At 45.2% G+C, this 249,855-nt stretch overlaps 5 protein-coding genes and 1 long non-coding RNA gene across 8 annotated transcripts in view; 2 read left to right on the top strand and 4 right to left on the bottom strand.

Moving 5' to 3' along the window:
• Positions 1-18,013: 18,013 nt before the first annotated feature.
• LOC142768235 (uncharacterized) lies at positions 18,014-26,228 on the bottom strand. The gene is made up of 8 exons (XM_075870184.1): positions 26,202-26,228; positions 24,345-24,629; positions 23,408-23,817; positions 22,241-22,369; positions 21,931-22,150; positions 20,170-20,349; positions 18,956-19,144; positions 18,014-18,488 (listed from the first exon to the last, which is right to left on the bottom strand). Exons 1-8 carry the CDS (start codon positions 26,226-26,228, stop codon positions 18,156-18,158), a joined length of 1,773 nt encoding a protein of 590 aa, XP_075726299.1. The 3' UTR covers positions 18,014-18,155.
• Positions 26,229-30,266: 4,038 nt separating this feature from the next.
• Positions 30,267-175,142, top strand: LOC119164359 (synaptotagmin-1-like). Of its 3 annotated transcripts, none has more exons than XM_075871502.1 (10): positions 30,267-30,776; positions 107,323-107,862; positions 139,802-139,977; positions 143,610-143,738; positions 146,602-146,769; positions 147,935-148,108; positions 171,073-171,190; positions 172,846-172,979; positions 173,609-173,810; positions 174,610-175,142. In XM_075871502.1, exons 2-9 carry the CDS (start codon positions 107,328-107,330, stop codon positions 173,798-173,800), a joined length of 1,626 nt encoding a protein of 541 aa, XP_075727617.1. In that variant the 5' UTR covers positions 30,267-30,776; positions 107,323-107,327; the 3' UTR covers positions 173,801-173,810; positions 174,610-175,142. The 3 variants fall into 3 exon arrangements, with proteins under 3 accessions (XP_075727617.1, XP_075727618.1, XP_037272431.2); XM_075871503.1 differs by lacking the exon at positions 30,267-30,776 and adding an exon at positions 65,329-65,567 and having other exon boundaries at positions 171,082-171,190; XM_037416534.2 differs by lacking the exon at positions 30,267-30,776 and adding an exon at positions 65,329-65,567.
• Positions 134,739-138,139, bottom strand: LOC142768453 (uncharacterized). Its single transcript, XR_012885291.1, has 2 exons — positions 137,590-138,139; positions 134,739-135,480 (listed from the first exon to the last, which is right to left on the bottom strand). It is a non-coding gene; the product is annotated as an uncharacterized LOC142768453 (long non-coding RNA).
• A 16,347-nt stretch (positions 175,143-191,489) lies between the features above and the next one.
• LOC119164357 (uncharacterized) lies at positions 191,490-226,692 on the top strand. Its single transcript, XM_037416533.2, has 4 exons — positions 191,490-191,753; positions 222,271-222,567; positions 224,169-224,454; positions 224,879-226,692. Exons 2-4 carry the CDS (start codon positions 222,326-222,328, stop codon positions 225,755-225,757), a joined length of 1,407 nt encoding a protein of 468 aa, XP_037272430.2. The 5' UTR covers positions 191,490-191,753; positions 222,271-222,325; the 3' UTR covers positions 225,758-226,692.
• Positions 226,693-241,186: 14,494 nt separating this feature from the next.
• Positions 241,187-247,412, bottom strand: LOC119165311 (neprilysin-1). Its single transcript, XM_075871500.1, has 3 exons — positions 247,014-247,412; positions 245,229-246,158; positions 241,187-241,737 (listed from the first exon to the last, which is right to left on the bottom strand). Exons 1-3 carry the CDS (start codon positions 247,353-247,355, stop codon positions 241,282-241,284), a joined length of 1,728 nt encoding a protein of 575 aa, XP_075727615.1. The 5' UTR covers positions 247,356-247,412; the 3' UTR covers positions 241,187-241,281.
• An 837-nt stretch (positions 247,413-248,249) lies between these two features.
• The window catches only part of LOC142768923 (uncharacterized), a 2,175-nt gene continuing 569 nt past the window's right edge, over positions 248,250-249,855 (bottom strand). Inside the window, exon 2 of the mRNA XM_075871499.1 lies at positions 248,250-248,769. Coding sequence (XP_075727614.1) covers positions 248,465-248,769 — 305 coding nt within the window. The 3' untranslated portion in view covers positions 248,250-248,464. The remainder of the gene's footprint in view (positions 248,770-249,855) is intronic.

Genomic DNA, 249,855 nt, shown 5'->3' with positions numbered 1-249,855 from the left:
ATAGTGGCAATCTACCAGCCATTATTTGAGAATGCTTGCCGAATGTGCTCCACGTCATTCGTATTCTTCTGGTCATTTCAATCTTGTGGTTCGGCTTCACGGTTACCACCTGTCCTAAATAGACATATTCGTTTGCAACTTCAAGTGCACTGCTACCTATCTCGAAGTGTTGTTCTCTTCGGATGTTGTTGTACATTACTTTTGTTTTCTGTTAATTAATTTTATGACTCACCTTTTTGCTCTCCTTGTCTAATGCAGTAATCATGAATTGCAATTCGTCCCCCGAGTTGCTCAGCAATGCAATGCCATCGGCAAAGCGCGGATTACTGTCGTACTATCTAACTCTTTTCCTGAACTCTTTCCATTCCAGGCCTCTGAAAACCTCTTGTAAGCACTCACTTAATACCATTGGGTAGACTGTATCCCTTTGTCTTACACCTTGTTTTCATTGGTATTCTATAGCTTTCCTTATGGAGCACTATGGGGGCAGATAATCTTTTGCCGATTTCTTCCAGAAAATTTTAAATGTTTAGTCGATGCCCTGATTACACCGTGTCTGCATGACTGCTGACATATCTACTGAATGATATGCCTTTTCGTACTCTATGAAAGCTACGTATGGTGGTTGGCTGCATTCTGAGAATTTCTCTAATACTTATTGATAGTATGAATGTGGTCGATTGTTCAGTAACCTGTTCGAAGTCCTTCGTGTTTCTTCGTTTGATAGAATTTATTATTATCCTGATTCTGTTAGTAATTACCTATGTAATAGACTATATACCACAGCGAGCAAGCTCATCGGGCTGTAATTGTTGAAGTCCTTGTCGTCCCCAAACATTGTGTGAAATCAGGAAATTAATTGATGCAACAGGCTCAACATAAGTGCACTTCCTGAAGCTTTACGAAGACTCGCGGTGATCCAGAAAAGAACGCGCAGAAATCAGTACAAAAACTCTCATCAACTGAGGTTGTACGGACATGTTAGTTCTTAGAGACTTTCACGTCTCATATCAGTTTTTCATCAGCCAAGTACAGCCGGACACTTCATGCGGGAGTTCGACTGCAACCCATGCGTCCCACACACATTTTTCTGAGCAGTACCAGTTACGGCGCTCTGGCTTACGGTTGAAACTAACTCTTGCTGGTCGAGGTTGGTGGTTCCAGAATTGCGAAATGTAAGCGCAATCGCAGGTTGTAGCCTATAGCGAGAGGTTTAAACACATTACATAACAAGAGTGGATGACTTGAACGAATACATCAACCTATGTTTTCGTGGCCGTTGAAGGTAAAGATTTCACATTATACCAGCGAAAGCTGCAACTATATTTTAAGATGTTTACTTGATGCTTTTTTTGCTTATTTGAGCGCACACGATTGACTTAGATTGTCCATTATGATGGAACAGTGCTTATGGTCTTCGTATGCTGGCTCCAACGTCACGGTTTCGATCATGGCCGTGGCAGTGACCTTTCGATAGAAGCAGAAAAGTAGAGGTCCTCGTACTGTGTGAAGTCTGTGCACGTTAAAGAACACCAAATGGTAAAACTTTTTGATATCCTTCACTACGGCGTCTTTCATATTCGTATAATTGTTTTGGGACGTAAACACCATATATCATAATGACTTAGCTTGTTTTCTAACGCCAGGGAATGCGACTATGCACTGCCCTACTTGTTTTTGAAACTTCTCGTAGGACTTGAATATTTTGTTACGTTTTCTCATATTAGGCACGTCCTTCTCGTGAGTAGCCTTGTCTATTGTTGAAGAGGAATAAGGACAGCGAATTATATAACGCTAGTTTTCTGAATCACCAAAAAATGAAGTTCCATCAGTGTGGGCAAGTGGCTAAGGTACTCGGCTGCTGACCTGCAAATCGTAGGATCGAATCCGGGTGGCGGCAGCTGCGTTTTCGATGGAGGTGAAAATGCTGTAGGCAGGCCCCTGTGCTCAGATTTGAGTGCACGTTAAAGAAGCTGAGGTGGTCAAAATATCCGGACCTTTCCACTACGGCGTCTCTCATAATCGTATGGTGGTTCTGGGACTTTAAACCCTACATGTCAATCAGTCACGAAAATTATTACAGAAGAACTTGTGAAAAAACTATGTGAGAAGACTGTGTGAGAGACTGTGAGGAACGCAGTCACGCCAGCGATATCACACCACATTTGGAAATAAAATATCGCAAACTTACGAAGAAGATAAACAACACCTTCCTCCGTACAGTGTGAATGAGGAGACGTTGCAACGAGGTGATGCTTTGGTGAATGCTGGCCTTGTCACAACGCTTAAATAACGTGCGCAAGGCCTTAAGAGGCATGTGCGAACACTTTAGCAAATTGTTACCTCACCTAAGGTAGAGCAGTTGCCCCGTGTCGGACGAACGTAATTAGGATCTTAGTTGAAAATTTTGTATTTGCAATTGCAAGTTGCAATTTCATCTGGCAGTCACAACGGCAGGAAAAAAGGTAGCCGGAGATCTGTTTTGAAGCCAGAATAACAAGCGTTTGTTTTTTAATTTGTTCAGAAGGTTATTATTCGGCATATCAAGTACTGCGAGCAGGAAACGAGAAAATATTTACATTTTAGAAGGCATCACAAAGCTTCTTTGACAAATAAGGTCGATGTACGTGTGATTATAGCACTGCAATTTAATAAATAATCCACCATGTTCAATTAAAACACTGAGTCAATAAACCCGTTGAATTAAAATTTCTAGCACTCGCTGTGTGGTCTAAATTGGATGTGAAGTGGAGCGCTGCGTTTGTTGGCATTCCGTGCAACGTCTGCTTTCCTACAAAGGTGCGTTCAAACACCTCTAACATGAAATGGTATTAGTCATGCTAAATTGATATTTTAAAATACATCGGTCGCCCGCTGTCAGTACTCTCTGTTCACGAGCGGCCTTATATGACTTTAACGAAACTTTCATATTAATCAAGTGTGTTTTTATTTACCTCATTTTCTGACCATTATTTCATCAGTGGTCTTTGGGATTAGCGCTTATTAGATCTACAGTCTATAGGCTCCTGCTGAATGTTTGTAGATATAGATGTAGATCCTAAACTTGTCGCTCACACCCACCATAGGGTATTGGCCGAGAATCGGGTAGGTTAACAAAAAGGAATATCTATATATAGGCAGTATCTTAGGCAGTATCTTAGTAACAGTTACAAGGCAGTATCTTAGGCCCATTCCTTTTTAATCTCTATACTAATGATGTTATTGCCATAAATCTTCAGGCAAAATTTACAATTTACGCTGATGATACTATCATCCTTTTAATAGGGATTTTGGCTGATGAGTTAATAGATGAAGCCGACTTAACCTTACAAAAGTTAGACGAATGGGCATCTCAAAACATTTTCAAATTAAATACAAATAAAACAAAACCAATGTTATTTCGCAGTGAAAATAAAAAAAAATATAGTTAATAAAACTTTAACAGTCAACTCCTCACCTATCGCCCCCGTAACCAGTTTTAAAACATTAGGCATCATCTTTCAGGAAACATTAGGCTAGGATGCACATGTCGATTGCCTAGTAACAAAGCTCTCTCAAGTGACTAGTATTGTTTACCGCAATCGTCACATACTGTCACAGAACATTATAATGCTAATTTTCAAGAGTTTGTTTCAATCCAGACTGAACTATTGTCATTTAGTTTGGGGCACCACTACACAAGGAAATCTACACAGAATACACGTACTACAAAAATAAGTTCTTACGCAAATTGAAAATGTCCCAAGACATTTTCACACATGTGAGTATTTCTTAAAGTATAGAATACTTCCAGCCACAACACTATATGATTACCGTTTGTGTAAGGCGTATAAGCAAGAGTTAAAAACCAGATCGGATTTTCTTAAGCGCCTTTCCAGGTTACAAGAAAACACCCCTGTATATGCAACACGTAAAAGGGAGTACTGGAAAATACCGACAGTGCGAACAATATATGGAAAACAAACACTCGGAAACAACTTACCAAGATTATTGAACAGATTAATTTGTGAAGGGCAACAATTAGGGAACATGTATTTTAAAGCCATACACAGTTATTTCGAACTCAAGGCAAATAATTCTTTAAAAGCATTCTTCTGATGCCTCTCATTTCTAAATCTCGCGCGCACGAATAATTAAGGTCACGTAGGAAGAACGTTATTGTAATGCGGTAGTTTTCTTCTTCTTTTTCTATGTCTCTGCAAAAGATTGCAACTTTGTATACTTAGACATTATTGTTTTTTTTCATATGTCTTGTATTATATAATGCTGATTTATGTTGGTTGCTTGTTGTTGCATCACTGCTGTTAAGCGCCCACGAGGGGGCCAGTGGCCTTGTCAAGCTGTCCAAACGACAGCTTTTTCCACCCGCCCCGCCGTATTATTCATTGTATTGATGCGAAAATAAAGTCATTGTCATTGTCATTGTCAAATACTAGGCAAAAGAATATTAACAGAAGTATTGATTTTTGTAAATTCTTCCTGACCAAAAAAAAAGTTTGATGAATTAGTTCCTACCAAAGGAGCAATTAATGATTGATATCAAAGAAAATTTTTCAGTAGTCTACAGCAGTCTAACTCAGAACCTTTTGTAATTTAGGGTATTGAGTAAATATCTTCGACTGTACAATGAAATCTTGCATGGTCTCGCACACTTTCCCGTTGCTGTGCCCTATAGGGTATATGCACCTTGGGATAGTAAAGTTGACGTTGTCAAAGCTAATCCAAGGATTGGTAATGGGATTTCTAGTGATACCATTCTTAATGATGAAAACTTTCTTCAAGAGATCAAAAAGTGTTCCACAGCTTTCTCTTCTCCACAAAAAGAACACAGCGGGGAGGGAGTCAAGCCTGCTCTAAACAAGTAAAAATTTAATGAAGGAATACGACAGCGCAATCGAATGATTAAAACTTCCTTGTATCGGTTATGACATGAGGAAGTTTGCCAGGGTGTCATTAGATGGTTGAAGTTCGGAGAATGTATTAAAGATGGTGTAGAGAACTCTCGCAATATCATTTGCCTCTGAAATCTAGACGCTACTATAAAGGCTGTTGTAGGGGTAATATTGATAGCTGGTCCGTCTAACGCTGCTTTCGCTAGTGCATCAGCTGTTTCATTTTAAGTTATGCCTGTATGCCTAGGCACCCATACTAATCGCACCAGAGTTAAGTGATTCGGTACTAAGGAGTTGAATCCGCTTAATGCTTTCGAATCAGCAGATGCCGTGAGCTCACTGCAGACCGACAAAGAGTCTGTTATTTTCAGGTTGGTTTTTATTCATGTTGGCAGGTTTGGAAGCGCCAGTACTACAGCTAAACATTCTGCAAGGAAGATAGGGGTGAAATCTATAATTCGGGCGGAAACGTACCTACCAGTCTAGAGCAGGGCAGAATATATTGTTGCCACTCTTCATCTTTCTGGGAACCGTCCGTCGCAATGTTGATCTGTGCTTGCATTCCTAGCAGGTAGTCCTCTAAAGTAGCTCTTAACATATTATTTGGTAGGCGTTTAGCACTATTAGATAAAATGTCATCAAAGTATATTCAAAGAGGATTTGTGAAGCTACAAATGGTAAGAACCTCCCTAATTTGCGCCGAATGGATTCGAGAAGAGACTGTACAAACTTTACTTGAGGTGTGTGAAATCTGGGCTAATGACAATCAAAAAATAAGCTAGCTTGCGCAATGAAAACTGCTTTTTTACGGCTTAAAGGAGATTCAAATGCCCTTAAGTACGTTTGCACAGCCACTATTATGAATCCGGTGAGGAGTGAGGGAGTTTTAGCTTCCATATATAAAACATTATTCGCTACAAATTTAGGTAGCCCTAAGCACATGCGCAGTGCTTACTTCTTCAGAAGAACAAACGGACGCAGCTTAGTTATAAGCAGGTACCCTGGAGTATAAGACACATACAAACACTACAACCGGCCTCACATACATGCGGTATATTGATAATAACGTGGCTGTGTTGCTTATCCTTCGTAATAAGCCGACTGCCCGATACACTTTTCCGCAATATATTCAACGTGGTTTCGCCACACTAGAGAGCTGTCGTATATCACTCCTATATATTTAAAGGTTTGAACTTGTTGAAAGGTATCAGTTTTGTAAGAGAGCGATGTGTGTACTTCGTCTTTTATAGGAAATACTAATGATTTACACTTGTTCACGTTCAGAGAAAGATGAATAACGTCAAGCCAGTGTTCTATTTCCGATAAGTACGGTTGGAGTTTTTGATAAAGAGCGTGAATGTTATGAGCTGACAAAAAGAACTCTATATCATCAGCATAGACATACATCTGAACACTCTCATTACATGGGATCGAGCTTATCAAAATATTGAAAAGTACCGAGTACAGAACAGCGCCCTGGGGAACTCCTTGTTTCTGTTTATAAGGACGTAACGAAACACCATCTTGCGAAGAGTAAGATTTTCTATTTCCTAAAGATTCCGTAATCCACGCTTCTAAATAATCCGGCAAATTGATTTCTCTCAGACGGCTGACTAGTACACTATGTTCGACACTATCATGCGGTTTTGTGATGTCCAGGGTAACTGTAGAGCTACGTACTGCCCTTCTGCATTGAATTGTGATGGTATGTTTAAGATGCTAATTTATTTATTTGTTTATTATTTATTTATTTACTGTACTTTCAGGGGGAAATAGCATTACATGGGAGGGATGGAGGGCTATGACAAAGAAATGTGACTGAAAAAAAGCAGCGAGCACGACTAGATCGTACGAATCAATGTCTGATAAATACAAAGTTAGCTAATACATTTATATAGTAATTCACCTTAGCTAATACAACACAAAACCTAAATATGCAATGCTAGCTAATTTATCACGGAGCAAGTGGTTTTCACTAATAGCAACACTGTCGCTGGGAACTCTGTTCAACTCCTTTACGTAAGATGTAAAATTGAAGAAAGTGTTTGTGTTTCATGAAGAGTGCCTCATCCTTTGGAGGGATTACAATAGGTTGTATCCACAGGGCGGGTATCTCTGCTGAGTGTGCGTACATAATAGTAACAAGAAGATTACTTCGTTAGTCTATTGTTATTAATATTTTCGGCTCGTACACTATCTGAATTCCTGACCGCTAGCTCGTGTAGGATTTTCATAAACTTTGTCGATTTGTTTTTGCTTTACACTCAAGTCCTATTTAATGATTTTAAATGCATAACTAACTAACCTAAAGATGCTGCCACCCGGTTCTTGGCCGATCACCCTTTGTGGGCGAGTACCAGCAAAGCAAGAGGCTCATCATCATCATCATCATCATCATCATCATCATCATCATCATCATCATCATTTGTGATGGTGATCAATGCAGCAGGATGTGTGCTGTGGGCGAAAAAGCAGCTGGTGATGCGGGAAGGTATAGTGATACATCTTGTGAGATAGACTTTTCTACGATATGTTAAAGAAGGTTGGAAAGTAAGAAAGTGAAATGACCAAGACTCTTTCTCAGCACGTGCACACGTTTATCTCTCGCTTCATGCTTCAAGTTTCGCTAATGAAAGCAATTAGTACAATTAGTACGCCGGCTGCCGCTGACCACGAAACTCGGAAACGGACTGCGGCACGTCTTACTCTTGGATCGCGAGGTGCTGGAGATGGGATTGAAGTGCAGTACATTACGTAGTGCAACGCATACGTGAGAAAGTGCCTTCGTAGGTGAGCAGCTTTGGGTTGTAAAAAAAAGGTTATCGAAGCATAGAATGTTATTTTTACCCGGCTCCATGCTGACCAATTTCCTTTGTCTTAAAGTACGCAAAATATAGGATAAGAACTGGTTTTTAGGAGTTTTATGCAGATTCAGGCCATGCAGTCAGTGAGGACGCCTAGGAATAATAAATGTAATATGCTTTAGCATCATGTAAAGCTGCGACATCCAGTAAAGCTTCTAAGGCAAGTGGAAAACGGATTCGTTTCACATCATTACGACAGTGAGCGTTGGCCGTTCGCTTTGTTATCCACGCTCTGATCGACGCGTCTGTGACTCTGACTTCACATCTCAGACGCAACCACATTAGCCAAATTCACCCCGATCGGTAACCGTTCTGAAATCATTCTTGTTTTTTCGCATGGCTTAGCAGTTTATCCCTGTACAGCAGGCTGAAGTAAGAACGGTTGGTGCTGTGGTGACACCTAGCGGAGCAGATCTCAACCCCTACGCCTCTTTGTTGCCTGACCATGCGCGCGCTACCGGACGTGCTTGACGGAGCTCAACCCGCCGCATGCGCTGCTTTTCTGGCCATTTCCCTTTTCTTATTAGTCATTACTTCTGTTAGTTATACTCTTTGCAGCCTAATTCCTTTATTTTAACTCGTATTTCAGAATTCCTGGCCTGGTGCTCCGCGTATCCTGGATAGTTAACTTTTGCAACATGGGGATCATATTAACTTTCACTTTTTGCTCTTCATGTGTTTTCTGTTGCTATTCTCTTTCTATTTTCTTCTAGAGATTCTTTTAGCTGCAGAATAATGCGCGTAAAGCTTAGCTTGTATACCTTATCTAGATTATTGACTTCAACACTTCCTGTGAGATAATACGCTTTCACTTTTGTAAAAATTTGGTATTACATTAACTGGGAATACTTAATTTCTTTTTGTACATTGTTAATTTTTTTTGTTTTACCTGCACTGCTGTACTGCATTGTTACCTACTACGTACAGCTGTCTGTCAAATGCTATGGTCAGAGGACGATTTGAAGCTCATTTCATTGGCTAACATCACTGTACGCTGTATCTTGACATTGAAAATAACCTGAAACGCAAACAGTACAGCAACCGGCGACCGCAGTGATCACGCCCATCTCCATGGCTGAACTACTATATATCGAAGTAGTGCACGCGAACATTATTACATGCATAATGTTAAGTTTGTTGTAACACCCACTAACACTACTAACTTTAATAAGGAAGGGATTAGGTTGTGATGTGGTCTCAGTTTCAGTTTCGTTCTTTTTCCTTCTGACCGAGGGGGGAGGCGTTGTGTATGTGTATCAGCCTTGTATATTAGGTTTCTGCCTTGTCTAATAAGTCAGGTTCACGTCTATGTTTCGGATGCTTCATTGTCGCTTTCTGGTTACCGCAGATACAGCTATTTGTAACGTCATTGATCATATCGTTGAAGATCGAGGCCACGTGACATTGGGTTGGCCCCGACGGCACACTTATCACTTCACTGCCTGCCGAGTTTCAATCGACTCTTATTACATAACTTTTTTAACATTCCTGAAGTCTCGCTTATACCAGCTATCGCCTAATAATAGCAGGTTTCGCACAGTGTAGTAAACTTTCAAAAAGGTAATCTATGCCCGTGAACCGGCAAAGAGGCAAAGCTTTCACGTCCTGACATGGGATACTTGAGCGTGGGCCAATAATCTGCCGGACAACAAAAGAAGTTTGGCCATCCATCCACGGGGTGCGCTTTCACGAAGCACGACTGCCATGGGAGCGCATGCCTGGAAAGCGCAGCATACTTCGCAATGTTATTTCATGTAGCCTGCCTAAGTTTTTTTTACGCTCATACACACAAAACTCAGAGCGTTAAAGCATATTAGGTGCCCGTGGGGGCCTCCCACTCTTTTAGTTAAACTACGATGTTTATTATAAGCAGAAAGTGTACTTCTGACTGACACGTATTTCGGAAAATAAAAAGGTTGTTTTCGTGTTATACACTACCTTCTTGACGAAAACAGCAGTTCTACTACTCAATTGTGAAAAACAGAATACGCAAACAGTATTATCGTGTAATATAAAGGTAGATAACCGTATTATGTACAAAAAATAATGCGATAGTAAAAACTTCTGCACTTCTTACCACAATTATGTGACTGCACCATTGCAAAACATCGAAAAAAAGAACAAAGTCAGCATTGGACTCTTAAAACGCTACAACAATTAAATTCCCTGTAATTTAGAAAATGTAACACAGCTCTTACTGAGGAGCCTCTCCTAAGTTAGCATATTTGCGCTCTCAACGCCTGTGAGAAGCTTCCTAAAACGAGGCTCTTTCCACACAGCGTGTTTCCACAGCGCAAAGTACCACAGTGCGTATCTGTCGAGCCTTCGCATCGGCGTGTCTTCAAGCCTAACGAACATGAAATTCGATTTTGAGTCCAACGATATATTACTGAGCCAACCGATAGAGGCATTTCTTACAACATACGAAGTGCTCGTCGTTTGATTATGGACGAGGCCAGAAACCGATGCAGTCTCAATGCTCTCGAACGGCCGAAAGTTGGCGAGGCTTCTCAGTAGCTCGAGCGAAGTCAATACGACTGATCCTGTGCAGTGCCGTCGATAGGCTCCCGCGAAAAACGGGACTTGCGCCGCCGTCAGCATCACGTCGGCACTCTTGCGTGGAGTGAACGAGTCACGCATGTCGCAGTGAACCGCTTTCATGTCGTTCGCATTCACTCCGTTCAGAAAGTTGTGCAGCCGCAATGGATGAACAGTGGTGTCGTCGTCCATCTTGACGACGAAGCGGACCCCTGGGCAGTTGTCTAAGGTCCACAGCACAGCCGTGCGAAAGGCTCGGCTACTCCGTCCACGCGAAGATTGCAGCGCGATCAGGTCACCCGCGACGCGACCTTCAACTTCTATCCACTTGGCGACCAGTGGTTCCTCGGCTCCGGTGAGCACGAAGGCGCCAGCCCACCTGAAAGTTGTCTTGACTCGCTCTTCCAGTAGGGTGTCCCTGATGTCAGCGCGATTACCCCAGTCGGACCTATCGGAGAACACCAGGAACAGGGCGTCCAGAGGCTCTTCGCATTCCTTGCGAATGGACCAGTCTAGTGCGGCGACGTCGCTGTCGTCTTCTTGAGATCGCTGCGACTCCATCAGTGCGAATGCTTCTCCAGCCAGAGCAGCTCGCAGCAGCAGGCTGTCGCGTTCTTGCGCGCCGTAAAGGAACGTGGCCAAGATCGCAGAGACCAGAGTAGCGATGCATACAAGTGCGTAGAAACTACTCTTCAACCACATCGTGTCGATTCCGTCTTCTTCTTCCTTCTTATTAATTTGAGTCTGTTCAAACGATTATAATGACGATTGGGCTGTCTGCCGATGGCGCATACCACTGAAGTGGTATTAAATAGGATGTGGATGATAAATGAACAAGCACGTATACAAGGAATATTAGGTTTCTTATATTTATTTACACTTGAAATGATATTTATTCGTGGTATTTTTTATTACGTAGTGCTCTAGGTTTCAAATATTGAGAAGGGCTTATATTTAATTACGGGTAATAAAGAAGATGAGCAGTGTTCAAATCGGGTTAGCGTTAGGCTGCATAGGTTAGTGATGTATACGCCACTTTGATGTAAGCTAAGAAAAATTGGCTTGTATTAGACGCTTCTAACACCGTAAATCAAAATCCTGGCTGTACTCATTTAACTCATATGAGTCGAGAAGTGCTTATGCTTTGCATTAGCGGTACCCGGGGAAGCTTTATGAGTGGACCATTCTCTTGGTATATCTACGTCATGGACTTTTCTAAATTTAACTAGAGGGGACTCTGTCGCTGCGATCGTTGAGTGACCATGGGAGTGATGGGTAGTACCCACATTTGCCTAGTATTCTTACTTGCGGGTGGCGAATCGTACTTGCGGCTTTGTTTATTGCTCGGTTTCGGTTTTGTTTTGAAAGAAAGACTGAACCCTTTTGAACTTCGTGACCCGGTTTGGAAAGGTAAGTCTAAAATAATAAGGTGGTGAAGCGCAACCGCTGAACATTTGCTGATTTTTGTTTTATGAGGAAACAGCTCCAAGCCACACGAACACACATGAAGGCAAAGCAGGACAGAAGTACGAAGATCAGACAAATGTGTGTACATCCATTCCCATGCTCACTGAAGTGCCGTGCGTTGCAGCTCCCATATACACTAGCGCCAGAGCTCCCTCTAGTGTATATAAAAAAACTCCATGGTCCCGCGGGTCTCACGCTTGATGAAAACTTCATGACCAAACACCAGGTGCCCAGTAGAGTTGGGGACGAAACTATTCTTGCAAAGACAGGTTTGTGTCGCTGGTTTCGAACTTAAAACTTGGACGTCCCTATAATTTTTGTAAGAGGTTCCTGAAATCAGCCTCGGCCAAAAGCAATATTTTGTTTTTGAAGGATGAACTGTTCAATTTTCTAAAAGAAATTACCGCAATTAAAATACTGTTCATCGTTCGCTTTGCAGGAAGTAGCTACCATCGTAGTGGATATCCGCCTTTAAACCACGAAGCCATTAGGGTAATCGCATCTTCTGACGCCCGCTAACAAAGGGCACTTGAGGCACGCATCCTGACTGCAATATTTTATGGTGCATTGTGAAGCACGTATACAGGACGCTTGTGTTTCTAAAGCGTGAAAGCTGCTTTCACTGCATTACCAAGATGAGGAAGTTGTTTTCACTGCTTTACAACCCAATGCGTGGCCGTGTAATAGAACATCCGCTTGCCACGTAAACGAACCATCCCCAGTCGGACCCAAACAAAACCCGGTTCTGTCCGCACTCTGCTGCAGCATTTTTTTTTGTAATTTATAATTTTTTGTTTGTATTGTTCTCGATTTTTCGGTCACGCTTAAGATCATTTCTCGCCGACAACCTACGAAACCGACGCCGAAACCAGAATTTCTGCGAAACGAGCTCTTTGACGCTATCGCTTTAAAAAGCGTCACATACACACACATATAGCGTGAGCCATAAAATTACGCTTGCTCTCGTAGAGTGAACCATATATAGTTCGCTTCAAGCGCTCCATCACCCACTTTACATACAACGACGCATTTTTTATTTTAACGGCTCGAAAGCGAGCTTGTACGTCTTGTACGAAAGCTTGTACGAAAGCGACCTTGTACGTCTTTATCAGACACGCCATCGACGTGCTCAGCCACTTTGAAAAGTTTTCTGAAGCGCGACTTGCTCCAGAGAACGTCCTTCCACAGCGCCGAGAACCAAAGGGCGTACCGGTCGAGTCTACGCCTCGACGTGCCGCCGGTGAGCTTCACAAACGTCCAGTTCCAGTTCGCGTCAAACGACACGTCGCTAATGTCATCGAAATCCATGTTCCAAATATGCAGCGTCCGGTGACCATGACGCTCCTGCAATTCGTCTGAAGAGGAAGCTGTTTCAGATCCCGCGGACGCAGAGGCAACATCTAGGTCCTTCAGCAGTTTCAAGGAAGCCAAGACCGGCGATCCTGCGGTGCAGTACACGTCGAAGCCGCCCGCGAAGAACTTGTGCCGCGGAGCGAAGGCTACGAAATCGGTTCCCCGGAGTGGACCGAACGCGCCCCGCATGTCGCAGTGAACTGCTCCCATTTCAGTTTCGTCCAGCTTGAGCAGGAACTTATGCAGCAGCATCGGATGGACCACCATGTCGTCGGCCATCTTGATGACGTAACGAACTTCCGCACAGTGTTCCGTAGCCCACCTTACGACTTTGCGCAAGACATCGGTCGCGTTGCCGCTACTGTGACGTGTCGGTGGCAGCACGATCAAGTCTCCATGTGCGTCACCTTCGACCTCGAGCCACCTGGTGATGAGCCGCTCTCGGGGCTCATCAAGCACGAAGGCGCCGGTCCACTTGAAGGCACGCCTGACTCGACCTTCGAGAAGGGTGTCCCGGATGTCGGAGCGCCTGTCCCAGTCGGAAGCCTCGGAGGTCACGGCGAAGAAGACGTCCAGGCGTTCTCTGCACTCCTTCCGAATGGACCAGTCTGGTGAAGGTAGTACACGTCGATGCGCCGCATGACCGCTCTCCGTTAGAGTCGCGAGGGGTTTCGACTCACCGGCCGTGGTGGTGCTGTGCGTCAGCTTGTAGTTACCTTGCTTTTCGTCAAACAGCGCTGTTATGAACGCGGTGTTCAGTTCTGCGAAACCAGTGAGCAAACATAAGCAGGTCCTGAAATGCAACATGGTGGCTGCGTCGTCTTCTTCTATCTTCTTCTCTTCTATAAGTACATTTCATTTCGGGTCACCTCTGAGATTCACACAAGCACCCACTACTTAGTACGGAAGTAGCGGAGTTTACTAATATTCTTCTTTCGATCATTTGTAACGAGGGTCGTTAGACTTTTAATACGGGATGTCAGTAATACACTGGCAAATTTTCTTCATGTATGAACAGTGAGCGATGGAACGATCCATGAGGTTGGGTGGTGAAGGTCGTGTGGTTGAGCAGGCCTGAGGCTTGTTGCTCAGAGGTAGCGTAGACTGCTTAAATGCAGGCCCGTACAAGACCAGACCATGTGTGTCATCGATACATTGCAGAATAAGACGTCTCAAAATGGCAATGATGCGTCTTATGGACTGTAGTAATACTGTGCCCAAGGAGTGGTCAGAGATAGGGTAAGAGTTACCCTTGCACAATGCCTCCACGACATAACCACGTAACCTCTTCTCAGCGGATAAAACCATATAAGAGGTCTGACCCGCATGTTGTTATAGGAGCCTATGTGATACGTCAAAGGCCCTCTTTTTTTCAGGGAATATTCCTCCGCGAAATGCACGCTTGGAAACAGAGTAGATTATGTGCGTTCCCAAACCAGCTTTTTAATATGCCCAGGAAGGCATTCTTATGAGCTCACTGACTGTGTACTCCAACTGCTGTGGAGGCAGCAAAATGGTAAGTTCTCTGCATGCTGGAGTGGTGAACACGAATATAGACTGCCTATATTGTATAGATAGATTGCGTTGTCTTGGGGCAAACGGTCGGGTGAGTGAATCTGGTAGCTAGAAAACACAGTAGTCGTGTGGCCCATCCGTCACGTACGGCGCTAGGCTCCCGGTGATTTCCCGGCGGTGCGGGACGGGCAACATGGGAGCTTGTCTGACCAGCCTCTGCTATCAATGTGCGCTTGTGTCCATTGAAAGCAGAAGACAACGGCTACTGTAGCGTTGTTGATAGAGCATGCAAAGCGTTAATCAGAGCGAAGTGGTTAAGCCACAGGAGCGTTTTTACCGCTGTTACAAATTTCTTACGGGAATCTAAAAGAATGGAATGCTAAACATAAGTAACTTCAGTTGATTTATGTATATATTTTTCTTTTTTTGTGTGTTTATTATGTTTTTTCAAGGTTTTTTCGTTTAGAAATTTAACATTCTTTATTATTACCTATATTACCTAATTTATCCAACCCTCTCTTTCAAGAAGTGAATCAATTTAAAAAGCAAGGCACTGTCCCATTCATGGCCTATCCCCCTAGGTGGGTTGCGCCAAGGCGTTGAGGAACCAACCAACCAACCAACCAACCAAGTGGTTCGGTCTCTCCAAGCGGCCACCTATTTTTGTCTAGCTGACTTTCTTTACGTTAATTTAGTAATTGCTAAAGTACCGTTTATGACAATTAGCAGACTCATTAATATTCTCATTGATATTGAGTCCCACGAAGAAAAAGAGTTCTTAAATTTACCCCTCTTTCCTGCAGTATAATTAAACACGTTGAACAACGTCTTCTATGCATTCCTTGGCTTCATTTTCTGTTGATATAATTAGTACCATCTCAATCACTGAGTATAAACTTACGCCATGTATCTTACAGCCGGTGAACTCTGAAAGTTGATGGGGTACTTCACACTTCTCTCTAGGTTTAATCAACTTACGGTAATCACCAGGTTTTGTCATTTCTTATACCAGGCCTGGCTTTAACCATGTGTGTGCCCAGCCAGACAGTACTCGTTCTGCCTTTTTAAGTCTTTTCCTGAAGTGCGTGATGATGATGATCATGTCATCACTCTGATGGTGGTAACCCACAAAGAGGAATAGGCCACTGATTAGAAATTGTCCTGTATGATCTGCACGAACAGCTTTAATAAAATATCAAGAGGCAGCAGCTTGAACATCCTCACGAGGCAAATGAAGTACATGCTTCACAAACATAGGCACTAAGAAAAAGAAGGCCACGCGTTGTCTTCTGGCGTGTCCGGGATTCTAACGCCTTGGCCTTAGCACGCAGCTCATTATTATATGGACTGAAGTATAGGGACTGTTCGGTTGTGCACGTACTATATAGTGCGAATTTTCAGCATGTTTTTATAGCCCAATTTTTACAAAGGATAGTCACTTGCATGTAGTCAGTGCGGGGGAGGAGGGTTGGAGGTTTAACCTTTGTACCGCAATTTTACCAGTCTGCTTGCGTATGTATACACACATACAAACGCATGCACGGACATCCAAAAAGTATGGTTCCATCACTCCACCCCCCTCCTGAACTAAGTTTATGGATACAATGCGGCGTAGTCGCCGCCTACGCGTCGTTTCGATATGGTTTACGAGTTCTTTCTCGATGAAAGAACGAGGGGAGTAGGGTTTGCGCTTCCCTTGACCCCATAATCGATCAAAAGCATATCAACCATACGGAAATGATGGGTAGCCTGCGGGCTCGCTCGCTGGATTCCGTGCCGACCCATTGTGCCTCGCGATCTCCGATGACAGCGCAGCTCTGGCCGAGACTGGGTTCGTCCTACGCCACCTCCTGCCACCGCTCCCCTACGACGACGTCAGCGCAGCTCTGGCTGACTGGACTAGCCCTACGCCATCTCCTGTCGCCGACGAGATCTCTCGCAAGTGGTGCCCCATCTTCGGACTCCTGTGACCGTGTTTCCATATTTCCTGTCTCTCCCATCTCTCATATGTCGTCGCTCGCTATCCTAGCGCATCTCTTTTTCTCTATATATATCTTTAATCCAATCCTTTTAATCCCTCCTCACCCCCATCCCTTGTGATCTACTGTTGAGGTGTCGCATGCACGCGGATGCAGAAAGTTACGGAGCTCACTTTTCTATTCTTTTTCCTCTTATAACGACAACCTCTCTCTCTCTCTCCGTGGCAACGCATCATTGTAGCCAGAAATTTTGTTGGATTGGGGGGAGGGGATACTAACATACTTTGTGTGTGTGCGAGACACTGCGCAACTTCTACAATTTTCTTAACACAAAGTTTTGCCTTATAGTCGTTTCATAATAACAAAAAATGTACGAAAACTCATCTTTAACTGTTTGCCCACTGTTTTAATAACAATCACCCGACAGACGAGCATTCGTCTGCGGTATTTAAATAACGTAATTTGCTCATATTTATCAAATAACTACACTAGCGCCAGAAGGGACACCTGTGTCCCGTCCACATGGCCTGGTTAATGGCGCACTGAAAGGCCCGCGAAAAAGGCGCAAAGTTCCGGAGTGCCCCGTTGACCAAGGTGGCCGCGTTTCGTTCTCCGCAGTGTCCCAGTGCCCAGAGCACAAAGAACAGCTCGGCGTTGCTGTAATCTGAATGCAAGCGGATGCCCCGGGTGTGCTCGTCGTGCAGCCGACGGTCGTACAGCGCAAGCAGCGGCTGCAGCATGCCAGACTCCAGGGCCACCTCCGTTGCCAGTGCGCGAGCGTCCACTGGGGTAAATCAGGTCAGCTTGTTCAGAGAGTGAGAAGGGAGAAAATTGATAGTAATAACGTAAAGTGCCAAAGAGAGCAGCAATGATGCACAACATTGAAATAAAATCTTTTTTTTGGTGTCTTCACAGTTCTCACAAGGCTGCCACTTACAAACTTATGTTTCAATCGCTTCATAGGTTGCGAGTGACAACATCATTTTAGGTCAAAACCACCATGCCGGCTTTAAGATAGGAAGTGCCATAGAAATGGGGTGGAGCGTTGTCATATCATGCCAAGGACCACATAAAAATGGCCCTGTGGGCCACAGGTTGGCGACCCTTGGTCTGGACGGTTTCCAAACATGCCGGTGCGGCTTACGCAGGGCTGCATACACGTGTGAGGCTGTGGTAACATAAAGATAGATAATTTTAGTGTGTTAATATATGTGTACATGACAGTATGTGTTACTGCAGTAGAGCTTTGCTCCCACAAGCTGATGTCATAACCAGTTGGCTGACATTTTCACACCTATTTTACTAAGTATTCTCTCCACGCTCGCAAATCTGCGTACAAACCAGCCTTCTTTGTCTAAAACAAAAAGAATTTCATTTTCTATGTGACGCAGATCTTGGAGGCGTAAAAATGAACGGCCGAGTTCGACAACCAAAATGAACGGCCCACAGGCAATCGATGCAAGTCGAACCAACGAGCTTTCCCACGGCGATAGCTTTCGACTCGCCGCCCGGTGCTGTGGGTCGGCTTGTAGTTACTTTGCTTTTCGTCAAACAGCGTCGTTATGAACACGGTGTCCAGTTCTGTGAAAACAGTGGGCGGACATAAGCGACCTTGCAGCGATGACGTTTAAGAGCAGCTCACCCTGCCCAATACCGGCTTCGTCCAGAACGGAAGCGACACAGTCGACAATCGCGCCGAGTCGCTGCTCGTTGTGGCGTCGCCAAGAGTACGGTCCGTGTCGCACCGGCATCAGCTGGCGAAGCACGGGGCGACCCAAAGCCGGGACCAGGACTGGTTCTATGGTGGCCATGGAGTCAATGAACAGCCCCAACAGGCCTAGCGGCAGGACTAGCGCTTTCCGGTCCTCTGAGTAGCGAACCTGTACGCACGGGAAGAGTATACATGGTTAGGGCAGGTTATTCGAACTACGAAAAGTCCAATAACAACAGTTGTTGGGATTCAACGTCCCGAAACCCGTAGTGGAGGGCTGCGGGAACTTCGACCACCTGGAGTTCCTTAATGTGACCTAAATCTGGGCACACGGGCCCCGGCCATTCACGCCTGCATCAAAAAATGCGGTTGCCGCGGCCGGGATTCCATCCCGTGACCTGCGGGTCGGCAGCCGACTACTTTAGCCACTAGACCACCGTGACGAGTAACTACGAATACTTCAGCCATTATTACTACACGTGATCGCTCAGGCAGACCTGCTTCTCTACGTCCGTATAGTCATATCAAAGAATTCAAGGTGGTCTTAATTTACCTTGGACGCCCCGTTGCCTTAGATGAACTGGCCAAAAAAAATACAAAACTTTCTTTACTCCGCTTGTGCAGGTGTGGACTTACCTGCCAGGAGTAAACGCCGACGTCGGCGTCTGTGCTGCCGGAACCATCGTCTACAAGGGCTTCGATTGCGACCAGCTGCTGAGCGGCCTGTTGCCGAGCGAGTCGTCTTTCCTTCGCGTCGTACTTATCGCCATGCGTCCTATTGATAGCGGCCTGCGCCAACCACTCGGGTACCAGGGAACGCATCACCTGTGCCGGTAGGTTATTGTTGTTATTTTTTTGTGATTTCACTGTCCTACATTCACTAGCGCTTTTGTTGTGGTAACATTTAGTACATTGTCGAAGTAGAGTACGTTGCGCTTGCTGTTACTCAGCAAAATAATTTGTCATCTACATTGTAATTATCAGTTTACAGTCGTTAAGGTAGAATGCTATTCGTATAAAGAAATGCTTTAGTACGGCTGGTTACTGCTAAATGTGCTCATATTGGGAGGAAAATGCCACTTCTGCGCAAAACGCGCAGTATAACAGCAGTGAAAGCTCGTAGGGCGGCCTTTGTAGAGCTTTTATTTAAAAAAAACTTTTCGGTGAAAAACAGCAGCTAAATTTGCATGAAAACTTCATGAATCATAGTTTTTGCGAAGTAGGGTCACCCACTACGCCATTATTCGTTCTTCAGAGAAGCGTGGTACCAGCTATACACTTGTAAGGCATTGCGACGCTGAACACAAAGAATTATGGCTCAGTCTTTTGTAATGGGTTGGAAGGGTTCAATGACCCACTCGTTACGCAACTCGAGCTGTGTGATGCCTGGGTTTTAATTCGCTCTTCTAAAACGCTCTGCTGCACATTTTACCGTGATTTTTTCCCCGACATATTGTCTGCATAGATTCTGCTTGCGCAGTTATCCAATGACGGGCGTGGATTAGTGGTATAATACAGGGATTTCATGCTTGAGGGCTCCGGTTCGGGTTTCATTCTTGCCGCGACGCTTTGTTTACACCGCCTTTTCTCCTATTTCGTCTGATAGCAGTTGCGGACACCTGCGGCAGCGGCGGACAACTATGATGCCAAAAGCGTCCGTTGGGATCTCTTAACAGTATTCACTCTAAAAAATTAACCGTAATCAATTTACGCGTATAATTAGTAGCACTATTCAGACATGCATGAAGTATTTGCTTGCGTTTCCCTCATTCATTGGTATCGCCCAAACCCAGCCACGTAGTGAAGCATCAATTATTTCTGGTCTAATTATTAGTTTCGCGTGCACTTGCCTGGCGTGCCTCCCACACGAAGTGGATGACGGTGTCGTGTAGCTCATCCACTGCCTCAGACAAGGTTGCCTTGGCTGCTTCCGCTGCTTTTTGTCGGAAGGCGTCGTGCATCACGCGCAGACAAGCTTGAAGTTGTGGGTCAGGAGGCTCCTGGTACGCCACCTTGACTAGCGGACGAGCCTGTGTTAGAAAAAGAATACACTGTCCTATGCAGCACTTTATAATGACTGCACGTCCAAAACAATCTTCTTCATTGATCTTTTATTCCCTGTCCATGGTCGTGTACGCTAGTGACAAGCTAAGAATGTTATAATACACTATATATGCCGGTCGAAAGAAACGAAACTGAGTGTGAAATCAAAAATGAAAGCATTTAGGTTTTTTTTATATGAAGTCACTAAACACGCGAAATAATAAAAAAAAAAACGCTAGGCCTGCGCCTAACACGCGGCACAGTCACATTGAAACCTGGATGAGCAGCCTCTCGGAGCCTTTCTTTAAACACTCTTCTTAAACACTCTTTGAATAACTGCTGCAAGCACGTTTGCAAACTACCCACAAAGCTGTAAATGATAATTTTTCTGTGGTAGAAAGGCATTCGTTTGTTTGTTTTTGCTTCAGAAACAAGGAGACGTTCACTGTGCCTTCCTTTGTCATTCTTCGGAGAAGTGTGATAACTGCTAAACATACCAAAACATTTTGTGCTATTTTTTTTTTGACGCAGTGGCTCATGACGACGAATAATTATGCCTGAAACTCTTGCAATATGTTGAAGCATTCGACGAACCATGCGATAGGCATTCCGCATTGTGTGACACCCGGTTGTTCATTTGCAGTTCTAAAAGGGCATCATCAATATTCTCGTTAACACAATTCTTTCCCCGATATCAATCCTGCCTAAGGCCAGTTTTCAACGGAGTTCCAAGAACTGGCGTGGCTCCGTGGTAGAACACTAGACTGGCACGCCTATTTCATGTGATAGTGGTTATGAGGCTCAGAGACAGTGGCGCACCCATGTTGTGATCTCATAATAGCTTTCGCAGTAAGAAACCATGCCTCGCCATAGTCATGTTGTTGTCCTGTAACATCCGTCATCTCTTCGCGCTATGGTAAAAAGTGCCGCCATATCCATGGATGAAGTGAATGATGATGAGTGGGCGAAGCTCCGGAGGTAAACCATGAATCCTCCGTATATTTTTCCCACTCGATTTTATTACAACGCTCGCTGCTGACCCGCAGGTTGCGGGTTCGAATCCCGGCTGCGGCGGCTGCATTTCCGTTGGAGGGGGAAATGTTGTAGGCCCGTGTGCTCAGATTTGGGTGCACGTTAAAGAGCCCCAGGTGGTCGAAATTTCCGGAGCCCTCCACTACGGCGTCTCTCATAATCGTATGGTGGTTTTGGGACGTTAAACCTCACATATCAATCAATTTATTACAACACTCCCCCTAGCGTACGTCGCCACACTAAATCGAACGATTGCCTTCCACCAATGACAGGCGCCATATGTGACATTATTCCTATTTTATAACATCTGGCATCTTTCATCATCAACTACAAGTACTGCCATCTAGTTTATAACATCTTCCATCTTTTCATCATCAGCTACAAGTGCCGTCATCTATTGAACACTGCAAGAAATATAGCGTCAACAAGAAGCAGTCCCCAAAGTTGGGAACTAAATCTGCGTCATTCGCGTTAAGCTTCAGAACGCTCCTGCTTGAAGGACAGCCGCTCATCAGCACGTTAAGGGAAAAGCTCACCGGGCTGCCCATAAAAGGCGCGAAGTAGATAAGCTTCCACAGCTGCTTGTACAGGGAAAGGCGCCCGTAGCCTCTCAACTGCGGGTTTCGCTCCAGGTGACATCGGGCAGACAGCTCGACCCAGCGGCACGCTCTTGTGATCCATCGCCTCGGGAATGTCTTCACCATCCCGACATCGTCGACGCTCAGGTGTCCACCGGTGTGCAACTTCGGAGCAACGCTGCAGAGTCAAAAGCATAGCTGGGGTCGTTCCTTTCAGTGTATTGGAGTATAGCGACGTTCATTAGTACAAGCGGCAGAGTGCGGTCACCTTTGTAGAAACGCAGCGTAATCTTCAATGGTGGCGCTGCTGTTGGCGACAAAAAAGCGCTCGGAGATTCCAAGAGGTGCATCTGGAAGCGATGGGGGGCAGTCTTGGCTGCGCGGTTCCCCACAGGGCCTGTAAATACAGTCACCTGTTAATTGTCTTTCAGTCACGAGGATTTCATTGAAGGTTTCTCATTCGTTGGTCCTCTGCCCTGCCAGTAAGCTATCCTGTGACACGCTGAGTCTAGCATGCTTGCCCAGAAGACTTCAGCATCGCGCAGTTCCTACTCCGGATACGGCGCTTTTCTATTAACAAATCGTTTAACCTTTACCTTCATCACCGAACGCAATGCACGTTGGAAAATCGACTATTTCAAGACATATGTTAATCCAAGGCGGTCCAGACAAAAAAACATATGTCCCAGCGTTTGAATGTTCTGTGTCGGGCATACTGCTGCATATCAGTATTTGTATAGTGAACTTTTATGAGAAACTACTCTTGACACAATACACGACATCATGAGGCATAAATATGGAAGTCGCACTCAGCTAATATTACTTTAGTTTAGTAAGTATCTTGAATGTGACATAACGTAACTGTATTGAGTGGTTAACCACGAGCTAGCTCACCTAAATACTTCTGAAGGTACCCAAACTATTTTATGAGTGTGTGCGAACGCACGAATTTCATATAAGGAATGATTCTGCGTACAGCGTGATTTTGAGTATCTTATAATGTTGAGTTTTTCTAGGTTTATAAGCGAAAATGAACCACCCACAATTGCCACAAATAGCAAGGCAACGCTTATTATTATTATTATTATTATTATTATTATTATTATTATTATTATTATTATTATTATTATTATTATTATTATTATTATTATTATTATTAATATTATTATTATTATTATTATTATTATTATTATTATTATTATTATTATTATTATTATTATTATTATTATTATTATTATTATTATTATTATTATTATTAGTGCTGAAGAGATGAGGACCACAAAGCAGGGAAGCAGGCAAGTAACAGTTTAAATGGCAGCCTGGAAAAACCAGCTTTCGCGGATATGGGCTTCCGAACGTCCGCAGCAATCCGGTCCTCTAACCTTGACGCTGAGGCACGCGTCTACAAATGACGTCAGCATTATTATAAACGCACCGCAGAATCATATTCTTGGTTACCATGGCACCACCCTTCAGGCACCGCTCCAGGACTATGGCGTGGTCCTCATCGGGGTCACCGGTGTCGGCTGCGTGGACTCGTACACTTCCGCTTCCGGCAACTGCACGCAGTCTGCCCGTAATCCTTTCCGCCACGGCGACCATGAGACGAGCTACGCCGTCCCTGTAGAGGGAGTGGCGTCTCGACCCGCACACATGTTCGTAGAAGTCATCGCAGGGACCCGGACGGCCCCCCTTCTGGCTCTGGCTGTGGATGTGGCCCGAGCTGCTCATGCGTCCTCCGGGGCTCAGGTAGTGCTGAAGCCAAAGGCAGCCCGTGGAGTTGCAGACGCCATGCCTGTGGCGGTGCTCGGACGTGGTGTCAGTGCCGGGGAAAGACAGCTCCTCCTGCGTTTCGCGCCAGTGGTGTACGCTGATGTCCGTTGTTACGGCACAGTTTTGTCTTACCCATAGTTTGCACTACTTATACACCCATATATTGTGCGATGAGGTACTCTTTGCAACAACATGGTAATAAATCTTGCAATGCGCTAGCCACTGTAGAGACACACTAGGCGGCTTTAATGACACTTCGGTTCCGCTGTAGACATGAGGAGTTGTTAAGGTAGCAGAGAAAGCAGGAATGTTACGTTAAAAGTACGTGTAAATGAATAGCAAGCTCTAACTTGTGATTTCCTTGTGACTTCCATAAAATTACGACCTCATTTATTATCCTCGTGAATCCACTGCGTCCTGGTTCCAAATGATATGCGCATTATGACAGTGATAATGTTTATAAGATAGTAATGGGCCGAGCGGCAATATGACTTACAAAATGCCTGAGAGCAAGCCAGATAATAATTATTGCTAATGCTTGGTGCAGACTTTTGAGAGCATCATGCCAGGGGCTGACAGCGCTTCTCCTGTGCTCTTACCAGGACTAGGAGTGAGTCGTCGGTGTCCCTCGGGTCGAGGTCTGAAGGCTGGAATATGCCCGCGTCATCGACAACCACAGTGGCCTTCTCGTGGATGACCGTTGGCTCGGACGTCAGCCAGATATAGAGCAGTATGATGTCGATGATGAGCAGCAGTATGATAATGACTACGCCGGCACGCACGATCATCCGCTTGTTCTGACGGCGTGCCATACGGTCGCTAGCGGTGGCGGCACCCGGCTGAGCTGTCGATGACATCTGTGACGACTCCGACACCGCCGACATCTGCGTGACACAGCCAGAATCGTTTTCAAGTACCGACTTAATCAAGCTTCTAATTAGGTAGGGCGCGCATGATGCATGACACCAAACACAAATGTTCACAGTTTAGCTGGCCACTTTCCGACCACTGCGACATCTGTACGGGACGTGACTATTGTTTAGATTGGTTTTGGGCGGGAACGTCATTTGAGTCACGGAAGTCGTACATAAAGCAGAAGACATCAGAAAAAAAAACTTAGCTTAGCTCTCAACATTGTCGACATTGTGGCATATGGGACGTCTTCGACATCTTCGTGGCATGGCCGAAGTGTATTTGAATTTTCAACCTAAAAGAACTTAATTTTCCATAACCTAAGCATTTCCCGATGCTTGAGACCTAACGCAAATTGTCAGAGCTAGGATGTCGAAACAAAAGGACAAAAGATAACATAAAACAGAATAAATATCTGCATAGCAGACCTTAACAACGCAGAACTTACTTTCGTTTATTATTCTAACTCCAAAAGTAACTTTGACTGTGGTTATCAATGGGTGCCTAAATGACAGCGCAATACTTGTATAAGCTGAATACCCAAATACCATAAAATACTTTGCAGCACTAAATAACTGTGTAGGTTTAAACGACACCACTGCCAGTGTTTCCACAAAAGGATTTTTATTTATCTTCAGAATCATTTCTCCAATTACACTCAACGTTATGACTGTAGTCTGAGCACGTCGGTGCTTGACCATTTACGCAAAAAAAAAACAGCATGGAGAAACACACATGTGAGCTAATAAACAACAGCAAAGCTTCTGCTAATTGTTTCTTTAAATATCTCTCTTGTTGTTTTTTGCTTTTTATCGCCGTATTTATTTCATAAAGCCTCCATCTAACTCAACAAATTTATATTCATAGTTGTAATAAGCTTTTGCAGCCCTTTGATTTCCTTCAATGCCCCCAAATAATCAGAGTTATCATGCCCACTTTGCCTTGCTTAAATCACTTTCTTTTCTGCGTATATATGGTGGGCGTATAGACTCGATGACACCTGCTAACAGCACCAATCGCGTTGCCAACTTAGTCGCTAAGCGACCGGTAACAGTAGTCGTCAAAATGACTCCTTTGGTGCGGTATCTGGTTCCTTGATTTTGAGTCGCGCCGTTGCAGTCACAAAGCTCTAAACCCATCGAACTCGTTGGAACTTGAGGCCAGAGTCTTCTACGGGACAATCTCCATGCATACCACAGTGCCGCAGTACGTGGTTTTTGTGTATTGAGGGATACTACGAGTAAGTTACAAGCAGGTGTAATCAACGGTTGCCTTGAGTTGCTTTTCGCTTGCGAGTCGTAAGTGCTCACGCGAACGATACTATACTCTTATTAATTTGTCACTGAACCTCAAGAACGCTGTCCGAATATATCAACACCATTTTCCTATGTCTTGCTCTTATGGCGAGTATGCTGCTGCGCTATTGTCTCCTGTAGCGCCCGTTCTTCATTCACTGATCACACGGCACGGATGCACATGATCGTCACATGTTTGCGGTAACGCCATCACTTAACAAATCTACGGCTGCCCTCAAAAGGACTTACCTGTGACATCTGGCTTTCGTCGCCCATCTTGACTTCGTTTCTGGGACCACTTGGGACGATATGGTGGTAGTAAGCTCCCAGCTATTGCCCAGTTTTTGTGGGATCGCGAGACACTCCAGGCTGAAATCGCGAACGAGGAACAAGGAGCGAGTGCTGTGTTTGTTGCTTCCTGGAACAATGGTACAGCGATCAAGAACGGGAGCCTTGCTTCTTCATCCTCTTCTTCTGCTTGGATTCACACCAGCGTGACGGTGGCACGTGCTGTGTCTAACTTGCCCACAACGAAGCTCCAGGTCAAGGTTAGTCCTTGAAGAACATGATTTCAATCCATCATCGTCTCATCCTCATCAACACCTTCTTTCTCTTTCAATATCATCCCCTTCCCTTACCTAACGCTGAGGAGCAGATCAGAAAATTTATTCAGGTCAACCTCTCTGCTAATGTCTCAAAATAAACATACCTTTCTCTCTCTCTCTTTCTATGTGATGCAGCTCCTAGTTGTTATGGGTGACAAAAATTCTACAAGCCTACTTTAAACTATAAAGCACCAAAAATGAAGCTGTCTGTTCAGACTTAGAAAAAGACCTTCATTCAATATGTTTTCGACGGCAGAGTTAAATTTATTTACAGAAATAGCACTAAACTAATCTGCCTTCAGTTAAGACTCTGTAAAAAGCAGGTGTTTGTTGTGGTTGTAACATTATTCAAGCTACTTAACATGAATAATTTTGTTTCAATATTTGCTTTAATATTATTCTTAAAGCAGGGGCCTTGCAAGTCCCTATTGTTGTGATCAGATGAACGCTGTAGTAAGGCCTGCTCAAAATTTTACTTTCATTACTATATTATTATTATTTATTTTTGTTCGGCGTTTTTATTTAATTTTTTCACTAATAAGCATTCTCCAAGGTTTCAGCGAAAAGTTACCGATAGGCCGTCTTGGCTACTCCTCCCCATGTGTGGCTATGAGCCCCACCTTGCGGGTACAATCAAACAAGCCTAACCGACACCTACCAAGCGGTTCGTTGAAGCCATGGTCCTGATAAAACCAGGAACAAAAAAAGAAGACAGGACTTGCGCTTCCGCATCCTCGCACGTCCCGGTCTCTTTCTGTAGTCCCTGTGTTATCAGCGCTATGACTGCAATGAACGTAACAAACCAACTGGCCCAAACGTCTGTTCTCATGTACCAAGCAGCTCTTAGCGGGTGTGTCCCACTGAAATTCCGAAAGACTCACTTCCAGTCCGCTAAAGGTATCATGAAATAGCGGTATGATGCAGCCACCTCCGCTGTTTGCACGAGTGCCCTGCCGTGATGGTCTAGTGACTAAGGTACTCGGCTGCTGACTTGCAGCTCGCGGGATCCAATGCCGGTGGCGGCGGCGGCTGCATTTTCGATGGAGGCCAAAATGCTGTAGGCCAGTGTGCTTAGATTTGGGTGCACATTAAAGAACCCCAGGTGGTCGAAATTTCCGGAGCTCTCCACTGCGGCGTCTCTAATTATCATATGGTGATTTTGGAACTGTAAGCCCCACATATCAATCAATCAATCATGTTTGCACAAGCTGTACTTAAGGTAATCAGCGAAGCTGTTCTTTTTTAAGCCGTTTTCACAATGAATTATACGACCGGCATTCGCCACCAAAAGTGGGCGCCATTTAATGTAGAGTCGAGAGAGAACCGAAGGGCCATTGAGCTTCGGCTTGAAAACTGCGATGCCTGCGTTTCACTTTCCCACCCGTTAACGTGACTTGAATATAAATAAGAAAACGAAAACTGCGCCGCGTGAAAACGAACGTCTGCACGCAGGAAGTAAGCGGTTTCCAACTCCCCTAAAATGTGTGGGCATTGTGAGTAGAGCAGCGAAGTGCCCACTACGATTGTGTAGGCCTACACGCACTGTATTTACGGTTACTTCTGAAGATTATTATTCATTAGAATGGCCTGTATAAAAGCTAACTGGCAATCTGTCATGAAGTGGTCTTCAAAGCTCTAGCTGCTTTCGAACAACTCGATGGCTATTTTTCCTTACTTTAGTTTGGACAAACTTGTCAATTGTGTGTCGAGCTGTACACCTTGGACTGGGTGGACAAAATAACAAATAGCGCATGACCTAATCTTACACAAACCCCAGGTCATGAGTTTGGTCCTGGCTGCGGCCTTCGCCCTTAGTTAGAGGTGACAGACACGTGTGCAACGTGTGCGTGCAACGTGAGTGCACGTTGAAGTACGCCCGATGATAGAAATTTCGGGAGCCCGCTACTACGGTGTTCTTTATAATCATGGGATGATTTCAACACGTAACGCTCCAGGTGTTTTAGTCGTCTTGAACGCGATTGAGCATAATATTGAGCGCCAACTAGACTACCAGCTTTGTACACGTCTACATCCTTGGGCATATAGACCCATGGTCATAAGGCATATATCCCAAAGCAATGAAAATGCTGCAATAAGTAGTGAGTAACTACGTCATGAGTGAGAAAACGCACTGATCACACGCGTGCGAATTTTTAGGGTTTTGCAAAGCCGCTAACGTCTCACGCAGTAGCGTCTGTCAATCACAGCAGTTACCGCATCAAACGAGTCATATTTCTTGATTTTCAGGTCAAGAGCATAAGAGGAAATTATAATGACATGACGTCACCGTAAAAAGAGATAATAGCGTCAGGGGTTCCTAAATTTGGGAGGTCGACGTGACGTCACTGTGATGTCACATAACGGGACGTCGCAGAATGAGCTCATCTCATGACATCGTCGCTTGGTGGTAAGCAGGCCATCCCGAATGCACTCCAAAGCCATGCTGGATGCAGGACGCTTCTAATGTCTCCGATCGTGAAGGCGTACAGGGCTCTAGGCTTCGGCAGATTTCGCACCTGTTTTATGTCAATGACCATGGTGCTGAAATACCATCCAGTATGTTCGCGAATGATCGTGTTCTCTATCGTCACATCTTTACTACGAGCGTTTATTCTTTGCCGCAGGATGACTTAACATTATTGAGAAGTTGGTGCTCTACCTACATCATCCAGGTGAATGTCTAAAAGTGTTACAGGTAAATGTATGTCGAAAAAATTGCTCGAGCCCTTTTATAACCACCATTGAGGTTTATTGGTACACAAAACGTATTGGGCATACGCACATACCAATCCTAGCACTTCTCCCATGCGTGCGAATATTTAGGAATCGCCAAGCCGGTAGCTTCTCGCGTAGCCACGTACGACGTAATGTAAAACGGTTTCGGCATAGGGAGTTGTAATGGGCTCCCTTTTTGTTTTACTTATTCTTGCAGTGGGCAACAAAAATACCTGCGCGTCCCATGGTTCGGCAAGTTCGCCGACATATGTCTCGAGTTTACCATTGCCACAGTGACGTCACAGCAATACGCACCAGCTGCGACACTCTGGCGCGACGGCGGGAGAGAAGGGTTGGGGAGAAGGGCGACGGGACGTGGCGTCCTCTATCGACCAGCAGCGCTATCGATTGGCGCCGCGCACAGCAGTGTTCCACGAACAAAACATAAACTGCACCCACGGCCCCCATCCGACAGCGCCGCCGACGCCGCGGCGAGCGTTTAGGGAAGCTCTTTCCCGAAGTGGTTGGGGAAAGCAGGCAGTACTGGACAGCGTTGCCATCTTGGCGACGGCGCAGACGGGAGAGACGCGTTATCGCGCGTACCGACAACTCCCTTTTCGACACCTGCGTCTGCATAGGGATAAAACAAGGGAGAGGAGCAAAGGAGACAACGATCTTCACCGGTTAAAGCAAGGAAAAGGTCATACGACGAGCGACGGAAGCCAAGTGTGCTCGTTTATGAAGCGGGCTTTTTTCGTCGTCACCGATTCGTCGGGGGGAGAGCCCGGAGCCATGGTAGGGTAAACGGCACGGTGAACCGCAACGCCTGCAGGCACCGGCGTTTGCTTCCCTTCCACGCCGACCCAGTTCCCTGGTCATCTTAGGCATCTCCGTGATCCAGAAACCCGGAACGACTGTACGAAGACCCAAAGGGGATAGATAGGGGAAGAAAATACACGGCAACGCTCATCAACGGTGCCCGCGGGAGGAGGAAAGGAGACCGAACACAAAACCGCACACCACAGCTTTCGCCCTTCGGAACGACCCTTTTGAAGCTTCGCTCGTTCTGACGCACCGCTGCACCAATTCGCATCCCTCGTGTTGCTGCAGTGCCTGTTTTTTTGTCGTCGTTCCCAAAGTCTTTCGAGAGAATAGCAAAATCAGGGACTTGGGGATACAAGGGGAGTGAAGGGCACGTACGCCGTCGGGTTACAACTTCCCTGACCGACTCCAAGAGGGACGGCGAAGTCTTGGTCTCTTGTTTACTACCAGCTTCTCCAACAACTTCCTGTGTGTGCTGGGGAGACTGTATTTGCGTTTCTTTTTTAGTTCACCGCATCTTCTGAATCGCTCAGTTCCAGTCGGTGTAAAAGAAGAGGACGGGAGAGTGGTAGGGAAGAGTTGCTTTCGTTTCGCAAATCCCCCTCCTTCCCTTCATCGAAAGGAAGAAAAGCACACGTCACTTAGACACGACGAGCCATCACTTTGACGACTAATACGCAAGGTAAGTTAGGACTCATTCTTTTCGTTAACTCTGCTCGACTCGCCGCGTAATGGTCTTGGGCGCCCGCTTTTCGTGTCCCTTGAGGGTCTCGTGAGGTTTCCGTCCGTCGCGTCCGACGTCCCTGTGACGTATGTAAGAGCGCAGTGCTCCGCTCGTTCGCTTAATGGGGCCGGCATATGTTGCCGCTTCGCAGCGCCTTCCCGACCCTCCGAGGACCCGATGAATGGGGCGTTGAAGTTTTTACACTGAGTGCCACCATTAATGCAGGCTCCAGTTGACGCTAGCCGCGTAGCGTCGTGCGCTGACGTCCGACGTACTACGCATAATGACGATGGCGATAAAGCACTTAGTACCTACACTCTAAATAGAATTATCTGATTAGTTCGCGAAGAACGTTAGCGTCGTTAGATGCAGTTCTTGCTGCTGTGGCTGTGGATAAGAAACCGTTAGTCGACCCCATACGCTTATGTTAAATTCATTATTGAAATGTTTAGTAGAGCAATGCACGGCCTTATATTAAGTAATCGACTTCGCACAAGCCGTTACGATGAAAGTAGAGGAACATCAGACCAGTGTCATCACAATTCTGCAGTCCCTTAGCGAGAAACTTTCTCCAACTTTGGGTTGATGGAAACAGGTTGGCATTGCCTTGCACAAGCTGTCGTTTAGTAGCAGCACTTGATGGTATTTTCTCGAATAACTGACATCTACACGTCCTCATTATTCACGTTTGTCTTTATTGCCACTGGGTGACACAATACGAGGCACTGCTTATCGCTGGTCGCGCTATTCCGTCGAAACATATGGGGCGGTAGCGGTTACTGCGCAGCTTCCTGTGGCATCTGTCATGTACGTTATCTCGGCGTGTGGGCCATGTCCACTGATAAAGTAGTTAAATATAACTCTCGCCACTACGATGTTGCTGTCCATTAAAGTTATTATTGATGCCCAACGCAGCTGGTGACGCAAGCTAGTATATCGTCATAAGGAGTTGCTCGACCGAGATGCACATGAATAATTCAAACAGCGCCGAGCCTTATACCCTGGTATGTCCAGCTTTAACCTTGGTTGCAATGCAGACCACCTGTGATAGTGAAATCGGTCGCTTCGGAGTCGCGGTTCTGCGAATTGTTGAAGTGAAGTATCGATAGAAATATGGCATATATATTTAGGCAAAAAATAAAAAAAGCTCCAACTGTATTTGAAAGCTTGATTACTTTGATACCATAAACAAAAACGGCAAACGCTGCATATGAAAGATGGCTAAATGACTCTAGCGTGTTTGGTATTGATGTGCTATTCTTCAAAAACATTACGTTTAGGCATAATTCCTGTAAAGTAGGAACATGTCTTACAAATTAAAGTTGTGCATTATTTGAGATAACGTAGTTGAACAATTTTAGCAACAATGAAATATTTTACAATAATTCTTACCTTCTGCCTGCAGTGATGCGATTGAGGTGTTTCGTTTGGCGTGAACTCTCGATAGAATTTGCGATGCCATTTTTTATTGTTGTCTTGGTTTATACGTTGCCCTTCCAGGGCTTTGCTCATTACTTTTGCAAAGTATTGTTCCTACAATTTTTCATGTGTACTTCCCTGTAGCAATATGCAATATGACGGCTGCATGTATATGTCTTGCTTTTGTATCCCAGTTATTGTTGTTCTAATGCTTAAAATCAATAATGGCGAAATCTCAAACGGACGAAAAAAAAGAAGAAAAGAGAAGTCGAATCTACACAACTTGCATTCAATAGGTCATCTACTCCACTGACCAGTTTATTTCCCATTTAGTACGTCCCACATTGTGATTGGCTCAAAGTTTGTGTTATGAGCAATTGCCGTTTTTAAGAAAGCTGGTCCAGTTAAACAAGCAGGTGTGCATGGGCACAGAATATATTGCTTGTTGCAGTTTTTTATCAGACAACACTAATGCTCACATTCTGTAGCCTCAATTCAAAGAAAAGAACGTTAAATTTGCGAACGTAAAAAAAAACATCTCTTAACTCTGTGCACATTCGCAGAACTAACGTAGAACTAGCGGCCTCTTTCGCAGAACTAGCGGCCTCTTAATGGATATCTGACCCTGGTGAGAACTTCGTGAACGAGTACGACTTGTGTTTATTGAAAAGGCTGATGTTGCTTACAAAAGTTGAACGCGAAGTGAATAAGCGTTTTTTTTTATTTCGATTTGCTGCTGAGCTTTCAAGAACAAATTAGGCCTAAAGCAAGACGTTTTGCTAAAATTTGACTAGAAAAACCACAGTGTGTGTGTGTATGTGTGCGTGCGTGTGCGTGTGTGTTGTATCCCAGTTGTGTGCGTGTGTGTGTGTTGTATCCCAGTTGTGTGTGTGTGTGTGTGTGTGTGTGTGTGTGTGTGTGTGTGTGTGTGTGTGTGTGTGTGTGTGTGTGTGTGTGTGTGTGCGCGCGTGTGTGTGTGTGTGTGTGTGTGTGTGTGTGTGTGTGTGTGTGTGTGTGTGTGTGTGTGTGTGTGTGTGTGTGTGTGTGTGTGTGGTTGTTTGTGTGGAGAGTCAGGAAATAAGTGACAGGGGTGTAACAGGAAAGGAAATACGAAAAGTGGGAATCGTGATTGCAGATAATCTAATGATAAATAATAGTGATGCATGCGTCGAGACTGGAAGACGTGTATGCATAAGGCAGCTGCAATAACATAGCCCAGAATACGCTATCCGGACGGGTGCCTGTCATGCACCCTAATGAGGTTGCTACAGCTATTAAGAGAGGCTGCAGAAGTTCGGAGTATACTTTAGCTAATCACGCTTCTCTAATAAATAATGTGGAACATTTGAACACTTTGTGAATAACCTTTTCTTAAAATTTCCTACGTTTCGTAGTCAAGAAATTGTGAAATGCAACTGCAGGCATGGTCTCCGTTTTTTCCAATGTTCATTGAACAGACGTAAATGGAGATATGGTTGTCTGACTCAATTATATAACTTAAAAACCCTACATAACTTTTATACTCACATCGCATTATGTTACTCAATCAGGTAGCATAGAAGCTCCATCATCTTGTCCATAAACATGTACAGAAGTGAACAATATAACGCATAACACACAGTTATTGTTAAAAAGACAATTACCCATGACGTCGATGAACGAATCAGGTGTACGTATTCGCAAAAAGGCAGCTTTGCATTTGAAAAATAGCTGTTGTGGAAACCTTTGTGTTTTAAAGCTGTTCCTGGCCGGTATGGCTTCTGCAAGATAATTGCAGTGTTCCCTTTCATACTGTCCATGAATGTACGTGGCCTACGCAGCGGGTTGGATTTTCCTATCCATCTCAAGTCACCACCGCATTTCATTCGACAAACTCAAGCCGTACCTATCAGTTGCCCAATCTCGTTATTCAATGTGATAAAATGTCGCCATGTACTGCACCTAGCTTTTGCTGCGTACTTGTTCGCTTAACTATTATTATACAATCATTCGCTTTCGGAAGCACGAGCCTGTGGTATCGTGAACTCGGAGTGAATAAAACGCGAACACATGGTAAAGATTAAAGGTATTTTCAAAGGCGATTGTAAAACCAGCAGCACAGAATGATGTCTGACGTCGTAGTGGAGTCGGCTCAGGCTTCTCAAAAAGTTCGCATATCGATGGCGAAGAGGCACTACAAATAACTTGGAATATTCGCTCTTAATTTTCGTACGGCTACGACAGAACAATTGCGCCGTTCATATAGAAATTTTTGCTTCATTAAAACTAAGGAGTTGCGCAATACTACGCTAATTAGGAGAGCGAGAACACTTTGAGGCTCTCCAAGGTTTCTGTGGGAACTTTTAAGGAACAAGCTCCTAAACGTGGTTGAATAAACTCAAACTCAAACGCTGTTGCATTAAATATGACGCAAGCAGTTATTATTGGTTCACGCTACTTTTCAAAGTGCAAGAAGCTTGGTTGCGCTGAAGTAACACTGCACTTTCTGCAAGACAAAGTCGAGATATGTTGCTACTAAAATCATATTCATCGTTCTTCACTGGACACTTGTCGGAAAGAATGCGGTAACCACGAAGCTCCTGGCTGTCACTATGGGCTTCGGTGACTGCGATATGATAATCGCGCCACTATATTTTTGCCTTTTCGTTGTACTTTTGTCTTCCGCTCCAGTGTTTTTACAGTGAGGGAATGCAGTGCGGCAGGAGTCGTGTAAATCGGTCCGGGACAGATCGCCACAAAAAGGCCTGTTCCAGCAGATCTCGTTCCCCCCGAAATGGGTTGCAAACCACTCAAACCGCCCAATGCTTCTGTGAGGGCGTGCCTGAAGACTCGCTGACCGGCATACCACGTAACGTTTGAAATGGGCCAAATGCCGGAGCTTTACCAAGAGCAATATTTGCCCATAGGTGTCACCTTTGTTAACGCACCGAACATGTTCTGACCTCTTCAACCTCTCACTTCTTAGCCGAACGTCTTCACATGTAAGTACTGACGATTAGCTTTAGAGCATGGACACATGTGTGAACGTTTTTACCAAAAGTGGGTGGTGCTCCCACAAGTACAAAAATCTCCCAACCATGCTATCCTACTGTGAAAAGGAATATGTACATCTTCCGATCTGGATATCAGGGGCAACTTAGACACCTGTATGGCCGCTGGCGTGTAAACAATGCTTATACAGCTCGCATAATGCACAAAGATGTGGCATTACATAACCTGCCGGCTTCCACTTCATTCGTTCTCCTTATTTGTGCGCTTTCAATGTGTCCCCTCTTTCACTCTCAGCATCGGCAATATCTATGACGTCTCACTAGTGGCCAAGGTTTCAGCGTTGGTTATTGAGTTCATGATCTCAATTTCAATTTGCCTGTAGCTGCAGTAACTGTACCTTCGAATGCGCTGATGACACTTTACGAGAACCACGTCAATTCTGGTCGAATGTGTACGGGCGCGTCACAGTTTGCAGTGCAACGAAAACAGAGGAAACTGACTTACCCGGTATGGATTCGTGATCAAAGACGATAGGCGTGTGAACATGGACACAATAGAGGCGTCGTGACAATACTTTCCCGGCTTCTATCTTTCGGCCATGTTTGCGAAGGCACCGTCCTCTTACACGGGCCAAGAACCGTGGCCAGACGGAGCGTAATACCCTCGATTTGTTCAGGCCACCTTGCGGTCCCCGGTTTTCCACGGGACACCGGAAATCCCACTCTTGAGTGTCTACAGGCTTCGCGATTTACTTCCATCGATCCCGCATCTGTCGCCACACAGTTCCAAACACCAAGAAACGACGCCTGCCGGCCGCACGTCGCACCAATCCTGATCGATTTCGTCGAGGACATTTATCTCACCACCTCAGGCTTCGTTCTCGTTAATGACGCAGAAGCAAGGAGCGGGTAACGTTACTGATGTTGGACCGCGACGAATCCGAAGCCAAGGCGACGGCCGAGCGGAGCCGATCCATAAACGAGGCTCTGTCTTCTGTCGCCCACTACTGACACTCAACGCTTTGCAGAGCACACTGCCCTCTCCTTTTTATTGTCTTTATTGTTTCTCTATTCTCCTTGTCGCTGCGACCACCCAAGCATAAATATATAGAGCGAGAGATACAGTCCTTTTGTACTGATTTAGTACAAGATGGCACCGCTATTCGATACCAACATTTTGTATCGACAAGCGTATCTAATTAAAATTGCGCTTTCACACCAAGAGGTACTTTTACAAAGTATATTAAGTATCTTACAGTGCAGCGGACTCTTTGGATGTGATGTGCAAGACATCGATGATTGCGGGGCGCATGTCGTTAAAAAGGGAATAGTACATGTATATGTCTAGCTTCAACTGTAAGCAAGCATCCTAGTTCTGCATTTTCAATAAGTGTGATAATACTGGTCTTCTTACATGCTGAGTTATATCTAATATGATATGGAGTGAATCAAATTTCAATCACCCCGTCGTAGCGTAAGACATGTTAAAAGTTCCTTTTTATTCAAAAAGCCAGTCTCTATAGAGTCGGCTTGAGCTGAATTTCTTTCCTGTTTTTTTGGGAGCGTTAGAAAACAAGTTACGAGTTCATTTTTTTTTTCCAAATGGCAACATATGAAGGATATTAGCGATGCCCACACTTCTCTGGCAGAGTCCTTTCAGCCAGTGAGAATAAATGCCAATTTATTCAACTCCGTGGGAGATACATAGGATTACAATAGTGAACCCTATAGTTGCCAGCTCCGCCTATAGTAAGCGGTTTTGGGCTTTGTTTTAGGGGTGAAGCTTCTAGAGCCGTGGGTCTGTCCATCCCTTGTATGCACGTGTGTGACCGCCTATATATAGTTCAACCTTTGCCAACTGGCCACCACTTGGTCCCCGCAAACATCCCCCTGTGCCCCGTCACTGATCCACCACTTCACCAACCATAAAGCCGTTATAATGAAGGGGAAACGGAAGTGACGTATAGATACCACTTACCACTGATAAAGTTTCTTGTATAAATATATACTGTGTTTGTCACGTCTTTGATGATGTAGTGGGCAATATTCGCGGATGGTTCATGGTGTTTGCGATGAAACCCTCCAGCGCTTCACCCCACTCATTATCATTAACTCCGTGGATATGCTGTGATTTTCTTTCTCCGGGTTGCTTGTAAAAGTTGGCAATCGCCACGTTTTTGGGAATCGTTGGCATTTTCGCAAGAAATATAGTATATTTATTAACGATTACGTTCATTGATACCACGTGCGTTGATAACGCCGAGTAGCTGGTTGGTCAAGTCAGTCATACGTTGGAGGAATCAGTAAGTCACGGTGATCATGTGCTGGCAAACTTGCCTTCGACTGAATATGAACTACCCGGGAAACAATGCTACAAATCAAATATGTGCCAATGTGCGTAGTTGTGGATATTTAAGCAGTACAAAATGATTGAAGTGATTTTTTTTCAATGACCCTTCGTATTCGTGTTACATGTTTATAATAATTACAAATATCTAGAGTAATGAAAAAAAAACTTAATGTCCGCTTCTTGAAGGCTTCGGGAAATTCGCGCCACTTTTCAAAGATTTTTATGTGATGATGGTTTGCTTAAGCTAAGTAGTACCTGCCTACTCTGGTAGTGACAGGAGTGACTCACGCGACACACGATGATAAGTAATAACTGTCCCGACAGAGTTTAAACAATACAGGCTTAACGTTACTTAGTTTGTGAATTGATGATGGAAAGTATTCTGATTACAGAGTTCCTGTGTTATTCTCAACAGCGATGCGTTGGGTGGGATATGTGTGGGACATAGGTGGGGGATATGGGCGTGCACGTGGAATTTGTAATTGGGACGTGTGTCGGATATGTGAGCCAGGATGTGTGTTTAAGCTGCCGGCACCTTGCGCTCCGTCGCACTAAACTCCAAGGGTCGCTATGCGCCACAGGCATCGGGCAAGCCCCGTTTCCCAGTGCCGAAGCTGCGAGTGTTTAACGAAAGCTCTGCACGGCGAATTCGAGCAGGCGATACACTTGAAACAAAGACAGAAAAAGAAAACAACAAAGAGAATGATAAAAACATTGCAACAACGTTAAGAAGTATAAAAAGAGACAGAACGGCCGGGATAGAAATACAAAGAGAGATAAAGATATGCGAAGAAACTTACACGAAAAGAGATAAAAACAAAGAAAGAGACACAAAGAAGAAAAAAGAAAGAAGACAAAAGAGAAAAAAAAAACAGAAAGCGAAACTGAAAAATAAAGAAAGAGAGAAATAGAGACGCAAACAAATAAACAGTAATTAAAGGAATATAAAGATACAGACTCAAGAAAAAATACAAGAAACCGATAGAGAGTGAAAGAAAGAGAACAACAAAAGAAAGAAGTAAGAGGAGACCAGGGAGGCCACCCAGCGGCGGTCCTCCTTCAGGTTTGCGCTGTTAGTACGAAGCTGCCGTGCTTTTTTTTTTGATATCTGCGTAATAGTTTATATGCAAAGGTTCGTGAACTCACTCATCAGTCAATTAACCTAGACTCCTCTCAGAACTTAGATCGAGGTGTGAGCCTGAGTATGGGTGAGTTCAGGTGAGCAATATTTTATGGAGTAGGAATGAGTCCTGTCGAGGAAAGCTTTTGCGAGTGTGATTCCGAGTGAATGCAACCGGGGAAAATACTCCTGAGTCACAGGTTCGGTGAGGCCTAAGCGCGAAATGTATTTCTTGAGTGAGTCTGAGTCAGTTCACCCTTCTATTGCCGACTTATGGTTTTATCTTATCATGTTCTCAATTACTATAAGCCTTATACCGCGTTACGTGTGTGCTCAAGTCTGTGTATATATAATCTAAATGTAATCTCTTTCGCGTGGAGTTTTTAATGAAAACATGTCGGAGTCGCGTACTTCATAAACGTGTGTTTACGCGGCTCACGCGTCATCTAACACGTATTTGAAGGAATAAGATCACAAAGCATTACCTACAGCACTGATTATATGAGATATCGGCGTTAAGGGAACATTGACAGCGGGATGAAAACAGTTAATTTTCTCTCAGACTCAGATCAAGCCGTGAGTCTAAATGATTGCTGCTTAGTACACTACCTAATGACGCCGTAGTGATGTTGCGCCGAAATGCGCATATTTGATTTTTTTTATTTCCAATGTCAGCACGTATAAACGCTAAAACCAGACCACGATGGCTGGTTGCTTAGAAAAAGGTTTAACTTTCGACATTCTACTGAATCGGGTGACAGCACCAGAAAGGCAGGCACACACATAGAGAGCCAGATCAAAATGTCTACGTTGGGTTATCCCAAGAGAGACTACTGCCTTTAAAAAAAACTTCAGCCTTCAGCGGGACGTAAGTACCACAGTGAGCAATATGAGCTCGAAAACGTGAACGCGTGGCAAAAAGCGTCAAACCAAAATAACGTGATACGTGCACGGCGCTTCCAAAACGAGAAGGGAAAATAGGAGCCCTGTTCAAATGTCTATTGGCACTCGCCCTTCGCAATCGTTGTAGGAAAACGGCTCATGTTTTGCGCAATCTGCTGCTAGTGATACGAACACGAAGGAAAATGCGCGAAAAACAAAGTCAGTTAAAGGCGGGTATAAAAATGCGCTGCCAACCCCACCTGTATACATATATTACAGGCATGACATCACAGCAGTCTACGTCACAGCTGATATCTCAGCAGCTACATAGCTTGGTGGGTCGTAGGGTGTGGCTGTGCGCGTTATGTGAGTTCATATCGTATAACCGCTGACAGCCACTAACACGACATAAGCCGCCATCTTGCAGCTACGATACCGAGGCGGGAGTGCCAATAGATACCAGAAGCGTGCCGCCCTTTCCACTTTGCTTCCGAGAATGGCCGCTGCGAATCGGCCGATGTAGTGTGCGAGGCTATTCGCCACCCACTTGTTTGTTCGAACTCATGTTGCTCACAATAGTACAAATAATAACGCCTGAGTACGATGTGACTGGCTACACTGTGCTTTTGCGAGAGCGTTAAGCTGTAGTGTTTGCTTACGAAAAAATGTTCAACGATTCAGAGTACTTGGCACTCTACTATGGGAGAGCAGAAAGCCGTCCCAGTCAAATAAGATGTATGTTTTATGTTCAGAAAAAAATGTTTAACAACTTAGAGAACCTAATACTCTACTATGAGAGAGCGGAAAACTGTCCCAGTAATGTGAATGAAGAAAGAAAACACACGAGAATGTAACATTGTGTGTTTAAAAAAAATTTGTAACGATTTACAGTACCAGATACTCACTGTACTATACGAGAGTTGAAAGCCGTCCTCTGGGACTCACACTTGATGAGGCCGAATCAACAAAAATCAGGGCTCCGAAAGGGCACAAAAACAACTTCTAGTGGAACTGTTCTGTTTATTAAAAGCGTTTATTTACACTATGTACAGAAAATAAAGGTTTCATAACATTCCACGAGTGTTCTTCATTCCTCGTCTATGTGGCACAGGTGCTGCGAATTAAAACAAAGTGTGACGCTCCAAGCTAGAATACCACCTCACAAGGGTCTCTGGGTGCACGCAACTGTACAAAAAAATACGGCCCCAGCACCGGGTCCCTGTAACAGGCCTTGCCGCGATATACGAGCGCTCGTGGTTTTGAATGCGTTTACTTCCAAAAGTTACTCCAACACCTCCAAATGCTACTTTTTTGTCAAGTAATGACTGACTCGAGAAACATTGCGCGATTGAGGAGAGTATATGTACTGGCATATCTTTCAGCTTACGAGCACTGTGCATCGATGGACCATTAATGACTCATAAGTGTAGAAATGTAAAGACAGAAAACGTGTGGCCAAAAATATGTGCATTTTACGCATTGTCACGGTAGAAAGCAAAAGCAATGCAACTTACTATAAAACTGATTACATACGTTTCCCTAAGTTTTGTTAAGAATCAATAACGCAGTTGTGTAGGTACTTTGACACGAACCTATATTTTGAAGAAAAAAAAAAGCATTATAGGGCCCGTGCTTGTCACTAGACTATTCAGACAACGGCGTCAACCCAACAACAAAGTCGGTGCGGCTGTGCCACTGAAAGCTGTTTTCACCGCAATTAGGGTCTCCACGCAACGAAGCACCTCGTGTTAGGCTTAACCTCAGCCTTGAGTTTCTGGCGTCAGCAACGGACGGCGACAAGCGTCCTCTAATTAACGACCGGCACCAGTCGGGTCTTTCGTGTGCCCGCTTTGCAGTCCGCGTGGGTCCTTCTTATTTTTATGGTGTTGTTAGCATTTCCTGTTGCCTTTGAAGGCAACACAGACCCTGGTAATCCCGTTAATATTTTTGCGATTGCCTCCCATTCTCGCTCGACAGCAGATCGTTCTACAGCTATGAGTTCAGTACCCTGTCTTTTAACACTGTGTGACTTGATTTGACTGCATCACAAACAAGATTATTTCAAGACAACGTCATTATTGTTGCCAGGAATTATAACGAAGTGTGTCGTTCGAATTTTTTTCGTGTCTTATCAGTCTGTAAGATGAGTTATCTAAGTATAAATAGTTATTTTAAAAACTCAATGGTATGTATTCTCATACCAGCATATTGGCACTATCTGCCTAGCCGTACTAGCGTTAAATGTATTCGCAGAAAACCAATGGCTTTTAGGTTGCAAACCAGGCGTCTTGGTAAAATTTGCTTGAATAAACAAGAATAATGTTTTTGAAGTGACAGCAGCAAGTTCGAAGTAAAACTGCTGACTGTTTCATTGATTGATTGATTGCTTGATTTGTTCATTACGAGTAAAAATAAAAAAATGGACACTGTACTTTCAAGTTCAATACACTTCAGTAGAAAAATAGAAGCTCGAAAAAAGAAACTAGGGCAGCTGTTTCGTTTTGTTGGTTTGGCATGACACAGAGTGACAAATGCAGAAGACAAATGCAGAAAACAAGTGCAGAAGACAGACCAGATAGAGGCGATCGCTGATTTACAGCTGCATTTGAATTGTAAACAAGCACTCGCATATATGGCTGAAAACCTTTCACATATGACGTGTGCGCTGTCTGCACAAACTTTCTTTCATGAGCGAAGCACCATAGCTCTCTCCTAAAAAAAAAGGCAATTCACGGTTTCGAAAGAGATGCGTAACTTAATCTATCAATATGTTCCGCCTCATTGATATCTATGGTTGATGGATGGATGATGCGATTCTTCGTTTTTGGTTTGGAGGTTGCACCACTCGAAGTGCAGCAGACTGCTCCCACGTTGACTGGTTTCTGGATCTGCTCACAACTGAACGCCCATTGGAAATTCGATCACAGGTGGTCATAACAATGAGAGATGTGCAGCGCAGGTTCTACAGTGCCGTGTAGAACGTGCTCTGTTATGACGACATGGGGTCCAATTTAGAGTGAATGCTCCGCTGTGACCAGTAGTATAAATCAGTGAACCCGAGAAACCACTGAGGCGAGAAATAATTGATAGATTAAGAGTCACATCTGTTTCAAAACAAACCGCCAAATGGTCTTTCTAGAAAAGAATTGTGCTCCTCGTCTATAGTGATAGGAATTTTTCGCAGACGGCACACACGGGATGTGTCACGAATTTTAGGCCATATATGTGGTTGCTAGTAACTTGAAAAAAAATATCATTAATGCAGCAGCTGTGATTCACAGCTAGAGGATGAAAAGTCGTCCAGTTTTAAAAAAGGGAAAACGTCAGGGTGCTGAAAAACGGTATATCAAACTACACAGCTCCCCACTTTTATATAAGAATGTGCACAAAAACAGTTAATCCTGAAACTCGCTTTGGATTTACAACAAGGCTCTAGAAACTCTGTGAATCAAATAACAAATACATTAGTAATTTGAAAGTGCAAATACGTATTTTTTTCTAAATAAGATAAATAACAGTTTCCCGGTCTACCGTTGCAGCACTTGAAAGTGATCGGGTGTTGCTGATCAGTTTCGAAATTAAATTCGAGGCTTGAATCTGACTTGTAACAATGAAAACTCGTGTTCATGTTTTCCCTAAAAAATATACACAAATAATTTTTGTTGCGTCAATAAAAGTATCATTATGCACATTGCAGTTAATGTGCGTTTGGTCTTTTATTGTTCCTATTTCCGAAGTTATGTGGTTTGGTCATTGCGTCGGGGGGGTCGTGTACTAAATCACGTGCGAATAATGTAAATGCCTGCTTGTTGATCTTTTCGAAGCCCTCGACAAGGTCTCTGTTATAGAGTTTGTTCCGTGCAAGTTTCGTGCCGGGATCGAGTGTAATGAAATAATGCATCCAAGGGTTTTCGCCATAGAGCGTAATCATCGTCATCCTGTATTACGCATGTGTATCGATATGGTTGTGTTTACTTTATTGTCTTTCTATGCATGTTTCTCTCGTGTAATTCACTGGTCTTGCAAGCTTACGGGTGCCCAAGAGATTGGACACGTGGGTTTGTGTGCGATTGTGTGAGGATGCGCATATGTTCCTCTACACGTGGTTGAAATTGCGAGTTCTTTTTACACATTAACGTGCTTGGTTTGTGTGTGTGTGTGTGTGTGTGTGTGTGTGTGTGTGTGTGTGTGTGTGTGTGTGTGTGTGTGTGTGTGTGTGTGTGTGTGTGTGTGTGTGTGTGTGTGTGTGTGTGTGTGTGTGTCAGAGAGAGAGAGATTGTATGCGACTAACAAATTAATTGGTGCACTGGCTTGTCAGTCGATTGATTGATGAAAACTAAACTTGAAGTTGGATACTTAAAGGTGGATCGTTTTACATTAACTTTGGATACGGTAGTCCTCAAAAATACTTCATGGACTGGTTATAGCAAAGTGCCCATATTTCATCTAAAGACATCACCAAGCGACTATTGAAGTCCAAAAGTGGGATTAAAGTGACTAGGAATGAGAACCCTTTCCTGTTCGAGGAAAGAACGGCATTTAATTCATCCTTAAATGGTGACATGAAACTAACTTTAAAACAGCCTACTGTGAGTTCATGGAAAAACATTTGCATAGTAACCTTAACCACTGCGCAGCTTTGCTCAGGAATGGCATGCGGCCTTAACGAATCGCTTTATTACATTTCAGCAAGAATTGAAATATTAGGTAATAAAATCTATGTATGCTCATCAGCAGTTCTTTAAACATTTATCGAAATGGTAAAATTTGTTAACATTTGGTAAAAGAGGGAAGCGATGACAGGCGAGTCATTTTCCTTCTACAGCAGAAAGCGCTTACGTAACAAGTGTTTACACGTAAACCCGGTTTGAACAAACGGTAATCTTATAATTCCATTTATTCAAAAGCCTAAACATCTTGACGGGCACTCTGTCGAAACTTTTCTTGTTTTCTGTTCGTCTGAAAGCAGCTCAGCCAGGTTCCACATCACATTTTTTGTTCCTCTTATATATCTCTGGTTGGGTGCTATAGCCTGCTATATTTTTTTCACATATTTTTTAATATGTCGTTTCGCCACATACGCCGAAGCCCTGCAGAACACAGGACACTGCATAATTAATCTTTGTTTGACATACATTGCTCTATATTCACCATATATTTCATGAAAACACAACAATACTCGTATGCTCACTTATATGAAAGGAGATTCATTTAATAGGTTGTCGCTCACTGAATGAAAATGGTTGCTTCCATCTCAAGAGTTCGGTCATCTTATCTTCATGGAAGCTGTCCTTTTGTTCCAAATATCTCTTCTTATTCATACACCTTGTACGTTACGTAAGTGGCATTGCTGTAAGTTACTACTTGTCATGTAACTTGCTACCATTGCATCAATTTTAAAAAAAGGTGAGCAGCGCTATGTTCATGCCGTTCTTTTCATCTGAGTTTGAAAATTTCACTGCTCCAGGGTAAATTTCTTTGGATTAATCAAAGTGATCATTATCTGAAGAAGGCCGCGTTAGGGAAACGTCAAGCGAATTTTCTCTTCTTGAAATAAGTCATATTGAATAGCCTATGAGCAGTCATTATTTACCGAACAATAAAGAGTCATTAGAAACAGAATCTTAGCTATAGATCTTATTCTAAGGGTTAAACTACATAGGCTCAATTAGGGTGGCACTATTTCTCACCGGGGCTTATGAATATGACCAGCGTATAAAGTTACCATCTTACGCTCCACAACGATATAAGCGCCGCACTTCTTTGTAACGCACAGCATAGGTTTATCTTTGGAAAGCTTCTGCTATCAGTGCTTTATTCACAAAGTATCACATGTCGTTTCGTCATTAGGGGCGTTTTTGTTTCCTTTAAGAGAATCTCTGCGGAGGTGAACTTGAACATAATGCGTTATGCTTGCACTGAGTTACGTGTAAGCGCCGTCGAAAATTTCTTGTTTTTTTTTCAAGGCCCGAAACTGTCGTGAGTTCATTACATAATTTGTAAAGAGTGGGTAGGAGCAAAGATACTATGGCAAAAAAAACTGCTCCAACATTTTTTATTGACTGCTAAAATATTTTAATTTTCTGTTGAAGACTTCATTTCAGTGTCCCTCAGAACACCGAATTTAACAGGGATGATTAGGGATATTTATTTTTTTAGATATTTTCAGGGCTTCTTGTTTTTATTATACCATCCCTTTAGGGGTAATTCTCCAACGGCCGAAATCACTGCAGCCAAAGAAATATCTAGCACTGCGAGGTCGTCTCTTGTACGCTCATGAATGACACTTTTCAGTGAACCCGTAGTGAAGTGTTTACGTGTATTCAAGGCTGCTGGTTCAAGTAGCCTTGAGGAGGTTGCCATGACTGCCGCCTTAAAGAAGATAAGAGCTCTTTGCGAAACGTTGGCTCTTTGCTGAGGAATTTTCGATCTCTTCAATTTTGCACCTACCACTGAATTGATGACTTTCTGAAAAAAAAAACATCAAGAAATAGTCACTGTAAAAAATTTCACTTTTTTTGTTTTCGTTTATGAAAAAGGTATTCACAAAGTGTGCACACATTGCTTGTAAATGGCGACTGAGACACACTTGTTACGTTAAATTCATGTCGATTCATCTTTACCAAGTAATTATTGATTACATGAATTGATTGTCAGATATGTACTGATGCGTGTCACTTTTATTACTGCCCCCGGCCCGCCTCACACTCTTCAAGTCACTGCTGTCATTTGATCTTACTTCGCATCAATAATAGTTTCACGTTCTATAAGAATTTCGGTTTCGCGGCACAGTCCACTTCGCGAAACTTTCGTGCTGTGGACTTCATTGCAATACAAGATTTTTTGTAGTAATCTACACAAGACTGGGCTTCCACCATGTTGTGTTCATATCGCGATAGGCTACACCTGTCGTAGTTGTCAAGTTGCGGTGATAAGTGAATGATCGCCACTGCGCATGTGTAACCTGGAGCCACTTGTATATAGGGGCGTGTGCCCTATGTTACGGTGTTCGTTGTGCTGTTGTGAGGCTGCCCTTTGGCATGCCGGAATAAAGGATTCGAAAAGCATGCCCTGGCTCTGAAGTTACAACATGATTGGCGACGAGGATGGGATCCAGACAGCAGGAAAAACAGCAGCTGTTCGGGGTGGTGCCATGCTCGGAAAGCTTCCAGAGTTCGATCCGGACGGTGACAACTGCGATGTTTTCTTCGAGCGATTTGAGTGTTTTGCAGCTGCTAACGACATCGCAGAGGATAAGAAGTTGCAAGTGCTATTGACGTCCATCGGGGAGAAGGCATACGTCACGCTGAGGAGCCTTCTTCTGCCGAAAACGCCTACCCAGGAGACGTATGACGTGGTCATCGCAACGCTGAAAAAGCACTATACCCCAAAGTGCTCCGTGGTTACGGAAAGATACCGTTTTAACCAACGCAATCAAGAACCGCAAGAAAGCATCAGCGACTTCATAGTAGGACTCAAGAAACTGGCTGCAACATGTGAGTTCGGCACATTTCTTGAGCAAGCCCTGCGAGATCGTCTCATCGCGGGATTGTGTTCCGACAGCATACGGTGCAGGCTTCTGGCGACACCTGATGCAGAATTAACCTGGGAGCGCACCTGCAGCATTGTAGCAGCCATGGAATCTGCTACTAGAGGCACTCGGGAAATGGTGGCGACCCTCGCAACAGGGACCCCCGTCGACAGCGACGTTCACTGGAACAAGGAAACGGCAGCTGGACAACGGCCAGCACCCGCTGGGGACTACGCACGGAGTTTCATGCCGAAAACCACTCCAGCTGCAGGTACACAAGAGACTAAGGGGTGTCATCGTTGCGGTGGGCGGCACTCTCCTGTAAGTTGTCCGTTCATGAACAGCCGTTGTTTTAAATGTAACAAGAAAGGCCATGTAGCCAAAATGTGTAAAACTAGGGCGCCTATTCATTGCCTGGCTAATGATGCAACGCGTGATGAGTTGTTGACACTGTGTCACACAGACCGTAGGTCGGGCACGCCTGCCATTGTGGTGCCGTTGCTGATAAACGGAAAAAAGATTTCGATGGAGCTAGATACAGGCGCAGCCGTATCGGTAATGTGTGAAACAGAATGTTTAAAACATTTTCCCGATGCAAGTTTCAGGGAAACAGATGTTAGGCTAGTCACCTACAATGGCACGCCTGTCACGGTCAAAGGTATTATGGATGTTGATGTAGAGTACCAGAGCCAACACGTTCGCTTGCCACTAGTGATTGCTAAGGATAGCACAGGGGCTAGAATGCCAACATTATTAGGGCGGGAGTGGCTAACGAAAATAAAACTCGACTGGCTGAATGTGGTACGGGTGCAGAACGTACGGGAAGAAGCACAGATAACTGATAAGTACCGCGAGGTATTTCAACCAGGATACGGGGCCATTAAAGGGTTTCACGCTAGTATTGTGCTTAAGAAAGGCGCTACTCCTGTTTTTTGTAAAGCGAGACCAGTGCCATACGCGTTACGCGAGCAGGTAGAACAAGAGCTGCTTAATATGGAGAAGGCAGGCATTGTGTACCGCGTGAGGCACAGTGCTTGGGCCACCCCACTGGTGGTTGTGCCGAAAAAGAATAATGGCATTCGACTGTGCGGGGATTACCGGGTCACCGTCAATCCTTTCGTGGTAGTTGACCATTACCCTCTACCGCTGCCTGAAGATATATTCACCACGTTGCAAGGTGGAGCTGTGTTTTCAGTTCTCGACCTGAGTAAGGCGTATCTGCAACTGGAATTAGATGAGCACGCTCAGGAACTGCTCACCATTAACACGCATATGGGCCTTTTCCGGTACAGGCGCCTACCCTATGGTGTAGCCTGTGCACCAGCCGCATTTCAGGCGGTAATGGACCAAGTCCTGAGGGGCTTGCAAGGCACGGCTTGCTATCTTGACGATGTCATCATAGCGGGAGTTAGCTACGAGCAGTGTCGTGAAAGAGTGGAACAAGTACTCATGCGCCTAAGCGAATACGGTATCAAGGTCAACGCGGAAAAGTGCAGCTTGTTTAAAAAAAGAGTAACCTACTTGGGGCACGAAGTTGATGGCAATGGGTTGCACCCTACCAGTGACAAAGTAAGGGCGATAAAGAATGCACCCAAGCCAGACAATGTCACGCAACTAAAGGCATTTTTGGGACTGGTAAATTTTTACGCAAAATTTTTACCAAATGTAGCTACAGTCCTGGAGCCTCTTCATGGCTTGCTGCGCAAGGAAACCAAGTGGCACTGGTCCCGACTATGTGACGACGCGTTCAACAAGTGTAAAACGTTGTTGACGGATGAAAGTGTGTTGGAAATATATGATGTGGCAAAAGAAATTCAGCTCACGTGTGACGCTTCAGAGTATGGCCTAGGAGCCGTACTATCGCATGTCGTGAACGGCCAAGAGAAGCCTATCGCTTTCGCCTCAAGATCGCTGTCAGTGTCCGAGCGGAACTACGGACAAATAGAGAAAGAGGCACTGAGCATAGTATTTGGAGTAAGAAAATTCCACAAGTATCTATATGGCAGGGCATTCAACGTTTTAACGGATCACCAACCACTGACGGCTCTTTTCGACCCAAACCGACATTGCGGTGCCGTGGCAATTGCCAGGGTACACAGATGGCTGACATTTCTAGCAGACTATCGGTACAAAATTACGCATAAGCCGGGCTCCGCCATATCGCATGCTGATGCTTTGTCACGGCTACCGTTGTCGGAGGGGGGGCATGACGAGGACACAATTTGCTACTTTTCCACGTTGTCAGATTTGCCGCTGACCGCGAAAGACATTGAGCGTGCAACAGGGTGTGACAGTTTGCTGCGAGTTGTGCGAAATAGGATATGGCAAGGTTGGCCAAAGACTGTCAGTGCGGAACTGCAACCGTTTTGGGTTCGCCGATTTGAGCTCACGGTGGACGAGGGCTGTATTGTTTGGAATAACAGGGTTGTTGTTCCTGAAAGCTTGAAGACTGTAGTACTAGCACTCTTGCACGAACAGCATCTCGGGATCTCAAAAATGAAGGCTGTTGCACGGTCAATGGTCTGGTGGCCGGGTATCGACGATGCCCTTGAACAGGCGGTGCGCAAATGTAGTATCTGTCAGGCAGTACTTCCTGCAGCGCAGCCAGTTCCTTTGTTTCCATGGAAAGTTTGTGAACACCCGTGGCAACGAGTCCACTTGGATTTTGCGGAAAAAGAATCGCAAATCTTTCTTATTGCAGTAGATGCTTTTTCCAAATGGATAGAGGTTAAGTGTATGCAGTCGACCACGGCTGCGAAAACAGTCGAGGCTGTGCGTTCCTGGTTTGCGTCTCACGGGTTACCTGTGGAAGTGGTTACTGATAACGGGCCTCAGTTCCGCGCAGCGGAATTTCTAACTTTCCTGAAAGCGAATGGCGTGAAACATACGCTCACCCCACCGTATCATCCGCAATCTAATGGAGCGGCCGAGCGAGCGGTGCAAACAACTAAGAAGGCTCTCCTGAAGCAGTTAATGGATGACGAAAGGACAGGTACAAACAGGTCACTACAACATCGCCTAGATAATTTCTTGTTCTCGTACCGCGCAACCCCGCACACTTTCACTGGGAAATCACCAGCAGAATTGTTTCTGCGACGGAAACTGAGGACCCGCTTATCATTGCTACGACCAGATGTGAACGGTGTGTTGACTGACCAAGCAGAGGAAGTGAAAACATCCGCTGACAAGCGGCGCGCAGTGTTTCGTTCTTTTGCGATGAATGAGTGCGTACTGGTACGATCAGTGCGTGGAGAGACTGTGAAGTGGTTACCGGGTAGAGTGTTGCAGGTAAAATCAATATGCACATACTTAGTGTTGGTGGGAAATCGTGTGCGATATGTGCATGCCGATCATTTGCGCCACTCCTGTCTGGAACGGGAGAAAGAGCCAGCTGTGGACGACGAGTTCGAGCTGCCGCATGTGCCCGAAGAACGGGACCCTACTACTTCGACGACGACGCTACCACCGACTACCCAACACCAGTCGAGCACGGAGCGTATGCCGCAGCCGGACATGACTACGCTCCGGAGAAGCACCCGACAACGCCGGGCGCCTGATCGCTGGGGCTATAGTAGCCGTACTTAAAGTTGTCAGAAAGGGAGTGTTGTGTTCATATCGCGATAGGCTACACCTGTCGTAGTTGTCAAGTTGCGGTGATAAGTGAATGATCGCCACTGCGCATGTGTAACCTGGAGCCACTTGTATATAGGGGCGTGTGCCCTATGTTACGGTGTTCGTTGTGCTGTTGTGAGGCTGCCCTTTGGCATGCCGGAATAAAGGATTCGAAAAGCATGCCCTGGCTCTGAAGTTACAACACACCACTTCAGCTTGATTTTAGCAGCCTTCATAAATAGCCTTTGCTAAGCTGAAGGCTTAATGCAGCGACTCTTTTCTCAGAGAGAAACCAGGTTTCACAAGGGCCATTACCGAAGTGTAGGTAAAGCAAACAAATGCCGTATATATACAAAATACGACATTTTGTAACGCTTTATTGCAAAAACAATTGTTATGATAAACAAAAAACTCCCTTCTCACTATTGTTCATTTTTAATGAATGAATGAATGGACAAACGAAGCAATCAAGCAATCAATCAATTAATTTATTTCATTTCCTTTAACCCGGGCAAAAAGGCGCATCCTTTGTCTCATTAGCGGCAGGTACTTTTCAATTTCAAGCTCATTAACCGACAAGAGACAGCATGATGGTGCGCTGTAATTAGTGCTAGTGTATTTGGCTTGCGCGTTTAGATTCGAGGTCTAATTAATTCATTGTATCCTGATACAGTCCCCAAAGAGCAGCGTGTTTACAACGGGTGCTTTCGCAATGCTTTCTGCTCAGCGCTCTCCCGATGCAGATTAGCCCGATTCATTACAGACTCAAAGCATTCAGTGGCCCATTGAACGCATTCCACACTGCTCATGAAGTCTCAAATTTTAAGGTCCTTATATATATATATATATATATATATATATATATATATATATATATATATATATATATATATATATATATGAGATTTAACAGACAAGAAATGTATAGAGGAAGTATTAGAAACAATGTGATGTAAATAAGTAGAGAGAAAAGTGGGCGAAAAAATAACTTGCCGTGAGCAGGAATCGAACCTACGACCTTCGAAGAACGCGTTCGATGCTCTAACCACTGAGTCATCACGGCGGCTACACCCCAACCACTTTATTGGGTTTGTATGTGAATTTAAACATGGGAGTGTCAGTCAGCGGCATCTGTAGCCATAGCGGCGAGTGTGGAACACCCTTTTATGAGCCTGTGTGGCGTCACGATGCACGTGAACTTATTACGAGCGGGCAGCTGACCAATAGTCCCTCGTATACAACCTAACGGCACCAAGTCTGCCAGTACGAGACCCTCGTTAATGAATAAGGGAAAGAAGTGTATACCTAAGGGCACGTTTTTCCGTGTTTTGACACAATATTAATGAGATCTAGATCTTATTAATATATATATATATATATATATATATATATATATATATATATATATATATATATATATATATATATATATATATATATATATATGGGATATGGCACAACGGGAGCGTTGTCAACAAGGATAAATATAACTACAAGGATAAGCATAAATCATCCCCTGATGAAGGGAGGACCCCTCCCGAAACTGTTGGGAAATAAATATATTTATCCTTGTTGACAACGCTCCCGTTGTGCCATAACCCATACCCTCAAGAAGACTAACTGGCCCACTGAATTATCACTCCCACTATATATATATATATATATATATATATATATATATATATATATATATATATATATATATATATATATATATATATATATATATATATATATATATATATATATGTGTGTGTGTGTGTGTGTGTGTGTGTGTGTGTGTGTGTGTGTGTGTGTGTGTGTGTGTGTGTGTGTGTGTGTGTGTGTGTGTGAAAACACAAATACGTATTTCTGAGTCGTTGGCAAGTGCGCAAGGAACATATCATGTCAATTTTTCACTCGCATTGTGTGTAAGCGCGACAGAAAAGGAAAGGTTTATTGCACATGTAACTGGTGCAAAACGAAAATTCAAAGCGAAAGAAAGTTGCTGGCAATTCAGCAGTCCCTGGTACTCACAAGCATGCGTATCTACGATGAAGATTCAATTCATTCGTATTAGTATTGATAATCAAGCGGAAATACATAATGGCTAGCAGAGGAGACCAATCAATGAATTGGTGGTCAGCGAAAGCAAACAGCTTTCCAAATATGGTTCCGGCCTCGCACTCAATGTCGATCGAGCTGTCACGAAGTGCTGCCGGCCCGGGCCGAGCCATTGGAAGTCTCCAACCAAGGCGAATATGTAGGCCACACAACTGGCGTCCCCTGCCCCTGTTTCGTGTAAACTTTCCGGGGCAGGGACACTGTGTGGCCCGGTTTCGTCTGAACGCCCACTACCTCTGTAGTTCACTCCTCTTTAGTGCTACGGTGTTAAGTGTCTGCAACCGTTTCTCTTTTCCTTTTTGCGTGGTCTGCGCCCCGGTCTTCAGCTAGGTTTACTTTCGTTGTCAGTTTTTTTGGCACTTCCCTTTTCGCGACGAACTTCCGGATTACGCGAGTCGCCGGAGATTAGTAGGCGAATGCAGCCGTCGTGCCTGCGTCCTCTCATATAGTGGTCCAGCCTTTAATACTCGCACATATGGAGTTCGAGCTACAGAAAACGGAAGCGGAGGAGCCGGGACATGTAACCCAGAAGGCTGGGCGCACGTAATGCAGGCCAGCGTAACGAAAGCATCAAAGGATAAAAAGGGGAGAGAAAGCTACCATGTAGTGTTGGGCCGAATGGGGAGCTTTGGGGATTAGGACTCTGACAGCCAGCGCCTCTCCCGTACCGGAACATATTGGGATACTTATTTGTTTCTGCTTTTTTTTTCTTATTAGAAGCACTCCCCGCCTACAAGGTCCCTGTGCGATCCCACAATATGGAGTCAAGACTGCGCTGGGTGTTTAGGGAATGAACCCGACCGAGAAGAAAATGGGGGTAAAAGGGCGAGGAGCAGTCACAGAGAGATGAGTTAGGGGTAGTAAGGGGGGCAACCGCGAGTGCTCTTCTATCGACCGGGCTGGCCCATGCCTACGGCTAGGCTTTCTAATAATACGGTCACGGCACCTTTCCTTCCGCCTGCTTCCTTCTCGCCCCCAACCACCCCTCTCTCCCTCTTTTTCCCTGTCTGCCGTTTCTATGGTGACGTGAAGCGCGTCCATGACGTCGTTGCTTACGTCACGCCCCAATCCCCGCAGCCGGTCTTTCCCCGCTGCGTTATTCGTCGTCTTGATAGGCTCTGTAGCGCTCTCTGACGAGCGTCTTAGTATTTAATCTTTTTTTTTCTTTGCTTGCCGGCGTTACGGATTTATGTTTTTCACGTGCAACGCTGGTCGGTAGCTAGAGTTAGCTAGAGTCACGGTAGCTAGTCGGTAGCGACGGTAGTGCGCCCTCTAGTCACCACACGGCGTTGGTGATGGTGATTTTCTTACTGTGTGCACACACGCGGCTCACATTTCGTGATTGTCGAGTGCGAAGCAGCGCTTGCGCAAGAAGCAGGGTGAAAGAGCGCGACGTCTAGAATCGCTCAAGCGGAAAAGGAGAAATAGCACTCAGCGGTGGAAGACCTGCTTGCAGTGTCTGTGGCTTCTGGTGTGGTCGGGTTAGTAGTCGTTTGCAGACAGTCGAAGTACGCTGAAAAAAAAATAATAAGCGAGACTTTGCTACTGCCGTTCTTTTACGACCCTGGCGCGTCCTTTTACGGCATCCCCAGAGTTTGACAACGGTCGTGACATGGTGGAAAAGTCGGTGCTTCTCAGATTGCCCAAGCAAAGTGCCAGTGCTCTTGTTGTTTAGCGCTCCGGAGGGATCATACAGATGGGAGCATCGAACGCCGATAGTTTACTTAATTGTGCGAATGAATAGCTTAACTACTCATTAGTTTCAGCCGCCGCCTCAAGATGTCGGCCGTTGTATCGGTTGGGTCGAGAGCGGACTCCCCAGATGACATTAAACAACATTAAGTGAATTTGCAAAGTCGTAATACTGTTACGAAACTGAATGTCCACGCATTTGTTGACAGAACAACGTCGATGTCCCCATATATATTGGCCCATGAGGTCGTCACTATAAAATTTGATTTTGGCTTTGCTGAAGGAACGCTAAAGGAAAGGTATAAGTCAGCTCGGACTAATAGCTTATTCTTTTATCCCAGCCATGACTTTCTTTATTCACATTTCTCTGTTTTTAAGCATACAGTCTCCATCTCCAGTGCTTTCGATTTTTTTTCTGTTCCCACGTGATTAGGCCTAACGTGATAGCGGAGCATGCATAAGAGTCACGTCAGGCTGGAATGACGCAATTCTCCGAGAACTCTATTGTCGTGTTTTTTTTCGCCATCGCCCGTTCAATACTCGAAGAAAAATAATTCTTAATGTCTCAATTCTGAATCTCATGCTCATACTTCAGCACCCAAATGAAGGCGTGACTCCCACTTTGAAAGTCATTTTTGCATATTTTCATGGCATTTTCCGATTAAAGTTCATTGATTCGTGTTCTTTTGGGTGTCTGGCTTTCTTCGAGCACAGCGCATTCCATTTTTACTGATCAAAAGGGCCCTGTGAGATGTCGTCCAAATATTTGGCAATACGGCAAACTGGAGTGAAAACCTTGAGGTGGCTTCTCTATTCCCATGGCCATTTGGCGCGTTTATTGCCTTTTATAAATATTTGATTGAATATCCTTGTAATCGGAGTTGTGTTTTTAGTATTTTAAAAAGCTCATTCACTGATACTAACGAAGTTGTTGTCCATCTTAGGGCCGCAATTCGATTCGCCTGATTAAACAACACATCGATACTACCACGTTCCAGCCCCCAACCCCCTCTTTTTTGTTCTGGCATACGTGTTGCCTTTTGTGTTTGATTGTCTTTTTCCTACCGCGCTTTTTCTCCAAATAGGGAAGCATACCGTGAGCCTCACTGGGGTAAAACTTTCTTACATTTTTCTCCGTAATTCTTTATGCGTTTATCAGCATCGACAACGCTCCTAGTGGAGTACGGCCATCTTTGTTCAAACAAGTAAGTTTTGTGTGAAGGCCTGTTTCCGCAATTTTGCACGCTATGTTTGATTTGGGCAAGAACCGGACATGTGCTTCCTTTGCATACGACGTTGGTAGCGTGGCATCAGGCGACGCAATTTCCGGCACCCGGTCACCTTTCGAGACAAGGACTTTTCCTCGTATAGATTGTGTGACGTCGGGATGTTATCTTTGTCCTCACAGCTTCAACAGACTAGTGGTAAGCCTTGCGGCTAGGCAAAAACCAGTATTGTGAATTTGAGTGACACAGTGCGAAAAGAAAAGGATGACGTGTGGCTCCAAACCATGTAACCTGTGTCTTGATCTCTCTACACAAGAGAAAAATTCAAGAACAGTCAAAGTATGCAAAAAGTAATGGACTCTATTTCTCGTATACACATTATAAAAAAGATAAATTTATATTTGCCATTGTTACACCACACAGAGAGTTGTGATTGCGATTACTTTGTATTATCATTCAATGTTCATCTATGGGCCACCTCATCAACATACTCTTCTCATTGTTATATCTTCAATGCTGCCACCTCATAATCTACAGGTGTGTACCAAGAATTTCGAGGTATCATTTATGACAAGTTCTATACATTGCACCTCTGTCGAAAGAGGTGTCGTGGTGAACGCTTCTGTCGCGCCTGGGTGCCTCGGTGTGCACCAGTGTGATTTCTCGAAAATGTAAAGAACATCACCCGCGTCGTTCTAATCGACGTATGATTATTAGATTATCTTTACTAGTCGTCAATTGGGCACAGCCAAAGTGGCTATTACCTACTACTGACACTACTGTGCTGGTAAAACAACCTAACCACTTCAGTGCTATGAGCACTGCGTATGGTTTATGGTCGTACATATTTCCTTAACACTTGAGCAAAACACGGCGTCGTGATAACTGATGTTAACATTGCAGAGTGCTACCCAAGTGCTTGAATACCTTATGGGGTGCCACATAACCAGTAGCACAGTGCTAACTTCAATATTCAGTTATTTTTTTTTCCTATTGTATTTCTATACGTACGCCCCGCCGCGGTGGTCTAGTGGCTAAGGTACTCGGCTGCTGGCCCGCAGGTCGCGGGTTCTATTCCCGGCTGCGGCGGCTGCATTTCCGATGGAGGCGGAAATGTTGTAGGCCCGTGTACTCAGATTTGGGTGCACGTTAAAGAACCCCAGGTGGTCAAAATTTCCGGAGCCCTCCACTACGGCGTCTCTCATAATCAAATGGTGGTTTTGGGACGTTAAACCCCACAAATCAATCAAATTTCTATACGTAACCACGCAATCTCAAAAGAGCTGATGATATTGCCTCTTGGTGTTATGCACCTCAGCTGCAGAAGAGAGCTCCGACCCGGGCAGTTTTCTATTGTATGGGCGGTATGTGCTAAAGCTTTTGCAGCTTCGTTGGTGAGTACGCCTGTGTAATTCCACCACAGCGTGAAGATATGGTCCCCCCGCATCAATGAGCAGCCCCCCATCTCACCCCTCAGAAAGACTTTCTGCACCCCGCCACGTCCTCTCGAAACCCGTACGAGAAACATGAGCGTCTAGCGAGAGCCTTATATCCGATTCCTTCTTCACGTGGTCACCGCCACGTTCTATTCTATGCACAGTATTGTGAGGGAGTACGCATTGTCTAGCCTGTCCTCTCCGCTTTCTGCATAATCTCATCTTGCACTGCGGCATAAATCAGCTCAGCGTTACTGCGGGGTATTCATAGGCGGCACGTCTGACGGCAGAGACGGGTATGAAAGAATAAAAATAGATATATAGAAAGCCAACGGCTGGTCAGGGACCAAAGAGTTACGATGGTACACGGGAAAGATGGCACTATCTTTCCCGCACAGCACGAGCTGAGAAGATCGACCGCTCGACGGCAGTGATTGCGTAAGCCGGGAAAAGCCCAGGAACGCGTCACGTGCAAGAGATCCCTTTATCCCGTCCTCCCGCAATCCTTCGCCCTTTTCTCGGGCTGGGAGTGCCGCTCTCTGCTGACCTTCTTTTAAAAAAAATGGTGCCATGATCTTTTTCTCTGCTGAGGGAAATCTCCGCTGAGAAATTCTAGCTGCAAGACGGTACTATGGCTGCGACATGTTTATTGACGTAGGCGCAAGCGTATCGAATCGAAGGAAGCTAAACAACCGCTTAAACTGTTTATTTACGGCCGGCAAAAGGTAAGCCGAGCGTCTGGCTTTACGTATTCCGAAGCATTAGTGTTCCGAAGCATCTCGGAATGTCGTTCACGTCTGCAGACCCGCTGTTTGTGTTTTTTTTCTTCTTTCTCAGTTCCCTGCAGCTGTAGTACGTGTAAGTGAGAAGATAGAGTAAGCACTGGTTAGTTTGTCCAGAGTAGTCACTCAGAAGCATATTGCTAAATGTGTAACAGATTTCAAAGAAAGAAATAGAGAAATAAAGGAACAAAGAAAAAGAAAAGGAGTGAATTGGGAAAGCAACAAAGAAAGACAAAGAGAGAGAGAGAGAAATAAAGAGAGAGAGAAAGACAGCAACAAAAGCAATAGCCAGTGAGAACAAGAAAAATTAGTCAAGAAATAGTACATAAGACCGGCCAAAGGTGTGTTTCGGACTTTCTATAATAGCGACAAAATACTCCAGAGAGCATATTTATATATATTCGTAGATAATGTATCTTTATCAAGAAAAAAAAAGCAGAAAACAACATTGCTTGAGCTTTACTTGGAATTACTAACAAACTGTGTAGAACTCTCTTGTCGGGTGCTGTCTTGCCTATTCTTCAATTATTAGCGTCCACGTTTGTAAAAGCAATACACAGGTTACATAAACCAAAGCCTGTAAATCATCAAAAACTAATTTCGTTCATAAATTGAATAGATAGATAGATAGATAGATAGATAGATAGATAGATAGATAGATAGATAGATAGATAGATAGATAGATAGATAGATAGATAGATAGATAGACAGACAGACAGACAGATAGATAGATAGACAGATAGATAGATAGATAGATAGATAGATAGATAGATAGATAGATAGATAGATAGATAGATAGATAGATAGATAGATAGATAGATAGATAGATAGATAGATAGATAGATAGATAGATAGATAGATAGATAGATAGACAGACAGACAGACAGACAGACAGACAGACAGACAGACAGACAGACAGACAGACAGACAGACAGACAGACAGACAGACAGATAGATAGATAGATAGATAGATAGATAGATAGATAGATAGATAGATAGATAGATAGATAGATAGATAGATAGATAGATAGATAGATAGATAGATAGATAGATAGATAGATAGATAGATAGATAGATAGATAGATAGATAGATAGATAGATAGATCATCGCGGTAACTATGCCCCATTTTTTACAGGTCCTTTTTCTCTCAGCACCTTTGCTCTTCTGTTTTTCTGTGACACCACAAGCACCTTGCTGCACTTTTTTGTAGGCCCTGGCCGCAGAGGTCTCTGCTAAGCGTTAACCCGTTGGACGAGAAACGGAAGACCAGAGGCCCATCTGTCTGAACATTCTTCATGGACTAAACCGTTCGCTATAATCCCGGCTGCGGCGGCTGCATTTCCGATGGAGGCGGAAATGTTGTAGGCCCGTGTGCTCAGATTTGGGTGCACGTTAAAGAACCCCAGGTGGTCTAAATTTCCGGAGCCCTCCACTACGGCGTCTCTCATAATTATATAGTGGTTTTGGGACGTTAAACCCCACATATCAATCAATCAATCAACCGTTCGCTATAAGGAATGGGGAAGCTTCTTCCTACCTCTTCATGAGGAGAGCCCGCGGTGTCAGTGGCGTCAAGTGTCGACATGAGATATGATTTTCCATTCTTTCACTTCCCACTTTCTTCGGCATCCCATTTATCGTCTGCGCGCCTCTTCAATCCCGTTCATGCTCTGTTCCCCTGACAACCACGCCACCCCTCTATTGAACCTCACTATACTACGGCCTTTTGCTTTTCCTTGCCGCATGCACTCTCGGCGCACCTAGGTTTTCATTGGCGAGTTCTGAAACTTGGTACCGCCTCTTTCTCTGCTGCCTTAGATTCACTACACTGGATGCCTGATGGTTCTTAATATTTCAGTCATCACAATATAAAGACTGCTGCAGCGTATAATCGATCATGGCGACACGTGGACTGCTGTGCGCACTTGCAGCTGCAGTTGCACGCAGACGTTGTCGGACGTCTCAAGAATGAAATGAGGGAATCCAGCAGGTGTCGTCAACGTGTCGACTCGTGCAGCCTGTCAGATGAACCTGAACGTCATACGTGCTTCTTGTGGTCAGCGTGAAAAAAAAAATGAAATGATGGGGTTTAATTTGCTAAGCTCGATTTCTTTAGATCCACACATTTACAAATTATAAGTGACGTACCCGTACGTACTAAAATGTAAACCAGAGCAAACCGGAGTTTTTTGAAAGTTATCCCCGGTCCAACCATCACATGAACATTTATTTTTGCTTCAGTACGTGTGCTTTTACCAATCACTCTATATATATATATATATATATATATATATATATATATATATATATATATATATATATATATATATATATATATATATATATATATATATATATATATGGGAGAGAAGTGTATACCTAAGGGCTCGTATTTCCGTGTTTTAACACAATATTAATGAGATATAACAGACAGTAATGCCAAGGAATGTACAGGGGAAGTTATTAGAACCAATTAAATGTAAATAAGAAGAAAGAAAAGTGGATGAAAAAATTACCAGCTGTGAGCAGGAATCGAACCTACGACCTTCGAATAACGCTTTCGATGTTCTAACCACTGAGCTATCACAGCGGCCGTCCCTCCGTCCACTTTTTGGGGTTTATATGTGAATTTAGAAGTAGGAGCGACAGTCAGCGCCATCTATAAGCCAAACAACGAGTGTGAAAACACTCTTATGTGCATGTTTGGCGTCACGTAGCACGTGAACTTATTATGAGCGGGCAGCTGATTAATTGTCCCTCTTATACAACCTAAACACACCAAGTCTGCCAGTACGAGACCCTCGTTCAATGAAATAAGGGAGAGAAGTGTATACCTAAGGGCTCGTATTTCCGTGTTTTAACACAATATTAATGAAATATAACAGACAGTAATGCCAAGGAATGTACAAGGGAAGTTATTAGAACCAATGGAATGTAAATAAGAAGAAAGAAGAAAGAAAAGTGGATGAAAAAATTACCAGCTGTGAGCAGGAATCGAACCTACGACCTTCAAATAACGCGTTCGATGCACGCGTTCAAGCATCGAACGCGTTATTCGAAGGTCGTAGGTTCGATTCCTGCTCACAGCTGGTAATTTTTCATCCACTTTTCTTTCTTCTTATTTACATTCCATTGGTTCTAATAACTTCCCCTGTACATTCCTTGGCATTACTGTCTTATATATATATATATATATATATATATATATATATATATATATATATATATATATATATATATTGTAAGCAATCACATAGCGAAGTTAGTCAGTTCTTAGTGTGACTGGTTTTCTCTGTTTTGTGTAGCACAGGGAAAGGGATGACAATGGAGAATATAAAAGAGACACTACAAAGAAGGAAAGGAGCACGAACCGAAGGACACATCAGCTTACCGCACCATTTAAAGTCGGTCCCTAAGCCCTGTTCTTTGAAGCGCATAAGTAATTTACACGGCTTCTATTTTTTGGACCCATTCAGCTAGTACCCCAGCACCTTTTCTTACCACAAAAGACGTTTATGAAGTTTGTCTGAAGTATAGGAATGTTCTTCCCAATGAGCACTGAAACTAGGACACTCACATGCGAAACAGACAATCGTTTGTTCGCATCTTCTCGCGTGTAGGGTTTTTCGCCTTTCCAACATGAACAGAGCAGGCATGGAGCAGGAACAGAGCTACAGGTGGCACACAAGTGTCCCCTCAGCTCGAGATATGGTTGACTGAAGGTCAAGCTGGATACTGGGACCCAAGCTGTGTAGACGAGCGTTTATCGATGTCGTCCTCGATTCCGCCGTTTTCTATTGTTGAAGCATAAGTTCACGTGCCAGAGAACGAGGCCTTATAACTGCGTCGGTTGAGGAAAACGGTATAGCTGCGGCCCGGTCACGGCAAATGATGAGCATAATTTTGATCTGGCACGTTTAACGCATGCAGATTTTTGAGCGTGAGGACGACCACCAAGGACTCATTACAAGGCCCGGGAGGTTATCGTCGCTATAAGATCTATAGAGTGGGAGACCCTTCTACCTAGCGTGACACCAAGCTTAATAGCTCGGGAGCACTGTTTCGAGAATTTGAAAGTTTACTTTAATATTTCATTTGCTATAAGCCAGTGACCTTTCGCAAAATACTCTGGCATTAAAGAGAAGGTTACTTCATAGAAAGCACGTCGCGGGGTGTTTTCAGAAATCCCGTTTTTAAGTTATGAAAGTGTCCATATGTCGAATGCTCTGTGTAAGTAAATTAGAGTTGGCAATCCTATTCGTAAACGCACCGAACGTACGCAGTTGTTTAGTGCGGCACTATTTCAAAAGAAATTTGGAAGACATCGTTTTACGCACATTTCCTGAAAACATTTGCTAGTGATAATTCAACCACCAGAAAAATTTCATTTTGTTTAGAAGGCTTCCTTTTTTTTTATATAACCACCTTCTCAGTTTTATTATGGCAGTATAATTTTAAACAATTTGCTTAACCCAAATATTCGGGTATGTTACTGGGCACCAATTTTCTTGCCAGAGCACTATACAGCCAACTGGCAAGGATAAATTTAGTAATCATTCATATTTAAGAAAAAAATTCTATTAGTCCTCCCGTAGACAAGGCTGCGCCTTCGACATCTTGAGGGTTTGTACGAAAGAATGTGTCTATGATGGGTCTCTCTGGTACATGTCCACACTATACAAAAAAAGAAACTTTCATTCGCTACAGCTACACGAATCTCCAGTTACTATATTAAGTAACTCATCCTGTTTTTTTAAAAAGCTGCCTTGTTTCAGCGCATGAAAAGTTACATTCGTGTTGTCATTCGTGACTGCCCTTCAGTAGTCCCTATTCCTACTGTTTGTTGGTTTACTGCTCAAAAAGCACAACCAAAAGTAAACATTGAGCTATCATGAAACCTTTTCCAAACATCTCGGCCAGTTTTACCGAAAGAAGCCGTCCCACGTAAAATTATTGGATACCACCGGAAGACACGCCAGCTTCTATTTCTGAGAGATTGCATGAGACCCACTCTCTCAAACCCCCTCCACCCCTAGAAAAAAAAACGAATAACACGGCTCCGTACGACCGTGTGCGAAGAAAGCCCCACGTTCGCCAAAAACACGCCATTTTTGTTCCCTACTTTCCAAAACAGCGCTCTCGATAAGCGTCAGCCAGCCGAAGCTCAAATGGGAATAGCGCGCACGCCAACAGTGTTGTTGCGTAACTCTTATTAACGATTGAAGCCTCGGCACCACTTTGGAAGAAAAAACAACGGAGGCGATAAGCAAGATTACTTCAACAACTAAACAAACGTCAGTGTCCTCTCACGTGTGGAGCACTGTGCCAAAGCAAGGGCAAAAGCAAAATAATTTTTTTTAACAAGAAAGCATGGCCAATTAAAACCAGCTACATTTACTACAGGGGCCAGTTAGTTTTGTTGTCGTTTTCCAGCGTCGCCACGCTGTCGAGTTCAGTCGCCGTATATTTAGAGTCACCAGATGTACCATCAGTAAATTCAATCATGCCATATCAGAAGTACCGTCGTAAATGATGCATCAGAGAGGAATCTTCAACAGATCTAGTGAGGAAAAAAGGCATTTTGCGCAGCAATTCAGCTTCGTTGTTCTACTATATCTTTGTCTGAGAAAGCAATGGCTTCTGGCATTTTGAAAATGTGGTTTACGGGTAAACGTTAACACACCTTCCAGCAACCGTAGATTTAGAGACAATAATGTTTGTGCTTTTTATGCCTCACATGCAGCCGTGGAATCATTCTCAGCTTTTAGAACGAATGATCATGGATCTCAAGCTTCTAAAAATAAAATAAGGAAAGCATGCGAACTTTAACAGCTCGATGGGTTAGTTCAATATACAGGAGGAAAGGCTGACTAGTAGCAGGCGCTTAGCCAGAAACTTTTTCGGGGGGGGGGGGGGGGGGGGCACCATTTTCATTTCAGGAGGGGCACCTCTTTAAAGTGGCCATTTTTCGCTCTCTTTGCCCTGGCGAAAAAGTTTCTGTGGGGGGGGGGGGGGGGGGGCGAGGAGCGTGCCCGGTGTGCCACCCCACGGCTACGCCCCTGGCAGGTAATAATAGTAGAAGAACTACAGAGAGCAAGAAAAAAAAAACATCCGGCCTTTTTCGGAGTTATTTTGGACATATATCGAATAGGTTATTCACTTCACGCGCCTATTTAACAACTGAATTGGCACTTCTAGCGCGGAGCCCCAGAGATACGTAGTAAACGAAGCGGATGTAAGCCTGGAAGCTCGGGAGGGACACCCCATTGCTATTATGAGCCACCGTCGAAAGCATGGGGACCGATGGCGCCGGGCTGCGCAGACGATGGAAATTGCGGATGTGCAGAATATGGAAAACGCCGTCATTCCCAGTTCCACGGCGAAGCTGACCGAATTTATGCGCCTGAAATAGGAGGACTTATTTAAAAACGTGTAGGCGGGCAGGGGCAGGAACGAGAGAGCGTGAGCCAGAAGGTGTGAGCTAGCCGCGTTGCGAGATTTTAGCAAAGCGAGCAGTCACTGCGTGGCGCTGCCGTCGCAAGAGCGCGACTCGTTTGCCTATATTATGTAGTGCACAGTTATCTCGGCTTGAAACAAACGCATGTCGAAAAATACCAGTGGAGAGAGTGAAATGACAGATTACGGTGTTTCTCTCCCTCATATTTCTCGCGCACGAACACACAGACTTTCTCTCTCTCTTCCGTTGCTTTCTCCTCTTCGTAATTTTCCTCTTTCCCCGGACGTGTCTGCGCGCCGCCGCTCGGCTGACTGTCGCTGCAGTCGCACGTGCGGCGCGCGCCCCCTGCGAGCTCCGCGACAGTTGGCGGAACAAAAAAAGAGGGGGAAGAAAAAATGCGCTGCGGCTCAAAACCCGACCTTAGTAGCGTCGCCCGCGACGCTATCGTTTACAGAAGCTCGGCCGCTTTTTCAGTCGCGCCGTGCGTCACCATCGTCACCCACGCAGTCCGCTCGCCGCGCTCCCTGTGTGCAAACCTTTTTCACGTTTCTTGGAACTCCACGCCTTGGCGGAGGCGGCAGCTTTCATTTTGACGCCCATCACTCAGAACATCTAGTGCTTCATACCGGCTGAGGTATACGTACTTCGACTAAACCATTGACGCCCATCACTCAGAACATCTAGTGCTTCATACCGGCTGAGGTATACGTACTTCGACTAAACCATTGACGTCCATTACTCAGAAAATCTAGTGCCTCACACCGGCTGAGGTATTCCTACTTCGACTAAACCAGAAGATTGCGAGTGCAGTGCGCATTCGTTTACCGGTGCGGTTGCAAAGAGAAGAACCAGAGAAAATAGCTAAGCAATGGTTGGAGTACACGTGTATGTGCGGCGTGGTTCGGAAATGTGTAGTGTTTGTGAACTCGTCTAGAGCTTGTCTAGAGAACGTCTACCGCCAGTCTACAACTCGTCTCGGAGCGACATACGGGTGTCACTCGGGATTCACGCTCCGAAGCTTGAGTGCATCTTTGTGCATCCGAAACTTCGTTGCTTCCGAAGATCCGTTATGCTGACATTGATTCCTAGCTGCGCCGTCGTTTGGGCGGAATAGTGTCCGTGCACCTGAACGCCGGAACATTGTACGGGTGAGTCACCTGCCATGTGAGAACTTCAGTGTACGTTATAGAGGCACATAGAAGGGAGTTACACTCCGGTACTTCGAGTGTCCTGGTTTAGCAAACAAAGCTATGCCCCATGTTTTCGTGTAACACTTGAAGTCATTTGTGACTTGCTATTTACCCGCGTCTAAACGAATATAATAAAGAACAAATCGTTATACAGGGCAAGCTGTAGCTCAACAATGAAGTTTGAAATATTTCGTTCATATATGCCACAACTTGTGGTTCCTCAAGATGCGGCAAGTATAATTTTAAAATATGTTAGAGTAGCTTGACACGACACATTATCAAAGTAACGCGAATTTCGTAATTTTTTGTGATTCGCGTACAGCATCCCAAAATATACGACAGGTGGTTTTCCCCAGCTATGGGAATTCGTAACTTGCCCAATAAAAATGACCGTTAACTTACACTAAATTGAACCAGCTTTTTTTTTTTTTTTTGCCCAAGTCAGATAGACATATCGATCTACATACAGGACCCATACAAACGGTAGACGCTCGCACGAAAACAGAACCGAGAAGGCCTAGGATGAGTTCTGTCACTCATAGATGATGCATTGAGTTTTCGTGACTGAGTGTTGCTAGATATGTCCGTTTCAGTAAAGACACTATCTTCAAAGTTGCTAGTCTTCTCCTCAATGACGGTCTTGTTAGTTATTCCTCCTCCAAAATACCCAAATTGGGCAAATAACACGGATCGCAACAGTGTAATTGAAAAAAAGAACAACGAGGGGACGTAGGGAGGACCGACAGAGGATGTCCATCCCTCCGGTAACGTATTTCTCTCCGTACATTCTCAACGTATTCTTTAGGATGACTGCCAGTTGGGCGTGTTGGTAAAGGTTCATGATAAAACAAGTGCTAAAAAAAATAAGGAATGGAGGGGACAGTTACGTCAGTCAAGCGTCAGTTCCGCTAACAGATGTGGAATTTGCTTTTTCGGACGTTATATAACCGAGTGTTTTTTTCTATTGTTTGTTTTAATTTTTTCCTGTTTTTTTCTGTTTCACGTTTTTTTCTTTTAGTTCTTGACACGTGTTTGTTTCCGGTTGTGTGCCATCGATTATGGGAGTGCATATATTGTTAAATCACGTCGTTGATGATGACAGGGGAAGTCGGGAATGGCGTACATGCGTGTGATGTATTTATTAGTGTTCGTTTCGAAATAAAATTTTTAGTTGCTAGTAAGCGCTTGTCTGTGTCCTCTCTGAGAGTGTGTATTTTTAGCGCTTGTTTCATCGTGAACGCATCCTTAACGCTCGGCATAAGTGCAGTCGTATTTGCGTGGATACGTGTGAAATAGCGTATTACGACTTTTTTAATCTACACATTCAGGTTCACGCACAGTTCTCAAGCAACTGTGCCGCGCTGTATTGCAAAAAAAAAAAAATAAACCTCCTCTATCGACCAGCATACGAGAGCAGAAGGTCACCGGGTAATGGTTATAACCACTACTCATCACGAAATGATATTCAGGCTCACTGCTGTCAAGAAGTGAGGTTCGCTGATCCACCTTTTGTTATGTCTTCTGATCCCCTTGTCTTCTGATCCGACCTGCAATCACCGCCAACAACAAGTGCACCGGATAACTTTGAAGGTAGCGCGAAAAGCTACTTCATTGCTTTTCAGCACATTTACTTATTTTCAACACGAAGCTAATATGCAACCGTATTTTTCAATAAGAAATGTTTTGCCTAGGGGCAGACTTTCGAAAATAGAAAGTGTATGTAGCTGCTAGTGGGTGAATAAAAAAAAACATTCCGCGGAATCTTCGCGAAACCCTTTTGTCCTTCATTTCTTCGTAATAACATGAGCTAGCAAATCCCAATACCTGCCCTACTGTCGAAATTGGCCTACAGTGCCAAAGAACACTTACAAATTTCCGGCTTACAAAATTTACACCTCTGATATGGTAAACTTGGTCCCTGTTTGGTCTAATTACGTTTGCACATTTTGTCTCTCATTTAAAATAGTGCGAAAGACGTCCTTTCATACCACACCAGCATATGTAGTGCTTTATTACTAGTTGCACTTACTAATAACCAGACTGTACCTCTGAAATGCGTCGCAAACATCTGACTCCAATCTTCTCATCGCTATCTTCTCTTTCTCTTCTTTCTATTCTCCTTCCCTGACACTTAATATGGGGTAGCAAACCAGAACAGAAGTCTTTCTGGCTAACCTCCTTGCCGTCTGCCTTTTTGTCTGCTTCCTTTCTTTCCTAACTTCAATTTAATACAGCACAGTATGCGCGGCAGTACGCCACGTTTCCAATCTCCGTGAAGTGAAAAAAGGCAGGTTTCTCTAAATAACGGGCGGCCACCCTACCTGAAAACTCTGTAGGCAAGCGAAGCGCTCACCTTTCTAGCTGTCCAAGTGCTTCTGTTTAGGTCACTTTGCTTTTAAGGGTAAAGTTGGGCCAACTCGGCTCGAAACACCAAAAGCAGTGTCGTACACACGTGACCCCCTAACACCAAACTGCGATCACATAATTGGCTGGGTGAGCTCGGTTCTAGAAAAAAAGCCTGTGGGTACATAATAGACACGTATACTGTGCTCGTTGCATCTCATAAACTTTGATTTGTTTTTTTTTAAGTAGAGTGTTCTGTAATAATTTATATTCTTGTCTGCCTGCAGACACACTCGAGTCACCCGGAGCACTTGTTCGCTGTGATTAATTGAGCATGATTTCTGATTCGTCTCGAGCAGAAATGTCATAGGAGCTTCCTACTGGGGGATTGAAAAACTCGCCGACATTAATAAAAGTGATCGGGATGCTGTGGTTACTGCCTCAACTCTCCCCAATCCCAGTGCAACGTAGCATACCGGATCCTAACATCTGGTTAAGCTCCCTGTCTTTCTTTTTTATTCGTTTATTTTTCTCACCGAGCAAAAGCCTATACGGACTCCTGCAGATATGACATTGCGCAGCACTGAAAACAATAGAGTCGTGGCTCTTATAAATACTGTACACATCTCGGCTGTAAGTTGCGGTGTTTCAATCATCGCAAGAAACCTGTGCACCTTATATGTTCTGCACTTTGTGTCAAGTTTATACCCTTCTTGACTTTTATTTTCAGTCGAAAATGTGCAGTACAGAGGCATCACTCAAGCCACTTCATTTTCTGAACATCTGTTCGCTATAATTTTCCGGGGTCCCGTGTTGTTTTGTTGTCGGTCATTGGTACCTAATGAAGCTTAGCAGGCTTCCCTGAGACCGCCGACATGCTTGAGAACCCCTGCTTTAGGTCATAAGCGATGTTTAACGGGAATGTTCTCTTCAGGCAAAGCGCCCTCACAGTATACAACTTTGTTATTGCTGCAACTTTGTGGCGGCAACCGGTGCATGTGCAAGCTGATAATGAACCTGCATTGAGTAGATCTCGGTGGCGTTCGCATACTTCTTTTGCAAGCGGGAATCGATAGTGACTCGAAGGTGTTTAAAAACTACAGTTGACAATATCTTACAAGCATTTGGAATAAGGCAGAAGCCACTACCTGTCAATAGCCGCTGTACTGTTGCATGACGCCCTATACGATACGCCGAAATCTCATTCATGCATCCACGATATCATGTGCTTCGACGTGTCATGGACTCATTTTGCGGTTGCTGTGACCATGGACCAAGCCAAACTGCTGGTCGTTAGCCCCTCAGCCCTGCATAGATGGAGCTTGACGATGGGGGTGTCCTTGTAGCCAACTCAGTGACAACATTGTGTAAGTGTTGTTTGGGATCAGACAGGCGACTGACCATCGGGACAAAGGATGAAAGCGTGTTCCAAGATCAGTAGGCAACCCTGTCTTTTACAATGGGTTACCGATAACATCCAACAAAATACTTTTTTCGACCGGACGATATTCAGCCATCTGTAACTTGAGCGCAGCACCCCGATTGACAGTTCAGCGCGGTTTCGGAGCTCCAGCATGCACAGTTATAATCTTTCAGTAACTTCTGTGCCTTTACCCGCACCATTGTTCATCAGAATGCATGATCATCTTGCTCATTTGCGCTCTATGAAAAAATGAGTCGTTACAGCTCTTTCTGTTGAGTCCTCTCATGGAGAGTGATGCCTAACACGTCTCTCCGGAGACAGTATAACACTCCACAGAGAGAGTCAACGTGCATCTGTGAAGTGAGTTATATATGGGTACACTAGAAACTCCCCAAAATAAGTAAAACTACTCTCTCTGTCTCGTTCTTGGAGTATAGCCACCTTTGCTGTTCTTTCTTTGCCTCTTCCATTGCCGTAAGATTTATTTTGGCGTACCGCTTCATTCGTATTTCAGGCGTGAAATATTTGTTCTGAAAGTGTCCTGTTCCATTCAAAAGTTTTGCCTTTCAAGCCTGCAGCTGAAAACTTTCTCCTTTGATCGTGCATTCGGGGTCGCATATTACCATGACCACTCTTTCAGACATTCGTGTCCTTGTAGTTCAAAAATTGTCCTAAAATCTTACTTTCGTGAGTCAACTTAGAATCTAGACAGAATCTACGTAGTAGTTTTCACCGGCAAAATTTATGTATGTATGTATGTATGTATGTATGTATGTATGTATGTATGTATGTATGTATGTATGTATGTATGCATGTATGTATGTATGTATGTATGTATGTATGTATGTATGTATGTATGTATGTATGTATGTATGTATGTATGTATGTATGTATGTATGTATGTATGTATGTATGTATGTATGTATGTATGTATGTATGTATGTATGTATGTATGTATGTATGTATGTATGTATGTATGTATGTATGTATGTATGTATGTATGTATGCATGTATGTGAGCGAAATGGTGCGTTGGGAGAAATGGTCAGAGCAGGTGTTTTATTTAACGAAAATAAAACATACTCCCTCTTTTGCACAGACAAATGAGGACGTGCGTTGTCTCGCTGCAACAATGGTGACAATGAATACCATTCAATGAACGTCGCTTCGCAGTTACGAGACAGTGCTTGTGAATTCATAGCACTCGCATTATATAGCTGTGAAAAGGTTTATCAACTGTGAGACGCCTCTTTCGACAATTACATAGCTCATAATTGAGGGGATAATATGGTCGATGAGAAAGACCAAGGGCATACTATTGTTATTTAACAGACGGGTTTCCTTTGCTGATTGCGCACACTCGAACGTCCACACCACTGAATTATTAGTTGAAGAAGAAAGGTGAACTTCTGATGTTTCAAAATTAAGACATAGAGGTTTGCACGTGCACTGATGGTGTGTCTAAGATACTATACATGTTCTGTTTTTGTAACAGCACGCAAATCAGGGTAAAAGAAACCCCCGATAGTATTCCCCGATAGCATTCTTCACACTATTGTAAGTGAGAAGGACCCACTGGGGCCACAAATGGCGTTATGCTGCTAAGTATGATGGTGCGTGTGTGATTGCTGCCCATGGCCCCTGCATTAAAATGGTGGTGAAATCCAAAACAAAGCCAGTGTGCCTTCATTGGGGCGCACGTGCAGTAAACCCGAATGGTCATCTAGAGTACTTCACCAGGCTGAGACTCACAACTATACGATCTCTGCGGCACACGGCTTTTAAATATTTGGACGAAGAAATATTCCACAAACATTCAATATCAACAATGAAATCAAAGCCTCGAAGGACGCCCGTCTGGTCAGGACGATTCATTGAATAAAAAGACGAAGACGCTGACCACAAGAGAACATAAATGCAATAAGACGTTTCGGCACCCACAACTAGAGCCTTGTTCACAATGCTGTATTGTATACTCTATTGCTGTATTGTGAACAAGTCTCCCATTCTGTGTAATTACACTTTTATTCTATTGTGGTGGGCATCTTCGTCATTTATTCAATAACAGCGATTGCAGAAGCACAGTGCTCCAGAACTTCCTCGTGACCTCGTCTATGTCATCAGCATCTGTTTGTGTACGCTCATTGTATAATCACACAAAAAAGGCAGGTGAATGCAAGGACTCGAACATTCCTGCATCACTGGACGTCTAGTGCTTTTCACTAATTCAAACGCACAGAAAGAATGCTCAGACATCTGTGAGGTTATGCTGGAATACAGGTGCTGCAGTTCTGGTACAAGAGAGAAGGCACTCTGTCTCCGTGTGCTGCACAGTCGAAGTAATCGGTAATTTTACATCAGGCGAATGAAAGTGTACAGACGGAAAGTTCTATACCCACATAACGGGGAACAAGGACACGGTGGGTGGCCTGGTGTGCAGTTTGGTCTGGCATGCTGCTCGGCTCTGGAGTACGGGAACGGAGAGCGAAAGCAACGTTGAATTGGGAAGATAAAAAAGCGTGCACGATCAATTTCACTACCGTGTCGCAACTCTACAGCCGTGGGTCTAATCCAGGGGCAAGCTATAATGCCACAAATGTTATGGATCTTACAACCGCGGTCGCCCTGCTATCGTTGGTCCAGCTTATTACATAAAACAAACTCATCTGACAAAGGTGTCCTATCAACGCTCACAAATTAAAGAAGCCTTCTTCTGTCATCTTCTCACGTACTCTGGACACAGTTTCAAAACTAGTGTGCCAGTTTTAGCTATACTTATTATTTCCTTCACCTAGGCGTTATCTTTTCAAGCCCCAAAACAGGAAGCAGGAAGAAGAAGAGGGGGATGAAATGACTGATGTCAAGAAAGAACAACACTATGATAGACGATCCTGCTTGCAGTCTGTCTCTGAGGCCAGTTACCTGCAAGAAACGCAACAACGCTCCTAGTGCCTTGCTTGCCGAGGACGGTCTATGCAAGTGTCCTAAGACCCTTTCGTCCAGCAATTGGCGATTGTCAAGTCTATCTAGAACTTTTTAAAGCTATTTCTTTGGCGCACTAAAGCGAGTACACTTTCAGAGAAGGTCGGCGATTGTTTCTGCGCAGCTACAGTTGTCGCATGTCGGGCTGCTCGTCGTTCTGATGACCAGAAACACTAAACCAAATTGCTATTTCAAGTATCACCAACTCAGGCGTTTCGTTTCGCGACAATGAAGTAATCGTGATGTTTTGCTTGATTCCGCACACGAAGATAATAGCGCTTTAATACACTGAGGTGACGTATGAACATGTGTTTCGTGCGTCACGAAGAGAATAACGCTGCCTATGAGTGACTTTGCAGTTCTGGTGAATCGAATGTTTGCGCCAATTGAAGTTAATAGAAACGCACTGTTGTGCATTTTAAACATCAATGCACAACCATTCCCGCCTGCATTAAAAAACACACACCGAGCCTTACGACGGCCAATCCAGTCTTTGTCTTAATGGACGTGGAACGATTTTGTGGGGGGACGGGGTCCGCCTTTTCGTTGTTTTGCAATTCCACCCAAGTAACGGACTACCAACTTTCCACAACTATTGCTACTACTCAGTTGGAAGTTTAGATGCGCGCTACCCGTGTTGTTAAAAAGGAGGAATAAAGGGCGTGACGCAAGAGCAGCAGTCACTGGCCCTCGCTAACTGAGTTGTTCTTATGCCTTTAATGTAGCCAAACGTCCGGTCCAACTTCTTTCTTTTTCTTTCTTTGCAGTTTGGTGTCCATACTCGTAATCTAAAGCAGGCGCCCTTATTAGTTTGCCGAGTCACGCCACAAACAGACCACTCTTCTTGCTTGTTCTCACCGTGAGGTGAAGTTTTCGTGTTTTTTTTTTGTATTTTCGCTCCTGATGGCACTGGGTCGGTCGGCGTTGTAAGAGGATCTACGGACGCGTCTCTCGACCACAATGCCTCCGTTGACGCCAGGAAGTAGCCGGCGGCAGCAGTGTGCAGATTGATCCCAGAAAAGGCCGGCGGCAGTCGAGAATTCCGCGGACTCACCCGATAGACCTCCTCGCTTCGCTTTACACACTCGGAATTCGCGATCGATAGCGGCTCGCCTTCGACATTTCCCGTGCATTATTTAGCGCCAAGCACCACCCTCCTGCCCTCCCCAATCCTACAATATCCCAGCAGCTCGAAGGCGCCGCGCAACCTTAAAAATTTGTCTGCGGAGCCGTATCGCCTTGGTGCTGGTGTGCAAAGGTATGACGTTGGTTCTTCACTCGCACGTTTCTTTCTGGTCTTTCTGTTTCTCGAATTTTCGTTTCCTCGACTCTCTATAACAGAGTTTCTGTGCAACTTCTTCCAACTCTTCGAAGCTATGGCATATTACGGACGTTACGAAATTGCAGCAGCCTCCTGCCGTCAGTTCTTTTCTTTACCGTGTTTTCAATTGCGTTCTAAGAACGCCTGCGCAATGTTATCGATTTTAGGCATGCAGACGTGTGAAGCCTTATCTACATTTCGTCAGCAGGCTACGACTTAGGTGGTAGTTCTTTGGTAAAGGCATTTTTGCGTGCCGATTTCTTTTCAGTAATGCCCAAGAAGCCGTTGCGCAGATAATGAACAGAGGAATGTATTAGCGAACGAAAAGAGATTGGGATATATGTTCTTGATTTATTTGTGCAGAAATGAACTCATACGCTGTATGTTTTAATACATTTTTGTTTCTGTTCTTTTCTGTTCGAATGCACAAAACTTGTGAGGCAATGCACTAATCAAGTTTATCAGCTTGTTTTTCATTATTATCAAGATGTCAAAAGCGTACAAGCCTTTCAGTAGCTGATTTTTTCACCAATAAAAACTGATCAGAAAAGAATGCCTGTAATCAAGAATATACTCGGTGTAGAGTCTGTAGTTATCGATGTTTTTTTACTTTCCTAAGGTATAGCCGTGACGATCGCACTTGTGCATTTGTTGAACTTACGAGGTGCCTAGCCGTTTTACGATACCTCTTTAATTGAAAAATCTGAGCTTGAAATTTGCGAATTGCGTTAAGAAGTTACTCTACGAGATTCCCATATGCATATCACGTATTATAAACCTAAATTAATTCGGTGGTCTCTCTGGAGCATAGGATTCCAGAGCCATGCTGCCACGTAAGCTATCTTGCAAGCAAGTACTACAAAGAACTCGTTATTTGATCAAAGTCCCTTACTGTGCAGTCAAGCCACGTTCCGCATGAACATACATACGCAAACAGCACATTATTAAGAAACGGACTTGAAAGCCCTCTACGGTTGGTACACAGATACACCACTTATTATTTCTGCAAATAGCAAGAAGGCGAAGAGCACGTTGGGGTATATTAATGAGACAGGAATCATGAATCATATCATTCATATTATGCGCGGGCTATTGAAATCTAGAGATACTAAATTGGTTGCCTTACTCGCACGATCGATTTCGCTCCAAGAAAACGCGCTGAGCTCTATGATTTCAAACGGGACAAACGGTACGTTATTTAGCATGGACTCCAAGATCGTGTATCGCAGAGTTGTTGTCACGGAGTCTTAGGTTTGAAGTCACGCATTGTGTTTGGATGACTGTAGCGGGCGCTGAGTAGTGTGAGTCTGTTAGGTGAACACATGTGAACAATAGGCGCTTGGGGGTCGGGAACACACCGCTGATGTTTACATTATGCTTGCCATTGTTCTACAATAGGCTCATTTTTCACGTTCACGCTTTTCTGCGTGACCTCTGTTGTTCAGGGAAGTTCAAGGATGCCAATGCCAGACGCGTGTGACGTTTCTTGCTCCTCTCAATCATCATTGGAGTTTTTTTTTGTTCTTTCCTTCTTTATTGGTACAGTATGAGCTAGGGTAATCCTGGTTTAACCACCCTTTCATTGGGTGCATCTTATGTGGTGCCTTGAAACTTTATTTTCTCTGCTTACTGCACCTAATCTTGGACAAATTACATACAATAGCTCTTCTTCGCTTGTACAGAATAGCAGATTCGTATATATACTATGCTAAACGTCACTGTAGCTGATATGACTTCACGTCTCTCGAGGGCATCAAGCCGTCCCTATGAAACTACTTCTTCTTGGCATGCTAACGAGACACTAACGCACTAATGCGGCGTTCGCTACTCATTCTCGTTGGCTCGAGGTGATTTTTTTTTTTGTTCTTATGCTTGCATACCAATTTACTGACAACTTTGTTCCTCTGTCTAATTATCGTGTATAAGTTTAAATTGGAACCGAATACCATGGCAAAAGTTCTGATGTTTTGTGACTCGATATTTTTACTGCGCAAGTAATCGCGAGACTTTTTGAGGGTTCGTTGTGCCAAGAGGCTTCTATAGTGTCACAAAATTTTTTTTTTGCTTACTTCAGTGATATTTATGCGCTAGTACTGACACTTCTTGTATTCAAGCTGATGACTTAGCACACAAGTGACACGATTTCTATCTGTTTTTTTTTTTTTTTTACAAAAATTACCCCGTATCTGCATGTTACACTGCAAATGTCGTCGAAAGACGATAGCGTTGCGTCTGGAGATAGTGCACAAAATGTTTATTTGATACTCTGCGCAAGACAATTGGTGAATGGTATACTGGAGGCGCTGTGTTAGAGTGCCTCGAGTGTGCGGTGGAGGTGAACGAGCGCATCAAGTCATGTGACACGTGAGACATGAGCGCTATCTGGCAGTTATCTGGGAAAACGAAGCGTGCGTTCCTTGCGCGCCCGTCTCGGAGATAATAAGGTGTAGAACACAAGGCGACGGGTAGGTGCTGCGACTGTGTCGTCTTAGCAAAGCGTTGGAAACACTTGCCCTTTCGTGCAAGCGATGTCTGGTCAGCGCAACGTGATAAACGCTATGGTCCTTGGAATTACTTGTGTATGCCTTTTCTACTAAAAGACACACATAAAAAAATTGACATGTTGTTATGGGGCCTCTGATAAGCGAAATAATTGCTTTTGAATTGACAATCGCACAACAATGAACACTGACTGAATCTCGGACAATATTGGTGGGCGCTGCGGATAGGCTCGGCCATTTAAAGTATCGTTTGGCCACTTTGGTGCCGTTTTGGGTATTATTAAGGGCGGGAAACAGAAAAAGTATATACAGATAAATAGACAGACAGAAAGACCAAGGTTTTTGCTTCGAAGGTCCCCAAGAAAGACTATCGTTTTTAAAAATGTTTATTGTCCGGAAGGTAAGTGTGCTGCTGCTCCATCCTCGTTTTCAGCACACAGAAATAATTTCGGCTATAACAACAGCAATATCTGATGTCCCGATAGGATGTTCCCTGGTCATTTTTAGCTGGTGCATCACGTTATGAGCATGTAACCGAATTAATAGCTATGCCTTACTAGCACAGAAACTCCCAATAACTATTTAATGTCTTAAGATTTAAAATACTAACGCCTTGCCATACAAGAAAATCAAACTACAATAGCCGTAACGTCATTTATAACTTCATACCATCGCTAGAAGAAGAAATGGACATGGGCAGGGCATGTGGCACGTAGACAGGATAACCGCTGGTCATTAAGGGTAACTGACTGGATTCCCAGAGAAGGGAAGCGGGTTAGGGGGAGACAGAAGGTTAGGTGGGCAGATGAGATTAAGAAACTTGCGGGTATAAATTGGCAGCAGCAAGCACAGGACCGGGTTAACTGGCGGAACATGGGAGAGGCCTTTGTCCTGCAGTGGACGTAGTCAGGCTGATGATGATGATGATGATGATGATGATGATGATGATGATGATGATGATGATACCATCGCTGGAACTCATTCGATTGAGAAATTCGCAATTACAACACCAAAGCCTGGTCGGTGCGGCGTACATAAAACATTGAAATGGGACCTGATGGGGCAAAACTATTTTACAAATAACTTTCAACACATATCATATAATTTTCCGGTTGTCCTGTAGTGAAATTCACTTTATAATTACATTGGTTTTGACATGAAAGTTGTCATATCCTATACTAGGCTTCGTATTTAACATGCCATAGCCGAACTTGGCATCGTCAGTCGCTGTGTTGCAACATAAAGGAACGAACTCAATCTATTGACACCATTACGCTTCATTTTACATTTATCTGTTTGTGAACGCAGAGTACATTTGATAAGTGTATGTGTGTTCATATTTTATCATTACCGTAAGAGTGCTATTTTTTAAAGTCACTGTTATTTATACAACCAGGTCCAATTCCAATAAATGTTAACGTGTTGCAGCTTGGCCGGAAAAAAAAAAAAGGCGGACCCTTAAGCTTCGCATTTAAGAGTTGAACGCGATAGCGAAATACGGCTCCTAGTACACCCTTCCACCGCTAAGTGCATACTTATTACTATGTTTTGTTACATACAGACGCACGCAAACACGCACACAGTAGATTGGACCAGCGCGCGCTATTATCGCCGAATGGGCTCGTCTTTCAATTTCATGACCCTTTCGAAAAAAATGCGTTAAAGGGTCCCTGAAACACTTTTTCAAGTAACCATGGAACGAATTCACAGAAGAGGTTATTGGTTCATGAATTCAATGCCGCAAAAAATTTTTAAGAATCCGTCCAGTGCTCTTGTAGTTACAAAGGTTTGTCGCATGCTGCAATTACATCATCTCTTCTCTCGTCCCGACGAAAGGGCTAAAAGCTAAGCAGGGAGGGGCAGCAGGGCAAAGAAACTACCGCGCCTCGTGACCTTGAGCATTTTTTTTTCTTTGAATGCGCGGCTTTGTCAGTGTGATCGCGCGCACACGCGTGGACAAGTAGCGGCCTCCCGCGGCTATCTCGGTAACTTGATTTTTCGGTCACAGCCGCACAGGGGATTTTTCGCTCACAACCTACAGGGCCAACGCTGGTGGCGGGTTTTCCGCGACACGTGCTCTTTAACGCTGTCGCGTTATTTTTTCTTCAAAAACTTGTTGCAATAAATACTGAATGGCATTTGATCATGTGCCAGTGCGGCACGGGTGTTAAACGTTTAAGCGAAATACCTGCTAGAAAGCAACAGCTGAAAGAACTTTCCCTCAAACAGAATGATAACCTTTTCACACTGAGAAGCACGCTATGATCACTTGCTGCAGCCTTCATGACTTTCCACGTTACGAAAGTTGGTGCCGAGACACTTCGTTGGAGACCATTTTTCATCTCTTTCGGTGGTCACTGGTGCCAACGGCTTTCTAGTACAGCTGTTCTGAAAGAACAAATTCTACGCTCTGACTGTACTTATTGAGTTAACACGTTGCAGAGGTGTCGTCCGGACCCGTTGTCACCCTCACCGCCAGTTTGCTAACCGAATCTTCCCGCACTTAGACTCGAGACCGGTTTTTATGACGTGCTATCTCCATAAGACACTGTCGTGTCCATTATGAGGGGTTGCAGTAATGTATATACACTCACGCTATTTCACACTGCAGCAAGGTAAATGTGCAAATACCCGCGGTAAGTAAGGTGGATAGTTTAGTTTGCTGCCGTACAACGCGTACGACGTGAACTTCGAAGAGAAAGTGCAAGCAATTGGATGAAAGGTGCTACTTTCAAGCAAAACTCTTTTCTAGCTTTCGTCTAGACTAAGCTGTTGCCTGCAAAGGCACGCCGTTTTCTACTTTTTGTAGATATATATACTTCATGATGTCTATTTTTTTTTTCAAACGAGCAATAGCAATTTCGGTACAACAGATCTGCAAGCGCCTCTTTCTCGTCCTCTTTATTCAAATTCATTTGCTCATTGCGTTCAAATCAACGCCCTTCCAAGTCTCTCGAGGTCTACAGTCTTACCAAGCTTTGTGCCGTTGTACAACCAAATAGACAAATAAAGCTCATTCAACTGAACTCAAATGGAAGTTCTCAAGGTTAGCCCTCGTACCAAGTGTCACATCCTCTATCTACGTTCTACTGGGTTCACGCTTGGACACATGCAGCACGATTACACGAATGCTCATGAGAGAGACGCGTCACAAAATGCTCAAGTGCGAGCTCATACGACGTTCCTTGTTTCGAAACCTTTACTCACTGGCCATCATACTCAACAGCCACATGCACACAGTGGCCATGGCCATCTTAATGTGTTAGTGTGCTTCTTAATTGCTATATTAGTCAGTCACATTGCAAAGAATGTGTTACTAACATCGCTAGGTATACCTGGTTCATATTCTTGTGAAGTATCAACCCTAAATAAACGGTCAGACTAATTTGCGCACACTACTCGTGTCACTCCAACAAATTGTCTGGAGAAACTCACCCAGACTTTAAACCCAGTCGCACTTCCTCCTTCACCGCCCCCAAAACACGCTGTCCGACATCCTGTCTTTCAGTTGAATTTTGTTCTCGCATTTTCACTGACACATTCTGATGTAATAGGAAGTCCATTTTGCGGAAAAGTCAACATATGCCAAAGGGCCACCCGATCGGTGTGCTCCTTTAGACCGATGACTGCTGGCATGTTTCGCATTTGGTATACTTCAAACGAGAAGCGTGTAAGTCTCGCCACTCCAAGCCGTATGCATAATTGACTTTTGAACTTCAACTGTTGGCGCTTATTAGCAGTTATCCTCTGCACGAATTGTGGGATATGCCGCTTAATTTTGCTGCACACATGTAAGGGGGGTTCCGCTGATCGGAGAATCTACTGGTCACCGTCGTGCTGAGACCATGACTCTAATATTGCATGCTCATATAGCGGACAAGCAATACTTCATTGTACAGAAGTTTTCAATCTCAATTTAGGGTGCACCACTTATTCGAAAAGCTTTGCAGTGTACGGACAAACGTGTACCAAAATTTTCAAAATCATATACAATTGGCTTTTCTTTTAGTCCTTATCAAACTTTGCTAAGTAAAGATAATCGAATCGCTCGCGCTGCACAGATGTCCGCCAGTCCCCTCATACATTATAAAGATAATGATTCTTGCAATGTTCCGTCCTGAATCCTCGAAGTTATTATGAGCTATGCCTCAGTGGAGCGTCCCGAAAATTTTTACCATGTGGTATTGTTGCACCTAAAGCTAAGTACACACATTGAATCATTCTTGCCTCGACCGAAAATATGGCCGGCACAGGGGTAATTCGATTCCATGACTTTCGGATCAGTAGTTCAGCAGCATGACCACTTGACCACCGTGATGGTGCGGACATTATTCATTACTTCACGGTTCGCATAATGAAGCTGACCCTCCATTGTGACCTAAGGGTATTGCTGCTGTACTGCTGACCAGCAGGTTGTGGGATCTAGCCTAGATCGCAGCGGCAGCATGTCGATAAAGACGAAGTGCTAAATACTCATGCACTCAGGTTTCGGCGCACTCTAAAAGAACACTAGGTCACACTAAAACACTTTAAAAGAACAACAATTATGTCATATTACTATAACCTCTGACTGAAGAAACAATTGAGCAAAGTAATGAGCAACCTACTGCTGCTCAGATACTGTGGTTCATACTTAGGACTGTGGAGCGCTCACAAAGGATGGAAGAACTGCACACGATTTGCACTTAACACACAGCAGGACATATTTCATACGCTTCCTCAAGTCGTTTACGTGTGTTTGTGTGTGTTTTCACAAACTCTTTTTTTTTTGAGACTTTATCCTCTCTTACAGACCACTTTCACTGCATCGGACCCGACTAAAATCAATAGAATTTTTATTTCTCCGTAAATGACAGCCGGAAGGTAAAAGTGTTCTCGAATCCTGAAATGAGTGGGCCCCAAATACCCAGCTTGGCGACGTCAACTACAAAGCGCTACTACACGAAGTAACGGAAACAAACTAATGGGCGTCGCTTTTGCCTCCTTTTGAGCGCAACCGTATCCAACAAAGCAATAAGTTGCAACGATAAAGTTCCTTTAGATAAACATTTGCTCTGATAACAATTCAAATGTAGCGTAGTGCACTAGACTATAGCATTCCGCAGCACATCTTTGTGCTTACATTCCCCCCAGCGGAGTAATGAGCTGGAATTCGTACGAAAATTTCTTACCTTGATATCGTAATGGCCATATCAGTGGCAGGCAGTCTTTCTTTTTTGCGGAATGTACATCATGAGCATTGTATGTACAACGATAATATTGTGTGTCTCCAGATAACGCAATGTGAAGGTTGCATCCATTTCTTTTTTTTTTTTGTCTCCGTAATTGAACGCTAACATCACAGAAGACTCTGTAGAGCGTGCACCCGTTTGGTGCTGGCTCAGTTCAACAAACATAAGCGTTTTATTTTCTTTCTGTCCTAAAAGAGCTTCTCTTCTAAAAGTGTCACGTTATTGACTGCTTAGCTGGATTACTTTATTTATTTTTCTCTTACGAGACCTTCCCTTATCAGTGACTATTCTTCATCCTGTAATTACATTTTTGACAAGATAAGGTAGTTGCGAAAGGTTTCTCTATCGGGACAGATAGGGAGTGTCACATTGGGCAAACGCATAGCAGCGTCCTCACACACGGCAGGCACATCAAACATTGCCCTCTCGTTTTCACTGATAGGTCATGTCTCTGTACTGTCTCTATGTTTGTCCACTTATCGCACGAAGGTTCTGACAACCAGGCTACATATCGAAGAGAGTGCGACGGCTAGGTGACCCTGCTGGGAACGGGAAAGTTACCACACAAGTAAACCGGTAAGCCTGTATCAGCCGATGTCATAAGCGCTCCATGGTAACGTTTCAACGCAAAGAGGCCGCATTGATAATCTTGGGTATTGGCGATTCTATTCAATCAGACCAACATCATGCCGACTAAAGTTGCTTTTTTTTTATGAAAGCTTCTAGAATAGACTTTCACGATTTCCGTTGACATCACTGTCGTAGCTTCCCATCAGACCGAAACACAGTTGTTACATAGAGCCAACATTGTATTCATAGCGCGCATCTAGGTTAAAGGTAGATGCTGCTCTGTCCGTCCATCTGTCTGTGTGCCCGTCCATGTGTCCTTCCATTTGTCCGTTTTTTCTTGCAGCCGTCTTTTCGTACGTGCAAATGCTCGTCCGTCTGAGCGTCCGTCTATTCGTCTATCTGTCGGTCATTTTACTAGAAGGCGACTTTGACGTAGACCTGGACCTTAGGACTTGGCTTCGCTCCTTCATTAGCACTGGCTTCGTTGATTTGCAGTAATTGTTTTCCTCTATGCCACGTACAAGAACCTCTCCATTTGGTTTTTTTAGCAGCTACTGTGCACATATGCACATATTTTTTTTAGCAGCTCACGTGCCTGTGTTACTGCATGTTCTTTTATTAGGCAGTGTGTAATATTATCTGCTAAAACTAATTGACGGGCACTTCCGTTTCTTGTACGTTTTTTTTTCTTCCTAGCACTATTCACTTCGTTGCGTTCACTGGGTACTGGAACTTTCTTTTGTATTTTTTTTTCACGTTACCGTGGCTAGCATCATATCGGGGCGTTTGCCAAGATACCTTGCGTTCTCTAACCTTGCAAGTTCGTATTTTCGTGTTTTCAAGACAGCCATCATTTTGCTAGCATACGTGTACGAGCTTGGTAGCTTAATCTGCAGACGTGAGACCTGGGCATTTGTGTGCCGTCAAGAAGTGCGCAGCACTCACGATGTAAGCCACCAGACTTGAGACACGTCTCGTGAAGAAGTGGCGTCAAAGTTAGTGCGTTTGTTGTCTACCGCTCCTTCCGGCCGGCTCGTTGTTCACCATCTCGCTTCCGCCAGGCCTTCTCGGCACTCTCGTCGTGCCTATTACAGAGTTCACAGAGGTACCAATATCCTCCGTTTGTTGTGACTCGTACGCGTTTGTTAAGGGTCAAGAAGAAACAGGAATTGAGTTTAAATGGTGACCTTGCATGTCGTTGTCTCTTGGCCACTTGCTTGTCGTGTGAGTCAAAATCAAAGTGACAGAGACGTGTGCAGAGGCCCACCTTTACGAAATGCGCTCGTTATTGCTCGCTTCCTGTTCTGGTGTCTCATGTATTAGCTGTGCTCGGCCCAAAGAGGCGTGAACGCAGGCCCCTAGCCTGCGTTCCAATCGCAACCCCTCCCCCCCCCCCCCTGCCCGAAATGTAGATGAATCGAGGTGTTTTGCCGAGGATAAACAATAAAAATGGGGGTTTTTCAATGCTTTCAACAAGTGTGCCCCCCTCCCCTATCATTCTTCTGAAAAACATTTCTGGCTATAGGCCTGCGTGGACAACGGTGCAACGTGTAGAACCCAATGGATGCTTTAGGACAGCTCGATGTCCTCTTAAGTGAAGTAGCCAATTGAGCTAGTTGGAACAAACTTAAACACCATCAGCGCAAAAAAAAAAGAACACGGAAACACAAGTGCCATAACCACTTACTTTTGAAATGCCTCGTATGTCATCTAACCCGATGTTGAACAAAAGCTGTGTTTTTTAATTGATCGTTTCTTCACTTTGCTCAGTGACCGCAGCAAATGAATAGCACGAAAGTATTTAAATGGGAAAGTTTCGCTCGCCTTGGTGCTTCCGCCAACATGTATTTCTCGTATTTCTTAATTCCTTCATTCGTTCAATAGTTAAAGGCTTCCATAGTATTTCCAGACACGATCGCACGCTTTAAGACTTGCTGCCAAGTGAGCTGTATATGCGGTAGACGTTCAAGGGTCATCGGCTGGATTCGAGGGAGTTTATGTCAACGACAAGTAAACAGCTCGAGGCTAGTGGTTTAATCTTAATTAACAACAAGTGTGGACAAGCGGACACGTTAGCTTAACATTGTGATCTTACTGAGTTGGCTAACTAATATGGAAATTTCTTTGGCGGTGTTTACTTACCATTGACCTGTTCGCATGCAGCACTGCGCATTGATGCACTCTCTTAAACACTTGAGGTAGTTTTCGGAGCTGAAAATACCTGCTTATACCATGGTGCAAGAAAACTCAGGTGTTTTCTTGCACCAGAAAACTCAGGTGCAAGAAAACTCAGGCCACAGTAGGTTCGGTCGTCCCGACGCACTCTGCTACGAGCCATTAGATGGCGCTGTGGTCAGCGGAGCCGTCGAAGTGGTGCTGGTGGCTTGAACTTGCTCTGCCTCACCAACGTCTTTACTCGTAGTGGTGGGAGTAAAGCCATAAAGCACGAATGAAGTTTGTTATTTCAGATTAAATGCAAAGTATACCAGGTTTAAGAATTCAATTATATGAAGGTGCCTCGTGAATGGTGTGAATGTCGTAAAATCAGGTCGATTGGGCAGCACTCAAAAACGATCGAATTCCGCTTGCACGCACATGTAGTTGTGTCTGTTCCAGTTGTTCATTCATGCAAAAAATTATGATCATCAAAATGCTAGCCAGAGTGCTTCAAGCAATTTCAACAGCCATCTATTGAGATATTATACGGGGTACCTTTTTATGTTATTAAATCTTGTTATATTATCAACAGTTGTGCGACCACATTGATAAGTCGCATCATATAGGTGTGCGCATGGGGGGAGGGAGGGCAGGGGGAATGCCCCTCTCCTTAGTTACCAGTACAAGAGAAAGGGGGAAAAATCTGCCTGAAACTCTAATTAGCAAGGTGGGGGAAGGGGCACGTTATGCTTCCGAAATCTGTTAGCTTCACTGTCTATTAAGCTTTACGCGGATAGTGCAAACGTCTTCGTTATTTTATTTTTGTGCATTATCTCTTCCCCAGCCACAATCCATAGCCTAATACCACGTGGAGATTCCAACATCCCCTTTAAGTTAGCGTCATTAAAATGTCACTGCCGACAGCTTCGAAAGACAAAATTGTCGTGGACAAAATATTAGCTCCGCCACAGGTTTTCTAAAGATCACGAAGATCTTTCGAAAAGCGCTTAGAGACACTTTGTCGGGACAGCTGTGTCAACAAAACATATAAATGCCACGAAGCGCCATTGAACTGGTTTGACTGATGAACTTTTATGAGATAACAAGTTGAGTTATGCCTCGCATCGATCCCGTGACAACAGGCTAGAAGAAATCCTGAGATCAATGTCCTCAAAGAAATTTCTCAATAAATTTACAAAGGACATCCCTTTGTTCTTCAAAGCGTACTACAGCTGGTTTTCTAAAACATAACGCCTGACTTTCAAAGGGTTTAAGGGTTTTTTACCTTTGACTCACTGCTTAGGGGTATACCGGCATGCTTTACACTCCCAACGTGCCACGAGACACTAAGAAGTTTGCCATGTATACGCGAGAGACGGTGATCATGCCGTTAAGGCGTCTTTTTTTTTTTTTGCGCACAAATACGTGTAGTGACAGACAGCTGAATGTATACCTGTATTGTTAGCTCACAGATTTTCGCACAGAAAATGACACAGATGTGAACAGATGTATAGGGTGGATCAATAGTTCCAAGTTCCCGCCGCCATAGGAATATATGGGACAGTTGCTTGGAAACTTCTGACAAGCCCTGTACGTTGCACTTCTGGAAATAGAAAACCAGTGGTTCGCTAGTTATTTTTGTAGGTTAGTTGTTGATTGAACGTTGCAGTACTGGGTTGAATGCTTCATTATTGGCAGTTTCCGCGTATTTATTGTTCTTTATCACTCCTTATTTTTAGAGCGGAGCATTTAGGCACCCGTTCCCGCAAAACAACTTCACCGTAGATAACATAAATGACCGGCATGAAAAATTGAATTGAGGAAAGAAATACGCAGGATCCAATAGAACTTCAACTGGAGTCCCCTGCGTCACAGTCGAGTATTGTACCACAGAGCCGAGCTCGCGCTTGAAGATCGTTTGCAGAAATATACCCAATGCAGGTGTCACTCCGGTCAAAAAAATGGCGTTGTCCTACGAAATATGGCGTCGCAAATGAGTAAAACAAGAACCAGTAATCACACGACGCTCATTGCGCAACGAGTATGTGGTTCAATGCTTTCCCCTCCCTCCAAAGTAATGAGTCATAATTCATCATCGTCATCAGCCTCATCAACACAGTTCAATGACACCTTACAGATGTGTAACGAACACATCGATCATCCAGAGTACAGCGAATAATGGCGCAGTGGGAGTGTCCTACTTTAGAAAAGATTTAACTTGTGGCATAGTCGACACCTTGCGGAAAGTGAAAGCTTAAAACACAGATGACCTTGCCCCAACAACAAGCTGCGCTGAGAATTTGCGTTAGGCTGTACCGTAATCTTCCGTGAATATTTTTTTCTACACTCAAAGCATTGGGCTTGGGTTGAGCCTCTGAAACTTATTTTTTTGTGCGTCACGTCTTCAAAAGTATACGCGGGGACTCTTTCTCGGACGGTACTTAAATTCCTGTGGAGTTGTACATATAGTAAACGCTATCCATTACACATTATCGCAAAGATACTGGATAGCATTACAAGACATTGACATCAACGTGCTGCGTATACTTAAGAAACTCTTTGAAATCACTTATGACAGGCAGCCAATCTATCAACCAAAAACCAATTTATTTGCATCAAAATATTTAATTTACGTTTCCACCAAACAATAAACTCACTTCTTTACAACACAAGCCCACAGTTTGTCTATTTCTTCTCCAAACACCAACGCCCTTTCAAGCGCATCACCACGCTGCTATCGTCGACAATTGTGGCAGCACCCGTGGTACTTTTTGTTTTCTATTTTTCAGACCATTATTACCGGACTGCTGCAAAACATTTCTATTACAAATACGGCGTCGATAGTTTTATACCCTGACTGGCACGAAAAGCATTCTCGGCATTCTCAGACAGATTGTATTTCCGCCTTTCCGACCGAGTGAATCAGATGGCGCCTGAAGTGTGCAGGCTCAAACAAAGACGGAATAGCTCTGCGCTTGCTATCTGAATACGCGAATGCGTAGCATACTCAGAATTGCCAGACTTGCTTTCATTTCGGGTGCCTATTCGCTTCCTCGCAGCTTCAACGAACAAGTGTCGTCAAAGGCAGAAATCAGTTGGAGTTCCACACTTGGTACCTGTAGCGTAGGGAAATAGAAGAGGAAGGAATTCTCCTCCCACGCAGTCATAATCATCGTTAAAGCGCACTGTTTCACCGTCTAATCCTTAACTGCACAGTGCGTTCAATGGTCGACTGCTCATCGCGTGGTTGTTTCGTAAGTGAATTGCTGAAGTGTGCGGGAAATTGAACTTGGTTACTTACGTATATGCAATATGTTGCCCTCCTCATAGTATCTCGTATGCGAACCATATACAATGATCTTCTCAATAATTGTGCTGAGTGGATGATGGATGCCTCAAGCAATTGCTTGTCATGTTGCTAGAGTCAACGTTCTAGCAAGGGTCCCGCCTCCGTAAGATCTCGAAGAAGGCGTCTCATTGTCTGAATGTCGACTTCACTGTGCTTTTTTTCTGTTTCGTTTCCTCTTATGGTGGCATATCCCATTCGTGACATATTTCTTATCTCGCATAAGGATAAAAACTAAGAAGAACATATCCTGAATTCGTCTTGCAGTGGGTATGAACGTGATAAAAATGTCCGCGTCGGTGATATAATTGTAACTGCGCTCATCTTCTCACTCTAGGATCGTCGGTTCACTCCCAGTCGCGAAAGGCGAACTGCAAGAAGCCCGTGTGCCATCCGATCTCATTGCACATTAAAAAAAAGCACCATATGGTCGAAAGGTCCTCAGCTTCATAGCAGCACGCCTCTTTATTATATTTTGATTTCGGCACTCATAACAAACCTTAGTTACCTTAGGAACTACCTTAGGAACTACCTTAGGAACTACCTTAGGAACCTTAGGAACTACCTTAGGAACTACCTTAGGAACTACCTTAAGAACCGCATCTTGTTTGACATTCATTGTAACTCTGCACCTTTGGTATAGGTACTGTGCACGTAGTGTCCACGACGGCATTTTCTACGTACAAATGCTGTGTGGGAAAGACTTCTGGGCATGCGCTGTATATGTGATATGCGGTGTTATGACGTATACGCGACGCGGTTACGGGCACTATACGCACGCACTGCTGAAACTCGCTGCTGTTGACGAGTTGTCGCCTGGCGCAAAGCCTGCTGTGCTCGCGTCATGTGCCTGTTGTTCTGCTGTCACGCGTGGTGCATTCATGTCGTATATGAAGGTCGAGTGCTCCAACATTGCGGCTATGAAGCCGTCCAAGTGGATAATGTCTCCGTACTTTGTTTCGAATTGAGACCATATGCATAGTGCAGATATGTTCTGGAGACGCAACGTAAGCGTGCGGAGCGAATGTGACCCATATACTTAGCTTACCAGCTGCGGAGTCCTTTCCAACAGTGGTTGATAGGTTCTACTCTATTAGCATCAAACAGGCGCGTAAATATTCATCTCTTTTCGTCCTATATTTTTTTCTTCTTCCGAAATGGTCTAGGGAAGTATTGAACAGTGTCAGTTAAGTAGGTTTCTTCCAGTGGCCTAAATATCCACAGATCTTTTATCGAGACCAATTTATTTTCACAGCTGGAGTATTGTTTCATGATCTCTATAGAAGAAGACAGCTGTAGTGCAAGTGCAATGCATATCAAAGGCGTAATCCGCAAACACACGAAACAGGAATTTCGGATAATGCCCCGGTCATATCTGTCTCAACGCTAATAGATGTCAGAGATAAATAGACGTTCATATCTCTAAGCGCGCATTAGGAAAAATTTAAATTTCGACGCCTTATAAAATGGCCAGAGAATTTATGTTGATGTTCTTGAATTAATGACGAGGAGATAAGAAAGGCAGGATGGTCGAGGAGATCCAGTAACATGTTAATTATGCTAAGACATGGCTCGGCTCTGGTGTAGCGTGGTTTATTTATAGATAATTAAATATGCAGAAATGCATCGTTCTACAAAAATGAGGCAAAAGGAAACCGAATATATGTGCCTTCATGGAGCCCTGCAATCCTAGTTATGAAAACGGGACCGTAGTAAGCTCAGTCAGGCCAACGTTGTGATAGCTCACTATGAATGTATCACTAAAGAGTTTCGCAAGACATATGACAATGGCTTGTTGCCACCCCATATTCCTGAAATTAACGTGTAATGTTAAAACTTTGGAATTTCGCGAAATACACCTGAGTGAATAAAAGAAAATTCTTTCTACCCGCTGGTTGTAAGGACATGCATGGGAACAACAGACACACCTGGAGTGGAAATTAGCGCGATAACAAGCTTCCATACCGGGACAGGTTATAGTTATCCCTACTGTTATTTCTCAGTATGCTAATGTTGCATTGACATGGACAAAATCATTTGTTTATTTGTTTATTTGTTCGCCTGCTTGCTTGCTTTTCGTTTGTTTATAAAGCACTCTCGACAAGCGAGGAAACACAGAAGTAGATATCTGCGCTATGAATAAGAGCTCTTTCGTCACACCAATGCTCATATCAGTAAGAAAAGTCAAAGAACCTTACTAACAGTTTCGTGAATTCAGGGACTCGAACATCGCCTCCAGTATTATTCTGAAGGTAATCCACGATGCTTCTCGGGGAAAAAAAAGTATTGCAACCCTTTTCGTGCTCGCAAGCTAGTTCGAAGCCAACAGATGATCGGACCAATGATTAGGGAACTCACCATATTCCGTTCAGTAATATGAACTCCCAATGTCATTCAACTATTGAATTTCCTGAAGATTTAACGCTTAAGAAATTACAGAGGCTGGAATCAAAATACGCGCAATATACATTTCGGGAAATAGGTGCACAAGATGCCCCCGTCAGCAACAGCACCGAATGTTCTTTCGAGAACTTTGAAGCGGTGTTTTGATACGTAGCAATATTTAGCAGCAGAAAGAGACCACGTTTTTGTATTCGAGTTATGTATGTCATCGCGACAAACTTGCCCCTGTTTCCCTCTGTTGAAACGGCCTTCAGAATTTGAGAACGTTTGCGATTTTTCTGCTAAAGCCGGTGGTCTGACATTCGTATTTTACTAAGGTGGAGGGGCGTGTGTTTCTGCTCAAGATTAAAAAAAAATGGCATATTTCAGAGATGCTTCGTTATTAGATACTCCTTAAGACTTCCCCGATCAAGAGTTTCGAGAGTTCGCAAGTTTCGCGAATCGGTAATAGAATGTCAACACCCTAAAAACGAGATTCTTCGTTCAGACAGGCGCGGTAACAATCGCTGAGGAAGTTTTTATTTATCTATCTTTCTGTCTTTTTTTTTTCTGAGAGTTCTCAGTCACCAGAAATTCCCTATACTTCTCGGCACTTTAATCTGCTTAGCGTGGAGAACGAGGGTGTTGGAAATGGTTCGCTTAAATATTTGCGACACTTTTGACTCGAGTGTCGAAAGCGCTCAAACGCTTCTGATGCGACCCGCGTTTCGACGATGATACCTCAGCGAAGTTTTCCACGCGCGTCGCTAAAAGAGAAAGGCACGACTATCGAAGGCTGAAGTGGGTCACGTGATAGCAGAGAGAACTTCAAAAACTTGTTTTCATATTCCGCTTTCCTTCTTTGGCACCGAGTACGCCAGGAAAACATATCTGTCAGGTGACACTGCCATACAGTCAGTGCATCTTCTCCACGGAATTTCAGAAGCTGAATATAATCTCGAATCCCAAAGAACTCAGAGTGTCTTAGCAATGGAGCCAAAATAGAACAAAATGGAACAAAAAGGAACTTCAAATTGGTAAGACAGGTAGCTCCACAATCAAACTTATTACGTTATGACTTTCTTTTCAGCAACAAAGGGCACGCAATAGTGTAGCTTCACGTATGCACCTGAAAATATGTGTAAAAGTTGTTTTGTATGGTTTGCGACATTCAGTTTGGATCGCTCACTTACGAAGAATGAGGTTTTGTATAAATTGGCTGTACGAAGCAGTCGTATCTATAAACTTAGCGCAAAATTTCAGCGGGGCATTCATTTTATTGCAGCGGTGCGTCATACTTTGTGTTCTACGGTTGTAAAGGAGATAGCCTTTTCTTAGCATGGCGTATACATTCTTAACGCCCATGGCCACTAATGGTGTCTCGCTTCGAATGAGCGCTGCAAGGTCTAATCACCGAGCCATCGCTACCTATTCCTGGTCCTTGGTATTTGTGCTTTAAACTTCCGTTTATGTCTACACTAGCTTTGCGTAGTGCAAACGCATTAGCGTGCAATAAGTTTGTTATTGCGTCATACCACACGAAGCTCGTTGAACCTTGTGAGTTCCTGCCCTCCACTAACATGATTGCTAAAGCCACAGTTTACCCGCATGTTACCTCTGACCTGGCTGAAAACGTTTCATTGTATGAGTTGGTTGCGAAAGAATATATTGATTTAGAAGAACAAAAGACTGTTTTCCTGCTTCGTTCCCGCGATGAGGCTCTCCCTTGAGCTCCGTGCTCCTTTCTCGTGGGGTCATTACCCTGACATTATTTGTCGGGAATTTTTCGTACAGCTTCAGCGCCCTACACAACATATATTCCCCACACATTTGTTGAAGTCAATGTTTAAGTCAGTGAGGTCTGTTGAAGTGGAGTGTTTGTTGAAATCAGTCACATGTTTGTTGAAGTCAGTGACGTCGATTGAAGTCAGTGTTGAAGTCAGAAACAAACGAAGTAAGTAAAAAAAAGCATTATTTTTCACCACGCATGACCTGACAACAACGACGTGTGTTTACATGGCAAATACTTCGGAAGTTGTTCATTAATACGCGCAAATACTTCACAAGTTATACACAAGTTCCCTGGTATTTCTCAAGTTTTCACGAGCGTTCACTCACAAAGGAAACGCTATTCGCAGTACTTGGCAGCCGGCTGCATGCTATCACGATAAACCAATTAAGATGTTTCATAGCACGTTGTCATGTAGCAGATTTTTCTTCTATAGCATTGCTCGACGGAGACAATTATTTCGTTGCATTGCCACGGCGTTTTGGTCCTTTGATTCTTATGTCAAAAATGGCTTCTAGTTCGCATTACATGTACAACCAGTCCCTGCTTTTTTCCAAATACATCTGTAGAGTGTCGCAGCTGTCTAGTGTGCATAGCGTCGTAGCGTGTTTCTGAGATTACGAGCAGCAATAGACAGTGACCTCATTGATTGTAGAGCAGCAAGTGGACACGTGACGTAACAATCGCGCCGTCTGTTGCGTTATACACTCTCTATATTTGTCGGTGGAACTGTTCCATGTCCCGCTTTTATTCCAACTAAAGTATCTACGTGACCGGCAAAAAAGAAATCATGACCTATTAATGAACCAGTGACCTGGATGCGACACGATTAAACCTGAATAGGCGGGTGACTGCAGTTTGTGGAACGCTAGCTTGATGAAGGCCTCGCTATGAATATTGTGCAGCTGTTCGGGATGTGGATACGACATACATGCGTGATGATATTTGTCCCAGAAAGTCATTCCTAAATAGTCAAGTCCACAAGCCAAGCTTATCACATATTTCAGTTCGGTTACATGATTGGAATAGTACAGAAGAGGTCCCAAAGTTTACGCCAAACTGACAGGACGACCTGCTAAGGTCTTATGTACTGCTATTTTTGTCTTTTGTTATTTAGTTTATCCAAAGTCTTCCACTATATCAGCTCCACAGCCATATCGTAGCTCTAGCAAATACAATTTCATGACTTCTTTATAATCAACATGTGCACGCGCCATGCATTCGAGGCTAAATAAGTGAACAAAATATTTCGAGAATTTCGTTGCCTAAACCACAATATCCATATTATGTATGATGTATCGTATACCACCACGGAATAGTTTTACATCCTGTCGTTCTTCAAAGTTTGCTTGTACATTCAGCTCTTCCTCGGTGGCCCTGCGTTGTAACCTAGCTTCGTGCTCAAGCAGCAAAGCGCCGTAGCCAGATGACAACACGAGAAATTTAAATAGGCAGATATAGATCCTCAACTGAAGAGAGCGCCAGATATCCTATAGGCTGCTCGCTGGATTCCGATTTGCACTATATATAGCGTTTGGAGCAAAACCCTGATACGGCACATAAGTGTCGAAAGAAAGGCGCATAATGTCAAAATATTTGAGTCATTTGCTTCAAATGCCTGTAACGTTGTATATTTTGGCACCACATGCTCTTTATTTCTTTGGCTCTTTATTTCTGCAATAAACTCAATGTATTTTCAATGTGCGGCAGATCGAGCCATTGCAATAAGCTAAAGTCTGCAGCTCCAACGCAATTTGTTTCCTTATTATAGGAATGGCAGTCTAATGTCGTTAACTTGTGAAGGGAGCAAGCATCGCGTTATCGTGCACTTAAATATAATAATAATATTAACAATATTATCTAGTGTTTTACGTCCGAAAACCAGGATATGGTTATGAGAGACGCCATAGGGCAGGGCTCCGAAAATTTTGACCATCTGATGCTCTTTAACGTGCGCTGACACCGCACAACACATGGGCCTCGACAATTTCGCTTCCACCTAAATGCCACCGCCACGGTCGGAATCGAACCCGCGACCTTCAAGTCAGCAGCACAGCACCGAAACCACTAATCCACCATGGCGGACCACACTTATCTTATATAAGGCTTCTTCAAGATCTCCTCATTGTCAACATTAACTACGTCTCATCAGTTCACCTTATGTTGGTAATTGGCCGCCTAAAATACGTTTATACATTTGTTCACTTTAACGGCCATTGTTTACTACCTATTATCGGTGAATAAACGTTTAACTGCGGACATTCATTACTGGTTCATTCATTCATGGTTGAACGATTTATACATTTGTTCACTTTAACGGCCATTGTTTACTACCTATTATCGGTGAATAAACGCTTAACTGCGGACATTCATTACTGGTTCATTCATTCATAGTTGAACGTTGAGCCAGGTTGCTGAATTGCTTCGGTTGACAAACGGACAAGTCGAAGGACAGGCAGGCCCAAATTTTTGCGTTGAAGTGTCTCATGAAAAACTATGCTCAATTAAAAAGTCAAGCTTCAGCGTTATAGAATTTCAGTTTGTCCGCAGACTTCTTTGCATTATTTCTATAGCGGATACCGTGGCTGTAAGCGTAAGAGGTCGTACAGATGGCGCCAACTGGCGAGGTTGAGAAGAGCCAAGCAAGCATAGAGTTGTCATTTCAGGAGCATAGTGCATTCTACGTTTTACACTGGCGTAAATTTTAGGCAATGGTCTACTAGCGAATGAGTCGCATTTAAATATTTTTTTCTCTCTCAACAATGCTGCGTTCAAACGAAGAAGCCTGTCTACGATTGTGGTTGCACGAAGTGTCACAAGATGTCGACGGTAACTCGCTATCGCGTATGAGACAAGCCAGAAACGCCTTTAACCCTAAAGGTTGAAGGCATCAGATCAGTTCATACGAAGGTCCTTCATCCTGTACCAAACAGTGTAATTCTCCAAGATTTCGCGGCTGCCTGCAAACTGTCTCGACTGTTTTACCAACGTCACTCGTGAACGCTCAACTAAAATCTTCTCCGAATCCATCACGTATTCTCCTTCAAAGAGACTCTCGGCTTTAACGTTTCGAGTAGCAGGCTGGAAAGAAGGACGGCTGGCAGGCAGGCTGGCTCTCTTGAAACGTCTCCTCAGTTATTCCATGTGACTCTACGCACGAACAGGAAGTAAATGCACTCGGAAGGCCGATACGAGGCACACGTGGAAGCCCTATTAAGATATCTCTTCGGCTGGAGAACGCGGATATCCGCCTCCGCTGGGCCTGCTAATGAGTTGTGGGAGTACTTTCGGCTTGTCTGTAACGCTGGGCCCACACAGGCGGGCACGCTGTGGCTCACCCTTCGTTGTTGGGAACACTGACAAAGCGCGTAAGCCGCTGTGCTTGCGAGTCAAAGGAACCTTTTGTTTCGCTCTTGCTTTTAACCAACGTGCTGGTGCGTTATCATCATAGGGGAACTTACCGTTCAACGCGCCCCGACTGAAAGTACAGTGAATCAGTACTGACAGTCCCCAACAATGTGAGCCAAGAGCTGCTCTAGCGAGCTACAAATGACCTGATTTAACCAATACGTTGCTATATACGGTAGCATTTCCAACAATTTGCCCACTTAACGTCACTGCAGCACGGGGGCGTGGGCAAAAATACTTATGCTGGGCAGCTCTTGCCAATGGTCCTTTCTCGCTCTGCATGCAATGGCCTAAACATAATTCGGGGGGAGAGGGGAGCCACGGGCCTGGTGTATCAGCCCCCCGCTGCGCCACTGGTATAGTGACAACCGAAGTCATCTTCTATCATAAAGCAGTACGTCAGTGAAAACCCCAGTTAGCGAAATATGGAGGTTTTAGTGCTTACAACCACGATCTCTAGACGTCTTCCGCTTTAGTCCACTGACGTAGCATACTAGCATTGACGGGAAAGAAGCTTTGGCAAATAGCCAGCGAGATTTCAGCACTTTTTCTTTGTTTAGCCAAATATTTTAAAAAATATTCTTTTGACCTAAACAGAAACAAATAAGGGGTAATCTTGAATTTCATGCGCCTTCGTTTTATCCGAGAAGGTGAAAGAGAATTTCCTTGTTTGACATTTATTAAATGAATTGCCGCTAAGTTTCTTAAGATAGTAAACCTGGTGTTACTATCACATTCTCGATAGTTTCTCCGAGGATATGCGAGTACTGAACCCATATAATATGCAACGCATCGCAGACTTCAAAGGTACATAGAGGGAACTTTCCCGACTAGCTTCTCAAATCACGTAGCCAAACGCAGGGTCTACTCTGTGTCGCGATTGAGGCGCAGAGTGCCAGCTGACGTCTGTCGGGCACCGGCAAAACACTGCATGTTAGCATGTTGACTGCTTGGAGATTACGAAGAACTTAGCCACCCCACCTCTGAATATAGTCGGTCTGAAGATGTAAAAGTTATAAGATATATAAGATGTTCTGACAGAAACCCATCTGGTCGGGAACTATAGCATAACAGAATTTTAAAAAAAAAGGACAATGACCACGAGAAACAACATGAAAGAAAGATGTTCCTGCTCCACTGACAGGAACATTTCTCACAATTTCTCCCGTTGTGAAGAAGGCTGAACAATGCAATGTTCCCGTCAAAGGATCTGAAATGAGTTTTTCTTTTCGTGTCTTTTCAATTGAATTGAATTGAATTGAATTAAGTTTATTGCGCTACAAGTTTGCGAGGAGACCAGACGAAAAAGCTGCACTGAGCAGCTTGAGGAGAACCTGGCCATTTCTAAAACTGAGCGGTTACAGTAGTTCAAGCCATGCCTCATACCTAATGCATGAACAGAACAGCAGAAACAGTTAGCAAACATGGTATGAAATAATGGACAAGAGTATTGTGTAAACATTTGAAAAACCGAGGGAAAGAATTCCCGTAGGGATAAAGACAGCGAAAGAAAACAAAAACAAAAGGAAAACAACTGGTGAACCTACGGCGACACAGGCACTCATACGAATATGCCACGTAGGCTTTTTAGCGACAGAGTGAATACATCGAGACCATTCTCTTTCTGTAACCGATTTAAAATAGTCGGTATACAAAACTGTAGCATTTGGTGACCGTATACAATTCTGGTTTTGTTCAAAATCCAGGGTTCTTTATGACGTAATTTATAAAAGCAGTTATGCTGCTGTAAAAATGCTAGTACAATTATAGAGTTATCTTTCTTAATTTTGCTCAGTATATACATGCGACAAAGCCTACATGTGTACAAAGATTCAATTTTTATGGTGCTCAGCTTTGTGAACAAAGGAGCAGTATATGCCAAAAAGATGGTACCCTAGAAACAAAGCGTGCAGCTCTTTTTTGTAGTACCTTGAGTCGCTCAACAATTTCGTCTGTAGTTGTCCCCCAGACTGGAATTCCGTAATGAACCAAAGGAACATTAAATTATATAGAGTTTTGTTAATGAATGTGGGAAGATAACTGCAATGGTGACGCATAGCACCTACTGCTCTAGGTAATTTAATAACCAAGTAATTCACAACGCACTTTTATGACATATTTACAGGAAAATATACGCCAAGTGATTTGAAAGATGGCAGAATTTTTATTTCAGTATCGTTTATTTAATGGGGTTTAATCGAAATTGTTTATTACGCGGATGAAACATTACTGCTATTATTTTTCCTACATTATTTTAAGATATTTGCTCGCCACCCAATTGTGTATACTTGCAAGCGTTTTATTGGCTCAATTTAACATTTCAGAACCTAAGTCATCCTTCAAAAACATGCTTGTATTGTCTACATAAATTACGCACATTGCCGAAGGGTCAATATTTACGACGTCATTGATATAAAATATCAAAAAGTACGTACCCTATATACTCCCCTGCGGCACGCCTGTTGTTATGAGTTTCAACTCTGAATGGTCCCCAGCTGTATCTACGAATTGGCATCTGTGCTGAAGGTAGGATGTAATTACAAAATAAGCTACACCTCGGGTACCATAGTGATGAAGTTTTTTAAGTAAAACAATACGACTTATATAAGGTCAAAGGCCTTTGAAAAATCAAGAAAAACATCAAGCACCATTTCTTTTTCCTCAAAATTTTGCAATAAACTTTTCTTGGGTCATAAGGGCTAATTCAGTTGACCTGTTTCTTTTGAAAACCGTATTGCGCAGGACTTATGATACTAAAGTCGTCAGTGAACGAACAAAACCGCTCCAATATAACTTTTTCTAAATCTCTCGAAAAACAGGCAGCACTGATACGGGACGGCAATTTAAAAGATGATTCTTCTCGCCTTTTTTTGAATATTACTGTGACATTTGCAGTCTGCATACTTCGAGGAAAAACGCCTGTAGGCAAACAAAGATTAAAAATGTACTCTAGGCAAGATGCAGTTATGTCGATGACAAATTTCACCGGCGCTATATGAATACGGAAAGCATCAGCAGCTCTGCTTTTACTTAATGATAAGAATGAAGCAATAACTTCTTGCGTTGTTACACCCCTTAGAAATAATGGCTGAGAATTCTATAGGCCCATGTATGAATACCATATAGGTACCCGTAGGTCCCCGTATATCACGTGGCAAATCCCCCATATACAGATAATTACATGCGGGAGTCGCTTCTTCTCATATCATAATATGGATGGCACCACCATGTTTTACACCTCATTTGCTGTTATTTTTAGTAGGATTCTTTTTTAAGCAGTTTGTCTAAGATATATCATGGCATGATGCTGTAAGTTAAAAAAAAAACTTGGCCTTTTTAAGTGCTGATATACCGAGCTCGCTGTATGAACTCTTTTGCATTGTGGTTTATTTAGATTGGCACGGCCGGGTTAGCGTTAGGGAGCCTATCTTCTTTTTTCTTAATACAGAATGCCATAGTATGTCAGCCACTACCGCTATGCACTGTCGTTGGGTTATTTATTACTAACGTCATCCAATCACCCCACCTCAGCTTGACTTATGTAAAAAGGTGTACCACTGCTTCGCAAGACAGATTATGAAGGACTACCCTTTAGCGCTATGAAAAATAAAACATATGGACGTCATTGTTAGGCTGGACTACGTCCACTGCTGACGTCATCATTTTTCTTCTTGTTTTGTGCACATTGTTTTATATCACGAATCTTTTAAATGCGAAGCAGCTTTTTAACCAGCCTGTGTAACGCTGTCCGTCCGTGTCTCCGTGCCAACGTGCCGCACCGCGTTCCACTCACCGCAGTTGTTGGAACGATGCAGAGTAGGTCAAGTAGCAGCTGTGCGTGGACGTCACTCTCTCCCTCACCCGCAGCAGCTCCCGGCTACTCCTAACGCATGTTGGTGGTGTTGCTTCTCCACCCACTCGCAATACACTTCTCACTCACTTCACCCTCTTCACCGCCCGCAACGCTCGACGAGTGAAAACACACTTTCGGCTCGTTTATCTGCGATGAAACTTACACGAAACCCAACCCGCATCCCATTTCTTTGCGTTTCAAATAAACGTTTACTCGAGTAAAGGCTACACCGAGTTTCGCTTCGAACCCTTCTTCCAGCACAAGCGTCGACGCCCGTTTCAGCCGTGTCAACGGCATGTGCACCGCTGCTGCTTCGCATTTCATCATGGTTTTCTTCCGGGAGATAGTGCATAATCTTTTATACGTAGCACCTGCCTTCATTATTCATTCATAGTACTCATTTCAAATGAACTTAATCAAAACAATCAAGCGAGGACCATACTGGTGGACCGTATAGTATTCGTGAATCTTTTGTTATTTATAGTTTGCTCAGCCTGCATTACACTTTTTAAATCGCAGCACTGGTAACTAACTTGTCGCTATAAATTAAAAACCCAATGTAACCACCATCTCATAACTACGTCACTACGTTTGCAACTGCTTCCTTCATCTCGTTTTTTTTATTGTCGACATCGGCAATCGACGAATTATAATAGTGCAATACGTCACTGTCCTCGTCGTTAATTTCTTGTGACTGGCCCCCGCAGAAGACCTTTCCTTTACACCACCTGTCATAGTGAGTACTTTCTCAAAGTTTTTTTTTTTTGGGGGGGTGGGTGCATTTGTTAATTCTGTATGCATCAATCAATTCATAATAGAAATGGCAATGAGAAATCGCAGAAGTCATGTATGTCCTCAGTGTGTTCCTTCATCATCGCGCTAGTTTTGCCACGTCTGATAGGAATCATCACTTCATGCCATGGTTAAAATACACTATATACTGTGGAAACAAACTTGTGCATTGTCCAAAACAGGAAACTATGTGTATGTATATTCACAAAGTGAGTGCCCTAAGGCCGACTCTATCACGTAACAAAAAAAAAAAGAAAAAAACTCACTTAGTCTCACCATCACTTTTAGTTTATATATCGCACATTGGCCATAAGGTTTTCGTGATGTTTTTCTTTTGTGATGTTTTTCTGCGTATAGGTACAACTGCCGCGTTGGGAAATTGTAAAACAGCTTAGAATGCTTGTCCGTCTTAAAAATAATGCAGAAACAATATCTAATAGGGTTCCCGAAAAACAATTTAGTGGATCAAGCAAAGACACAAAAATACAGTATAAAAGTGAAATGGGCTTGTAAGAATATATTGTAGAACGGCTAGGCCTAACATGACCAATTTGTTTAAGTTAGAATAAGCTAGGCAGAGCTCAGCTTGGCTAGCTTTAGCTATATGCCTGAACCGGTTAGGAGGGGCCTGGCTCAGTTTGCTCTGATTAAGTTAGATTCAGTTAGGTTAGGCAAAGGCTAGCTTACATTATGACATTATGACAGTATTGGAGCGTTTACTCGACTTATCAGGCAACCCCAAGTTGGCGAACCAACACAAAATGACACAAGATCACGCGTATTAAAGCGCAAACTCTTTTTCATGCCTCTGTAAGAGGACGCACGGGGTAGAAAGTAATAACTTACGCATCTTTTTTCTTCTTTGAACTACTAGCGTAAGGCGAGCTAATTTTCAACTCACCAAGTGTAACATTACTGGGGCTGAAATTAATCTGGTCTATCCTGCATTTATAACTAGATGAAATAGCTTCGAAACGGACGTATACACCCCTGGTAGACTGGTAATATGCAAAACTATGTTTATTAGCGGTTACAGAGAACTCCTGCTCTCATACGTTCACGTCTAAGGCTTCCCAAGCACTAACTTCTCAAACGTTCGCGTGTTTTGAACTTTCCGCTTCTCTCTTGCGTTGCTACGGAATCCTCCGACATCACAATAATGATAACTAATTAAAGCAATTTAAGTAAAGTGCCGCATCTCTTTTGTTGATGTCGTAGTAAAGATTATAGTTCAGCACTGTAGCCACAATTCGAGCCCTGCTCGAGGCTCGACCTTGAGCTGCCTAGCTTGTATTTCTAACGCTGGTGTTTCGACGCAACTGCTGCTTATTGCCCGGTGTTTCTAATATATTTTGATGGAGACTCTGGGTACCGGGACACACTGGCGGATAGTCCTGTGGTTGCGTGAAAACAGCGTCGTTAAGCATCACGAATGGCAGATTTCGGGTGCGCAGTCCTAGAGCCGGGGAAAACCACAGCAACCTCCACCGAAATGTAATGGCAACACTGGGTAACATAGGTTAGGTAGCTCCAGCTTCAGCCTCCCGTAGGGCGGGCGATGTTGCTGCAGCTTTGGGCATCCCTCATCACTAAAGTCTGCATTTTCAGTTTGGTCTTTTTGTTTAACCTTTTTTCTCGTTTTTGTCCCATACTTTATCCTCCAGCTTTCAAACACAATCACATCGATCTGGTAAAAAAAAAGTTAAAATATATCGCGACACTGCTTTAATGAAAGATCTTCTGGATTTGAGGCTTATCTTGGACTTGACACTCTGCACTGGCTATATTCAATGTGCTAATTCAAACAAAAGTTTTCTTGATAGCGTGTCGGTGGACGATCATTGAAGAAGAGTCGATGCAGTTAAGCTAGTTAGGTTCCTGCCACCTTCATTCAACGTTCTTTACTGCGGAGGAAAGCTAATTTTGGATAATTAGGCATCCCCAATTTTACCATTTGTCGGATTTAGTTACGAAGACTATAAACACGTTCGTGGTTAAATTTACATGCATTTATGCACTGCTGTCGTCGAATAATCAGTATTTTGGTAGGAGTATTTTTCCCTTTGTAGGCATGCACGAGAACCAAGTCCTCAGTAAAACAGATTGCAACGTGTACCGTATTTCACCCGCTCTTTGCTTCATCGTTGACAAGAGTTCTTCCTACCAACCATATATACCGCGCAGGCTTCTCAGAAAAGCCATTGCATGCGCGAAAATCAACGACACGGTGTTAGGAATGTATTGAACCTAATTTTGATGAGTTTCGTCAAGAACCGGCGTATTACTTTAAAAACACCGAAAGTTAAAATAGTTGTGCTAGTAATGCCACCCAGTTCAAGAACCCTTCAAACGTGGTTAGATGCATTTTGTTCATAACACCAGACTATATTTCGTGTTCTGTTTCAGACACCAGGCTGGTGTCTTCTGGTGAATACAACAGCCTCTTATGTTTTGCTCTGCCGTGGGCACCAGAACCAACTCGTGCATCGGGACTTTGCACGATGACGGTGCTGAGCCAGGGTAATACGATGAGTTCCAGTTAGCAGACTTATGCCAGCAATGTCACCGAACTAAAAAATCGCCCAGAGTAAGTTTGACGCGTTTTTCAGGTTAACACTAGGCTATACTTCTTCTGTTTCACAGACCAGGCTGGCGTGGTGTTTTCTGGTGAATACAACAGCTAGTTGCGTTTTGTTTTGGTGTGCACCAGAGCAAGCTGGTGCACCATAAATCTGCACAATGACGTTGCTCAAAGAGTGATTTGTTGTCATCAAGTGACCTTCTTAAGATTACTTTCCTAATCACGTATTGCCAGCAGGCAGTCTCACTCGTGAAATGTGAAACCTTGAAGCCCTGAAAAAAAAAAATTTCAAGACATGCATTCCTGGCTTTTAATACTTCATTTAGGCTTTGTTTTCTTTAACGCCACAGCGTATATTTATATGAACGTTTACTATCATGGTCGTGGTTATTTCATTTACCGGATATTTTTTCGATATTTGCGATTTTTTACTAAGTCAATCTGACTGCTACGCTATGTATTCACTAGTATACCAACTATACGTTTTACGGGCTATAATTGGTGTTCTAAATTATTGAACTCTATATGCTCAATGTTCGACACCCCCAAGCGCTAAGTTGTAGCCGCCGCCTGATTTGCGCGCCAACATCTCCTTACATCATGTCAATGAGAAAAGAAATACGGCGGCACAGATGCAGCACATTCGGTATTATAAGGCAGAGAACTATGCAGCCATGTCAAAACAAAACAGTCGCTTTCGGGGAAGTTCTGACTGTAATTAGCGTTCCAGAAGTTTTGTAGTGTTATCTTCTGCGAATTCATTTATTCCTTGTGTCCGCAAACACCGACGCACCATCGCTCAAGCTTGAACTGGGTGGTTGTAGAACTCTAACGTTGTGCCATTCATACGAATTGAACTTTCAGGGCAACGCTGAATCATTTGCCTCTAATGCTTCTCTAACCGCAGGTTGTAAAGCATGCGCTAATTGTTGCCGATGGCTCCTCCAATCAAATCAACGCGCACCTGCACGAAAGAGGCGTACTCAATGGCGACGTTGCATGTCTTGATCGAGATCATTTATTCATGCGTGCGCCAAATGGCTTCGTTGAAAGAGTTGCAGCTCTGCCTTTCGCAACGTTAAGGCCACCTGGGAATAACACAATAATCGCTTTTCATGAATTACACCTATTGTAAGCTAGTTATCACATCGCGAAACTATATATTGAGATCAGTTCGAGGAGTTTATGGTTGGTTTCGTGTAGTTTCTTTACGTCTGTATTCACAGTCTGGGCATAAACTTACCGCACACTTCTCTATAATACACACATAGCACAGCTATTTTTTTTTTGAGAAAATTAAAACAGAGCTGTTGTTAGATACCTTCGATTACAAAAAACCACAGAAATTAATCAGGTACCACAACTTCGCAAACTGAATAGATGCTTTCCGAATTGCAATCACAAATTCTGTGATGGTATTTTTTCGTTTTTTTTTTCAACACGAGGAAAAATTATTTCACAATTGGCAGCATCGTAATTTTATTCATAATCTAAAGCGCACTCAATTGGTTCCGTAACTAAAAGAAACTGTACTACAATTTTTAACTATCTCCGCTTCACGTCAGCTGCTCAACTGCTCGTAACAATTCTCATCAGATTCATTCATTCATTCATTCATTCATTCATTCATTCGTTCATTCTATTTACCATCAAAGCCATGTGGCATTATTGAGGGGAGTGGTTACAAGTTTACAAGGAACAAAATACAGAATGAAAATAAGTTATTGAACAAACAAAAACTCCTCATTATACAATATCAGCTGCGTGAGGACAACCACTTCAATACAATATGAACATAATACATAAAAATGCATAAGATAATGCATTGTACACTTTTGAATTATACAAAATTATGTAATCCTTGACGAAAAAGATTGTTCATATTAACAGTAATTAGTAATAGTAATATTGATTAGTATGAATGACCAATAAAAACACTGCGAGTTGCGAAAGGCAATGCCAACCTTATGACGGTGGTCGATACGATGAGATATGTACTGAAGATTGAGGATTAGTTGGTAATGAAAGACGGTATGATAGAATATTTTGTGAAAAGTTGCCGGGCGGGTCCCATTTGCTGATGTACGAGGTATGAATGATCGATAAAAACACTGCGAGTTGCGTAATTCAATGCCAACCTTATGACGGTGGTCGACACGATGAGGTATGTACTGAGGATTGAGGATTAGTTGGTAATGAAAGACGGTATGATAGAATATTTTGTGAAAAGTTGCCGGGCGGGTCCCATTTGCTGATGTACGAGGTATGAATGATCGATAAAAACACTGCGAGTTGCGTAATGCAATGCCAACCTTATGACGGTGGTCGACACGATGAGGTATGTACTGAGGATTGAGGATTAGTTGGGAATGAAGGACGGGATGATAGATTATTTTGTGAAAAGTGGCCAGGCGGGATATCTTACGACGGGGTGCAAGTGAAGGGAGGCCTAGATTGGATTTCATTGAAGTTATACTGGCAATGCGATTATAGTTGCGCAGTATGAAACGGTCGAAGTTATTTTGTAAAAGTTCGACGGAAGCGATCAAGTTATCGTGGTAAGGATCCCACACAGAAGAGGCATATTCGAGTTTGGATTTTACCAATGTTTTACATAGGAGCAATTTTAATGGTGATGGTGCTTTTGAAAAGTTATGACGTATGCAGCCTAGCATGCGATTGGCTTTATTAGTAATGTATTTGATGTGAGGTGCCCAAGATAGGTCTGTCGGGATAAGAACACCCCAGTATTTATACGAGTTGACCGGATCGAGCGGGATGTTGTTTAAGTAGTATGTTGGCGGGGTGTTGGGTGATCTTGTTATGCGCATTACCTTACATTTGCCAATGTTCAAGTCCATTCGTCATGTGCTGCACCTGGTTGTTGCGGTGTTAAGATCAGATTGAAAGAATGAAATGACATTATCATTGGTTTTTTCTCAAAAAATGACGCAACTATCTTCAAAAAATATGTATGTTAGAAGAAATAGAAGACCTGAGGTCGTGAATATAAATAAGAAAGAGAAGCGGACCGAGGACTGACCTGAGTACCGAGGACCGACCTTGCGGTACTCGTGAGTGGACCGCTGGAGATGACGAATTGTGATTGTTAGCAGTAACGTACTGAATCCTGTTAGATAGAAAACACTCAATCCACTTCAGTAAATTACTGTCAAAGTTTAGTAGGCTCAATTTGAAAAGTAGTAGTTGGTGACAGACTTTGTCGAAAGCCTTACTCAAGTCTAAAAAAATACAGTCGGCGTATGATGATCGGTCCGAAATCTGATGCAGTTTGTGAGTGAATGACACGAGTTGTGTATCGCATGAAAAATGTTTGCGGAAGCAATGTTGTGCATGTATAAAAAAAGAGTTAGATTCAAGAAAGGTAATGAAATTGGTTCTAATAGTTTACAGGAAGTGCTCGTTAGAGAAATTGGGCAATAGTTATTCAGGGAGTGTTTCTTACCCGATTTAAAAATTGACACTATCTTCCCTATTTTCCATTGCGTAAAAATGGTTGATGTATCTAAGGATTGCTGAAAGATTTTTGATAGTATCAAAATTTAGAACCGATGTCATGGCCAAAAGAAGAGTGAATGGGCAAGTTATTTAAAGGTTTAGCAATACCGGAAAGAATCGATAAAAACTGGGGGCATGACGATATAGTCGGAGTTCTGCGCATGAGGCAGAATGACGTTACCAACTAAAAAATGTTGTTTTTGAAAGTGTCATTAGGAAGATCGGCACACATGTTTGTAGGAACTGGATTGTCAAATTGATGTACTAGAATTATGGTGGTATCTAGCAAAGGTTAATTACGCGCCTAAATTTGCGTACATTGTTTGAGAGCGTTTCTGGCTGTGTACGAGAAAGAAAGTGAAACTTGGAGGATTTCAGGGCGGCAACGTAAGCATTGTGTGCAGTCTTGTAAACCACCCAAAGTTCTTCAGTGGGTGTTAGTCGGGCAGATTTGTAAAGTTGTTTTTTTTTTTTGTCAGATAGCCACCTGCTGTAGGCGTTGTACCATGGTGCCTTCTGATTAGAGATGATTATACGGTCAGGAATGTATTTTTCATCTACTTTTGCAGCGAAAAGATCCAAGTTCGCTTGTACACAGCAATCACCGCATTGAGAAAAAAAAGGAGTCAATAAAATTAGACAATTCAGCATTAATGACATTGAAATGTCCTCTTTTGAAATCGCACATTACCGTTTCCTCATTAGTTCGTTTGGGAGGTGACATTTTAAGGTGAAAATCAACCAGGCAATGATCACTGATAGCGGGTAGATAAGTGATTTCAGAAGCTAAGGTGGGTGTGTTAGTCAAAAATTAGGTAAAGTGTATTTAAAGCAGTACTCGTTACTCTTATGATCCAGCCTCACATGAGTGCATCATTTCCTTGCATGCATTTCAAAGTTGCGTAAACATGCCGTACTTTTCTAGCGCATTGGCTGATTCAGTAATGCTAACGTGGTCCCGTATTGCATCAACCTGACATTGAGTGAGGCGGAAATATTTAGCCGCACTCATATTTCGTTGTCATGTTTAACGTATGAACTTCGTAACGAAATGAACTTCGAATCCCGCGTCACTGCATTTCGGAAACAAGAAACACAACCGCGCCGCTGATCTCGTAACTAGAGCTCTTGATGGCCCCTGCGAAGACTCTGTCACCCATGCGGACTATCCGTCAGGACGCCTGTTTATAGCCTTCATCCCCATAACTTGCGTGGTTTACATTAGCAGTAGTTTCAAGGGATGTTGGTTGGCTTCCTTGCCTACTACAAAGGCACATGCCATTTCTTTGCCTACGGCGTAAATCCAGAACATTTTTTCCGGCTGCATTCTACTAAGGATATACTTGTACAATATGAAATTCACTCATAGTTCGTTGTTGTCACTGGAAAGAAACGGGGTCACATTGATGAATGTGTTGGTTTGACCATTAAGACGTTTGAAACTTGTCGTTTTCACTGTAGTTTTTTCACGTGCTACACTTCATTCTTTACTTCAATTCTTTTTTTTTTTTCACAGACGACATGGCACCTCGGGACCAAGCGGCGTCTATCGACGGGCTGCTGATGCGGCTACGCAAGGCAGTCGCGCCCGCCCTGGAGCCCAGAGCCAGCGTCCCTGCTGCACCGCATGCCGCCCGTGCTCCAGCGGCGCCCCAACCAGCCGCGCCCGCTCCGGCAGCTCCAGTGGCTGCTCCCGCCCCAGAACCCACGCCGCCAACCGTAGCAGCCGGTGTCGGAGCGGCTGCCGCAGGTGCTGTCGCCGCCGGTGCCGCTCCGTCAGGTGGGGCACCGGCTGCAGTACCTGCCGCGCCAGCCGTGCCAGCCGCACCGGCGGCCGCACCGGCTGCCGGGGTAGTTGCAGTGCCGGCTGCCGGAGTGGTTTCAGCACCAGCCGGCGCCGGAGTAGTTGCAGCACCGGCAGCCGCCGGTGCCGCCACTGGCTCGGCGGCAGCTGCCGGAGCGGCCGCGCCGAACAACGTGACGGCCGTAGTGGCTGCTGCTCCAGAAGAAGAGGTCTTAGAGGAGATGCTGCACAAAGCCTCCGACCTTACGCACAGTGAGTCGTGCATATCTTCTTGTATGCATGATGTATCAGCATGGTTTATCACCACTAAAACATGTTATAGTTGCTATTGAAGAGCTTTATATAGGCATGTGAGCTACTTGGAAGGAAGGAAGAACAAGAAAAGAGAAGACAGGGAAGTTAACCAGGCACATGCCCAGTTTGTAGCCCTGTGCATTGGGAACGGGAAAAAGGAAGTATAAACATAAAAGAGACAGAAAAGAGAAGAGAAAGAGTGGAGAAGTAAGATACTTTGTTGTTCATAGTTCTTTTGGGAGACTATGTTTTACCAATAATAGTGTTTTCTTGCATTATTCGTAGTCTTATAGCATTGCATATGCTCCCAATCACGCTATAGCCCTCAGTAAGACTGCAGTGTACATATACATATACATAAATAAATATTATGGTGAGTACCGCAAGCCGGAACTATAATAAGATTTTTCTCATTCTGGTAAATTTTTAACGATACGCATTCATGGAATTTTGGCCAGTGTTTATATATTAGTTGATGCAAATAAAACTTACATGACGAGTCTAGGTTTAATGTTGAGCGCCCTTTTTATTCTGTATTACCCAGTGATAAACACAACGGCCTGTATGCCCTATGTAGCAGCTTCGACTCCCTTTTCAATACTTAATGCAACACTGTTAAAGTAGCGCTGTTTGTCTCTTCGGTGAATCTTGCAAGGATAGCGATAGCGAACCAATACCTTCACTTGAGCGTTCATGGTCCGCTCCGGGGCAACCTGCGTATGCTAGCGATTTTCACTCAAACACGCTGAACGAACTGCGAAGCGAATACACAGAATGACCGTGCGAGCCGTGAAACCTGGCACACACCTCTCACTTCGATTGCGGAGTCAGTTAGATGAGGGGTAAAGATGTGTCCACTTTGTGTTTCTCCATTGTCTTGTCGCCAAGCTCATCACGTCTACGTGAAACTGCGCTTCTCAACACCGTAAAATATATGCACTTCCCTGCACTGCCTCAAGACACCACAACTAGACACCACAACTTTTAGCTAAGCCTTAGCGACGCTCAGCTAAAAGTGCCAAGGGAAGACGGTTTCTTTGACCCACGTACTACACTGCCGCAATATTTACGAAAGCAGGATACCACGAACAGGGAAGTTTGGCTGCTGTAAATTCCAACTGTCGTGCCATGACACACTATCGGACCACACTCAAAGATGACTTATACCTTTCCTCTCAAATTACCATTTAGCAAATTGCTTTGTTCTGTTCAGAGGGATAATTCTTCAACAAGATATTCCGCTACTGCTAACCTTTCAATATTTCAACAAGTGATACTGTATTTTTCGTAGCTATGCTGCCTCGCAGAAGACAGCTCTGCTTGATGAAGCCATGGCTCCAGCAGCACTCCTTCCTTCAAAATTCAACATTTTTCTGAACTTCTCAGGTTGTTTGTATTATACGTGGGTATCTGTGGGCAGATTAAGTAAGCAGCACCTAGGCTTCTTTACATTTTTTGTCGTCTAAAAACTGGAAGAAATGGTCAGGATCTCATTAAATAGAGAGGAGATAAAGGTTCTCTGGGCGGCTTTGCGAAAGGCTTTTAAAATAATATTGTACATGCGAAAAAAAACCTATTTGCGTATTGCTATTTTCTAGCTGACCCGTGAATTTGATCCTGTTTCAATAAATAAGGATTAGAGGTTGGCTGAAGTTGATCTGCTTCGTTAAGAAGACGTTGCGTTCCTTATCTTGTACATTCTACGCTTCGCGATTTTTCCTTGCACGATACGTTTTTTTCTCATACAACTAGAATGTCCCAGTCTTTAGGAAAGCCTTTTGGTAAATTTACATCCGTGACTGGTTTTATTCTTCGATCATTCCTCCGAAAGGTGCTTGCTTATATGCTAAACACAAATTCACATAAAAAGGCAAGCTCTACAGGTGACCTTATTTCGTTTTCTACATCTACTTGTGTAGGTTGAAGCACAGCGTAATTGGAATCTTTCCGCAACAAGCCCAGCTCGTCAGTCTTTTTTTTTTGGGTGGGGGGGGGGGGCGGTTTAACCAAATCCTACGCCTTCAGAGAAATTGAATTCCGAGACGCTCGCTGGGTTCTTTTTTTTTTGTCGGTAAAAGGGGACTAGTATGTGCTGTATAAATAAAAGCTTAGTTCTCTCAGATATTTTGTAAATCGTTTTTTTTTTCTAGCAACACCCTACATTCAGTCTGCCTACTTCTTGATATAGTAAACGAGTTCAAGCTATAGTTGTGCTCACATTTCTGTTGCCAAAAGAGGCAGTATTGAAGAAGTGGAAAGATCTCGTTGCTTGCAGGCACAAAGTTAGTTATTTTTTTGTTAGGTAGTTAGTTGAACAGACAGACAGACAGATAGACTGATAGATAGATAGATAGATAGATAGATAGATAGATAGATAGATAGATAGATAGATAGATAGATAGATAGATAGATAGATAGATAGGTAGGTAGGTAGGTAGGTAGGTAGGTAGGTAGGTAGGTAGGTAGGTAGGTAGGTAGGTAGGTAGGTAGGTAGGTAGGTAGGTAGGTAGGTAGGTAGGTAGGTAGGTAGGTAGGTAGGTAGGTAGGTAGGTAGGTAGGTAGGTAGGTAGGTAGGTAGGTAGGTAGGTAGGTAGGTAGGTAGGTAGGTAGGTAGGTAGGTAGGTAGGTAGGTAGGTAGGTAGGTAGGTAGGTAGGTAGGTAGGTAGGTAGGTAGGTAGGTAGGTAGGTAGGTAGGTAGGTAGGTAGGTAGGTAGGTCAGCAGGCGTTATTTGTGCGGCAACAAGTTGCTACAACTCTTCGAAGTTACGTGCTGGTCTGCTGTTAAATTTTCGTACAGGGATAACAGTTATCCTTAAAAATGAGCCACACAACTTATAACCCTCGCAACATGTGTGTGCGTGTGCACGCGTATTCGTCCCGTATATGGCAACGTTAGAGGAAGATGAGTACACGACTTGTTTCAAATACCTGGACGTTCGCAATTAATTGTAAACTGATGACAGCACTTTTCTTTATACTCTTCCACGCCAATGCAGCAGCTAAGCAAGCTCAACCCAACTTGTCCCATTAGAGTTTGCATTAGAGCTTGCAAACATCCTTTGAGCATATCGTTTTTATCGTCGAGCAGTACTGTTCAACGCTATAAAGGTAAACATAACGACAGGCGTGGTGTGGTGAGACGCACAAACAAATCAAAGCAGTATTACAAAATTTGTATCGAATACTGAGGCAGAAAAACATCACTCAGAATAACCTGACATGATATAAGGTAGAGGCGGCACATTCCAATTTCAGTTCCCCATCACCAAGCTGAGGCCTGAAATAAGAAGAGACATTTCAATGAAGATACTTTATTACTGCTGTTTCTTTGTAATATTAGGTCACCTGTTCCGCCATCTTTTGGCTGCTACAACCATGATGCCCTGTTCAATTTGCCGCGTTTTTTTTTTTTTTTTGCCAGCCAAACTTCAGAATCGAGTGCGTGTCCCTTCCTGCCTGTCTAGACTGCCCGCACAAGCTCAGTGTGGTGCAGCAAAGGCAATCACGCCGCAGTTCACGCGAGATTGATTTATATGTTTCGTTCGGATCCCATGGCGTGACCTGGTTTCGACATCGCGTCGTGCTACATTGGGGAAGTAGAGCCGCACATTTTTTCCAGCCGTCTGTGTTCTTGTTCTCCGCTTTTCAACCACGTGTGATGGGGGCAGGACATCGCCGCGGTAAGTGCACCGGGTTTGAAACCAAACCTTGCCTGGCGACGCAATGGTAAATGTAAGATTAACAACTCGAAATCGGGACAAGATAATTCATGAACTATTTGTGATTTGCATTGCCCATGAAATCTGGCTCCCATCTGCCTCCTGATTTCAGCGCAGAAGGTTTGCTTCTCTTTTCTTGGCAGTTCAGCAGGTAATCACTCAATGAGCAAGGCGTGCGTCCGCAGCTGGGGTAGCTGCAGGGAGTAGCTCAGCAAGTACCTACCTGCTGAGCTCTCTCGGGTAGCCGGCCCAGCAGGTACGCTACCCCTGCGGAGCTGCCCACAGATATCCCACCTGTTGAGACACCTCTACCTCAGCAGATAGGTCCCCTGCTGATTTGAGCACAGATATCTTACCTGATCAGACATCTCTACCTCAAACAGGTAGGTACCTGCTGAGGTAGAGGTGTCTCAACAGGTGGGATATCTGTGGGCAGCTCAGCAGGGGTAGCCTACCTGCTGAGCCGGCTACCCCTTACTCAGCTGGTAACCACCTATTGCTCAGGGCTCCCACTACTCAGAAGGTGAGCTAACGAAGCGTGTAGCAGTAAACATCACACTGTTATTGTTAGAGGCGTGTATTCTTGATCATGGCAGTCTCAGCTCTATGGGGATGAAATGCAGCTAACTCCAAAAACGGCAAGGTGCCAAACTTAAACGTCCGCTAATGAACTCATGCTGGTCAAATTAATACATTGAAAGTTGTGTGCGTGATATTTATTATTCTCATGTTGTTGTTTTTTTCATTCTATATTCGTAAAGTTGCGAACGTCTAAGACAGGATTATTAATCTGCCATATGATGATCAGATAGATAGATAGATAGATAGATAGATAGATAGATAGATAGATAGATAGATAGATAGATAGATAGATAGATAGATAGATAGATAGATAGATAGATAGATAGATAGATAGATAGATAGATAGATATACAGACAGACAGACAGACAGACAGACAGACAGACAGACAGACAGACAGACAGATAGATAGATAGATAGATAGATAGATAGATAGATAGATAGATACATAGATAGATAGATAGATAGATAGATAGATAGATAGATAGATAGATAGATAGATAGATAGATAGATAGATAGATAGATAGATAGATAGATAGATAGATAGATAGATAGATAGATAGATAGATAGATAGATAGATAGATAGATAGATAGATAGATAGATAGATAGATAGATAGATAGATAGATAGATAGATAGATAGATAGATAGATAGATAGATAGATAGATAGATAGATAGATAGATAGATAGATAGATAGATAGATCATATCGTCACGGGGTCGAAACGTGGACGAAGGGAGCAGGCTGTGAGCAAAAGATCCAACTGTTTATTTGGCCGAACTTGTGGCCAGGAAGCTAAAAATTAAGACACAGCAATACAAACTGTCACTGATAGCTGTGAACACAGCAAAGACAGTAAATCAACTGACAAGTGAGGAAGCGCGTCGGCGCTTTTACACATGCCGTGGCATATTCCAGCGTAATCTCTAGTGGTCGCATGGGTTCCATATTAACCTGTAATGTTTGCGAAGTGGCCGTAATCTTAGAAAACTATCCCCTACAGCCCTGCAGCTTCTCAAACAATGCAGGCATGGTTTGCGCTCAAAATAACTAGCAGTTTAACGAGGCAATAACAAAACCTAAAGAAAGAATGTGACAATATCCTGCCGTATTTACGCGTGATTTATTCACAACTGCCACGCATAATGCCTTAGATAGCACTGTAAATAGCTTGACCTATGGTACTGTATAAAACTGCAATCACGATTTCCATATTTCGGGATCGATATTCAATATCTTGCAAATATATGCAAAGTATATTCGCTCAAGTTTTTCCTATATTTCGAAAACTACGCACTTCGAGCAGTGACTTCCATAAACAAAAGAGGTACTGCCACTTTTTTTCTTTATCAGCCCACAAGTAGAAGGGAAGATCTACTGGTTTCCTTGTACTTCCAAGTGCTCGTTGTTTGTTTGTGTGCTTGTTTGTTTTTATGAACCTTAAAAGTAGTCACATAAACTAAAAAATATTCGTGCTTCATGTAAAACTACTGCAAAAAAAAAGAAAACGACAGCACTCCCACGGTGTCATAGTATGCAATACTTGTTTTTGTTTTGCCCCAGACGAACCCTCAGCGGGTCGCGATATGAAATAACGCCTAGGCTACTTGCCAAACTCTCTCTTATTTGAAAACCTTTTGATAAGCTCATATTTATACCATTCGCAAATGCTGTCTGCACAACGCCGGGTCTGTGCAAAGGAAAACTTCTTTATCGTCTTCTATACTATCCCTTTTATTCTATTTACGGCCATGGTACAAAACAAGCGAGTAAACGATAAGTGAACATAGAGACATGTCCAGTGGTCGGGCAACCTTTGACCTTTTTCATCTGACTCCCACGACCACTGCCTTTGCAGTTTCTCAAGTTCTCAAGCCTAATTGCTTCCCCTTTGGTGCTTCTGTTCACCGCGTGGTTCTCGCCTCGTCGGTTACCATGGTGACGTATGCCGATATTGTCGAACCAAGTGAAAATAACAACTGAAAATTGATCAAATTTCTTTTTCTCGACCCGAAGTAGCGGTATCCTCGCTACTCTGCATGCGGAGAAAACAAACACCCTAACTACTGAGTAAACAGACGCGCTCAAGCTTGAACTAAGGGCTGTCATTCCATTGGATGCTGATATATAAGTGTTTTTTTTTTCAAGCCAATAAAGTTTTAATAATGTGCCAACGTTTTTTGGAAAATTCTAAAACGCATTGCATAAGTACTGAGCTTTGTTAGCCTTGAACTTTTGCCTTCGGAAAAGCTTAGCGTATTTTCGGTTGGATGCCTCCCCGCGTTGTCGCTACATTGCGAGTCTCTAGCCTTTGCGTTCCCTAACTTCGATCAACTTATTAGTAGTTTCCTTGTGGTTTCAGGCTGATAGGCCTGAGCCGTTTCTCCTTATTTTTTTTTTCACTTTGATACACGTTTTGTCACTGTTGAAGGCAGTGGTTCTTCCCGTTCTTTTGCCGCGAATCTGTCTAAGGCAAGTTTCGGGTGTATGGCGTCTGCGGACGAACGACTATCGTAACAAGAATTTTCGGCGAACCTTTCAAAATCGACGAATACCGCGCTCCTTTTTCCTCGAAAAGAGATGGACATGGCGTAGAAATTAGCATAACAGAGCACGATTTCGCCCGCATTGCGCAATGACCTGAACAATTTAGCCTTTAGGGCAAAAGCACATCCGTAACAAACAAATGTCGTGCGATTTTGCAACTTTCGATATACAACGGCGTTTCTTATGAACTGGGGCATTTAATTTTGATATCTGCACTAGGCCACTGTTCATGGGGTATGTGTCACTCGCAGAATAAATACTAGCGACTCTGCGTATCTTTCTTCACTCGTTATAATAAATAACGCTTAGATATAGGTTGTTATAGCAATGATCATTATACCAGGCCCACCATGGTCACAATTTTGTTACCTTCCATTTTCGAGGCAGTGAAAGGGCTCTAGATACCGTTTTTCAGGCTACATAGCATAGTCTTCTTCAGTTTTGCGTAAGCACTCTCTGCATTTATATATTGCTGTTGTATACCTTGTTTTGCTGCTTTCTCCCCCAAGAACTCCTGAAGCATAGAATCTATGTACTCTAAAAAAGACATCACCTTTAGTAACACAAATTGACCGCGTCAGTACAAATCCACCAGCATTAAAAAGTTCGAACATGTAGTCTGTAATATCTTTTGGCGTCATTCATCAGCGGATTAAGAGTGACCCCAAGAACTCTGAGCGGGAGCACTCCACTTTGGCGGAGGGCAACAGAAGGAAATCTACCAATGGAACACACGCGCTCTCTCTGGAGCAAATGGCCGGGACAGAATGGAACGAGATGCGCGCGTGTCTCTTATTAAGTGTGAATACACTTTATAAGCGACCCCAAACCATCCACCGCCGTCGGCGGCGTCCGCAGACTTCTCTCTATCTTTAAATGAAAGAGGACTTGGCGGGCCGCAGCGCGACGCTCTACCGAATAAGCCACGGACGCGACGCTGATATCGGTGTCAGTAACCGCCTATATCCCCTCCCCCTTCGCTCGCTCCTCCGCTCTCCTCGCTCGCTGCAGCTGCGCGCGCACCCCTCTCTCTCGCGCGCCCACCTTCTCTCTCAGTCTCCCGTCGAGAGCGGGTCGTGAGGGGGAGTAAAGTTAAAATCCGTTGGCATTCGCCAGTGAGTTAACGTAAACTGCCCCGTGTGATCAAATTGCGATTCCCAGGAACCATTACACCATAAAGGCACCATAGTGTGAATAATAAATATAATAGTGCGAATTAATAAATACTCCTCATAGCATCACCCCGTGTATTCGCACTTAACCATGTTCACCCTCGGGGAAATGCTGCCAGAACCCAAGAAGACCAACACCGGGCACTCCACCAATGTAAAGTCTGGGACCCCGTCGGAGCCTCCTGTCTTGGTCAAGGACTTCCCACCCTTGACACCCGTCCAAGCACAGGTGAGCTGTTGTGGTGGGGCAGTCTCCGGACCTTCCTCTTCTCCCTCCCCTACCGAAACCACCCTACAGCAGCAGATAGGGGAGCTCAGGCGCCAGAACCAAATTTTTGCGCGCAAAATTCAGGAATTAGAAGCCAAGCAGGTTGGGACATCCGAGCCATTGCAGGAAGCCGAGGCAGAGGACGGGGATGACGGCTCTTCCGTCACATCCCGCCTCACTAGCGTCTCGCGGCAGGACGCGGACACGGTAGTTGGACCAGCTTCTATTACCGGATCCATCGGTCGCATTGAGTCCCTAGAGCATAAAACCGAGCAATTAGAGGCGAGCGTGGCAGCCCTCGCCACTCAAATCATGTCGGCAGTCCGCGAGTCCTTTCAGGACATGTTCACGGCAGCCTTAACGCAAGCACTTCCCGAAATTGTGGCGCAGGTCTCTAACTCAGTCCTTAAAGCCGTGCAGTGCAGCCCTGGGTTATCGCCCAAATTAAAAAAATTGCCCGCAGCTTCCCTCGGGGGAACACTGAGGAGGATGCGGACCATATAATTGGTTAACGGGGTGTTAAAGTGCGACTTACTTGGGTCGATGGCTAAATTGGTTAACGTGGTTGTGAAATGGGGTGTTAAATTGCGACTTACTTGGGTCGATGGCTAAATTGGTTAACGTGGTTGTAGGAGGGGGTGTTAAATGAGTGAACACGTACACACGTATGCGAAAGGGCGGCGCTGGTCGAAGGGACGTCGATCATTGTGTTTGTGGATTCGTTGGAATTCATTTCACCGCGACCTTGGACGTCGACGCGCCGTACAAACCAACCGACGAGCGGCAACTGAGCGAGCGAGCGCCGACCTTGAGTATATATACAGCACGACGGCGCATGCACTGTCAGCTGTTGAATGTTCTCGAAGCGCGACGCCACATGCGCGTCCACTGGAGAATCAGGAGAATTGTAGATGTCGAACGCGGTGTGTAGAGGAGGAAGGGTGCACAGATGGTGGAGGAGTGAAGCGCGCGCGGTGTGTAGAGGAGGAAGGGATGCACAGATGGTGGAAGAGTGGGCGACGGCGCGACGGCGCATGCGCGCGCGTCAGCTGTCGAATGTTCGAGAAGCGGTGCGGACGCGCGGACGGCGCGGACGGCGCACTACAAGGCGCGAGTATAAATTGCTCCGCATCTAAAACACCACTCAGAGCGACTCCCCGCAGGTTAAACGCAAGCCGGCCTCCCGTCAGGCAGCAGAAGGAGGCTTTTCGGGGCTGGCTCCAGGTCCGGACTGGTCCTCTGCACCGTAAATAAATACTAAAAGATGGCTACCCGATCTAATAAACAAGCTAAATATCTACAAAAATATGAGAATATACAATGGAACTGCAAGGGTTTTAGAGCCTGGAAAAAACGGTCGCACCTCCAGCTCTACTTGCAGTCCCTCGGAAACATGCCCGCCTTGCTTGCTTTGCAGGAGCCAGGTTTGGACGTTAAATTCTCTGGCTATAGCACTTTCCAGGGGGGGGCCTCGTCATGCATCCTGGTGAACAAGGCATATACCGTGATTCAGGTCGATTTAAACTTAAGTACTGAACAAGAATACACAATGGTCAGAGTACTGCCTCTCAGACGTCGCGACCAGTCAATACACATCCTAAATATATACAGCCCCCCGCATAAGCCCCGCGTAACTTTTAGCGAAATCTTTCTCCGGGCGATCAAGTTGGCAGACAAGAACCTCTTAGTGATCGTGGGAGACTTCAATGCTCCCAGCCTTCACTGGGGCTATCACTACGAGAAGGCCAGAGGACGTAAGCTGGCGGAGCTTATCTCCACCCTTCGCCTCACGCTGCTCACGGATCCGGCGTACCCCACTCGAGTAGGGAACTCGGTAACCCGTGACACGTGTCCGGACCTCTCTCTCGTAAAAAATGCTAAGGATGCTACCTGGGAGAACTTGGGCGATTCTCTGGGCAGTGATCACTGCCTTCTCCGGGTCACACTCCTGGAAAAGTCAGCTCATAAGAAATGCAGTCAAGCCAAGTTGACCGATTGGACCCAATTTCGCAATCAGACTATCCCTCCCGTACTATTTTCTGGAGGCAATGCAGAATGGGCTCAACACGTAAACAACATTCAGAAAAGACTTACTACTACCCTCCAAACCAACGAAGAAATCCCCGCAGCTGACACTCACCTCCTACACTTGTGGGAGGCGCGCCGAAGCTTAACAAAACGTTGGAAAAAGCAGAAGACTAATCGCAAATTACGTATCCGCATAGCCCAACTCACGGAACAGGCTGCAGCGTATGCTGCCGAACTCTCAGATTCAAATTGGATAGCCCGCTGCGACGCCGCAGCTCGTCAGATGAGCTCGAAGGGGACATGGCGTCTCTTTCGCAGTCTCACAGATCCCTCTCAAATGAGATGGGAGGCGCAGAAGCAGCTCCGGCGAGCTCTGCAAGGGTACCAAGGCACTCCGGCACAGCTTGCGGATGCTCTGTGTGATAGGTATCTCTGTCGTACGGAGGACCCGGCTGGGCCGGCGTACACGTACTCTGGTAAGCCTAACCACCAACTCGATGCCCGTTTTGAGTTGCATGACCTTAAAGCGGCTTTAGCTAAAATGCGCAGGGGTACGGCTCCGGGGCTGGACCGCATAACAGTAAAGCTGTTGGCAAACCTCCCTGACACAGCCTACCTCCATTTATTGGAATACATGAACGAGATCTGGGATGGCCGTGCGATCCCTTCCGAATGGAAAACGTCACTTGTGACTTTTATCCCCAAAGCAGGCAAGGCCGTGAATACGGAAAATCTGAGGCCCATATCACTGACTTCGTGCGCGGGCAAGCTTATGGAGACGATGGTACGGGATCGCCTCTCCCCATACCTTGAGGGCAAGGGCTTCTTTGCAGACACCATGTTTGGGTTTCGCCCACACATGTCTGCACGGGACGTCCTTCTCCATAGGGCTGTCATACAGCCCATAACTATGCAACACAATGATAAAGCCATCCTCGCCCTTGATCTGAAGGGGGCTTTCGACAATGTTAAACACAGCAGCATCCTGGCTAACTTGAGCTCCACCGATTGCGGGGCTAAGGCCTTTGCATATGTCAGAGATTTTCTCTCTAAACGCCAGGCACTTCTTCGGATCGAGGACGAGGAATATGGCCCGTACATTATGGGAACACGGGGTACCCCACAGGGAGCAGTGTTATCACCGCTCCTTTTCAACATTGCTATGATGCGCCTTCCAAGCGAATGGGCCAGGGTGGAAGGCACACAACACGCAGTATATGCCGGCGATATTACAATCTGGACCACTGAAGGGAGCCTTGGTGAAATGCAGGAACGCCTTCAGCAGGCCGCATCCATAGTCGAGGCGTATGCCAACGATTGTGGACTCCAATGTTCTCCAAACAAATCAGAGCTTCTGCACATTAGAGCGAAGCCAAGAGATAAGTCAGCCATACACATCTCTCTGTCTGGGGTTCCCATCAGAGAGGTGGAGGAGCTCCGGATTCGGGGCCTGTTCATTCACCACAGACTCAGACCGGACTCCACTATAGCGAAACTCAAGAGAATAGGTGAACAGGTAGGGCGCATGATCCACCGCGTTTCCAACAAGCGGGGTGGTCTGCGGGGCAGGGACGCGCTTCGGCTTGCCCATGCGTTCGTTACTAGCCGGATCCTCTACACCGTCCCATACCTTCGCACTAACAAGCAAGAAGACGAAAGAATAGATGCCATCATTCGTAAGGCTACTAAACGAGCTCTGGATCTCCCGGTGGCAAATTTCAACGCCAAACTGAGGGCGTTAGGTGTGCTCAACTCCTACCAGGAGTTGCAGGAGGCCCACCTTATGAATCAATATACGCGGCTCGTGCAGACGGCTCCTGGGCGCCGCCTGCTAAACCGCTTACATATACAGCACACTTGCACTGCAGAGGAGGCGGAGCGTATTCCGGAACTGTGGCGGCATATGCTCTCGGTCTCTCCACTCCCCAGTAACATGGATAAGCACACGCACGAAAGCAGAAGACAGGTGCGGGCTCGGACGCTTGAGAGGCAACACGGCTCCCGACCTGGTGTGTTCTACGTAGATATAGCAGAGCCTTCGCCCACGGGATTTTACACGGCCTCTGTAGTTCACCGGGAAAAGCATGTCAATGGGCTCTCGGTCCGAGCACAAAATCCAGAGCACGCTGAGGAAGTCGCGATAGCGCTTGCTGCTGCGGACCCCAACTCGAAAGTTGTCATCACAGACTCCCGGAAAGCATGTGCTCATTACTTGGTAGGAGAGATATCCCCCCTAGCCAGCCGAATTCTAAAACGGGCTCTCGCTGATCCAGCCCCGAAACGCATCGTATGGGCTCCTGGCCATCAGGGCTTACGAGGTAATGAGGCCGCTGACGCGGCCGCCTGAGCGCTTACCCACCGGGCTCCTCACCTTGGCTCTTATGACTCGGAGGCCAATACACCGCTGCTGCGGTTCAAAGAAATTCTGACCTATTATCGCGACACTCACCGCCTTTACCCGGCTCCTGCAAAGGGGCTGAGTAAGGCGGAAGAGCGAACTCTAAGGCGCCTGCAGACAGGTACTCTACTCTGTCCTGCAATCCTAAAACATTTCGATGCGAACACAGATGGGCGGTGCCCACACTGTGGAGAGACGTGTGATATCTTCCACATGGTATGGGCAAGTCCGAAAAATCCCCAACTACCCCCTTCCCCTACCCCTTCCCGAGAGGCATGGGAGACTGCCCTCCTCAACTGCTCATCACTAGAGTCTCAACGGGCTCTGGTGAGACGGGCGCGAGTGGGGGCCTCGTCATGCGGTGTCCTGGACTAAGGACGCCGACCATGTAGCGGGGTCATGCTTTGGCCCCGTACCTCACTCTTTTATAATAAATGTTTTTCATCATCATCATCATCGGGGAAATGCTTGGGAGTTTTTGCTTGAGTGGAGCTCACGTGAGCTCCGACGCAAGGCGCAACTAACGCGGCCGGCGTCCGCGTCCAAAGTTGGCACCGTTTCAGGAAGTTTCAAGGTGCAAGGCGCATGGGACTTCCGGTGGAATACACCGATTTTTTTGGAGTAGAAAAAGTTGCTCCATGGAGTGGATCCAAGGAGGATTAAAAAAAATTGCTGGAGTGGAAATGACTGCCCAGGAGTGAAGCCGCTCCACTGGCCAGATGGCGGCTTTGGTGGCCATCTTACTAGGGGATGATAAGTTATCATCGTTCAGCTACTAAAAACGAAGCGTTTCCATCGCACGCCCAACAAGTTTAATGTGGAAACTTTTTCTGGTCACATAGTGCTCCAAGTGCGTCTTACTGTTACTAGTTTTCCTTAGTGAGCCTCTAATTGGAGGCAAAGTTCTTTGAAGATTCAGTCATCTATACTCGTTTCTTGTGTTATTTCGTCGGGAACAACTATCTTTTAACATAGAACTAACGTTGCATTTACATACCATATCAAAGCCACTTGATCTTTAAGTGGGCACCATCAGAAAAGAGCATGTTTCCGCCATCTTGGCAGTGGCAAAAGATGGCTTCACTTCTGCTGGCAAGGTATTGCTGGAGCTTCCACTCCGGCAAATTCTTCTTTAATCCTCCTAGAGTGGATCTCGCGACGCAGATGCTCCAGATCTGCCAATGGATTATACAGGGAGCCCTCTCAATCTGCCAAAAAAATTGACAGCATATCCACGGAGTGAATGATGGAGAGTGGGGTGAAGCATTCGTCCGTCCGATTGTTCTTGCTTCCGTCCGTTCATGCGTCCGTCGGTGTGACCGTCCATGCGTCCATCCGCCCGTCCGTGCATGCGTCCGTCCCTGCGTTTGTCCATGCATCCGCCCCTGCGTCCGTTCATGCGTCCATCCATGCATCTGTCTGTGTGTCCGTTCATTCATGGTATATACTAGTTCATGGTATTGATGACACTGCGGCTCAGCGCTCGCTAAACCTTTCTAAAACTAAGGGGGTTACACCCAGCGAGTATAACGTAGCAACCCTTTCTTGTCAGATAGTGCTCAATGTACATGCCAATGGCTGCTAATGAGGATCGCAGCGTGCGCGTTAACTAAAAGCCGAATTCTCCTGTCTCTCATTCTCCCTTAGCAGCCATTGGCATGTACATTGAGCACTATATTTTATTGTTCAACAACGCACAGATGAAATCTCTCACCGGCACCACCTTGAAGGTCAAAATGTTATACTTGGTACACACTACAACGGCTACGAGGGACGAACGGGTGTCGCTATAAGAAGCTTCGCCCTAAAAAAGAGGCTTGCTTCACATGGAGCAGCAGGAAGCATCACCCGAAGTGCTCCGAATTTGCCAATGGATGACACCATTAGTGTCTGCGGATCACAGTGTTATCGGAACCATTGGCAAAGTCATCTTGTAGCCATTTATGAAACTGCAAAGCATTCGAATGAGTTTTTTTGCGTTCCTGGCCCGTCGAAGCTGGATCACAGTAGTACTACAACTTAACATATGACAGCGAACGCTAAACGCAGCAGTCGTGTAGGCGAGGTATTCCACCACGTTATTCACAGATCGTTGTACTCACGGAGTCGACCGTGGCGACTCTGGCGACATCACATTTGGTGTGCTCCAGTCGGCTTCCATTTGAGTATAAACTGTTCAATGAACTAACTGCTGATTGATTAACTACTGTTACGTCGAATTTATGGGTCGTATAATATTTTTTTGTTTCGTACAAATGTACACTCTGTGGCCAAATATGAAATGTTTAGGGCATCTTGATTGTTCATAATGTGAAACTCTGCTTGGACATTCCCAGGTCATGAAATGTGGCTTCTCGTAGCAAATGAACAAGTGTTTTTGCTTTTCTGTAAGCGTCTCATTCATTGCCCTTCGTATGGTCGAGTTTTCGGCACTGCACGCGACGGCTTTCTGCTCTCCCATAGTTGAGTACATCGTACTCTAAATCGTTAACAACTCTTTCTAAACACACATGGGGATGGCTTTCAGCTCTCCCATAGTAGAGTACCAAGTGCTCTAAATCGGTAACTACTGTTTTCTAAAGACACGCGCTCAATGAGCTTGGCGACACAAGAAATTTGCGAGCGGCCAAACCTTGGAGGTCAAAATGTAAGACTGGTTAGACACTACAACTACGACTACGAGGGACGAACGGGTGCCGCTATAAAGAGCTTCGCCCGGTTTGCAAGTGCTAAGGACGTCCCTGATCGTTCTACGTTAGGGGCGACCGTCAGTACGAGTCATGGTGCCCGTCGCGTCTTGGATGCCTTCAAAGGCGCTTGTCTTCGACGTTGTTGTCCCTACGGGGTCTAGTGCCGAGACCGTCGTTGATGCGACGGCTTCAATAGTCGGCCTCTCAGAGGTATACTGCGTGCAGCATCAGGGAGCTCGAAACTTCCAAGTCACGGTTAAGAGCATGGCCTCCATGTCTCTAATCGTCAATGCTGGCTGCCTGGTGATTGGCAGCGAGCGTTTTCAAGTCGTTCCCGTCGGCCCACAAGTGACCAACGTCGCCTGCCTGTTCCTGTCATCGTTCGTCTCAAACGAAGGTCTCGTCCAAGCGTTGTCCTCATATGTCAAGGTGCTCACTGTCACCAGTGGTTTGATGAGCGGGCGACGCGGCGTACTCACTGGAACGCGGTATGTTCGAATGGAGATGAACGCCGCTAATCCTGTGCCGAACTACCTGCGCATCTCCGGTCACCGTGCTACGTTTGACTACCGTGGTCTCCAGCGTGTATGTCGAAGATGCGGCTCAGGGGATCATCTACGAGCCCAGTGCACAACACCGTATTGTGGTCACTGCGGTGTGCACGGTCACGTTAGTGAAGGATGTGACCGCCCGTGTCGACGCTGCGGGGACGGCCACCCAACTGTGGTTTGCCCTGTCCGCCGCTCTTACTCAGACGCTGCCGCTGGTGCCTTTCCACCACTGACACCGGCAACGGAACCAACTACCGACTCGGGGGACGCAGAGGAGGTCACCGACGCTGTGCTGGCCTCATCCCTACAAGTTCCATCAAACGAAGCGCACAACGAAAGCGCGATTGTCGATGCGACGCTTGGCGCGTCGGCCTCCCCGCTGGTGCAGGAACCGTGCGCTTCGAAAGACGCAACGCACTGCCCTGAAAACGGCGTCGGCGTATCTTCTTTGACGCCACTTGATGTTCAGTGCACAAATGACCCCAATTATCAGGCTGCTGCTGTTGGAGTTGGCCCTACTACCCCTGTTATTTCAGAAAACAGTGGTGAAAACACCACAGCCTCTTCTGTTGCGGCCGCTCCGACCATTTCGACATCGCGTCGTACACGTAAAAAATCACCCACACAAAGGGTGCCTACACCGGCCTGCCGAGACGCGGACAGTGCTGCCAGCATCAAGAATGTGGATCCAAGCTTGCCGGTGGCTCAGTCCCTGCCTCCTCAGGACACGTCTTCGGAAGACAGCTTCAGCCTGGGACTGGATAGTAGCATCTGACTGTCTAGCCTTGCCGATTTTGACGTCAAAATGGGAGCTCCACGTGAAACAAAGCGAGGGCACACTTCCAGCTCTTGCTCCGATGAACGCAGTGATGGCCGTGGTAAATCCCAACGGTCCAAAAAACCTCGACCCTCTTCTGGAGGGTTGAACAGTGCGTTGTAATTTGGTCGAGCAAGTGTCCCCTGGACACTTTCCAGGACACCGTCTAGAACTATGCGTCCAGGTTAGTCTTTACTTTTTATTATGGCTACTACACTGCATATTATTTCCTTGAACGTTCAGGGTTTTCGCAGTCCGGCAAAGCAGGCTGAAGTGATTAGTGTCGCCCGCGCTGCAAATTGTGATGTTTTGTGCCTCCAGGAAACAAATGTTTTCTCGCTATCCGACGTGCTTGCTTTTAAACGAAAGTTCAACCTAGATTGTTATTTCTCTTTTGCTACATCTCGTTTTACGGGAGTACGTATTATTATTTTTAACCGAGATCTATTAAGGGATCATCATGCTTTTTACGATGGCGTGGGCAGGGTTTTGGCTTTAGACTGTAGCTACTTTTCTTTCAGATTAAGGATACTGTGTGTGTATGGGCCAGCGCAAGCTGGACAGTCTAATGACTTTTTTTAGAGACCTGGATGTGTTTTTTCTTGACGGTCGTGTTGTCGTTTTGATTGACGACTTCAACTGCGTTCTAAATACGCGAACCGATGTACAAGGTCCTGGATGGGGCCGGTCTGCTTAGAATTCACGCGAGCTTCGTCGCCTTGGGGGGCGCTGCGAGCGCTCGATGGTGACGGACGCACTCCACATCGCCTCCGTAGATTTTCTGCTATTTCTGCGGACATCCACCCTGGTACCCCTGAAACTTGGATTTATCGTCACCGCCAAGTTCTCCGCTTCGCCTAGACAACACCTTCGTCCAGGTGGGTCCAGTTTTGACAACTTGAGGGACGTCCTTCACTCCCGGCTACAACGCCGCCTCGCTAAGGGCTCTCAGCCCGGCGATGGCGGCCGCTAACGTGGTTACGGGCTATGATCCTACCTCAAGCCAAATGCTGTCCATGGAGATTTCATCCTCCGAAAACACTATGCCATCAGAAGATGAATACCTCGACGACATGGTGAAACTGTGGCAACGCAAGCAAGCGAAATCGAAGTCTGCGTCTCAACAACAACGAGACGCCATGGCGGGCCACCATTCCCCAGCCTTGCAAGGAACGCCGGCGCGCCATCCCTCCGGCGGTGTGCCTGCCTCTGCTCCGTCCTCGCAACCAGCGAAGCAACGCAAGTGGCGTCCGCGTCAAACTCCTCGCCTCTCTCGCGACGACTACATCGTAGTACTCAAACCTCGCGTTCCCTGCGAGCTACGCACATTTGTCCCGGCCGATCGCGTGGGCGACGCCATCCGCAGCTACCTCGGCGAGCGGACTACCACGCAAATTCAAGTGTGGCCAATCTGGGAACAGAACATCTTGGTCTGTAGCACCACCATTTTGCCTATGGCACAGCGACTCCTCGGGGACTTCCAGCTGCAAGTGGGGGATCAGCAGCTGCCCGTTCGAGGCCACGCCAAGGCACCAGGGGATACATGCAAGGGCGTCATCAATGTAAACCCTGCTGAAAGCCCGGAAAAGATAAAGTCTGAACTGTATTGGCCTCAAGGTACTATCCTTGCGGTCCGCAAACTCGGAGATTCCGCGGCGGCGATGGTGACTTTCGAGGGAACGAAGTTACCCCGCTTCCTATTCTACCACTGCGTGGCGACGTATATCCGCGCCTACAAGAAAACGGTCCCTGTATGCACCAAGTGCGGTACCATCGGTCATCGACCACCTCAGTGCCCTCACGCCGCTCCAACCCAGTGTGCCAAATGTGGAACCCCCGCACCTGCAGGTCTCAATGCCCACGACTGCCACCCCAAGTGCCTCCTCTGCCACGGCGCCCATGAGACTGGGACCAGTGGCTGCACGGCAAAATACCGAAAATATCGGAAACGCAAGCAGCCCTCAACATCTCCTCGAGGGACCACCTCATGTTCGTCACAGCCAGACAGCAGCACAAACCTGCATCATTCGGCTCCACCACTCCACGCCGACTCTCAAGCATTCCCACCGCTCGAAGCACCAGCGGCGGTACCTCAGGTGAGCAGTTGGGCAGGGAAAGCTGCTTCTAAGCCTCTCTCACCCCCTTCTGTCGATCCTCCTTCTCCCGAACTTGCGGCCCTTCGCCAGCAAGTTGCGGCACTTCAAAAGCAAAATTCTCTTTTAACTAAACAACTCGAACTCTTAAATAAGCGACTTCAACCCCAACAACAGTGTACTGCAAGGCCATCCGGTACTGCCTCCTCTGTCCAGGCGGCTACGCCAGCTACGTCCAAGCTTAGTCCTCGCGCTAAGTCCACTCCCATTAAACCGCCGGTTCAAGCAGCCATGTGTACTCCAGCACTCGGAACCGGTGCCACATCTACTCCAGAAGCTCTTGAGGCTCCTGGGGCACCGCAGGTTCTCTTACCCGCTAACCAAACTCTCCCTAGCGAAGAGCACACCCCGCGCGTAGAGGAACGCCTCACGCGCGTCGAAGCTTCGATTAATCACCTCCTCACCAGCTTCTCGGTCCAACGCATAGTAGTAGAGGTTACCCAGGCTATTCAAGCCTGGGCAATCACCCAGTTTCAACCCAAGGCATCGCGTTCCCGCTCCTGCTCGGTGAGCAGTGAGGGTACAGCTCCACGGCGTCGTCGTAAGGTGGCTACCACCACCCCGCCGTCGGACAATCTGGCCTCCGTGCCCCTGCCTGCCTGTGAGGATTCCGAGCGGGACATGGAGGACCAAATATAAAACCTAGGACAGTCACGATGGCTACCAATCGTACGTCCCGTTCAAACATTGCGTCTAAATTCGAGATCATACAGTGGAACCCTGGAGGCTTCGGGAACAGGCGAAAGCGTTCACATCTTTCCCTTTTCCTCAGCTCACTTGGCTCTCAGCCGGCCGTCTTGGCGCTCCAAGAATCTGGCCCTGCTCCATCCCTTTCTGGATACTGCTCCTATGTAGGCGGCACCACCACATGCCTCCTCGTGCATAAAGCTTACACGGCGATACAGATCGACCTCGATCTGGATCTTCCTTACGACTACTGCATGATATCAGTGCTGTCTCAGCGGAGGGGCCAACCATCAATACATATCTTAAACGTGTACTGTCCCCCTCGCCTTTCGAGGGCTTCGTTTGCGCATCTCTTCCATCGGGCACTGCGTATAGCGGCCCGACAACCACTGGTGATTGTAGGGGACTTTAATGCCCCCAGCCCTCACTGGGGTTACCACTACGAGAAGGCCCGGGGCAGAGAGCTCAAGGAGCTCATTTCCTCGCTGAGCCTGACGCTTCTTACCGATCCGGCACAACCCACACGTTCCGGCAACTCGGTCACGCGAGACACATGCCCCGACCTCTCCCTCACCCGTCACATCCGCGATGCTACATGGGAAAATTTAGGCGAAAACCTAGGCAGCGATCACTTTTTACTCCGCATTTCGTTCACACCGCGGCAGAAAATGCGCCAACACTGGGGCCAAGCCCGTCTCACCGATTGGACTCAGTTCAGAATGCAACCATTCCCCGCCGGCCTCTCCTCGACCGAATATGCAGCGTGGGCATCATACGCTCTTCATATGAAACAAGCGAACACTCGCACCCTTGCAACCTCTAATTTGACTCCTGCAATCGATCCACACCTCCTACATCTTTGGCACGCTCGCCGCGGGCTCATAAGGCGCTGGAAACGCAACAAACTTAATCGGAAACTTCGCGCTCGCATTGAGGCGCTCACTGCAGAGGCGGCCGCATACTCCGCACAACTTTCCGATGCTAACTGGGCAGACACCTGTTCGAAGGCTGCAAACCAGATGAGCTCTAAGAGTGCGTGGCGACTCTTTAGAAGCCTTCTCGATCCCTCCACCACCAGGGGAGAAACGCAACGCCAGCTCCACCGTGTTCTGCATGCATTTCAGGGCACTACGGATGAACTCGCGCGAGAACTTTGTGACCGCTACATCTGCCGCACAATTGATCCCGCAGGCCCAGCATATACGTATTCTGGCGCCCCTAACACCGACCTCGACGCCCCATACACGCTTTCTGATTTACGATTTGCACTCACGAAAATGCGACGGGGCACGGCCCCTGGACGCGACGGAATCACAGTATCGCTCCTGGCAAATCTTCCCGACCAAGCACACCTCTCGCTACTCCAGCTTATAAATTCGATATGGGACGGTTCTCCGCTTCCAACGGAATGGACCACATCGGTCGTGACATTCATTCCCAAATCGGCAAAGTCCGTTAGTATTGAGGCACTGAGACCTATCTCACTTACGTCTTGCGCAGGCAAACTCATGGAAACCATGGTTCGCGAACGCCTTTCCGCCTACTTGGAGGCCAGGAGCACCTTTGCCGACACGATGTTTGGCTTTCGCCCGCATCTGTCGGCGCAGGACGTCCTGCTCCAGCTTCAACACGATATCATAGAGCCGACTACTATGCGCCATAACGATAAAGCCGTGCTCGCTCTCGATCTCCGCGGGGCGTTCGACAACGTCAAACACAGCACTATACTCACTAACCTGTCTACCACAAACTGCGGGCAGAAGACTTTCAACTACATTCGCGCCTTTCTATCACATCGCACCGCCTTCATTCGCCTTAATTCTACCGAACACGGCCCGTACTTATTAGGCACGCGGGGTACACCTCAAGGGGCAGTCCTGTCTCCTCTGCTTTTTAACCTGGCGATGATGAACCTCCCCTCTCTTCTAAGCGAGGCTGAGGGAATACAACACGCACTATATGCGGACGATATCACAATCTGGACCAACACCGGCTCCTTAGCGCAAATCGAAGAACGCCTGCAAAAGGCTGCCCTTCTGGTGGACACCTACGCAGGTTCATGCGGCCTGGAGTGCTCTCCAGCTAAATCGGCTCTTCTTTCAGTCTCTCCGCTACCGCCGCCTCAAATTTTTCTTTCGTCCGGGCCCGTCCCGTCAGTGCAAAATATTCGGGTTCTTGGCCTTCACCTCACATCGTCCTTGGATCCAAAGGGCACAATAGCAGGCCTCAGATGCACCAGCGAACAGGTGAGCCGCATGATACGGCGAGTTTCTACCAAGCGCGGCGGCCTCCGCGGGTCTCAGTCCCTCCGATTGGCCCACGCGTTTGTGACCAGTCGCGTCCTCTACGCCTTGCCTTACCTTCGCCTGCGTCGTCGACACGAGCACCAGCTGGACGTCCTTCTTCGTTCAGTATACAAACGCGCTCTGGACCTACCTATTGCCACTTCCAACAGCCGATTCACGGCTCTGGGGGTACACAACACCTTTGCAGAGATGCGCGAAGCTCATCGCGTTAACCAAATCAATCGACTGTCACAGACGCCTTCAGGGCGCCGTCTTCTACACAGACTTGGCCTTAACCCGATATCTGACCAAGACCCTCTGCAGCCGGTACCAGAGCTCTGGCGTCAAAAGCTATGGGTGGAACCTCTACCCCGTAATATGAACCCTGACCTCCATCCTGGCCGTAGACTAGCACGCGCCGCGGCCCTTCATACGCGACACTCCGATCGTCCTGGTGTTTTCTACGAGGACGTCTCGGGTCCCTCCCCCTCGGGTCACTTCACGGCTGCCGTGATTACAGAGGGCAAACACGTAGATGGCCTCTCCTTTCGAGCAGACACAGTAACGCACGCTGAAGAGGTTGCCATAGCTTTGGCCGCCTCTCACCCTGCCTCACGCACCATCCTGACGGACTCGCGCTCGGCCTGTTCTCAGTACCTTCAGGGTTCCATTGCTCCTCTGGCGGCTAGCCTACTACAGGCAGCCTCTTGGCGCTTTAACCCTCATCCCATTCGTATAGTGTGGACCCCAGGCCACTCGGGCCTGCCCGGCAACGAGGCGGCAAATGCCGCTGCCCGCGCTTCTCCTGTCCGGGCCGTTGCCCCTCCATGTCCCGAGACGGAATCTGGCAATACCAACCTGACGCGCTTTCGCGAAATTTTGGCTTATTACCGGGCTTCGCGCCGCCTCTACCCGGACCCCGCACGCGGTTTGGAGAAAGCGGACGAACGACTGCTACGCCGCCTGCAGACGAACACCTTTATCAGTCCGGCGGTCGCCAGGCACTTTTTGCCGGAAATCAATGGCACCTGCTCGACCTGTCATGTGCTCGCCGACACATATCACGTCGTAGCATCGTGCCCAGTTAATCCCGTCCCTTTCTCATCCCCTTTTCCTATCCCAACTAGAGAGGCTTGGGAGGAGCACCTGCTCGGCTGCTCTACCTTGGCTGCACAACGCTCCTTGGTGGAGCGTGCACGGGCAGCTTCCAGCTCCACTGGCGTCCCGGAATAGGGTCTTGCCACTCTAGCACGCCGATGGGCCACGTCGGCACTCTCTAGTAAACTTTTTCTGAAATAAATGTTTTTTACCACCACCCACCACCATCGTCGCCTTGTCCACCACCACTTTTCATTACTAGACGCGCACAATGTAGTGCACGGAAATACCTTTGTTTGGACATGGCGACGAGGACGATCCTCCAGCAGGCTCGACCGGGCTTATATCCCACGAGCGTTAGAAGCGTTTGTCTCTGATTTATGCGTTTCGTCCTTCCCACCTTCTCCTGTGTACGTATCTGATCATCGGCCTATTGTCTTGAAGCTCGAAGTTCCATTTTCTTTTTCAGAAAAGCGATGGCGTCTTGATGTTCGCGTCCTGCAGGACGCGCGCTCAAGATCAGATTTCTCACGCGCAATACGTGTGTCGCCCACGGCGTCTGGTTCTGAAGATTGGGATGCGCTTAAAACACAATGGCGCCTGCGCTGCGCGGTAGAGGGGCGTTCGCTTCGTCGACGCGTTTCTGAAGAGCTTGCTAATACCGCGATGAAGTTACGCATTGCTTTGCGCGCCGAGATGCCTTCTCCTCTGATGCGAGCGTGGCAGCGTGAACTGCGTGAACGCTTTCAGCGCTTTACTGCTGCTTCGTCCCTGGCGGCAGCAGCATGGCGCTATAGACACAACCCTTGTGCACATCACGAGGTGCTGCGCTACGCGAGACATTCCTTTTTTGGGCAATCAGAGCCACCTGTCTCTATGACAGCACAAATACCACCTGCGCAGCGGCTTCCTACGCGTGATCGATCTGTTTTCTTGGCGCATTTTGAAGCAATGTCGTGTTCGGCCATGCGGACTAACTGTGATGAAACACCGCCAATGCTTAGAAGTTTGCCCCGTATTCCTCAAGAAGCTGCGAATTGCCTGCACATCCCTCCGTCGGCTGAAAAGGTAAAGGCGGCACTGAAATCTATGAAACGTGGAACGGCCCTAGGGCCAGACGGTTTTCCTGTTGAGTTTTACTTGACATTTTGGGATGAGATTGGTGCTACATTTACCGTGGTAATCCAGCGATGCTACGAGGACGGTGTCTTTCCATCAAGTTTTCGAGATGGACGCATTGTGCTTATTCCAAAGGGCGATGCTTCCTCTGTTAATCCTGAAGATTGGAGACCTATCACGCTCCTCAACGTTGACTATAAGATATTCGCAGCAGTAGCCGTTCAACGTTTGAGGGGTCTGTTGAACACCCTAGTAGGTCATCACCAGACTTCATCAGTGCTTGGACGAGAAATACACAGCTTGTCATATACCACACGGGATATCATAGCTTATACTTTGTCGCGATCTGCGCGTGGTATCCTTGTGTCTTTGGACCAGGAAAAAGCGTTTGACCGACTAGAGCACGCGTATATCTTTAATGTGCTCACAGCCTTCGGCTTTTCTCATTCGTTTGTGGAAATGATTAAAAATACGTACACTGGTCTGAAAAGCACACTAGTTCTGGATGGTTGGGAAAGTGCTGCCTTTTCCATAACACGTGGGGTCCGTCAGGGATGTCCATTCTCTCCTGTGCTATTTGTCCTCAGCCTTGAGCCATACTTGCGTGCTCTTGACGCGGATTCACGTGTCCGGGGTCTTGCGCTTCCTGGTAGCGGTGTCGTGAAAATCACAGCTTTCGCTGATTATATAACCTTGTACCTTTCAGATGAAGATAGCCTTTCACTCACCCTGCATGTATTTTCCCAGTATGGCGACATTTCAGGTGCAGCGTTGAACATCTCCAAATCCCGGTATTTCTTCATTGGCTCTCCAAACCTCAGGCTTAGCGCCGGTGTTCCCATTCAGCCGGCCGCGTCCCTTCGTATTTTAGGTATTTTATACAACCACTACGGCATTTGCGAATCTGTTTGGTTAAACGCTCTCGAGGAAGTAAGACTGAAAATTCAGGATGCACGGGATTTTGACTTCCCGCTTCTTGAGCGGAGGTACCTTGCGCAGACTGTATTTTGCGGTCGCATTTGGTACCTTTCTCACGTCGTGCAACCATCTTTACGTATCGTGCAATCACTGCAGTCTGCTTTGTGTTCCTTTTTTTGGTCAGGCGGCACTGAGTTGGTCTGTCGCGCGGCACTGGGATAGCAGCGTGCTCAAGAAGGCTTTGCTTTCCCTTCAGTGTCCATACGCTGTCGGCTGCTGGCACTGCGTTTCCTTTTGCGCCTAGTGCAAGGGGAGGAATCTCCCGCACGAACGCTTGCATATTACTTTCTGGGTACTCACCTTCGCCATTTGATGCCTAATGTGCAACTTAACAGGGGGCCACAGTCAATAACACTTCCTACGTTTTATGCAACAACTGTTGCACTTTTTCGCCATGTCAAGTCGACCTGTCCTGGCATAGATGTTTTGAACAACCACATAGTTGAGACAACTGCTGCTTTGTTGCTTCCGTTGGTCCCACCAGCCCACCGTGCTCGCTCTAGACGGGTGTCTTGGAGCTCCTTAACGGCTTCCTTTCTGCCTGGAAAGCTTCGGGACTTCATGTGGCGCCTGGGATGGGGTGTACTTCCCACTCTCGACCGCCTCGAAAGGTGGAGAATAGTCCAGTCAGCAACATGTCCGAACTGCTCCCTTCGGGAAACAAATCAGCATTTTCTGAGGCATTGTATCATTGCTCGCGTTTTTTGGAGAGCCGTACATGCCGGATTTCACTGCCTCAGAGTAAATCGCTTCGTTTCTTCTGGGTGTTGTTCGCGAGGCCGCTTCGCTTGTCTTCTCATTGTTGCCGGCACTTTTTTGCCTCTGGCGCAACCGCTGCGAGGCGGTTGCAGCGGGCCGCCGCCGCCGCGCGCTCTACCCGATCCTAGAACGATTGTACTCGGAGCTGCTGTCTTTTTTGTGGGAGCAGCTCTTCTTCCTCGGTGAAGAGCAATTTCTTCGGCACTGGTCTTGCCCTTTTGTGTCGGTCTATGAAGAACGAGTGAAACTTGTCTTTCGGCCGGCCTGGTATTGGTAGGCTGATCTGTCGATGCGCCGGTAGAAATGGCATGCCAACATGTAAATATGCAAAATGTACATATTTATGTTTTATTTGTGTCTCTTGTTTACCTTGAAATATTTCGTGGTTGTGTTTATGTGAACCATCGAATGTACATGTTTTTTCAACGTCATCTGATATCCATGTTCATGTAAATGACGTCTGTCTTGTCATCACCGTTAGAGCATGTCTAAGACGGAAATGTTCTGTTGAGTGTTATTGACGTTTGTGGCAATAAATTTTTTCTAAACACATACATGGGGATAGCTTTCAGCTCTCCCATAGTAGAGTACCAAGTGCTCTAAATCGGTAAATACTGTTTTCTAAAGACACGCCCTCAATGAGCTTGGCGACACAAGAAATTTGCCAACGGCCACACTGCATATGTGAAAAGCAATGAGCTCGTGGGCTCTTGCGCTCGTGTTGTGCGAAAAACAAAAAAAATCACAGCATAGCGAAACATCCGTCAGTCCGTCCGCACTTCCGTCCATCTGTGCGTCCATCCGTCCATCTGTAGTCCACCAGTCCTTCCGTCAATGCATTTGTCCGTCCTTCCGGGCGTCCATCCATCGGTACATACGTCCCTGCATTCATCCATGCGTCAAGGGGTGTCGCAAGCAGCGCTCTTCATGCCGACAAAGTTGTCCATTGAACCGGCTGGTCAGATATGCTAAATATTCGTGGACAAGCTATAACTTTTTTTATTTCCTCGTACGTGGAAAACTGAAATGTACAAAACAGCAACGTAATAAACCACACCCTCTCTCTTTGAGCGAAAACGTGGGAAAGTGGTTTTGTGAAGTCAGGTGAGGTTTTATTATTATTCCGTATGTTCAATTTAAAAAACTGAACCTACTTGCGCCAAGGTAGTTAACAGCTATTTAGTTTCTGCACACCAAACTTCGAAATTTCATTAAATCCCAAGGAGAGTGGGACAGCCTGAGACAAATATTGGTAAGTTCCTCCAACTCCTTCTTCATCAAAAAATAGAGAAAAGGAAGCAAGCTACAATGGAATGTTTTCCTCCAAACCTCTCCGCATTTGTCTATCGACGCCAAACCGAGCGAAAGGGGGCAGACAGGCTTTGCATCGAAAGCAGCCAGCTTTCAGTATCTGCGGCCGAGTTGCGTCGCGTGCGCCCGCCGCTTCTGACATTCAATACTCTCTCTGCGGAAACACCCGTTGTCGTGATGGCATCCGCGACCCACACACGTCGAAATCTAATGCCCCATTGGACCGTCTATGACGTGAGGTGCAGCAACTTCCCTCCTCAGCCCTCGGGTGTTGGAAGAACGCCGCATGGTGTCTCGTTGGCTTTGCTTTCTTGCTTCTCTGCTGGCAGCCCGTCGTGCAGCGTCGAGGGCTCCTTTCGGGATTCCATCGATCGCCTCTTGTGAACGGGTATTGCAGTGTAGGTGTGGCCAACCCTGGGAGAAACGGGGGCTGACAGATGAAAAGGCTTATTGCTTTTTGTGGGCACTTGTGCGCATGCAAAACAAAGCATAGATTGTGTGCGTGCGTGCGTGCGCGCGCGCGCGCGCGTGTGTGTGTGTGTGTGTGTGTTCGCGCGCGCGTGCGCGGGCGGATAGATAGATAGATAGATAGATAGATAGATAGATAGATAGATAGATAGATAGATAGATAGATAGATAGATAGATAGATAGATAGATAGATAGATAGATAGATAGATAGATAGATAGATAGATAGATAGATAGATAGATAGATAGATAGATAGATAGATAGATAGATAGATAGATAGATAGATAGATAGATAGATAGATAGATAGATAGATAGATAGATAGATAGACGGACGGACGGACGGACGGACGGACGGACGGACGGACGGATGAATGGATGGATGGATGGATGGATGGATGGATGGATGGATGGATGGATGGATGGATGGATGGATGGATGGATGGATGGATGGATGGATGGATGCGCGAAGTTTATGTTATTACCGTAAAATAGGCGATCAGTGCTCACTCAATCTCTTCCCCACTTGGCTGCCGTTAGTGTCTGACTGGCGGGACACGGATACTAGGCTTTGCTGCACTGCACGATCCGGTGTAGTACGTGCGCCATGCGTTTGGCCTGGTAGTTACAGAAAAAAAAAAGAAGGGGGCGTCGCAACCATAGTATGGAAAGAGTGCGGTATTCTTTCTTTGCTTTGGCTACGAAACGTTCCTTGGACGTTTTGGTTACGAGGTTTTTTAGTGTAGTTGCGGTGCAGCTGCTATAAAACAGAAAAGTTTGGGGCTAGTATCTGGAACATCGTTATTCACCGCATGCACGGGAATTTCCTTAGAGAAGAAGATGTGATCGCGAATCATTTGTCTTATGGATTAAAGGATACAAACAAACAAACAAACAAACAATTTGTCTTAGAAGTAGGTTTGATTTCCATACTGCAGTGAATTGTTAAGCGAGTTCCTCCTTGTCTGATTCGCTCGCAGCATCCGGAACCCTGGCATAGATGAAGCTAAAGGAAACGCTTAAATACAATGTATCCGGAAGTAAAATATTACGGGACAAAAGTGGAGCCGTCACATTCACTTTCAGAGTAATAGATAGTTGTCTGTCTCTGGTACAAACCCAGTAAGCAACGTTGTGCAAACGTTTGACCTTAAAACTCGGCCAACCTCAACTTCCTTTTCACGTGTGTCGTCATAGCAACGGGAATACGTAACATGTGTTTCTTGCCTCTGTCAACTTCTCTCTTGAATCTTTCGAATAAGGACGTCATGCCTGCTTTCATTTCGCAATATATGTCTTAAAATTATGCCAAAACGTTCTCCTTTTGTTGTTTTTGTGGGTAGCAACAACATTTACTTTGGTGGCATGAGTGTGGTGCTAAAAAAATTATCCACCAGTATTTCTGAGAGAGGCGTCCATATATTAGAGTTCGTATTTCACACAAGAATGAAGTTCTTATTTTTGTACCATAGACATCCACTATGACCATGATATTTACGAACTAATTGAATGAAGACTGCATAGGCTGATGTAGCATATTCAAGAACTAAATCTTTACGAAGATCACCAGGTAATACAGTTATGTGAACTATGTCCCGCATTATGATGGTTTCCATCGAAAAAAGTGAAATGAAGAAATAAAAGGGAAAGACGCTGCAAATGGAAGGAAGTGTACAGGCAGGAAAGATGCCCTAATAATGTTCCGCGATCGAGTACCACCTAGCCCCACATTCTATGTAGACAACAGACTAGTGACAGCACTCTTCGTGTGGCGAGGCACTTGAACGAGTACGTAAGACTTCATAACTAACAATGGTGGTCTTTACACGCTAGGAGATCCGTCCATTTTTTTTCTACCTACCACACAGTAAAAAAGATTAAAGAGGAACTATGAAAAAACGTATGATAGTTACACGCTCCCAGTCTCTCTGTCAACACATCGTGCCCCCAAAAAAGTGGCCTGGTAGTGGCATTTCGGCTATAAAATAACTAATCAGAGCAGCCAACTTGTAGACTTTTTCTTTAAGGTCCACTGAAGAAGAACATTGTTTCCGTACCTGCAATAACAGCATTACGTCCTTTGGCATTCACGGCCATTTTCTCCTTCCCACGAACTGAGAGGCACTCCTGAGCTTTACGTCGATCTTTGCCGTACCTCTGAAGGACAGTTTTTACAGTGCAGCGCTGAAAATTCTATTCTCTGATGCGAGGCCTACATGAGAATACCATTCTTCAGCGCTTCGCGTTGTCCGTATATCATGCGCACCAATTGTGCGACGCATAGCACCGTTTCCTTTTTTTTTTTCAATGCGTACACTGTTACATGCCACGGGAGAAAGCACGAGACACGCATCGCTTCTGCTAGCGAGTCGATGGCACAGTTCTCGCCGGCCTTCTTATATGCGGTATATAAAATCCTAGCCGAAAGCAAACACGGCGGGCAGTGCCGCCTGGGTTCATCAATTTGTTCATCCTGACAGGTTGACAGCGCTGACCGACGATGCCTTGCAGGGTGCGCTCTCCTATTACTTCGCTTCTTTGTCTCCTTTGAAAACAGCGGAGGAAAAGCGAGCCCCGTAAGCTTAAGGAAAATACACGGAACGTCTGATGAAAAGACCACAACACACTAGCTAGTCACTGCATGCTCGAATTGAGGGAGGCAGCGAGATGATGAATGATGGCGCTGAGAAGCAATGGTGTATACCCCAGGCCACCTTGTACTGCTTCTTTTTTTTTTTGTAAGAAGTACAATATACAAGGCAAGGAGGTTTTAATCCAATACAATGAGTGGGGGGTTTTTTCTAGGAGTTTCTAACACGAGCGTAGAAGCAATCATAACTGCGTCGTCATAGATACTTCAATTTAGTTTTTGCCACATCATTGTGTTTGCTATCTTTCAAGTTGACGGGCTCGCGGGGCGTTCGCTTGCCTTCTGATTCGTTCGATTCACTGAAGCAGGTACAGACACCGAGCACTATGAGAATATTTGATTTTCTATAGATCATGTGGAGATACTGAAGGGGAGAGCAATAATACTACTGAACCCGAGAAAAGCGTGTTGGTGCAGGAGTTTTATCGAGAAGCAGAGATTGTTGTATAAGGAAAAAAGGAAATAAAGTCGTGAAAATACGACACGCTGCCGTTAGCCATCGTCCTGGCGGCCATGGCAGCGTTTATAAAACATTCTTTTTTAAAGTATAGGGTGCGTCACGCAATACGTCATCTTTCAGAAGCTGGCAACTTACCAGTGAATTTTCCCATGCTACTTTTTCTGAGTTTCGAAAGCTTCCCCTTAGTGGAAAAGGGCGTCATATACGTTTCAGCAAATTTCGTGGAACATTAAATAAAATAAGGTGGGCAGATGAGGTTTAAAAAGTTTTCAGGTATAACGTGACAGCAGAAAACACAGGACCTGTTTTATTGGTGAAACAAGAGAGAGGCTTTTGCCCTGCTGTGGGCGTAGTTAAACTTATGATGCTGGTGATGAAATCGTAAAACTTGCCGGATTGAGACAATCGCTTTGAAGTGAATGAGAAGCAATGTCAATGAATGGAGGGGCTTCTTTTAGGGGCGAAGCTCCTCACGCCGTGGGTCGTACGTCCCATGTCGCCGTAGTATCCACCTCTCGTTTAGTCCTTGGAATGTCCGCTGGATGGCGGTACTTGTATATGCTGAATGTATAATGAATATATGATGAACAGATGGGAGATGGCGGTACTTGAAGTGTTCACAAGATGGACGGATGGATGGACGAACGGACGGACAGACAGAAAGACAGATGTATGGACGCACGGATGGACGGACAGGCAGACAGATGGATGAACAGACGTACGGACGGACGGATGGACGCATGAACGGATGGATGCACGAACGCACGGACGGACAGATGGACAAATGTACGGACGCATGGACGGAAAGACGGATGCACGGACGCTCCGCCCCACTCATCATCATTCACTCCATGGATATGCTGTGATTTTTTTTTTCTTCTCAACCAAACTCATGTGAATACAACCGAGAGTTAAACGAGAACAGCACGGAAATATTACGTGCATTGTTTAATTGAAATGTTGCCATTATTTGGATCCTGAAGCGCAAAGAACAAAGGGCGAAGCCGAACACACAAACAAGTATTTATATTTTACCATGTCTTAAGGTATAAATATATAAGTGAAGCCAGGAAGGATCGCTTTGTACGACCCTGGTTACAATGTGTGCCTGCATGTTTGTGGATTTTGTCTAGAAGCCATCTCGTCTTTCGATTCGCAGTTCCTCCATGGGGCATCGTGATGATCCTGATCGCAGTGGCGCTGCTGCTGCTCTGCATTTGCTTCTGCTGCCTGCGGCGCTGGTGTCGCCGGCGCAAGAAGGACGCCAAGAAGGGACTCAAGGGCGCCGTGGACCTCAAGGGTGTCCAGCTACTGGGCAATGCCTACAAGGAGAAGGTGAGTGGTTCTACCTAAAGAGTATAACAAGAAAATGAGAGAGAAAAGTAGAGGATTAGAAACAGAATGCTCAAGTACACAAACCGCACGTGTAAGAAAATTTTACTTGAATACAGTCATTGCCTGAGCTCCTTGGTTGCACATCTCGAGAAGAGTTTCAGCTGATTACTGACGCACCTTCCACGGTGGTCCAATGGTTACGATGTTCGACAGCTGAACCGAAAGGCGCGGATTCTAATCCCGGTCCTGGCGTCCGCGTTTTCGGTAGAGGCGAAAATGCCTGAGGCTTGTGCACTTAGATTCAAGTGTTCATTAAATAACCCCAGGTTTTCTGAATTTTCGCATCCTTCCACTACGACTTCCTTTCTAACTCGATCAAGGTTTAAGAACGTTAAACCCCTACATTTATTTGTCTAATACTTGGACCAGCACTTAAACACAGGCGACCCACTGCAGGTTCAGTTGCTAGTCGAGCCATGTCTGTTCTTTCTGTTTTTGTCCGATTAGTTGGCTGGAACCCACCTCGCAGATTTTACTGCGCTGGCGCTGCTATGTAGCTCAAAAAAATTTCGTTCATTTTTATTACCTCGCTGAATTTTGTGTTCAATTCACACAACGTGTAAGCAAAGCGTTCTGAAAATCAGTAAAGCATTACTTTTAAAAAACACAGTATTTAATCGCAACGACATAACTGGTACGAACGTCAGTTGAACGTTGCGGAAGCAGCTCAACGTTTGAACCAACCCTAAGCTGTTTTATAGGTTAACGTATTCGTATTTCTACGTGTAAACACGACCAATCAGAACCGAGCAATATTTGGCGCCGTGTGCAAGCTTTCTGCTCATCGCAAACTGTGTAGAAGCCACACTGACAGCCTGCGAGACATTGCATAAACTTTGTTGAGAATCATCCAGCATCTACTACGTAGCGTCCTTGAAACCTCTACAATGTTCACAATGTCAAGGTCATGACGACTGCACTCTGCAACATTGAAGCGTTTGGGCTATTGTAAACGTTGTGACTACAAACCAGCAGGCGGGGAGTCGGTCTGAGCAGTGTGCACCGGCTGTACTTGCAGTCTTCCTACATATGAAACTCGTGGTAGTGCAAATCGTCCATGTTAACATTCAGGCGTGTTTTCGGTTTGTACAATCAAGTGCTTTGCCTGCAAAGAACACAGGCAGGAAAAAAAATTGCTACCACATGATTTGCCATTCTGTCATGCTGGTTTACTTATAAGTGTATTAAAGTGAATGGGATGCACATGAAAAGGTCACCCTGTAAACAATGGAGGGGTTTGCTAGTCATAATTTTCCGAACCCGTCTAGTAATGGTGAGATCTGATGAGATACGAATTATAAATCCAACAATTTCAAAGTTTTTTTTCGGTTTCAATTCGAAAGCCTGTCATTAGACATAGTGACTAGCGTTATCAAAAACAAACATGCAAATTTGCTCCACGTATAATTTCCAGCAGGGAACGGTGGAACGGTCCGTCCATTCAGTGGTCTATATATTGTGCCAATCGACAGCTAAGCTTTACCATAGTGAGGTCATTCAGAGGCAGTTTTATAAGAACTTTTATATGTGCTCTCTCTCTCTTCTGTCTCTTTTCTCTCTCTTTCTCTGACACTCTTGCTTGATGTACTAAGCTTCCTTATAGATGTCTCTGCGTTTGCTGGCAGCCGTATCCCCGTGGTGACTAGATATTTCTCTCGCTCGGCCTTATCCGTTTACGTCCGTTCGTTTCACCAAGCTGCGCAGTCTGCATTCCCTTCTCTATAAGCTCACCTACAAATGCCGGCACGCGAGCTCTGTAAGGACGCCCGTCAAACACACACACACAAACCCTGCTGAAATATGTCATATACATCGGTGAAGAAAATAAATAAGTATAAAATGCCCACATTCACTATACCGCGTGCATTGTTTGGTCGTACCGCGAAGCCAGCTGTCGCCATTCCGCAACGCATTCGATTCTGTTCTCGACACAGCTGTGCTGCAGAAGAAAGACAGGAAAACGTGCATAGACCTTCTGGCGTGTTTAGTTCTTTTTACTGTTATGTGTTCTTTATATACGATTTTTTATTTATTTATTTTTTGCTGTTGCCTGTCACTGAGCCGTGGCTGGCGACTGTGAAGTGATGTGTAAGCATTGCCTATTATGTCAGCGGCGCCGAATATAGAAAATGCAACGCCCTTGAAATGGACCCCGATGAATTTCGCATTAGAAAACATCAGGTATAACTAAAAAACAGAGCAGGGTGTTTCCTACGCATAAACAACGGCCGCATTCGAATAACAATGAATGAAGGCAATGCAGCTATTCTAACAGTGTACAAGCGAAATCAACCAACGCTTGCAATCATTTCACCCGATTGTATATCAGCACTGGCTCACCATATAATGAGCACAAGCCGACGCTATATCCAGTATTAGAAATTATTTGGCCATATCATGATCCTTTAATTATTAAAAGACCATGGCCATACATAGCCAGTATTGGGCGATGTTGAACGCTACCAACTGCGACAGTTTCTGTTGTCGGCACTTTTAAATAAAATCCACAAATGACCTTCTGTATTTCTTTCGTGTTCAAAAAAATTTTTCATGTATATTTACAAAAATGCTGTCGTTGTCGTATGACGTTCATTCTTCACGCCTTCGTGTCTATGTCTTGTTTTCTTTTTGCTTTTCTTTTCAAAGAGACAGAAACTTTGCCCACTGTGGTTCTGTAATAAATTTTGACCGTGGTTGTAGTGTTTCGCAGTACACTTAAACGCGTTGCAGAGTGCGCTGCAACATATCTACAATGCATTTCTGCATTTCATTTATGTTTTAACCGCTACAAAGCCTCGATGAGTACAATATGACCAAGCTTTCCTCAATGTTATACTCAGAGCATTTTTGTGCGGTCGCCTTCTCAATCAAGTCGTTGTTGCAGAATAAATTCAGTTTCATTCATTGGCAGCTCTAGTCGGCTATGAAAAGCGGTATGAGTCAGAACTATCCAACATCAAGAGATGTTTAGACTGTAATCACCAACACCAGACGACGATGAATGAGCCAAGCAAGCAAGCCATGGCGTTATTGTCCGTCACGTGATCCGACTTGCCTGGTTTCTTGACGCAGGCCCTTCCAGGACATTCGCCATTTAGGTAGCTTGTCATAATTAGCCGGTATCAGACACCGTCAGCCGTCTTACGGCGGTTCTGGTCAACTGTGGCAGACAATCAGAAAACGCTGTCAAACAGTGGGAATCGTACAACCGGCCTCAGCCATGATTATCCATGATTCATGCAACATTATTCAACAGATCCCTTACTGTCAAGTGCTAGCTAGCGCTGGAAAAATGTGAGTAAACATGGTGGGACATGGCAACCACCCTCAGCGTGTGCCTTGATCTTTTCTTGGAGACAAAGCCAGCTGGTTTTGAGCACGTACAAATTGCGCGTGGATACTGCCTTAGTGTTACTGCGTCGTTGTTATTCTGACCTTGAACGTGAAGTAGTGGGTTTGATCGCCTTTTGACGGCAGCTGCTTACTCATAAGGAATACCATTGGAGTTCGAATACGAAGTTAACTTACGTTCGTCAGCCTATTCATTATTCAGTGAATGAATGATCTTGCAGGTCCAGCCGGACATGGAGGAACTACAGGACAACATGGAAAACAATGAGGGTGACGGTGAGAGCAAAAAGTCCGAGGAGAAACTGGGCAGGCTTCAGTTCAAGCTGGATTACGACTTCAACACCAGCAACGTAAGCATGACGTCACATTTCTCCAGTGGCACGCTGAGCAAGGTGCAAGTGTAGTGGACACCATGCGCGTACTTCTTTCTTACGCCATGTTTGTAGTGTATACGCACTGATTTTTACCTCTCAATTCTTCTGGTATTTTCTACTTGATAGCACTCTAACTTGGTTTGCATAGTGAAAGTTCTGGTACGATGTAAATTTCGAACTGTGATCAGTCATTAGTAACAGATATGTAAAAATTTTAGATTAATCGACTTACAGTAGTGGGGCTTAAAACGCTCATGCTTTCAAAACTTTCCCTAGAACACCTTCCACAAATTCACTCTTCAATCGACACTCAGTGCTTGTTCTTTGAGGAAGAACACACTTGTTGGGATATCAAGCCAGACCGAAAGTTTCAATCGGTTGTCGTAAAGAAAAGGTAGCAAAAGTATCTAGTAATATCGAAGGGCGGTAAGCTGAAGATGCGAACGGTGAAGTGTTGAATAAAACAGGCAACCTCTCCAGAATTCCGCTCAGAACATGCATCTCCACGAGAGAACTTTCTTGCAATATAAACGCATAGATCGGAGTGAGGCATAGCCGAAGCCTTCGATTACCGATTTTGGTCTCGGCGTCTCTTCTCAGGGCGGACCACCGCTTGATACTTCCGGTGTTGCTTCGCCCGAAAGTTTAGGAGAGCATAGCAGTGCATTTTTATCTTTTGGGGCAGAGCCGGAACCATGGAAACTCTTCGCTGACTGTAGCCCCGCTTCCGATAAAAGCGGCGCTGGTACGAAGCAACCTATCGCTATGGAGAAACACGTCTTTATATTATGCAGCCAGAACTGTTCGGCGTTACTTTTTTTAATTTCTTTCCCTTTTATATTTGCTTGCGGGTTTTTTTTTTCGTTATTGATTCAGAGGTTTTTTCTCGGAAAATTCGGCGATCTCGGTTAAGCAATGCTGAGCCGAATCAGCATTGTATTCGCAAGCACCAAAACTTCGCTTCGGAACTTCGCAGAAAGTTTCTGCGTCTGGAAACGTTCACAAGTGAAATGTCTTGGATATGCCGGTCGCATTTATTTAATCGAAAGGGTATACGGACTCGCATGTGTTTCTCTACAGACAAGATCCAAAGGCATGCTCTCTTCTATATGACGCTGTTACAAATTGCGCCAGTACGAAAGAAGGAAAGAAATTTGTCTTAAAATACTGTATAACGCACGTACAAAGATGTTGAAATACACACATTGTTCGCATATTGCACTGCTTTCTTACATAACTCACGCAGTCTTAAAGTTTTCAAAGAAACATCGAGCTTTGTATTGTCGTACTGATCTAACTTTGCCCCAACTAACAGTGCCACACATCTACTGGTCAGGTAGCGTCAAATCTTGCGAAGGTATTTGAGAGTGTGCTCAACACTTAGCCGTTACCTGTGAAGCAGTGTTTCCTGGTCTCTTTGCAGCCCTAGACAGATGTCCCGAGCGTGGACGAGCGTCGCAAATCACATAGCCTGGTAATGGTACCACAATTCCGAAGATTAATATTGCGAACTTCATGGTCCGGAGGATCATAACATGGCCGTCAGGAGACTGGTAACTGTCGCTATCTATCACTTCGCCAGGCGTGCCACCAGGAAACTGTCGATAATAAAACAGTCTGTATTATCGCCTCGAACGCTAATTGCCGTCGTTGGCTTTGGGACCATGATCAGGCGAACCAGATATACTAATGCCTGTGCCATTCTTACGCAACCAGGCCCCGGCTATTACGTTGCGTGTCGTTTGGCACCCACCAAACCGCCAACGATGGCGAAACGCGGTTGAGCTTCAATCATTGGTCCCACGCGCTTTCGTGTCTTGTTACGTAAGTGCAATGGCGGACCGGGTGGGGAGCTTCCCTTTCACTGGGGACCATATGTCTTGTTCAGTCTGCGTTTCCGTTTTCTTATCTTGTTTCTCTCGGGAGGTCATCAAAGCATACACATACTGCAAGCACTGAAGCAGTCTGCTTTTTTTAACATTTTGTTGCGATCAGCGCAACTTTTTCTAGGGCAGTGTCACTTTTGTCCTCTTATGGGCCTCCAGCAAATAAGGGTTCCGTAATGGGTGAATACGTGAAGTTCGCCCGAGCTGTTATATTGAAAGCCGGGGTGTTTGTGTGGGGGGGGGGGGGGAAGAGGGCGCACGCACGCACGCACGCTACAATTTGCCTAAAGTGTACGAAAGTGCAACCGCGAGTCCTTAAGCAATGCGTCCGCTTTCCGTAGGGGTTCGCACAAGGTCCACCTCGTGTTTTTAGCGGGTCAGTGTACAGGAAGCCTTAGTGCCAGCCATGACGCAATTCATCCGGTTTCACAGAGCTTTCACGATCCGAAACAGTCAACCCTCGCTGACAGAAAGAGACGAAGCAAATCTACTTACGACACCTCTCAGCTTGGCAGAGCCACAGTATCGCCGGCCTTGGTCACATATACCTCTGTATAACTTTTCTACTTGTTTCCTTGTAGTTTTGTTGCTACCTTTCTTTTTGATAATGAAAGTAAATAAATTTTAGGGAAGGAAATTCAATTCTTAGTCAACTATTCTCACCTAATTATTGTCCCAATCGATTTCTTCAACCATCATCATATGCGAACCGCTACCTAAAAGCGTTTGTGAAGATGAGCAAATATGAGCAGCTATCGTATTTTGCACATTTTTTAGAATGTTGGAAACGTTTCTTAAACACCATGTATTCAGCACTAATTATTGAAACAAACTTGCTTTGAACTCTACATATCTTCTTGATGGTCTTACCTTACTTTGAAGAGTGAGTCGCTTTGATGACGGGTATCACGTTTGAGACCTCAGACGTGTGCTTCCCGCTACCTTCGGCACAGCTTGCCGTGACTGTGATCCAAGCAGAAGACCTGCCTGGGTTGGACATGTCCGGCACGTCCGACCCGTACGTCAAGGTTTACCTCCTCCCGGACAAGAAGAAGAAATACGAGACCAAGGTGCACCGCAAAACCCTCAATCCTGTCTTCAACGAGACGTTCAATTTCAAGGTTGGTAGCTGGCTCAAAATGCGAAAACCTAGTCTGCCTAGAGGAATAACGGCATAATCGCGCTGCTAGACGTGATCTGTACGGTGGTGTGTAGATTGGATTTTCATTGAATTAAATTTTATTTTGATTGATCGGGTTGTTTATAAATAGACGTGTGCGACCACTTCAGTCCGAGTAGCCATGAGCTTCAGGGGATACACTGGCCCTGTTCACCATCTGTAATTGGTCCCTCAGATTGGTGCTTGTCACCTGTGCCTCCCATTGGACCTCTGTTGGTTCGAGAATTTCGTTCTTGGACTATGTGGAAGAGTGAATTCGGCAACTTGCAAAATTTGCAGTCTGGTCCATCTGTTCCAGGATACATCGTATGTAGCAGAATGCCATGGAAGTAGTTGTCCACTTGAAGTCGGCCCACTGTGAGGGCTTGACATTAAAAAAATGAAAGCTTTTAGTGATTATGACTCAGTCTATGACTATTTCTTAAACAAATTCACTCTGAATTTTATATATGTGAATGTGTGCGGTAACATGAGACAAAGATCAATAAGTAACAATAGTGCACCAGTATTCTAATATTTCTGCTTCAAAATAAATGTTCACTTTCATGATGTGCAGTTTTAGAATCGATTGATCCAGCAACACAGAACTCTGAAAACCTTCTAATAATCTTTTAACATGTTTTGTCTAAATCGTTAGAAGATTTCTGAAGCGCAAAATATCGTGCTTGGATGAAGCAGTATACTTATCTTGCCCACGTATGACCAAATGGTATTTCTAGTATAAGCTATAACTGCTATATATTTGTGTGCATGTTTTTTTTTTCTACATGATACATTCTACTCATCTTCCAAAACTTGTATTGATGCATTCGATTAGTTTCTTGAAGAGTTGATAGGTGGGGTAATTGGTATGTATTCATTATAACAACATGGTAGCGCGAATAAAGGAGATAAAGAACTCAAACAAGTGCATTAGTCTGAAGCTGTGTCTTGTTTCTGAGTTTGCGCATTGCCATAAACGTGTCAACGTAACAAACAAATATGAAGAGTCAACTACTAGATCTGTTTACAGCACTCTAAGGCAGAAATTCTTGTGAGTGTAGCGTTCATGAGAGAAAGGCGCCAACTATCGTGAGGTAATCCAACTTGCCTCCTAACTTTGCCAGGTCCCATACGCCGAGATCACCACCAAGACGCTTGTGTTCGCCATCTTCGACTTTGACCGCTTTTCCAAGCACGACCAGATCGGTGAGGTCAAAGTTCCTATGAATACCATTGACCTCGCTCAGACTATTGAGGAATGGAGGGACCTGACTGGCGTTGAGGGAGAGCAAGGACAGGTCAGTGACCCTTGATCCCTCTCCCTATTCATCTTGCTTCCAACCAGTGTCTGCCATGGTTCGATGCAGAAAGCTCGACGTTCGATGTCTGATCTTTTCATGTTTCCGTGTGTCAACATTACTGCGAAGATATTAATTTGGTAGAAGTGAAATCTCACCCCACGTCACGTTATCCAAATTTTAGTCTTGTCTGCTTTTTCGTGCAAAATTATGCCACGTGTGTTAATGAGCATATGTTATCAAAGCACAACAAATGATAATTTCAGTGACACACCTTTATCTGTAATGCTTCAAAACAAACTCGTTTCGCCGATTTTATTGAATGGTCGTTATTAGTTCGAGTTCTTTAGCACTTCTGGTAACTAATTGAGCCATCGCCCATGTGGCTCGAAATGACAGAATCAACAAGTTCACTTTTCTACAACTGCTACGACCTTTGTCAATCAAATTGTGCGAATACTCCAGGGTAATGTGTGATTCACCCTGAAGTATGTCGCTTAGCTCAAGTGAACAGAATACGTAAAACGATGCGTATGTGTTGTGAAGATCTATGACTAACCAGAGCTGTTGACTCGTTACGAATGTACAACATGGGCTGCTTGGTTGGTAACAACTTTATTGTGGTACCAACTTTATTGATCAGCTGCTGAATACAGGATTTTTGGCGTCCACGAAATATGTACAGCAACGCAAATGCTTAACGACCATGCCTTAGGTACCCAAGCCACTCATTTAAATTCCTCAAAATTTTTTTCTACATCTAAGAAAGTATATATAAGTTAATTTTGTTTACAAATGTGGCAGCGCAGGTATTGCACAGATCAACATTATAGTATTTATATGTTAACATTAGGCATTTCACGGTGCTTTACTTTTAAAATTAAGGAAATAAGTCATGTGTAAACAAAGACATATTTGCCCATAGTTTTCACATTTATAAGCTATTTCTAAAGAGCCAGAATGTCTTGTCGGATTTATTCTCGCACAATGCGTATCAACTCGGCTTCAAACAGCTAATGTTATCTCTAATGAGAGATGTTTGTCACAAACTCAGTGGCGCCTCTTCAACGGTCAGGGAGAGAAACGTACTGGACATATCTTCGGGACATCCAAGAAATTTGTTAGCCAGTACGCCTCGACGTGTTGGAAAATTGTTCGACCGTCATTCGCCGCGACAAATTTTTAGACGTTAGCCCTTCAGTAGCGCCGCGTGATGCCCTCAATACACGCTTTGGCCATTCAAATATGCGCTGAGAGCTCTACGGGGACATTCCATGCGGCAGCCTCACCACAACCAGACAGGTAAATCAGTATGGAACGGTCTTCAGTATGGAACGGAAAGACGAAGTCGAAACTCAGATACCGAATACGGTTGGCACACTCCTTTATGCTCTTTTTTTTTGCTTCTGCATGTTTAATGTTACACCGCAAGTCGCACGAATGAGGTGCCTGTTCCATGAGCATGTGTTTGCACTGACCGTGGGGCACCTCTTCTTTGTAGTCTGCATTTCTTGCACTGGCCTTGAGCACGAGCTGGCCGCATGATTTCTTGAATGCTGTATCCTAACACCTTTTTCTCAGATCGATTGCTGCCTTTCTCAGTTTTTTTTTTCGTTCACTCCTTGATTTTCTTTTAATACTTTCTTTTTCCTACCCTCCACGTTCTGTGTCTTTCGGTGTTTAGAGGTACTTACCTGTGGCTACGCTGCTACGCTGCCATGTGGTAGCGGCGGCACCAGACGCACAAGGTGTCCTGTCAGCACCTTGTCTCTATTTTGTTTCTCTCTTTTTTTCGTGGACCTTTGTCTCGCGTAGGATGCGAGGAACAGGCACTTTGTGAGACAGAAAACATTGTGTCGTGTGTGTGTGTTTGTGACAGGCAAAGTGGAAAGAGGCTCTGTAAAGAACCAAAGGCTCTCTGTGCTGTATCGTTAGCATGTCAAACGTTTCAAGAAACGCTGTGATCCTTCTTGTGCACATCTGGGTGTTCTTAACCGCCCGGATATTTTGAGTTGTGTATTACGCAAAGCTAAATCTCAAGCCTGTCTCCAGCTGATATGCTGTACAGTGAGGCAGTTCTCGGTTAATGCAGGAGTCTTAATAGAGATAAAACTTACGTTTAACCATCATAAAGAGATGGGTGCGTATTAACCCCATAAAATAACGAACGAGCACCTATCCTAACCTCTGTGGTTCTAATCCTAAATTATACAACTATACGTTAAAAGCTCCCTCGCTCTTCATTGCTCTGAGCATCCCTGGACACAGCAACTTGACTGCAGTGAGCATTCAAGTGAAGCCGAATACGAGCTACACTTTCGGCCTAATGCGAATAACATTCAGAAAAGCGAAGTCCAGTTTTTTTTTTTATTTCTCGGTACTTAACTTTGCAGCGCTGCTTTTAACTACTTAGTGCAAAGCATTGACTAAAATCAGGCAAAATCTGACACTGGAACACGACAAGGCGAGGTCTGAGCGCTTCGCATCCAGCTCACCACAGGTTCAGCGCTCGAGAAAGTCGGAGCAACAAGATTGACCTGGCGGAAATAGCAAAGGCCTTATATATCGGAGCCTACGTTTTTACCCAGCAGATGGCGGGATGTGTCCACAAGCGTGGCTCTCCAAATCCAAGCGCGACACATTTGAGTATGCGGGCGAATCTCTGAGGTGGCGCGTACTCGGGTAGACTGCATATTCTTGTTTGTACAACAGATGGATTCTTTGTACAACAAATGTACCATAGCCATCTGTACACTCGTGGCTGTTGCGGTTCCCCCTCTTGACGGTGACCGAAAACAATCCGCAATGGTCCCCAATTATCTTTCGTTTAGATACAGCATTGGGTAATTACTTTTTATTCAAAATTTTGTGGAGCCTGTATGACCTCACAGAGCCTCTTTCGCTCAGTGTTTACCATAGACATAGATGTGGTGCGATGGTTAGGTACAGTTGACTGCAGCAACGAAACAAACCACCACAGACTCACCGTTGCACTTGAGTAGCGTTGAATTTGTTCATTGTAGTGTACACTTAGATACCGGTTCCCTCTACGAACACGTGATCCTCTCACAACACCATGTAGACGTAGACTGTTTAGCTCTACATGTATAGCGCTTGCTTTCCTTTGCTTAGCATACCAAGTGCTCCGACATGACCTAGTCACGTGAGCACATTCGCGCCACTCCTACCCAGACCACAAATCCCAACATGCGGCCTTTGTCTATGCATCTTTTCGGAATTCCAATACATTTTCCTTTGCCCGTACATGTACAACTCATGTCTAGAGAGGCCGCAATCTGGAACCTGTAAAATTCAGCAACATTGTACAGTAAGATTGCTCATTAACATTGCGCGTCGGTACTCATGAACGTCACCAGTATATGCCACTTCTGAAGTCTACATTTTTCTAGAATATGCGTCCGTAAAATCTTCAATCTTGAAATGAGTTGAATGAACGGCAGAGTGGTGTTTAGAAACAGACCGCATTCGAACAACGTTCATGGAGACGCGTCATGCTCCAAAGGAATCTACAGGCAAATACCACTCACAGTTCGAAGCAAGCTAACAACTAGGAATTAGGTGTCTTAAAATAATCAGAGAGAGGTGCAAAAGTTGCTACAACCTTTCTTACTTTGTTTCTATGAGGCTTCTTGCTTCATTCATGGGACTTAAAGCCAAATGGATAATTACCGTACCATAAACCTCTTTTTATTGTTTGCCATCAAGTCCCAATTTCGAAATATGTTTCTCATTTGAAAATTGTCATCCTTCTTTTCTTACGCAATATGAGAAAAATAGATAGCACCTCTTTTCTCACTGGTTCGTGTTTTTCTCTCTTTCCTGCGGCATTTGACCCTTCAAATATAGACTTTTGCCTGAAACTAAAACCATCCCGAACTCACATTGTGCTTAAAGGAGCCATGACACGGTCACCCAAATATTCGTGCTTTTAAGGAAAGACTAAATGTAGAGGGAATATCATGCCCAATAAAGATATGAGAAGTGTGCCACAAAAAGAATATTTCAAAGCAAAACAAATCATAGTAGTCGCTGACCGTTAGCTCCGCCCACCGCCGGCGTACGCAATTTTGCCATGACACGTGTGACGTCATCAGTTGGAAAGAGTGGAGATGCAGTCTCTTAACGAGTTTCAGTCGCTGCAAATCGTTCGGTTTCGGTGCCAAGCTGGAAAAAGCAAAGTTATCTCGACCTCACGCGCAGCTGACCACGGACCAATTTTGTTCGCTAGAGTACAGACGCTCGCACAGCTAGTCGCATGTTACATCAGTGTCGTGCGTGCACCGTGAACTCAGACTCTCAGGCCATAGAGTTTCTTAATATACACTAGAGGGAACTCTGGCGCTAGTGTCTACGGGAGCTGCAACGCACGGCGCTTCATCGAGCATGGGAATCATGGGTAGTACACACATTTGTCTAATCTTCGTACTTCTGGCCTGCTTCTGGCTTCGTTTGTGTTCGTGTGGCTTGGAGCTGTTTTCTCACGAAGCATAAAATCCGCAAATGTTTAGTGGTTGCGCTTCACCACCTTTTATTTTTTAAAGCTTACCTTCTCAAACCAGGCCACGAAGTTCAAAAGGTTTCGTTCTTTTCTTTAAAACGAAACCGTAACCAGCAATAAACGAAGCCGCAAGTACGATTCGCCGCCCGCAAGTACGAAGACTAGGCAAATGTGTGTACTACCCATCATTCCCATGGTCGCTGGACGATCGCAGCGCCAGAGTGCCCTCTAGTTAATTTTAGGAAACTCTATGTCTCAGGCAGCCTGCGTGTTTGCAACAATGTTCAATTATAAACTAGGCGCCCCGTCAAATGCGCTAAAATTTCGTCAACTTGGTTTAAACCCGCAAGGATTAAACCACGTAACACGGATTATGATCGAAAACTGGGTGCCATGGCATCTTTAACGTCCAGTCAGGATATATCCTCGCTGGGAGAAAGCTCAGCCGGTTGCATTTCTTCACCATCACTCTTTAATTAAATATCGCTCTTTCGAGCCAACACTCTGGCTGGTGTTTACGGCTTGTTGCAGATAAAAGTCGAGATTCTAACATACTCGTCAGTCTGAAGCCTGCTTGTCAAAGCGCAGCTTTTTTTTCAAGTGCTCCCATATTGGCACGATAGGCAAAAGAATTGGCCTACAAGAGAATGCTGCAAGCACCTTGCTTACTTTCACAACGTCCTACGACTTAACGGTCTACGATGAACACACGTGCCAAGTGCTTCTCTGTTAGTGATGATCCAGGCTTTATAATGACGAGTTTTCAGTTATCAGCACGGTATGCTCTTAGTCATATATGATTTCCTGTGTGGATCTCCCAATAACGTTTCCGCATATATCGGGTGCGCAATCGCTTTTTATAGGATAAAGCATAACTCTTATTAGACTCCGAGTACAGTAGCTGTCTGAATTCCAGAAAAATGGCACGTGTGAGTACAGTGCCTACAAGAGAACAATATTTTCTACAGAGAACAATATTGCCTACAAGAGAACAATATCCCTGTCAACGGTGGAGCCTGACCACTCAAGCAATTTGGCTGCCTTTGTGGACTCGGGTTTTTGTGTGGCGGCGCATGTCCTGTGCTGGCCGTGATTGTGAAGTGGTGGTCATATGTGGAGCATTCATTTTTATTTATCCCTGTTTTTTTTACTCGGTTTAGTTTTTACTTTTTTTTTGTACTTCCCTGGCAAAAATATTAGCGAAACAACCAGCATGACCAGTCTGTCATTGCGCTGGCAGCGAATGTCCCGAAAAAATATCGACCAGTATTTTTTCAGTCGGCGCCAAATGAGTTCCAGATAGAATACTGAAATGTCTGCCACAAAACGTTCACTAGACTATTGGTCGTCCGTCTTTCCCATGTGACACGAGAAGGACACAAATCATTCACTGTGAACACAGTGGTCATGGTAAAACGGGAGTATTAGGTGTTTTATTTTATTCTACTTGTCTTCACCCGAAAAATTTGCTACAATGCTTGTGTATATCTATTGTTTTTGGAAAGAAACTGTATTCACCCTTGTACCTTGCTTGGAAAGCATATTTTGGCAATGTTAAAATCCTCGCTGTGTTGTTTTTTAGACAATGTTGTTGCAAATATTTTTAAATTTTGTGACGCAGCATACGATTGAAAATCTCGTTAAGTACTACAAATTTCTAGGTACGGGAATTCCTTTTTTTCTGTTTTTATGCCTCCATGCACTCCTCAATCAGTGTCCTAAGTAATATGATGAAAATTTGTTATGTAATGTTTCACCACAAGTTATCTGGCCAACACGTATATATTAAATCTACAACACATCTCAGCAGTGCAAAACTATGCCAGCATTTTCCAAGCAAGGTTAAGATCACTGTGACCATCATCTACCCTGACGTCACACTTTATTACATAAGCAGCAGCAGCAGCAGCAGCAGCAGCAGCAGCCGCAGAAGTATGCCACCTAAAGTTGTGGACACAGTGTCTGAGTTATACTTGGATAAAGATGGTTGATACACCATCGAACTGTCGTCAAAGTTCATTAATTCCCAATGTCCTTCTAGTCTTGCTAAAATTGCGTAATAATGTTTTCAGTGATTGAACCACAATAATACTGAATCTTCAGTTAGCGCCATTACATTCATGTATTTCATAGCGCTTTGTCACTGCAAGACATTACATGTTAACTTAATTCCGATGGCATTATCCTCAAAATGAATTAATGTTGAGTTTTTGTTGAGGCACACAACGCTAACACATTGGCTATTTTTTAGTCAACGTATTTTAGTCAACTGTTTTTCCCACATTTTCTTTTGAGCACTATGAGCACGAACATGAGCCTTTTTTTTAATCACATTACATGTCCCTATTGAAAACCTAATGTTGCATGATAAATATAAAGTATTGTATGGTGCATTCATTTAAAAACGAATTGGCACATGAATTCGTAACTTTCACACTTTTTCGTTCATTAACCCTGGAATTACAAAAGGTAAACACGTAAAAAAAACTGCACAGTCGAGCCGCACGTCGATGAACACATTTGTCACTAATTTTGGACATTACTAAACACAGTTAACACCAACTGGTAGAGCTACTGTGGACATGCTGCTGCTCGTACGGCGTAAAAAAAAATGTGCGCGAAACCTCTCATGAACTGCCCTGTTTGAAATACTCACTTCATAGACTGCCCGAGTGATATGGGCGCTGGACTCTTTCATAGCATTCCATGCTGGCAAAAAGCAGGCATACGCAACGAAACAATAGATGTCTATATGTGTGTGTTTCATCTGCATATATTTTCCCAATATTCACTGCTGATCAGGAAATTAGGAACTGAGTAAAATCATGTTTTATGTATTTTATTCAATAAGCTTTGCGGTCGACGAGCAAGCTATAGACCCTTAAAGACATACGACCACCCTGCTTTCTTTTCTACATTTCTTCTCAGGAATTTCTGTCATTTATGCCTCAATTTTTTTTTATTTCTTCTATTGTTCACGCTACTTTCCCAATCTTTCTTCATTTGTTATTCATTCTCTTTTTTTTTTCTTTCGTACATGGTCTGCTCGCCGCTCCTTCGTGTCGCATCGCAAAAAAAAATATTCTTTTATCTCTTTGAAACCCCATTTCTCTCTTTGGGATCATGGTCCACCTGCTCCCCCCCAAACCTGCTGCGGAACGCACGGCTGCCCGTAAGTATTGCCACTGGCCGCCACCATGCGGCGGTAGCGTCGCCCGTTGTTTTCCTCCTTTCCCTCTATTATTCCCCGCCTCCGCGCCTGCGCAGTGCATGCACCGTTTCTGGCTTGAACAACCTGTACTCTTTCTCTGCCTCTCATATACTTCGTGGTTCTCCATATATCTCTCTCTCTCTCTGTCTATCCTCGCCCAATTCTTGCCTCCGGAAGTAATCCCCCATTTCCCTCTATTGCTCACCATGTTCACGCCCCTGCAGAAGAGCTGGCGGTGACTCCCGGAACGGGGCTGCTCTGTCTGACCCTCTTCGGCGTGTTCACGTAACGGGGCCCCGTGTTCGCCACGCTTAAAACCGTCACGTATACTCCTTGCCACCGTCACCGACTCACTCAAACCTCACTTACATGGTGGCTGACACTGTGTGTTTGTGCCTTGATGATCGAACGACCACCCAAGAAGTTCAGCATTAGCGCACTTTATGTACCATCGGCAGTATAAGAAACGTCTCATTATAGCAGGCAGTTCATTGGTCATTTCAAACTTGATGCTATCTACACAAACTGCAGAAACTAGACAGATATCTGTCTTTTTTTATATATCACAGTTGCGGCAGTTTAGAAATGACGGCTTTATTTCGAATACTGCCCTTAATACTGGCCACCTGTCTATCATTTGAAGGTGGCTAATGGTGTTGATTTACAGTCTATTTTATTGAAGAATATGTAAGGGGTTTTGCGATTTTTTGGTCCTATGACTAATATGTAAGGTAAGTATGTCTTGCGACTTGTACTACCCTCATTTACGCACAGGGGATGGGACATATATATGCACATATCAGCATGAAAATGTTGCGGATATCGGCAAGCGCGTGATCTATGTAAACAATGCTAATCACAATGTAGAGACACTGGCTGTTACATGGCAGTCCAACGTCGCCAGATATTTTCACTTGGTGTGTGTTAAGATAGCTTGAAGTGCAACCAATGGGAACGCTCGTCACAACGCTGCGTGCTAAGTATGATGCCCTCAACTTTTTGTTCTCTCATGCTAACACTGCAATTGAAATATAGTTTTGAAACTGTTGAATCATCACACATAGACGACCTAGTGCATCCAGATATTTACCTTCTCTAGCGAACACAAAGGAACTAAACGAAATAAAAAGAAGCGTCCAAACACTGAGTTCACACAAATTACTAAAAAGCGTATCGACTATGTCAGCAAACAAAAGTTATACCTCTTCAATCTCATTTGTGTTCGCTTGCGTGTTATAATAATGATTATAATAATAATAGTAATAATAATAATAATGATAATAATTTTTATTTTTCATCAATAGTCGATGAAGGACAGCTGCAGGTAAAAGCTGCTCTCTAAAAGAGGCAGCTTGACAAAGGCCCACAGCTACCTTTTAGCACGACAGCAGTGGCAAACAATCAGCAATGTGAAGTCAACAACAATAACAACAACACCAAATATATAAATAAATAAAAATAAATGAAGATATAAATATCAAGTCCACATTCCAAAAATAAAAACAGCAACCATGATAATATAGCAACTGCAAAGAAATCTTAAAAACTAAACATGTGGATATCGCGCAATTAAATCTGTGTACAGTGTAAAAAATCTATGCCTGCTTTCACATATTTATTAAGTAACATAGGAACTATGTAGGTAAACTTATCTCTGGAGTAGCTTGTTCTCAAAGTTTTTATTTTCCATGTTTCTTTATTTCGTGTTTTAAACAATGTAATATTTGGCTGCAGTTTTGAGAGGTCATGCATCTTAAGAATGTCGACTTTCTTTCAATTCACGCCTGATTGCCAATGCTAACTTAAAATTGTAGAGACGATGTGCGGGTAGTATTCCAGCCCGTTGAAACAATTCGCTAGTGTGAGCATCATACGGCAAGTTAAAAATGATTCTAATATACTTCTTTTGCATCAGGTACAGTTTTTGCAAGTTCGTGTAAGTTGTAGTCCCCCATACCAAGAAACAATAGGTAAGATGTGAATAGAAAAGCGATTTATAAAGTAAGAGTTTTACCTTGTATGGTAGAGCAGTTTTGCCACTGTACACCATACCCACTACGCGAGATAACTGACTCAGCACACTGTCAATGTGTTCACTCCAAGGCATATTGCTCGAAAATGTAACTCCAAGAATCTTTATACTATTTACAAGCTCAATATAAGTATCGCCATACTTGAGATGTATGTTTTCATTAACGGGCCTATTTTTAGGTTGAAATGGTACCACCTTTGTTTTACTAGTGTTTATGTTTAAATATTTACAAAATGACCAGAGCTTTAGTTTCACAAGAAAATTTTTCTTTTTTTTCAAGCGTGACACTATTTTCAGCTGAAACAAACATGCTGACATCATTGGCATATAAGACGTATTTAGCGTCTGTATAAATTCGACTTAAATCATTTATATAGGCTATAAAAAAGGGGGTTCAAGGATGCTTCCCTGAGGTACGCCCTTAGTAATAGGCTCCAGCTCTGAGAAATTTCTATCTATTTCAACCACCTGTTTGCGATATTTAAGGTAACTTTTTATTAGGTCTAGTGCATGACCACGGGGTGTTCTACAATCGCCGAGAAGTTATCTCGACACTGCGAAGGCTGAGGTTGTGGGGCTTCCGCAAGTTCGTGTTCCTCCGCAAGTAGTACGGCAGCTTACGGTTGCTTTCGGTTTAGCTCGCTCGCGTTGTTAACACGTTTAGAGAATTATATATTCGAAAAAGGTGAACGGGAGAAGCGTTTGGTTGGTTCAGCGTACATTGTGGTGCCTTATTATGAGTGTATTCTTTCTTAGAGAAATAAACAGCGCGCTGGCGGCCGCACGCTGACCCACTACGTTCTAGACACCATGTTTACTTCGGGAAACGGGTGGGATGAAAAGGTTGCGCTATTTTAAAACATGAGAAAATAGGGAAGGTGTTCGTACAAGTGAACAATAACCGTTTGTTACGTACGATTTCCCGTAATTCTTCCGAGTCTCGTGATATACGAAGCAGCGTTCATTTCGGCTAGACAAAAGTTAAAAATTACCAATGAAACTATTTCTCGACGTGGTATCAGGCATGTGCTTTGGCTGCGTAGCCACCACCGTACTGTCAATAAAAGTTATCGCTGAGTATAAAAACATCGTTGGCCTTATTCGCCTCTTCCTTGATAGTACGGGGTCTATTATGCTGAAACACTAAGGTTCAAGTCGTGGCAGATAACAAAGAGCCTTCAAACAGTATCGATGGTGGCTTTTCCAGGGTAGAGCCGTACATGTCCAATTTTGCTGTGTCGCACTCTGTGCCCTTCACTGAGACGTTCAAAAATTTATGCCATGACCAGAAATCCCTAACTGGGTGCTATTTATGTAGTCGTTTTTGCCAGTGTTCGCTCATATTGCTCACTCGGGGCATTTTAAAGGTAGAAATGGTACGCCAGCATTCGATGCCAAATGAAATTGTGTATGTCCTATCCCTATCGACCCAAAAGTCGATGCATCCACAGTGTAAGGCTGGCTTTCACACATAGTGCGTGACTGGGCCGTAGTTGCGAGAACGTAGAATATTAATCATGGCGCGCGTGTGCCGACGTACCCTACGTGATACTCCTTGCACGTAACTTCTCGAGAAAATCTGCGCAGATTAGCTAGTGTCGCTAAAGAGAACGTCGTGGCACCAGAATTCGCGCACGAGCGATGGTTTCTTGGGAGCCTAATCGAACAGACCTCAACGGCTCCGTGCACCGGTGGCTTAGCTACTGTGGATCCGGAAACACGTCATAAGTGCCGTTTTCGAGGCACTAACTTTCATCATACATCTAGTAATGCCACGCGGCTACAAGAATTTCTTTTTGGTTTGTTGCTACTCACTGAGACATATTACGGCCTTCGTAGAGTCACTCTTCGTGATGTTCCATTTTATTGGAGTAATCCTACTTCATTCTCCACCCTTGACGTCTACTGTTGGTATGGTAAATATTACCCTGTTTTTTTTTATTTTACTTAGGCTTGTATGATGTCGCACAAGCTACACCAGCTTAATCTGCCTTTAATATTCACTCTGACTACTCATTAACCCTGACGACTTATTGACTCGACAGGGTAACAGGCATGCATCCTGTAGTCACATGACGCTGTAAATATGGTGAAGTTGACAGGCTCGATAAAAAAACACCAAAATGAAAAGCCGATTTAAGTTGATTTCAACTCCGTAAAAAATGTGGTGAACGTTATACCTCTTAAATTGCGTGCTATATGCCGTTTCGCAAGCCGCGAAAAAAAAAAGCACCACGCCATATCCCACGGCTGCTCCAGTATCAAACGCCAAAATTTCTGCACGTCCCATCTTGGCGCGAACACCTCACTAAGTTCAGTGCACTTGTGTGATCACAGGTTGAAGCGACTCTCCTTTTTGCAGCACTATTCCCTCCACGATGTCCGTTAGCCACACCGGCGCTACATTCAAAAACATTCGTCAATCAACGGCGCAAAGTATCGCACATCACGCGCACATCCAGAGTCACGCTCTCCGTAAAATAATGCTTCGGGTCTGCGATGGAAAGCCGAAGGCTGTTGCCAGCGCCCCCTCTATTTTTTCAGTGGCTACCAGATGCACCCAATCCAGTCTTTCACCCCTTTCTTCTCTCTTCTTTTCCAACTCTCGTCCATCGCTTAGCCTTCGCGTGGCATTTGCGATCATTAAGCAGAGTACCCTTTAGGTAGCCTGTCATGACGGAAATTGCAAGTAATTTTTTGTCGAGTTGTGTACAGATCCGCGGGGGACGTCTTGCATCCTTCATGTTCACTATATTGGTGATCACGCTGGCTCTGTAAGAGATATGGTGCTTTGACATAGCATGTCGCTGTTCCTGACGATATACGGGCAACCAATGGGGAAGCGTCGCTGCAATGATGCTGCATGCGCTGACATTAGAAGCGCTGTGAGGCGACTGTGGCATTGATTCGCGCCACAAAAGAGCATGAAGAAAAAAAATCAGACAGATGCATGACATAGGAGACGGAAGGAGAGTCTATCACATTTCCGCGGGAAAGCGCTAGGCTGAACGTGTGGCTCAATCAGCTGTGTACTCTTGATGTGGCGTCACGTCACGACCAAACTCCGAACTAAAGCAAACCGATGGCTCCAGTTGAGGCGTCAGCGTTTGCACTGGCTTTTTTTTTTCTTTAATGTTGGAGGCGTTGTTACATTGATACAACCTGGTATGATGGAAAAATGCCGATTTTTTTTTTATGTGACAGCCCTGATAGTGATACCATGTTAGCTCCTTCCAATAAGGAGGAACTATCGTCTTTTCTGTTTGTATTTAGCTTGTCGTTTCTAGAATTTTAGCTGAAGTTTTTCCTACTTAACTTCGACAGAGTCGCATGTTCTCTTGCAAGAAACGTACGGGACCGACAACTCAGCTTTGAACAGTCGGTACGATGCTCGACGTACCATCCATTGCCCAGCCTCTTAACGCCGCCAGCGTTTCACAATGAACCTGCCAAGCGCATCAGAATGTTCTCCCGTAATATGTCTACGGATTATATTGTGAAATGATACAGCATGTTCACGTAGAGTCTCCGCAGGCTTTCGGCATATATTCTGATCTCCATGTACCACGATATCTCTTGGAGCGTTAGAAATCAAGAGCAATCACGAACAACGGTTTGTGCGTACGTGACCAACAGACCACCGCTCCTAGCCGGGTTTCGTGCTTCTGAAAATTTAGGAAGGGAATCCTTACCCCGGTTTTCTTAAACAGTCCTCCACTTGAAGTTGGCGCATACCTAGACCGAACTCACTGCAACGCCGTTGCTTGACTAAAAAGACCGCGGAAATTCATTTGTACGGCTGTCAGTTTTTACCCCGTAGCCTGTGCGATTACATCTAACTGCTTCGCCGAAGATAGTCGTGGCAATCACCATCACACGTACACAATAACCACTGTTGCCAAGAGGTGGCGCTGCCACTGAGCTTCTCGAATCGAGGCAGAGCGAGTGGAGGGACCGCACATAATGCGTAGGTCCGACGATTTCCAGAACAACACTTTTTGATCATTGAACTATATGAGTGAATGTGATGTGTATCTTATTTCTTACTCTAATGCAGCACGCATTTCGCCACGTAATCTAACGAATGTTATTGGAATGATGTGTTAGTACATTTACCATGAGCCTAGTGCGCTCAGAACAATATAGTGCGACTACCTAGCCCATCCCCTGTTCTTCACGCTATTTCACTTGTCCACCAATTCACACCCAGGCCTAGCAGATCAAGGCTTCTAACTTCTATTTCGCCCCATTTGTAGAAAATGACAAGAGCTCCCCGACTGTTCGGTGAAACATGTGCGTAGCTGAAGGAGCAGATTGTCACGCTCTCCGCGAGCGTGGAATTACCAAAGCGGCGTCGCCGAACCATAACGCGCTCTGCAAGATTGCAAACAGGTGATGGCGCAGTCGCTGATGGTTTACCGAAAACGAGCCAACTGTACAGTCTGGGTGGCTACATCCAGAATAATTTTGTAAAGTGGAAAGGGGCATCTTGCAGGGTGGACAGGTACTTTGAAATTGCGATCGAGTTTCAGTGTTTGCTTAGGTAGGCCACACTTTTTTATTGTGACCTTTATTATGGCGACATGTAATGACAAAGTTCGAAACAGCAGCTGTTTCCCGAGCGTTTTCGGTTGCACTCATCGCTTATTTGTCTGTTACGTATGGTTTTAAGATTACGCTTTGTTTTACAAGCTCCAAGCAAGAAACGCTCGTATTTCCTTGTTTTTTTTTTTGTTGTGGTTATTTCATTCCGCGGTGTTCCGCATGATTCTACGATTCTACAAAGATGACATGAAACTCTGCAAGGGCTTGACGTCCTTGCAGTGGGAATTCAGGCACTCTCGCTAATTTAGGAACTATATCTTTCGCATGTAGCTTACGCAATCCGGGAGCGTTGCAGCAGGAAAAAAGCATCCATTACCGGAGTTTCCGATTGCTAGCTATCCCCCAAGTGCCACTTTACATAATTGCGAAATAGAAGCTTTTTCGGTGTGTTTTGTAAGATGTAGCGTTACATAAACGTCTGTCATCATATCTCTTTAGTCTTCGCGAAACCTGCTCTCAAAACGGAAAGCCCTGTAAGTGAGCCATTGTTTGCGTGATAAGTTTTCGATGTAAACTCTGTAAATGGCACCTGAATTACGTGATACGCCATGCCTTCGAGAACGAGTAATTCTGAAAATCTTGTTTTCTTTCCGTTTGTTCTTTCTTTTCCTGGCCTCAGCTATCGGGGACCAATCCCACAATCTGTCTCGATAGGGTATCCGGAGGACATTGCCTCTAAGCCAAAATACAGCATAATTAAACTTTTGCACCCTAAACGAAAATACACAAATGAAAGGTTCACAAAGACCAACGAAGACTATCGACTGACCTTTGTTGATCGGTAAGCACAATATATACTAATTAAAGCACAATCACCATGCATGAGCAGAAAACTGCATAGTATGTTGCTTTACATAAAAATAATAAATCCTTTAACATAAACGTTCCACCACCACATCTTCTTCAGCGAATCCATTTCCTTGTCATTCAGCGCTATACCGATGGGTGATTGACCCGACTGCCTTGAATTCTAGACATATTCCACGCTTCTACAATCTCTCTTGTCTATTAGGCTGACCATACAGAACACGAATTCGAATAAATGAAGTACTAAGCGAACTCAGAAGAAGAACGCACGCAATGCATTATGCAGCTAAACCAACCAGCCCGACTTTCCGTATAATTACAAAACCCAGGTTCTAAGACACACCACGTGATTCTTCGCTGAGAAGTGCAGAAGCATGAGAAGCGCCCGTTTGCTGAGACACCTCCGCCGTTACGGGAAACAATGATTTATGGCAATGACATAGCGGCCACAGAAATGGGTCGTTATTCCCAAGGGGCTAAATGACCGCAGTGCGCTACACCACTGGCTTCTTTCTTTGCAAGCACAGGCCGTGCGACAGAGTCGTTACGCCAGAAGGTTGCGCTCGTAACCTGGGAAGCATTACGTTCCCCGATACATTAACAAAAGCACTTAAAGCAAAAGTGATCGTAAAGCATATCCGGCGTTATCACATCGTGTTTCGCGTATAAAGCGCTGTACTTAGACGAGCAGTGCTCATCCCAGTAAGCGAGTGCCGTGTTGTCCACGCTCGTGAATCAAACGAAAACAGCATTCTTCTGTCATTTCTGATGGCATTATTGCTCATCATAGCTACCACTGGCATAAGTGTAAATATAGGCTGCTGTCAGAGGATCGCTTATCTAGGTAAGCCTCATTTACGGCACCAGTGCAGCCCTGTTAGCATAGCTAACATAACTCTACACGTGTGACGACGTGACGACACCAATTAGAGACTCGGGTAACATCTAGGTCGGGTATGAACTCTTCTACTGCTTGTAAAAAAGTGGTTATCCATGCAAAAGCCTCCTCGCGATATATATAAACTTCGACGAGGTTTTTAGGAATGATGAGCTTAAATTAAAGCGATTCACTCCAACTTTTCATGTTCTCCTAAAGATGAGTAGGGTAAAAATCGAAAAAAAGTGTACAAGTAGGTGTTCCTGTACGATAAGTTCTTTAATTAGCCACCTGAAATTCGCCTCATTTTTGCCGTTAGCTCGATCTGACGAGCAGATTGAAGTTTGTCGTACTAATGTCACACTTCGAAACATTTGCACGTTGACTTCCGCCATCCCATTTCCATTTGCTCTTCCAGGTGCAACAACAAGGATTACATGTTCTGTTATGTATTTCTTTGTACGTTTCCACCAACTCCTCTGGCTATATGCTGTCTTTAGCTGAATGCTTGTTTTTCAATGGTTTCTCGTACTTCGTTTCGACGAACAATTGCGTCTTTCGGTAGATATCAAGATTTTTTGACAGAACAAATGCGTTATAAATAATAAAGCAAAAAACCTTGCTCTCATTAGGATGCGTTTGCCATATTTTCTTCAAAAGTGGAAGGCATGGCGACTGTCAGGTATTCTTTGAGATGTTCCCAGAAAAGTGGGAGTTAACGCCATTCTAAATAAAATAAAATAGGCAAACAGAACACTCAAAGCAACAGCAAACGCACCTGCATAACTTATCTAGTTTCTTACAGTTAGCACCTTCGATGAGTTGTAGCAATTGGAATCGATCTTTGTTTATTGACAATCAAGAACAGAAATCTTGAGATTTCCCTCAATTATTGCTGAACACATCGTTTACAGAAAACGAATCACTTGTAGGTAGGCTCACCGTTCGATCTAAAAGTGCAAGCTTCCGAAGATGTCGAAAGTTTGTTTTATGGCATGGTAAAACACCACCTGTAACCAGTATTATCAAGAAAGTCGCCCAGGACAGGGATGCTGTTCTGTTCTGTTCTAACTGTTTTGCTGTGAAGAGGTTGAAATCCATATTGCCTCGGCTACTTCATATCAATAAGTTCTGCAGCGAAAAAAAACATAAAATACTGAATGGTACCCAAAAGTGAACAATTAAAAAACGTTATAGCACATTGAAACCAGTTCAAATGTTATGCCAACGCACAGTTTTCCTGCAGCAGTTCACATTGTCATTAGGTGTTCACATGCACACCTTCCTTTTTTACTGTCAGTATACGCGCTAACACATTTCATATATACCAATCCCTGGCTGTCTATCACAGGCACTTATCCAGACCGGTCTTTCCTACGAAGTCTGTCGAAAAGATGCTCACCTTTTCTGAAAATGTATCTCAGGCTATGGTCCAAGTAATTTCTTTAATGTGCGGGGCCATCTGTCTAAACTTGATTATTTGTTCCTTAATTTTTCTCTTTCATTCGCGTATTTAACGCACTCCAAAGAATATGGCGAATAATTTCTTCTGCATGACCACAATGGCATTCCGAGGAATTGGATCGATGAATTTTGTACAGGAAGATGTTTGTGTATGCTTCTTCCGAACGAAGCCTGTGGAATAATGTCTTTGAGTGTCGTGGGAGGTCTGTCGCCATGAAAAATTTTCTGTGTGGATAAGCCTCATAAAGTACTGATTCCATTGATTTAGGGCTATCGAACCCCTTCTCCATCAAACAAACAATGGTTAGCTCCTTGCGTTATAAAATGGCGAATATCCGCCCCAGACAAAGAGATTGCGCAATCCCGTCCTTCGTTCAATGCTTTCTTGGTGAGGCGGTCAGCCTCTTCTATTTCCTTTATTCCAATGTGACTGGGTACCCATTGGAATACGATCTTGTGACCCTGCACTGAGGCTTATTGATGCTCTACAATGTTGCCCCGTGAGAAAAAGCTACGAGTCTCGTGTTGAAACCTTCTTCTTGGTGTTTTTCGTTAACAAGACCTTTGAAGGACCATCGCGAACAAATGCCTTTTTCGGAGCCCGCGATTTCAACAGGCGTGCGTTTTTTTTTAAAGAATAACTTAACCTATTAACTAGGTTTTCGTCGTTGAATTAAAAATGTACTATCCCATGGTATCATTAGGATTGGCTCACACGATCAGTCGGCATAGCTTCCGAAACTAAATCAGAGTCATTGTATGGTCCATATTAACCGCTCATATACATTCTAATGGATTGCCTGCAATATATCGTTGGGCGCTTGTAAAAACGGCAAAGAAAGAAAGGCAAGCGCGAAGACTACTTTTCCTAATGCAAATGTTATTCGGGCACGTGCTTTAGAGCTTCGTTATGCTCGCAAACCATAACGTGCAGTGTTTTTGTGAATAACAACTAAAACAGCACTGAGACATATACGCTGAACTTGCGAAATATTCCATGCAGAATAAAATGTCTAATGCACCTTGCACCGTATACCTAAACTATACCAACCGGGGAAACATACAAATGTAATTCGGTTTGTGAAAAAAAAATGCCACTGATGGTTTGAAACCAATGTTTCAGACTTCACTGAGAAGAATGCCACTTCGTGTCAGTGAAAATTATTGTGTAATATAAACTGCGATAAACTCACCTGATGTCATCCGCCATTGTTGGGTGGCAGTATGGCGCATAGGTTGTGTACTGTACGATTTCAGTGTACATTAACGTCGTCGAAATTTCTGGATCTTTGCGCGACGGCGTCTCTCATACTCTTATCGTGGTTCTGGTGCGTCAAACCTCAGATTATTAACTCACCTGATGTGACATTCTGATTTGAAATTCATGGTGGGGCTTTAGACGGGAACAACTTCTAGGCCGAATTCTCATCAAACTGTTTCGAAGGCCCCACGCGAGACACGCCACCGAAGCATGCTTCTTGAAATTCATTACAGTTTATGGCAGTACCACAAATGTTTTTTTTCTTTGTGTGGTATTTGCCCTATTCTCCGTCTGAGTTCATATTTCACAGATACAGAAGACATGACGTACTTTTCTCTGCACGTGCTCAATAAAACCTTAAGCTGCACCCTTGGTTGCTTCGGTTCTCCAAAATATGCGTATTTTTTACGACCCTACAGTGCACCATTCGCATTCTTGTTTGACTCACTTGACAAAGATCCGCTTCATTTTTTTTTTCAAAAGACAGCTGTGTATTTTTTTTAAGAACTATACTTGAACCACTGAGCAACATATTGCACTTGTATCACAAAGTGTTGCAAGAGTTTTTCAAGCCTACGTTCGCATTTTGAGTTTTACTCAGGCATGTATTGCTTTCTTCAGGCGCATTTCATCTGCTTTTTTTTCCATTCTCGCTACGGTGAGACCAAAAATCTTGTATACGAAGGACTATTCTATGCCTAACGCCCACCTTCAGAATATCAGAACTAACCTCTTAAGCGTGGCCGTCCATACTTTTTACACTTGCTGTAAAATACTGCTTTGAAAAGAATGTGTTCAACTTTGGCACACTTTTTGCTTGATCGATGGCAGCCTAAAAGTGATGCTTCAATATGATCAAGAGATTTCAAAGTGACAGACTGCATAAGAGACGAAAAATCCTCAAAAGGAAATGTTATGTTCCGGCGATTCTGCCTGTGCAAGGATTTCCTATCGCTTCAAACCCTGCATTTTTATCACAACTTGCGGCTTGTTCGCAAATCGTCGAACAGCGAATACGAAGTGCTGTTTTTGACTGGAAGCCAAACACGGGTGTACCACCAAGGCACAAACACACCGCAAAAATTACGGACTCCGGAAACACGCCTTGTTCCGGACGTTTCTACGAGCTTCTGCATATTGCATGAGCTGTCCTTCGGTTCGCTTTGGTGTTTCTTTCCGCAAGCATCACTTGCACGTCGAGGAACAGTGCATGTCTTCGTAAGTCTTTTTTTTTTCAAAAGTTAAATAGAGGGTCACACAGTCGGAGTATCCTGGAGCACACCTCGGCCACAGAAGAGAGGCATTCCCGTATCGTGAGCCAAACCAGAAACGAAAAAAAATAGAAGCATTCACAAAAAAAGCGACCATCAACAGATGGTCTCACGACAGCACTATAAATATAGTAGCCGTCTTTTGTGTACGTGTATGTGTTTTGTGTCGTGTCGTATCGTGTCGTATAAAGTAGTGGATGTTATCTGCCACACCCTCAAACCTCACCTTTTTCCGCTGTTTGTGGCGAGTCGTCTTGTCTTCCTTAGCGAGTGTGCTTTCGATGTGTGTCGTGCTTCTGCTGTGTATCTGTGGGTCATGTCATCTGCAATGGCTGGTCCTTGCGAGAACGTGCGGCAATCTTATTTTCGGAGTAAACGCCTACAAAACTGAGACGGTCGTCTTGCTTTCGTCTGATTTGAGACGAAAACGTTCAAGCTTGCCTTCAGCCACTAAGTTTGCCCTTTGTAGATTACGTTTGCTAAAAGATGAAAGCCAGATCACATTACCTTTCCTAAGCTTACTGGGACTCTTTTCTGGTTCATCGGCTTGCATATGTCATGCATTCATGAAGGTATGACAGATGAGGCATCAAGTTCTTCAACACAGTATGCAGCGGCGAAGAGTGTCCTCTCCTTGCTCCAATAAGCGGAACTCTGTGGGAGGCACTTTAAACTTCACTAAGGGTCTGTATCCAGAGACTAGAATATCTGAAGAAGCTTAGTGTTTTTTTTATAGCGCGCCGGCATATTGTCAAGTTTTCTGAGGTTTTCACATTCACTGATCAGTCACAGGTAGGCTGTCATTTAATCTGCTTGCATTTGTGAGCTGAGAAGAAGCCAATCTGTCCGGGTAGTTTTGTAGACGGCTGAGTTTCTGACCACCTAAAAAACAACCGAAATGTCATTCATACAAATATTCCCTGCATCATGGTTGTCCAAAACCATCACGTAAGACACTTCATTCCGACGTGAAAGTTCATGTCGAAGGACGACAGATGTTCAAAGAAAATGCCTAAATTTGTGGCGTAACCCACTTATCTATTTCCAGCTTACTTATTGCCAGCATGTTTCTGCTAAACTTCTGTTGTTAGTTCATTTCGAAGAGCTCAGCTACCTGACAAGTGTTGTCATTTTTCGTTGCTGCTTAGAAGTCCCATCGTTGGCTTGAGGGTGACTTTGCTCAATAATTTTAACTAGAGCCTGGTTCTCACAAGGACAAGCTTGGAACACAGTTGTTTTTGATGTTTCGTTGTATGAGTCATTCAAACTGTCAACGTCCACCACCACATATTGGCTTACAGTTTAACCAAGTCTGAGTGCGGCGCTGCATATTGCTTGTTTCACAATTAGTCGAGTGGTGATGCGCTTATGAGGCAGGCTGAACGACTTATAAAAGTTCAGACAAGATATGGCGCTTGAAGGTACAAGTTATAAGTGAACATGCACTGAGGCATATAGATTCAGAAAAAATCTCCCATACGTCTGACATGTGACCATATAAGTCAGACGTATAGATTCACTTCAGAGTAGCATTATTAACATGATACTTTCATACCCATGATTCCTAAATATCATTATTAGCGACGTCAACATTTTCATGCCAATGCCTTCAAGGTAATCAAAAATGGCTGCCTATTCCCGACGTGCCTTAGTTTCTCATGAGACAGCTAATGTCGTTACCGCTGTTGAATTCTCGTAGAAAATGCACTCCCGGTGTCGTGTTTACATCTTCACAAATAAGATCGTAATCTGCGGTAACCAACTGCGAGAATTCATTAGTCTGAGTGAAATAGAAAAACTGGTCTTCAGTTGTAGCTGGCTGGCAAGAAAGCTTAGGTGGCCTACTAGTTTATCCTTTCAGTTCATTCACGTATGGTACGTTTCTAGCATAGAAGCGTAACGAAGTTCACACTATAAGCGAAATATTTATTCAGTATCACACGCGCATGTATATGGTCAACATTAAGTTCTATGTTTTGGACAGCTTTCTCACTTAGGTTGCGATCTTGAATTTTGTACGACGCATAGGGAATCGTTCGTACAATGTATACATCCAGTACAAATAAGTGATAGTGCTTGAAGGTGCCGTATGCAACTTATTTTTAAAAACCAATTTATACCCTTTGAAAAGTCCGCAATTTTTGTTGTTTCTTTTTTATAGTAATGAAACGATTTTCTGCGTTACCTTTAGTAGATTTTTACGGCACTTCATCTTCCTCTTCTCGTGCATCGAACACGTAACATAAAGCTTTCAAACTCATTCATAAAACATTGTTTTTAGCGTTTGTCATCATTTGTAAGTCACTAAGCTTGTAAAGCCTCTATTCGTCTAACTGTGCATGTAAACTAAAAGCACAAACTGGAAAATCACAGTTAATAAATACAAGGCACAGTTGCTATTTTTTTTTCTCGAAATATTTTGGGGCATTAGTTCACGAATCAGATGCGAAGAGCAACGGGAAAATGGAGCGGGGTGTATTCACGCAAATGTTGCAATGCAAGGTACGATGTCAAAGTGAAGATCAGAGTACAAATGCGACAAGACACGCTTTCACAGCTTATCAGCATTAAAGCGTGTGTACACAGAACGCGTTCTCTTTCCGCGAAAACCCGTTAGGCGACAAAATCTGGTATTCTACCTCGCCGTGGCGCCATCTGTACGCGTCTTGCCAAATACCGTTTGCACAGCTTCTCCTAAGCCTGTATGCGAGTCTGACCAAACACCAAGTTTCAGTGTGTACATTTCTGGCAAACGAGTCAGTGATCGTCGCTTTTTGTTGTAAGGAAGCTTATCGAAGCGGCACAGACAGATGCTTTTCTTATTTGTACTGCTACTGACTAAATCATTCTCTTTTTTCCCAATTTCCCCTATGTTTTATGTTATTTTACATAAAAAACATCACCACTGCCGAAACAGGAAAACAAGTTGGGTGACATCTGTTTCTCACTCCGTTACGTTCCCACGGCCGGCAAGCTGACTGTTGTTATCCTGGAAGCCAAGAACCTTAAGAAGATGGATGTTGGAGGACTCTCTGGTATGTAGCACTGTTTAGTCACAGGGTTCATCTACCTTTATACAAGTAGTAATATGGTCCTTATCCACAGGGTCAGCCAGTATTTTTGGGTCCAAAGAAATATTTGCAGTAAATCTCCATCAGGGGTGTGCGAGGTGTATATCGGTGTGTGCGAGGTTTATGTGGTAATGGAGCAAACAGTAATGCGGCTGTGTGAGGCCTATATCGGAGTGTTCGAGATGTATATCTGGGTGTGCTAGGCGTATATCGGTGCGTGCGAGGTGTATATGGGGCTGTGCGAGGCCTAATTCGGGGTGCGCGAGGTGTATATTTGGGTGTGCTAGGCGTACATCGGTGCGTGCGAGGTGTATATGAGGCTGTGCAAAGCCTATATCGGCGTGTGCGAGGTGTACATCCGGCTGTGCTAGGCGTATATCGGTGCGTGCGAGGTGTATATGGGGCTATTCAAGGCTTAATCAAGGTGTGCGAGGTGTATATCTAGGTGTGCTAGGCGTATATCGGTGCGTGCGAGGCCTATATGTGGCTATGCGAGGCCTATATCGGGGTGTCTGAGGTAAATATTTGGGTGTTCTAGGTGTATATCGGTGCTTGCGAGGTATATATGGGGCTGTTCAAGGCTTAATTCGGGGTTTGCGCGGAGTATATCTGGGTGTGCGAGGTGTATATGTGGCTGTACGAGGCCTATATCGGGGTGTGCGAGGTGTATATCTGGGTGTGCTAGGGGTATATCGGTGCGTGTGAGGTACGTATGGGGTTGTGCGCCGTATCAGGGGGGGGGGGGGGGGGGGTATCCAAGAAGGTGTGCGAGGCGTATACTGTGCCAAGGGTCTGGCATGATCGTATATATTTTCGATTTTGATACATTATGATATGATTGGAATTGGAGTTCGTACTACCCACCAGCTATCTGGTAGTCACCCAGCTGCACCAGTTGTTAGCGAGCCAAAGCTGTGTCGTATTATCAACTACGATATCAACGGCTTTTCAGTTCACGTTGGGCAGTCAGGTGTGCATCGAGTGCATGTGAACTGCGCTAAGAATTTTGGGAAGTCAGGGGTTAACAAATCTACACAAAAAAATGCAAGTGAGTTACATAACTGACGATTCTCCTTACACCTTTCTTTTAAGTAACGCTTTTGTAGTGCATTAGATAACGTCCTGTTTCTTTCTAACTTCAAGAAAACTCCGCCGGTTCAAAAACAAGACGGCTGGATGATTTATCAAGTAAACGAGATTGCATTTGTGTTTTACTGTCCATAATCATGCAAACTTCGCAGCACAGCTGTATATAACATATACAGCTGTGCGTATGTATAACGTCCTAATTGTGGCTTATCGATGTATATAACATCAATAAGCCACAATTACGACGTTAATTACCAAAAACGTAGATTCGTACTTCTGAGTTTCTGCTCATTTAACTAGGCTTCTCTCTATCACGAGCCGGGCTACGTTGTAATAAACTCTCCTCAGAATATGCTAATTGTACCTAACGTGTTCTTAAAGTGGAAGGTATGTTCTAATTAGGGCGCTTTCACGACAACAGTGACCACGTTTAAAAGACTCAGTAATTAGTGTCTATCGCCTACGAACCATAGCTGAAAGATTGGTGTTCTTTTTTTTTACAACATGTACTATGATGCTCCGTGTTTCAGACCCGTACGTGAAAATCGCACTGATGATGAATGGCAAGAGGCTGAAGAAGAAGAAGACCAGCATCAAGAAGTGCACCCTGAATCCTTACTACAATGAGTCCTTCACTTTCGAAGTCCCGTTCGAACAAATACAGGCAAGTCAGCGAACCCCTTAGCGTGACCACGTGACATTGGTCTAGAGGTTCAAAGAGAATTCGTTCAAGCAAGACGGTGTGCTCCCTGCAGGAAAGTAAAAGTAGAGGGGCTGTTTTATCAAGACAATTTGAGATATACTCACCAAAGATAAGTAGTTTTCTCTACCTGCCCCATTTTACGAAAAGCCTTCGTATTAATTACGAGACCTTGAAAATGTGTCCTCTGAGTTGCAGGTTCGCTGCACAACCTTTACGAACATTTCTAGTTCTCCTGTTTTACATTTCACGTGAGTATAATTGCATTAGTGATGAGCGCAAATACAGCACATGGCAAAGAAATTCGTCACAGGCCACGACGGGCACGGCAGCGTTAGCAAGTCTGATTTATTTGCGAATACTCTTCTAGCATGCATACCTGGATCATGGCAGGCCATAAGCCTTCGTGCTACGGCGTGCTGCTTTTCAAACATAACGCTAAACTGTGCTAGACAACGAATAATGTCCCGCATGGTGTCTTGTCTGTTGTGCCCGATGAAAACGGGCCCTGTTCTCGAAGTGTCGTCTCCAGCGACGTTCTCAGTTCGGCGATTTCTCGCAACTTCGCCGCTCTTTGTTCTTATCGAGCGCAGAAGGTGCAGTTGGTTGTCACGGTGGTCGACTACGACCGCATCGGGACGTCGGAACCCATCGGAAAGGTTGTGCTGGGCTGTAACGCCACGGGCACCGAGCTGCGTCACTGGATGGACATGCTGGCATCGCCGCGTCGACCCATCGCACAGTGGCACTCGCTCAAGGAGCCCACGGACGGACAGGACAACTGAGCCAACGCAGGTGCGACTGACGATACCTCGTATTCACATGGCGACGACGATCAATGTGACCGTCAATGTGACCACACTGTGGTCGATTACTACCTAATAGCAAAGATAAACGGCACACAGAGCCATTTATGTCCTACCCGCAGACCCCAGAAGGGCAGATGCAGCAGAGGTGTGTCGGTGGAGCTTATATTTATGGTTAGGGTACAGTCGATTAGAGAGATTGTTCTTCCGATGAAGAGATATGTAGCATATTCAGGATTCAGGAGTGAACTATGGTGAGGGAAAGTGTTCGATATGGTGCGAAAGAATAAAGTGGAAGGCTGACAACTGTGCAGGTTTCATCCCCGCTTTTACTCCCCTTTTTAAGTGTTCTCTCAAAGCGCTGAATGGAAGCGTTCGAACTTTTCGGTCAAGCAAGCTTACTCCTTAAGAAAACGAAGCGATGGCATCGAGCATAGAATAACAGAGTTGAGCGACTTGGTAGGCGTTCTAGAATACAGGGCGTGCAAACATGGGCCTAGGAAAGAGGTGGAGACTCTAGGAAGACAGGCATTCGTGGGGTCTCCACCTCTTTCTTTTGGCCGTGTTTACAAGCTCTATCTTACACAATGAAGCCATCAAGCATATAAACTAATACATTCGCAATGAAAATAAGAATGACTCAAGAAAAGTAATCTCAAAACCAGAAGTGAATGCGACGAACAATGAATCAATGTGACTTCCTTAATTTTTTGGTGATTGCTAAACCTAGAAAATCGATTGACGCGGTGATTTCTGTTTTTTTTTTTTCGTATCTGTTCTTTTTGCAGGCCTCGGAGGTGCAAAGGCGACATATTTAAAGGCCACCCTTTTCCCTGCACTTTACGGGGCGACTCCCGGCGTCGTCGGACCGAGGCGTTCGAGAGTCGTTTGCTGTTTAATTGCGCCGTTGTTGATTGGTTCTCCCCTGCCCCGTGTAGCGTTATTCCTCGCATATTCCTACCTACTTGTTTACGTGTGTGTTCCTGTGTTTTTCGAAAGGCAGGCGGGAGACGTTGTACATATAAAAAAAATGTTAACGCGGTCATGAGCAGTGAACGAGCGCATTTGCTTCTGTTACTTTGTTAAGCTGAATGTCCGGCTCCCTGTGTGATGGGCTTAACAGTCAAAAGGCTACGTGTATGTTTTATCGCTGTGGAAAACTGTGTTCGTCCTGCTAATCACAAGAAAGGGATGTTCTCTGGAAAGATTTTTAAAGGAAAACTAAACATTAACGTTACGCTACATTCTATATTGTTGGCGCGTAAAGTAACGGCATTGACTAGCCAGTGCGTCCCTCGATTTAAGCTCTAGGCCGTCGCATTACTTGATTTCATAAAAATTCTACGCATCAGAATAAGAGATATTGCTGTTACAAAATCGAAAGATTTTGGGCGTCTCCTGAGCTTATGTGATTTTATGTATGCAGTAAATGCAGCTGAAAGCATTTTCGTGAGACTCGAAGCGAGTTCACTTGCAGTGTATGCAAAGTTGTATTACGTGGTAATGTGCTGTGTTTCATGACGCATAAGTGAAAGCTCGGTTCACGAGGGTATGTTTTTTTATTGGTTGATTGAATTTTATCAATTCCGGATTACGTGCTACCTAGTGCACGCAAATTATCAAGCTACAATGTCTCACACTGTGTTCTCTTGGGTTTACGCCTCGTTTATACGAGTACATATCTCGGCTTTCAGTATGTCCTCCTAGTGACTTTCTTCGACTTAAGACACGTGTTCTACGAGATGTACTGCGTCGAGGGGTCAATACGTTATTCTCCTTAAGTCGACCGAGTTGAATACCGTTTCTGCTTTCTCGTCAGTTGTAGTTCGTCATTTTCTATGCATCCTACGAGCTTTAAAGCACGCCGTTTCAAGCCTCAATGGGAAGAGTAGGTACACATTGCTTCCAGCTGTTCGCGCCCTTGATAGCAGTGCAGCTGGGGTGTAAGAGATTATCTGTATGGCGTGAGACAAGATGTATTGTGTACTTCTACGCGAAAGGTGATGCTTCGTTCGAAGTCCTGAGTTCTTTCGTTTATCGTGTTTATTTAACCGGATAATTTTGCCATTTTCTTTCTGCGCCGTTACTGAACAAAAAGGTACCTTTATGGTGGGGTTTCAAGTCGTGAGGAATTCTTTAACACTTCTGTTGTGTGCACAATGAAAATTCTTCGTCAGGCGCAGCACTCGGTTAACCGTGATTCTCTATAGCAGCCTATAATGTGAAGGGTGGCGTTTATTTTACTAGCATGAACTTTAAGACGATGACACTGCAAAAACCTGCTCAACATATCTCCACAATTGGCATGGTGCTTCATATGTGTTCGTAAAGGTTCATTCCCTTTACGGCTGAACCTTTAACATGTTTCAGCTGTGTATAAAAAAATATGATGTCGAAAATGTAAAACGTCATTCTTGAATGTCTCCGCCGCTGCCGTTTCACATTTTTTTCGCCCCTCATTCTCTTGCTCACGTGTGTTATTTTTCTTCATATATTTGTATTTTTTTTTTCGAATGCTCTGCACTACGTTCTTGCAAACGCGGCTCATAGGAGCTGCACTAGATCTAAGCATGTATCAATTTTTGTATATCGCAGTTGACGACGCGCATTGTCTGTGGTAGTTGAGTATCGTAGGTAGACGTACGCGATTCTTAAGAAAAAAGAGACAAAACAGAGTGTATCGTAGATCAAGTGCTGTGGTGTAGCGTGTGCGATAGGACTCGAAGTGTGTGGAGTATACTTGAATTTTGGAATGTCTAATTTTATTTCCTTTTTTCTTTCTGTGGATGCCGCACTTGACGTAATTTATTTGCACGTGCACCGTATCTTCTTGAAGAAGCAGTGAAAAAAAAAAAAACCGTGAATGATTCTTCCGTGCGTGCCATGTGTCCAGAATACCAACTGCGCATCTTCGTATCGGAGGAGCTTGACTCGTCTTGTTTTCTTTTTCTACTTGAGGTCACTATCCTACGGTAGCTACAACGTAGTCAGTTCTCTGGGTTGAATGCAGCGTCTTTATATTATAGTGGTGTGCGGGACTTGTGCGTTTTCTTTTTTTTCTTTCTTCTTTGTGTCACTGAAATGTCTAACTCACAGCGCAGGAAGCCTTTGGGAGGCGTTGTGTGTTTGTTTTGTGCATTCTGCCTTTCTCATTCCTGCTGTAATAATGAGGAAGTGCGTATTGCTTTGCGCAGCTGGGTTGATGCTGACTGGTCTTTCAAGTATTGTATTTCAGAGGTTTTTTTTTTTTTGTAAAAGCAGCCATTCGCTTTGTTTACTGCAACGAAACTTTTAAGTGCGTAGCACTGGCTCGTTTGAATTTCCCTCGACAATTTCTCTCCTCGTAGTATTTTTGTCGAACTTCTTTGCGTAACTTTAGTCATTTACGGGAGTTTTACGGAAAACGTCCCGAGAACGTTTCCACAACGGAAGCAACTAAGCTACATTTAGCGGTTTGTTTCTGAAGGCATCAATGAAAAATAGCTCGCTTCTTTACAGGTCAGCGTTATTTTGAAATGTTTAGTTTGGCATATCCTCCGTTAAAATGCAATCCCCCCCCCCCCTTCCCTTATTGTGTGACATGATGTTACACTGAACGTGCGATGCCGCTATCTCTTTCGTTTAGGCAAGTCTTCAGTTCGGAGCAGTCAGTGATTTTTCCTTTTCGTTCTGCAACAATTGAGCTTGCGTACGGTCGTCGCAAAAGGTTCGACACCGACGGCTTGCTTCCTTGGCGAATGGGCGTATTGTTTTGTTTTGCACCCTTACGACACCCTTTTGTGCAAACGGTGTACTTCCGTGCTCTGAGATTCAGTTTATAACACTTGCATTCCACCCGAAGCCGTGGTGTACGCAGCAGTAGCGCGGTGCACATTTCAAACTTTCTAACGCGTGTGCCTATTTTAGCGTTAGTGGAAAGAGGTTGTTGAAGAAGTAACTTTATTTCCGTGCCCTTTGACCTTATAGCTGTGACAGCGCAGGAGTCTCTCTCTCCCTCACTTACTCTATGCGAGAGGCTCTGGAGGGAGCATTGAAAGCTTTTATCTACGTCACCCGATGTTTCCCCGTTTCCCGTCCGGCGAGTGACCCCTTTTTCTCCGCTACCCCGCGCGTTTGCTGTTGCGATGACACTCACCAGTGTCGCCTTCTGGCCTCCATACTAACTATAAGAAACGAACATTCCAGCTTCATACTGATCTCACTTAGCCGGAACCGCCTCATAACGCACGAATGTCGAGTAAGAAATGCTCACTGCACGGCTCTGGGCATCTCAGTCACTTCACCTTGAAAGTAAATGCTAAATTGTCTATAGACTACAGTTTTAATGCTGAGGAACTGCGGCCTTTCTTCTTTCTAATAGGTTCAAAGTTTATTTGGTAAGTTCTCGATGATTGGTTCTTTCTTATGACAAATTTTCCTGAATAATATATATATATATATATATATATATATATATATATATATATATATATATATATATATATATATATATATATATATATATATATATATATATATATATATATATATATATATATATATATATATATATATATATTGCGGTTTCTGGTTTGTGTGTGCATCCAGGTTACGCAGATTGATGTAGATACTCGTTTGGTATGAACTGATTGATTTAGTCTACGTGGGCTTTCTTTTTCATTTTGTTATTTTAACCACAAGTCTTCAATAACTCCAATCTGTTGCGTTATCATTATTCTTTGAAGTAGGAATAATCTCACTAGATGTAACGACCCATTAACGACCAGGAACCAATAACTACTTATTAACTTATTTGCTTACATAACCTTAGCGACGTGTCTAATTACTACTAATAAGTAGCCCTCACTAAAGTCTCAATTGGTAGTATGACGGCCGTTCCGTGAATCTTAGATTTGGGTCAATGAAAAAGAAATAAAAACTTTTTCTCAATTTTACAAAAAAAATGGGGCCAAAATGAATTGCTTACCATGCCTCTTCAAGGAGTTGCGAACTGCTGCTCGCCATTCGGACTTCCGTGACCACTTTGCTACGCCGCAGCTCTTCACGCACACAGATTAGAAACAAAATTGGCTAGTTTGACTTGGCTTGTAAAGACTTCCCACCAGACGGCTTTGAGCATTTCTACTCGGGCATTCTTTCTTGTGGCTTCTGGACAGCTGTAGAATCCTAGCGTCTCCTAGTGCGTTGCTGTTATTGAACCTCTCATATCACTTCACAGAAATGCATTCTAACGATGTTAACACGTCTGTTGGTGTACATGTTTACTGGTTTGTTGACACTCGCGCCCACGGTGTGACAGCACCGCGTTTTTCGCCTTCGCATGCACAAAGAACTGTGTTGCTGATCTCCGAAGCAATGTGTGACAATGGCGCCTCCTGGGATGATCTTTATTATGCATATAGCCTGCCCCTTTTTACGCTAACACTTACACACAGACGACCTCGAATTTTCTATAGCACGTTAACGAAGCGTAGAATATTTTCGCAGCAACTCCTTGTCAACACTACTAAGCCGTTTTATGGTTCGCTGTGCCTCTAATGTACCCAAAATCAAAATTCGATAGCTTGTCACTGGTGCTAGTGTTCCTTTAAGTGGTAATGTTCTAGCATATACTTTACGCCAGTGTATTTTTTATTTTTACTAATTGTACGTCTAGGCCATTCCTTTATACTGAGAATTCACATAAGGAATGGTACGATAATTCCTTTCATTTGGAGCGCTGAGATCCGCAACTTTAGTCTGAGTATTTTATTTACCTTATAATTTCGTAAGGACAACCCAGAAACCATAAAGGTAGTTTTTCGCGTGGACATGTTTGAATCAGCAACGATTTTCAGCACAGTTGATGACATTTTTCTTCTTTAAACTCTTGGGTGATTGCGAGTTTCACCGTAGTAATTTAGCTGTCTCAGTTGAATGTGAACGTAAACATGGAGCCCTTTCACGCTTCAAGCGGTATATCACATAACTCAACGCTGGTGCACGTTTGACATCGCAACGTAGTTTAGGAAAGAGCAACAAGATATGCCTTGTAGGCAAACTTAAAAAAAAAAAACTCGGAAATTTTGTAACATTGGTAAGTGCGCACCTTTGCTCAAATGTCGTAGTTTTGAGCAGACCTAACACCTTCAGGATTTAGTCAATAATCCGCAGTATTATTAGTGCAGACAGTTACTTCTTAACTATGAAACAGCCAGCGAAATCCGATCTTGATCTTAATCAACCCAACATGGAAATGCGAATGCCTGAAACTAAAGCTAAAGCGCAAGCTCGCCCTGTTTGGAGAAAGCAAGAATGACCCTGGATATAGATCCATTCTATGTTTGTAAACGGGAGTATGCTCCGTCGACATACTGGGGCGCTTGTAGTGCCGTCGCGGCACGCAGGCTCCGCCCAGCCCAAAGCTCGCCACCGCCCTATACGATCACGTGACAACTGGCACAGCTGCTGCATAGCTGCCTCCGAGTCACGGCGGAGGCTCCTCCTCGAGACTCTGTGCTCGGAGGCAGCCTGCTGTACCAGTATACATGTGATCGTAGAGGGCGGTTGTGAGCTTTGGGCTGGGCGGAGCCTGCGCGCCGAGTCGTCGCTACAAGCGCCTCACTATGTCGACGGCGCCCACCACTGTTTACAAACGTGCAAGAGGCCTATAAGCTTCATCTCAATGTAGCCTGTAAATTACGCCTGCCAGCTTTCTTCGTCCGGTGCAGCAGTTGCGAAGAAAGCAGCTATGTGTGTGCCTCTCGTCATAAATGCCTTCACGGCAGCAAGTGCATTTTCATTTTTTTTTTTTTTTTGCGCAGACACACTCCCTTGGCAATCATTTACGCATGTTCGACATTAGCGACAGGAAAAAGTGCAAGTGCACTCTCTTACTGAAACTATAAAGCGTTCTGCGTCGTCACTGACTTTTGTACTCTCTTCGAGTGCGGGGAGTCCTAAAAACTTCTCTAGTGATTGCCGCACATTTGTGACCCTCTTTCGATATCCTTAAGCCCACGGATGGTGTGAGGAGCATGCCGCTTTGAGACAAACAGAAAATTCGGGGTACTCGAACAGTGAAAATTGCGTTCTGCGATAAAGAGAGTGCTCAAAAAGACTCCTTAAATTTAACACAAACACTTCTTCTCTAGGGGGTTGTCATCATATTTTATCTCTTGAGAGTGCAATAGAGCTTTTGATCACAGCCTATGGGATCATACCACGTATAATTCAGAGTGTTTCAGGAACACGCTAAATAAAAAAAAAAGAGGCAACAGAACACGACCTAAAGATTACACTTACCGTTCGTCATGTGTCGTCTTCTCTTCTGCCATATCTTCTGATGTGAATTCATTACCAATGGCAAGTTCTGATACATTTCAAAGGTGAACTTGCTGGATACTTTAGTTCTTATGGCAATGAAACGAGCGCTTTTGGGCGGAATGCCTCATTTCACGATGTTCCTGTTGTCCCCACGTGCTACAGCTGCGGTTGTGTGCCCCTGTACTCGTCAATGGATTTAGAGGTGTTCTAGTCATGTACGAGCACATTTTTTTTTTCTTTCTGTGCGAGATGTATATCTTGTATAATAGTGAAAACGACGCTGTACCGTGCAACGGGTGTTCGTCATCACCCGCGGTATACTTACGTAAACACCTTCTACGCAAAAAAAAAAACACCCCCCTCGAGTGAAGCGTTGAAATAAGGGGGTACTTGCACGTACGTGTGTCACTGCATACTTAATTCTTATAGGGTGGTGTAAAGTTCTGTACATAATCGCATCTTTCTGTCATAGTGTCTGCGCCAGGCTGGTTGACTCTTCGTAAAGGTTGCCTCGTTTTTGTTACTGTTTCGTTCTTGGTTTCCAGCTTGTCGTCAATAAAGAAACTCTGAGAAGGAATCTGCTCCATTGTCCCGTTTGCATTCGCTGCTCGCCACGTCTATCTTCTTCACTGGGTTGTGTATTAGAAGAGTATACCGACTGCATGCAAGTCATAGTGATGAACTCACCGCACAAGTGCGAATACAGATGACAATGTCCATGCACGTCATTGAAACGAAGACCATTATTTCCAAGCTACAAGGGTTCGAAATCGAGAATCGTAAGCCTATGAAAGCCGTCGATCAAGCCAACAAAAGTTTCGGAATAAAGGTGACTTTCTTAAAAAGGTTTTCTGATTTAAAAATTTGACATACTGTTCCGAAGTCTGCCGAGACCACACATCATCCTTGGAACTTTGCAGGACTGGTTATATTGGGTAGAATTTGCAAAAATACCTCAAATAACTTGCGCAAACCTTACATTGCAAGTACCTATAATTGCAGACTTATGATAGCCCCATGGACGTAGCCAAGGAGAGGGAGGTTCGAAGGTACAAAGCCTCCTAAAATAGTCAATCTTGCTTGCGCATATTATACACGTACACATGCAAACGCACCCCCTCAAAAAAAAAACAAAATTCTGGCCCTGATCCTGGGTAGCATGATTATAACAATGAATCAATCAATCAAAACTTTATTTTCAACAGTATTTTACAATTTGTTGGTGGTCCTTCAGACAAAAAATGGTCGCAAAGAGCTTGAAAGGGCCTGAAGGCCCTCTATGGCAGCACGTACTATACGCAGCGTACAACAAAATATAGTAAGTGTACATGAGTGGTAATAATAACACATAATAAGCACCCTATAATGGATTAGTTTCTGTACCACAGTCGTCATTTGACTCACATATGGTCGCACTCGCTTGGGCCTATTCAGTATGAGACATCTTGCCCAACGAACTCCGCTAGCAACCGGAATAATAATAATTGTTAGAGTTTGACATCCCAAATATGCGATAATATTATGGAGAAGGCCGTAGTACCTGAGGGCTCACAAAATTTCAACCACCTGGTATTCTTTGACGTGCGTCTAGTTGTAAGCGTAAGGGCCTCTAAACGTTGTCACCTCCGTACGGCCGCCACGGCCGGGGTCCGATCCGGTGACTTTCGGGTCAGCGCTCGAGCACCATAGACCATCGTGGCGGGCATGCTACTAGTACTACCAGAACCACGCTACTAGAACCAGGAGTACTACTTGAACCAGGCTTTTAGTTGTCACCGTGACCTGTTTAATGTTGCAGCGACCACGCGTCGTAACATTCTGTCCCTGTGCCCCACGGTGAGTGACGTGAGCTTGTGATCCCAGTACCTCGGCTACAATCCATCATTTTTAGGCAGCCTCTCCACGTTTTCGTTAACACCTCAGCTAGACTCGCTATTTCCCTGCATTTACACAGTGACCACGCTCGAGTGCCTACGTCGACCTTTCAGTCAAGTGCATGCCTGTCGCCCACGCTCAGAAGACCTGTGTTTATTTGTCAGTAAAGGTCAGTCTGCTCCCTGCTCCCAGGCTGTCAAGAAGCATCTTTCCTCCACAGAACCGAGTTCCCGACAAACGTTGACCCGACTCGTGGTCTCGCCAGTGTAAATAGTTCCAGACAGCTCACCACGATTCCATAGTGGAGGAGTGCATGGCACTGCCAACCGTACCATTTTCTTTGGAGCGCGCATGATAATTTCGTTTACTAAAGCGAAGGCCTCAGATCCCTCATCAAGCACAAAAAGTGACCGCGGCTGCCAGTACTAAGAAGATGGATGTGAAAAATGGGCTTCACGAGGTGACTTCACCCTACCACGTCACTGGTCACCAAAATGTGTGACGTCATCTTCACGTCATAGCGATGTCATTTAACGTACCGTCTCATCGTCACAGCATCGCATGACATGGTCATCGTCACAGCATCGTGTGACATGGTCGCTTGGTCATAGGTGCGCGATTACCAGAGGCACGTCAGACGCAAAAAGGCTTTCAGTGCCTTCATTCTCGGACGCATCGCTAAAACATATTTAGGTGCAGAAAGCTTTAGGGAGAGGGAAGAGCAGTGCAATTTAATGAGAAGATCATGGCTGTCGCCGTGAAGTCATCTTAGGCAAATACATGGGACACCATGTAAGTCTTCTTTTTTCCCTTCTTTTATTTAGAAAAGGTGAGACCTAAGATCGGTATTCGCTAGATGTGATGATATAGAGAAAGCAGATAAGGAAATAACTGAATTATTTTGCCAGACTGCAAACACCACCAAAGTGGGTCAGTATGACAAGCGATTGTTATACTTCCAGATCGGGGTGTAAAAATGCATGTCTGTTGGTATAACGGAGATGCAGGGTAGAGTAGCCTACAATGAGTTGTCGAGTGTTGGCTGTATACGCAAAGTGAACTGAAATTTATCCTTATCCATGGGGCAGACGTGTCAATGCTTTAATTCATCATCATCATCATCATCATCATCAGCCTGACTACGTCCGCTGCAGGACAAAGGCCTCTCCCATGTTCCGCCAGTTAACCCGGTCCTGTGCTTGCTGCTGCTAATGTATACCCGCAAACTTCTTAATCTCATCTGCCCACCTAACCTTCTGTCTCCCCCTAACCCGCTTGCCTTCTCTTGGAATCCAGCTAGTTACCCTTAACGACCAGCGGTTATCCTGTCTACGCGCTACATGCCCGGCCCATGTCCATTTCTTCTTCTTGATTTTAGCTATGATATCCTCAACCCCCGTTTGTTCCCTAATCCACTTTAATGCTTTAATTATCCCCGACTAAGTCATGCCATCTGTGGATTACGTCAAGCGTTTAGCAAGTGCTTTGGTAATCAAGTTAGAATTCCTGCCTTTCCTCTCTCTCCCTCTCTCTTTGTCCTTCTTTGGTAATGACCACTTCATTGGGTAAACAGAGTCCGATATGCTCAAAGTTGCAAGGAGGGTGATGCTTCGAGTCACTCTTGGCTAACGAATGAATGGAGGAAGCGCCGCACCAATGCTTCTTCGAAAACGAGAGTTTGGTGGTCAATTAGCGCAGGGGGATCGCCGCTGCCTCGAAACTTGTTTGTTGTAGAGGTTTGCAGACGACAGGGTGGAACTAATGCAGTTGACGCGGCAAGACTGTGTGCCATCAGGTCACGCAGGTCATGCGTTCGTGACCTCCCTTCTAGATACCACATCATGTGGCGATAAGCAACACTAAAGTGCACAATGATCAAAAGAGCCGCTGAGGGGGTTGTAGGCTTCAGAACTCGGCGGTTTCGAAGCATGCTGCCATAGGTTCCAACGTGCGAGTTGTTTGGACGGCCAGAGTAACCATATATCAACTCCGACCACAAGCGCAGCAAGTGAAGGGGTGGGGTGCACACTATACCTTCCGCGATTTGATGTTTTCTAAGTTTATATCTGCACGCACTTATACAAACACGCACACGAACACACTAGAAGTATGGTTGTAGCCCGCTCCTTTCCTGAAAAAAATGCTGGAGTTGTGGATCCTTTTGTGCATTTTTTTCAGTAGCTTGAGTAAGAACTGATTGCCTCATTTCCAAACACTTCCGGTTGATCACTGAGTTCTGGTTTTGGGAACAATCAGAAAAAAGTCTTCTGAACAAAACTTACTACAAAGTAGGTAAAATGGTACTTTCAGTGTGTTTGTACGTCGTCATCATGAGTAAAGTGCAGCGCGCACCGGAACGATAGACGAAAGCGCTAGTTCTGTTTGCTTCTTCCCTTTCGTCCGTCGTTCCCGTGCGAGCTGCACTTTACTGATGATAGAATCGATAGTACCGGTTGAAAGTAGGAGCTTTATAGGATATATTATGATATCATATCGTTAGTTTACTTCTCATAAGAGACAATGAACTCTGAGGATAATTACACATGTAGAGTCATGTTAATCCTTTCATTCGAAGAAGCAATGTTCTGACGCACACGCGGAGGAAAGGCTTTCAGAGAGGCTGGTAGATCGCAACAGTAGCACTTGCATGGCTTTCTTCTGCGATGTTCATCCTGAGGATGGCGTAAAATTTGTTTCTCTGATAGAGGTTCGTCGTTTAAATCGTTGAGCGCGTTACGACTATATACTGTGGGCAGTCACAAACGATATGTCCAATAGTTCCTTCGTTGCCACATTGGTCACAGTCTGCGGTGTCAGCCATCCCGATGCGAGAACTTGTTTTTTTTTTTATCTTCTCTTTTTCCCGTCTCTCCCTTTCCATTCTTCTTCTCGCTCCTATTCCTCCACCCTGTGCTTAGTATCAAACCGGATGTTTATATCTAGTTAATTAGCGACCTTGTTCTTCATATTTCTGTCATGTCTTGACGAGAAAGGTGCGGTGGCCACCGATAGCCCGTTGCATCTCGATGGCACATTGTGTGTACCACGTACCACTCGAAAACAAACAACTACACACTCATTCAAGGACTTGACAGGCACACAAAAAAAAAAGAGGACAAGAAGGCTGACGCTAAAGATAGACTACATCGCGCTGCTCCCCTACCTTCTTCTTCGGCACACTTCAAAAGTACAAACAAATACTTTTCACACGTCTAACGGTGAAGCATGAGCGACTTAAGTCGAACCGGAGGAGTGGCACTCGCGTCCTAAACTTAGGTACCCAAAATCTGCGGTTCTCGGGCATATCCCGGTTGAAGTCGTTTCTCAATACGCCAAGGCCACCCAACGGGAGCGGCGTGTGCTCAAATTGGCACCACGCGGAAGCCGTTACGGCCACACTTACCGCCATCCCCCGTGCAGAGCGGTTACGCTTCATATGGTTGGTGGCGAATGAATTGAATTTGTGCCCAATAGAACCGCCAGCCAAGTACGTTAGCTCAGTTTCTTTGGCGTTGTTCTATGGCTGTTGCGTGCTTTAGGCGGATGACTTTATACTGTTCTGACATATCCGTGCTACTGATGGCGTTGTTCTATGGCTGTTGTGTGTTTTAGGCGGATGACTTACTACTGTTCTGACATATCCGTGCTCCTGATTTCAGGAGTGACTAGTTGGCGGCAACACTGAAATGGCGGATCGGTGCAACATAAGATTTAATTTCGTTAACATTTAAGTTTTGTGAGCTCTGCAACTGCTTCAACACTTACAATGCAGTATACAGAGACATTGACATTAGCGCGTGAATGTGCGTTCGTAAGCTCTTCTAACAAGGGCTCTGTTCATAACGAACATTACGAAAAAATTGCCACCTATGAAAAGAAAGTATAGACTGCTCCGCCCATAAGTACCAACCTCTCCTTGATACACTCATGTAAGATGGAATACTATAGACACCAGAAAAGCCAAGTCAAGCTCTACTCATAACATATACCAGTTTCTGGTCAGATGTACTATCTCGACTTTTTAATTATATTCTGATGAGTGCGTAACATTCAGGTCATAAGAGCAAGAACACTTAAGCTGAAAGCGGACCCCGACTCACATGGCCCGCTCACAGACGCGAATGGCTGGTACATCGATGTATTGCGGGTGGAGTTCGAATTGTCACACAGTCGTCGAGGTTCGGAATTCTACTCCCAGTGCCGCCAGACTCCCGCCAAATTTCTCTAAAGAAGAGGGACCCATTCCCCAAGCAGACGCTCAGTATACAGTGAAGGGGTCTCAAACTACCGCGACAGCCAGGACAGTGAAACATGGTCTAATCAGTAAGGGGGGGGGGGGGGGTTCTGTTTGAATTAGATGATTTCTGAAGGGAATCATGCGACAAGATGGCAAGTTGGGCCAATTGGATTACGTTCTTAATCGAAAATTTTGTTGAAGCGTCCTTGTCAGCCTCTTCTGTTCGTCTGTTCTTTAGTTCGCTTTCACAAAATTTTCCAATAATGAAAGGAACAGGCGTTCTGGTTATCACACCGATAAAAATGATACTGACCTCGAGAACGAACAGAGGTTGGACACCGATTCTGAAACGAGGGGTTTTTAGATGCGAAGCAGCTTATGGCATAGTTGTATCCTGTGTGCATAACCCCCCTCGTTGCGCATGCTCAACAACTGGCCCAAGCACTGTCGAAACGCGCTTAGGCACTAGCGCGTTCTGGAATGTGTAAGGGAGTGGGTTAGAGGCTTTGGCCTCTTCCACTTGCAATCTCGCAGAAATCCCGTGATGGCATCTGGGAACGAGATCTGGCAGACGCGCGATGAACCCACGTGCTTCCGCATGGCGTGACAATGAACCAGCATCGCATGCTCCAGCAAGAGTTCGGGACGAGTTACAACGACAGAAACTACAGTTCATTCATGGTGTGCTCTACTTGGGAAGACACGTCAACGTAGGGCAAGTGTCCGTGATGCACGGAACGTTAAAGCGACCCACGCGCTGCTCCGCATGCTACTCATGGGTTGCCTTAAGTGGAGTATGGTGCGATTTGGTTGTACAGATTTGTGTTTTAAAAGGCCAGTCAACAGGCCCCGACCTTTTGTACACCCTGCAATCAAGCTCGCGCATCTTTCGTACCCCCGACCAACTTCCTTCCACACGCAGTGACGTCAACTCAGCGATTGGTGACGTTGACTACATTACTCTTTGACGAACTCTGTGCTGCGTCACGTCACCGAGTTGACGTCACTGTGCGTTGAAGAAGGTCGGTCACGCGCAGAAAAAAATGCGCGAGCTTTTCCGGCGCGTTTCGGAGACTGTTGACTGGCCCTTTAATAGATGGTTACCGCATTGCGTGCCTCAAGAAAGAAATGTGTGATACCAGCCATGTTTGAGTAGCTCATGGAAATGAATAAAAATATATGAGACCAAGACATTGATCTACTGGATGGACACCTAGCAAAAGGTACGTAGGCGTCATGTCACCCACTGGCTTCTAGTCGGAGACAGCTGATAATATGTGATTGACCATATCAATAAGCTTGCAATGTTTTTAATAATACGATGCTCGCGAGCTTCTTCAGATCTGAACTCTTGAAAGCCAATTATTAATTTTTGTTAAAGAGACGAAAAGGTGACGGCTTCTGTAGCAAGTGTTCATTAGTCTTCGAGGGGAAAAACGATATTTCTGCCTACGCAGAAGTTCAGATCGCCACCACTGAAACTATCCGATGATAATTTTCTATTGATGACTACATCTGGTCTTGCAAGGGATTCTAGCCCTGACAGGAAAAAGCTCTAGCAGCACAAAAAATACAAAAAAGATTTCTCCTGGAAAATTGTCAAAAGATTTTGTTTCCAGGGTGTGCGTCGATGATTGCAAGGAGCGTCTGGCATTGCTTCAACGATTTTTTTTTATGGTAGACTGATTTAAGGTACAGGTAGTGAGATTCCAACAAGACAGATATTCCCCAGAAGATGGAGTCTCCAGGAGAGGAAATTTGCTTGTACATGGAGGGTCGCTGTAGACGAAGTTTTGGTGAACCTCGTCCAGACGAGGTGTAGCCTCGCCTTCATGATGAACACGACTTGTGAAACGTTTACTGCGGTTGCACCCCCTTGTCCAAGAATGCACACTACGCACGAGATGTATTACGGGGAGACAGTCGCTCAGGCAAAGCGACTGCCGACCATATACACCAAGCCAACTCGATTTGTGGTAATGTCTTTACCACTCTCCCCACCCCACCTCGACCAAGAGTAGCCCAAGCAAAGACACTACAAAAAATATAGGCAGGCTAAAAAATTAGAATCTGGACGAAAATTATAGATTGCCATTTTGACCTTCAAACTTTCAGCGATACAAGCTGCAGTTTTACTTCTTCCATCTCCTCCGCTCGTATCTGTCAACGCCTGACAGCGGCGCATTTGTCTTCCAAAGTCCCGCAGTGTAGCGCCCATACCGCTAAACGCCTCCTCGGAGCCGGCGTCACATCCCCCCAGCTGAGCTGTCTCGTATCCCGGAAGTCGCGCTCTGTTTCTCCATTCATAGGCAGCTACCGCGTCGCACTTCCGATCGCACCGGCCTTATCGAGGTCCTGCTGGCTCCCACGCATCCTTTCCTGTTGACTCTTCGGTGGGTCCTGTATCTGTGTGTGTCCGTACGTACGTGCGTTTGGGAGCTGCTTCTGCGTATACGCACCCGAGGTCACGTCCTTAGGCGTTTGTCTTGCGCGGGCGATTGTGCGTGTTTGTTTGTGTGCAGTGATCCATCAACGAGAACGCATCTGCCTGCCAGCCTCTCGCTTTGTCCGCCCCTCATTCCCTGTCTCTCAGTGTATGTATGTATGTATGTATGTATGTGTGTATGTATGTATGTATGTATGTATGTATGTATGTATGTATGTATGTATGTACGTACGTACGTACGTATGTATGTATGTATGTATGTGTGTATGTATGTATGTATGTACGTATGTATGTATGTATGTATGTATGTATGTATGTATGTATGTATGTATGTATGTATGTATGTATGTATGTATGTATGTATGTATGTATGTATGTATGTACAGTGCACGTCAACAGTTTCTGGGACCGTGGTACAAACGAAAAAGCTTAGCATTTCCCGTAATTCGCGAGGCTGTATTGAAGTTAAATTTCCGGCCTCCTCTTCAACGCTCTAACAGCTCACACTGCATTCGTCGACCAAATACGGCCACAAGGGGCGGGAAAATTTGGACTTTCATTCGACCTAGTGATGGCTGATCGCCGGCTGTATGTATATACTTACTAAAGCGCGTTTACTCGTATGTATGCATGTATGAATCAATGTAATTAAAATTACAGCATCACATCAAGAACACCTATTAGGCCAGTTCGCATAACCCAGTCGCCTGCCACAAGCAATGGCGTGATGATGTAGATGGAGGCAGGGACTATTATTATGATGATGACGACGACTATTTATAGTTGACAACGATTCGGTTCCCCAGAATGCCTCACAGTATGGACGTACTTGTACGTGCATACCCGCCTGTTTGCTTATGCGCTGACGTCGCACTTACCCTGGCAAGAAACCAAGTCAACTGTTTGGAAAGTAGAATGTAGTGGTATTTCATGCTCAACAAACTTTCAAACTTTCAAACTTTATTTATTTACCAGACAAAAACTGGAAGGTCGCCGAGTAACGGTTTGACAAAGGCCCTGGTAACCTGTACATACACATGGCAGTAGTGTGGAAATGATTAGTGGTACACAACTTGCAAGTGCTAATATAAAATATGAACAATACATACTAACTGAAAAATGATTTCACAATCGATAATTTTAAAATGCATGTTATAGATGTGCAATAAAAAAAAGGAGTTTCCAAGAATCAAGGTACATCGTGCATAGACCATTGCATACTTCATCACATCGGGAAGGGCTTCGAGCCTTCCACTGTCTTCCCCCGAACTTCGTTTTTATACGCGATGCCTGCGTCACGGTTGCTATTTTAGCGAAGGCACGCACGCATTGCCCATGACCACACACGAGGAAACTCGCGCGCTCCGAACCACAACTCTATATTCGTATTTGTAGATTTCCACTGCGCCTGCGTCACACAATCCGCGGTCCTGGTTCAGGTGAACAACACCGCTGCTTGTGCGTTCCTACACGTCGCGCCTGTTCTTGTCCGCACCTCGCAGCGCCTGCGATAAGTCATGTACATACATGTTTGTGAAAGACAAGAACCCGCGCGGGCATTTCTGGTGGGATCAACGTGCACGCTTTGTTTTCTGCGTGCCACCGTTGTGTGTACGTTCCTATAAGCGCTGGTGTTTGTTTCCCCGTTCGTGTGGTGGCATTGCATTCGTGCATTAGAGCGAGTGCGTTGATCTCGGATGTAGTGCCGGCAGGAAAGGCAACAAATAAAACGAAAAAGAAATAAACGGCGAGAGTAACGCTCCCTCTCCCATCCTTCCTTCGACCACCGCGCCGCTGTACGCCGGCTTCTGCAAACAAGGCGTCCGCAAATGCACTCGGTGGGGTGGCGCGCGCTGGCACACTGCCTGGAGTAGCTGCGAGGGCTGTGTTCTGCCGGTTGAAACAAAAAAGAAACGTGTTTGGGGCGCGCCAACGACGACTGAGCGACTGACGCATCCCTGGGCCGGCCGGCGTATGGGAGGCGGCGAAGACGACGGCCGGACGCCCCCTTCTCGGAGGAACGCGAGCGTTCGCCTTTGTTGTGCAGACGCTTGCCGGGGTCCCGTGAGGTAAGTGCTCGACGCTTCGCTATCAGCGCATTCGCTGTGACGATCGCTGTGGTTGACCGATTTTGGCTTAGCAGCTTTTGGATGTACCTTAATCGATTCGCGGGTGATGTATACCGTTCGTTATTGCCCCTGCGGCATGCAACGGACCCACCGTTCAATCCTTGTCGGGAAGCGACGGTTCAAACGATGTTCGATGGACAAAGATCGCATTTTGCTAATACAGATTGCGTATCACGTTTTTGACTGGGTTAACAACAGTTCTTTAGTTCGCTGAATTGATATTGACACGCGTGTTATTTTGATGTGTTCCGTTTAAACCCATAAAAAAAGATATCAGCAGGGCTTGGCGCAGAAAGCGTCCCGGTGTTCTAGAACGTTTACTGTAGTATAGATGTATATGTTAAGATTGCGCACAAGACACGAACGCTGAAGCTTATTCCAGAGCTTGTATGGTGGTTTTGGAAGATAAAACCCACATATCAATCAATAAATTATTCTGTCACCACCAGTGATAAGGCTGGAAAGTTCGCCGCTTTATGCACAAAAGACGGCGCGACCCAGCTATCATCACTTCATCGACGGCCGACGTTCTGTTCGTCGTTATCAGTGCCAGTCTGTATTGCTGTAATGTAACTTTCCATTTACCGGCCACAGGTTTGGTCAAATAGTTTCATCTCGGCTGATACCTAAGTCGAAGTCACGATCCCACGACAATATTATGGCAGCGATGATTCCTTCGATGACCGAAAGCAGCGATGCAGCGCCCAGACATTACATGATGAAGCAGTGCCAAGACATTCAAATCGTTTTACTCGCATCGTGTTCTTTTTTACGCTTAGAGCATTGCTCGATACACAACTGCCAAGAAAAATAATGATCTAAAGAAAGGAACGCTTACAATGAACCAACCCCATTGTCCTTACAGCGGTGTTTTCCGGAGGAGTTCATTTTTTCTTATAATTACTGTAAATTCAAACACCCCTGCAAATAACTAATAAGCTTGTCGAAGAAGTACGCTCTTGCCAGTGAAAGTGCAATAGTTAACATGAGGCATGCAACACTCGGTCCTGTTTACTCTTTTAGCAAAATGCGCTGGGGTAGCCTAGTTCGCCGGGGCCTCAGACACACGAGGGCACGGGTTAGATTCCGTGGCGGTCCCATTTCGATGGGAGCAAAGTTCAGGAGCACAGGTGTGGTTAAGTGTAAACGTGCGCTGAAATAATCCGGGCAGGTCAAAGTTATTTCAGAGTTTGCCACTAACCTTGCAGTGCCACACACATCACGGCTTGGGACACGGGAAAGCCCAGAAATTCATCGTACCACATTGTATGGGACTCTTAAACATTGTTGTATAACAAATTTTCTTATAGTTCAGAACTGAGATCTATAGCTGAGTTTGTTTATAGCACGGGTGGGCTTCACTTTCGACAGAGCCGCCTTGTCCCCCCCCCCCCTGAGGTTCGGTTGCCGGCACGTCTGCGCAAAAAGAACTGCGCAGTTCTTAAACTTGGTCATGCGGTGGTCTGAAGGTGGTGTTTGGCACCGTGCTGTTGGCGCTAATTTGCGATGCTTGACCTTGTGTTTAATAGCTGCCGATCACGCAAATGGTTATCCTTTATGTGCAATCTTTTCGACACAAGCGTAACTCGTGAGCAAGAAACAAATCTATTACCACATGTAAGAAGGAGGCAACCGGACAAGCCCTGAATATTCATATTTCACTTTAGCTCTTGCCCCTATACTGCCACTGACTCGGCTTGAATCGTAGTACTTGTTACGATATTTGTTAACCTCACATGCCCCAAGACCTACAGAAATTATATAAATCACGTAAATGCTGCGTTAGAGCAGTGGTATATAATATCTCCTTATATTTATTGACTGCACTGTTGGATGCTTATTCGTAAGATGATGCAAAAAACGTTAGGAAAGTTTTCTACTTCTGTAATACAGTCTTGTATATTATGTCACATTGTCATTTTTTTTCATGCTGTTGCCTCGAGTTTCGCAGTGTTTTTTTTCTTGCGTTGGATAGCTTTCACTTTCCTTATATTGTTGTAGAGCCCATAGCCGAAGGTCTCTCATTGCGAAAAGCTAGCAATGCGCTGCGAGAAAGTGTGTTCAGTGGAGGAGATCACATGACGGGCAATATGTGGAAATCGTTCAACCAATTCTAATGTGCTCACCTCGCCTGTTTATTTGCTGTTCTCCACTTTTCGTCCCGATGGTGTGTGGTGTTTTATGACGCAAGAGACAGACATGGCCAAACAGTGCTGGAAATTCATAACTTAAGGTGACGGCGTTAGTTCAGGTATCTACCTGCCCCACTCAACACCCTTACGTGCAACCGCAAAGCATTCTACATTTTATCGAAGCCATCACGAGCCACCTTCCTGAACGGATTCGTTTCTGATCACCGGGAAGTGCAGCAGGTTCGAGGTAAACTGGCGAAGCCTTTGATACAACTGGCATTTCCATCGAGTATACGTCTCACAGAATGTTCGCAGATACATTATCAAGGCTAAAACATTTATTGTCTCATTGTCCAGCCCCTTGAGGGAAGCAAGGTTGGCGAATGAAGTGGCATGATGACGCACGTGACATACCTCACTGACGTAGTCAGGTAACGTCATGACTTGACGCTACTTGTACAAAAGTGGGCCGCTCCTGCAGGAAATGCAGCACCGATTGAGGGGCAAAACGTTCTAGGGAAGAGGATGGAGGATACAGTGCATTCTTTATTTAATATGACACCATACTAGGCCCAAAAGGGCATTGAGCCCCACCGGGGTGGTCTAGTGCTTATGCCACTCGTCTGATAACCCAAAACTTGTGGGATCAAATACCGGCTGTGGCGGCTGCATTTTCGATGGAGGCGAAAGTGTTGGAGGCCCATGTACTTAGATTAAAGTGCGCGCTAAAGAAGCACAGGTGGTCCAAATTTCCAGAGCCCTCCACTACGGCGTCTTTCGTAAGCATATCGTAGTTCTGAGACGTTAAACTCCAAATACTATCATTAGGGCATTGAGTAAGGCGGGCCGGTACAAAATAATTGTGAGAGAAAAAATAAGTAGATCAAAATAAACGAAAAAACAAGTGTACAATAGAATTATAGAAATTATCATTCATGTCAGAACACAGCGAGGAGGAATAGGAATAAACGTTTATTTTTGAGACGGTGTAGCGGTGTACGTTCCACGCCCACCTTAGGTGGGAGTTCTCCTCATTCCGGGAACCCTCTGGCCTTCGCTGCCTCCTTGGCCCTCGTGACGAGACGTCGTTGTTAAGCTAAAAGTTATATGCAAAGCATTTTCAGACAGCACTACAGCATTTTTTACCAATGATAAAATAATCGCCAGTCACACACACGCGCTCACAAAAAAAAAACGGTTGCAAGTGGACTTCGCGTAAGCACTCCGCAAAATATACTTTTTGATTGTACAACTTACTGCATCCCCAGGTGCTACACAGGCTTTCGCCTTCAGGTGCTACGAAAAGTGTGATTTCCTGCAGAGAATGGCTAACCTCCCTGTCCTTCCTCATTTATTCCTCCTCCTCCTGCAGAGAAATTTTCTTCTCTTCAGTAGAGTCCACGTCCTAAGTCACGTGAAACCACAGAACATTAGCCTGACCTCTTTCACACTTTCCATTGAGTGGGTTTTCACATCTTTTACATCTTACGTTAGCTGGACAAACCATGGCTCTTCAGCTTCCGATTCAAGCCCAATTCATAGATCTGCATTTTCACAGAACAGTATGACGAACGCGGATACAACCCGCACGGCCTTGTTTTAAGCGGCCAACGAAGGTCGGCGAACGGAGCCGTCTACTGCGTAACCTCGAGGTCGTGCACGGTTGATTCCCTCGCAGCCGAGTAACAGCGTTCTGGTTTATGACTCGTCGAGACTTGCCAAAACGGCTGATAGGGCGAGTTGGTGATTCGTGATTACTTGAAATACGAGTGCGTAACTTAGACAAGGACTGTCCGTGTTTTAGTTAGCCCTTGTCTACCTTAATTACTCGCTCGTTCACTTCAAGCAATCGTTGAGACGTTGTGACCTGTAAGTGAGCCGGACCAAAACCAGACGCGTACGTAAACGGATCCTAACTCTTTTTTCTTTAATCTCGACGTGACGAGGAAAAACTACACGGTGCATCGCCCCGCGTCATTGATGCGACCCTCGACTGGCTTGCATCAAAATGAAAGCAGCGTTACGTGAACGGCCTATGAAGGTTCCTTGAGCGAAAGGCACTAGCGAGAAGCAGCTGCATGTTGTGCGCCTGAGTTTTGTTTGAAAATGCACTGCACAGAAAAGAATATTAACACGACAGTGTTCAACAGATCTTTTAGCAGAAATTCTGCAGTCGATGTCGGCGTCGTCATCATTGGTTTTGAAAGTGAAATCTCTGTTTTCCGAGCCCATAAATTCGAAACAGTTGCAAATGAGATCACATTAATAATAATCTTCGCTTGCACTTAGAACCCAACCGAAGTCTTCTGCGTGGCAAGTAGGTGTTCTACCACAGAGCCACAGAATTTCTTAAAACTGCGTCGAAAACGCAATGCCGGGGGTGCTTCTGGAAACTAGAATGTTAACAAAACGATGTCATCTATAAATTCAAATTCTGGTATTGGCTCGAACTTTCTTTTCAGCAGGTTGAAGGGAGGTGGTAGCGCGTGCGATGGGTGTGTCATCGCAACAACTGTGCGCATTATTTATTTATTTGTTTGTTTGTTTTTGTGTGTTTGTCGGTCGGTCGGTCGGTCGGTCGGTCGGTCGGTCGGTCGGTCGGTCGGTCGGTCGGTCGGTCGGTCGGTCCGTCGGTCGGTCGGTTGGTCCGTCGGTCAGTCCGTCGGTCCGTTGGTCGGTCCGTTAATCCGTCGGTCGGTTGGTTGGTCGGTCGCACCTCAACAGCAATGGTACAATAAGGATGAATATTAGTTTAAGTAAGCAAGTACTATATAGCACTCTCGTGATGGTGTTGGCCGGAGGTGCACGTACAGGACATCGGTGGACAAGTCATTGACTCAAAAGGTATTTTCATCGCCAAAAAGAGGGAGGGTGTATGGGGAGCGGTGTGACGGAGGGACCCACGTATGTTTCGTCGTGTGCAGGGCAAAATATGAAGCGCATTAGCAAAATATTCTACTCGATGAGGAAATATGCACGTTTTGGTATAAAGACACACTTAAATCGTTCATCGATTCTTCAGACGTGGCCAATAGCGCGTAAAAGCAAGATTCTGCCAGCAGTCTCTGTTCTCCAGTGTGCTTTTGTGGTTGGACACAAGAAATAAAGCACCCCCCCCCCCCCCGCACACACACACGCAGTGCTGTTGCATTTAAACTTTGCGCAAGCCCTTCATCGCTGCGCCCTGCCGTGCAAGTCGGGGACCGCTACACTAATCACTGCTCTCACCAGCGTGCCTAAAATTACCCTTGTACAAACTCTGTCAGCTTTGTTGGGCTGTGCCGTACGCTCTGGCGTGCGAGGCACCTAATTGCCCAACTTGAGTGATAGCAACTGGCAAGAGCGAGTTGCTGCCATGAGTTTCGCAATAAACAAACAGGAGCTTCCACCCTTTCATTCATTCTACAACGGTTTGTAACGTTGCCTTTCTCAAGAGGACCCAGCGACTAAAAGCGATGCTTGCACACTTTAAACTTGTTTAAACCACAAGCTCGTGTTGCCTCTTAGTTTCGTTTATTTTCTTGCTATGAATATCTCCCTGTTTATTTTTACTGGTACTGTTTTGTTCCTTGTTGGCATCTCTCTTTCTTTCACTTTTCTGCTCAGCTCAACCTTTATTCTTGTTTTTGTTGACCTATAACTGACTCACACCCAGAGTGAGGAAATCAGCCAAAAAGGGGGGTTGCTTTTGTAGAACACAATAGAGCTTTAAAGTAGAGGAGGTTGTAGAATGCAAACATTACAAATTGCATAAAAGATTTTGATGCTTGATTAAATGTATACGAAAGTAAGAAAACCAGCCAAAGTTGTTTTTGTCCGAATGGTACTCTTTTATATCAAAATATATACGTGTGTCTACACAGAGGATAATAGTACATAGTAGCTATTTAACCGATCTGGTTCACCGGGGTAATTCCGCACAGTTTGGTATACTCTATTATTCTTATTGCCCCACCGCGGTGGTCTAGTGGCTAAGGTACTCGGCTGCTGACCCGCAGGGCGCGGGTTCGAATCCCGGCTGCGGCGGCTGCATTTCCGATGGAGACGGAAATGTTGTAGGCCCGTGTGCTCAGATTTGGGTGCACGTTAAAGAACCCCAGGCGGTCTAAATTTCCGGAGCCCTCCACTATGGCGTCTCTCATAATCATATAATGGTTTTGGGACGTTAAACCCCACATATCAATCAAATCAATCTATTATTCTCATTATTTTCCTTCAAACTTATTTCGCAGTTTTTCTTCATTGCTTGAGGACGTCATCACTTGCTATCATATCGTTAACTTTTGATTTGCGAATTTCTATGTTCCTCTTATCTTTTTCCTTTCTGTTTCTCTCCGGCATTCTTTGTCCTTTTTTGGCTGAACTTTTTTGCTGCTTTGAAACCATACCGGCAAACACTGGCACGCAAAGGACCGCAAGAGTAACGCAATGTCAGTGTTTGCCTCCGGCGTCGTGTACCCTTTCTGATCCTGTCCACGTTTTTGTACCCCGGTACATAGTTTCACGGTATTCGCCGGAACAAACTGGTTCATCTGTCAACGTTTGGCAATACACTTTTTTGATTCTGACCCACTGTGGTGGTCAAGTGGTGATGGTGCTCCACTGTTAATCCGAAGGCCACGGAATCAAACCCCAATTTTCATCGAAGGATCGGGACTGAATGCTTATCTTCATGGAGGCATGATACAAGAGGCCCTATGCATAGATTGCGGTGCAACTCAGTGAATTTCTGGAGGTAGAAGTTGCCGTAGCTTTTAGCTACGGTGTCTGTCATAATCATGTCGTAGTTTTAGGACGTGAAATTCGAATATTTATTAATTTTTGTCCTTTCTTTTTATCAACTCGCAACGTCACTATCTCTCTTTCTTTTCTTCTTCTTTTCGTTCTTTTTTTAGTCTGATACTGTTTTTTTTTTCATAAGCTTACTTCTTATATTCTGGATTTGCTTCTGGATGAACGTGCACTAATGCCGTCACCACTTCTTCCTTTATTTTTGTCATCCACCCTCTTCCTCAACATCGCGTCGTAAATTTCGATTTTCTACACTTATTGTCTGGTTTACTTGTCTATACCTTAATGACTCGGTTTTTTTTTCATTCAAATTTTCCTACTTTTCTCAGCTGTTCTACAGGAACCAATTACACCGGACGCAGCCAACCCACGCCAGAGTGGTCCGGCTTGCGAATTGCGTTCACACTTCTCCAAGAAATTGTCTCAATCACTTCCAAGTCCGGCGTAAAGACGACAAAAGCCGCTCCACAACCGCCTGTCGGAGACTTCCTCGTCTAATCAGTCAAGCGGGCTTATTCATCTATTGAGTCTCGCTTCGACCTTTGTAAATATTTGCTTTTATGTCTGTTCCCGCTACCATCTTCGTGTAATAATTGATGGATAATAAGCAAGTGTGTTTCTTCGACATTACTTTTTCTACTCGTAAATGTCGCCATGTTGCCACAACAGTGCCATCTACAGCACCGTGTACAGTGCCATCTACAGCAAACATTTCCGCACCGTGAGGCGGCCAGCGCAGAGTGATGTCCCTCTCTTCTTACATATCATGAAGTCACACAACATTACATAGGCCACAACAGCAATACCAACTCCCCCCCCCCCCCCCCATAGAAGTGTGGCAGCTTTGGCGAGTTGGTATGGCATGACGATAGTTATAGCGCGAGAACAAAACGACGACAAAGAGATAAGAAGGACACGAAGGACACGTGTCCATCGTGTCCTTCTTGTCTCTGTGTCGTCGTTTTGTTCTCGCGCTATAACTATCGTCCCCCCCCCCCCCCCAGTTCTTCACGCGAGATGAGGCTGTCGCACTTCGCCAGCTGCAGACCCGGGCTTTTCCAAATTGGCACTTCATGCATGAAATATACCCGGCTCCGAATGCCGATGCCTGGCTGGCCGGGATGTGGCGCTATTCCCACAATTTTTCACGTCACCGTATAGTGTACCGCTGCCTACTTCCTTCCCAGAACAGTGGGGAGGCACCCTTCGCGACGGCACCCCTGTGATCTGTTGGGCACTCGTTCGGTGGGCCAGGGCTCCGTCATAGCGGTGCCGTAGTAGGTCATAGTTACAAAACTTCAGCAATAAAGCGCGTTTTCTTGTAAAAGCTTCGCGACCACGAACAAAATGTGCAGTTAAATGTGTATGGTTGCAAACAGAAATGAAAATTTTATTCGCTGTTACTAGTGTGCCTGTTACAAGCACCAGCGCAAGACGAAGGGCTTTGTTCCGACTTATTTTGCCCGCCTTCCCAGTGTTAATCGGCGCTTCGATGTTTCAGTTTTCCTCGGAAACTGCGACTTTGTCAACGGGACGACTTTAAGCTCTCCCATAGTAGAGTACCTTGTACTCTAAATCGTAAACAACTATTTCTAAACACATGTATCTCAGGGACGGCACACAGCTCTCCCATAGTAGAGCACCTAGTGCTCTAAATCGTTCACCAGTCTTTTTTTTTTCTAAACAGAAATGTAACGCTAATAACGCGTCAGTGTGAGGCCCATGGGACGGCCTAGTGCTCTCCCATAGTACAGTGCCAAGTACTCTAAATCCTTCAACAGTAATTTCTATACACAATTATCTGATTGTGGTTTTGGGACACTTATAATGACTCAACTCACCACGGGGTGGATTTATGCCCTCCCACAGTGGAGTACCATGTGCTCTAAATCGTTAAACACTTTTTCTAAACACATGTTCATAAAAAAATTGGCAGATATCACGTACACTGGGAATTGAAGATATGAAAGCATGAAGGAGAATTGTTGATATGTCACTTTAGAATCCGCACAACGTTACGAGGTGGAGGTAAATGATGCCGTACATGACTTCCGTGTCATGATTATCATGTTTCGTTGTGTCCTTTACCTTCGTCATCTATTCACGTCACATGATACCAAATTTGGTTTATGTGGAGCTAGCGAAACGGCCACTAGCATGCTATGAGCGTGGTATGTTGTCATGCTTTTACATGACACGCGTGTCAAGATTATCATGTTTGCACCAGTCGTATATGTCGTCATCCATTGACGTCACGTAACACCAAATTTGGTATATGTGGAGCTAGCAAAACGGCCGGGAGTGCATCATGAAGGGCCCAGTATACTCTAATGTAGCGTTGACACGCGCGCACGCTGTAGGCACAGCGACGCTGCGTTAGCAAAACGCGAGCACTCTATAGTCCGACGCCAGGCGCGACCAGCGTCCGTCGGCGCGGCCCGACGCCAACCAGCGTGAAATGCGACAAGCTTCATTTCGTGCCGATGCTATAGAGTAACATTACTCTATGCCAATGCGTTACTCAGACAACACTCCGTTCCCCTCTTTTCGTGATAGACGGACGCCGGAAGTGCTGAAACGCGCATGCGTTAAAGCAACGCAGCGCAGCGCAGCGCCTGCGAGTATATGGCAGGGCCGGCGCCTGGCGTGGCAACGCCGGCGTGACGCGACAAAATTAACGCCGGTAAGCACGCGCACCGCGTCATGTCGAAATGTATCGGCGCCTTGACTGTGGCATGTAGTCATGTTCTCACATGACACGCACCTCCTGATTATTATGTTTGCACCAGTCCCATACCTCCGTCATCCATTGGCGCCACGTAATACCCGAAATTCGGCATATGTGAAGCTAGCGAAACGGCCATGAGCGCATCATGTGTGGCATGTAGTCATGTTGTTACGTGACACGCATGTCGTCATTATCATGCTCAGATAATGAGTATTGAGCAACACAGTATTGAGTATTGAGCAACAGAGTATTGAGCAACATTTCTGAGTATTGAGCAACATAGGTCATTTACCTATGTTGTCCGTTCGCGTCGCGTAATACCGTGCCTGCAGTCCATCACGTCTTTCTCGAGACACTACCTCAGCAACGTGAACAGCCCTCTCTGTTTATTCTCAACGTGTACAACCCCCCTCGCTCCACTGAAGATGCGTCTCTCCTAGCCTTGCTCCGTGCCGCTGCAGCGAAAGCAGCCAAATCACCCCTTCTTATTCTCGGCGACTTCAACGTCAAGCATCCGGACTGGGGTTACTCGAAGGCAGATGGCCCCGGAAGGAGGCTGTGGCAGCTCGCTCACGATCTCAACCTTTCCCTGCTCACCGACCCCACGCAACCAACGCGCATCGGCAACAGTGTGTGCCGCGATACCACCCCGGACCTCAGCTTCTGCCGCAGCGTGCCCGACGCGCGCTGGTATAACACGCATCAGTCCCTCGGCAGTGACCACTATGTCCTCACCATTCAAGTTCTCACCTCCCCCAGCAAGCCGCGCCCACACACGGCCCGCTATACAGACTGGGACGCTTTCCGAGAACGCCGGTTGCACTCCGCCACTTCCAACATCGAGGACCTCTCGACGTGGACCGACCAGCTGCTAGAGGACCTCGACGCAGTCACCGCCTCGATCCCCACCACGAAGGACTATCCGGCAACTGACGCCCGTCTTGCCCACCTGTGGGCCGCCCGCACCGGCCTTTGCAACCGTTGGCAGAAGCAACGTCACAACCGTCGCTTACGCCGCCGCATTGCGCACCTCGATCGTACGATCGAGCAACACACCACCGCGCTCGCCCGCCAACAGTGGGAGCAGCTCTGCTCGGGTCTCTCTGGTCAGTTGGGCTGCAGACAGTCCTGGCATCTCCTCCGCCACCTCCTCGACCCTGCTTCTGCCAAGTTGGTCGCTCGGCAGCAGTTACAACGAGTGGTCCGGGCTTACCCCGGCGACACTCCGTCGCTGATGGCAGACCTGTCCGCCAAATACCTTCAGCTTCTGCCTCCTGGCACACCTCCTCCCCCTCTCGCGTCCTACTCTGGGGCCCCCAACCCAGTACTGGACGCCGATATCACGGAAGCGGAGGTCTACGCGGCATTACAGAAGCTCCGCACCACTTCCGCCCCCGGCCCAGATCGCATCCCCAACAAGCTCCTCCGAAACCTCGACGCCCCTTCGGCTGCTACCCTCACTTCGTTCCTCAACGAGTGCTGGCGCTCCGGCAACCTCCCCCAATCATGAAAACACGCTCGCGTGGCTTTCATCCCCAAGCCGGGCAAGAAACTCACAATCGAGAATCTCAGGCCCATTTCACTCACCTCGTGCGTCGGCAAGCTTCTAGAACATGTCGTTCTCGCTCGCTTGCAAACGTACACGGACGCACACCATCTCCTTCCCCACACCATGCTTGGTTTCCGCCCCCACCTATCCACGCAAGATGTCCTCTTACAACTCCACCATGACCTCCTCGACCCACCCACATTTTCAGACACAAAGGCTCTCCTTAGCCTGGACCTTCACAAGGCGTTCGACCACGTCTCCCATTCGGCTATCCTTGCCGAACTCGCAGCCCTCAATCCCGGCACCCGCACCTACAACTACATTCGCGCGTTCCTCACCGCCCGCACGGCCGAAATCATCATAGGGGACCTCCCGTCTCCCACGTACGAGCTTGGCCCTCGTGGCACCCCTCAGGGCGCCGTCTTGTCGCCTTTTCTATTTAATCTTGTCCTCCGCTCGCTTCCTGGCAAGCTGGACCGTATCCCCGGTCTTAAACACACCCTGTACGCGGACGATATTGCTCTCTGGGTCACGTCGGGCTCTGACGGCCATATCGAGCAGACGTTGCAACGCGCAACCGACGTCGTCACGTCCCACGTGCACGCGGCCGGTCTTACTTGCTCAGCGGCCAAATCGGCCCTTCTTCTCATGCGGCCTCCCGACCGGCGTCGCTACAAAACTCCCCACCCCACCATCACGGTTCATGCCAACTCTACTCCTGTCCCCGTCGTTTCGCATCTCCGCGTGCTCGGGCTGATCCTACAGTCCAACCGCCATAATACACACACCATAGACAAGCTCTCGCTCTCGGTGCAGCAGACCGCACGTATGCTCGCCCGTGTCCGTGCGCGGCGTGAAGGCATGCGAGAACACGATCTACTTCGCCTTGTCGACGCTTTCGTCGTTTCCCGCCTCACGTACGGCCTTCCTTATACACGTCTCCTAAAATCGGAACGCGATAAAATTGACGTCCTCATCCGCCGGGCATACAAGACTGCCCTCGGCCTTCCCCCCAACACGTCCACCGATCGTCTTCTCCGTTTGGGTGTACACAACACGCTCGACGAGTTGATTGAGGCTCACCGCTCCGCTCAAGTGCAACGCCTTTACCGTTCGCCGACCGGTCGCCACATCCTTTCCTCCATCGGCCACGACACCTCCTCCCACCCTCCGGATCTGGTCTCATTACCCCATGCTATTCGAGCGGCGTTCTACATCAAGCCGCTACCTAAGAATATGCTGGCGGGCCACCACGACGCTCGCCGCCAAGCCCGTGCCGCCATGCTTCACGCAAAGTACGCCGACCACCCGGCCGTCGCCTACGTAGATGCGGCCCGATACAATGCACGCAGGGACGCCTTCGTAGTCGTTTCCGTGTCGCCCTCCTCAGCTCCTTTGGGGCCGACCATCACGGCTGGCACCGTCAGAACGCCTTACGCCGTCGAGGCGGAGGAAGTGGCCATTGCTTTGGCCGCGACCTCGGCTGACGCAAGCGTCATAATCAGCGACTCGAAACAAGCCATCTCGAATTTCGCGCGAGGTCTCGTCTCGCCTACCACCTTACGGCTACTTCGGCCCCTACTGCAGCAAGATGAGCAGTGCCGCATAGAACTGATCTGGGTCCCCGCCCACTCGGGTCACCCCGGCAACGAGACAGCTCACCAACGCGCTCGAGGATTCGTCGACCGAGCGGTGGGCCACTCAGAGTCGGACGCCCTGGTGCCGGAGCCCCTGGTCACCTACCACGACATCACTCAGCACTATCGCCTCGAGCGATATTTCTATTCACATCCTCACAGCAGCCTTCCCAAGCGGTCCGAGATCGCCTGGCGTCGCCTACAGACCCGCACCTTCCCGTGCCCCCTCGTGTTTTCATACATGCACCCAGGTGCCATCGATCCACGCTGCTGCCTGTGCGGCAACGTTGCCTCGTTGAACCACATCCTCTGGGGCTGCCCGGAGGATCCCCCGCCCGCCGACCTCCTTTGCTCACCCCCCACCGAGGGACAATGGGAGGCCCTTCTCTCCAGCAACGACATAGACATCCAGACACGGGTCCTGAAACGAGCGGAAGAAGTCATCGAGAAGCACAGCCTGGCAGCCTTCGTGGCTTAGCCTCCCTTACCCCTCACCCCTTCGACTAATAAAGTTGTTACTCACTCACTGCCTGCTACATGTAAAGCTAGCGAAACTGCCGCGAGCGCATCATGAGCGTAGCATGTAATCATGCTCTCACATGACACGCATCTCATGTTGATCATGTTTGCAACAGTATCATACTTTTGTCATCCATTGACGTCCTGTATAAGTGAATCTAGTGAAACGGCCGCCAGCGAATTGGGAGCGTGGCATCTAGTCATGTTGTTACGTGACCCGCATCTCATAGTTTTCAGGTTAGGGTCTGTCGATTGTATTCGCCATGCAAACATTTCATACCATACCAGTTTTGCAACACGCCATGTGAATGAAACCACCGCAAGAGCTGCATGACCATGAAATGTAAATCATGGCATTCATGACATACATGTCATGATTTTCATGGCCCCGCGGCCGCGGTGGTCTAGTGGCTAAGGTACTCGGCTGCTGACCCGCAGGTCGCGGGTTTGAATCCCGGCTGCGGCGGCTGCATTTCCGATGGAGGCGGAAATGTCGTAAGCCTGTGTGCTCAGATTTGGGTGCACGTTAAAGAACCCCAGGTGGTCAAAATTTCCGGAGCGCTCCACTACGGCGTCTCTCATAATCATATGGTGGTTTGGGGACGTTACACTCCACAAATCAATCAATCAATCAATGATTTTCATTTCATGGCTAGTCAAATATGCTCTTCATACAGTCATGTTATGCCATACCAAGCTTGGTATCGATACCATTATCGAAACGGCCAGGAGAGCTAAAAGTCATAGGCAGATAGATGGATAGATGGATGGATAGATGGATGGATAGATGGATGGATGGATGGATGGATAGATAGATGGATGGATAGATGGATAGATGGATAGATGGATGGATAGATGGATGGATGGATGGATGGATAGATGGATAGATAGATAAGCACCAAAAAAAAAAACTTCACTTGGCGTGTATTGGCTCATACTTGTGCAGACCCTTCAAAACAAGGACCCTTCAAAACCATGTGCAATTACACCACATTTTCACATAAATTATTATCGTAATGGCTATACAGTACACTCAGCGAAGGTTGGTTGACACACGCTTTTGTTTTGTTTTTTCATCAGAATTTCTTTTACAACATCCCATAACAATATACTATCGCAGGCAACAAACACACATGCCTGAAAGCACACTTTTTCGCATACGTTAGCGGCAAGGTATTACAAGGAGGAGATAGGTTGCATCATCAGGAGATCTCAAATTCTTATATTTTTTATGTTTATAGCACACGAGCAAACGTGACACGCACCGATCCCTAACAGCAACTATGTCACACAAAATGTTTAAATTAGTTAACCGATTAGTTCTCGTGTTTTTTAAAATGCGAAGCCTTTCGTAGCGAATTTCGGCGACTTTTAGAGTATCTATCTATCTCACTAGCCGCCTACAACTTTTAGTTCTCCTGGCCGTTTAGTTAATGTTATCAATACCAAACTTGGTATAGAAATACGTGAGTATATGAAGAGCATAATTGAATAGCCATAACGCGACTATCATGATATGTAGGTCATGAATGTCATGGTTTACATTTCATGGTCTTGCTGCTCTTGCGGTGGTTTCGTTCACATGACATTTTGCGAAATTGGCATGGTATGACATGGCTGCATAGCGAACACAAGTGACAGACCCTGACGTGGAAATCATGGCATGCATCTCATGTAAGTCATGACTCGTGAGTCATGACAACGCGCCACGCTCATGGTACGCTCGCAGTCGTTTCGCTAGCTTCACATATACGAAATTTGGTTTTACGGGGCGTGAATGGATGACGAAGGTATGTGACTGGTGCAAACATGATAATCATGAGATCCGCGTCATGTAACAACTTGACTACATGCCACACTCATGATGCGCTCGCGGCCGTTTCGCCAGCTTCACGTGTACGAAATTTGGTATTACGTGACGCGAACGGATGACATATGTAAATGACACGTCCAAAACATGATAATCATGGCATGCGTGTCATGTAACAACATGACTACATGCCACACTCATGATGCGCTCGCGGTCGTTTCGCATGCTTTATATATTCCAAATTACCCGCCGCGGTGGTCTAGTGGCTAAGGTACTCGGCTGCTGACCCGCAGGTCGCGGGATCGAATTCCGGCTGCGGCGGCTGCATTTCCGATGGAGGCGGAAATGTTGTAGGCCCGTGTGCTCAGATTTGGGTGCACGTTAAAGAACCCCAGGTGGTCGAAATTTCCGGAGCCCTCCACTACGGCGTCTCTCATGATCATAAAGTGGTTTTGGGACGTTAAACTCCACATATGAATCAATTATATATACCAAATTTGGTACTACGTCAAGTGAATGGATGGCGAAGGTATGTGATTGGTGCGAACATGATAATAATGAGATGCGTGTCGTGTGAGGAAATCACTACGTGCCACACTCCAGCGGCAAGGCACTCCGCCGTGACCAGGGGCGCGTGCGCGATGGCGTTCGTTTCGTCGCGTCACGCCGGCGATCATAGAGTTTCCCAAAATTAACTAGAGGGCACTCTGGCGCTGCGATCGTTCAGCGACCACGGGAATGATGGGTAGTACACACATTTGCCTAGTCTTCGTACTTGCGGGCGGCGAATTGTACTTGCGGCTTCGTTTATTGCTGTGTTTCGATTTTGTTTTGAAAGAAAGAACGAATTTGGAATTTTCTGCGTACTGTACTTGCGGTATGTTTCTGCTTTGCTGCCAGGGTGGCACGTCCAAGTCAGGCATTTACTTAGCCTTTAGTCGTGTCCCCCAAGGCAATCTTGTTCAATTTTGCCTTGAATAAAGCAAACCAAACCAAACCAAATCCTTTTGAACTTAGGGACTTGATTCTAAATAGTAAGCTTTAAAAAAATAAAGTTGTGAAGCGCAAACGGTGAACATTTCCTAATTTATGTTTTCGTGAAAAAACAGCTTCAAGCCACACAAACACACACGGAGCCGGAAGCAGGCCAGAAGTGCGAAAATTAGTCAAATGTTTGTACTACCCATTATTCCCATGCTCGCTGAAGCACCATGTGTTGCAACTCCCATAGACACTAGCGCCGGAGTTCCCTCTAGTAAGTATTGTGGGAAACTCTATGCCGGCGATGCCACGCGCGGCGCCCATCGGCCTGGAATTTTTTTTTTTATTTTTTTTTTATTATTTATTATTTCTTTTATTTCCAGAATAAACGAAAACATTACATTCTGGATGGTCTCCTGGGCTAAAAGCTGTAATGAAACAGCTTGACTAGGGCCCAGAAGACCAATGACATGGCAACAAGTGACCGGTAAAAATAAAAATATTTGCACCAAATTACAAGATATATCACACATTGTACAAAAATATTTACAAAAACAAAGCATATAACAATATCTATGTAAGCGTAACAGGGAATGATTTTTTGACTAAAACAAAACACATCTCTAACAACGAACAAGACCAACAGAATACCAAAATTTATTTACAGAAAAGAAATTTTTAATACTACAAGTACAAGGAACACAGTCAATAGTACACCTGTAATAGTACAAGCAATAGTACACCTGTAATTCTAGCAGTAAACTACACGAAACACTAATATCAACACAATATAATAATAGAAAGCATGATAGCTAATCATATACAACAATATACAGTGAAATGTAGTACAACATTAACAAATAATTGAATTACATTAGTAATTCAGAAATATTTCACGTAATGTATTTAGCGCAGGTTTATGTAAATGATTATGCTTTTTAAGAATGCATGGGAGGTTATATTTCAATGACTGCAGTTTATAGTCAGTGCGAAAGCGCGGTATGAGCCATCCTCCTACATTACGAGTATTGATAGCATGACTGTTGCGTTGCAGTGCAGCAGTTAACTCGATAAATTGTTTAAATGAAGAAGAACATATGTAAAATGATCGTAGGATACGGAACTCGTACATATATTGGATTTTAATTATACTGTACTTGCGAAAATATGTCGATGTCGGTGATAAATAACCAGTGTTGGCAATGTGACGGACAGCTTTCTTCTGCAAAACCAATATTCTGTTGATGTTGCGTTGAGTTGTAGTAAGCCAAACCAGACTGCAGTAACTTATATGTGATTGAAACAGTGCTTGATATATGCTGACTTTTATTTGTGTAGGGAGAATTTCTCGACAACGCGACAGAGCTCCCGCTGTAAAAGAAAGTTTCTTGCATAAATGACTTACGTGAGAGTCCCAACTTAGATGAGATGAAAATGTTACACCGAGAATTTTATGTTCTTCTACAATATCTATTTTTTGATCTGCACAAATAATATCTTGTTTAACGTTCAGAAATTTATTTCTAGCTCTAAATATTATAACCTTCGTTTTCTTAGGGTTAATTTTAAGTTTATTTGATAGTGACCATGATGTAATATTGCAAAAGAAACGATTACAACTTTCTATCAACCTATCTGTATCTGCGCCGGAAAACAAGACCGTGGCATCATCAGCATATATTATAAATTTTACCGACTTGTTGATATTAACAATATCATTTATAAAAACATTGAAAAGAAGGGGCCCTAATACACTTCCCTGCGGGACACCTCTACTGACAGGCAATGAAGATGAGTGATGGTTACCTAAACACACACATTGTGATCGTTCTGCTAAATATGATTTTATTAAAGCCAGGGGAGTGCCTCGAACACCATAGATTTCTAACTTAAGAAGTAACGTGCTATGGTCAATGGAATCGAAAGCCTTGGTGAAATCAATGAACAAACCTAATGTAAATAGCCTGTTTTCGATGTTCTCTAAAATAATTTCTTTTAGCCTCAACAAAGCTAACTCCGTAGACCTTCCTTTACGGAAACCAAACTGAGCGTCGCTTATAATGTCACTTCTAGTGAAAAAGTTGGATAATCTGGAATGTAGCATTTTTTCGAAACCCTTAGCAAACACCGGAATAATCGATATTGGGCGATAATTTCCCAGCATGTTTTTGTCGCCACCTTTAAACAGAACAGACACACGAGAGCGCTTCATTTCACGGGGAAATTCCCCGGACTCTACTGCTAAATTAAATATGTACACAAGTACAGGGGCTAAATGCTCTAAAACAAATTTTATGGGACCGATCTGAAGATTGTCAATATCTAATGCACTGCTATTCTTAAGACTCATAAATGTTCTGAATACTTCTGGTTCGTCTGCCGGGTTGAGAAATATGCTTTCAGCATTTCTAATAATTGAGCTAGTCATTTGCAGGGTATTCTTAACTGGCGGTATACCAGAAGTGAAATATTTATTGAAAGAATCGGCAAGTAGTGCACCAGTTAGTACACGATTATTTAACGTAATTTCACGTGGCATGAAGTCTGCCTTGTGGCGTCCTAAAACACTGTTTATTGCTTTCCAAGCTGCATCGGGGTACCTTGTACAGATACCAGAAAACAATTTTTCATAATACGCTATCTTCGCCTTTCGAAGAGCGCTGTTTAGTTTATTTCTGAAAGCTTTATACATGACATGCTATACTCGCAGGCCCACGCCGCGCTGCGTTGCTTTGACGCATGCGCGTTTGAGCGCACACGGCGTCCCTCCGTCACGAAGCTGAGCAGGTGGTGGTGGTGAAAACATTTAATAACCATTAAATGGTTACAGAGAGGTGATTGGGTTGGGGCCTTATTGGCCTCCTACCCTCACAGCACTAGGTGGAACCCCTATTCCGGGGCTCCATTGGCAAGCAACGCCGCCCGCGCCCGTTGAACCAGAGCCTCTTGGGCCTTCAGGTCTTGACAGCCGAGCAGGGCCGCCTCCCAGTCCTCTCTCGTGGGATTGGGGTTGGGGGGGATAGATGGATTAGACTGGCACGCCCAGACGATGTGAAAGGTGTCAGCCACCTCACCACAGAACTGGCACGTGCCATCAAAGGATCAATTGAAATGTTTTAGCACCGCCGGGCACAGTACAGTATTGGTAAACAGTTTTAAAAGGAGGCGCTCGTCAGCGCGATGTTGTCCCTTACAAGGGTCTGGATAGCGCCGGTGCTCCTCCTTGTAGTAATTGGTAATATCTTTGAATGAAAGGGCCGAATTGTCTGATTGCGAGTAGGCTTCCAAAGACAGGGAGATAGCCCGGGAAGAGAGTGCGCGGGCGGCCTGATCGGCCTGTTCGTTACCCCTGAGTCCTTGGTGACCGGGTGCCCAAACCAGATTTCGCGGAGTTGGATTAACGTATCGGCAGCTAGGTTCCAGTATGCGCTGAGCAAGCGGTGAAGCCCACCCTAGCTGATAGTTCCGACAGGCCCCTCGTGAGTCGGTGATGATATGTTTAGAAGAGGGATAGGTGAGAGCCAGAGCGATGGCAACCTCCTCCGCTTGTGTTGCGCTGTAGGCTTTGAAAGTGAGCCCGTTTACGGTGTTTGCGTTGTGTATGACTGCGGCAGTATACCACCCCCCATGGTGCGGGCCGGCAACGTCCACGTAGCACACGTGTTCCTCTTGACCAAAGTGTCGCTGCAACGCTTCCGCGCGCGCCTGGCGGCGACCACTGTGGTTTTCTTTGGACATGTTGCGGGGAAGGGGTCGGACCCGGAGGGCGCGTCTCCAAGGTTCTGGCACTCTCACCCTTTCCTCAATATAGTAATCGTGTTTGATGTGTATTCGGTCCAAGAGGCGGCGACCGGAATGGGTCTGTGCAAGGCGCGTGTATTGGTTAACGAGGTGGGCTTCTCGAAGTTCCCGGTAGGTATTCACCACGCCTAGGGCCAGAAGTCTCTGGTTGGACGTGGTGATAGGGAGGTCGAGAGCCCGCTTGATAACTTTACGGTGGATGACCTCGAGTTGATCATCCTCGTGTTTGCGTAGGTGCAAGTAGGGAGTCGAGTAGAGTATTCTACTCGTTACGAAAGCATGGGCAAGCCGCATTGCATCCCTGCTTCGTAATCCGCCCCGCTTGTTGGAGACCCGGCGGACCATACGGCCCACCTGGTCTCCCACCGTGCGAAGTTTGGCTATTGTGGTGTCGGCCTTGCGTTGGTGGTGTATGAAGAGGCCAAGGACGCGGATCTCCTTGGCCTCACGGATCGGTCCCGAGGGAAGACTGATATGGAGCTGAGTTGTGTCCTGAGGGGAGGGACGTACGTGCACAAATTCTGACTTAGCCGGGGCACACTGGAGTCCGCAGTAGGTTGCGTAGTCGTCGACTACAGTCGCTGCTGCTTGCAGGCATGACTCCATGTGACCCAGGTTACCTTGCGTGGCCCAGATCGTGATATCATCCGCGTAAAGAGCGTGATGTATCCCTGGTAAAGAAGCCAATTTGGGGGGAAGATGAAGCATGGCTATATTAAATAGGAGAGGAGAGAGGACCGCGCCTTGAGGAGTTCCCCTCGAGCCGATGACGTAAGGCCCATGTTCCTCATCTTGTATGCGTATGTAGGCTCGACGGTCTGTAAGAAACTGTCTAACATAATTGAATGTTTTATAACCACAGTTGGTCTGACTGAGGTGGTCAAGGATTACCTCATGCTTCACGTTGTCGAATGCTCCTTTAAGATCCAAGGCCAGGACTACCTTGTCATTGTGGGGGCATTCAACAGGATCTAATATGTCATGGTGGAGCTGTAGAAGTATATCCTGGAAGCTGAGCAGACGCGGTGCTGTCTAGGTAACGTCGTCGACGCGAAATGCAGCATGTCGCATTTCGCGCTGGTCGCCGCCGGGCGTCGCCGACGGACCCTCGTCGCGCCCAAGGAGGATTGAAAAAATTGCTGGAGTGGAAATGATTGCGCAGAAGTGAAGCCGTTCCTCTAGCGAGATGGCGGCTGTGGCGGCCATCTTACTAGGGGAATGATAAAGTATCTCCGTTCAGCGATTAAAAACGAAGCGTTTCCCTCGCACGCCCAACGAGTTTATTGTGGGAACATTTTTCGGGCCACATAGTGCTCCAAGTGCGTCTTAAAGTTACTAGTTTTCCGTAGTGAGCCTCTAATTGGAGGCAAAGTTCTTTGAAGATTCAGTCATCCATACTTGTTTCTGTGTGTTATTTCGTCGGGAACATCTATCCTTTAAATTATAACTAACGTAGCATTTACATAACGTATCAAAGCCACTTGATCTTTATGTGGGCACTATCAGAAAAAGCGTACTTCCACCATCTTGGCAGTGGCAATAGGTGGCTTCACTTCTGCTGGAAAGACATCGCAGGAGCTTCCACTCCAGCAATTTTTCTTTAATCCTCCTTGGTCGCGCCTGGAGTCAGATAAAGTGCTCGCGTTTTGCTAGGGTAGCTTCGCTGCAACCAGCGTGCGCGTGCGCCCACGTTACGGGCGCCGTTTCGCTAGCTTCACATATACCAAGTTTGGAATTACTCTACGTGAATGAACAACGAAGGTACGTCGCACGTCCAAACAAGATCATCATGATATTCGTGTGATGTAAAACATCACTATACACGCAACGCTCATAGCATTCTCGCGGCCGTTTCACTAGCTGCACATATACCAAATTTGGTATCAGGTGACGTGAATAGATGATGAAGGTAAAGGACACATCTAAACGTGATAATCGTTACACGAGAAGTCATGTACGGTATAATTTACATCTGGCTCGTAATGTTGTGCGCATTTTAAAGTGACACATCAACCTTCTTCATTCGTGCTTCGCATATCAGCGATTCCCACTGTATTTGGGATCTGCCAATTTTTCTTTTCTTTTACTTTGGCCAACCTTTGAGCCGTCTGGGCTTTGATCAAAGGCAATCACGGGAACGGGACATCCGGTGTTACGCGACTTGTGCACATGGTTATGGACAGTATGCTGCATAGTGTTCCCAGGACAGACTCGCTGACAGTGGAACGCAACGCTGTGAAGCATAGTGAAATACGGCTGGTACTTACACAAGTTTAAGATCTGTTCTAAACAAAACAGCTTTGTAATAATGCCAGTCGGGACAGCATGTCACTCTCCCGCAATCAACAGTAGGTAGCATTCTGAATCACTGACGTGTTTTGGTTTGTTTTGATTGTTTGACTTCGTTTCTAAGTTAGACCATCTGTGTTTGTTAGTTTCTTTGTTATTTCGAAACACAAAATTAGCTGTTAGGTGCCGACTCCTTCGGGTCTGCAGTACAGATGCTGTGTAAAGTCAGCTTACTAGATTCCCATGCCACACACATCTAGAATTGTAAACCGTTTATAACACCAGTTTTCGCGATTAAAAACGTGCGGTTGTGGAGTAGTATCTGTGTGTGGTAAACGAGTACTTGCGTAAGACACTCGAAAAACGTAATGTTCTTTCATAGGGCTAAAGAATACTTTAGGTTGTTTTCCAAACACGCAATTAGATAGTTGCATCCACACCAAACAACTCAACAAACAGCCTCCCCTGCACATAATCGGCTACGCCTTCGCCCTCTCTCGCATCTGAACTTGGCGTCTCTGTATACTCAGTTCGGGAAACCCCACTTGTCGTACACAAGGCAAATCAACTCTCCACGCCTCCAGAAATGCGCATATCTGCCTACCCTGCATTGTTTGTTTCCTGTAAGTCATCACGACATTCCTCCATGTGACATCACATCCTCCCTTCCCCCTGCTGCATCTCGGAGCCATCGCACCCTCACGCCAACTACGTCACTCCAGGTCGCCATTGCACCAGCGTAGGCGTGAATCCCTAAAGGCTACGCGCATGACTCCAGGCGCCATAACTCTCTCGATTTTGGCAATTAGCCCTTCTCCTCCGATTCTCCTCTCGTCAATGACCGTCTCTTCTTCTGCATCGCCTGTAGCGAGATGCAAGAATATACGGCCGTCTCGTAACGATGTCCGTAAGAGATGCCCTTAAATGACCACGCAAGTATGCATTCGCTACACTCATAAAGAAAAGCGGTGACGAAAGAAGCGAATAAGAAAGCCTTGAACAACAACTAAGGCAGCAGGAAGAGTCGTTGTGAGATCAAACAGCTGGCGAAGCCGGTTTCCGCTCGGCAAAGATCGCAAGGAGGCTACAGGAAAACTAAAGAAAAAAAAATACGCGAAATGAAGGGCGTCCGTTTGTTTCGCTTGCCTTCAGCCGATGAAGTGAAGTGCGGTGCCAACACGGGAGCTATTTGTTTATAGTGGCCACTGCATAAATGTTTGATGCCTTACCTAACACTATAGCTGCGGGATAGGTGGAGGGCTGGGAATACTAATGAGACATTGAAAACGCCGTCATTACTTGTTATCCTTATGCTGTTCCATGTCATATTGCGTGCAATCATGGTCGAGTTGTCGACGGTATTACCGAGCAGGAAAAGCGTTCGTCACTGTATGAAAAATTTCCCATTGTTCTGTTATTATAACGCAAGAGTGAGAGAGCACAGTGGAGATGAAGCTCCGAGTGAATAAAACTAGTGCCTTCAAATTATATTGCTTAATGTAAAATGCCTATGAATTTATTACCATCCAACAGAAATCTACCTCTAGAAGATAGTAGAGTGTCAATTGTGCCTTTCTTTTTCACTTTAATTGGGAAGGAAAATGGCTGCAGTGACTAAAAGAACAATCCTGATTTGAATAGCAGCACTAAAAAGATAATGTGGAATAGTTTATGTCCCAGTTATGTACAAAAAAGAAAGAAGTGACAAGTACACATGTCAAATAAAGCGAAATATCGAACAACTGATGCGCTGTACAACAGCTGGACAGAGATATACCGTCGTCTTGTGCGAATTCCAAACCTATACATTTTTTTTTTTACCTGACGAAGCGATTGCGCAAGTATTTCGGCGCAGGTTTAGAGAAAGCAGGATCGTAAAGGTTGTTGGATATTGAGTTGTCTCCGTGTGTATGCAACCCTGCTGGAAATGTTTAGGATTCGAGTGTGCTAATATATGACGTGCAATAAATGAAACTATCGATAATTACTGCACCTTGATGGTGCGGACACATGAGGCACATACTTTGAGGATAAACAAATCTGAGGAATTATGAACTACGCTGCCCGCGGTATAACTAGAAATAGTAAGCATAACGTTGAGACGTAGTAAGACAGTAGAATGGCTAAGAGCACGAACTCATGAAGCCGCTGTTTTTGTCAACGTTACGAAAGAAAAAGTAGACCTGGGCATAAAAAGCCTTGCGGAAACGATGGTGGTATACCTTGTACACTATATTCCTGAAATAAGTCCTCCAGATGAATCCTGCTTAGATATCCTGGGATAAATTCTCGACCATGGCATCCCCCGTTCTGTCGCTCGCGAAAGACGACAAACCATGAGGTGTACAATTATTTTGGAGCCTGCGCTTCACGCGGCTGTTCTTCATATTGCGACAACGGCCTTGAGCTCCAACGATCCGTCAAATACTATCATTATTTTGCTTGCAGAAAGAGTGTTGGGCAATCTTTTGCCACAACCACAGGAAACGTTTCGAGGTAGCAGATGTGACTCGCCTTTTGCCGCCTGAGCTGTCGAGTGTCCCGCAGGAAAAGCAAGGTGCTTCCGGAGAGTCGCACCGAAGGAGTGCGGACATGGTGTGACGTCCCAGTTAAGAATACCGCTAGTACGAGGTGTCTACCGGTTCATCGCTCCTGTTACATTACGTATTCGTCGCCTTGACTACCATCGGCACTCACTTCTACTCCCAGATTTGAACACCCACTAATACCCCCTAAAGTGGACGGGTGGGGATGACCGCCGCCGTAGTTTAGTTGGTATACGTTATCGGACGTGTTATTCGAAGATTGCAGGTTCGGTCTTTGCCAGGGGCAAGCTATCTTTCCGTCCGCTTTTCTTTCTTCACGTTTGCATTACAACTGTTACTAACAACATCCCCTATACTTTTCTTGGCTCTCTTGTCTGTTCTAATTAATGTTACGTAATTTCGTGACACTCGCACACGAAGTTTAGGATGATGAATCAAGGGCAATTTCATTGTAAGAGACTGCCTACGACAACCAACCGATAACGAACTCAATAAGTGTATAGGGAACAATATTTGCAGTCTTTACGTGGAGTGTAATATCATAGCATAAATGATAATCGAAGTGAATGTGCGGAGCATCGCCCGAAGCTTCTAGGTCTCCACAGTGGGCCAACTTGCTTTTTCGCCTACATTATTTAAATTTAACGTAGCGATGAACCTACCCTACGCTTTTTTCTGCTTCAGCTGTCATTCTTACTTCATATTGTGACCAACCAAACTTGAGCTTCTCGGATGTCCATATCCTTCCATTTTATAGACTGAAGTAAAGTCATTTTATTCAAAGCTCTTTTGTGTGTGTGTGTGTGAAGTTTCGGCCCGATAGATGTTTCTCTACTGAGTTTTGTTTTTTAAGGTCACACTTACCTTGTTTTGTTTGAGATTTTAGTAGTGGAACATACTGGCATGTTAGCTTGGCGAAACAAGTAGCAGTGTACTTTTTGCATAGACTAAGAGGAGCAGGAACGTCGATCATTGGTATTTAAAAGTGTTCGCGAGATCCAATTCTACTTGCGGAAGTCATAAAACTCATAAAGGTTCGGACTATATTTTTTTTAGATGAGGTTCAAACGTAGCTTTTAGGCACCAGATAGGCCGGAAACAACATCACAGCTGAAACCAAAGAAAGCCTCAAACATGCATGACATCACTGTGAGCCACTCAAAAAACTTCAGTTCAACGTCGCCATCTATCTATGTAATATTCTGCGTCCTCACTGGAGTATAGCAAAAAAAAAAGCTGCAGTTGCGTAATCGTGGGTAACTGATACAGCTTGCGTTCGTGTTTCCTTTTTAATGACACCCCAACGCGGAGGCCAGGTGAATGATTAACGCGGAAACTCTGGCATATAAGCACACCGTCGCGTCCATGTCTGTACTACGGCTCTGAAAATGAACGCGCGTATGAAAACAGGTGGTTGCATTCAACGCACGTCCTATTTGCTAGTAGTAAGGTCGGCTATTGGTATTCGATGCCTGCTAAACAGTTATTGTGAGCGAGCAATAACAACGCCCTATTGAAGACCTTCCAAAACAACGTCCCTAGAGACGCTTAACTCCACAGCACATTGTAAATAGTCCAATAAAGTTTTCAATCAATCAATCAATCAATCTTAGCTCCACAGAAGGCAACATTGTTGCTGATAAGTGGCGCCATCTCTTGCAGCACACTCGTCAAAATTGAAAGTATGACTTCGTTAGAGTGTCAAATCGCATTCTGAGAACTTTATTGTCACATGTTTTGCTATTAAAAGTTCATTATTACTGATCAAAAATTAAGGTTCAAGTTTTATTGTTAAAATTCCAGCCGAAATCTTTGCAGGTGACATAAAAAAAAATTTCAAAATGTATTTTTCATGTTTTCGCAATATTGGCACGATCAAAATACTCCACATATTCGTGTGCTACGTCTACAGTACTCACAGATGGCAATGTACTCACTTTATTTATTAGAAGCTGCGTAGGACCCAGTATGGACGCCTTCAAAATTTATGACGTCACGATGTTTGGTGCCGCAATTTCACGGTGACGTCTCCACTCACACTTTTTTTTTTCACGTGCTTTCTCGTTTACCAAGTGTCTGGTCACTGTAAGAGTCGTCGAGTTTTCTGGATTGTGAAATTGCGCTTTAGCAAAACGTGAAAATCATTTTCATCTTTGGTGTTCCTTTAAAGTGACCCATACTTGCTTACACGAACAAGGTTGTACCAGTTCGCCCTAATAAAAGTGCGCATTCTTAAATACATGTGAATAGAGGTTTCCGTGAAGTGATGAGTGTCGTAACGTAAATTCTACACGGGTACAGCACCATGGAAAGTCATAGCAGCTAACTATGTTGCAAAACGAGAACGTGAGATTGGTTTATGTGAGATTTCGAATGTCTAGTGTGACGCTCGGGTACCAAATTTGGAAAGTGAACTCGTTATATCATAAAGAAATCAGATATGCAAACCACTTAACATTCGTGCTCTACGAGCTTACATTAATAGGGAGTTATAGTTTAGGGTCATCTTGATAGCCGGGGTTAAACTGACACTAAAACTTTGGCCTCGCGTTTTTCTGCGGCAATGTGTTGCTGGGGGAATGTTAGTCCTAACGCGACACATTGTTTGGTGCAGCACGTGATAGATAATTATTTACAGGCCCCTCATTATCGACCACTTTAAGTTTCGGTTTTCGAGAGCTCCAAAAAACGAGAAGCCACCGTGGGCAACTAACGCCACCTAGCGTGTGAAGCGCTCGGCCACGTCAGCACACAGAACTGCGACACACATCCCCACGGTCCCTATCATTGGCATCAAGAAGCACTTCCGAGTAGGAAACTGGACTGCACTGTCGCCAAACACAAAACTTTCAAAGCGTGCGCCACGGCCACGCAGTCTCAATCAGACGCTAAGAAGTATGCGGGAACAAACATGGGAAAAGAAAAATGGCGACTGTGCCGTCATCATAGCTTGTTTTATTGACTACACTGTGGTGACATGAGAGAAGTAGGGGGTCCCCAATGGGCCCCTTAGAGGGTGTCAATGATGGAGCCGAGGACTCATTCAAACTTCAAAATTAATTTAAGACACCTTCCAAACTACATGCGCTGTTGATATTTTGCAGATGATATACGAATGTCCATGGGATAAAACCCCGCAGGCTATCTCGGCAGAGAAACTTTGTGTCAGTACCGCTTTAAGAGAATAGCGTTGCCGTGCCGCAAACGTTAGTCGCGGACAGCGTCTTTTAGTTTATTGGACTAGCGTTCACGTGAATAACGTGTTTCAGCTGTGATGGTGGCGTCACCTAGCAGAGGGTCAATAAGTTAAAGAACAGTGAAAGACGAAAAAAATAAGAATGTTTGTCTGTATCACCACGCGAAGCAAGGTTACAAGTTTTTGTAGTAATAATAGAAGTGGATAAATGTGAACCATGCGCAAGTGCGAAATTATTTACGTTATCAATTTGTTCAATCGATCTTCTATTTAGCTAAGCCTGAAGACGTTCGAAATGGGAAGCTGTCTCAAAAACTACGCCAACTTATTTGTAGTACTCGGTCGCCGAAGCTATGCCAACTTATTTGTAGTACTCGGTCGCCGAAGTTACCTGAAGACAAGTGAAGTCCTTCTACAGAGACATTGACTGCGAACGAAGGGAACCTTTCAACTACTACTCGAAGTTCACTTCGAAGCGGACGTCTGAAACCGTCGTCATGTTTTACGTACACTGCGTTAACCACGCTAACACGATGACGTTAAATCTGAAAAATAGCGTGCGTATGGTAAGCGGTACGGGTCACGTACGTTACTGCGCATGCACCCTTCGATCACGCTATCACGGTAAGCCCACTATACCGATAAGCCCTGTATACTATAAGTGTTAATTATGTCGTGCATGATTACTCAGCCTGCATTGCTAAACTGGCTGAATGTATTGAAATTTTATTTTAAAAACGACAATTTTCGGATACCCCTTGTTCCCGCGTCTGTAAGCCGCCTGGTGCCCCAAGCTGAGAAAGGGCCTTATTGTCTCGGTCACTCTCAATGTGTTTCTGTTTACGCCGAAAGCGCAACCCTTGACACAAGGGGGGCAGCTTAGGCTAGTTGGTATGGCATGACGATAGTTATAGCGCGAGAACAAAACGACGACACAGAGACAAGAAGGTCTTCGTGTCTTTCGTGTCCTTCTTGTCTCTGTGTCGTCGTTTTGTTCTCGCGCTGCAACTATCATCATGCCTTGACACAAGCTTTCAAAACAGCTCCTTTTATTGCAGCCAAGTGTTGATCACACTGACCGCGTTCATGGGCAAAGGATTCGCGGGTTCTTTAATGGCTAGTCACGCGAAGAACACGTTGTGCCTGCAAACACGTCAGCCACAGGATACATTGCGGCAACAAGACCGTTATTATGGACAGGCGGCCGCTTTAAAATCTTGTGCTACTCGACTCCTAGTTAAACATCCTGCCGAGAGACTTGGCCACAGTGCGTCTACGATATCGGTAAGCAGTTATAAGACGTTGTCTTCCAAATTCTACCGTGTGTACTCCGAAGAGTTTGCTCGAAATTGTGTTGTCGTATCCATGAGTATATTCTGTCATGATCGCGCGGCAAGCTGTAAGATCCCTCCTCACTGAGTGTATTAGAGTATGTGTTAGTCGTGTACAATTACTTACACAGCCCTGCATGTGTACTTAAAATGTTTCGAGCATTCTTGGGGCTAGACTGCCACGCCAACACTTAATTTTGCTTTACCGTGATTCATAATAGTCTCCTAAAAGAATGAATTTATGGTCCATGGTGCAAGTTAGCAGTTATATTGAATACTGAATGATGTCGGGACATAACTTAAGATAAGGGCTCGTTAGCCTCAAGATTAAATGAAACATCAATTCAGTGAGTTCTTTGAAAGGCACAGGAGAAAATACTTTATGGGGAAGCCAGGTTGGGGAAGCCAACGAAGGGCTCGAATTGGGACCCGGGAAGCCGCAACACTGGCAGGCCGTTCCGCCAGCCTCGTTCCACGGCGGTGCCCCAACAACCCACCCCGCGAGGAGCTCCTGCAGACATCTTCTCACCAGAAACTTGGGGAAGGTCCTTAAGGAGCACAAACTATAGTGTATACAGAGTTCATTGAAAGAACGTGATGATATTTCTTGGAGAGTAGGCTATAGTACAACTATGTGTGTTTGAATGCCAAGAAGGGATGTTCTTGTGGCACTGTGGAATGATAATTGACGACTACAATCCAAAAGATTCCATTATTTATTCTCTAACAAGTCCGTCCCAACTACTTGAAGGTTCAGTCGTTCGATCCTTTGTTTTTATTTGTTGCGTGTTATACTTCACTGATGTGCGGATCTACCATAAAGTTTGCAAGAACATTCAGTTTAATGCTAGGACTATCGCTATGAACATATATGTCTACAACTAAATTTAGTCTTAAACGCGTAGAAGCTGTTCGCGTTACGAAAATCTGTGAACGCAAACGGCCAAGTCCTTCGCACAAGCTTTGTTCCTTCTTAATGACAGCATTCATGCCTCTCTGATGAGTGAATCATGCGCATCGATCTGTAGGAAGCACCGGCCCGTTGGCCATTCGATCCCGATATGCGAAACTCGTACTGCGCCAAATAATTGAGTGACTCGCGATGATCCATTCATTCGCTCAGTTTTTTTGTTTGGTGTGGGGGCAGGCCTCGCTGAGGATAGAGAGCCGGCTGTAGCGGTGACGACGAGAGAGTGGCAGACATGTCGTCGTCTTCGTGGAGCGACGAGCTGGTCGAGTGGGACGACGAGCTGACACGCGAGACGGACCACATCCAGCTGGGGCTGGTCGAGCCCTGGCTCGACTCACACCCGCTGCCCGAAGGTGTCGAGTCACCCCACCCGTCCCGGCTACGCATGGGACAGGACGCGTTCGTTGCGAGGAGGTACGAGCTGGCCGAGCACCGATACGCATTCGCCATGTTTGCCGGATGCGACGCATTCAGGTACAGTATTGTGGTGGTGGCGGGGGTAGTGTTGGTAGAGAAGTACTCATAGTAGTACGAGACGCAGTAGTAGTAGTCGTAGTAGTAGTAGTAGTAGTAGTAGTAGTAGTAGTAGTAGTAGTAGTAGTAGTAGTAGTTGTTGCCGTCGTCGTCGTCGTCGTCGTTGTCGTTGTTGTTGTTGTTGTTGTTGTTGTTGTTGTTGTTGTTGTTGTTGTTGTTGTTGTTGTTGTTGTTGTTGTTGTTGTTGTTGTTGTTGTTGTTGTTGTTGTTGTTGTTGTTGTTGTTGTTGTTGTTGTTGTTGTTGTTGTGAGACAGCAGCGTTATTAGTTCCTGTAGTAGTAGTAGTAGGAGATTCTGTAGGATGTATTGGGAGAATCAGGAGGGGAATCAGTGGGCGTGCAATAGTTGTAGTAGTAGTAGTAGCAGGAAGATGAAGGAAAGTTGGACCTGCAGAAGTCGTAACAGTAGTGTTCCAAGTGCAGCTTACGGGAGCAGTAGTGGTAAGAAAATGGCAGTAGTATAAGTAGCAGTGGAAGATATGTGAATGGCATTAGGTTAAGAAAGGAATACGTCCCTTAATATCAAGAAAACCTATATGTGTACACTTCTTTACGCTTTTTTTATTTGTATATTTATAGTGCAGTAATGAAAGCTCAAAAAAGGCTTATATAAATAACATCGATAGCTTTTCCCTACATTGTGGGCATTCCTTGGTACGACAAGACCATCAACAGAAAAGGTAAATGATGCTCAAGGATATTGGTTCACATATGATATTCACAAAACTGGAATGTTCTTGCGTATGCACATGCACTATAACTTGTAATTTACGTTGTACGACATTATGAAGCAGTGGTATAGCCGCAATATCCAAGAGAGGGCTGTTAAATACAGACAGCAATTATATTTCAATGTACTTGTATTTCAGTACCGATGTATAGCGTTTCTTTCCTGCTATGCGCAACGAATTTTTCGAAACGTTTCCAAAATCACTTGGGGCAGGAGTGGGGTGGGGTATGGCTATCTTTCATATATGTTCGTAGGTCATTTTGTATGTATGCATGCGTACATACACATGCATACATACTATGTGGAAAATTTGGGAGAAAGCAACGGCACTTCATCCCCACCCCACCCCTTGAGTACGCTCGTGTTACCTCGGTCAGCGAAAAAAATATTGCGTCCTCCTTATACTACCTGTTTTCTTTTCATTGCATGTTGTCAAGCAGATTATGCAAGTGGTAAACTCCCGTTATCCCCTTAAAAGTTTATTTCACGCCCAGTTGTTCATTTATAATAACCGCATGACTTTTGGCTCGTCACCTCATATTGCGCAGTCTGCATAATCAGCTCATCTTCCATGAAACAACGAGGTCGTGTAATGACGTCATCTCGTGACTTCACATTAAGTGGCGTCATAGCTGAGTTGTGGTAACGCTAACAGTCTTGGCGATCTCTGACGTCATGATGATGTCATATTTTGTGGTCACTATATTATCAGTATTTGCATGACTCGTGCTGACGTTGCTGACGTCAGTTATGACCCTTGATAGGCGTCTGAGGCTTTCGTATTACTAATCGGCCGCTTTATTTTTTTCCAGCTCCCGGCCGGAGTTCACCGAGGCCGCCGAGCACGTCTTGGACGGTACTCCGGCTATCTACGTGTACCACAACCGCAACACGCTTTCCGAACTGCTCGAACTGTTCCCGCGCACCCAGCGCATCACCCTCAAGCACGACCTGAGCGAGACTGAGGGCTTCGTCTACGCCCAGACCAAAGAACCGCACCACCTGGTGCACCTGGAGGGGAACTTCGCAGACCACGAGAACACCGGCCTAGCCGTCTATGGCGACGCCGTCACCAACATTCTGATGGCCTGCCCGAACGTAAGAATATCGTTGTTCCAACTATGTAGCTTAGCCTTGCAAACGTTATTGGTGGTCTAAACCACTGCGATCATATACGTGAGCACAGGGGGAAAGGAAAGTGGTCACTCCCACCCCCTAATCGTAAAAGGGGTCAGAAAATCTGTCCCATACCTTCAAGACGAATCCCACGCCGAAAATTTTAATTAGACGTAGAAACACGCGCTGAGCATGCATAGGGGGTGGTAGAACCGCCCCCCCCCCCTAAAATATTTCTAGTTGTGGCCCTGATGCATTCCCAGGCCTGCAGGTGTTACCAGTATTTCACGTCCTGAGAATAATTTTAGCGCACTCAAACATATTATAATTGTCTGTGCTGAAATATCAGAAGCAATAAAAGTGTCTTAGGACGTGTGCTTTATTTGAGTGTTCGTGCTTCTTGCAGCTCCGCTTGCTGGATGCAGACATTCTCCCAGCTTTGGAGGCCACGCAGAATAACAACGAACTACGCGCTGTCATCGGAAACCTTCTCGTAGTCGTGCTGGGTGGTTACTCCTACGGTCACGACGGTTGCGTCCAGTCCTTCGTTCCGGCCAGCGCCGATCAAATCAAGTGCGCCGCCGAGATGTGTCCTGACGCGGGACTCGTCTACGTCGCCGTCGACTCACCGGACCCCGTCCAAGAGCTGACCGAGTTCAACTCGCCTTCTAAGCTGAGCGTCTCCTACGAACCCGATACGACGGCCTTTTGCCCGTTCTCCAGCGTCGTGCCGGCACTCAAGAAGTTTGACCTCTCAGCGCTCTCCCTGAGGAACTTCAGGGACGTCGACCTCAACAAGGTCGCCAAGACAGGAGAAAAGACCCTCCGCCTGCTGTCGCTAGACCACTGTCACGTCCTGGACGAAGAAGTTAAGTCAACCGCCTTCCGCAATCTGGTCGCCCTCAGGATCACGTGGGCGACGCCCGTAACATTACAGTGTCTTCTGTCCGAGTGTCCCGAACTAGAATACCTCAAGCTCGGCTCCACCGAAGTGTCCCGTATGTTCCTGTCGCGACTGTTCACTAAGACGTCAATGACATCCCTCAGGAGCCTGGAGCTACGTCTTGATCACCCGCTGGAGCACCACGGACTCGGTGAGGAAGACCTCAACGCGATGGTGCAATCTCTGCCATCCTTGAGATACGTGTCCACGAACTCGCCGGAGGTGCGACTGTTTCTTCGCCAAAGCGCACCGCACATCAGAATAGGAACGCTTTTCTGCGCGCTGTGTGCGGCTGAGTTTTGCCGCAGGACAGGGAGGTGTAGTGTTTCGAGCATTTTGTGACCGTCTTTTTAGGCTGATGTATAGGACACTGCAACAAGATCGTGCATCGCAGCTTAAGGAGCCGCCCGTTCGTGTCACGACACTACCGGGTGTTTTGAACGCGGTATGTTAGCTGAAGCTTTACTGTGTGTCAGAGAGCCAACTAGAACACTTGCTTCGCTAGTATAATGGCCTTGATACCGTGGGTTGCTTTTCTCAAAAGCACTCTTTGAAACATGCGGTGTTAGTGGTTGGGCAAAATGTGTTTACGTTGCCCCAGTCTTATTCCCCCTATACAATCGTCCTTGGCATCCTGGTTTTCACCAGACACACAGAGAGCGTAAGAAAGGGGGACAAAATAAATGTCTATTTATTATTCATTTATTTGTGTATCAGTGGCAGGGAAACCCTCGTGAAGGAAGTCTTGTAATGGCTTCTGTGTGAACGCCGCAACGCCATTTCGTTTTAACTTTTATGTCACTGGTGTCATTCTTTTCCTCACATTTTATTCCAACCTGACGGTTTTCCATCGAACTCTCAAATTCATTTCTTTAACCGCCCCTAGCATCGCATGAAACGTAAACAAGCTTTCATAAATCGTACTTGATGTTTATTGATGACAGAATAGATTATTAATAACATTGTTTCAACATCAGAATCGTAAGAACATCGATTTTTTTTATATATAAAGCGGACGTGAGAGCGAAAGTAGTACTGCTTCTTGGGCTAGATGGAATGGCCAACTGTATTTTCGGACGTGCTTCAAAAACAGGAACACATAAACTACACACAAGAGCACTTCCGTTTGTGGTTTATGTGCACTTCACTGCATCCTTGTTTTTGAAGACGTCCAAATAAAAGATCAGTACTACGCAGCACTGAGCGTAAAGGCTATAGACCATCTTATTTTACACTGTGGAACCGTATATAAATAAATACTTTCTAATCTTCCCCCAGTGATCGCCTTTCGGGAACCATGTGTGGGTTTGGTAACCTTGGAGCTGAGGGCGGGTGAAGAATGGTGAAAGCCAGCTACAGGGACAAGACGGGCACTGTCATGGTAACGCGTCGCACCATGCATGTCCCATACAGGTGATGAGTACTGTGGCCTGTACAGTCCACGCATGAACAGTTGGCCAGTTGGCCGCAAGACTGCGGATTCATTCTATGAGGCACTGTGCCCCCCGCAATAATGCCTAAGATGGCGCTGCGGGTAATTTTCTAAATAAATAAATAAATAAATAAATAAACAGAAGACATAAAAAAAGAACACATAAACCACACACAAAAACACTTCCATTTGTGGTTTATGTGCGCCTCACTGCATCACTGTTTTTGAAGGCGTCCAACTACTATAGATCTGTAGTAGCCGTATGCAGCCGTGTACCTCCTTCCATAATTGCAACAGCGAATATCAGGAGAGAAACAGAAAGAATATGAGATTATAGGAAAGGTATTGAGGTTAACTATACTACATCCAGCTTTCAGTGATTATCAAATTTACCCATCAGGGCAGCGAGCTGCCCTTTTCCTTTGATAGCACTTATACACTGCACGTTTCGCAATACAAATACCGTATCTCTGGTTGGTCTTCAAAAATATAACAGTGGCATTGTGAATCAATACAATTATGTCATTGTACAATTCAAACAACACCCTCCAGGAATACAGGGAATAGAATGGTGACACCATACACACACCATATCATTACATCAATATACCTTACACTGTTATATAGGGCGAATGCGTATCATCTAAATACCTGGATACGCCTCTCTCCATGGCAATGAACGCACTAATGCTCTAGAGCTCACGAACCGGTCGTCATCGGAAGAGCTGTCCAACCCAGAGGACGCACCAACATATTCATTAACGTATACCAAAACGCTACTTTACAGAAAAAAGGCCTTATTTTTTTCCCACCACCACACAAATCCCTCGATGCCGCGTAAAGTCTAATGCATTTTCCTGCCTTCTCATACTTATCTCTTTCACCCCACACAATATCCCACTGTTCCAATTGCTACAGTGACTACTTAGAAGCGAAGTCCGTGGTGTATCACTTCACTTGGGAATGTCCACACCCACCTACCTGCCCCTCTATTCCTTCACCTTCGCATTCCTTCTGGGTGGCTGCTCTAACCTGCTCAGCGCCGCAGGAGCAGCATCGGCTCATCCAAAGGGCACGTCGAGTACCCTGATACAATGGGGCTCTGAAATAAGGCATCCACCCTATACGAGAAATATCACTGATAACTGTACAAACAAAGAGGGTGGCGATTTGGGCTTGTTGGTATGGTTGCATGATGATGGATGGTAGCGCAGACAACGAACACGGACAAGAGTAGGCACATAGACACAACACAGCGCTAACTTTCAACAACAGTTTATTACACGCAGATCTCCGTGGTGTATGCGATCCACCACGCCAACGTCGCACGTGCGTAGCTCTAAAAACCATCAAATATAACCAACGCGCGTGTTCCAATACTTTACAATTTTATATTTTTCAATCTTTTTCTACTTTTTCTTTCTTCCTTTTATCCCATGTTACCACAAACCCTATCGCGAATACATGTAATCAAGTTCCTTATCTGTCAACACCACTGATGGGCTGCTCACACACGTGTCACCTAGCTCTGCAATTCTGCCGGCCTCCAATACCAACCGCGTCATCTCGTGCCTACTTCTATTGATTATAACCGTTTCCTTGAATTTCGGTGTGCAATTACATCTCTGGCAATGAAGGGAAAGAAAACCATCAGGAACAACACTATTTACTTTGTTATTGTGCTCGCGCAAGCGATCGTTTATGCATCTACTGGTCTGACCGATATAACACTTTCCACAAGTAAGTGGAATGAGGTATACAACACACATGATGCACTCCACAAATAGGTTTCTATGTTTCTTTTGGCATACATTTGATTTTCCCTTGTCTGGTCTTGTGCTTCTGCAAAGACTCACCAACTTATTGGGTGCCGAGAAAACTACGTTAGTGCCACATTTTTCCGCAATCTTTTTTATCCTGTGAGAAACCTTATGCATGTATGGAATTACGGCAAAACTTTCCTTTCTTGAGCTCACCCTATCCATCCCTTCACATCTTTTCTCCAGCACTTTTCTGTGCAATCCTTCAGCAACGGACACGACGAGGCTCTTGGGGTACCCGGCATTGCTTAGCCTCGAGACCTGTTGTCTGAAGCTTTCATTCATGAGGCACCGGCAGGACTTCTTTAGTGCCTCACTCAAGCACATCTTCGCAATGCCTCGTTTTACCAGTTTAGTATGCGCTGAGTGAAACTGTAGTAAAGGCTTACTTGCTCTGGGCTCGTAACACCAGCATGTCTTTTCATCTGAGAATTGAAAGTTAATGTCAAGAAATCTGAGCCTTCCGTCACATGGCATTTCAAAAGTCACTTCAAGTGGGTTAAGCTCCTCACGAAAAACGCTACAAACGCTACTACATTGAGTAGCAAAATCTGCAGTTCTGTCATTGATAAACACTAAAAAGTCATCGACGTACCTAAATACGTGCACAACATTGTATTCATTTAGGCGTCCTGATAGCCTCCTGTCCATTTCAGCCAAAAACAAATTACTTAAAACTGGTGCTAAGCACGAGCCAATGCATACTCCTTGTTTTTGCAGATACAGGGTACCATTGTTTTCAATAAACGTTGACGACAAGTAAAACCTAAGTAATTCTAAGAAATTGTCGACGGACGTACCTGCTTGTGAGCTAAATCTAACGGCACCGTACTCATCGATGCATTCGCCAACACTTGTTAATACTGCTGATTGTGGCAGAGAATAGTACAGATCTTTGATGTCAGCCGAAAACGCTTTTAACCCTATGTTTTTTCGTTCCCTGACGAAACTTATCACCTGTTCCGAATTTTTTGTCAGGAAGGGGTCATTTATGTCAAGCAAGTTTAATGTTCTTTGCAGATACACAGCTACAGCTTTTTGCCACGTGTCCTTCTCCGACACTATCACTCTGAACGGTACTCCTTCCTTATGCGTTTTAGCACTAAAGAACACATCCAGACTGTCATTTTTACTTTTTCTGATACCGCTAAGCACACCTTCTAGATTCATCCTCTTACAAAGTTCTATTGCTTTTCCCCTCACTTTTTCAATCGAAATACTTTTCTTTTCGCTGAACACTGCCGTAATAGCACTTTTAGCCTTTTCTTTAAATTCATCATGCGAGAAAACCGCAAACCCTCCTTCTTTATCGACTGGAAGTACACTCAGAGCATGCTGTGTCAAGTAAGTTTCCACGCGTTTGAGAGGCAAACTGCGGCATGGAGGCCTACACAATTTTAAAGCGTCCACACCTTCGTTGATGATCCTGGTGGCTTGATCCTCGGGAACCCGCTTCGACACTTGACGTACAATTGATACGAGTTCCGGCTTGTTCTTTTGAGGTTGCACGGCAAACTTTGGCCCAAGTCCCAATACTTCTAGTACAAAGTCCGGTAAGCAGATGCCTTCTGCCACATGAACGTTGGAGGTTGCACTCACGCGCACTTTGTCCACCAAATCACGTAACAGTCGTAATTGAAGCTTCCAGTGGAATTCTATCATTTGGTCTGCCAGACGTAGATGCTTTCGAAAGTGAATCTCCGCTGCATATGACTCGTAAGTTCGATGCATCTGCGCCCGTAGGTAGGCTCTGAAAAGGCGTACCTGTCGAAGCCATTCTGAGCGCTGAATTTTCATGATCCTCGTTCTGTGCCCATCTGAAGGGGTACACCCTCCGAAGAGCGCTCGAACATCCTCTGGTAGAATCTTGTTCCTTATGGAAAAGCTGAGCGTTCTTGCCTTGCACACGGCGTTGACGATGAGGGCTACAACACCCGAAGGATCTCGCAGTACATGAACGAAAGAGCCCGTTGAACGAGAAATGAAGTCAATGAGGGTGGCGATTTGGGCTTGTTGGTATGGTTGCATGATGATGGATGGTAGCGCAGACAACGAACACGGACAAGAGTAGGCACATAGACACAACACAGCGCTAACTTTCAACAACAGTTTATTACACGCAGATCTCCGTGGTGTATGCGATCCACCACGCCAACGTCGCACGTGCGTAGCTCTAAAAACCATCAAATATAACCAACGCGCGTGTTCCAATACTTTACAATTTTATATTTTTCAATCTTTTTCTACTTTTTCTTTCTTCCTTTTATCCCATGTTACCACAAACCCTATCGCGAATACATGTAATCAAGTTCCTTATCTGTCAACACCACTGATGGGCTGCTCACACACGTGTCACCTAGCTCTGCAATTCTGCCGGCCTCCAATACCAACCGCGTCATCTCGTGCCTACTTCTATTGATTATAACCGTTTCCTTGAATTTCGGTGTGCAATTACATCTCTGGCAATGAAGGGAAAGAAAACCATCAGGAACAACACTATTTACTTTGTTATTGTGCTCGCGCAAGCGATCGTTTATGCATCTACTGGTCTGACCGATATAACACTTTCCACAAGTAAGTGGAATGAGGTATACAACACACATGATGCACTCCACAAATAGGTTTCTATGTTTCTTTTGGCATACATTTGATTTTCCCTTGTCTGGTCTTGTGCTTCTGCAAAGACTCACCAACTTATTGGGTGCCGAGAAAACTACGTTAGTGCCACATTTTTCCGCAATCTTTTTTATCCTGTGAGAAACCTTATGCATGTATGGAATTACGGCAAAACTTTCCTTTCTTGAGCTCACCCTATCCATCCCTTCACATCTTTTCTCCAGCACTTTTCTGTGCAATCCTTCAGCAACGGACACGACGAGGCTCTTGGGGTACCCGGCATTGCTTAGCCTCGAGACCTGTTGTCTGAAGCTTTCATTCATGAGGCACCGGCAGGACTTCTTTAGTGCCTCACTCAAGCACATCTTCGCAATGCCTCGTTTTACCAGTTTAGTATGCGCTGAGTGAAACTGTAGTAAAGGCTTACTTGCTCTGGGCTCGTAACACCAGCATGTCTTTTCATCTGAGAATTGAAAGTTAATGTCAAGAAATCTGAGCCTTCCGTCACATGGCATTTCAAAAGTCACTTCAAGTGGGTTAAGCTCCTCACGAAAAACGCTACAAACGCTACTACATTGAGTAGCAAAATCTGCAGTTCTGTCATTGATAAACACTAAAAAGTCATCGACGTACCTAAATACGTGCACAACATTGTATTCATTTAGGCGTCCTGATAGCCTCCTGTCCATTTCAGCCAAAAACAAATTACTTAAAACTGGTGCTAAGCACGAGCCAATGCATACTCCTTGTTTTTGCAGATACAGGGTACCATTGTTTTCAATAAACGTTGACGACAAGTAAAACCTAAGTAATTCTAAGAAATTGTCGACGGACGTACCTGCTTGTGAGCTAAATCTAACGGCACCGTACTCATCGATGCATTCGCCAACACTTGTTAATACTGCTGATTGTGGCAGAGAATAGTACAGATCTTTGATGTCAGCCGAAAACGCTTTTAACCCTATGTTTTTTCGTTCCCTGACGAAACTTATCACCTGTTCCGAATTTTTTGTCAGGAAGGGGTCATTTATGTCAAGCAAGTTTAATGTTCTTTGCAGATACACAGCTACAGCTTTTTGCCACGTGTCCTTCTCCGACACTATCACTCTGAACGGTACTCCTTCCTTATGCGTTTTAGCACTAAAGAACACATCCAGACTGTCATTTTTACTTTTTCTGATACCGCTAAGCACACCTTCTAGATTCATCCTCTTACAAAGTTCTATTGCTTTTCCCCTCACTTTTTCAATCGAAATACTTTTCTTTTCGCTGAACACTGCCGTAATAGCACTTTTAGCCTTTTCTTTAAATTCATCATGCGAGAAAACCGCAAACCCTCCTTCTTTATCGACTGGAAGTACACTCAGAGCATGCTGTGTCAAGTAAGTTTCCACGCGTTTGAGAGGCAAACTGCGGCATGGAGGCCTACACAATTTTAAAGCGTCCACACCTTCGTTGATGATCCTGGTGGCTTGATCCTCGGGAACCCGCTTCGACACTTGACGTACAATTGATACGAGTTCCGGCTTGTTCTTTTGAGGTTGCACGGCAAACTTTGGCCCAAGTCCCAATACTTCTAGTACAAAGTCCGGTAGGCAGATGCCTTCTGCCACATGAACGTTGGAGGTTGCACTCACGCGCACTTTGTCCACCAAATCACGTAACAGTCGTAATTGAAGCTTCCAGTGGAATTCTATCATTTGGTCTGCCAGACGTAGATGCTTTCGAAAGTGAATCTCCGCTGCATATGACTCGTAAGTTCGATGCATCTGCGCCCGTAGGTAGGCTCTGAAAAGGCGTACCTGTCGAAGCCATTCTGAGCGCTGAATTTTCATGATCCTCGTTCTGTGCCCATCTGAAGGGGTACACCCTCCGAAGAGCGCTCGAACATCCTCTGGTAGAATCTTGTTCCTTATGGAAAAGCTGAGCGTTCTTGCCTTGCACACGGCGTTGACGATGAGGGCTACAACACCCGAAGGATCTCGCAGTACATGAACGAAAGAGCCCGTTGAACGAGAAATGAAGTCAATGAGGGTGGCGATTTGGGCTTGTTGGTATGGTTGCATGATGATGGATGGTAGCGCAGACAACGAACACGGACAAGAGTAGGCACATAGACACAACACAGCGCTAACTTTCAACAACAGTTTATTACACGCAGATCTCCGTGGTGTATGCGATCCACCACGCCAACGTCGCACGTGCGTAGCTCTAAAAACCATCAAATATAACCAACGCGCGTGTTCCAATACTTTACAATTTTATATTTTTCAATCTTTTTCTACTTTTTCTTTCTTCCTTTTATCCCATGTTACCACAAACCCTATCGCGAATACATGTAATCAAGTTCCTTATCTGTCAACACCACTGATGGGCTGCTCACACACGTGTCACCTAGCTCTGCAATTCTGCCGGCCTCCAATACCAACCTCGTCATCTCGTGCCTACTTCTATTGATTATAACCGTTTCCTTGAATTTCGGTGTGCAATTACATCTCTGGCAATGAAGGGAAAGAAAACCATCAGGAACAACACTATTTACTTTGTTATTGTGCTCGCGCAAGCGATCGTTTATGCATCTACTGGTCTGACCGATATAACACTTTCCACAAGTAAGTGGAATGAGGTATACAACACACATGATGCACTCCACAAATAGGTTTCTATGTTTCTTTTGGCATACATTTGATTTTCCCTTGTCTGGTCTTGTGCTTCTGCAAAGACTCACCAACTTATTGGGTGCCGAGAAAACTACGTTAGTGCCACATTTTTCCGCAATCTTTTTTATCCTGTGAGAAACCTTATGCATGTATGGAATTACGGCAAAACTTTCCTTTCTTGAGCTCACCCTATCCATCCCTTCACATCTTTTCTCCAGCACTTTTCTGTGCAATCCTTCAGCAACGGACACGACGAGGCTCTTGGGGTACCCGGCATTGCTTAGCCTCGAGACCTGTTGTCTGAAGCTTTCATTCATGAGGCACCGGCAGGACTTCTTTAGTGCCTCACTCAAGCACATCTTCGCAATGCCTCGTTTTACCAGTTTAGTATGCGCTGAGTGAAACTGTAGTAAAGGCTTACTTGCTCTGGGCTCGTAACACCAGCATGTCTTTTCATCTGAGAATTGAAAGTTAATGTCAAGAAATCTGAGCCTTCCGTCACATGGCATTTCAAAAGTCACTTCAAGTGGGTTAAGCTCCTCACGAAAAACGCTACAAACGCTACTACATTCGGGTGTTGTAGCCCTCATCGTCAACGCCGTGTGCAAGGCAAGAACGCTCAGCTTTTCCATAAGGAACAAGATTCTACCAGAGGATGTTCGAGCGCTCTTCGGAGGGTGTACCCCTTCAGATGGGCACAGAACGAGGATCATGAAAATTCAGCGCTCAGAATGGCTTCGACAGGTACGCCTTTTCAGAGCCTACCTACGGGCGCAGATGCATCGAACTTACGAGTCATATGCAGCGGAGATTCACTTTCGAAAGCATCTACGTCTGGCAGACCAAATGATAGAATTCCACTGGAAGCTTCAATTACGACTGTTACGTGATTTGGTGGACAAAGTGCGCGTGAGTGCAACCTCCAACGTTCATGTGGCAGAAGGCATCTGCCTACCGGACTTTGTACTAGAAGTATTGGGACTTGGGCCAAAGTTTGCCGTGCAACCTCAAAAGAACAAGCCGGAACTCGTATCAATTGTACGTCAAGTGTCGAAGCGGGTTCCCGAGGATCAAGCCACCAGGATCATCAACGAAGGTGTGGACGCTTTAAAATTGTGTAGGCCTCCATGCCGCAGTTTGCCTCTCAAACGCGTGGAAACTTACTTGACACAGCATGCTCTGAGTGTACTTCCAGTCGATAAAGAAGGAGGGTTTGCGGTTTTCTCGCATGATGAATTTAAAGAAAAGGCTAAAAGTGCTATTACGGCAGTGTTCAGCGAAAAGAAAAGTATTTCGATTGAAAAAGTGAGGGGAAAAGCAATAGAACTTTGTAAGAGGATGAATCTAGAAGGTGTGCTTAGCGGTATCAGAAAAAGTAAAAATGACAGTCTGGATGTGTTCTTTAGTGCTAAAACGCATAAGGAAGGAGTACCGTTCAGAGTGATAGTGTCGGAGAAGGACACGTGGCAAAAAGCTGTAGCTGTGTATCTGCAAAGAACATTAAACTTGCTTGACATAAATGACCCCTTCCTGACAAAAAATTCGGAACAGGTGATAAGTTTCGTCAGGGAACGAAAAAACATAGGGTTAAAAGCGTTTTCGGCTGACATCAAAGATCTGTACTATTCTCTGCCACAATCAGCAGTATTAACAAGTGTTGGCGAATGCATCGATGAGTACGGTGCCGTTAGATTTAGCTCACAAGCAGGTACGTCCGTCGACAATTTCTTAGAATTACTTAGGTTTTACTTGTCGTCAACGTTTATTGAAAACAATGGTACCCTGTATCTGCAAAAACAAGGAGTATGCATTGGCTCGTGCTTAGCACCAGTTTTAAGTAATTTGTTTTTGGCTGAAATGGACAGGAGGCTATCAGGACGCCTAAATGAATACAATGTTGTGCACGTATTTAGGTACGTCGATGACTTTTTAGTGTTTATCAATGACAGAACTGCAGATTTTGCTACTCAATGTAGTAGCGTTTGTAGCGTTTTTCGTGAGGAGCTTAACCCACTTGAAGTGACTTTTGAAATGCCATGTGACGGAAGGCTCAGATTTCTTGACATTAACTTTCAATTCTCAGATGAAAAGACATGCTGGTGTTACGAGCCCAGAGCAAGTAAGCCTTTACTACAGTTTCACTCAGCGCATACTAAACTGGTAAAACGAGGCATTGCGAAGATGTGCTTGAGTGAGGCACTAAAGAAGTCCTGCCGGTGCCTCATGAATGAAAGCTTCAGACAACAGGTCTCGAGGCTAAGCAATGCCGGGTACCCCAAGAGCCTCGTCGTGTCCGTTGCTGAAGGATTGCACAGAAAAGTGCTGGAGAAAAGATGTGAAGGGATGGATAGGGTGAGCTCAAGAAAGGAAAGTTTTGCCGTAATTCCATACATGCATAAGGTTTCTCACAGGATAAAAAAGATTGCGGAAAAATGTGGCACTAACGTAGTTTTCTCGGCACCCAATAAGTTGGTGAGTCTTTGCAGAAGCACAAGACCAGACAAGGGAAAATCAAATGTATGCCAAAAGAAACATAGAAACCTATTTGTGGAGTGCATCATGTGTGTTGTATACCTCATTCCACTTACTTGTGGAAAGTGTTATATCGGTCAGACCAGTAGATGCATAAACGATCGCTTGCGCGAGCACAATAACAAAGTAAATAGTGTTGTTCCTGATGGTTTTCTTTCCCTTCATTGCCAGAGATGTAATTGCACACCGAAATTCAAGGAAACGGTTATAATCAATAGAAGTAGGCACGAGATGACGCGGTTGGTATTGGAGGCCGGCAGAATTGCAGAGCTAGGTGACACGTGTGTGAGCAGCCCATCAGTGGTGTTGACAGATAAGGAACTTGATTACATGTATTCGCGATAGGGTTTGTGGTAACATGGGATAAAAGGAAGAAAGAAAAAGTAGAAAAAGATTGAAAAATATAAAATTGTAAAGTATTGGAACACGCGCGTTGGTTATATTTGATGGTTTTTAGAGCTACGCACGTGCGACGTTGGCGTGGTGGATCGCATACACCACGGAGATCTGCGTGTAATAAACTGTTGTTGAAAGTTAGCGCTGTGTTGTGTCTATGTGCCTACTCTTGTCCGTGTTCGTTGTCTGCGCTACCATCCATCATCATGCAACCATACCAACAAGCCCAAATCGCCACCCTCATTGACTTCATTTCTCGTTCAACGGGCTCTTTCGTTCATGTACTGCGAGATCCTTCGGGTGTTGTAGCCCTCATCGTCAACGCCGTGTGCAAGGCAAGAACGCTCAGCTTTTCCATAAGGAACAAGATTCTACCAGAGGATGTTCGAGCGCTCTTCGGAGGGTGTACCCCTTCAGATGGGCACAGAACGAGGATCATGAAAATTCAGCGCTCAGAATGGCTTCGACAGGTACGCCTTTTCAGAGCCTACCTACGGGCGCAGATGCATCGAACTTACGAGTCATATGCAGCGGAGATTCACTTTCGAAAGCATCTACGTCTGGCAGACCAAATGATAGAATTCCACTGGAAGCTTCAATTACGACTGTTACGTGATTTGGTGGACAAAGTGCGCGTGAGTGCAACCTCCAACGTTCATGTGGCAGAAGGCATCTGCCTACCGGACTTTGTACTAGAAGTATTGGGACTTGGGCCAAAGTTTGCCGTGCAACCTCAAAAGAACAAGCCGGAACTCGTATCAATTGTACGTCAAGTGTCGAAGCGGGTTCCCGAGGATCAAGCCACCAGGATCATCAACGAAGGTGTGGACGCTTTAAAATTGTGTAGGCCTCCATGCCGCAGTTTGCCTCTCAAACGCGTGGAAACTTACTTGACACAGCATGCTCTGAGTGTACTTCCAGTCGATAAAGAAGGAGGGTTTGCGGTTTTCTCGCATGATGAATTTAAAGAAAAGGCTAAAAGTGCTATTACGGCAGTGTTCAGCGAAAAGAAAAGTATTTCGATTGAAAAAGTGAGGGGAAAAGCAATAGAACTTTGTAAGAGGATGAATCTAGAAGGTGTGCTTAGCGGTATCAGAAAAAGTAAAAATGACAGTCTGGATGTGTTCTTTAGTGCTAAAACGCATAAGGAAGGAGTACCGTTCAGAGTGATAGTGTCGGAGAAGGACACGTGGCAAAAAGCTGTAGCTGTGTATCTGCAAAGAACATTAAACTTGCTTGACATAAATGACCCCTTCCTGACAAAAAATTCGGAACAGGTGATAAGTTTCGTCAGGGAACGAAAAAACATAGGGTTAAAAGCGTTTTCGGCTGACATCAAAGATCTGTACTATTCTCTGCCACAATCAGCAGTATTAACAAGTGTTGGCGAATGCATCGATGAGTACGGTGCCGTTAGATTTAGCTCACAAGCAGGTACGTCCGTCGTCAATTTCTTAGAATTACTTAGGTTTTACTTGTCGTCAACGTTTATTGAAAACAATGGTACCCTGTATCTGCAAAAACAAGGAGTATGCATTGGCTCGTGCTTAGCACCAGTTTTAAGTAATTTGTTTTTGGCTGAAATGGACAGGAGGCTATCAGGACGCCTAAATGAATACAATGTTGTGCACGTATTTAGGTACGTCGATGACTTTTTAGTGTTTATCAATGACAGAACTGCAGATTTTGCTACTCAATGTAGTAGCGTTTGTAGCGTTTTTCGTGAGGAGCTTAACCCACTTGAAGTGACTTTTGAAATGCCATGTGACGGAAGGCTCAGATTTCTTGACATTAACTTTCAATTCTCAGATGAAAAGACATGCTGGTGTTACGAGCCCAGAGCAAGTAAGCCTTTACTACAGTTTCACTCAGCGCATACTAAACTGGTAAAACGAGGCATTGCGAAGATGTGCTTGAGTGAGGCACTAAAGAAGTCCTGCCGGTGCCTCATGAATGAAAGCTTCAGACAACAGGTCTCGAGGCTAAGCAATGCCGGGTACCCCAAGAGCCTCGTCGTGTCCGTTGCTGAAGGATTGCACAGAAAAGTGCTGGAGAAAAGATGTGAAGGGATGGATAGGGTGAGCTCAAGAAAGGAAAGTTTTGCCGTAATTCCATACATGCATAAGGTTTCTCACAGGATAAAAAAGATTGCGGAAAAATGTGGCACTAACGTAGTTTTCTCGGCACCCAATAAGTTGGTGAGTCTTTGCAGAAGCACAAGACCAGACAAGGGAAAATCAAATGTATGCCAAAAGAAACATAGAAACCTATTTGTGGAGTGCATCATGTTGTTGTATACCTCATTCCACTTACTTGTGGAAAGTGTTATATCGGTCAGACCAGTAGATGCATAAACGATCGCTTGCGCGAGCACAATAACAAAGTAAATAGTGTTGTTCCTGATGGTTTTCTTTCCCTTCATTGCCAGAGATGTAATTGCACACCGAAATTCAAGGAAACGGTTATAATCAATAGAAGTAGGCACGAGATGACGCGGTTGGTATTGGAGGCCGGCAGAATTGCAGAGCTAGGTGACACGTGTGTGAGCAGCCCATCAGTGGTGTTGACAGATAAGGAACTTGATTACATGTATTCGCGATAGGGTTTGTGGTAACATGGGATAAAAGGAAGAAAGAAAAAGTAGAAAAAGATTGAAAAATATAAAATTGTAAAGTATTGGAACACGCGCGTTGGTTATATTTGATGGTTTTTAGAGCTACGCACGTGCGACGTTGGCGTGGTGGATCGCATACACCACGGAGATCTGCGTGTAATAAACTGTTGTTGAAAGTTAGCGCTGTGTTGTGTCTATGTGCCTACTCTTGTCCGTGTTCGTTGTCTGCGCTACCATCCATCATCATGTACAAACAAAGCTTGTTTCCTGGACAAGAACCCTCTTCGGGCCTCTTTCAGGTTCTGAAAAAGTGAGCAGTTGGGCTTGTTGGTGAATCATAATCTGAAGTTTCACCTCGCAACTCATAAACACGGACTAGACAGAGCACGATGCAGCGTGTTTTGATATTTGAGGATCTATAACCCACTTCGTGCTCCAATGGAGAATTCTCAACTTGCTCATCTGTACTGGCTCTTGAAGCTGGGGTATGAAAGCAGTGTGTTAGGTAGAAACATCCCCAGCCGTGGAGGTCTTGTGGCTAAAGTACTCGGCTGATGACCTGCAGGTCGCGGGATCGAATCCCGCTGCGGCAGCTGCATTCCCGATGGAGGCATAAATTCTGTAGGCCTGTATGCTCAGATTTGGGTGCACGTTAAAGAACCCCAGGTGGTCGAAATTTGCGCAGTCCTCCACTACGACGTCTCTCATAATCATATGGTGGTTTTGGGACGTTAAACCTGAAATATCAATCAATAGGTAGGAACATCGACAGGGACGTTTCTGTAGACAGCTAACGAATGGGGCATGTAAATAGACTTGCGACAGCTTGAATTTTGTGGCATGACAAGACAAGCAACTGCCGTGTTGTGTAGTCTGCTGCATGTCGACTCGTGCAGCGAAGTTCCCGGCTCGACAAACACAATCTGATCATACGACGATCCCGCAGCCCGTGATTTTCCTTCGTGCAGTAAACCATGTGCACAAGCGAACGTGTTCCCATGGTTCTGACACGACTCGTGATGCCTTGTTTCATAATTTGGAATGACTGAGTAGCGAACGAAGGCACCCGTTTCCCGTAGCAGGTTTTCCATAGCAGATCACTACAGCGCGCACGAATGACGACCGAGGGAGGTGTTGACAACCAAGTGCTTACTCGAAAATAATCGTTTCTCACAAGTAGATCACATGAACTCTTTCGTTCATGACGCCACAAGAGCGCAATGCTGACATGAGGTAAATATTCTCAGAGACTAAGTTTCTTTAGGTTACAATATTGCAAGGTGCGCCAAGGGTCACTATCTATGACTGCCCTGCCTTTGTATTGAAATCGGCTATTATCTCACATACATCTTGGCTCTTAATTCTCGCTACTGCCTTGTATATAAGATGCAGTGATATTCAAGGCTTCCCTTTCTTTAACCCTCGCTCATGAGGAAGATCGCAGTCGTGGTAGTCCTGCATCTTCTTGTTCAAGTATGGTTCACCCCGCCTGGCCGATATAGTTTGAACCGCATAACGGAATACGATATATTACTCCAGATATATACTATAAAAATGGGTCCCGATGATCGATTCCGCATCGCGCTTAAAGTTTTTTTCTTTTTTTTGCAAAAATGCTTCTTGTAATATCATCACCTCGCTCTGCCGTTGTTTCATGCACGCTTTATTCATCTCCTATCGAACGAATTCTTTAAGGTTAGTGCGTGAATGAGACGCACATACTTATGTTTGGACTCTCGTCGAATTAGGCGCGCATAAAGACTCGATAACCTGCAGTGACGCCTTTATTTGCGGCTTCACCAAAGCTCGCAACGGCGCTCCGGGTTCATCGGAGCGTTCTGCTGGCACTTGAAGACCTCGGCAAACTTGGGGTAATTCTTGAGCGGCACGTTGACGCGGAGCTTGGCCGGCACTCCGTCCTTGTAGAGCACCCGCCTGCGTGCCAGGTTCGGGCTGATGCGGTCGCAGTGGGCCATGGCGTAGTTCACGAAGAACAGCTTGTCCATGGTGAAAGACTCGAGGCCCGGCACTCGGGATTCGCGGGACGTGTGACGCGACAGGTGCATCGCCTTGCGGTAGACGTCGTGGAGCGGGTGCATGATGGCGTTGTCCGCCACGTTCTCGTCCAGGAAGAAGTCCTCGTCGATGTCGAGGGCCAGAACTGCTTGCGCCTCGGCCGCGTACTGGTCCTGGAAGCACTGCAGCTTCGAGGTGAACTTTGACCGGCTGGCGTTCGACCACCAGTTGACCACCTGCGTCGGGATGGGACTTAACGTTTAGCGCTGCTCATCTACTCATCTACAACGACATGTTTCCCCCCTGTTTTAGATGAACAAGCAACACGTGGCAACTTTTGTATTACCACCTTTTAACAAACCACGCAGACGGACAAGAAAACAAGGGATGGCGTCACCACCTTTCACAGTGACATGTAGTCCTCGCGAGACGTTATGTAAGGTTGCCACGTATTTCAGTTGTGGACGCATCGCTTTTTTTTTGCGGCTACTATACGACCGCTAAACAAACTCGTGCTAGCGAAACCTCGGCAGCCTTTAGCTAACTCATTTACAAAATTTACGTTTTCCATGTTAGTCCAATTAAGCATTCATCATGAACGAAGGTCTGAGGCCTGGCGTGTCGTTTTAGTGGAAGGATACAGGCTGACTTACCATCGTAAAGAATGAAACTACTAAGCATTATTCTTTGTCAGACACTATATCAACGAGAACTATAGCTGGCAGTCGAAGGCATGCTAAGGGCATCGTAGTTGCCACCTTTTTTCCTTTCTTTCTTTCCCTTCTTTCTATCGCACATTTTATTGTCGCACAAACTAGCATGTGTCTGTTTTGACGAATGGGCGACGCTGCCATTCGTTAGCATCGGCAGATAAGTTTTCTGCTTTTTGGCTGCTGACCAGCAGGGCGCGGGTTCAAATCCCGGCTGCGGCGGCTGCATTTCCGATGGAGGCGGAAATGTTGTAGGCCCACGTGCTCAGACTTGGGTGCACGTTAAAGAACCCCAGGTGGTCTAAATTTCCGGAGCCCTCCACTACGGCGTCTCTCATAATCATATAGTGGTTTTGGGACGTTAAACCCCACAAATCAATCATCAATCGTAATTCAAACCGGGCTCTGAATGAACGCGTTTATTCTTTTTTCGAAGCCGTGAGCTTTGCCGAGCTGCACGGGTAGTTTGACATCGCGCCTATAAGCGAGCCACCGCAGGCGCCTTAGTCACCACGTTCAACCTGCAGCCGACTGTTGATGTCACGTGGTTTCAACCAGTGCTCCCAAAGCGATGAAGCAGACGGGCTGTCTGCTATCGCGTGGCCAAATAACCAGTGTCTGACCGATTCTTTTGTGTCGGCCTTGTGGCGGGATTTTCTGGCGGCTTAGGCGGCGTAGCGAGTGGATTTCCGGTGGGTTCGACCACATTCGCTTCATTCGAGGCCAAGTGTGAGTGCGCCTTAAGGTAAGTAAAGATGTTAAGTATTGTGTTAAGAGCTCGGGAGCATAATAATAGATATTTCTAGGACATCAGAAAGAAAGCGACGACTGTAATAGAGAAACTGAATTATTCTATGACATTAGGCAATATGTGCAAGTGCCTGCGTTTTAATACTAACGCTCAGTCCACCTCGGTGGTTCAGTTGCAGTGCTAGGCTGCTGAACCAAAGATTCCGGTTCCGATGGCGGTCGTATTTTAATGGTGTGTAATGTGCGATGTCAATGCACGTTAATAAGCACCGCTGGCTAATATTTCCGGAGACTACGGTGTGCCTTATTCATATCGTTGTTCTTGGCACGTAAAAGCCCCGAAATTATTATTATAGGTTGAGTCGAAAATTAGACGTGCCTGACACAGTAGGGTAAGTTATTGTTCTAATGATCGCTTCTTGTTCTCGTTTTGCGCGTGGTAACTTTATCCTTGGCCAAGATGTTTTTCGATATGGTCGCAGTCGGCCGACCTGCGCTGATGCGAGCGATACTCGTGCGCACGTCCTGTGTCAAAGCAGTGGCTAACAATCACGCGGAGGCGCAGCAGTTGGCTAAGTAGCAAGACAAATTAGATAACATTGCGCTGTAACATTATGTTCCGTACGCTGAACTTACCATATCTGCAGAAGAAAACAGCTGTCGGGGCTATCAGCCGGCCGACTCGCGCCATTGCTCTCTTTCATTCAGAGGATTAAACACGAAGTGCACAGCTGCAAGTTTTTTGTAATTCACAATGAGCAGCAACGAAGCTCCGAATGGCACACATGCATTCAACAAGCGAGTGTCGCAAAGCGTTTGCTCATAATAATTGATTGATTGATTTGTGGGGTTTAACGTCCCAAAACCACCATATGACTATGAGAGACGCCTTAGTGGAGGGCTCCGGAAATTTCGACCACCTGGAGTTTTTTAGCGTGCATCCAAATCTGAGCACACGGGCCTACAACATTTCCGCCGTCATCGGAAATGCAGCCGCCACAGCCGGGTTTCGATACCACGACCTGGGGGGTCAGCAGCCGAGTACCTTAGCCACCAGACCACCGCGGCGGCGCTTTGCTCATAATCACAAAAGTTTCGCTTTTCCAGCTCGCCTACGAGATTGCGGCGTCCGTGCCGCCCGGAGCCTCTGAAATCGGCTCGCGCGGCTCGCCTCCCTCTGGCTGGTGCCAGCTGCGCATGCGCGAGCTGCCGAAACGTGACCGCCCTTGTGAAGAGGAGTCCTCTACTCTTCCGTACTTCCAGTTTCACAAAATTTGACACAACGGCCTCTCCTTAGTGTGTTTCTTCCTCCATGCTATAGCATACATTCATTCGAAAGGAATGCTTTCGTCGGTTTGACCAGCCTTGCTACGAACTAACATGTCTTGCGTAAACGCTGCCATCACTTACCTACAGTAACTACACACTTTTGTAACTGGACAACTTTACTATCGGCGTCGAATGAAACATGAACAGTGGCCAGCATTAGTAATTGTATAGTGTGCACCATCCAGTCATTATCGACTGGCTCGCGCATCAGCAATGGCAGCAGTGCGCGATCCCTCTGTGGTGCGATATCTCCGCTCTATTATAGTTCTGAAAAGGGGACGTCACATTGTTGGTGGCCGGTGTGGGCGCCTGTCACTGGCGATGACTGAACGGCGCCCAACCATTGACTAATGCTTACGGTTGTTCACGTCTCATCTAACGCTGACAGTACCTTCGTGTGCAAGATCTTTCGTCATCGGTGACGCTTCGAGCTAAGTCCTGCGCTCACTGCGGTTCCAGTTCTGCGTTGTTCGTATCGGGGGGGGGGGGGGGGGGGGAGTGCAACGTTGAGCTCTCTTTTCCAACAAAAGATACGACAGGCACAGTCGTCAGCAAGCTTAAGTTCAATGCTCTACAGCATGTTCAAAAGCAGTTTGACGACAGCGCCACGTATAGGGGGTTCTGTTGGCAAGATGTTACCCGTGTGTACCGACATACTATCCAAGCATACTGAGCTTTTATCTCGGCTACAAGGTCTGACACTTAGTGGTTTGCATCAGTCCCACCAGTTCAGCTGACGCAGTGGAGCGTTCGAGTTACGCTTGGGGACGACTCCACACACAAGCGCTGGGAAGTATTGATGAATTTAACCTTTCTTTCTTTTTTGTTTGCCTGCAATCCTAGCTTCAGCCACTACGATAGCTGATGAAAACAGCACCAACAAACACTGAACAATGTAGTGCCACTTCTACCTAAAATAGGCGCTTCAATGAACTCACCTGATTCTGGAAGTTGACGGTCGAACCGCGCAAGTCAACGGCCGCAAACATGGCTCGCAAAATGGCAGGCACGATGATAGGCACAAAGAGCGGATCGAACGTCTGCGTGATGTTGCTGGCGAACGCGATGAGGCCGTGCGGGATGAATATGAGGTTCTTCTCGGTGACGTACTCGACCTCTCCGGCTACCAGAGAGGACGCCTGGTAGCGGGCGTCCAGGTCGTAAGACCCGTTGGTGATCCAGTAGAACGACATGGTCTCGTTCAGCAGCTTGTAGTAGCCCAGCAGAGCGTCGTCAGCCGGAAACGGACTCACGTACTGCGGGTAGTAAGCGTTCACCTGTTCCTCGCTCTCCCTGGCAGCCAGGAAGTCGACCCGAAGCTTCTCGATCTTCTGCGAAGCGGCGTCGACTTCGGCCTGGCTGAGCCAGGGCGCCCGCTGCACCGTCTGTTTCATGCTCTCCCGGGCGATGTATACGAGCTTGTGCATCTCTTCGTCATAGCGCCAGTGAGGCCTGGTCGCGTTTTCCCGGCCCAGCGTCATGCGTGCTATCTTGCGAACCAGGTACGGGCACAGCTTTTCGAGCATGTGAACGCACGCCTGGAGGAGCTCGGGCACAGTCTCGAGGTAGTTGTCGTGGCTCAGCGGCACGACGAAGTCGACGTCGCTCGGTAGCAATGGGGAGAACTTGACGATCATGGCGTAGCCGAGATAGTTGAGTAGCGTTTTGCCCGAGAACTTGCTCAGCATGTGGGAGAGGCGCGTCACGTACTCGCGGTCCAGCAGGACCACGCTGGATTGTCGGTGGAACTGGACGCCCGCGTCTTCCATCAGGAAGTTCAGGTAGGTCAGCCAGTGCCACGCGTTGCGGCGCTGCAGCTCCTTGATGGTGGCCGTCCGGTTATCGTACGGAAGAAACCTTCGGGGCTCCTGCGCGTGAATGTTGTATTGGGATTGTACGGCGAGTTTAGGGAAAAGCATATTACCCTTCACCACGTCATTCATGGTGTCGCAATATCTATGCGCTTATCCCTTCTGTACACAGCAAGCTGCCAGCACAATGCCCTCTTTTGACTTTTATTGAAAGTCAGGTTGTCCAACGTATGTGCTGTACGCCCACTGTAAATCGACATGAAAATTAGCGGATAGATTTTGTAGTACTCTCATTGGGTCATAACGGCTAGTGAGGCTGCATATACCCAGTGCAACATTTCTTGGGGCTGGTTGTGAGAAGCTTTGTGAAATAAGCGCTAAAGCAGTGCTCAATAGTGTGACAGCAGGCTGAAACAGCCAGTTTTATTCCCCACTTTTTGTTAACATGCAGTATTTGCGGGACAGCTGGTGGAATGAGGACACGAAATGCTATATGAGTGAATAGTACCTCCAGAAACTGCTTTACCACACGCTATAGCATAACAGTCTGATAAAGTACGGCAGATTTGTCGCTTACGAATGCATAAATATACAACGCCACAAAAAATAGGGAAGTGGCAGAGCTCAACACTTCGGATATATGCTGGTGTATAGCTATCCCGTACCATGGCTTTTTTCAAATGATGATTTATTTTTCTCAACAAACCTTTTAAACTTCTGTCGTACCTTAACGGGACAAAAAATATGAGCGTGAATATCTTAACGAAACATTCATACGCCTTTCAGGATTCCGCATAACCGATTTTCTACGTTCGTTACTGCATCACAATTTTTTTCACGGTATACATGTTAAAGGCTAAGAGAAAAAAAGATGGACAGGGGAGGCTTTAGGTGGACAGAGAAAGACTGCACCTTGATCATCAAGAGTCTTTGTTCTAACTGCACGATGTCCTCGGCAGCCTTCACCATGCTCGCGTTGGTGAAGATGGATAGTAGTCTCTCGACTCGCTTGGCGTAGTCGGCCACGGACTCGTACGGGTAGACGAGCTGGTGTCTCTTGAGCATGAGCTCCGGAGCCTCAAGGTGCACCTCGTAGTCGTCGTCTTCGAGGTCCTTGCGCAGAGACACCTTGACGAAGGCAAAGAGGCCGATGTACTTGTCCAGGACCATGGATGTGTCAGAGATCCTCAAAGTCTTAGGATCCTTCTTGAAAGGCCATCCTTGGAGCAGATTTTCAAAAAATATCTTCTTCATGGTAAGCCAGACCGAGTCGTTCTTCTCTGGTTGGGTGCAGTTGCTGAGAAAGAAGAGTAGCTGTAAAAAAAAAATCAGAGAGTTTGTGACTGATTCGCTATCTTTGTTGGGGCAGCGCAGATTCTTTGCGAAGCGGCCTTCAAAAATGTGTGTGGTCTTCAAAAATAGCTCCTCAAACCGAAAATAAACGAAAAACAATGAATCATTTTACACGTATCCTTGATTTACGCGTATCATTTAATATCTTGAAACTCGTGCCCAAGCAGGGGGAATCAAACACTGTTGTATTGTTTCGGACGTTCCGGTAGCGTAAATAATGAACACGACAGGTTCTAATTCAATCATAGCTACTGCAAATATTCATCAGCATCAGCCAGACTACGTCCAATCCATGACAAAGGCCTCTCACATGATCCGCCAGTCAACTCTGGAAATACGCTACTGCAGATACGATACGACAAACTGCACGTTATGAACTGCATGTATGGCAAGGAATGTCGTGGGCTTATTGTGTTTGTAGCAGAGACAAGATGTGAAATAGCCTTCCGCGCGTCGTGTTTGATATACACTTGCGTTCGTACTTTAATATTGGTATGTTCTAACAAACGATCGCACTTGGCGGGGCTCTGTCGAGATTTCTGATGCCAACTTTTCCAGCCATAGTTGTTTCACTGATCCATATCCATGTCGCTAATAACTACACAAAGGGCGATAAAGCAGCAATATTGAAAGAAGGGAAGAGTCTACTTGCATTAGAGCGCATAGGTGAATAGCTATCGTTCTATTTGTCATTGCAGGAGTTGGGTAGGCGACTCGTACGCGTACGATAGAATCGGTGTCAATAAAAACAAAGTACATTAGGAAACGGTAGAATATTAGTTCTGCAACGAAAGTTAAAAATTACCGGGTATAGGCACTTTCGCAGAAAACTTACAAAGCCTCCTCTCTTGACTTAGGCAAGAGAGCCCAAATGGTGACGTCAGTGTCTCGGCAGTGATCTATTTGGGGTCACGCCCAATTACCGCGGCCCAGAGAAGCTTGCGACAGTGCCCAAAGATCCTTTTTGAAAAGATATTTGATAAGGTATTTCACGACATGTGAGAGAAATTTCACCAGTAAACCTGAACATATTCGTGGTGATGACGATGACACAGCAATAAACGATCGAGAAAAATTTGCCTTGCCTGGTTTGTGAAGAGGGTCGGCTGTTGGTGGTACCGGTCATTGCGAAGCCGGTACAGGCGCCGTTGCAGGTCGGCCAGGTCGAACATGAGCTGTCCTGGGCTGTGTATGCGGTAGGGTCGAGCGTCGATGCGCTGGCTGTCCCGGTACCAGTTGCTGGAGCCGCAGACGTAGCCGTAGAAGTCGTTGCACGGGTTCACGGACTCGTTGAACTTCTCGTACAAGTTTCGCCCTACATGACACTCACGCCGCATCATTAGGTGCATATTCGCACGTGTGAAGTATAACAATAAAGGGCAGTAAAATACGTTCCACGTGAGGGAAGAGTTCACACAAACGGATAACACAATCTGACATGTTATTTGTCACAAGTTTAGTGAATATTGTAAAGTATGACTCTAACGCTTCTTTTGTATCAGCAATCGAGCTCCTAATAAGCGGTAATTTGTTAAATTAGTAGAGATTAGGTAGTAGACAATTTTCACACTTATTATTTACGATTGTGTTTCTTTGTACGCGCCTGCCTGTTGCTAGCAATTCCGGTACACTATAGGCTAGCTATGAATAATAAATAAGTTGATATTAACAGTGAATGCTATCACATCACCAAATCATTCACTGTATGAATGTGTGGACGTGATGGTTCTGCGACAGAAACTAGCCCGATGTAGAGTTTAAGCGCATCCAGTGGCTCCACCAACACCTAACTCTGTAGGTATCAGTTTCTGTCAACAGCTATAATTACAGAGTTCAAAACTCCAAGTTTCAACACTCAAGTACGTTAGCGGGTTTCAGGAGTTGTGTTCACAATTGCTAAGGATCCTTATAACACAACCGCATGAGCTTACGAACGCTAGGGGTAGTGGGGTCGCGCGGGGACCCTGGGACGAACTACGTTCACGAATCCTTTGGTCGAATAAAATTTTACCTGTTCTTTTCCCGAATTTTTATCAAATTATCAGCTCAAGCCAAGAATGCAACGATATCATGGTAACAACTTGTACCCCGGTAAAAGTGAATGGAATATGAAACGGCATATAAATATATAAATGTACAGTTCTGTATCGGTTTTGCCGAAGCGGTGTAGCTGTTGGGGTGCTCGGCTGCTCTTTCGAAGGTAGTGGGTTCCGATCCCTGTTTAGGCGTTCGGAGCAGGCGAATAGATAGAGACTATAAAGATAGGCTATAAACAGCACCAGAAGGTCAAAACTACCAGAGCCCTCGAGCACGGAGTCTCTCAATCATATCGAGGTTTCGGGACGTAAAACACGGGATAATATTATGAGTATAATTAATTACTCGTATTACTTCCGTCTCG

The sequence above is a fragment of the Rhipicephalus microplus genome, chromosome 8, assembly GCF_043290135.1.
Source record: "Rhipicephalus microplus isolate Deutch F79 chromosome 8, USDA_Rmic, whole genome shotgun sequence".
NCBI lineage: Eukaryota > Metazoa > Arthropoda > Arachnida > Ixodida > Ixodidae > Rhipicephalus > Rhipicephalus microplus.
Note: the sequence above shows the minus strand (reverse complement) of the source record. Positions and strands in the feature narration are given on the sequence as shown.

Bases quoted from the DNA above. Each gene is read 5' to 3' on its own strand.
- LOC142768235 (XM_075870184.1), bottom strand. From the start codon at position 26,228: ATGGGCGACGAAAGCCAGATGTCACAG. The intron at 23,818-24,344 runs GTAAGAGCACAG...CGCGAAACGCAG, and splicing joins ACGACTCACTCCTAGTCCTG to GAGGAGCTGTCTTTCCCCGG. The intron at 18,489-18,955 runs GTAAGTCCACAC...CCGTGCGTACAG, and splicing joins TCGGCGTTTACTCCTGGCAG to GTTCGCTACTCAGAGGACCG.
- LOC119164359 (XM_075871502.1), top strand. From the start codon at position 107,328: ATGGCACCTCGGGACCAAGCGGCGTCTATCGACGGGCTGCTGATGCGG. The intron at 143,739-146,601 runs GTAAGCATGACG...CCTTCGGCACAG, and splicing joins ACGACTTCAACACCAGCAAC to CTTGCCGTGACTGTGATCCA. The intron at 148,109-171,072 runs GTCAGTGACCCT...CTGCCGAAACAG, and splicing joins TTGAGGGAGAGCAAGGACAG to GAAAACAAGTTGGGTGACAT.
- LOC119164357 (XM_037416533.2), top strand. From the start codon at position 222,326: ATGTCGTCGTCTTCGTGGAGCGACGAGCTGGTCGAGTGGGACGACGAG. The intron at 222,568-224,168 runs GTACAGTATTGT...ATTTTTTTCCAG, and splicing joins GCCGGATGCGACGCATTCAG to CTCCCGGCCGGAGTTCACCG. The intron at 224,455-224,878 runs GTAAGAATATCG...TGCTTCTTGCAG, and splicing joins TTCTGATGGCCTGCCCGAAC to CTCCGCTTGCTGGATGCAGA.
- LOC119165311 (XM_075871500.1), bottom strand. From the start codon at position 247,355: ATGAAGAAGATATTTTTTGAAAATCTGCTCCAAGGATGGCCTTTCAAG. The intron at 246,159-247,013 runs GTGCAGTCTTTC...ATTCACGCGCAG, and splicing joins AAAGACTCTTGATGATCAAG to GAGCCCCGAAGGTTTCTTCC. The intron at 241,738-245,228 runs GTGAGTTCATTG...ATCCCGACGCAG, and splicing joins CCGTCAACTTCCAGAATCAG to GTGGTCAACTGGTGGTCGAA.